This window comes from Anomalospiza imberbis, chromosome 29 (genome assembly GCF_031753505.1).
Source record: "Anomalospiza imberbis isolate Cuckoo-Finch-1a 21T00152 chromosome 29, ASM3175350v1, whole genome shotgun sequence".
Taxonomy (NCBI): Eukaryota; Metazoa; Chordata; class Aves; order Passeriformes; family Viduidae; genus Anomalospiza; species Anomalospiza imberbis.
Window position 1 is genome coordinate 1,476,664 of NC_089709.1, and position 218,534 is coordinate 1,695,197.

A 218,534-nucleotide genomic window follows, 5' to 3' on the forward strand; every position below is an offset into this window, starting at 1 on the left:
TCCCCGGCTCCGCCATCTTGGCCCGCGCGGCTCCGCCTCTTCCGCTCCCGCCGCGCGAGCGGCGCCGCCACTTCCGGCCGCCATCTTGGGCCCGGGTGAGGCGGCGGCGGCGGCGCCATCTTGAGTGAGGGCAGCGCCATCTTGAGTGAGGGCAGCGCCTGAAGGGGGGGGGACTTTGGCCGCGCTGCCGCCGGGCGGGGAATGTGCGGGAATAGGGCGAGAAACGGGGAAAAAGTGGGGGGAAAAGGGGGTTTGGGGTGGGGGGTGAGCGGAGGTGCGGGGGGTTTGGGGATTTGGGGGGCTGGGGGGTGGTTTAGGGGGTGTGGGGATGCTTTGGGGTCCAATTTGGGGCAGTTTTGGTGGTGTTTGGGGCAGTTGAGGGGGTCTTGGGGGTAGTTTGGGGGGTATGGGGCAATTTTGGTGGTCTTTGGGGCGGTTTGAGGGGGTCTGGGGTAATTTTGGTGGTCTTTGGGGCGGTTTGAGGGGGTCTGGGGTAGTTTGGGGGGGGTCTGGGGTACTTTGGGATCAAAATTGGGGCAGCTCAGGGGGAGCTGAGGACATTTGGGGGGGTCAGGGGGCAGTTTGGGGTCATACCTGGGACATTTTGGGGATGTTTGGGGGCAGTTTTGGGGGTTCAGGGACAGTTTGGGGGGCGGGGGTTCCAGGTCCCAGCCGTGTGACCCTCCCCAATTTGGGGTGTCGTCCCCCCCCCTCCCCCCCCCCAGGCTGAGGGTGGCCCCCCGGGCCCTGCTGTGCTGCCCCCCGAGACCCTCGAGAGTCCCCCAGAGCTCCAGCACCGAGGCCAGGTACCGGGGGGGACCCCAAAAACCCCATGGGAACCCCAGATTCCCTGTGGAGAACCCCAAAAACCCCATGGGGACCCAAGAACCCTGTGGAGAACCCCAAAAACCCCATGGGGATCCCAAAATCCACACAGGAACCCCAGATAACCAGTGGAGAACCCCAAAAACCCTGTGGAGCACCCCAAAAACTCCATGGGGAACCCCAAAAACCCTGTGGAGAGCCCCAAAAACCCCATGGGGACCCCAAAAACCTCATGGGACCTCAACCAGTGGAGAACCCCAAATACCCTGTGGAGAACCCAAAAAACCCTGTGGAGCACCCCAGAAACTCCATGGGGAACCCCAAAAACCCTATGGAGAGCCTCAAAAACCTCATGGGGACCCCAAAAACCTCATGGGGACCCCAAATAACCAGTGCAGAACCCCAAATACCCTGTGCAGAGTCCCTAAAAACCCCATGGGGACCCCAAAACCCACATGGGAACCCCAGATAACCAGTGCAGAACCCAAATACCCTGTGGAGAACCCCAGAAACTCCATGGGGAACCCAAAAACCTCATGGGGACCCCAGATAACCAATGCAGAACCCCAAATGCCCTGTGGAGAACCCCAGAAACTCCATGGGGAACCCCAAAAACCCCATGGGAACCCCAAAAACCCCAGAGGGGGCTGAGGGTGACCCTGGGGTGACCCCAGGTGTGTGTGTGGGGGGGGGTTCAGGCGTCACCCTGCTCCCCATGGGGTCACCTGGGGTGTCCCTGTCCCCAAGGGGGTGGCCTCTGGGGTGACCCCCGTGCCCGTGGGGTGACCCCAATCCCTTTGAGGTGTCCCATGGGGTGACCCCAGTCCCCACAGACCCGTTGCCACGGCGGTGTCCCCAGGGACAGCGGTGTCCCCTTGGTGTCCCCGCCACGGTGATGTCCCCAGTCCCTGTGAAGTCCCCAACAGTGTCCCCTCCCCGCAGCCCTGTGGCCATGGCAGCATCCCCAGGCCCATCAGTGTCCCCAAGCCCGTTGGTGTCCCCAAGCCCGTTGGTGTCCCCAGACCCATCGGTGTCCCCAAGCCCGTTGATGTCCCCAGGCCCATTGGTGTCCCCAGGCCCATCGGTGTCCCCAAGCCCATCGGTGTCCCCAGGCCCATCAGTGTCCCCAAGCCCGTCGGTGTCCCCAGGCCCACTGGTGTCCCCAAGCCCATCGGTGTCCCCAAGCCCGTTGATGTCCCCAGACCCATCGGTGTCCCCAAGCCCGTTGATGTCCCCAGGCCCATTGGTGTCCCCAAGCCCATCAGTGTCCCCAAGCCCATCGGTGTCCCCAAGCCCATCGGTGTCCCCAAGCCCGTTGGTGTCCCCAGGCCCATTGGTGTCCCCAAGCCCATCGGTGTCCCCAAGCCCGTTGGTGTCCCAGGCCCATTGGTGTCCCCAAGCCCGTTGATGTCCCCAAGCCCATCGGTGTCCCCAGGCCCATTGGTGTCCCCAAGCCATCAGTGTCCCCAGGCCCATTGGTGTCCCCAAGCCCGTTGGTGTCCCCCGGCCCATCGGTGTCCCCAAGCCCATCGGTGTCCCCAAGCCCATCGGTGTCCCCAGGCCCATCAGTGTCCCCAGGCCCATCGGTGTCCCCAAGCCCGTTGGTGTCCCCAAGCCCATCGGTGTCCCCAAGCCCGTCGGTGTCCCCAGACCCATTGTTGTCCCCAGACCCATCGGTGTCCCCAAGCCCATCGGTGTCCCCAAGCCCGTCGGTGTCCCCAAGCCCATCGGTGTCCCCAAGCCCGTTGGTGTCTCCCTGAGACCCTCACGGTGTCCCGTCCCCGCAGCCGCCCGGCCATGGCAGCACCCCCAGCCCCGGCGGTGTCCCCAGCCCCAGCGGTGTCCCCGGACCCCCCGGGCGGGCTGGTGGCGGTGGCACAGGTGACATCCACGGCGGACAAGGAGCACAACTGGCGGCAGTGCTCGGCGCTGGTGCGGCGCGCGGCGGCCGCGGGGGCCCGCGCCGTGTTCCTGCCCGAGGGCTTCGACTTCATCGGGGACAGTCCCCAGCACAGCCTGGCGCTGGCAGAGCCACTGCACGGGGACACCGTGGGGCGCTACCGCCAGCTGGCCAGGTACGGGGACACCGGGGTGTCACCGGGGGATGTCACCGAGTGGCACCAGGAGATGTTGCTGTGTGTTCCCAGGGGATGTCACCCGGTGTCCTCAGGGAATGCCACCCTGTGTCCCCAGGGAATGTCACTGCGTGTGTCCCCAGGGGATGTCACCGTGTGTCCCCAGGGAATGTCACACTTTGTCCCCAGGGAATGTGACGTGTGTCCCCATGCCATGTCACACTGTGTCCCCACGGAGTGTCACCCTGTGTCCCCAAAGAGTGTCACTATGTTTGTTTCCAGGGGATGTCACTCTGTGTCCCCAGGGAATGTCACTCTGTGTCCCCAAGGAGTGTCACTGTGTGTGTGTCCCCAGGCCATGTCACTCTGTGTCCCCAGGGAATGTCACTCTGTGTCCCCAAGGAGTGTCACTGTGTGTGTGTCCCCAGGGAATGTCACTCTGTGTCCCCAGGGAATGTCACTCTGTGTCCCCAAGGAGTGTCACTGTGTGTGTGTCCCCAGGGAATGTCACTCTGTGTCCCCAAGGAGTGTCACGGTGTGTGTCCCCACGCCATCTCACTCTGTGTCCCCAGGGAATGTCACTCTGTGTCCCCAAGGAGTGTCACTGTGTGTGTGTCCCCAGGCCATGTCACTCTGTGTCCCTAGGGAATGTCACTCTGTGTCCCCACGCATGTCACTCTGTGTCCCCAAGAAGTGTCACGGTGTGTGTCCCCAGGCCATGTCACTCTGTGTCCCTAGGGAATGTGACGTGTGGCTCTCCCTCGGGGGCTTCCACGAGCGTGGCCAGGACTGGGACAGCACCGGCCGCATCTACAACTGTCACCTGCTGCTGGACAACTCGGGTGGGACACGGCCTTCCTGAGCCCTGTGTCACCCCTGTGCCACCCATGTCACCCCCGTGTCCCCCAGATCCCCAATCCCTGTGTCTCCAACATTCCCAACCCTTGGATGTCCCTGTGTCCCCACACGTCCTCGCTGTTCCCATTCCCTCTGGCTGTCCCCACACGTGGTGGTGGCCGTGTCCCCACCATTCCCAACCCCTGGCTGTCCCCGCTGTCCCTACTGTCCCCAATCCCTGTGTTTGTCCCCAGGTGTGGTGGTGACCTCATACCTGCACCATTCCCAAGCCCTGACAGTCCCCAGTGTCCCAGCCCCATGGATGTCCCCAGTGTCCCCAACGCCTTTGGTGGCTGTCCCCAACCCGATGGCTGTCCCCAGGCGCGCTGGTGACCTCGTGCCTGCACCATTCCCAATCCCTGGCTGTCCCCATTGTCCCTGGCTGTCCCCAGTGTCCCCAACACCCTTTGGTGGCTGTCCCCAACCCAGGTGGCTGTGCCCACTGTCCCCATCCCCTTTGGTGGCTGTCCCCAACCCCGGTGGCTGTGCCCAGTGTCCTTATCCCCTTTGGTGGCTGTCCCCAACCCCGGTGGTTGTGCCCAGTGTCCCCAACCCCTTTGGTGGCTGTCCCCAACCCCGGTGGCTGTGCCCAGTGTCCCCATCCCCTTTGGTGGCTGTCCCCAACCCCGGTGGCTGTGCCCAGTGTCCCCATCCCCTTTGGTGGCTGTCCCCAACCCCGGTGGCTGTGCCCAGTGTCCCCATCCCCTTTGGTGGCTGTCCCCAACCCCGGTGGCTGTGCCCAGTGTCCCCATCCCCTTTGGTGGCTGTCCCCAACCCCGGTGGCTGTGCCCAGTGTCCCCATCCCCTTTGGTGGCTGTCCCCAACCCCGGTGGCTGTGCCCAGTGTCCCCATCCCCTTTGGTGGCTGTCCCCCAACCCCGGTGGCTCTGCCCACTGTCCCCATCCCCTTTGGTGGCTGTCCCCAACCCCGGTGGCTGTGCCAGTGTCCCCATCCCCTTTGGTGGCTGTCCCCAACCCCGGTGGCTGTGCCCACTGTCCCCATCCCCTTTGGTGGCTGTCCCCAACCCCGGTGGCTGTGCCCAGTGTCCCCATCCCCTTTGGTGGCTGTCCCCAACCCCGGTGGCTGTGCCCAGTGTCCCCATCCCCTTTGGTGGCTGTCCCCAACCCTGGTGGCTGTCCCCAATGTCCCCATCCCCTTTGGTGGCTGTCCCCAACCCCGGTGGCTGTGCCCAGTGTTCCCATCCCCTTTGGTGGCTGTCCCCAACCCCGGTGGCTGTGCCCAGTGTCCCCATCCCCTTTGGTGGCTGTCCCCAACCCCGGTGGCTGTCCCCAGGCGCGCTGGTGGCCGCGTACCGCAAGCTGCACCTGTTTGACGCGGCGCTGCCGGGGGCGCCGGCGCTGTGCGAGAGCTCCTTCACCAACCCCGGCCGGGAGCTGCTGCCCCCCATCGACACCCCTGTGGGCAAGGTATGGCCCTGCCCGTGTCCCCCGGTGTCCCCAAGTGTCCCCAGCTGTCCCCTGCCTTCGCTGATCCCCGGTATTCCCAAAAAAGCCTGGGGCTGGCCGTGTGCCGCAGCCTGTGGTTCCCAGAGCTGGCCCCGCCCTGATCCTAACCCCACCCCTGACCCCACAGTGCCCATGGGTGTCCTCGGGTGTCCCCAAGTGTCCCTGGGTGTCCCCTGCCCTCGCTGACCCCTGCTGTTCCCAGAAAAAACTGGGGTTGGCCATGTGCTGTGGCCTGTGGGTCCTGGAGCTGGCCCTGCCCTGATGCTCACCCCTGACCCCACCATGTCCCCAGAGTGTCCCAGGGCTGTCCCAAGGTGTCCCCAGGTGTCCCCTGCCCTCACTGAGCCCCACATCCCCCCCAGCTGGGGCTGGCCGTGTGCTCTGCCCTGTGCTTCCAGAGCTGGCCCTGCCCTGACCCCTGGCCCCATGCCCAGGGTGTCCCCAGCTGTCCCCAATGTCCCCTCACTGTCCCCCCAGCTGGGGCTGGCTGTGTGCTATGACCTGCGTTTCCCGGAGCTGGCCCAGGCCCTGCGCGGGGCCGGTGCCCAAATCCTGACCTTCCCCTCGGCCTTCACCGTCCCCACCGGAGCCGCGCACTGGGAGGTGAGGGGACACCCCTGGGGGGGCTTGGGGACACCCGGGGAGGGCACTGGGGACATCCCAGGGTGTTGGGGACACCCATGGGGGGGCTTGGGGACACCCCTGGGGGGGCTTGGGGACACCCGGGGAGGGCACTGGGGACATCCCAGGGCGTTGGGGACACCCCTGGAGGGGCTTGGGGACACCCGGGGAGGGCACTGGGGACACCCCAGGGGGTTGGGGACACCCATGGAGAGTTGGGGACACCCCTGGAGGGGCTTGGGGACACCCGGGGAGGGCACTGGGGACACTCCAGGGGGTTGGGGACACCCCTGGGGGGGCTTGGGGACACCATGGTGGGGCTGGGGACACCCTGAGGGGCTTGGGGACAGCATCGTCCCTTGCAGGTGCTGCTGCATGCCCGTGCCCTCTGTGCCCCCCATGTCCCCTGGGTGACAGTGCTGTCCCCTGAAGTGCTGCTGCGTGCCCACGTCCCTTGTGTCCCCCTTGGTGACACCGCTGTCCCCTCAGTGCTGCTGCGTGCCCATGCCATCGAGTGTCCCCCGTGTCCCCCTGGGTGACACCGCTGTCCCTTCCCAGTGACGCTGCTGTCCCCTGGGTGACACCGCTGTCCCCTCAGGTGCTGCTGCGTGCCCATGCCATCGAGTGTCCCCCGTGCCCCTCTGGGTGACACCGCTGTCCCCTCAGGTGCTGCTGCGTGCCCATGCCCCCCGTGTCCCCTGTGCCCCTCTGGGTGACGCCGCTGTCCCCTCAGGTGCTGCTGTGTGCCCATGCCCCCCGTGTCCCCCGTGCCCCCCTGGGTGACACCGCTGTCCCCTCAGGTGCTGCTGCATGCCCATGCCATCGAGTGTCCCCCGTGCCCCCCTGGGTGACACCGCTGTCCCCTCAGGTGCTGCTGCGTGCCCATGCCCCCCGTGTCCCCCGTGCCCCTCTGGGTGACACCGCTGTCCCCTCAGGTGCTGCTGTGTGCCCATGCCCCCCATGTCCCCCTGGGTGACACCGCTGTCCCCTCAGGTGCTGCTGCGTGCCCGTGCCATCGAGTGCCAGTGCTACGTGGTTGCCGCGGCTCAGACCGGCCGGCACAACGCCAGCCGGGCGTCCTACGGCCACTCGCTGGTGGCCGATCCCTGGGGCACCGTGGTGGCCCAGTGCCACGAGGGGCCGGGGCTGTGCCTGGCCCAGCTCGACCTGGGCTACCTGGAGCAGGTGCGCAGGGACCTGCCCGTGCACGGCCACCGCCGCGGGGACATCTACGGGGCCCTGCCGGGGACACCGGGGACGTGACGGCGCCGGGCTGGGGCCGCACCCGCTCGGAATTTGCACCGGGTTTGCTTTTCTGTCCCCAGAATGGAACGGCACGATGTGTCCCCCTCCCCGCTCTCCTTTTGTGGGGGGTCCCAAATCTGCCCTTCTGTCCCCAAAATGGAATGGCACAACATGCCCCCCCCCACCCTTCTCTTTTTGGGAGTCCCAAATTTGCATCAATTCAGCCCCAAGTCTGCCCTCTTTGTCCCCAAAATGAAATGACACAATGTGCCCCCCCTCTTTCTTTATTAGGGGTCCCAAATCTGCCCTTTTAGACCCAAAATGGAATGACATAACGTGTCCCCCCCTTTCTCTTTTTAGGGGTTCCAAATCTGCCCCAAATCTGCCCTTTTAGACCCAAAATGGAATGACATAACGTGTCCCCCCCTTTCTCTTTTTAGGGGTCCCAAATCTGCCCCAAATCTGCCCTTTTAGACCCAAAATGGAATGGCACGTGTTCCCCCTTTCTCTTTTTAGGGGTCCCAAATCTGCATCAATTCAGCCCTAAATCAGCCCCAGATCTGCCCTTTTTGTCCCCAAAATGAAATGGCACCACATGTCCCCCTTTACTCTTTTTGGGGGGTCCCAAATCAGCTCCAAATCTGCCCTTTTGTCCCCAAAATGAAATGGCACAACGTGTCCTCCCTGCTCTCCTTTTGGGGTCCCCACTCTTTTTTGGGGTCCCGATTCAGGCCCAAATTTGCTCCAAATCTGCATCAATTTAGCCCAAAATTGACCCCGAATCTGCCCCAAAATCTGCTCCAATTTACACCAAATGTGCTCCAAATCGACCTTTTTTGTCCCCAAAGTGAAACAACACAACGTGTCCCCCTTCTTTTTTGGGGAGTCCCAAATCTGCTCTGAAACTGCCCCAAATCAACCCCAAATGTGCTTTGAATCAGCTCAGAACGTGCCCCAAATCTGCCTCAATTCATCCCAAAATCTGCATCAATTCACCCCCAAATCAGCACTGAATCAGCACTTTTGTCCCCAAAAGGGATTTCTGCTTTTTGGGGGGTGTTCCCTCTTTTTTGGGGGGTTCTTCTTGGGGGGAAGAAATTTCCTTCTATTGTAATTTGAAAAATAAAAAAATCCCAGGAAATGACCCCAGAGTGTGAAGGAATTTTGGGATGGGAGGGAGTGGGGACAACCCTGAACCCTCCAAGTGCTGGGTGGGAATGGGGGGAAAACCAAGGAAAATGGGAAAAAACTCCATCCCTGTGAGGTTTTGGGGGAAAATGAGAATTTTTTTGAGGGGGGAAACAAGGATTTGGGGAGGAAAATGGGAATTTTGGGGGAAATTGCCATTTGCCTTTCGTTGTTGTTTTTAATGGATATAAAAGAGGGAAAAAAACATGGAAAACACAAGAGGGAGGAATTTGATAAGGAAATTGAGGAATTCTGGAATATTCCACACCCCCAATCTCCCAACTCCCAGCGTGTCCCTCAGGTTCTTAAAATGAGATTTTTGCCCTTTTTTTGGCCACTTTTAATGGATACAAAAGAGGAAAAAAATCACAGAAAACACAAGGACAAAGAAGAATTGATGAGGAAAGTGAGGAATTCTGGAATGTTCCATCTTTCCAATGCTTCCCACACCTCAAATCCCCAATTCTGAGTGCACCAATGGGATTTTTGCCTTTTTGCTGCTGTTTTTAATGGATGAAAAGGAACAGAAAACAGGGAAAAATCACGGAAAACACAAGGAAAAGGAGGAATTGACAGGGGAAAATGAGGAATTCTGGAATCTTCCGTTATTCCACGGCTCTCCAAACCTCCAATCCCCAAATCCCAGCGCGTTGCACCGAAAGGATTTTTGCCTTTTCATCAGCGTTTTTAATAGATATAAAATAAAAAAAAAATAGGGAAAAAAACCATGGAAAACACAGGGAGAAGGGGGAATTGACAGGGAAAATTGAGGAATTCTGGAATATTCCATTATTTCAATGCCTTCCACACCTCAAATGCCCAATCCTCAGCGTGTCACACCGGTGGGATATTTGCCTTTTTGCCGCTGTTTTTAATGGATGAAAAGGAACAGAAAATAGGGAAAATTCATGGAAAACACAAGAAGAGGAAGGAGTTTGACAGGAAAAAAGTGAGGAATTCTGGAATATTCCACACCTCCCAATTCCCAAATCCCAGCGTGTCGCACCAATGGGATTTTTGCCTTTTCATCACCATTTTTAATGGATACAAAAAGAAAAAACCAGGAGAGAAAACACAAGGAGAACCCATCAGGACCCCCAAAAATGCACCAAATCCTGGAATATCCCACACCTCCAACCCAGAATATTCCATTGTTCCAGGGCTTCCCACACCTCAAATCCCCAGTTCCGACTGCACCGCGTTAATGGGGTTTTTGCCTTTTTTTGGACGTTTTTAATGGATAAAAAAGAGAAGAAAATAGGGAGAAAACATGGAAAAACACAAGGAGAAACTGACAGGGAAAAGTGAGGAATTCTGGAATATTCCACACCTCCCAATCCCCAAATCCCAGCGTGTCGCACCAATGGGATTTTTGCCTTTTCATCACCATTTTTAATGGATACAAAAAGAAAAAAACAGGAGAGAAAACACAAGGAGAACCCATCAGGACCCCCAAAAAGCTCCGAATCCCGGAATCCCCCACACCTCCAACCCTCCCCAAATCCGTCAGCGGGCTCCGCACGGGCGGAAGAATCGGGGGGGAAAAAAAACCCGAAAAACTCAAAAAAAAAACCCCAAAAAAACCCAGGGGATGGATCCCTCAGGGAGCCGTGTGGAGCATCAAGTTCCTGAGGAGTTTCTGGCGGCCCAGCTCGTAATCCTCCTCGTCCACGTTGACCAGCAGCTTGATGGCCTCGTGGCCCACGGCCTGTTTGAGCGAGTCCGTGATGAAGACGCCCTTGAGGGCCTCCAGGAGGGAGCCGTTGATGTAATCCCGCCAGAAGGCGTCGAGGTAGGTGAGCTCCGAGAATTTGATGTCGCAGATGATGGAGCCCAAATCCCGGGATTTCAGGATGGTGTTGGCCTGGTTGAAGCGCTCGAACTGGCGCTCCAGAGGGTCCTGCTTGTTGGAGAAGACGTTGCCGTGCAGGGCGGAGTCGTGCTGGCAGTACTCGGCGCGCACGCGCAGGCGGATGTCTGGTTTTGGGGGGGAAATCGGGGGTTTAGGGGGTTTGGGATTGGGGGGAATGTGGGGTTTAGGGGTTTGGGATTGGGGGAATGTGGGGTTTGGGATCGGGGGGAAAATGTGGGGTTTTGGGATTGGGAGAATGTGGGGTTTAGGGGGTTTGGGATTAGGGGGATGTGGGGTTTAGGAATTGGGGGAATGTGGGGTTTAAGGGGTTTGGGATTGGGGGAATGTGGGGTTTAGGGGGTTTGGGATTGGAGGAATGTGGGGTTTAGGAATTGGGGGAATGTGGGGTTTAGGGGGTTTGGGATTAGGGGGATGTGGGGTTTAGGAATTGGGGGAATGTGGGGTTTAGGGGGTTTGGGATTGGGGGAATGTGGGGTTTAGGGGAATGTGGAGTTTAGGATTAGGGGGATGTGGGGTTTAGGGGGTTTGGGATTGGAGGAATGTGGGGTTTAGGAATTGGGGGAATGTGGGGTTTAGGGGTTTGGGATTGGGGGAATGTGGGGTTTAGGGGAATGTGGAGTTTAGGATTAGGGGGATGTGGGGTTTAGGGGGTTTGGGATTGGAGGAATGTGGGGTTTAGGAATTGGGGGAATGTGGGGTTTAGGGGTTTGGGATTGGGGGAATGTGGGGTTTAGGGCAATGTGGAGTTTAGGATTAGGGGGATGTGGGGTTTAGGGGGTTTGGGATTGGGGGAATGTGGGGTTTAGGGGGTTTGGGATTAGGGGGATGTGGGGTTTAGGAATTGGGGGAATGTGGGGTTTAGGGGGTTTGGGGAATGTGGGGTTTACGGATTGAGGGAATGTGGGGTTCAGGGGGTATGGGATTGGGGGGGGATGTGGGTTTTAGGGATTTGGGATTGTAGGCAATGTGGGATTTGGGATTGGAGGCAATGTGGGATTTAAGGGTTTTGGGACTGGGAGAAGTGTAGGAAAGGGAGGTCCCATCCTGAGGACCAGGGTTGATGGAGTCTGGGGTGGGATTTCCTCCTCACAGGGCTCCTCCACTCAGTAATTTGCCCCCAAACTGTAATTTTCCCAGTCTTGGGATGTCTCAGAATTCCAGGGATTGCCCCAAATCCAGGAACTCCCCCAATCCCAGACCAATCCCAATCCTGATCCCATATCCCGCTCACCACAGGTCTGTTTCTCTTTAGGGATCCCAATCCCCTATTCCCATTCCCAATCCCACATTCCCGATCCCAATCCCATATCCCGCTCACCACAGACCTGTTTCTCCTTGGGGATCCCAATCCCACATTCCCGATCCCAATCCCAATCCCATATCCTGCTCACTGCAGGCCTGTTTCTCCTTGAGGATCCCAATCCCATATTCCCAATCCCCCATTCCTGATCCCAATCCCGTATTCCCAATTCCAATGCCACATTCCCAATCCTGATCCCACATCCTTCTCACCACAACTCTGTTTCTCCTTGGGGATCCTAATCCCAAATCCCACATGCCCGATCCCAATCCCGTATTCCCAATCCCGAATCCCGCTCACCGCAGGTCTGTTTCTCCTTGAGGATCCCAATCCCATATTCCCAATCCCCCATTCCTGATCCCAGTCCTGTATTCCCAATTCCACTGCCACATTCCCAATCCTGATCCCACATCCTGCTCACCACAACTCTGTTTCTCCTTGGGGATCGTAATCCCAAATCCCACATTCCCGATCCCAATCCTGATCTCGTATCCCGCTCACCGCAGGTCTCTTTCTCCTCGGGGATCCCGATCCCAATCCCACATTCCTGATCCCGATCCCACATTCCCGATCCCATATCCCACTCACCACAGGACTGTTTCTCTTTAGGGATCCCAATCCCCTATTCCCATTCCCAATCCCACATTCCTGATCCCAATCCCGTATCCCGCTCACCGCAGCTCTGTTTCTCCTTGGGGATCCCGATCCCAATCCCACATTCCTGATCCCAGTCCCACATGCCCGATCCCAATCCCGAATCCCGCTCACCGCAGGTCTGTTTCTCCTTGGGGTCGGGGGTCGCTGACTTCCTGCGTTTCCGTTGGCTCCCGAGGAGGCTCCGGGCCCGGCCCGGGCGCTTCGGGCCCAGCTGGGGCCCCCCCGGGGGGCAGCACAGGGACGGGTGGGGGGCAGGCACTGGGACACGGGGGGGAAATGGGATCAGCGACCCCAAATCCATCCAGGGAACCCCAAACCCATCCATCAGATCTGGGCACGATCCCCCAAACCCAGAGTCCTGAGAGGCTCCGGGGTTGGGAACTTTGGGATGACCCCAAATGGGGAGTGGTGGCCCCAAGTGGGAGTGACGATCCCAAGGGGGGCTGACATTCCCAAATGGGGGTGATGATCCCAAAGGAAGGTGATGACCCCAAATGGAGGTGATGATCCCAAGTGGGGGTGATGATCCCAAAGGGGGTGGTGACCCCAAAAGGGGGATGATGATCCCAAATGGGGGTGATGACCCCAAAAGGGGGATGATGATCCCAAATGGGGGTGATGATCCCAAAGGGGGGTGATGATCCCAAAAGGGGGATGATGATCCCAAATGGGGGTGATGATCCCAAAGGGGGGTGATGATCCCAAAGGGGATGGTGACCCCAAAAGGGGACAGTGACCCCAAAGGGGACTGTGAGCCCAAAAAGTGACGGTGACCCCAAAAGGGGCAGTGACCCCAAAGGGGACTGTGAGCCCAAAAGGGGGTGATGACCCCAAAAGTGACGGTGACCCCAAAAGGGACAGTGATGACCCCAAAAGTGACAGTGACCCCAAAGCTGACGGTGACCCCAAAGGGGACGGTGATGACCCCAAAAGTGATGGTGACCCCAAAAGGGGCAGTGACCCCAAAGGTGACGGTGACCCCAAAAGGGGGTGATGACCCCAAAAGTGACGGTGACCCCAAAGCTGATGATGACCCCAAAGGGGACAGTGATGACCCCAAAAGTGACAGTGACCCCAAAGCTGATGGTGACCCCAAAGGGGACGGTGATGACCCCAAAAGTGATGGTGACCCCAAAGCTGACGGTGACCCCAAAGGGGACGGTGACCCCAAAGGTGACGGTGACCCCAAAGGGGACGGTGACCCCAAAGGTGACGGTGACCCCAAAGGGGACGGTGATGACCCCAAAGGGGACAGTGACCCCAAAGGGGACGGTGACCCCAAAGGGGACGGTGATGACCCCAAAAGTGACGGTGACCCCAAAGGGGACGGTGACCCCAGGGGTCCGTACCTGATTTGTGGGGGTGGCCGAGGCCGGGCGGGGCCCCCCCGGGCGCGCGGGGCGTGACGTAGCGGATGGACGTCTCCTCCAGGTACTTGTCCACCAGGTCCGGGCACACTGGGAACAGAAACGGGCACGGCATGGCACCGGGATGGCACGGGAGTGGCACCGGGATGTCATGGGAATGGCACCGGGATGGCACCGGAATGTCATGGGAATGGCACTGGAATGTCATGGGAATGGCACCAGATGGCACCGGAATGTCATGGGAATGGCACTGGAATGTCATGGGAATGGCACCGGGAATGGCACTGGAATGTCGTGGGAATGGCACCGGGAATGGCACTGGAATGTCATGGGAATGGCACTGGAATGGCACTGGAATGTCATGGGAATGGCACCAGGAATGTCATGGGAATGGCACTGGAATGGCACCAGGAATGTCATGGGAATGGCACTGGAATGGCACCGGGATGTCATGGGAATGGCACTGGGATGGCACTGGAATGTCATGGGAATGGCACCGGGATGGCACCAGGAATGTCATGGGAATGGCACCGGGAATGTCATGGGAATGGCACTGGAATGTCATGGGAATGGCACTGGGATGTCACGGGAATGGCATTGGAATGTCATGGGAATGGCACTGGAATGGCACCAGGAATGTCATGGGAATGGCACTGGAATGGCACCAGGAATGTCATGGGAATGGCACTGGAATGGCACCGGGATGTCATGGGAATGGCACTGGGCTGGCACTGGAATGTCATGGGAATGGCACTGGGAATGGCACCGGAATGTCATGGGAATGGCACTGGAATGGCACTGGAATGTCATGGGAATGGCACCGGGAATGACACAGGAATGTCATGGGAATGGCACTGGAATGTCATGGGAATGGCACTGGAATGTCATGGGAATGGCACTGGAATGGCACCGGAATGTCATGGGAATGGCACTGGGATGGCACTGGAATGTCATGGGGATGGCACTGGAATGTCATGGGAATGGCACTGGAATGGCACTGGAATGTCATGGGAATGGCACTGGGATGGCACCGGGATGGCACTGGAATGTCATGGGAATGGCACCAGGAATGTCATGGGAATGGCACTGGGATGGCACCAGGATGGCAGATGATGATGCTGCCCCAATACCTCCATCCACTGTGGCAGTGACCCCGTACGTCACTATGGTGACTCCGTATATCGCGACATATCACGACATACAGCAATGCGCACCTGGGCACCGTCTCCTGAGGCTGACCCCGATATCCCCCCGTATATCGTGACAGTGACCCCAATACTGCGATATCACCCCGTGTATTGCTACGGTGACCCCGTATATCGCGACAGTGACCCCGTATATCGCGATATATCACACCAGGCACTCACCTGGGCGCCACCATTTGAGGCTAATGTAGGGCAGCAGGCCATGGCAGGTGATGATGTGACCCCAATATCACCCCATATATCGTGACAGTGACCCCATATATTACTACAGTGACCCTGTATATTGCGATATATCGCGATACATCGTGACAAGCACTCACCAGGGCGCCGTCTCTTGAGGCTGACGTAGGGCAGCAGCTTGTGGCGGGTGATGGTGTGACCCCAATACCCCCATACACTGTGACAGTGACCCCGTATATCGCGATACATCACAATATATCGTGACATATCGCGCCAGGCGCTCACCGGGGCGCTGTCTCTTGAGGCTGATGTAGGGCAGCAGGTCGTGGCAGGTGATGGTGTGACCCCCACTACCACCCCTTATAACACGACAGCGACCACGTATATTGCGATATATCGCGATACATCGCGACAGGCGCTCACCGGGGCGCCGTCTCTTGAGGCTGACATACGGCAGCAGGTCGTAGCAGGTGACGATGCGACCCCAATACCCCCACACGCTGTGACAGTGACCCCGTATATCGCGACATACCGCGATACATCACAGCAGGCACTCACCGGGGCGCCGCCTCTTGAGGCTGACGTAGGGCAGCAGGTCGTGGCGGGTGATGATGCGCAGCAGCTGCAGCAGCTGCCGCAGGTTGCTCTCGTCGCAGCGGCCCTGGCGCTCCAGGGCCAGCAGGAAGTCGCGGCCGGAGCGGATGCGGCCGCGCTCGGCCTCGTCCAGCACGTCCACGAAGAGGAAGGAGAGCACGCGCACGTCGCGGTGCGTCAGCTGCGCGCCCACGATGTCGAACATGCGGTGCAGCGAGTACAGCCCCTGCTCGCGCTCGCCCGGCTCCTCGGGCCACGGCGCCGACCCCGCGCCGCCGCCGGCACCGCCGCTGCCGCGCTTCCGGCCCGCCATGGGCACCTGGGGACACACACGGGGACACGGGGTCAGTGGGACGCGGGGACGGTGCAGGCCCTGCTCGCGCTCGCCCGGCTCCCCGGCCACCGTTGCCACCGCTGCATTTCTGGTCCCCGTTGTTTGGGGACGATGGGACACGGGGCAGCGGGACGCGGCACCACTGGCACTGCCGCGCTTCCGGCCTGTCGCGGGCAGCTGGGGACACCCCACGTCAGTGGGACACGGGGTCAGGCAGGCCCTGCTCGCGCTCGCCCGGCTCCTCCGGCCACCAGTGCCACCACTGGCACTGCCACTGCGCTTCCGGCCAACCACGGGCACCTGGGGACAATGGGACACGGGGTCAGCGGGACGTGGGGTCGGTACGGGCCCCGCTCGCGCTCGCCCGGCTCCTCCGGCCACCACTGCCCCATCGCCACTGCCACCGCATTTCTGCATTGTCTGGGGACAACGGGACACGGGGGCAGTGGGACACGGGGTCAGTACGGGCCCCGCTTGCGCTCGCCCGGCTCCTCTGGCCACAGCTGACCCTGTGCCACCACTGGCACTGCCACACTTCTCGCCTGCCACGGGCACCTGGTGACAATGGGACACGGGGTCAGTGTGGGGACACGGCACCACTGGCGCTGTCCCCGCGCTTCCGGCCGGACACGGGGACAGTGGGACACGGGGACAGTGGGACACGGGGTCAGTACGGGCTCCGCTCGCGCTCGCCTGGCTCCTCTGGCCACAGCTGACCCTGTGCCACTGCCACCGCATTTCTGCATTGTCTGGGGACAGCGGGACACGGGGGCAGTGGGACGTGGCACCACTGGCACTGCCACGGGCATCTGGGGACACGGGGTCAGTACGGGCCCCGCTCGCGCTCGCAGCTGACCCTGTGCCACCACTGGCACTGCCACACTTCTCGCCTGCCACGGGCACCTGGTGGCAATGGGACACGGGGTCAGTGTGGGGACACGGCACCACTGGCACTGTCCCTGCGCTTCCGGCCGGACACGGGGACAGTGGGACACGGGGACAGTGGGACACGGGGACAGTGGGACACGGGGTCAGTACGGGCCCCGCTTGCGCTCGCCCGGCTCCTCTGGCCACAGCTGACCCTGTGCCACCACTGGCACTGCCACACTTCTCGCCTGCCACGGGCACCTGGTGGCAATGGGACACGGGGTCAGTGTGGGGACACGGCACCACTGGCGCTGTCCCCGCGCTTCCGGCCGGACACGGGGACAGTGGGACACGGGGACAGTGGGACACGGGGAGAGTGGGACACGGGGTCAGTACGGGCTCCGCTCGCGCTCGCCTGGCTCCTCTGGCCACAGCTGACCCTGTGCCACTGCCACCGCATTTCTGCATTGTCTGGGGACAGCGGGACACGGGGGCAGTGGGACGTGGCACCACTGGCACTGCCACGGGCATCTGGGGACACGGGGTCAGTACGGGCCCCGCTCGCGCTCGCAGCTGACCCTGTGCCACCACTGGCACTGCCACACTTCTCGCCTGCCACGGGCACCTGGTGGCAATGGGACACGGGGTCAGTGTGGGGACACGGCACCACTGGCACTGTCCCTGCGCTTCCAGCCGGACACGGGCACCTGGGGACACGGGGACAGTGGGACACGGGGACAGTGGGACACGGGGTCAGTACGGGCTCCGCTCGCGCTCGCCCGGCTCCTCCGGCCACCGGTGCCACCACCGCCACTGCACCTCTGGTCCCCATTGTCTGGGGACAGTGGGAGATGGGGACAATGGGACACGGGGTCAGCAGCGTGCAGACCCTGCGCTGCTGGCACTGCCATGCAGGGGGATCCAAAGCCCAGTCCCAGGGGTTTTCCATCGGGATCCCGACCCCAATCCCGGGAATTTTCCAGCAGGATCCCAACCCCATTCTCTGCATTTTTCCATCAGGATCCCGACCCCGATCCAGGGGATTTTCCAGCGGGATCCCAACCCCATTCTCTGCATTTTTCCATCAGCATTCTGACCCAAATCCCAGGGGTTCTCCAGCGGGATCCCGACCCCATTCTCTGCATTTTTCCATCAGGATCCTGACCCCAATCCCAGGATTTTTCCTGGGATCCCGACCCCAATCCCAGGGATTTTCCAGCGGGATCCTGACCCCATTCTCTGCATTTTTCCATCGGGATCCCGACCACAATCCTAGGATTTTTCCATCAGGATCCCGACCCCAATCTCAGGGGTTTTCCAGCAGGATCCTGACCCCATTCTCTGCATTTTTCCATCAGGATCCCGACCCCAATCCCAGAGATTTTCCAGCGGGATCCTGACCCCATTCTCTGCATTCTTCCATCGGGATCCCGACCACAATCTTAGGATTTTTCCTTGGATCGGATCCCGACTCCAATCCCAGGGATTTTTCATCAGGGTCCCAGCCCTAATCCTGGGGATTTTCCAGTGGGATCCCAACCTCATTCTCTGCATTTTTCCATTGGGATCCTGACCCCAATCCCAGGATTTTCCCTGGGATCAGGCCCTGTCCCCGCTCCGCAGCCCTGGCTCCGGCCTTTCCCTGGATACAATCTCCCAAACAAAGGGAAAACATTGGGATCACGACAGGAACCCCCCCACCCTCCCCCAGTTCCCAGCACGGCCACGCTGGGCTCCTCTCCAAGGAGGAAATTCCCAGAAAGTCCCTGGAAAAAACAACCTGGCCCCAGCTCCAGGAGGGGAAAGGGGAATGGGAAGCACCTGGTGCCGTGATCCCACTTTTTTTTGGGGAGTTTTCCTTAAAATATCTCCTTTTTCCCCAAATTTGGGTGGTGAATTGTACAAAAATTGGGAAAAATCCTTGGATTCGTCAGCACCAACCCCCCTGGAATGATCCTGGATCGTTTTCCTGCCATGGATGCCAGAAAAAAGCTGGAATTTGGTGTGGTGCTCGCTGAAAATCCAAAGAAATCTGGGAAAATTGAGGTTTTACGCAAGTGCTGACCCCTGGGAAGGGGGAATTTTGGGGATTAAATGTCCCCAAAAAAATACACAAAAATGGTTAAATTCATTTCCAAGCAGGGAATTCCAGCCATGAAGGAGATCCTGAGATTCCCATGGTCCCCAAAATCCTGAAATCCCAAAATCCTGCAGGGGTGGGAGGTGGAAATCCCAAAAATCCATGGATTTTCTTCAAGAAAGAGCAGGAAAATCTCCCAGAAAAACACGAGGATCCCAAAATCCCTCGGAAAATCCCCCCCACCCCACTCCAGAGGCTTTTCCCAGGAAGAGAATTCTGGGAGCATTCAAATAATTTCGGGATAAACGGGAAAAACGAGTTCCTGGAGGTTCCCAGGGCTCAGCCCCACTGGATCCCTCAGGATATTTTGGGATTTTCCCCACTAAATCCAGGCCAAAACCGTCAGAATTCCACATTATCCAAGAAAATTCCGGCTTGGAAGGGAGTAAAGGCCCAAATCCCAATTTTTTAGGTGAATTTTCCGGGGGGAATGGACAGGAGGAAGACTCCAGGTGAACTTTTCCCCTCCAGTTCCTGGGGATAGGAGCAATTCCCAAACATCTGGGAAAAAACCCACAAAAATCGGGATTAATCCCGAATTTTCCTCTTTTTTGGGGAGAATTCCCCCTCCTAAATCCAGCGGGAATTCCCAAAACTCCGTTCCCAGCCCCAGTAAATTGGATTTCTGGGGAGAAGAGGAGCTCCAGAGGCTGGGAAGGGAGGAGGAGGAGAAGGAGGAAGCTCCTGACAAAATATCCCAAGGAAAACTTGCTCTTCCAGAGGCTGTTTGGGGCTGGATTTCGGGAATTCGGCAATTCCCACCCTTGGAACCAGCTGGGAATGTGGGAATTTAATTCCTGGGTGGGTTCAGCTTCAATCCATGGCTCCTGAATAATCCCAAACTGATCCCAAAAGCCAAAATTCCAAGGGATTCCCAAGGATTCCCGGGGCTCTCCAGGTGGGGATAATTCCCAGTAATTCCTGGAAGAAGTGCCTGGGGCAGGGAGGGAAATCCTGGGATCCAGCCCCAGCTTCTGGATCCGTCTGGAGCTTCCCTGGATCCCTCCTGAGCCATCCCCAAATTCCCTGGATCCATCCCGAGCTTCCAGATTCTTCCTGAGTCCCCTTGGATCCATCAGGACTCTCTGGATCCATCTCAGACTTCTCCAGCTCCATCCCAAACCCCTTTAGATCCATCCCAAACCTTTCCAGATCCATCAGGACCCTCTGGATCCATCCCTGGATCCATCCCAGATCTCTTCAGATCCATCCCAAACTTCCCAGAATCCATTCCAGTCCTCTCCAGCTCCAACCCAAACTTCCCTGCGTCCATCACGAGCCTCTGGATCCCTCCTGACCTTCCCTGGATCCATCCCGAGGCCTTCTGGATCCATCAGGACCCTCTGGATCCATCCCAGACCTCTCCAGATCCATCCTGAGCCTCCCAGGATCCCTCCCAGGATCCATCCCAGCCCTCTCCAGACCCATCCCAAACACCTCTGGATCTGTCCTGACCTTCCCTGGATCCATCAGGAGTCTCTGGATCCATCCTGAATCTCCCTGGATCCATGCCAGACCTCTCCAGATCCATCAGGAGCCTCTGGATCCCTCCCAGGATCCATCCCAAACACCTCTGGATCTGTCTTGACCTTCTCTGGATCCATCAGGACCCTCTGGATCCCATCCCAGCCCTCTCCAGTTCCATCCCAAACACCTCTGGATCCATTCCGACCTTCCCAGGATCCATCAGGACCTTCTGGATCCATCCCAAACCACCTTGCATCCATCCTGAACCTCTGGATCCATCCCAGACATCTCCAGATCCATGAGGAGCCTTTGGATCCATCCTGAGCCTCCCAGGATCCATCAGACCCTCTGGATCCATCCCAGAATCCATCCCAGCCCTCTCCAGATCCCTCTCAAACACTTCTGGATCCATCAGGACCCTCTGGATCCATCCCAAATTTCCCTGGATCCATCCCAGCCCTCTCCAGATCCATCCCAAACACTTCTGGATCCATCTCGACCTTCCCTGGATCCATCTTGAGCTTCTCCAGATCCATCAGGAGCCTCTGGATCCACCCCAGGGTCCACCCCAGACCTCTCCAGATCCATTCTGAGTCTCCCTGTGTCCATCAGGACCCTGTGGATCCATCCCGAGATCCATCCTGAGCTTCTCCAGATCCATCAGGAGCCTCTGGATCCATCCCAAACTTCCCTGGATGCATCCCAGCCCTCTCCAGATCCATCTCGACCTTCCCTGGATCCATCTTGACCTTCTCCAGATCCATCCCAAACACTTCTGGATCCATCTCAACCTTCCCTGGATCCATCTTGAGCTTCTCCAGATCCATCAGGACCCTCTGGATCCATCCCAAGATCCATCCCAGCCCTCTCTGGATCCATCCGGAGCCTCTCCAGATCCATCAGGACCATCTGGATCCATCCCAGCGTTCTCTGGATCCATCTTGAGCCTCTCCAGATCCATCAGGACCCTCTGGATCCATCCCAGCGTTCTCTGGATCCATCTTGAGCCTCTCCAGATCCATCAGGACCCTCTGGATCCATCCCAGCGTTCTCTGGATCCATCTTGAGCCTCTCCAGCTCCATCAGGACCCTCTGGATCCATCCCAAACCTCCCTGGATCCATCCTGAGCTTCTCCAGATCCATCAGGACTCTCTGGATCCATCCCAAACCTCCCTGGATCCATCCCTGGCTCCCAAATCCCCAATCCCCATCCCCGGACCCACCTCGGCCGTGCCCGCTCCTGGGTCCCGAGCGTTCCCAGCAATCTCCGATCCCTTTTTCTTTCCTTCTCCTGGATTCTTCTTGCCGAGGAAACTCCCCCAAAAATCCCCGCGGAGGCTCCCGAAGTTCCAGCAGCGGCCGCAATTCCAGAGGCCGGGATCGCTGTCAGTCCTTGCCGGAAAACACCGGATTTCCCACCCCCACCTCCCCCCCCAAAAAAAAAACCCTTTTTAAATTATTTTTAATTTGCTAATTAATAATTTATCGAGGCGCTGCCCTTAAGTCGTTCCCGGTTGCGGGGAGAGCATTCCCGAGGCAGGAATTCCCTGGATCGAGGATTTTTGCACGCTCAAAGCAAAAACTGCAAGAAAAAACCAAAAAAAAACTCGCTCGGGTGAAGAAATCCTTGGAATTTCATCCCGCTCCTCCTGCGCCTCAAAGCCCGGGATTTTCTGACCCCCGGGAGGAGCCGAAATCCCGGGCAAACCGGGAAAAGCGCTGTTAAATAAACAAAATCAAAAAAAAAAAAAAAAAAAAAAAAAAAAAAAACAACAAAAACACAAAAAACTCAAGATTTTGCCGCGATTTCGGCTGAAATCGGCCCCAAATTCCAGCGGGAAAGAACCAAAAACCGGGGGCACCGGGAGCCTCTTCCCGTTAAAGGCCCTTAAAGCCCCGGTTCAGCCCCGGAGGCCTCGGGAAGGGCCCGGTTCGACCCCAAAAAGCTCCGGGCAAGGCCCGGGGAGGCCCCGGTAAGGCCGCAAACGGCGGCGACGAGCCCCGGGGAGGCCCCAAACGGCCCCGCCGAGCCCCGAAAGGCCGCGGGGAGGCCCCGGTAAGGCCGCCAAAGGCCCCGAGCAGGCCCCGCGTCTCCCCCGGGGAGGCACCGGTCAGGCCCCGGGGAGGCTCCGGAGGCGGCACCGTCGCGAGGAGCGGCGGGGGGAGCGGCGGGGCCCCCCCTGCGGCCCGTCCCAGCCCGCCGAGCGCGGGGGCCCCTCCCGGCCCCTCACGGCCCCTCAGGGCCGGCCCAGCCCCGGCGCCGCCATCTTGGCTCCGTCCGCTCCGCTCCCCGCTCCCCGCGGGCGGCTCCGCCCTGACGCAACTTCCGGCAGGCCGAGGCCACGCCCCCTTCCCCGCAGCGGAGCCGCGCCCACATCCGGGCACCCGCGCGCACGCTGCGGCTTCACGCCCATAGAGGAACACGGGGAGGGCGGCGCCATGTTGGGTGAGGGCAAGATGGCGGCTACATCCGGGTTACCGCCCTTGGCTTCAGCGCTATTGGTTAGCACGGGGCGGGAGCCATCTTGAGTGAGGGCAGCCTGGCAGCGCGGGGCCGCGTGGCGGCGCGGGCGCCATCTTGGAAATCGTGAGGCGGAGGCGCCGCCATCTTAACTGAGGGCAGCAAGGGGGGCCCGGGGGGGCTTGAGGAGATTTTTGGGGGTTTTTGGGGTTTTTTTGGGGACTGAGGGAAGGGGTGAGGAGGGGAGGGTGGGGATGGGTTCAGGGGGGCTCCTGTGAGGAAGGGGAGAGCGGTGGGGTTGGCTGAGGGGGGCTGCGCGAGGGGGGGTGGGGAGGGGACGACAAGGTGGGGACAAGGTGGGGGCGAGGACGACGGGAGGGGCACGGCGACAATGGCAGGGACGGCGGGGACAATGCGGGAGGGGGACCCTGGCGACAAGGAGGCGACAATGTGGGGGAGGGTAGTGCCACCCCCCTGGCCCCGAGCGCTCCCCGCCCCCACACGGGTGGGGCCCTTCACCTTTGCCCCTTCCTGGGTGGGGAAACTGAGGCAGGGCGGGGGTGACCTGGGGGTTGTCCCCCCCACCCCTCCCTCACCCTCCGTGTCCCCTCCCCCGCTCGGTTGCCCCCGGGGCTTGGCAATTAGCGATTGTAATTGTAATTAGTGTCATTAGGGCGGCACGCGCCACCGCGGCGCCGGGCACCGGGCGGGGGGGGGTGGGGAGGGGGAACCTCGGTGAGGCCCCTTCGGGTTGTGGGGCGGGGGACACCGGGGAAGGGGACACCGGGGAAGGGGACACCGGGGGGGGGGGTCCCGGTGTTCAGGGGGAGGGGGGGACACGGGGGGGGTTATCCCGGGTCAGACCGGCGCTCCCTGGGTGGTCTCCGCTGCCCCGGGGTAGAACCGGGAGGGATCCCCGGTGTGCCGGGGGATCCCGGTACAGAACCGGGGGGGGGTTTCCCCGTGGTCCCGGGTGGTCCCCGCTGTCCCGGGGTAGAACCGGGACGGATCCCCGGTGTGCCGGGGGATCCCGGTACAGAACCGGGGGGGGTTTCCCCTATGTCCCGGGTGGTCCCGGGTGGTCCCCGCTGTCCCGGGGTAGAACCGGGAGAGATCCCCGGTGTGTCGGGGGATCCCGGTACAGAACCGGGGGGGGTTTCCCCTATGTCCCGGGTGGTCCCCGCTGCCCCGGGGTAGAACCGGGAGGGATCCCCGGTGTGCCGGGGGATCCCGGTACAGAACCGGGGGGGGTTTCCCCTCTGTCCCGGGTGGTCCCCGCTGTCCCGGCGGTATCCCGGGGAGTCCCGGTGGTGTCCCCGCTGTCCCGGGTGGCGGTGGTGGCGCTGGGGGGACAGGCCCGGGGCGGGGCGCGGTGCCCGGGCGGTGTCCGGGCGGTCCCGGTGAGTCACGGTGCCCCCCCCCCCCGCGCCCCCCGGCCCGGCCCGCCCCCGCCGTGCCTATCCCGGGCCGGACCGCGCCCCGCCACTGCCCGCACCGAGCACCGAGCCCCGCACGGTGAGTGACCGCGGCACCCCGCCCGGCCCCGGTAACGGGGATCGGTCCCGCACCCCAAAATGGGAACTCCCATCTCCAAATCCCGGTTTAGGGTCTAAATCCTCCTTTGGGGTGCCCCTCCCGGCCCCGGTAACGGGGATCGGTCCCGCACCCCAAAATGGGAACTCCCATCTCCAAATCCCGGTTTAGGGTCTAAATCCTGCTTTGGGGTGCCCCTCCCGGCCCCGGTAACGGGGATCGGTCCCGCACCCCAAAAAGGAGGAACCCCGTCCCTAAATCGCGGTTTGGGGTCTAAATCCTCCTTTGGGGTGCCCCTCCCGGCCCCGGTAACGGGGATCGGTCCCGCACCCTAAAATGGGGAACCCCAGCCCTAAATCTCGGTTTGGGGTCCCCCGCCCGGTAACGGGAACGGGGGACCGGTGCCACACCCCAAAAAGGAGGAACACCATCCCTAAATCCCGGTTTGGGGTCCCCCCCATCCCCGTTACCGAGGGACCCCATGCCGGTGTCCGTTTTTGGGGGGGCTCCATCCCCCCAAACCCCATTTTGGGGGGGATCAATCCTGTCCCCAAATTTGGGGTCCCGCGCTCCGATTTTGGGGGGGGAATTTTGAGCATCACTTCGGGGGACCCCATCCCTGTCCCCCACCACTTTTTGGGGGGGGTCTCCATCCCCAAACCCCCTTTTTTGGGGGGGTCCCACCCTTTTTTGGGGGTCCCACCCTTTAGGGAAGTTCACTTTTGGGGCGGTTCCCCTTTCCTTGGGGTCACTTTTGGGGGGGTTTCCCCCTTTTTTAGGTGTTCCTCCTTTTTTTAGGGGGGGTCCCCTTTCTTGGGGGGGATCCCCTTTTTCTGGAGGTCACTTTTGGGGGGGTTTCCCCCTTTTTTAGGTGTTCCTCCTTTTTTTAGGGGGGGTCCCCTTTCTTGGGGGGGATCCCCTTTTTCTGGAGGTCACTTTTGGGGGGATTCCCCCTTTTTTAGGTGTTCCTCCTTTTTTTAGGGGGGGTCCCCTTTCTTGGGGGGGATCCCCTTTTTCTGGAGGCCACTTTTGGGGGGATTCCCCCTTTTTTGGGGGGGTCATTTTGGGAGTTCCTCCTTTTTTCAGAGATTCTTTTTTTTGGGGGGGATTCTCCCTTTTGGAGGAGGGGGGGATCCCCGTTTGGGAGGGTTCCTCCTTTTGGGGGGAGTTTCTCCTTTTTTTTTTTTTGGGGGGGGGGGGTCTCGTTTTGGGGGTGTTCCTCTTTTTTTGGGGGGGGGGGATTCCTCCTTTTTGGGGCGTTTCCCGTTTTTTTCAAGCCTTCCCCTTTTTCCGGGGGGTCACTTTTGGGCGGGAATTCCTCTTTTTTGGGTTGGTTTTTTTTTTTTGGTTTTTTTTTTTTTTTTTTTGGAAGAGAGCGGGGGAAACTGAGGCGGGTCCCTGCCTGGGGGAGGGGCTGCGGGACCGCCTCCCCCCTCCCCCCGTGAGTCACCGGGGTGTCCCCAAGGGGAGGGGGACAGCGGCCACACCCTCGGGACGTGTCCCCCTCGTGTCCCCCCTCCCCGCGCTGAGTCACGCCCGGAGCATTCCCGGACATTCCTGGAAAATCCAGGCGCGGGGGGTGGAGCGAGAGTTTGGGGCGTCCTGGAGGGATTTTGGGGTCCCAGGAGGGAATTTTGGGGGTCCAGGAGGGAATTTTGGGGTCCCAAGAGGGAATTTTGGGGGTCCAGGAGGGATTCTGGGGGTCCAGGAGGGATTCTGGGGAGTCCTGGAGGGATTTGGGGGGGCTCAGGGAGAATTATGGGGTCCCAGGAGGGAATTTTGGGGAGTCCTGGAGGGATTCTGGGGGGTCCTGGAGGGATTTTGGGGTCCCAAGAAGGAATTTTGGGGGGTCCAGGAGGGATTTTGGGGGGTCCAGGAGGGATTTTGGGGGGGTCCTGGAGGAATTTTGGGGGGCTCAGGGAGGATTTTGGGGGGTCCTGGAGGGATTTTGGGGAGTCCTGGAGGGATTTTGGGGGGCTCAGGGAGAATTATGGGGTCCCAGGAGGGAATTTTGGGGAGTCCTGGAGGGATTCTGGGGGGTCCTGGAGGGATTCTGGGGTCCCTAGAGGGAATTTTGGGGGGTCCAGGAGGGATTTAGGGGGGGTCCTGGAGGAATTTTGGGGGGCTCAGGGAGGATTTTGGGGGGTCCTGGAGGGATTTTGGGGAGTCCTGGAGGGATTTTGGGGGGCTCAGGGAGAATTATGGGGTCCCAGGAGGGAATTTTGGGGAGTCCTGGAGGGATTCTGGGGGGTCCTGGAGGGATTCTGGGGTCCCTAGAGGGAATTTTGGGGGGTCCAGGAGGGATTTAGGGGGGGTCCTGGAGGAATTTTGGGGGGCTCAGGGAGGATTTTGGGGGGTCCTGGAGGGATTTTGGGGAGTCCTGGAGGGATTTTGGGGGGCTCAGGGAGAATTATGGGGTCCCAGGAGGGAATTTTGGGGAGTCCTGGAGGATTTTGGGGGGCTCAGGGAGAATTATGGGGTCCCAGGAGGGAATTTTGGGGAGTCCTGGAGGGATTCTGGGGGGTCCTGGAGGGATTCTGGGGTCCCTAGAGGGAATTTTGGGGTCCCAAGAGGGAATTTTGGGGGTCCAGGAGGGATTTTGGGGGTCCAGGAGGGATTTTGGGGAGTCCTGGAGGGATTTTGGGGGGCTCAGGGAGAATTATGGGGTCCCAGGAGGGAATTTTGGGGAGTCCTGGAGGGATTCTGGGGGGTCCTGGAGGGATTCTGGGGTCCCTAGAGGGAATTTTGGGGGGTCCAGGAGGGATTTAGGGGGGGTCCTGGAGGAATTTTGGGGGGCTCAGGGAGGATTTTGGGGGTCCCTGGAGGGATTTTGTGGGGGCTCAGGGAGAATTTTGGGTCCCAGGAGGGAATTTTGGAGGCTCAGGGAGAATTTTGGGGTCCCAGGAGGGAATTTAGGGGGGTCCTGGAGGAATCTGGGGGAGTCCTGGAGGAATTTTGGGGGGCTCAGGGAGGATTTTGGGGGGTCCTGCAGGAATTTTGGGGTCCTGCAGGATTTGTGGGGGCTCAGGGAGAATTTTGGGGGGGTCCAGGAGGGATTTGGGGGTCCTGGAGGAATTTTGGGGGGGGTCCTGGAGGAATTTTGGGGGTCCTGGAGGAATTTTGGGGGGTTCAGGGAGGATTTTGAGGGGTCTTGGAGGGATTCTGGGGTCCTGGAGGGATTTTGGGGGTGGCAGCAGGAATTTGGGGGTCCCAGGAGGGAATTTTGGGGGGTTGTAGAGAAATTTTGGGGTCCTGGAGGGATTTTGGGGTGTCCAGGAGGAATTTTGGAGTCCTGGAGGAATTTTGGGGGGCTCAGAGAGAATTTTGGGGTCCCAGGAGGGAATTTTGGGGGGTCCTGGAGGAATTTTAGGGTCCCTGAAGAGAATTTTGGGGTTCCTGGAAGAATTTGGGAGATTCAGGAGGAGTTTTGGGGGTGGCAGGGAGAATTTGGATTCCCCAGTAGGAATTTTGGGTTCCCATCGGGATTTTTGAGGTTCCCATAATGAATTTGGGTTTCCCATCAGGATTTTTGGGGTTCCCATTGGGATTTTTGCGTTTCCCATCTGGAATTTTGTGTTTTCCAGTAGGAATTTTTGGGTTTCCCATTGGGATTTTTAGATTCCCATGGGGATTTTTGCAGTTCCCGTCAGGATTTTTGGGTTTCCCATTGGGATTTTTGGATTCCCAGCAGGAATTTTGTGTTTCCCAGTGGGATTTTGGGTTTCCCATCAGGAATTTTGGGTTTCCCATCAGGGGATTTTTGGATTTCCATCAGGGATTTTGGGTTTCCCATCGGGATTTTTGGGTTTCCCATCGGGATTTTTGGATTTCCATCAGGGATTTTGGGTTTCCCATCAGGGATTTTTGGATTCCCATCAGGGATTTTGGGTTTCCCATCGGGATTTTTGGGTTTCCCATCGGGATTTTTGGGTTTCCCATCGGGATTTTTGGGTTTCCCATCGGGATTTTTGGATTCCCATCAGGGATTTTGGGTTTCCCATCAGGAATTTTGTGTTTCCCATCGGGATTTTTGGGTTTCCCATTGGGATTTTTGAGGTTTCTATCGGGATTTTTAGGTTTCCCGCCAGAAATTTGGGTTTCCTATGAGGATTTTCGGGTTTCCCATGGGGATTTTCGGGTTCCCAGCAGGATTTTGGCAGGCCCCTGCAGGATGCCGTCGCAGCTGGAGCACGCCATGGAGACGCTGATGTTCACCTTCCACAAGTACGCGGGGGACAAGGAGCACCTGGCCAAGGAGGACCTCAGGGCCCTCATGGACAAGGAGTTCCCAGGGTTCCTTGAGGTGGGCACGGCACGGGGGCCATGGGAGGGGGTGGGATCTGTGTGAGCCTTGGGGGGGGATCCATGGGATCCATGGGATGAGATCTATGGGATGGGATCTATGGGATCCATGGGGTGGCATCTATGGGATCCATGGGATGGGATCCATGGGGTGGCATCTATGGGATCCATGGGATGGGATCTTTTGGGATCCATGGGATGGGATCTTTTGGGATCCATGGGATGGGATCTTTTGGGATCCATGGGATGAGATCCATGGGATGGCATCTATGGGATCCATGGGATGGGATCCATTAGATGGTATCTATGGGATCCATGGGGTGGCATCTATGGGGTCCGTGAGATGAGATCTATGGGATGGGATCTATGGGATCCATGGGGTGGGATCCACTAGATGGTAGCTATGGGATCCATGGGGTGGGATGGATGGGATCTATGGGATGGGATCCATTAGATGGTATCTATGGGATCCATGGGGTGGGATGGATGGGATCCATGGGGTGGCATCTATGGGATCCATGGGATGGGATCCATTAGATGGTATCTATGGGATCCATGGGGTGGCATCTATGGGATCCATGGGATGGGATCCATTAGATGGTATCTATGGGATCCATGGGGTGGGATGGATGGGATCCATGGGATGGGATCTATGGGATCCATGGGATGGGATCCATTAGATGGTATCTATGGGATCCATGGGGTGGCATCTATGGGATCCATGAGACGAGATCTATGGGATGGGATCTATGGGATCCATGAGATGGCATTGATGGGATCCATGGGGTGAGATCTATGGGATGGGATCTATGGGATCCATGAGATGAGATCTATGGGATGGGATCCATGGGATGGCATCTATGGGATCCATGGGGTGGGATCCATGAGATCGATGAGACAGGACAGGGGGAGCTAGAGAACATCGGGATCAGACCCCATAAACCTTGGGATGGGATCCCATAAACCCTGGGATCAAAATCAATAGAACCCTGGGACTGGATCCCATAAATGCTGGGATTCGATTCCATAAAACCCTGGGATCAGATCCTGCAGGATGTGGAGCAGTGTGTGGGATCTGACCCTGTTCCCTTTTAGGGTCTGACCCTATTTCCCCATTTTTCCCCCATTTTCCCCCAGAACCAGCAGGACCCCAAAACCCTGGAGTGCATCCTGTGGGATCCCGTTCCCATTTAGGATCTGACCCGTTTTTCCCCATTTTTTCCCCCAGAACCAGTGGGACCTCAACATCCTGTGGGGCCCCGTTCCCACTTGGGATCTGACCCCATTCCCATTTAGGATCTCACCCCATTCCCATTTAGGATCTGACTCCATTCCCATTTAGGATCTGACCCGTTTTCCCCCATTTTTCCCCCAGAACCAGCAGGACCCCAACATCCTGTGGGACTCCATTTCCATTTGGGATGTCTCCCCATTCCCATTTGGGATCTGATCCCGTTCCCATTTGGGATCTGACCCCATTCCCATTTGGGATCTGACTCCATTCCCATTTAGGATCTCACCCCATTCCCATTTAGGATCTGACTCCATTCCCATTTAGGATCTCACCCCATTCCCATTTGGGATCTGACCCGTTTTCCCCCATTTTTCCCCCAGAACCAGCGGGACCCCAACGCCCTGGAGTGCATCCTGTGGGACCCCCGTTCCCATTTAGGATCTGACCCCGTTCCCATTTAGGATCTCGCCCCATTCCCATTTGGGATCTCACCCCCATTCCTATTTGGGATCTGACCCGTTTTCCCCCATTTTTTCCCCCAGAACCAGTGGGACCTCAACATCCTGTGGGGCCCCGTTCCCACTTGGGATCTGACCCCATTCCCATTTAGGATCTGACCCCATTCCCATTTAGGATCTCACCCCATTCCCATTTAGGATCTGACTCCATTCCCATTTGGGATCTGACCCTGTTCCCATTTAGGATCTCACCCCATTCCCATTTAGGATCTGACCCATTTTTCCCCATTTTCCCCCATTTTCCCCCAGAACCAGCAGCACCCCAACGCCCTGGAGTGCATCCTGTGGGATCCCGTTCCTGTTTAGGATCTGACCCCGTTCCCATTTAGGATCTGACCCCGTTCCCATTTAGGATCTCACCCCATTCCCATTTGGGATCTCGCCCCATTCCCATTTGGGATCTCGCCCCATTCCCATTTAGGATCTGACCCCATTCCCATTTAGGATCTGACCCCGTTCCCATTTAGGATCTCGCCCCATTCCCATTTAGGATCTCACCCCATTCCCATTTGGGATCTCACCCCATTCCCATTTAGGATCTGACCCCGTTCCCATTTGGGATCTCGCCCCATTCCCATTTAGGATCTGACCCCATTCCCATTTAGGATCTGACCCCGTTCCCATTTAGGATCTCACCCCATTCCCATTTAGGATCTGACCCCATTCCCATTTGGGATCTGACCCGTTTTCCCCCATTTTCCCCCCCAGAACCAGCGGGACCCCAACGCCCTGGAGCGGATCCTGCGGGACGTGGAGCAGAGCCGCGATGGCCGCGTTGGCTTCCAGGGCTTCTTCTCGCTGGTGGCCGGGCTGACCATCGCCTGCAACGACTACTTCGTGCAGCACATGAAGCAGCGCGGCCGCCGCTGAGCCCCCCACCCATGGGTGCCCCCCGCCCACCCGGGGGTGCCACCCCAAACCCGCCTTGGGTCCTTTCCCAACCCTAAATGCGTGCCCTGATTCCCCTTTGGGGTCCTGATTCTCTCCCCGCAAAGATCCTGACCCCTCCTGGGGGTCCTGAACCCTCCTGAGGGGCTGAGCCCCCCACCCATGGGTGCCCCCCGCCCACCCGGGGGTGCCACCCCAAACCCGCCTTGGGTCCTTTCCCAACCCTAAATGCGTGCCCTGATCCCCCTTTGGGGTCCTGATTCTCTCCCCGCAAAGATCCTGACCCCTCCTGGGGGTCCTGAACCCTCCTGAGGGGCTGAGACCCCCACCCATGGGTGCCCCCCGCCCACCCGGGGGTGCTCCCCCAAACTCAGCTTGGGTCCTTTCCCAACCCTAAATGCGTGCCCTGATCCCCCTTTGGGGTTCTGACCCTTTCCCCCAAAGATCCTGACCCCTCCTGAAGGTTCTGAACCCTCCTGAGGGGCTGAGACCCCCACCCATGGGTGCCCCCCGCCCACCCGGGGGTGCCACCCCAAACCCGCCTTGGGTCCTTTCCCAACCCTAAATGCGTGCCCTGATTCCCCTTTGGGGTCCTGATTCTCTCCCCGCAAAGATCCTGACCCCTCCTGGGGGTCCTGAACCCTCCTGAGGGGCTGAGCCCCCCACCCATGGGTGCCCCCCGCCCACCTGGGGGTGCTCCCCCAAACTCAGCTTGGGTCCTTTCCCAACCCTAAATGAGTGCCCTGATCCCCCTTTGGGGTTCTGACCCTTTCCCCCAAAGATCCTGATCCCACCTGGGGGGTCCTGAACTCTCCTGAGGGGCTGAGACCCCCACCCATGGGTGCCCCCCGCCCACCCGGGGGTGCCCCCCCAAACCCACCTTGGATCCTGTCCCAACCCTAAATGAGTGCCCTGATCCCCCTTTGGGGTCCTGAGCCCACCTGGGGGTCCTGACCCCCCCCACTGGAAGCTGAGACCCCCCCCCGGGGGGGTTCAGACCCCCCCACCCATGGGTGCCCCCCGCCCACCTTGGGGTGTCACCCCAAACCCGCCTTGGGTCCTCCCTTGACCCTAAAAGTGTGCCCTGACCCCGCTTTGGGGTCCTGACCCCACCAAAGGGGTGATGAACCCCCCCAGGGGGGGATTGAGACCCCCCACCCATGGGTGCCCCCAGCACCCCCCCCCCCGGTCCTGCTGGGACCCTTCAGTGTCCCCCCTTTCCCCAGGGGTGCCCCCCACCCTGGGGTGCTGCCCCGACCCCCCAATAAAGGGGTTTTGTATGAACGGGGGCGCTCTGCGTTCTTGGGGTCCCTTTGGGGTCTCTTTGGGGTCATTTTGGGGTCCCTCTCCTCTTGGGGTCTTTTTGGGGTCCCTTTGGGGTCCTTTTGGGGTCATTTTGGGGTCCCTCTCCTCTTGGGGTCCCTTTGGGGTCCCTTTGGGGTCATTTTGGGGTCCCTCTCCTCTTGGGGTCCTTTTGGGGTTCCCTTGGGGTTCCTCTCTTTTTGGGGTCCCTTTGGGGTCACTTTGGGGTCCCTCTCCCCTTTGGGGTCTCTTTGGGGTCCTTTTGGGGTTCCTCTCTTTTTGGGGTCACTTTGGGGTCCCTCTCCTCTTGGGGTCCCTTTGGGGTCCTTTTGGGGTCCTTCTCCCCTTTGGGGTCATTTTGGGGTCCCTCTCCTCTTGGGGTCCTTTTGGGGTTCCCTTGGGGTTCCTCTCTTTTTGGGGTCCTTTTGGGGTCCTTTTGGGGTCACTTTGGGGTCCCTCTCCTCTTGGGGTCCCTTTGGGGTCCCTTTGAGGTCACTTTGGGGTCCCTCTCCTCTTGGGGTTCCTCTCTTTTTGGGGTCCTTTTGGGGTCACTTTGGGGTCCCTTTGGGGTCATTTTGGGGTCCCTCTCCTCTTGGGGTCCTTTTGGGGTTCCCTTGGGGTTTCTCTCTTTTTGGGGTCACTTTGGGGTCCCTCTCCCCTTTGGGGTCCCTCTCCCCTTTGGGGTCCTTCTGGGTTCCCTTTGGGGTCATTTTGTGGTCCCTCTCCTCTTGGGGTCCTTTTAGGGTCCCTTTGGGGTCCCTTTGGGGTCATTTTGGGGTCCCTCTCCTCTTGGGGTCTTTTTGGGGTTCCCTTGGGGTTCCTCTCTTTTTGGGGTCCCTTTGGGGTCCTTTTGGGGTCACTTTGGGGTCCTTTTGGGGTCACTTTGGGGTCCCTCTCCTCTTGGGGTCCCTTTGGGGTCCCTTTGAGGTCACTTTGGGGTCCCTCTCCCCTTTGGGGTCCTTCTGGGTTCCCTTTGGGGTCATTTTGTGGTCCCTCTCCTTTTGGGGTCCCTTTGGGGTCCCTTTGGGGTCATTTTGGGGTCCCTCTCCTCTTGGGGTCCTTTTGGGGTTCCCTTGGGGTTCCTCTCTTTTTGGGGTCCCTTTGGGGTCCCTTTGGGGTCATTATTGGGTCCCTATGGGGTCCCATGGGGTCTCTGTGGGATCTCTATAGAATTCCTATGGGGTCTCTATGGGGTCTCTGTGGGTTCCATGGGATCTCTATAGGATCTTTATGGGGTCTCTGTGGGGTCCCTATGGGGTTCTTATGGGGTTCTATGGGGTCTCTAGGGGGTCTCTGTAGGAACTCTATGGGGTCTCTATGGGATCCCTATGGGTACCCTATGGGGTTCCATGGGATCTCTATAGGGTCCCTATAGGGTCCCTATGGGGTCTCTAGGGGGTTCCTTGGGGTCTCTGTGGGTTCCAGGGGATCTCTATAGGATCTTTAGGGGATCTCTGTGGGGTCTCTATGGGGTCCCTAGGGGATCTCTATAGGATCCCTATGGGGTTCCTATGGGGTCCCTATGGGGTCCCTATGGGGTCTCTATGGTGTCCCTATGGGGTTCCATGGGGTCTCTGTAGGATCCCTGTGGGGTCTCTATAGGGTCCCTATGGGGTCTCTATAGGATCCCTATGGGGTCCCTATGGGATCTCTATAGGGTCCCTATGGGGTCCCTATGGGGTCTCTATAGGGTTCCTATGGGGTCTCTATAGGATCCCTATGGGGTCCCTATGGGATCTCTATAGGGTCCCTATGGGGTCCCTATGGGGTCTCTATAGGGTCCCTATGGGGTCCCTATGGGATCTCTATAGGGTCCCTATGGGGTCCCTATGGGGTCTCTATAGGGTCCCTATGGGGTCTCTATGGGTTCCCTATGGGGTCCCTATGGGGTCTCTATAGGATCCCTATGGGGTCCCTATGGGATCTCTATAGGGTCTCTATGGGGTTCCTATGGGGTTCCATGGCGTCTCTATAGGATCCCTATGGGGTCCCTATGGGATCTCTATAGGGTTCCTATGGGGTCCCTATGGGGTCTCTATAGGGTCCCTATGGGGTCTCTATGGGTTCCCTATGGGGTTCCATGGGGTGTCTATAGGATCCCTATGGGGTCCCTATGGGGTCCCTATGGGGTCCCTATGGGGTCTCTATAGGGTCCCTATGGGGTCTCTATGGGTTCCCTATGGGGTTCCATGGGATCTCTGTAGGATCCCTATGGGGTCCCTATGGGGTCTCTATAGGATCCCTATGGGGTCCCTATGGGATCTCTATAGGGTCTCTATGGGGTCCCTATGGGGTTCCATGGGGTCTCTATAGGATCCCTATGGGGTCTCTATAGGATCCCTATGGGGTCCCTATGGGATCTCTATAGGGTCTCTATGGGGTCCCTATGGGGTTCCTATGGGGTCCCTATGGGATCTCTATAGGGTCTCTATGGGATATTTATGGGGTCCCTATGGGATCTCTATAGGGTCTCTATGGGGTCCCTATGGGGTTCCTATAGGGTCCCTATGGGGTCCCTATGGGGTCTCTATGGGGTCCCTATGGGTTCCACAGGGCTCCTTTCCGGTCCCTCAGGCCCCGCCCCCGGAAGCGCCGTGACGTCACGGCGGCGGGCGGGGCCCGGGCAGGGCCGGGGACAGGGAGGGGACAAAGGGGACAGGGGGGGACACGGGGGGGACACGGGGGGGACACGGGGCACAGGGAGGGGCAGGGACTCGGGGGAGACGCGGCGACATCGCCTGGGGGCGGGGCGGACCCGTGACGTCACGGGGAGCGGGGCGGAGGCTGGTGTGACACCGGTGGTGACGTCAGCAGCGGGTGTGACATCACGGCCGGCGTCGCTGACCGGGTGTGACATCAGCAGGGAGTGACGTCACCGGCGACACCATCGACCAGGTGTGACGTCGCCGGCGACGCCATCGACCTGGTGTGACGTCACCGGTGCCGCCACCCTCCGTCGCCGTCCCCGCGTGACGTCACCAGCAGTGTCACCTGTGCCACGCTCGGTGACCTCCCCGTCCCCTGGTGTCGCCTGGCTCTCCCTCAAGTGTCCCCGGGTGTCCCCAAGTCCCCCCTCAGGTCCTCGGTTGTCCCCAGATGTGCCCCAAGTGTCCCCCACGTGTCCCCAGGTGTCCCCCAGGTGTCCCCCGGTGTCCCCAGGTGACCCCAAGTGTCCCCAGGTGTCCGCAGGTGTCCCCAGGTGTCCCCAGGTGTCCCCAAGTGTACCCCAGGTGTCCCCAGGTGTCCCCCGGTGTCCCCAGGTGACCCCAAGTGTGCCCAGGTGTCCCCCAGGTGTCCCCCAGGTGTCCCCCCGGTGTCCCCCGGTGTCCCCAAGTGTCCCCCACGTGTCCCCAGGTGTCCCCAAATGTCCCCCACGTGTCCCCAGGTGACCCCAAGTGTGCCCAGGTGTCCCCCAGGTGTCCCCCGGTGTCCCCAGGTGACCCCAAGTGTGCCCAGGTGTCCCCCAGGTGTCCCCCGGTGTCCCCAGGTGACCCCAAGTGTCCCCAAGTGTGCCCAGGTGTCCCCCAGGTGTCCCCAGGTGACCCCAAGTGTGCCCAGGTGTCCCCCAGGTGTCCCCCGGTGTCCCCAGGTGACCCCAAGTGTCCCCAAGTGTGCCCAGGTGTCCCCCAGGTGTCCCCACGTTTCCCCCAAGTGTGCCCAGGTGTCCCCGGGTTTCCCCAAGTGTCCCCAAGTGTACCCCAGGTGTCCCCCAGGTGTCCCCAGGTGTCCCCCGGTGTCCCCAGGTGTCCCCAAGTGTCCCCATGTGTCCCCAGGTGTCCCCCAAGTGTCCCCACGTGTCCCCAGCTGTCCCCCAGGTGTCTCATCGCTGCGCCCCGAAATTGACCCCATTGCGGGGGGGGTGTCCCTGCGCCCCAAAACTGATCTCGTGCGTGCCTGCACCCCAAAATTGCACCCATTGGGGTTTCCGGAGGAGTCCCCGCACCCCAAAACTCAGCCCGGAGTGGGGTTGGGGGTCCCCGCACCCCAAAACCGCCCCCATTGCAAAATTGGGGTTCCCTCCCCCCCCCCGCCAAATTTAGGGACCCTCCAGCCCCTCCCCCATTTCCCGGGGGGAAAGGGGGGTCCCGCCCCTCCCCCACCCCCTCCCCATTTGGGGGCTCCGGGAGAATTTGGGGTCCCACCCCCCTCTCCCACCTTTGACCCTCCATCCCCCTTCGTGCCTCAGTTTCCCTGCGGGGAAATTCGGAAATTTCCCGCGGTTTTGAGGGGGGGGGGTGGGGTGGGGGAGGGAAGGGGGGGGGGCAGGATGCCGGGAGGGGGGGGGGGGAGGGGCGGGGACATTGGGAGGGGGGGGGGGAGGGGCGGGGAAAATTTTTGGGGGGGGGGGGGGGGCGACACCCCGAGGTCTTAAAGGGCCCCGCCCGGGCCTGGGCTGGAGGGAGCCGGAGCCATGAGAGGTGCGGGGCACACGCGTGTGCAAGGGCGGGGGGGTGGGGGGTGGGAGTGTGCAAGGGACGGGCGCGCGCGCGCGGGCGGGGGTCGCGGGTGGGCGTGCAAGGGGCGGGGGTCGCGGGTGGGCGTGCAAGGAGCGGGGGACGAAGGGGTCGCGATGGGATGGGTGTGCCAGAGGGGTGGGGCGTGCAAGGAGCCGGGGTGGGGGCGCTCGCACACGCGCGTGCCGGCCCTGAGGGGTGGGCGAGGGCCGGGGGCTACGCGCGTGGGGGCGGCGGGGCGAGGCGGGGACGGGGTGGAGGGGGGTGGTGGGGTGTCGGGGTGGGGTGTCACGGGTGTGCCGCGGGGCAAACGCGCGTGTTTCAGGGAGCCCGGGCGTGTCACGGGCTGGATGTGCGCGGGTCGGGTCCCACGCGCGTGTCACAGGTGTGTCACAGCTGCGCGCGGTGGTCGCGAGCTGCGCTCGCGTGCCTCGGGGGGTCACACGCTGGTCACACACGTCCCACGCGCGTGTCGGGTGTCACACGCGTGTCATACGCTGTTCACGCGTGTCACAGCCCCCACAGGTGTGTGTCAGCTGACACACGCGTGTCACAGCCCCACACGCGCGTGTCGGGTGTCTCACGCGTGTCACACGCTGTTCACGCGTGTCACACGCTGTTCACGCGTGTCACGGCCCCCACAGGCGTGTGTCGGCTGACACACGCGTGTCACAGCCCCACACGCGCGTGTCGGGTGTCACACGCGTGTCACACGTCCCACACGCGTGTCACAGCCCCCACACGCGCGTGTCGGGTGTCCCACGCGTGTCACACGTCCCACACGCGTGTCACAGCCCCCACAGCCCTGTGTCAGCTGTGACACGTGTGTCACACGTCCCACACGCGTTTCACAGCCCCACACGCGCGTTTCGGGTGTCCCACGCGTGTCACAGCCCCACAGCCGCGTGCCCCAGGCTGTCACGCGTGTGCCACACTCCCACGCGCGTGTCCCACGCTGTCCCAGCCCCAGCCGTGTCCCCGCGTGTCGCTGTCCCCCCCCCGCCCCCCGCGCACCTGCGGGTCCCTCCCTTGATGTGGCGGCGCCGCCGGGGGGGACCCGAGGGGACCCCGAGGTGACAACGGCGGGGACGCGCAGGTGGCACCGCGCCACCCCCAACCCCCGGGGAACGGGGGCGGGGCGGCCCTGGCTGCTGGGGACCTTCCGTGTCCCCAGTGTCCCCTCCGTGTCCCCACTGTCCCCCCGTGTCCCCACTGTCCCCTCCCTGTCCCCATTGTCCCTTCCCTGTCCCCATTGTCCCCTCCGTGTCCCCGCTGTCCCCCCGTGTCCTCATTGTCCCCTCCCTGTCCCCTCCGTGTCCCCTCCGTATCCCCGCTGTCCCCCGTGTCCCCGCTGTCCCCCCGTGTCCCCACTGTCCCCTCCGTGTCCCCTCCCTGTCCCCATTGTACCCTTCCATGTCCCCACTGTCCCCTCCCTGTCCCCTCTGTGTCTCCCCGTGTCCCCGCTGTCCCCCCGTGTCCCCATTGTCCCCTCCCTGTCCCCATTGTCCCCTCCATGTCCCCCCGTGTCCCCGCTGTCCCCCGTGTCCCCTCTGTCCCCCCGTGTCCCCTCTGTCCCCCGTGTCCCCTCTGTCCCCCCGTGTCCCCGCTGTCCCTCCGTGTCCTCACTGTCCCCTCCGTGTCCCCCCCGTGTCCCCCCGTGTCCCCTCTGTCCCCCGTGTCCCCTCTGTCCCCCCGTGTCCCCTCTGTCCCCCGTGTCCCCTCTGTCCCCCCGTGTCCCCTCTGTCCCCCGTGTCCCCTCTGTCCCCCCGTGTCCCCGCTGTCCCTCCGTGTCCCCACTGTCCCTTCCGTGTCCCCCCGTGTCCCCCCGTGTCCCCTCTGTCCCCCCGTGTCCCCGCTGTCCCTCCGTGTCCTCACTGTCCCCTCCGTGTCTCCTCCGTGTCCCCATTGTCCCCTCCGTGTCCCCGCTGTCCCCCCGTGTCCCCCCGTGTCCTCTCCCTGTCCCCAGTGTCCCCTCCGTGTCCCCATTGTCCCCTCCGTGTCCCCTCCGTGTCCCCCCGTGTCCCCGCTGTCCCCCCGTGTCCCCGCTGTCCCCCCGTGTCGCGGTGCCCGGGGGGGTTCCTGGGGGTCCCCAGGGTTTGGGGGGACAGGGGGTGACAGTGCCCGGGGGCGATGGGACTGGGGGTACTGGGAGGTACTGGGGGATGGGGGTGGTGGATACTGGTGAGGGTTTGTGTGTCCCAGTCCCTTACTGGTGTGTCCCAGTGTGTCCCAGTTCGTTACTGGTGTGTCCCAGTGTGTCCCAGTTCGTTACTGGTGTGTCCCGGTGTGTCCCAGTCCCTTACTGGTGTGTCCCAGTCCCTTACTGGTGTGTCCCAGTTCGGTCCCAGTGTGTCCCAGTCCGTTACTGGTGTGTCCCAGTCCATTACTGGTGTGTCCCAGTGTGTCCCAGTTCGGTCCCAGTGTGTCCCAGTCCCTAACTGGTGTGTCCCAGTTTGTTACTGGTGTGTCCCAGTTTGTTACTGGTGTGTCCCAGTCCGTTACTGGTGTGTCCCAGTCCCTTACTGGTGTGTCCCGGTGTGTCCCAGTCCGTTACTGGTGTGTCCCAGTTTGTTACTGGTGTGTCCCGGTGTGTCCCAGTCCGTTACTGGTGTGTCCCAGTTCGGTCCCAGTGTGTCCCACTCCCTTACTGGTGTGTCCCAGTTTGTTACTGGTGTGTCCCGGTGTGTCCCAGTCCGTTACTGGTGGCACTGGCGCGGTTGCCGCTCCCGCCGGGTGCCGCCGGTGCCGGGAGGAGACACCGGGCATGGGCGGGGGTTACCGGCACCGCCAGTGCTCCCAGTGCTCCCAGTGTTCCCAGTATCCCCAGTGCTCCCAGTGCTCCCAGTGTTCCCAGTATCCCCCGTTTCCCCGGTGCGGCGGGTGCCGGTGGGACTGGAGTGCCCGCCTTACCGCCAGTCCCCGGTGCCGCCGGTGTTTCCCGGTTCCCCGGATTTCCCCGGTGCCTCCGGTACCCCCGGGTGCTGCGGTGTCTCGGGTGCCCCCCGGTTTTATCCGTGCCCCCGCTGTCCCCGGTGCCCCCAGACGCGGTGGGTGCGCCCGGTTCTCCCAGTAACCCCGGTACCCCCGGTACCCCCCGGGTTTGGGAGTGCCCCGGTGCCCCCGGAGCCCCGGTCCCCCGTGGTGTGATGGGGCCTCAACGGCCCCCGGTGCCCCCAGTTCTCCCAGTACCCCTAAACGCGGTGCTTGCCTCAGTTTCCCCGGTACCCCCCGGTTCTGTGGGTGCCCCAGCGCCCCCAGTTTCCCGGTGCCCGCCGTTCCCCGCTGCCCCCGGTGCCCTCCGCCCGCCGGTTCCCGGCAGGAGCGGCCCCGCCGCGGCGCTTCCCGGCACGGGCTGAGTAATTCGGGGTGCGGGGCTGACCCAGCGCCCCCAAACTCGGGAGTCTCGGTCCCCCCCGGTGCCCCCCGGTCCCCTCCGGTGCCCCCCGGTGCCCCCGGTGCCCCCCAGCCCCCCCCCGGGCCGGATGCGCGGGCGGCGCCGGCCCCAAAAAACTGGGGCAGGAGGAAAACGGGGCGGGGGGAGGGAGCGGGGCTGGCACACGTGTCCGGGTGTCACACGTGTCCCACAGGGGGTCACACGTGTGTGGCAGCGCTGGCACACGTGTCTGAGTGTGTCACACGCGTGTGGCAGCGTTGTCACACGTGTCCGGGTGTGTCACCTGTGTCCGGGTGTGTCACACGTGTCTGAGTGTGTCACACGTGTCCGGGTGTGTCACACGTGTCTGGGGTGTCCCACACGCGTGTGGCAGTGTTGTCACACGTGTCCGGGTGTGTCACCCGTGTCCGGGTGTGTCACACGTGTCCAGGTGTGTCACACGTGTCCGGGTGTGTCACACGTGTCCAGGTGTGTCACACGTGTCCGGGTGTGTCACACGTGTCCAGGTGTGTCACACGTGTCCGGGTGTGTCACACGTGTCCGGGTGTGTCACACGTGTCTGGGGTGTCCCACACGCGTGTGGCAGCGTTGTCACACGTGTCCGGGTGTGTCACACGTGTCTGAGTGTGTCACACATGTCTGAGTGTGTCACACGTGTCTGGGTGTGTCACACATGTCTGGGGTGTCCCACACGCGTGTGGCAGCGCTGGCACACGTGTCCGGGTGTGTCACACATGTCCAGGTGTGTCACACGTGTGCAGGTGTGTCACACGTGTCCAGGTGTGTCACACGTGTCTGGGTGTGTCACACATGTCTGGGGTGTCCCACACGCGTGTGGCAGCGCTGGCACACGTGTCCGGGTGTGTCACACGTGTCCGGGTGTGTCACACGTGTCCAGGTGTGTCTCATGTGTCCGGGTGTGTCACACGTGTCCGGGTGTGTCACACGTGTCCAGGTGTGTCACATGTGTCCGGGTGTGTCACACGTGTCTGGGTGTGTCACACGTGTCCAGGTGTGTCACATGTGTCTGAGTGTGTCACCCGTGTCCGGGTGTGTCACACATGTCCGGGTGTGTCACACGTGTGCAGGTGTGTCACACGTGTCCAGGTGTGTCACACGTGTCTGGGTGTGTCACACGTGTCTGGGGTGTCCCACACGCGTGTGGCAGCGTTGTCACCCGTGTCCGGGTGTGTCACACGTGTCCAGGTGTGTCACACGTGTCTGAGTGTGTCACACATGTCCGGGTGTGTCACACGTGTCTGGGGTGTCCCACACGCATGTGGCAGCGTTGTCACACGTGTCCGGGTGTGTCACACGTGTCTGGGGTGTCCCACACGCATGTGGCAGCGCTGGCACACATGTCCGGGTGTGTCACACGTGTCCAGGTGTGTCACACGTGTCTGAGTGTGTCACGTGTCACACATGTTCGGGGCTGTACTGGGGCCGTACTGGGAGCTCCCAGTTCCGTACTGGGGCTGTACTGGGGCCGTACTGGGAGCTCCCAGTTCCGTACTGGGGCTGTACTGGGGCCGTACTGGGAGCTCCCAGTTCCGTACTGGGCCCCACGCATTTCCTGTGCCGGGGCCGTGTCCCAGTTGTGGCTTTGTGGCTCTGGCAGTGCCAGCACAGGGTGACAGGGGACACCGGGGACACCGGGGACATTGGGGACATTGGGGACACCGGGGACACCAGGGACACTGGGGACATTGGGGACACCAGGGACACCGGGGACATTGGGGACACCGGGGACACCAGGGACACCAGGGACACTGGGGACACCGGGGACACTGGGGACACCAGGGACACTGGGGACACCGGGGACACTGGGGACACCAGGGACATTGATGACATTGGGGACACTGGGGACTTTGGGGGCACTGGGAACATTGGGGACACTGGAGACATTGGGGACACTGGGGACACCAGGGACATTGATGACATTGGGGACACTGGGGGCCTTGGGGACACTGGGAACATTGGGGACACTGGGAACATTGGGGACACTGGGGACACCAGGGACATTGATGACACTGGGGACACTGGGGACCTTGGGGACACTGGGAACATTGGGGACACTGGGGACACCGGGGACATTGGGGACACTGGGAACATTGGGGACACTGGAGACATTGGGGACATTGGGGACACCAGGGACATTGATGACACTGGGGACACTGGGGACCCTGGGGACACTGGGAACATTGGGGACACTGGGGACACCGGGGACATTGGGGACACTGGGAACATTGGGGACACCAGGGACTTTGGGGACACTGGGAACATTGGGGACACTGGAGACATTGAGGACATTGGGGACACCAGGGACATTGATGACACTGGGGACATTGGGGACATTGGGGACTCTGGGGACATTGGGGACACCAGGGACATTGATGACACCGGGGACATTGGGGACTCTGGGGACATTGGGGACACCCCATGTCCCCAGTGTCCAGTGGCACTGGAGCCCACCGGGCACAGCTGTGACCAAAGGGGACACTGTCACCACAGGGGACAGTCAGTGTCGGTGACACTGTGGGTGGCACGCAGGTGACACAGGTGACACAGGAAGCCGTGGGGGGACGTGTGCGCCCACAGTGACGTCAGCGTGGAGGGGACACGGGGGGTGGCAGCGGCCACACGGGAACGTGCGGTGACACGCGAAGCCGTGGGTGACACGTGAGGCCACAGGGGACGTGTCCCACCGGTGACACGTGAGGCCAGGGGTGACACTCGGTTCCACGGGTGACACAGGAGGCCACAGGTGCCACCTGGTCCCACAGGTGACATATAAAGCCAGAGGTGACATCTGGTGACATAAGTGGCACCTGATCTCAGAGGTACCCCTCTGTCCCTCAGGTGTCACCTGGTCTCACAGGGGACATGTGAGCCCGTAGGGTGACACCTGTCCCACAGGTGACACATGAAGCCATAGGTGACACCGGTCCCACAGGTGGCACCTGGTCCCACGGGTGACACACGAGCCCATGGGGACACCTGAACCTGGGCAGAGCACGGGAGGACACGGGTGGCACTGCGGGTGCCACGGGTGCCTGGTGACAGGGACCCCGTGCCAGTGTCCCCGTGTCCCCCCAGCCCACATCGAGGCCATTCCCTGCAAGATCTGCGGGGACAAATCCTCCGGGGTCCACTACGGGGTCATCACCTGCGAGGGCTGCAAGGTGACACGGGGGACACGGGGGACACGGGCAGCACTGGGGACACGGAAGGACATGGGGACGTGCGGGGGATAAGGGGGGACATGGGGACGTGCGGGGGATAAGGGGGGACATGGGGACATTGGAGACAAGGGGATATGAGGGATATAAGGGATACGAGGATGTGGGGGACAAGGGGGAGCACGGGGACACGGGGACCTTGGGGACATGGGGACAAGGGGCATGTGGAGGGGACGTGGGGACACGAGGACATGGAGGAATATGGGGACAATGGGGGACATCGGGGACACGAGGACATGGGGGAGACGTGGGGACCTTGGGGAGCAGGGGGACAGGAGGACCATGGGTTGGTGTGGGGGTACCGTGGTGTGACACGGGTGACTCTGGTGACACGTGTGACACGGTGCCACCCCAGGGCTTCTTCCGGCGCAGCGAGCGGCGCGGGCCGAGCCTGGCGTGTCACCGCGGGCAGCGCTGCGACATCGACCGCGCCACCCGCACGCGCTGCCAGCACTGCCGCCTGCAGAAGTGCCTGCGCCTCGGCATGTCCCGCGACGGTGCGTGACACGGGGACACCGCGGGGACACCGCGGGGACACCGCGGGGACAGCCGCCACCCAGCCTGGGGACACCGGGGACTGCCCCCGGGGACACCGCTCTGTGCCCCTGGGGACATCAGAACTCCTGGGGACAACGCCCTGTGACCCTGGGGACATCTGGGACCCCTGGGGACATCGTCCTGTGCCCCTGGGGACACCAGGGACTGTCCCTGGGGACATTGACCTGTGACCCTGGGGACATCTGGAACCCCTGGGGACACCGGGGACTGCCCCCGGGGACATCGACCTGTGACCCTGGGGACATCTGGAACCCCTGGGGACATCTGGAACCCCTGGGGACACCGGGGACTGCCCCCGGGACATCGACCTGTGCCCCTGGGGACATCTGGAACCCCTGGGGACACCGGGGACTGTCCCTGGGGACATCGACCTGTGACCCTGGGGACATCTGGAACCCCTGGGGACATCTGGAACCCCTGGGGACACCGGGGACTGCCCCCGGGGACATCGACCTGTGACCCTGGGGACATCTGGAACTCCTGGGGACACTGTCCTGTGCCCCTGGGGACATCTGGGACCCCTGGGGACACCGGGGACTGTCCCTGGGGACATTGACCTGTGACCCTGGGGACATCTGGGACCCCTGGGGACATCGTCCTGTGCCCCTGGGGACACCAGGGACTGTCCCTGGGGACATTGACCTGTGACCCTGGGGACATCTGGAACCCCTGGGGACACCGGGGACTGTCCCTGGGGACATCGACCTGTAACCCTGGGGACATCTGGAACCCCTGGGGACATCGACCTGTGACCCTGGGGACATCTGGAACCCCTGGGGACACCGGGGACTGTCCCTGGGGACATCGACCTGTGACCCTGGGGACATCTGGAACCCCTGGGGACACTGGGAACTGTTCCTGGGGACATCGATCTGTGCCCCTGGGGACATCTGGATCCCTTGGGGACACCGGGGACTGTCCCTGGGGACATCGACCTGTAACCCTGGGGACATCTGGAACCCCTGGGGACACCGGGGACTGTCCCTGGGGACATCGATCAGTGCCCCTGGGGACAGCTGGCACGGGGACATCCGGTAGTGGGCCTGGGGACATCTGGAACCCCTGGGGACAGCTGGACCCCTTGGGGACACCGGGGACTGTCCCTGGGGACAGCTGGACCCCTTGGGGACACCGAGGACTGTCCCTGGGGACATCGATCTGTGCCCCTGGGGACAGCTGGACCCGCCCCTGGGGACATCTGTCCCCCAAAGCTGGAGACACCCGCCCCTTTCCCTAAGGACACTTGTCCCCGCCCTGGGGACACCTGTCCCCTGCCCCGGCGCCACCCGTCGCCACCCTGGGGACAGCCCGAGGTGGCGCCGGGGGGAAGGGCCGGGACGCTCGCGGGCGGTGTCGCGGCTCGGTGGCACCGCGCGCGCGTGGCACTCCGGTGTCACCCGCTGTCCCCCCTGTCCCCGCAGCCGTCAAGTTCGGCCGCATGTCCAAGAAGCAGCGGGACCGGCTCCAGGCCGAGGTGCTGGAACAGCTGGAAAAGCGGGAAAACCGGGAAAAAAACCGGGAACACCGGGAACACCGGGAACAGCCGGAAACGCGCGAAAACCGTGAAAAAGGGGGAAAAGGGGAAAAACGGGAGCAGGAACGGGCGGCAGCGGGACCACCGGAGCCCCCCCCGGCGGGGCGCTGTCCCCCGCTGTCCCCCGCTGTCCCCGCGGGCTGTCCCAGCAGGGCGTGGCCCGCGGAGGAGGCGACAAAGCGGGGACAGGACGGGGACAAAGCGGGGACAGGGCCGAGCCCTCACCCCGGTGCCGGCGGCGTCCCGGAGTCACCCGCGGGCCTGGAGATCGGTGAGTGGCCCCGGGGGACTGTCACCTGCGGGCCTGGCAGCGTCACCTGTTCGGGCAGGGGTGGTGGCACCTCGGGATGTCACCTGCGGGTGCTCCGTGGTGATGGCACCGGCTCTGTCACCCTTGGATGCTCCACACTGGTGACCCGTTACCCAGCAAGGTCACACACCGAGCCACCCTCTCTGTCCCCACGCCTGTCCCCAAGCCCTGCATGTCCCCTCAGAGCTGCTGACCCAGCGTCCTGCTGTCACACCGTGTCACCCATGTCCCCTCAGAGCTGCTGACGCAGAGTGTCCTGCTGTCACACCGTGCCACGTGCCACCCCCGTGCCGAGGACCTTGAGGGCCACCGCTGGGCCACCTTCAGCCGCGAGGAGATCTGCGCCTACCAGAGCCAGGTGCGGGCCGGGCAGGGCACACGGCTGTCCCCAGGGGTGACACGGCTGTCCCCAGGGGTGGCGCGTGGGTGACAGCCGGTCCCGCAGCCCATGGCGGAGATGTGGCAGCGCTGTGCCCGCCGTGTCACCGAGGCCATCGAGCGCGTGGTGGAGTTCGCCAAGCGCCTGCGCGGCTTCCTGGAGCTCAGCCAGCACGACCAGATCGTCCTGCTCAAGGCGGGTACGTGGCCACCGTGTCACTGTCACCACCCCCGGACCACCCCGGCCCCTGGTGCGCACACACAGGGACACCCCATTGCATTGTCCCCAGCCCCAGGGCCACCCTGTCCCCTTGTCCCCAGCACTGGGCTCACCCCATCCCCTTGTCCTCAGGCCCAGGGCCAGCGTGTCCCTGCTGTCCCCATGTCCCCATTCCCAGGGCCACCTCACTCCCTTGTCCCCAGTCCTGGGTACGCCTCATCTCTTTGTCCCCCGCCCTGGGGACACCCTGTCCCTGCTGTCTTTGCCCCAGGGACACTCTGTCCCCTTGTCCCCAGCCCCAGGGCCACCCCACCCCATTGTCACCAGTCCCAGTCCCCTCCATCCTGCCTGGGGAGGTGACAGTCCCGTGTGTCCCACGGGGAGGTGACAGTCCCCAAAGTCCCCCGACACCCTCCCTGGGGAGGTGACAATCCCATCTGTCCCACGGGAAGGTGACAGTCCCCAAAGTCCCCCCACATCCTTCCTGGCGAGGTGACAATCCCGTGGCTCCCACGGGGAGGTGACAGTCCCCAAAGTCCCCCCACATCTTCCCTGGCGAGGTGACAATCCCATGTGTCCCACGGGGAGGTGACAGTCCCCAAAGTCCCCCGACACCCTCCCTGGGGAGGTGACAATCCCATCTGTCCCACGGGAAGGTGACAGTCCCCAAAGTCCCCCCACATCCTTCCTGGCGAGGTGACAATCCCGTGGCTCCCACGGGGAGGTGACAGTCCCCAAAGTCCCCCCACATCTTCCCTGGCGAGGTGACAATCCCATGTGTCCCACGGGGAGGTGACAGTCCCCAAAGTCCCCCGACACCCTCCCTGGGGAGGTGACAATCCCATGTGTCCCACGGGAAGGTGACAGTCCCCAAAGTCCCCCCACACCCTCCCTGGGGAGGTGACAATCCCATGTGTCCCACGGGGAGGTGACAGTCCCCAAAGTCCCCCCCTATCCTCCCTGGTGAGGTGACAATCCCGTGGCTCCCACGGGGAGGTGACAGTCCCCAAAGTCCCCTCCGTCCTCCCTGGGGAGGAGACAATCCCGTGGCTCCCACGGGGAGGTGACAGTCCCCAAAGTCCCCCCACACCCTCCCTGGGGAGGTGACAATCCCATGTGTCCCACGGGGAGGTGACAGTCCCCAAAGTCCCCTCCATCCTCCCTCACGAGGGTGACACCGCCCCGAGCCACCACCGCGGGGTCCCGCCGCATCCCCTCGGGCTGGTGGCGGTGCCGCCGGTGCCAGCAGCGCTGTCGCCTCCCGGGGGTGACAGGTGCCATGGAGGTTGTCCTGCTCCGGATGTGCCGCGCCTTCGACGCCGCCACCGGCACGGTCCTGTTCGAGGGCAAACTGGCCGGGCCCGAGCTCTTCCGCTCGCTGGGTAGGGCGGCGACACGGGCGGGGGACGCGCGGGGACACTTGGGGACAGCGGTGACACCGAGCTGTCCCCAGGGTGCCCCGAGCTCGTCGCTTCCATCTTCGACTTCGCGCGGGGGCTGAGCGCGCTGCGCTGCTCCGAGAGCGAGCTGGCGCTGCTCAGCGCGCTGCTGCTGCTCAACGCCGGTCAGCCGCTGTCCCCAAGTGTCCCCAAGTGTCCCCAAGTGTCCCCCCGGCGTCCCTACCCCCTGTCCCGCTCCGTGTCCCCGCCCCGTGTCCCCAAGTGTCCCTCCCCACGCGCTCCCAAACCCGCGGGGTTTGTCCCAAAGCGGGTGGGCGGCAGGGTGTCCCCAAGGTGTCCCTAAGGTGTCCTCAGGGTGTCCCCAAGGTGTCTCCAGGGTGTCCCTAAGGTGTCCCCAGGGTGTCCCCAAGGTGTCCCCAAGGTGTTCCCAGGGTGTTCCCAAGGTGTCCCCAAGGTGTCCCCAAGGTGTCCCCAAGGTGTCCCTAAGGTGTCCCCAGGGTGTCCCCAAGGTGTCCCCAGGGTGTCCCCAAGGTGTCCCTAAGGTGTCCCCAGGATGTCCCCAGGGTGTCCCTAAGGTGTCCCCAAGGTGTCCCCAGGGTGTCCCCAAGGTGTCCCCAAGGTGTCCCTAAGGTGTCCCCAGGATGTCCCCAAGGTGTCCCCAAGGTGTCCCTAAGGTGTCCCCAAGGTGTCCACGGGGTGTCCACGGGGTGTTCCCGGTATGTCGCCCACAGTGTCCCCAAGGTGTCCCCACACTCCTGTCCCTGTCCCCACGCCTGTGTCCCTGTCCCCACCCCGCTGTCCCTGTCCCCATGTCCCTGTTTGTGTCCCCACACCTGTGTCCGTGTCCCACGCCCCTATCTCTGTCCCCACACCTGTGTCCCTGTCCCCACATCCCTGTCCGCGTCCCCACGCCCCGTGGTGTCCCCAGGCCGGCCGTGGCTGCAGGACCGCCCGCGGGTGGCCCGGCTCCAGGGACATCTGGATGTCGCCTTCCGCCTCCTGCTGCGCCGGACCCGCCGCGAGGGGCTCCTGGCCAGGGTGGGGACACGGGGACACCGGGAGGGGACACCAGGAGGGGACACGGGGGCGCTGGGGGAGGGGAAGGGGGGCGGGGGTCCCTGGGGGTCCTTGGGCATGGGAGGGGGGGGGGACAGGGCGGCGGTTTGGGGACATTGGGGGGGCAGGGGGCGACCATGGCTCGGGGGGTTCCCTGCGCGTGTGTCGCGCGGGGGGACACAGCCCGCGGTGTCACGGCCGTGTCCCCACGCGCGTCCCCGCGGTGTGACAGCCGTGTCCCCGTGGCGATAGCCGTGTCCCCGTGTGTCCCCGCGGTGTGACAGCCGTGTCCCCGTGGCGATAGCCGTGTCCCCGTGTGTCCCCGCGGTGTGACAGCCGTGTCCCCGTGGCGATAGCCGTGTCCCCGTGTGTCCCCGCGGCGTGACAGCCGTGTCCCCGTGGCGATAGCCGTGTTCCCGTGTGTCCCCGCGGTGTGACAGCCGTGTCCCCGTGGCGATAGCCGTGTCCCCACGCGCGTCCCCGCGGTGTGACAGCCCTGTCCCCGTGGCGATAGCCGTGTCCCCGTGGCGATAGCCGTGTCCCCGTGTGTCCCCGCGGCGTGACAGCCGTGTCCCCGTGGCGATAGCCGTGTCCCCGTGTGTCCCCGCGGTGTGACAGCCGTGTCCTCGCGGTGACAACCGTGTCTGACCCCACGCGTGTCCCCGCGGTGTGACAGCCGTGTCCCCGCGGTGTCACGGCCGTGTCCCCACGCGTGTCCCCGCCCTGTCACAGCCGTGTCCCCGCAGCTGCCCGCCCCGGGCCGGCTCCGCGCTCTGTGCTCCGCGCACCTGGAGCAGGTGCAGGCTTTCCGCCGCCTCCACCCCGCGGGGGTCTCGGCCGCCTTCCCCCCGCTCTACCGGGAGCTCTTCACCCCCGACCCCGCCGATGGCCCCGCGGGGACCCGCTAAGCGCCTCCCGGGGACCGCCGGGAACACCGGGACCTGCGAGACCATCCGTGACCCTGCTGAGCGCGACATCGGGACCGCCGGGACCCCCGGGATCACCGGAATCACCGGGACCGCCGGGAGCACCGGGACCTCCGAGACCATCCGTGACCCTGCTGAGCGCGACATCGGGACCCCCGGGATCACCGAGACCCCCGAGACGGTCCCTGCAACTGGGGACACCTCGGGGTGCTCCCACCCAGGCACCTGCCGGGAATGCGGGACCTGGCGGGGGTCTGCCACCCGTGGGTGCCCACTGTCCCCGTCACCCGCGGGCTGTCCCACGGCTCCCACGCGGTGACGGGGGCTCAGTGGGGAGCGGCCGCGTTTGATTGGAATAAAGGCGATTTTGGGGACCGCGTGTCCGTGGGCTCCGTCACGGGGGACACGCGGGGACACCGGGAGCGGCATTAGAGCCCCGCCCCGCTCAGCGCTCTGAGCCGCTATAGGCTCCCGTGTCTGTCACTCAAATCAGAAGGCGGGTATTCGCAGTTTCTGGCTCACTGATTGGTTCATCGCTCCGCTACTCGACGCTGATTGGCTGCTTTATTCCCGTTATTTCCCGCCCCTCCTGCAGGAGACCTTGCGGGGATTGGCCGCTGCTCCGCAGGCGGTGATTGGGTGGGAGCGGTGCGAGGCTGCGCTGTGATTGGCTGAGGGGGAGGAGCCGCGATGTGATTGGTGGACAGCGGGAGGAGGCGTGGCCAGCGGCGGTGCGCGGGAGGCGGCGGCGGCACCGGGACTACACCGGGCCCGAACCGGGGCCGGGCCCGAACCGGGGCCTTTCGGGGCCGGGCCGGGCCGAACCAGGGTCGAACCGGGGCCGGGAGGTGGCCCCGCCAGCTGCAGGTACCGTGAGACCACCCGGGGGGCGCGGCCCAGGTGGCTGCGGGGGCTCCGCTGCTGCTGCACCGGGCCCGGGGCCTGCACCGGCGCGCCCGGAGCCGAGCCCTCCGTGAGGGTACGGCTGGGGGGAGACGGCCGGGGAGTCCCCGGGGTGGGGGGCGCAGCGCGGCGGGCCGCACCGTGTCCCTCCCCACGCTCCCGGTGGGCTCCCGCTAATCCCTCGGTAACCCCCCGGTAACGGTCCGGTAAGCCCCGTCCGCAGCCGGCGATGGCGGGACGCGGCTCCGTGCACAGCCTGAGCAGCCTGCAGAAAACCGCCCTGCTCCTGGGCGTCCCGGCCGCGGCCACCGTGTTCTACATCCTGTACCGGCGCTACCGGGAGAGCCGAGGTGGGTGCGGGTTCCACACCGGGGCCTGACCTTCCCCCCTCCGGTACCCCCGGGAGCTCCCTCGCGGCGCTCCGCGGGGAGGGGGAGGCTGCGGGAGTCGCTTTTCCCACTGGGAATTCCCTTGTGTGCTCCCCAGGGAGGTCCCTGTCCCTTCGGGGACACCCTGGGGACACCCTGGGGACATCTTGGGGACACCCTGGGGACATCTTGGGGACACCCTGGGGACACCTTGGGGACACTTTGGGGACACCTTGGGGACACTTTGGGGATCCCCCGGGGTGTAGGGACCCCTTGGAGTTACTTTTCCCACGGGGAATTCCATCGTGACCTCCTCAGGGATGTCCCCGTCCCTTTGTGACCTTCTGGGGACCCTTTAGGAGCACCCTGGGGACACCCTGGGGACACTCTGGGGACCCTTTGGGGACACTTTGGGGACCTTTTGGGGCCCTCTGAGGACTCCCTGGCAAGTGGGGGCCCACTGGAGTCACTTGTCCCACGCGGAATTCCCAGGGATGTCCCTGTCCCTTTGTGACCCTCTGGGGACCCTTTTAGGAGCACCTTGGGGACACTTTTGGGGACCCTTTTGGGACTCTCTGGCGAGTGGGGGCCCCTTGGAGTCACTTTTCCCGCTGGGAATTCTCTGTGGAACGGGGCGGGGGGTCCCAGCCCCTCCGTGACCCCTCTGGGGACCCACCCGTGTCCCCGCAGAGGCGCAGGTGACGCTGGTGGCGGACGAGGAGCTGGAGGTGGGGGTGAGGGTGCCCCGCACGGCCCTGAAATCACTGATCGGCCGCCGGGGAGCCACCATCAACCAGGTGGGGGCGGCCGGGATGGGAACTGGGGGCACTGGGAGGGACTGGGGGAACTGGGAGCACTGAGGGAACTGGGGGCACCGGGAGAACTGGGGGCACCAGGAGAGCTGGGGACACTGGGGCAACTGGGAGCACCGGGAGCACTGGGGCAACTGGGAGAACTGGGGGAACTGGGAGCACCGGGAGCAGTGGGGGAACTGGGAGCAGTGGGGGAACTGGGAGCACTGGGAGAAGTGGGGGAACTGGGAAAACTGGGAGCACTGGGGCAACTGGGAAAACTGGGGGCACCGGGAGTACTGGGGGAACTGGGGGCACTGGGAGAACTGGGGGCACCGGGAGAACTGGGGGCACCGGGAGAACTGGGGACACTGGAGGAAGTGGGGGCACTGGGGCAACTGGGGGCACTGGGGCAACTGGGGGCACCGGGAGAACTGGAGGCACCAGGAGAGCTGGGGACACCGGGGGAACTGGGAGCACCGGGAGCACTGGGGCAACTGGGAGAACTGGGGGAACTGGGAGCACCGGGAGCACTGGGGCAACTGGGAAAACTAGGGGAACTGGGAGCACCAGGAGCACTGGGGCAACTGGGAGAACTGGGGGAACTGGGAGCACCGGGAGCACTGGGGGAACTGGGAGCAGTGGGGGAACTGGGGGCACCGGGAGTACTGGGGGCACCGGGAGTACTGGGGGCACCGGGAGTACTGGGGGCACCAGGAGAACTGGGGACACTGGGGGAACTGGGGACACTGGGGGAACTGGGAGAACTAGGGGCACCGGGAGTACTGGGGGCACCGGGAGTACTGGGGGCACCAGGAGAACTGGGGACACTGGGGGAACTGGGAGAACTGGGGGCACCAGGAGAACTGGGAGAACTGGGGGCACCGGGAGAACTGGGGGCACCAGGAGAGCTGGGGACACTGGGGGAACTGGGAGAACTGGGGACACTGGGAGGAACTGGGGACACTGGGAGAACTGGGGACACTGGGAGGAACTGGGGACACTGGGGGAACTGGGAGAACTGGGGGCACCGGGAGAACTGGGGGCACTGGGAGTACTGGGAGCACCGGGGGAACTGGGGGCACCAGGACTACTGGGGACACTGGGGGAACTGGGAGAACCGGGACCACTGGGGCAACTGGGAGAACTGGGGGAACTGGGAGCACTGGGGGAACTGGGAGCACTGGAAGCACTAGGAGCGCCAGGAGTACCGAGAGCGTTGGGAGAACCGGGAGCGTTAGAAGCACCGGGAGCACCGGGAATGCCGCATCCCCGCTCTCCCCGCAGCTGAGGCAGGAGACGGGAGCCCACATCGACGTGGAGGAGGAGGAGGAGGAGGAGGAAGGGGGCCAGTCCCTGGTGCAGATCTCGGGCTCGCCGGGCCAGGTGTGCCGGGCCAGGGCGGCCGTGCTGCGCATCGTGGCCGACAGCGCGCCCGTGGCCGAGCAGCTGCGCGTGCCCCAGCGGGCTGTGGGCAGGATCATCGGTACGGGACACCCCAAAACTTGGGGGGAACCTTCCATAGCCACAGGGACACCCCAAATCCACAGGGAACCCCAAATCCCAGGGTGTCATGGAGTTCCATGTGACCCAGCGGGCTGTGGGCAGGATCATCGGTATGGGGCACCCCAAAACCTGGGGGGAACCTTCTGTACCCCCTGGGATACCCCAAATCCACATGGAACCCCAAATCCTAGGGTACCAAGCAACTGCGCGTGCCCCAGCGGGCTGTGGGCAGGATCATCAATATGGGGCACCCCAAAACCTCCCACAGCCCCAAATCCTGCGGGGAACCTTCCATAGCCACAGGGACACCCCAAATCCTGCGGGAACCCCAAATCGCAGACTCCCTTCCCACCCCCAGACCCTGCCCTTCCCCCAGGCCTCATTTCCCTTTGAGAACCGCCCCAAACCCCCTGTCCCCGCTCCTCCCCACCCCTCATTTCCCCCGGGGACCCCTCCGGGGACGCTCCCGACGCCCTCAGGCCGCGGCGGGGAGACGGTGCGGGGCATCTGCCGGAGCTCGGGGGCTCGCGTGGACTGCGGCCACGAGCCCGACGCCAGCCTGGCCCCGCTGCGCATCATCCGCCTGCTGGGGACGCGCAAAGAGGTGGACGCGGCCAAGGTGAGCGCGGCTCGCCGCTTTTGGGGTTTGGGGCCGCCGTAAGCCCCGCGGAGCCTCCTCGTCCTCACCCCACCCCGGTGCCGTCGGCAGAAGCTGATCATGGAGAAGCTGTCGGAGGACAAGGCGTTCCGCCGGGAGCTGGCGCAGGCGGCGGCCGCGCGGTGCCCGCGGAAGCAGCCCCTGGGCAACCGCCGGGAGCCGCCGGGGCCGCCCGCCGGTCCCCCCGGGAGCCCCGGGGGCTGGCAGGAGTGCTGGGATGTGAACTGGGCACCGGCGGCCGGCCCGGAAACACCGGCGGGGAGCGAGGGGATGGAGACGGGCCCGGAGCCGCTGGATGGGGGCGAGGAGCCCGGGGACGGGGGCGAGGAGCCGCCCGTGGCCAAGTTCGAGGGTGAGAGCGGCGCTGGGGCGGTTCCCGCTGGGAATCGCGGGTGGGGGTGGATTTCCTGGGAATTTCGGGGTGTGGGAAGGATTTGGGGGGATTTCAGGATTCCCCCATGCTGTGGCTGTCCCGGTGGGATTTCGGGTGGGTTTTGGGTGGATTTCAGTGGGTTTCACTGATTTCAGGGTTCCCCCGTGCCGTGGCTGTCCTGGTGGGATTCGGGGTGGATTTCAGTGGACTTTGGGTAGATTGCAGTGGATTTCAGTGGATTCCAGGTAGATTTCAGGTGGATTTCAGGCAGATTTCAGTGGATTCCAGGTAGATTTCAGTGGATTTTGAGTGAATTTCAGTGGATTCTAGGTAGATTTCAGAGGATTCCAGGCAGATTTCAGTGGATTTGGTGAATTTCAGTGGATTTCCAGTAGATGTCAGTGGATTTCAGGTGGATTTCAGTGGATTCCAGGTAGATTTCAGGTGGATTTCAGGTAGATTTCAGTGGATTTTGGTGGATTTCAGTGCATCCCAGGTAGATTCCAGTGGATTCCAGTGCACTTCAGGTGGATTTCAGTGGATTCCAGGTAGATTTCAGTAGATTTCAGTGGATTTTGAGGGAATTTCAGTGGATTCTAGGTAGATTTCAGTGGATTTGGTGAATTTCAGTGGATTTCCAGTAGATGTCAGTGGATTTCAGGTGGATTTCAGTGCATCCCAGGTAGATTTCAGTGGATTCCAGTGGATTTCAGGTAGATTTCAGGTAGATTTTAGTGGATCCCAGGTAGATTTCAGGTGGATTTCAGAGGATTCCAGATAGATTTCAGTGGATTCCAGTGGATTTCAGGTAGATTCCAGGTAGATTTCAGTGCATTCCAGGTAGATTTCAGTGGATTCCAGGTAGATTTCAGGTAGATTTCAGGTGGATTTCAGGTGGATTTCAGGTAGATTTCATTGGATTTTGATGGGTTTTGGTGAATTTCAGTGGATTCCAGGTAGGTTTCAGTGGATTCCAGTGGATTTCAGGTAGATTTCAGGTAGACTTCAGTGGATCCCAGGTAGATTTCAGGTGGATTTCAGTGGATTCCACTGGATTTCAGGTAGATTTCAGTGCATTCCAGGTAGATTTCAGTGGATTCCAGGTAGATTCCAGGTGGATTTCAGGTAGATTTCATTGGATTTTGGTGAATTTCAGTGGATTCCAGGTAGATTTCAGTGGATTCCAGTGGATTTCAGGTAGATTTCAGGTAGATTTCAGTGGATCCCAGGTAGATTTCAGGTGGGTTTCAGTGGATCCCAGGTAGATCCGGGTGGCTTTCCCTGCTTGGGGCTCCCGCAGTGCCCAGCCCGGATTTCAGCTTCCCCGCGGACGAGCACCTGGACGTGTACGTGTCGGCGGCCGAGAGCCCCGGGCACTTCTGGATCCAGCTGCTGGGCACACGCAGCCTGCAGCTGGACAAGCTGACAGCTGAGATGGGCCACTTCTACCAGAGCAGCCCCCCCGTGAGTCCCTGGTGTCCCCTCAGTGTCCCCTCGATGTCCCCTGTGTCCTGTCTGTGTCCCCTGTGTCCCAGCACTGGAAAAGTTCACGGCCAAGATGGGGCACTTCTACCACAGCAACCCCCCTGAGTGTCCCCATGTCCCCTCCTCTCCCAGCACCGTCCCCTATCCTGTGTCCCCTCCCCATCCCGTGTCCCTCCTGTGTCCCCTGAGTGTCCCCATGTCCCCAGGTGCCACCGCCGTCCGTCCGTCCCGGGGACATCGTGGCCGCTCCGTACCTGGACGACGGCGAGTGGTACCGGGCGCGTGTCCTGGGGACGCTGGACAACGGCCACCTGGACCTGTACTACGTGGACTTTGGGGACAACGGCGAGGCCCCCCCCGAGGCTCTGCGGGCCCTCAGGTGTGGCAGGGGGTGGCACTGCCGGGAGAATGTCCCTGTCCCCTGGGATAATGTCCCTGTCCCCTGGCAGTGCCCTCACCGTGTCCTTGCAGGAGCGACTTCCTGAGCCTGCCCTTCCAGGCCATCGAGTGCAGCCTGGCCGGGATTGTCCCCAACGGTGAGTGGGGTGACACTCCTGTCCCCTCCTGGGGGGTGGCACATGTCCCTGTCACCTCCTGGGGGGTGGCACATGTCCCTGTCACCTCCTGGTGGGTGGCACATGGCCTTGTCCTCTCCTGGGGGGTGGCACATGGCCTTGTCACCTCCTGGGGGGTGGCACATGTCCCTGTCACCTCCTGGGGGGTGGCACATGGCCTTGTCCTCTCCTGGTGGGTGGCACATGTCCCTGTCACCTCCTGGGGGGTGGCACATGGCCTTGTCCTCTCCTGGTGGGTGGCACATGTCCCTGTCACCTCCTGGGGGGTGGCACATGTCCCTGTCACCTCCTGGTGAGTGGCACATGGCCTTGTCACCTCCTGGGGGGTGGCACATGTCCCTGTCCTCTCCTGGTGGGCGGCACACGGCCTTGTCACCTCCTGGTGGGTGGGAAATGGCCCTGTCACCTCCTGGGGGATGGCACATGTCCCTGTCCTCTCCTGGTGGGTGGCACATGGCCTTGTCACCTCCTGGGGGGTGGCACATGGCCTTGTCACCTCCTGGGGGGTGGCACATGTCCCTGTCACCTCCTGGGGAGTGGGACACAGCCCTGTCCCCTCGTGGGATGGCACATGGCCTGTCCCCAGGCCATGTCACCGCTGTCCCAGTGTGTCTGGTGTCCCGGTGTCACCGCTGTCCTGCTGTCACCACTGTCCTGCTGTCCCAGTGTATCCGGTATCCCGATGTCCACTGTGTGTCCCGGTGTCACCCCTGTCCCCATGTCCCCACAGGTGGCTCATGGCCCGAGGTGGCCCTTGACGAGTTTGAGTGGCTCCCCTGTCCCTGTGTCACCCCTGTCCCTGTGTCACAGCTCTCCCCGTGTCCCCACAGGTGGCCCTGGAGGATTTTGAGTGGCTCCCCTGTCCCTGTGTCACAGCTGTCCCTGTGTCACCCCTGTCCCCGTGTCCCCACAGGTGGCTCGTGGCCCGAGGCGGCCCTGGAGGAGCTTGAGTGGCTCCCCTGTCCCTGTGTCACCCCTGTCCCCGTGTCCCCACAGGTGGCCCTGGAGGATTTTGAGTGGCTCCCCTGTCCCTGTGTCACCCCTGTCCCCATGTCCCTGTGTCCCCACAGGTGGCCCTGGAGGATTTTGAGTGGCTCCCCTGTCCCTGTGTCACCCCTGTCCCCATGTCCCTGTGTCCCCACAGGTGGCCCTGGAGGATTTTGAGTGGCTCCCCTGTCCCTGTGTCACAGCTGTCCCCATGTCCCTGTGTCCCCACAGGTGGCTCGTGGCCCGAGGCGGCCCTGGAGGAGTTTGAGCGCCTCACTGGCTGTGCCCGGTGGTCGCCGCTGGTGGCGCGGATCTGCAGCTACGGCCCGGCCGGGCCCTGCCCGCGGCCCCGCCTGCGCCTCTTCGCCCAGAGCCACGGACAGGTGTGTCACAGTGTCCCCAAGTGTCCCCAGAGCCATGGACAGGTATGTCCCCGTGTCCCCAGAGCCACGGACAGGTGTGTCCCCGTGTCCCCAAGTGTCCCCAGAGCCACGGACAGGTGTGTCCCCGTGTCCCCAAGTGTCCCCAGAGCCAGGACAGGTGTGTCCCCGTGTCCCCAAGTGTCCCCAGAGCCAGGACAGGTGTGTCCCCGTGTCCCCGTGTCCCCAGAGCCACGGACAGGTGTGTCCCCGTGTCCCCAGAGCCAGGACAGGTGTGTCCCCATGTCCCCAAGTGTCCCCAGAGCCAGGACAGGTGTGTCCCGTGTCCCCAAGTGTCCCCTGTCCCCGTCCCCGTCCCCACTCCGGTGTCCCCGCAGAGCCTGGACGTGGGAGCAGAGCTGGTGCGTTTGGGCTACGCCGTGCCCGGGCCCCCCGAGGAGCCCCCGGTGAGCTGCTCCCGGTGTCCCCTCCCGTTGTCCCCTCCCGGTGCCGGTGTCCCGGGAGGGCTCATCCCGCTTTTCCCGGGCAGGACAATCTCGGCTGCGCCTCCATCCCGAGCCCGCCAGAACCCGGGGACAGCCCCGGGACCCTGTCCTGCCTCAGCCTGCCCGGTGAGCCCGGGGCGTCCCGGTGACGCCGTTCCCGGTGTGTCCCTCTCCCTGCCCCGGGAACGGTGTCGGGATCCCCCTGATCCATTCCCGGTCCCGCAGCCGCCGCCGTGCCCGGGGACGCTGTCACGGTCACCTGAAGCTGCCCGCTCCCGGTGCCACCGGGAGCCGCTCCCGGTGCCACCCTTGAGGTGACCCGGGGGTCGCCCGCTCCCCGTGACCCCATCACGGTGACCGAAGCAGCTCCCGGTGCCACCACCGCGTGCAGTCCCCTCTCCGGAGCCCTCCGGTAGGCCGGACCGACAAATCGCGGGGATCTCCGCTTGTGCCTCTTGTCGGGACACGAAACGCCGGGGCCGATGGCCGGCGGTGCCCCTTCCGTTACCGGGAGTTCCCGGTTCTCTCGCCTTGTTTTGCTGTTCCGTTGCACTAATTGTGGTTCTGAGTTAATAAAGTTGAAGGTTTCTCAGCGCTCCGTCTCCGCCGCGGCGGCTCCCGGCGGGAACCGGGCGCAGGCGCGCCGCGGGCAGCCCCCGGTGGGGTCCTTGCGCGCCGGTGCGAGCGTTCCGCGCAGGCGCGCCAGGGCAGCCGCGCCGGGCTCTGCGCAGGCGCAGTGCGGACAGCGCGGGGTCTTCGGCGCCGAGGGAGAAGAGCCGCCATGTTGGCCCCGGGGGCGGCGGGACGGGCGCTGAGCCGGGCCCTGAGCCTGAGCCATGGCCCGGTGAGGGCGCGGGCACCGGGAATGGCGGGGGAACGGGCCCTGAGCCTGAGCCATGGCCCGGTGAGGGCGCGGGCACCGGGAATGGCGGGGGAACGGGCCCTGAGCCTGAGCCATGGCCCGGTGAGGGCGCGGGCACCGGGAATGGCGGGGGAACGGGCCCTGAGCCTGAGCCATGGCCCGGTGAGGGCGCGGGCACCGGGAATGGCGGGGGAACGGGCCCTGAGCCTGAGCCATGGGCCGGTGAGGGCGCGGGCACCGGGAATGGCGGGGGAACGGGCCCTGAGCCTGAGCCATGGCCCGGTGAGGGCGCGGGCACCGGGAATGGCGGGGGCACCTGAGGGTTGCTACCGGGGGAGGGGATCGGGCTTTGAGCCAGGGCGGAACGGCCCCGGGGATGAGGGGGCCGGGAGTTGTCCTGGGGTCGGTAGCGGGGGCGGCGGGACGGGCGCTGAGCCGGCCCCATAACCCGTTATAGAGCCCTATAGGCCCGATAGACCCTGTAGACCCCATAGACCCTGATACAGAGCCCTATAGACCCCATAGACCCTATAGACCCCATAGACCCTGATACAGAGCCCTATAGGCCCCATAGACCCTATAGCCCCCATAGACCCTGATACAGAGCCCTATAGGCCCCATAGACCCTATAGCCCCCATAGACCCTGATACAGAGACCTATAGGCCCCATAGCCCCTGTAGACCCCATAGACCCTGATACAGAGCCCTATAGGCCCCATAGCCCCTATAGACCCCATAGAGCCTGATATAGAGCCCTATAGGCCCCATAGACCCTATAGACCCCATAGACCCTGATACAGAGCCCTATAGGCCCCATAGACCCTATAGCCCCTCTAGACCCCATAACCCTGTTATAGAACCTTATAGACCCTATAGACCCCATTATGGAACCATATAGGCCCCACAGCCCCTATAGACCCCATAACCCTGTTATAGAACCCTATAGACCCCATAGACCCCATAACCCTGTTATAGAACCCTTTTATAGAACCCTATAGGCCCTATAGACCCCACAGCTGTTATAGACCCTATAGCCCTGTTATAGAACCCTATAGACCCTATAGCCCTGTTATAGAACCCTATAAACCCCATAACTCTGTTATAGAACCTTATAGACCCTATAACCCCATTATGGAACCAAATAGGCCCCACAGCCCCTATAGACCCTATAGCCCTGTTATAGAACCCTATAGACCCCATAGACCCCATAACCCTGTTATAGAACCCTATAAGCCCTATAGACCCCACAGCCCCTATAGACCCTATAGCCCTGTTATAGAACCCTATAGACCCTATAGCCCTGTTATAGAACCCTATAGACCCCATAACTCTGTTATAGAACCTTATAGACCCTATAACCCCATTATGGAACCAAATAGGCCCCACAGCCCCTATAGACCCCATAACCCTGTTATAGAACCCTATAGACCCCATAGACTCCATAGCCCTGTTATAGAACCTTATAGACCCTGTAACCCCATTATGGAACCATATAGGCCCCACAGCCCCTATAGACCCTATAGCCCTCTTATGGAACCTTATAGACCCCATAGACCTGTAATAGAACCCTATAGACCCCATAGACCCTAGAGACCCCATAACCCCTTTATGGAACCTTATAGGCCCCATAGCCCTGTTGTGGGACCCTATAGACCCCATACACCCTATAGACCCCATATCCCCATTATGGAACCCTATAGACCCCACAGACCCTATAGACCCCATATCCCCATTATGGAACCCTATAGACCCCACAGACCCTATAGACCCCATATCCCCATTATGGAACCCTATAGACCCCACAGACCCTATAGACCCCATATCCCCCTTATGGAGCCCTATAGACCCCACAGACCCTATAGACCCCATATCCCCCTTATGGAGCCCTATAGACCCCACAGACCCTATAGACCCCATATCCCCCTTATGGAGCCCTATAGACCCCACAGCCCCCGTACCCGGCCCCATAAGCCCCGGTTGAGGTTCCCTCAGGATCTGCAATCCCCCACGAGGGCCCCCCCTGACCCCATAACCCCCCCTTGGTATGGGAACGTTCTGGAACCCCGCAGGGCTCAGTGCCCGTTCCTGTGGGACCATTCCAGAACGTTCTATCCTGCAGGGCTTGGTGCCCCGTTCCCATGGGATCCCTCCAGAACGTTCCATCCCACAGGGCTTGGTGCCCATTCCCATGGGATCCCTCCAGAACGTTCCATCCCGCAGGGCTTGGTGCCCATTCCCATGGGATCCCTCCAGAACGTTCCATCCCGCAGGGCTTGGTGCCCGTTCCTGTGGGACCGTTCCAGAACATTCCATCCTCACAGGGCTTGGTGCCCGTTCCCGTGGGACCCTTCCAGAACATTCCATCCCGCAGGGCTCGGTGCCCCGTTCCTGTGGGATCCCTCCAGAACATTCCATCCTCACAGGGCTCAGTGCCCTGTTCCCATGGGACCCTTCCAGAACATTCCATCCCGCAGGGCTCAGTGCCCCGTTCCCATGGGATCCCTCTAGAACATTCCATCCTCACAGGGCTCGGTGCCCGTTCCCATGGGACCGTTCCAGAACATTCCATCCTCGCAGGGCTCGGTGCCCATTCCCATGGGATCCTTCCAGAACATTCCATCCCTGCAGGGCTCGGTGCCCCATTCCAGTGGGATCCCTCCAGAACATTCCATCCCGCAGGGCTCAGTGCCCCGTTCCCGTGGGATCCCTCTAGAACATTCCATCCTCACAGGGCTCGGTGCCCGTTCCCATGGGACCGTTCCAGAACATTCCATCCTCGCAGGGCTCGGTGCCCATTCCCATGGGATCCTTCCAGAACATTCCATCCCTGCAGGGCTCGGTGCCCCATTCCCATGGGACCCTTCCAGAACATTCCATCCTGCAGGGCTCGGTGCCCCGTTCCCATGGGACCCTTCCAGAACATTCCATCCCGCAGGGCTTGGTGCCCGTTCCTGTGGGACCCTTCCAGAACATTCCATCCCGCAGGGCTCGGTGCCCGTTCCTGTGGGACCCTTCCAGAACATTCCATCCTCACCGGGCTCGGTTCCCCATTCCAGTGGGATCCCTCCAGAACATTCCATCCTCACCGGGCTCGGTTCCCCATTCCAGTGGGATCCCTCCAGAACATTCCATCCTCACAGGGCTCGGTTCTCCGTTCCCATGGGACCCTTCCAGAACATTCCATCCTCACCGGGCTCGGTTCCCCATTCCCATGGGATCCCTCCAGAACGTTCCATCCCGCAGGGCTCGGTTCCCCATTCCAGTGGGACCCTTCCAGAACATTCCATCCTCACCGGGCTCGGTTCCCCATTCCAGTGGGATCCCTCCAGAACGTTCCCTCCCGCAGGGCTCGGTGCCCGTTCCTGTGGGACCCTTCCAGAACATTCCATCCCCGCAGGGCTCGGTTCCCCATTCCAGTGGGACCCTTCCAGAACATTCCATCCCCGCAGGGCTTGGTTCCCCATTCCAGTGGGACCCTTCCAGAACATTCCATCCTCACAGGGCTCAGTGCCCCGTTCCCATGGGATCCCTCCAGAACGTTCCATCCCGCAGGGCTCGGTGCCCGTTCCCATGGGATCCCTCCAGAACATTCCATCCCCGCAGGGCTCGGTTCCCCATTCCCGTGGGATCCCTCCAGAACGTTCCATCCCGCAGGGCTCGGTGGTGGTGCAGCGCGTGTGGCCGGTGCCGCTGAGCCGGGTGGGCGCGGCGCCCCGGCTGCACCCGCGGCGGCACCGCGTGTTCCGGCTGCTGCGGGACGGGAAGCACCTGCCCCGGGGGGACATGGAGCTGCTGCTGACCCGCGCCGTGCAGGGTGAGCCAGCCGGGAGCCGGGAGCGCCGTGTGACATTCCCGGGAATGCCGTGTGCCCTGCCCGGGAATTCTGTGTGCCCTTCTTGGGAATTCTGTGTGCCGTTCCTGGGAATTCTGTGTTCCATTCCTGGGAATTCTGTGTTCCGTTCCCGGGAATTCTGTGTGCCATTCCCAGGAATTCTGTGTGCCCTTCTTGGGAATTCTGTGGGCCATTTCTGGAAATTCTGTGTGCCATTCCCAGGAATTCTGTGTGCCATTCCCAGGAATTCTGTGCACCCAGCCTTTCTTGGGAATTCTGTGTGCCATCCCTGGGAGTTCTGTGTGCCATTCCCAGGAATTCTGTGTGCCCATCTTGTGAATTCCGTGTGCCATTCCCAGGAATTCTGTGTGCCCTTCTTGGGAATTCTGTGCACCCAGCCTTTCTTGGGAATTCTGTGTGCCATTCCCAGGAATTCTGTGTGCCATTCCTGGAAATTCTGTGTTCCATTCCCAGGAATTCTGTGTGCCATTCCCAGGAATTCTGTATGCCCTTCCTGGGAATTCTGTGTGCCCTTGTTGGGAATTCTGTGTGCCCTTCCCGGGAATTATGTTTGGCATTCCCAGGATTTCTCTGCACCCAGCCTTTCTTGGGAATTCTGTGTGCCCTTCCTGGGAATTCTGTGTGCCCTTCCCAGGAATTCTGTGTTCCATTCCTGGGAATTCTGTGTTCCGTTCCTGGGAATTCTGTGTGCCCTTCCTGGGAATTCTGTGTGCCATTCCCAGGAATTCTGTGTGCCCTTCTTGGGAATTCTGTGTGCCATTCCTGGGAATTCTGTATGCCCTTCCTGGGAATTCTGTGTGCCCTTGTTGGGAATTCTGTGTGCCCTTCCCGGGAATTATGTGTGGCATTCCCAGGATTTCTCTGCACCCAGCCTTTCTTGGGAATCTGTGTGCCCTTCCTGGAAATTCTGTGTGCCGTTCCTGGAAATTCTGTGTGCCATTCCTGGGAATTCTGTGTGCCCTTCCCAGGAATTCTGTGTGCCCTTCCCAGGAATTCTGTGTGCCATTCCCGGGAATTCTGTGTGCCCTTCCTGGGAATTCTGTGTGCCATTCCCAGGAATTCTGTGTGCCCTTCCTGGGAATTCTGTGTGCCCTTCCTGGGAATTCTGTGTGCCCTTCTTGGGAATTCTGTGTGCCATTCCTGGGAATTCTGTGCACCCAGCCTTTCTTGGGAATTCTGTGTGCCATTCCCAGGAATTCTGTGTGCCATTCCTGGAAATTCTGTGTGCCATTCCCAGGAATTCTGTGTGCCATTCCCAGGAATTCTGTGCACCCAGCCTTTCTTGGGAATTCTGTGTGCCATTCCCAGGAATTCTGTGCACCCAGCCTTTCTTGGGAATTCTGTGTGCCATTCCCAGGAATTCTGTGTGCCCCGCCACTCCCGGGGATCCATGGGATCCCTGAATTCCTGGCCCTTCCCAGGAATTCCTCATTCCCAGATCTTCCTGGGAATTCCGTGTGCATTTTTGACCCCCCAAACCCAACAATTCCATGGAATTCCTGTTAAATTTGTGGAATTTCAGGTTAATTTCATGGAATTTCTATCAAATCCATGGAATTTAACCCCCTTGCGATGGAACCCAGACCATGCCACAGGGGCTGGGATTTTCCACCACTCCCAGCTGTGTTTTTGACTCGCAAACCAAACAACTCCATGAAATTTCTCTTTTAATTTCAAGGAATTTTTTAATCAAATCCCTGGATTTTACCCTCCTTGGGCTGGACACCCCCAAGCTGCCGCGGGAGCTGGGATTTCCCAGCACTCCCAGGTGGCTTTTCCCAATTTTCCTGGCAGATCTGGGCAGCCGTGGGGACGTGGTGAGCGTGAGGAAGAGCCTGGGCAGGAACAAGCTCCTTCCCCAGGGCCTGGCCGTGTACCCGTCCCCGGAGAACCTCCGCATCTTCCAGGAGGAGAAGGAGGTCAGCAGCTCCTCAGGGGCTTCTCCAAACCTTCCCAGACCTGGGAAAACCCAGGAATTGGGCTTGAAGGGCTCTTTGGGGATCAGCCCACACGCCTTTTGGGGGATTTTTGGGATGGGAGCTGCTGCTTTCCATAGGAGTGCAATCCCAGGGTGAGGCTTGATCCTTAAAAAATTCCTCTGGGGAGCCTTGATCCCTAAAAAATTGCTTTGGGATGAGGGGAGAACCCTCCTGGCCTTGCCAGGCACGATTCCTTCCCCGTTATCCTCTTCCATCCCTGGCCTTTTCCCTTTTTTCCTCCTCAATCCCTGTTTTTCCCACTTTTCCTCCATCTCTTTCCTTCCATTTCTCTTCCTCAGTTTCCATTTTCCCATTTATCTTTATAAATCCCATTTTCCCACCATTTTCCCTTCTCAATCCCAAGTCCTCCCATTTTCTTCCCTCAATCCTGTTTTTCCCTTTTTTCCCCTCCTAAATCCCGTTTTCCCCCCATTTTTTTCCCATTTTCCTTCCTAAATCTCATTTTTCCCCCAGAATCAAATCTTCCCTTTTTTGCCTTCTAAATCCCATTTTCCCCCCATTTTCCCTTCTCAGTCCCATTTTTCCTCCTAAATCCCATTTTTCTCCATTTTCCCTCCTCAATCCCATTTTCCCCATTTCCCCTCCTCAATCCCATTTTCCCCATTTTCCCTCCTCAATCCAATTTTCCCCATTTTCCCTCCTCAATCCCATTTCCCCCATTTTCCCTATTTAATCCCATTTTTCCTCATTTCCCTTCCTAAATCCCATTTTCCCCCATTTCTCCTCCTCAATCCCATTTCCCCCATTTTCCCTATTTAATCCCATTTTTCCTCATTTCCCTTCCTAAATCCCATTTTCCCCCATTTTCCCTCCTCAATCCCATTTCCCCTCCTCAATCCCATTTTTTTTGCCATTTTCCCTCCTCAATCCTATTTTCCCCATTTCCCCTCCTAAATCCCATTTTCCCCATTTTCCCCTCCTCAATCCTATTTTGCCCATTTTCCCCTCCTCAATCCCATTTTCTCCATTTCCCCTCCTCAATCCCATTTTTTTTGCCATTTCCCCTCCTCAATCCCATTTTCCCCATTTCCCCTCCTCAATCCCATTTTCCCCATTTTCCCTCCTCAATCCCATTTTCCCCATTTTCCCTCCTCAATCCCATTTTCCCCATTTCCCCTCCTCAATCCCATTTTCCCAATTTTCCCTCCTCAATCCCATTTTCCCCATTTTCCCTCCTCAATCCCATTTTCCCCATTTCCCCTCCTCAATCCCATTTCCCCATTTTCCCTCCTCAATCCCATATCCCCCCATTTTCCCTCCTCAATCCCCTTTTCCCCCATTTCCCCTCCTCAATCCCATTTTTCCCCCATTTCCCCTCCTCAATCCCAATTTTCCCCCCATTTTCCCCCATTCCCTCAATCCCACTCCCCCCTAATTCCCATTTTCCCATTTCCCCCCAGCTGGCGCAGCAGGGGAAACTGAAGGAACCCCAAACCCAGAGCGGGCAGAAGGTGAGCGGGGTCCTCCATCCCAAAAACCCCAAAATCTCCGGAATTCCCCCCGTTCCTGGAGCCCTTTCCCGCTTTCCCAGACCCTGGAATTCCTGCGGCGCTGCCGGCTCCAGGTGGGGATGAAGAACAACGTGAGCTGGGAGCTCAACCCCGACATCGTAGCCCGGCACTTCCTCAAGAACGTGAGCGGGATTTCTGGGGTTTTTGGGATTTCTGGGATTTTCGCCATTCCCGGGGTCAAATCCCAGGGTTTGGGGTCATTCCCGAAGGATTTGGGGGGTTCAGGCCAGCCCTGCTCCCGGGATTTGGGGTGGCTCCCTGGGTTTGGGGCCCTTTCTGGGTTTTAGGGTCACTCTCATTCCATTGGGTTTTGGGATCATTCCCATGTTTTGGGGCCATTCCTGGGTTTTTGGGGCCATTTCTGGGATTTGGGACTGTTCCTGGGTTTTTGGGGCCATTTCTGGGTTTTTGGGGCCATTTCTGGGTTTTTGGGGCCATTCCTGGGTTTTTGGGGCCATTTCTGGGTTTTGGGACTGTTCCTGGCTTTTGGGGCCATTCCTGGGTTTTGGGGTCACTCCCGGGATTTGGGATCATTCCCAGGTTTTGGGGCCATTCCTGGGATTTGGGGTCATTCCCCAAGGCTTTGAGTTTTTCCAGAGGGTTTGGGGGTTTTGGCCAGCCCTGCTCCCAGGATTTGGGGTCATTCCCAAGAATTGGGATCGCTCCCAGGATTTGGGGTCATTCCCAAAGGGTTTGGGGGGCTCTACCCTGCATCTCTTCCTGGGTTTTGGGGTCAAATCCCCGGATTTGGGGTTCCTGAAGGGTCTGGGGGTGGCTGGGACAGGCCCTGGAGCAGCTCCAGCTCTGTGGGGTTTTGTGGGATTTAGGATAAATCCCGAGATGGGGCTGGAGGAGGGTCTGGGGGGGCTGTGCCTGCCCCAGCTCCTGGGATTTGGGGTGCAATCCCGGGATTTGGGGTGCAGTCCCAGGGTTTGGAGTGAAATCTCGGCATTTGGGGTGCAGTCCTGGGGTTTGAGTTGAAATCTTGGGATTTGGGGTGCAATCCCAGGATTTGGGGTGCACTCCCGGCATTTGGGGTGCAGTCCTGGGGTTTGGAGTGAAATCTCGGGATTTGGGGTGCAGTCCCGGGGTTTGGGGTGCAATTTCGGGATTTGGGGTGCAGTCCTGGGGTTTGGGGTGACATCCCGGGATTTGGGGTGACATCCCGGGATTTGGGGTGCAGTCCAGGGGTTTGGGGTGCAGTCCTGGGATTTAGGGTGCCATCCCCGGATTTGGGGTGCAATCCCTGGATTTGGGGTGCAATCCCAGGATTTGGCGTGCAGTCCTGGGGTTTGGGGTGCAATCCCAGGATTTGGGGTGACATCTCTGGATTTGGGGTGCAATCCCGGGATTTGGGGTGCAATCCCAGGATTTGGCATGCATTCCTGGGATTTGGAGTGAAATCTCGGGATTTGGGGTGCAGTCCTGGGGTTTGGGGTGCAATCCCAGGATTTGGGGTGCAGTTCTGGGGTTTGGGGTGCATTCCTGGGATTTGGAGTGAAATCTCGGGATTTGGGGTGCAATCCCGGGGTTTGGGGTGCAATCCCAGGATTTGGGGTGCAGTCCTGGGGTTTGGGGTGCAATCCCCGGGTTTGGGGTGCAATCCCGGGGTTTGGGGTGCCATCCCTGGATTTGGGGTGCCATCCCAGGATTTGGGGTGCCATCCCTGGATTTGGGGTGCCATCCCGGGGTTTGGGGTGCAATCCCGGGGTTTGGGGTGCCATCCCTGGATTTGGGGTGCCATCCCTGGATTTGGGGTGCCATCCCGGGGTTTGGGGTGCCATCCCTGGATTTGGGGTGCCATCCCGGGGTTTGGGGTGCAATCCCGGGGTTTGGGGTGCCATCCCTGGATTTGGGGTGCCATCCCTGGATTTGGGGTGCCATCCCGGGGTTTGGGGTGCCATCCCTGGATTTGGGGTGCTATCCCGGGGTTTGGGGTACCATCCCGGGGTTTGGGGTGCCATCCCTGGATTTGGGGTGCCATCCCTGGATTTGGGGTGTAATCCCAGGATTTGGGGTGCCATCCCGGGGTTTGGGGTGCCATCCCTGGATTTGGGGTGCCATCCCGGGGTTTGGGGTGCCATCCCGGGGTTTGGGGTGCCATCCCAGGATTTGGGGTGTAATCCCAGGGTTTGGGGTGCCATCCCTGGATTTGGGGTGCCATCCCAGGATTTGGGGTGCCATCCCTGGATTTGGGGTGCCATCCCTGGATTTGGGGTGCCATCCTGCTCTGCTCCCGTGCCAGCTCGGGGTGTTCGTGCCGCCCCACGCCCTGCGGCTGCCCCCGGAGCCCATCACGCGCTGGGGACACTTCTGGTGTGACGTCACGGTGAGGGGACAGGGGGGACCCCGTGCGCCCCATTTCCCTCCCTCTTCCCCCTTTGCTTCCTCATTTCCCCCAATTTCCCTTCCACTTCATCCCCGTCTCCCCCTCATTTCCTCCCCATTTCCCTCCTCTCCCTTTAGGTGTTTTGGGGTGGTTTTGGGGTGGCTCAGGTGGTTTTGGGGTGGCTCAGGTGGTTTTGGGGTGACTCAGGTGGTTTTGGGGTGGTTTTGGGGTGGCTCGGGTGGTTTTGGGGTGACTCAGGTGGTTTTGGGGTGGTTTTGGGGTGACTCAGGTGGTTTTGGGGTGGTTTTGGGGTGGTTCTAGTGTTTATGGGGTGTTTTTGGAGTGGCTCAGGTGGTTTTGGGGTGTTTTTGGGGTGGCTCGGGTGGTTTTGGCGTGGCTCAGGTGGTTTTGGGGTGTTTTTGGAGTGGTTCTAGTGTTTTTGGGGTGGCTCAAGTGGTTTTGGGGTGGCTCAGGTGGTTTTGGGGTGGTTTTGGGGTGGTTCTAGTGTTTATGGGGTGTTTTTGGGGTGGCTCAGGTGGTTTTGGGGTCCCCAGGTGAACGGTTTGGATACGGTGCAGGTGCCCATGGCCATGGTGCCCTGGGGGTGTTTTTGGGGTGACTCAGGTGGTTTTGGGGTGGCTCAGGTGGTTTTGGTGTGTTTTTGGGGTGACTCAGGTGGTTTTGGGGTGTATTTGGGGTGACTCTGGTGTTTTTGGGGTGTCTCAGGTGTTTTTGGGGTCCCCAGGTGAACGGTGTGGACACAGTGCGGGTGCCCACCGCTGTGGTACTCTGGGGGTGGTTTTGGGGTGGCTCAGGTGTTTTTGGGGTCCCCAGGTGAACGGTTTGGATACAGTGCGGGTGCCCATGGCCGTGGTGCTCTGGGGGTGTTTTTGGGGTGACTTAGGTGTTTTTGGGGTGTTTTTGGGGTGACTCAGGTCTTTTTGGGGTGACTCAGGTGGTTTTGGGGTGTTTTTGGGGTGACTCAGGTGGTTTTGGGGTGGTTTTAGAGTGGCTCAGGTGGTTTTGGGGTGGTTCAGGTGGTTTTGGGGTGACTCAGGTGGTTTTGGGGTGTTTCTGGGGTGGCTCGGGTGGTTTTAGGGTGGCTCAGGTGTTTTTGGGGTGACTCAGGTGGTTTTGGGGTGTTTTTGGGGTGACTCAGGTGGTTTTGGGGTGGCTCAGGTGGTTTTGGGGTGTTTTTGGGGTGACTCAGGTGGTTTCGGGGTGGCTCAGGTGGTTTTGGGGTGTTTTTGGGGTGACTCAGGTGGTTTTAGGGTGGCTCAGGTGGTTTTGGGGTGGTTTTGGGGTGGCTCAGGTGGTTTTGGGGTGGCTCAGGTGGTTTTGGGGTGGTTTTGGGGTGGCTCAGGTGGTTTTGGGGTGACTCAGGTGGTTTTGGGGTGTTTTTGGGGTGACTCAGGTGGTTTTAGGGTGGCTCGGGTGGTTTTGGGGTGACTCAGGTGGTTTTGGGGTGTTTTTGGGGTGACTCAGGTGGTTTTAGGGTGGCTCAGGTGGTTTTGGGGTGTTTTTGGGGTGACTCAGGTGGTTTTAGGGTGGCTCAGGTGGTTTTGGGGTGGTTCTAGTGTTTATGGGGTGTTTTTGGGGTGGCTCAGGTGGTTTTGGGGTCCCCAGGTGAACGGTTTGGATACGGTGCGGGTGCCCATGGCCATGGTGCCCTGGGGGTGTTTTTGGGGTGACTCAGGTGGTTTTGGGGTGGCTCAGGTGGTTTTGGTGTGTTTTTGGGGTGACTCAGGTGGTTTTGGGGTGTTTTTGGGGTGACTCAGGTGTTTTTGGGGTGACTCAGGTGGTTTTGGTGTGTTTTTGGGGTGACTCAGGTGGTTTTGGGGTGTTTTTGGGGTGACTCAGGTGTTTTTGGGGTGTTTTTGGGGTCCCCAGGTGAACGGTTTGGACACGGTGCGCGTGCCCATGGACGTGGTGCAGTTCCTGCACCCCAAAACCAAACGCTTCCGGCACTGGCGGGAGCAGCAGCAGCAGCAGCTGGAGAGCAGCCAGGAGCGGCTCCTGTGACCCCCCCCAGGGATTTGGGGTCCCCCCCCGAGGGATTTGGGGCCCCCGGGAAGGATTTGGGGTCCTGTGGAAGGATTTGGGGTCCCGTGGAAGGATTTGTCACCGTTCCCCCCTTCTTTGGGACTCCCCTCACCTCTGTGGAACTCCTGGACATCTCTGCATTCCCAGAGCAGGATTTTGGGGTTCTCTTGAGCCCCCCCCCAAATCCCCCTGAGCCCCATTCTGGTGTGGGGGCGCCCCCGGGATGGATTTGGGGTCCCTGGGATGGATTTAGGGTCGTTCCCCCCCTTTGGGACCCTCTTCACCTGTGGAAAAGGGGGTTCAGTGGAATTTGAGGGGGGGTCTCAGAGGTTTTGGGGGGCTGTGGAATTCCTGTGACACCTCCGGGACCCCCCCCCTTGAACCCCAAAAATCTGGGGGGATCCCTAGGATGGATTTGGGGTCCCTGGGATGGATTTGGGGTGGGATCCCCCTTTGGGAACCCGTGGGGAGCTCCAGGGTCTGGAGCAGGAATTCCCCCCGGAAAAGGGGGACCAGGATTTTTTGGGGGATCCCAGGATTTTGGGGGGACTCTCGGGGTTTTGGGAGCTGTAGGATTTGGAGAAGGAAAAGGCCAAAAATTCCTGGAAATTTTCCCCCACGGTGGGAAAAATTAAAAAAAAAAAAAAAGGGATTTTTGGGATCCGAATTTGGCTGTTGTGAGTGAATTATTGGGGGTGGGGGGGCCCCGCCCCCTTGGCCAGGTGAGTGCCGTGTCCCCAAAGTGTCACCGCGGGATGTCCCCAAAGTGTCACCTCGGGATGTCCCCAAAGCCACCTGCCCCGTGTCCCCAAAGTGCCACCGCGGGGGTGTCCCCAAAGTGCCACCTGCCCTGTGACCCCAAAAGGGGGTCCCATCCTGCCCTGTGACCCCAAAGTGTCACCACGGGATGTCCCCAAAGCCACCTGGCCTGTGACCCCAAAGTGCCACCGTGGGATGTCCCCAAAGTGTCACCGCGGGATGCCCCCAAAGCCACCTGGCCTGTGACCCCAAAGTGTCACTGCGGGATGTCCCCAAAGTGCCACCGTGGGATGTCCCCAAAGCCACCTGCCCCGTGACCCCAAAGTGCCACCGCAGGGGTGTTCCCGAGGCCACCTGCCCTGTGACCCCAAAAGGGGGTCCCATCCTGCCCTGTGACCCCAAAGTGTCACCACGGGATGTCCCCAAAGCCACCTGGCCTGTGACCCCAAAGTGCCACCGCGGGATGCCCCAAAGCCACCTGGCCTGGGACCCCAAAGTGTCACCGTGGGATGTCCCCAAAGCCACCTGCCCTGTGACCCCAAAGTGCCACCGTGGGATGTCCCCAAAGTGTCACCGCGGGATGCCCCCAAAGCCACCTGGCCTGGGACCCCAAAGTGCCACCGTGTGATGTCCCCAAAGCCACCTGCCCCGTGTCCCCAAAGTGCCACCGCGGGGGTGTCCCCGAGGCCACCTGCCCTGTGACCCCAAAAGGGGGGTCCCCACCTGCCCCGTGACCCCAAAGTGTCACCACGGGATGTCCCCAAAGTGCCACCGCGTGATGTCCCCAAAGCCACCTGCCCCGTGACCCCAAAGTGCCACCACGGGATGTCCCCAAAGCCACCTGGCCTGTGACCCCAAAGTGTCACCGCGGGATGCCCCAAAGCCACCTGGCCTGTGACCCCAAAGTGCCACCGCGTGATGTCCCCAAAGCCACCTGCCCCATGACCCCAAAGTGTCACCGCGGGATGCCCCCAAAGCCACCTGGCCTGGGACCCCAAAATGTCGCCGTGGGGGTGTCCCTGAGGCCACCTGGCCTGTGACCCCAAAAGGGGGTCGCCACCTGGCCTGTGACCCCAAAGTGCCACCGCGGGATGTCCCCAAAGCCACCTGCCCCGTGACCCCAAAGTGCCACCGCGGGATGTCCCCAAAGTGCCACCGTGTGATGTCCCCAAAGCCACCTGCCCCGTGACCCCAAAGTGCCACTGCAGGGGTGTTCCCGAGGCCACCTGCCCTGTGACCCCAAAAGGGGGTCGCCACCTGCCCTGTGTCCCCATAGTGCCACCATGGGATGTCCCCAAAGTGCCACCGCGGGATGTCCCCAAAGCCACCTGCCCCGTGTCCCCAAAGTGCCACCGCGGGATGTCCCCAAAGTGCCACCGCGGGATGTCCCCAAAGCCACCTGCCCCGTGTCCCCAAAGTGCCACCGTGTGATGTCCCCAAAGCCACCTGCCCCGTGACCCCATAGTGCCACCACGGGATGTCCCCAAAGCCACCTGCCCTGTGACCCCAAAAGGGGGGTCCCCTCCTGCCCCGTGTCCCCAAAGTGCCACCGCGGGATGTCCCCAAAGTGCCACCGTGGGCGTGTCCCCAAAGCCACCTGCCCCTGCCCTGTGACCCCAAAAGGGGGTCCCCACCTGCCCCGTGTCCCCAAAGTGTCACCGCGGGATGTCCCCAAAGCCACCCCCCGTGTCCCCCCAGGTGCCACCCCTCGAGAAGGGGGGGGGGGGGGGGTGTGGCAGTGCCACCTCGGCTGTCACCGACTCGTTGCCACGACGAGGGGGGGGACACGAGGGGGACAGCGGGACGTGAAAGGAGGTGACACGGGGCCGGGGACACCGCGACACCGGGGGGGGGGTGGGGGGTGACACGGGGTGGGGACACCGAGGGGGTGGCACCGGCACACGGAGGGGGGGACAGACACCGAACTGGGGACACCGGGACACCGAAGGGGGTGACACAGAGGGGGTGACACCGAACTGGGGACACCGGGACACCGAAGGGGGTGACACAGAGGGGGTGACACCGAACTGGGGACACCGGCACACCGAGGGGGTGACACCGGCCTGGGGACACCGGCACACGGGCGTGGGAGGTGACACGGGAGGGGAGGGGGCGGGGCTGACTTCAGCACCGGGGACAGCACCGGGAGGCGACGGTGACACGGCGGGGGAGGGGACACGCGTGGGCGGACACCGGGCCCTCCTCCCCCGTGCCCCCCCCCCTCCGCGCCTGCGCGCGGGAGCGGCCCCGGGCCCCGCCCCCTCCCCAAAACATCCCCACCCCCCCCATCACCCCCGCCAACCGCCCCCGGGCCCGGGCGGGGCCGTTACCGGAGCCCGGGGCCCCCTCCCGGTTCCCGGTCCCGCTGGTGGTGCTGGTGCCCGGTCCCGGTCCCGGTGTTGTCCCCGGTTCCGAGCGCCCCCTCCCCGCTCCCCGGTTCCCGGTCCCGGTGTTGTCGCCGCTGCCCAGAACCCGCAGACGGTCCCGGTGCCCTTTATCCGGTGCTCGGTTGCCGGTCCCGGTAGCCGGTTCCCAGACCCCCATCCGCGGTCCCGGACTCCAGGTCCCGCTGTTGTCGCCGGTGCCGGTGCCTGGCAGTCAGAAGCCCGTGCCCCACAGCCGGTGTCGGTGCCCGTTATCCGGTCCCGAAGCCCAGTTCCCGCTGCCGGTGCCCGGTCCCCGTAGCCGGTCCCCAGTTCGCCGTCCCCGGGGCCGCTCCCCAGGCCCCGGTGTCGTCGCCGGTGCCGGTCCCCGGTGCTGCTCTGACATCAGCACCGGGCGGGGCGGGGCGGGGCGGCTCCAACCGGGGAAGAAAAGCGTCTCCCGGTGCCGATCTCGGTGCCGGTACCCGGAACCCGGTGCCGCTGCCCCAGCGGGCGGGGGGGCTCGGCCACCACCGGGGATCTCGGGGACCGGCGGCCGTCGCGGCCGCCATGAACCGAACCGGGCGTTGAGCTCCCCCCCGCCCCCCGCCCGGTACCGGGACCCTCCCCGAGGCCACCGGGGCGGTACCGGCGGGGCGGGCGCTCGCAGCATCCACCGGGATTTTGGGGAGCAGCACCCGGGAAACGGCCGGGACGCACCGGGAGCGCCGGGAGCGCCGCCCCCCGGGCAGAGCTGCCCCCGCCCCGCCGCGCCCCGTCCCCGGAGCCGAGCCGAGCCCCGGGGCCGCCTCGTCCTTTGTGTGCGCCGGGGCACCGGGCACCGCCGGGAGCACCGGGAGCCGAGCCCGGGCGGTGATAGCGGGGAGCGGGAGCGGCCCCGGGGCCCGGGGACCCCCCGGCGGCCCCATGAAGGAGCCCGACGCCATCAAACTCTTCGTGGGGCAGATCCCGCGGCACCTGGAGGAGAAGGACCTGAAACCGATTTTTGAGCAATTCGGGAAAATCTACGAGCTCACCGTCATCAAGGACAAGTACACCGGGATGCACAAAGGTACCGGAACCGGCAACCGGCAACCGGGGATGGGGAAAGGGAACGGCCCCGAGCAACGGGAGCTGGCAGCGGGGATGGGGCAGGGGCAGCGGGCACGGCGCCGGGCAGCGGGGGTGGGTGCGGGGCACGAGCACGGGGGTGTGGGGACAGCCCCGGGATTCGGCCACCGGTACCGGGAACGGCCCCAGATACCGGGATTAGCCCCGGGATCAGCCCAAGATGTGGCCCTCGGTACCAGGATCATCCGTGGGATTCAGCCACTGGTACGGGGAACGGCCCCCGGTACCGGGATCAGCCCCCGGATGTGGCCCCCGTAATGAGAGCAGCCGCCGGTACCGGGAATGGCCTCGTGATGTGGCTCCTGGCACCGGGAACAGCCCCGGGATATGGTCCCCGGTAGTGGGAACAGCCCCTGGTACCGGGAATAGCTCCCAGGATGAGAAATAGCCCTGGGATTCGGTCCCCGGTACCGGGAACGGCCCCATATACCGGGATCAGCCCCGGGATGTGGCCACAGACACTGGGAACAGCTCCTGGTACCAGGAAGAGCCCCGGGAGATGGCCCCCGGTACCGGGAGCGGCCTTGTGATATGGCGCCCGGTACAGGGAATAGCCCCCAGTAACTGGGAATTGCCCCGGGATGTGACCCCCAATACTGGGAACAGCCACGAACACCGGCAATAGCCCCGGGATGCAGCCCCGGTACCGGGCACAGCCCCGTGCCACGGCCTCCAGCACCAGGAACAGCTCCCGGTACCGGGAACAGCTCCCAGCACCGGGAATGGCCCTGTGACATAACCCCGGTACCGGGAACAGCCCCGGCATGGGGTCCTCGGGACTGGGACTGGCCACCGGCACCGGGGACAGCTCCCGGTACCGGGAATGGTCCCAGGATACAGCTACCGGTACCGGGAGCAGCCACCGGCACCAGGAACGGCCACTGTCACCAGGAGTAGCCCCGTGATACGGCCTGGGGTACCGGGAACATCCCCCGGTACCGGGAACAGCCCCACAAACAGCCCCAGGTACAACCGAGGGCCCCGGTACCGAGAACAGCTCCCGGTAACCGGAACAGCCCCGGTGTTGGGAACCACTCCAGATGCAACCTCCGGTACCGGGAACAGCCCCACAAACGGTACCGGGTACAACCGAGGGCACCGGCAACAGCCCCAGGAACAGCCAAAGGCCTTGAGCAACACCCACAGCTCAACCTACAGCCGCAGGCCCCGGGTACAGCCCTGGGCACCGGGAACAGCCCCGGGCACCGGGAACAGCCCCGGGAACAGCCCCGGGCACCGGGAACAGCCCCGGGAACAGCCCCGGGCACCGGGAACAGCCCCGGGAACAGCCGAGGGCACCGGGAACAGCCACAGCCCCCCAGCCCAGCCTGGGTACCCCATGTCAGGGTGTTGTACCCCGAGTGCTGGGGGTGGGGGCGGCGGGGCGGGTGGGGGTTGTGTCAGGTGTGGGGTGTTGTACCGGGGTGTTGTGTCCGGCTGTTGTGGGGTTGAGTGAGTGGGGGCTGTTGTTGGGCTGTTGTTTTTGGGGTGTTGTTAGGTGTTGTTCAGGTGTTGGGCTGTTGTTTTTGGGGTGTTGTTAGGTGTTGTTCAGGTGTTGGGCTGTTGTTTTTGGGGTGTTGTTCAGGTGTTGTTGTTCAGGTGTTGTTTTTGGGGTGTTGTAGGGCTGTTGTTTTTGGGGTGTTGTTAGGTGTTGCTGTTCAGGTGTTGGGCTGTTGTTTTTGGGGTGTTGTTCAGGTGTTGGGCTGTTGTTTTTGGGGTGTTGTTAGGTGTTGTTCAGGTGTTGGGCTGTTGTTTTTGGGGTGTTGTTAGGTGTTGTTGTTCAGGTGTTGGGCTGTTGTTTTTGGGGTGTTGTTCAGGTGTTGTTGTTCAGGTGTTGTTTTTGGGGTGTTGTTGGGCTGTTGTTTTTGGGGTGTTGTTCAGGTGTTGTTGGGCTGTTGTTTTTGGGGTGTTGTTAGGTGTTGTTGTTCAGGTGTTGTTCAGGTGTTTTTGGGCTGTTGTTTTTGGGGTGCTGTGCCCGGCTGTCGTGCCAGGTGGGTGCAGCGGTGCCAGGTGCCGCCGGGTGTTGTTTCGGGGTGCCAGGCGGGTGTTGGGTGTCACGTGGGTGCCGCTCCAGGTGACACCCAGCCCTGGGGGTGTTGGGGTGTTGTGTCAGGGGCTGGGGGTGGGAGTGGGGTGGGTGTCAGGGTGTTGTGTCGGGTGTTGTTTTGGGGTGCCAGGTGGGTGCTGGGGTGTCACCCCATGGGTCCCTGTGAGGGTGACACCGGCTCTGGGTGTCCCTGGGGGTGTCCGGGTGTCGTTTTGGGGTGTCCGGGTGTCGTTTTGGGGAGTTGTGTCTGTTCTTGGGGTGTCACGTGGTCACCCCGTTTGTCCCTGCGGGTGACACCGGCTCTGGGGGGGTCCCTGGGGGGTTGGGGGTGTCACAGCCGGGGGTGACAGTGACAGGGCCCTGCTGCCCACGCCGGGGGTATCCCCAACCCCTGACCCTGCCCCCAACACCCAGGGGGGTCCCTGAGCGCCCCAAAACCCCCGGCACCGACTGTTCCCCCGATGGGCACCGGAATTGGGGGGGGTCTCCAGGGGTCCTGGGGGGTCTCTGTGGGACCCCCAGGGGTTTTGGGGGGGTCACTGCCCCAAAATGTGGGGTCTGATGGCTTTTTGGGGGAGGTCTGGGGGCTATTTGGGGTCTCTGGGAGTTATTTGGGGTCTCTGGGGGTTATTTGGGGGAATTTGGGGTCTCTGGGAGTTATTTGGGGTCTGTGGGGGGGATTTAGGGGTCTCTGGAGGTTATTTGGGGTCTGTGAGGCTGTGGGTGTTCTGGGGGGGGGTCCCGCTACTTTTGGGGTGCTCCAGACCCTCTGTGTCACCTCGGGCTGGGGGTGAGGACACCCCGGGGGTGCCCTCCTTGCCCCCCCCCCCAAAGACCCCCGACTCTTTTTTTCCCCCCCTTTCCCCCCAGGATGCGCCTTCCTGACCTACTGCGCCCGCGAGTCGGCCCTGAAGGCCCAGAGCGCCCTGCACGAGCAGAAAACCCTGCCGGGGGTGAGTGGGGGGCGTGGGGACCCCCCCCATCCCCACCCCCGAACCCCCCCTGTGAGCCCCCAACCCGTGACAGCCCAAAATCCTCCATAAACGCCCTAAAAAATCACGCGGAGACCCCAAAAATCACAGTGAAGCCCTCTAAAAATCACCCTGAGACCACCCAAAAATCACCTACAAGCCCCCCAAAAATCAACCTTAAATCCCCTGAAATCACCCCTAAAAAACACCCTGGAACCCCCCAGAAATCACCCTGAGACCCCTCCCCAAAATCACCCTGAAACCCCCCAGAAATCCCCCCCACCGCCCCTTTTTAGGACCACCCCGGACCCCGCTGAGGGGGGGATTTTTTTCGGGGGGTGGGGGCGCCCCCGAACATCTGCGGGGTGTTTAATTAGCGCCGCTAATGAGGGCCTGGCGCTAATGAAGCGCTGCCAGGCGGGCACGGAGACAACAAAGCCCGGGATGGGGGTGGGGGGGGGGGGGGCCGGGGTGCAGCTGCCCCCCACCCCCAATTCATTTTGGGGAGGGGGGGGGTCCCACCTCCCATTCCTGATTTTTTGGGGGGGGTTTGAGGCTTCCTGGGGAGGATTTGGGGGTGTCAGAAGCGGGGTGAGAGGCGGGGGGGGTGGGGAGCAGTTTGGGGGTGCCCAGGGTGGGGAGGGGGCTCGGTGCGCGCCCCCCCCCCCGCGGGCTCCGCGCGTGTCCCGCCAGGCCCGGGGGGGATTTGGCTTCGCCGGGATAATCCCGGGATTTGGGGCCGCAAATCCGGGGGGGATTGGGCTGGGGGGGGGTGGATGAGGTTTGGGGAGGGGGGGGGGATTAGGGGCGGCCCCTCCCCCGCAGCTGCCCCCGCCTCAGGGATGGGAATGTGGGGAGGGGGGCACCACCCTCAGCGCCCCCCGAGATGCGCTAAGCCCGGGGTGGGGTGGGGGTGGGGGGTCCCGGCGTGGTTTGGGGGGGCTTGGGGGCTTTGTCCGCCCCCCTCTTTGTGCGGCCCCCCCTCCCCCCTCCCCGCTCCAGCGGCCGGGGCTGATCCAGCGCGGGGTGGGGGGGGGTGTGGGGATTAGGGGGGGATTAACGCCCCCCGCCCCCAGCCCGGGGGGGCATTTCCAGCGCCATCTGGGGCAGGGGGGGCTCGGGGCGGGGGGGGGGGGGGGCCACCTTCGCTTTCGGCGGCGAAAGGAACGCCCGGGGTCAGCCGGGGATGGACCCGCCCCCCCCCCCCCTCTCCCCCCGCAGCCCCAATTCCCCCCAAATCCCCCCCGAGAGGGGCCACGGCCGCCCCTCCCCCACACCGCCCCCCGCTCCCCGAGGGTTTGGGGGGGAGGGGCGGGGTCGCAGCGGGCCTGGGGGGGGGTTTCCCTCCCCCCCTCCCCAAATCTCCATCCGCCCCCCCCCCCCCCCCCACCCCGTCCCCGTCATTGTTTATCGCGAGCGCTGATGACGTCAGCGGCGTTGCCAGGCAACGGCGATGGGTAAATTGGGGATGAGTGGGCGGTTGCCATGGAGAGGAGCCGGCCGTTGCCTTGGCAACCGCGCATCTGCGCCCTCCCCCTCCTCCCCCCTCCCCCCCCCCACCGCCCCGTTCCTCTGGGGGGATCCGGGGTGTGGGGGGGAGGGGCGGGGGTGGGTCTACCCCACCCCCCCACCCCCCCCAATTAACGCGGGGGGGGGAGGGGCGCTCATTAACGCGGCCCCCCGGGTCCCCCTCCCCCCCCCCCCCGGCAGCGGCTCCCGTTGCCAGGTAACGGGATGCAGGCCCGGCGTTGCCATGGAGACCGGAGCATCTTTGGGGGGCGGGGGGGGGGGGTCTGGGACCCTCTGAGGGGGTGGGGGAGGTGCTGGGTGGCCGGAGGGGTCAGGGGGGGTCTCGGGGGGGTCTCTGAGTGTCCCCAAACCCCCCCCGTGTCCCCCCACCCCCACAGATGAACCGGCCAATCCAGGTGAAGCCGGCGGACAGTGAGAGCCGAGGAGGTACCGCCCCCCAAAAAACCCCAAAATCCCCCCCAAAACCCCCAAATCACCCCAAAACCCCCCTCAAACACCCCAAAATCCCCTAAATCACCCCCAAACGCCCCCAAAGTCTCCAACACCCCCTCCCCCTCCAAACCACCCCATACTCACCCCACACCACCCTGTCCCCAAACCCCGGTGTCCCCAGATTACCCCAACCCCCCCCACCCAGTGTGAGACTTCCAGGGCCACCCCACGCGTGTCCCTGTCCCCAGGGTGGCTGTCCCCAGCATGGGGTGTCCCTCCATGTCCCCATTGCCAGGAGATGTCACCCCATTCCCTTTCCCAACATCCCAGTCCATCCCAGTGTCCCCATCCCAGTGTTCCCAGTCCATCCCAGTGTCCCCATCCCAGTGTCCCCATCCCAGTGTTCCCAGTCCATCCCAGAGTCCCCATCCCAGTGTCCCCAGTCCATCCCAGTGTCCCCATCCCAGTGTCCCCATCCCAGTGTCCCCAGTCCATCCCAGTGTCCCCATTCCCCCACCCCACCCCATCCTCCCTGGAGGGTCACACCCCTCTGCATGGCACTGTCCCCGTGCCAGTGTCCCAGTGCCAGTTGTGATGTCCCCGTGTCCGTGTCCCAGTGCCACCCGTGGTGTCCCAGTGCCCATGTCCTGGTGCCAGCACAGTGTCCCCATGCTGATGTCCTGGTGCCACCCGTGGTGTCCCCATGCCCATGTCCCCTTGCCCACGTCCCAGTGCCAGCCACAGCGTCCCGGTGCCCGTGTCCCGGTGCCCGTGTCCCGGTGCCACCCATGGTGTCCCGGTGCCCGTGTCCCGGTGCCCGTGTCCCGGTGCCCATGTCCCCATACCCATGTCCCCATGCTCATGTCCCCGTGCCCATGACACCATGCCCATGTCCCCATGCCCGTGTCCCCACACCTGTGTCCCGGTGCCAGTGTCCCCATGCCCGTGTCCCGGTGCCTGTGTCCCCATGCCCGTGTCCTGTTGCCCGTGTCCCCATGCTCATGTCCCCGTGCCCATGTCCCCATGCCCGTGTCCCCATGCCCATGTCCCCATGCCCGTGTCCCCATGCCGGGGTCCTGGGGCCCGTGTCCCTGTGCCCATGTCCCCATGCCCATGTCCCCATGCCCGTGTCCCAGTGCCCGTGTCCCCATGCCCATGTCCCCATGCCTGTGTCCCGGTGCCCATGTCCCAGTGCCCATGTCCCAGTGCCCGTGTCCCCATGCCCGTGTCCCCATGCCCATGTCCCCATGCCCGTGTCCCCACGCCCGTGTCCCGGTGCCCATGTCCCAGTGCCCATGTCCCAGTGCCCGTGTCCCCATGCCCATGTCCCCATGCCTGTGTCCCGGTGCCCATGTCCCAGTGCCCATGTCCCAGTGCCCGTGTCCCCATGCCCATGTCCCCATGCCCGTGTCCCCACACCTGTGTCCCGGTGCCCGTGTCCCCATGCCCGTGTCCTGGTGCCAGTGTCCCAGTGCCCATGTCCCGGTGCCAGTGTCCCAATGCCCGTGTCCCCATGCCCATGTCCTGGTGCCCGTGTCCCCACGCCCGTGTCCCCGTGCCCCTGTCCCCATGCCCGTGTCCCGGTGCCCGTGTCCCCATGCCCGTGTCCCGGTGCCCGTGTCCCAATGCCCATGTCCCCACGCCCGTGTCCCCACGCCCGTGTCCCCACGCCCGTGTCCCCATGCCCGTGTCCCCACGCCCGTGTCCCCACGCCCGTGTTCCTACGCCCGTGTCCCCATGCCCGTGTCCCCATGCCCCTGTCCCTATGCCCATGTCCCCATGCCCGTGTCCCGGGGCCCATGTCCCGGTGCCCATTTCCCCACGCCCATGTCCCGGGGCCCATGTCCCGGTGCCCATGTCCCCACGCCTGTGTCCCGGTGCCCATGTCCCCATGCCCGTGTCCCCACGCCCGTGTCCCCATGCCTGTGTCCCCATGCCCATGTCCCCATGCCTGTGTCCCCATGCCCGTGTCCTAGTGCCCGTGTCCCCACGCCCGTGTCCTGGTGCCCGTGTCCCGACGCCTGTGTCCCCACGCCCGTGTCCCCATGCTCGTGTCCCCATGCCCATGTCCCCATGCCTGTGTCCCCATGCCCGTGTCCCCATGCCCGTGTCCCCACGCCCGTGTCCTGGTGCCCGTGTCCCCACGCCTGTGTCCCCATGCCCGTGTCCCCATGCTCGTGTCCCCATGCCCATGTCCCCATGCCCATGTCCCCATGCCCGTGTCCCCACGCCCGTGTCCCGGTGCCCATGTCCCGGTGCCCATGTCCTGGTGCCCATGTCCCCACGCCTGTGTCCCGGTGCCCGTGTCCCAGTGCCCGTGTCCCAGTGCCCGTGTCCCCACGCCCATGTCCCGGTGCCCGTGTCCCAGTGCCCGTGTCCCAGTGCCCGTGTCCCCACGCCCATGTCCCGGTGCCCGTGTCCCGGTGCCAGCGTGGTGTCCCCGCAGAGGACCGCAAGCTCTTTGTGGGGATGCTGAGCAAGCAGCAGGCGGACGAGGACGTGCGGAAGATGTTCGAGCCCTTCGGCACCATCGACGAGTGCACGGTGCTGCGCGGCCCCGACGGCACCAGCAAAGGTGGGGGCACCCGGGGCACCCCGGGGCGGGCGAGGTCCCACGGGGCTCCCAGGGGGTCCCACAGGCTCCTGGGGAGTCCCATGGGCTCCCAGGGGCTCCCCCGGGGCTCCCGGGGGGTCCCACGGGGGTCGCTGGGGTGGGCAGGGGAGATCTGTGGGGCAGGGATGGGGTTTGGGGGGAGCACAGCAGGGATGGGGTTAATGGGATTTGGGGGGTCCAGGGGGTGGGGTGGGACCCCCAGACCTCCCTGGAGGTGGCACGGAGCCAATGTCCCCGATGTCCCCGATGTCCCCAACGTCCCCAATGTCCCCAATGTCCCCAAAGTCCCCGATGTCCCCAGGCTGCGCCTTCGTCAAGTTCCAGAGCCACGCGGAGGCCCAGGCCGCCATCGCCGCCCTGCACGGGAGCCGCACGCTGCCGGTGAGGGACCGTCCTCGGCGCTGCCACCCGCGGTGTCACCTTCGTCACCGTCCCCTTCATCCTCCCAGCGCTGTCCTCATCATCGTCCCCCTGCGCTGTCAGCTTCAGCATCGTCATCATCGTCCCCTTCATCGTCCTCATCATTGTCCCTTTCATCATCCTCATCATCGTCCCCCTCATGGTCCCCTTCGTCATCCCCTTCACCGTCCTTATCATTGTCCCCTTCATCATGCTCTTCATTGTCCCCTTCATTATCCTCATCCTTGTCCTCTTCATCATCCTCATCATCATCCCCTTCATCATCCTCATCCTTGTCCCCTTCATCATCCTCATCATCGTCCCCTTCATTGTCCCCTTCATCTCCTCGTCATTGTTGTCATTGTCATCCCCACTGTCATCCTCATCACCCCCGTCATCCTCATAATCTCCATCATCTTCATCATGTCCTTCGTCACCCCTTCATCATTCTCCTCATCGTCCCCACCCCTGTCCCCCCATCCTCTTCATCACCCCATCATCATCCTCGACACTGACACCACCACCATCCCTCTCACCGTCTCTTTCATCGCCCCTTCAATGTCCCTTCATCATCCTCATCCATTATCACCTAACCACCATCCCCATCATCATCATCCTCACCACCATCCCCATCATCATCATCCTCACCATCATCCCCACCATCATCCTCTTCATCACCTCTTTTATCATTCATCTCCATCATCGTCTCCACCATTGTCCCCACCATCATGCCTCTCATCTTCTCCTTCACTGTCCCCTCATCATCCTCATCATCCCTGTTATCACCTAAGCACCGTCCCCATCATCATCCCATCATCATCCTCACCATCGTCCTCTTCATTGCCTTGCCTTCTCCACCACCATCCCATCATCCTCATCCCATTACAACCCAACCATCACCCCCATCACCGCTCCCACCACCGCCCCACTCTGTGTGACCCCAAATGACCCCGAGTGACCACGAGTGACCGTGAGTGACCACGAGTGACCATGAGTGACCATGAGTGACCGCAAGTGTCTGTGAGTGACCATGAGTGACCATGACTGAGTGACCGTGAGTGACCACGAGTGACCATGAGTGACCATGAGTGACCGCAAGTGTCTGTGAGTGACCATGAGTGACCATGACTGAGTGACCATGAGTGACCATGAGTGACCATGACTGAGTGACCGTGAGTGACCTTGACTGACTGAGAGTGACCCTGAGTGACCGTGAGTGACCACGAGTGACAGTGAGTGACCATGAGTCACCTTGACTGACCGAGAGTGACCCTGAGTGACCATGACCATGAGAGACCACGAGTGACTGCGAGTGACCGTGTCCATGTGTGACCTTGACTTGACTGAGAGTGACCCTGAGTGACCATGAGTGACTGCAAGTGACCATGAGTGACCGCAAGTGACCGCGAGTGACCACGAGTGACCGCGAGTGACCGCCGTGTCCCCGCAGGGTGCCTCGTCCAGCCTGGTGGTGAAGTTTGCGGACACGGAGAAGGAGCGGGGGCTGCGGCGGATGCAGCAGGTGGCCAGCCAGCTGGGCATGTTCAGCCCCATCGCCCTCCAGTTCGGCGCCTACAGCGCCTACACGCAGGCGGTACGGGGCACTGGGGGCACTGGGAGGGACTGGGGACACTGGGGGGACTGGGGACACCTGGGGGCACTGGGGACACTGGGGACACCTGGGGCAGTGGGAGGGAGTGGGGACACTGGGGATACTGGGGGCACTGGAATGATCAAGGGGAAGGGGGTGGGACCCCCCAAAATCCACCTGAGGTGGTTGGGGTGATGGGTGATGGGTGTTGGGAAGGGATGGACACTGGGGTGTCCCATCCATGGCGAGGTGACAGTCCCAAATCCTGTGATGGGACATCCATGGGGAGCCCATGACTCCATGTCCCAGGGTGTTGGTGGCACTGGGGTGACATCCATGGGAGTCCATGTCCCCCATGTCCCACGGTGTTGGTGGCACTGGGGTGACATCCATGGAGAGATAATTGTCCCCATGTCCCATGATGGGACGTCTGTGGGGAGCCCATGTCCCCCATGTCCCAGGGTGTTGGTGGCCTTTGGGTGACATCCATGGTGAGACAATGGTCCCACACCTCATGGCTGGTGGCACTGCGTTGACATCCATGGGAGTCCGTGTCCCCCATGTCCCAGGGTGTTGGTGGCACCAGGGTGGGCTCTATGGGGCGGTGCCAGCACCCATCCCAACGGCGGGCGGTGGCCACGGTGGCAGTGGTGGCAGTGGCCGCACAGTGCCAGGCATGTCCCCACAGCTGACGCAGCAGCAGGCGGCCCTGGTGGCGCTGGGGTGGCATCCATGGGGAGATGTTGGTCCCGGATGGGACACTGGGGTGACATCCACGGGCAGATCCCGGGGTGTTGGTGGCACTGGGGTGGGCTCCCTGGGGTGGTGGTGGCCGTGGTGGCCGCACGGTGCCAGGCGTGTCCCCACAGCTGATGCAGCAGCAGGCGGCCCTGGTGGCCGCGCACTCGGCCTACCTCAGCCCCATGGCCACCATGGCCGTCCAGATGCAGCACATGGGCACGGTCAACCCCAACGGGCTCATCGCCACCCCCCTGCCACCCTCCTCAGGTAACGGGGACAGCGGGACAGCAGGGACAGGGGGACAGAGGGGAGAGGATGGCAGTGGGGGCCACAGGGATGGGGACAATGGGGAGGGGTGGCAGTGGGGATGGGGACAGTGGGGAGGATCCCATGGATGGGATGGGGTCATCAGAGGTGGGATGGGGACACCACGGATGGGACAGGGACACTCGACCACCACCGAACGCGGTGGGGGTTCCCCACCCTCCGGGGTCACAGTCCCGGTGGTGTCCCCGGGGTGTCCCCGGCGGTGACCGCGCTGTCCCCAGGAACCAGCACCCCTCCGGCCATGGCGGCCACCCCCGTTCCGGCCATCGCGGCCCCACTGAGCGTCAACGGCTACAGCCCCGTGCCCGCGCAGCCCGCGGGACCCCCCGCCCCCGACGCCGTCTACGCCGGGGGGGTCCCCCCCTTCCCAGGTGCCCCCCGACCCTCCCCCAGCCCCCCGAGCCCCCTCGGGACCCCCCCTAACCCCCCCTGTGCCCCCAGCCCAGAGCCCCGCGGCCCCTGGGGACCCCCTGCAGCAGGCGTACGCAGGCATGCAGCACTACACTGGTGCGTACTGGGGCAACTGGGAGTGGCTGGGAGGGACTGGGAGGTACTGGGAGGGGGGTGTGCGGTACTGGGGGGCACTGGGAGGGAGTTGTGTGACATTGGGGAGCACTGGGAGGGGCTGGGGGGTTGTTGTGTGGCATTGGGGGCACTGGGAGGGACTGGGAGAGGGCTGTGGGGCACTGGGAGGGAACTGGGAGGACACTGGGGGAACTGGGAGGGCAGTGGGAGGGACTGGGGGTGTGTTGTGGGGTACTGGGGGGCACTGGGAGGGCACTGGGGTGGCACCGGTGTCGCCGGTGGCTTGGGGAGGGTGCTGTACATCACTGGGGTGGCACTGGGCGGGCGCTGGGGGGCCACTGGGCTGGCCCTGGTGGCACCGATGTCCCCGGTGACCCCGTGCCCCCCGGTGCCCGCCGTGCCCCCAGCTGCGTACCCGGCCGCCTACGGGCTGGTGAGCCCGGCCTTCGCCCCCCCGGGACCCCTGCTCGCCCCCCCGCCCCCCCCGCAGCAGCAGCAGCGTGAAGGTGAGACCCCCCCCCCGGCATCCCCAAAACTCCCCGAACCCCCGAGACCTCCCCGGGACCCCCCCAAAACCCGCCGGTCCCCCAAGACCCCCCCAGGACTCCCCTGATATACCTGAGACCCCCCCCCGGACCCCCAAAACCCCTCAGAACTCCCAAATTTTCCCAGGACCCCCAAACCTACCCCAGGACCCCAAAACTGAGACTTGGGACTCCAAAATCAGAGCTGTGAATCCAAAACGGGACCCTGGACCCCAAAACCGGAGCTGTGAACCCAAAGCAGGAGCCGGTTTGGGTTGAGAGCCCCGGTTTTGGGGTCCCGTGTCTGTTTTGGGTCGAGAGCCCTGGTTTTGGGGTCCTGTGTCTGTTTTGGGTTGAGAGCCCTGGTTTTGGGGTCTCGAGTCTCGGTTTGGGCTGAGAGCCCTGGTTTTGGGGTCCCATGTCCGTTTTGGGTTGAATGCCTCGGTTTTGGGGTCCCGTGTCCGTTTTGGGTTGAGAGCCCCGGTTTTGGGGTCCCGTGTCCGTTTTGGGGACGCAGTCCCAGGTGTGACCCCGCTCCCTCCGCAGGCCCCGAGGGCTGTAACATCTTCATCTACCACCTGCCCCAGGAGTTCGCCGACACCGAGATCCTGCAGATGTTCCTCCCCTTCGGCAACGTCATCTCCGCCAAAGTCTTCGTGGACAGGGCCACCAACCAGAGCAAGTGCTTCGGTAGGGACACTGGGGACACTGGGGACACTGGGGACAGTGGGGACATGGGGACATCAGGGACATGGGGACATTGGGGACATCAGAGACATTGGGGGCATGGGGACATTGGGATATGGGATAGGTGATGTGGGATATGGGGACATGGGGGCATTGGGGACATCGGAGACATTGGGGACATTGGGATATGGGATAGGTGATGTGGGATATGGGGGCATGGGGACATTGGGGACATCGGGGACATCAGAGACATTGGGGGCATGGGGACATTGGGGACATTGGGATATGGGATAGGCGATGTGGGATATGGGGACACGGGGGCATCGGGGACATCGGGGACATGGGGACAGTGGGGATAATGGGATAATGGGATATGGATGTGGGATAGGGGGACAATGGGAACATGGGGACATCGGGGACATTGGATACGGAGACATGAGGACATCAGAGACACGGGGACATTAGGGACATTGGGGACAATGGAATATGGGGATACGGGGGACACTGGGGATATTGGGATATGGGACACAGGGACATTGGGGACATTGGGGATAATGGGGCCATTGGGATATGGGATAGGCAAGGTGGGATATGGGGACATTGGGGATGTTGGGGACATTGGGGACATGGGCATATTGGGATATGTGATAGGGGATGTGGGTTATGGGAAATGGGGATATGAGGGACAAGGAGGGACAGCAAGGACAAGGGTGGCAGCACCATGGTCAGCACTTGGGGACACATTGGCCAGGGTCACCATTACCTGATGTCCCTGATCTGCCCAATGTCACCCCATCCCCAATGTCCCCTCTGTCCCCACTGCCCCCGATCTCCTCCATGTCCCCCATGTCCCTGCTGTCCCCCATATCCCCACGTCCCCATGATGTCCCATCTGTCCTTCATGTCCTGCATGTCCTCCATGTCCCCATGTCCCCACGCCCCCAAATGTCCCTGATGTCCTCAGGCTTCGTGAGCTTTGACAACCCTGCGAGCGCCCAGGCCGCCATCCAGGCCATGAACGGATTCCAGATCGGGATGAAGCGGCTCAAGGTGCAGCTCAAGAGGCCCAAAGACGCCAACCGGCCCTACTGAGCCCGGTGAGACCCCCGGGAACCCCCGGGACATCCCTGGGACCCCCTGGGACACCCCCAGGGACACCCCTGGGACCGTCCAAGACACTCCGGGACACCCTGGGACACCCCTGGGACCCCAGGACACCCTGGGACACCCCAGGACACACCTGGGACCCCTTGGGACACCCCTGGCACACCCCTGGGACACCCTGGGACCCTCTGGGACACCCCTGGATCACACCTGGGACACCCTAGGACACATCTGGGACACCCCCCGGGATCCCCCGGGACACCCCTGGGACCCACCAGGACACCCTGGAACCCCTGGGACACCCCCGGGACCCCCCAGGAGCCCCATGGAACCTCTCCAGGGCTGGAAAACCCCCAGGGATCTCCTTGAGACCCTCCCCAGACCACCCATGACCCCACCAGGCTGGGACCCCCTGGGCCCCCCAAGACCCCCCCAGGAACCCCCCGGGTTGGGATGTGCCCCCATTGGGATTTGGAGTGTCCCAGGGATTTTGGGGGGGCAGGAAGTGCCCCCCAAACTCTGTTTAACCCCCCGCATCCCCAAATCTTCCCTCCCCAGGTCCGGAGGCTCCGGAGCAGCACCTTTGGGTGCCCCCCCCCATTGCAGAGCAGCCCCCCCAAACCCAGCGGTGCCCGGGGTGGGGGGCTCGGTCCTGCTGGGGGGGGGCCCAGACCCCCCCACGCTCAGGAAGGATGGACCCCCCCCCTCCAGGCCCCATCCGACCCCCCCAGTCCATCCCAGTCCATCCCAGTCCAGCCCAGTCCAGGGTGCCAGTGCCACCCCCCAACCCAGCAGCCGCATCCACTCCGTTTTTGGGGGGTCGTGCCCACCCTGGGGGGCCCCCAAAAGGACCCCCCCTCCCGCACTCCCCCCCCCCCGGGGACCCTTCTTGGGGCTTTTCTCACCAAACAGGACCAAAAGCAGCTCCAAACTGGGAGGGGGGGGGGTGTCTCTGGGGGGTCCCGAGGGGTTCCAAAGGGGGGACTCGGCCCCCCAGTATCCTCCCGGGGGCGCAGCGGGACCCCAACACTGCCACTGCCACCCGCTCCGCCCACAACCTGCCTCAGTTTCCCCTCGGGATGGGCCAGCACTGGGATGGGCCGGGACTGGGATAAACTGGGACTGGGATGGGCTGATACTGGGATAGACTGGGACTGGGATAAACTGGGACTGGGATAAACTGGGACTGGGATGGATCACCACTGGGATGGATCAGCACCAGGATGATCCCACACCGGAATGTTCCAGCACTGGGATGATCCCACACTGGGATGACCCCACACCGGAATGTTCCAGCACTGGGATGATCCCACACCGGAATGTTCCAGCACTGGGATGATCCCACACCGGGATGTTCCCCATGGGGATGCTCCGGCACTGGGATGCTCCAGCCCCGCTCTGGTCCAGCACTGGGATGCGCCATACTGGGATGCTCTGGAATGTCCCACCACGGGAACGCTCTGATACTGGGACGATCCCACAGCAAATGATCCCACAGCAGTGGATCCCACAGTGGGATGATCCCACAGCAGAGGATCCCACAGAAGAGGATCCCACAGTGGGATGATCCCACAGCAGAGGATCCCACAGCAGTGGATCCCACAGCGGGATGCTCCAGCACTGGGATGGTCCCACAGCGGGATGCTCCAATCCCGGAATGTCCCAGCCTGGGGATGCTCCATTACTGGGATGCTCCAAGATCAGAGGGATCCAGGACCGGAATGTTCCGACACCGGAATGTTCCATCGGATGCTCCGACACCGGAATGATCCAATCCCGGAATGCCCCAGCCGTGGGATGCTTCAGCACCGGAATGCCCTGACCCCGGGATGTCCCCACTCCTCTGGGATGTCCCCACTCCAAAATGTCCCCACTTTTTGGGATGTCCCCACCAGGAGCCGGATGGACACGGAGCGGCCGATCCCGGGAATATCTGGGAACTCCAAACCAGCCAAATCCAGGGGACACCGGGGGACACCGGGAGCAGGGACAGGGACACGGACACGCGGCTCCAGCCCTGCCTGGCCCCAAATCCCAAATCCCAAATGATCCCAAATCCGGGGGGGAGCCGGCCCCCACCAGCCAAACTGGGGCCGTGTCCAGCCCAGAGCCCCCCAGGACCCCAAACCCCAACATCCCCAACCAGTGCCCCCAGCACCCCCAAACTGGGCCAGTGGCCCCCAAACCAGTGCCCCCAGCACCCCCAAACTGGGACAATTTCCACCCAAGTGGGGTCGGTGCCACCCCAGCCCCCCCAAACTGGGTCAGAACCCCCCCAGTTCCCCCCAAACGGGGTCAATGCTCCCCCAGCCCCCCCAAACCGGGCTAGGTGTCCTCAAAACCCCCCCCAGTGCCCCCAGCACCCCCAAACCAGTGCCGCCCCCTTCACCCCGCCCCCGCTGTACATAAAGGGGGAGCGCGGGGCCCCCTCCGTGTCCCCCCCCATTTTGGGGGGGTTTGGGACCTGCTGGGTTGATTTTGGGGGGTGGGGGGGGTGTTTGGGGGGCGTTGTGGGGGGGGCGGTGAAGCCCCCTGGGCTCAAGGCTTTATTTATTTGCTATTTATTGCAGTTCCTTTCAGAATTGACTTTTTTCTCTCTCTTTTTTTTTTTTTTTTTTGGTTTTTCTGTCGAAATAAAAAAATTAAAGAAAAAAAAAACACAAACAAAAAAAAAAAACCACCAAAAAAAACCAAACCACACCTTAAAAACCCACTGAATTCCCAAAGTCCAGAAGTTTGAGACCATCCCTGGATTCTCCCGGGTTTCGGGGGGGGGGACATGGGAGCCCCCCCAGGGGAAGGAGCACGGCCACGGCCCTCTGGAATTTCCTCAATAAATCAATTTATTTAAAAGAATATGTTACAATTAATTACACTAAAGGGGCTTTTCCCGACCGGGAACCCGAGGAATGGGAGCAGCTGGAAGAGGGAAAATGGGACAAGGGTGGGGGGCAGGGTTTTGGTTTTGTATTTTTTTTGACTGATTTCTCCCTTTTTGGTTTTTTTTTTTTTTTTGCGTTTTTTTGGATAAAAAAAATCCACAGGAAGATGGTTCAGTTCTCCTTGATCTGTCAGAATTTGGGGCTAGCGGGAAAACTGGCATCAAAATCGGGCTTTTCCTGGGTTTCTACCCAAATTGGGGGTGCTGAAGGAGATTTTAGGGGGGATTTTGGGAATCCCAAACTTCTCCCAGTTTCCCTCCCCCATTCCTGGGTTTTCCAAGGCTCGGGGCTCCCGAGGACAACGGAAATCCAATTAATTACAGGGATCCAATTAATGGAATTAATTCCCGGCTCTTAGCTGCTCCAGAGCCAAGGATTTGGGATTCCGCCCCCCCCCCCCAAAAAAAAAAAACTCCCTATCCCGGCTCCAGGGGGAGGAGTGGGGAAAACCCCTTCCCAAAAAGGGAATTTTGGGGAAAATCCCACCTTGGAGCATTCCAGAGGTCGGGAATGAGGCCAGGATGCTCCTGCTGGGGTTGGTTCCAAATATTCCCAAATCCACCCCAAACCCCGGCGGGACCGGCTCCAGGCCAGCCCAAAACCAGGGAAAAACGGCTTTTCCAGGTGATTTTTATCTCCCAAAACATGGAAAAATCCCACTCAACACCAGGGACAAACAGCTTTTCCAGGTGATTTTTCCTGCTGGAAGCTGCTGGACCGTGGATAACACCTGCTCGAAACCAGGGAAAAATGGCTTTTCCACAATTTTTCCTTCTGGGAATTGCTCAGCTGCTGGATCCACGGAAAAATCACGCTCAAAACCAAAGAAAAACAGCTTTTCCACCGTATTTTTCCTCCCAAAACATGGGAAATTAGGGAAAATACCTTTTCCAGAGGGTTTTTCCATCTGGGAGCTGCTCGTCCACCCAAGACATGGAAAATTCCTGCTCCAAACCAGGGAAAAAAAAGGCTTTTCCTGCCTATTTTTCCCTCCTGGGAACATCCCAGCCACTGGATCCGTGGAAAAATCCCATTCAAAACCAGGGAAGATGAGTTTTCCACCTTACATTTCCTCCAGAACTATGGAAAAATCCTGCTCAAAACGACAGAAAATGTTTTTTTCCCAGGTTATTTTTCCTGCTTGGACACCCAAGTCATGGATAAAAAGTGCTCAAAAATAGGGAAAATTGGCTTTTCCAGGTTATTTTCCCTCCTGCGAGCTGCCCAGCCACTGGATTCAGGGAGAAAAAATCCCACTGAAAAATAGGGAAAATTGGCTTTTCCAGGTTATTTTTCCTCCTGGGAGCTGCTCATCCCCATCCAGGGGCAGCCTCGGGATCCTGGAATTTCCCAGATCCCATCCCAAGGAGCCAGGCACACCCAAATCCCTGGGAAAACACCCCAAAAAAGCGGGAATACAAATCCATGAGAGGGATCCTTGTGCCAGGAGAGGCATTTCCTTGGAATTTTACTCCTTTTGGATGTTTTTCCTGTTTTTTTTTAATCCGTAGTGATTAAAAAAAAAAAAAAAAACGGATTGGGAGGAGAAATGGGCAGAAAATCCCTTTAAAAGCTGCTGCCACCCCGTGGGGTTTTAAAGGAATTATTCCCACGGATGCCCAGGCAGGAATGGAACATTCCCAGGGCTTTTTCCTGCTTTTTCCTCCTCCTATTTTTCCACATCTGACCCAGCAGAAACAACAATTTTTGAATTCCATTTGTAAAAACAAAACAAAACAAAACAAAACCACCCCAAAATTCCCAGCCTGGAGCTGGATCTGAGTGGGAAAAAGGACCCCCCTCAGGTGGATTTCCAGTTTGTTTTTGTTTTTTCCTCTGGAATTCCATAAAGATGATGGGCACGAATGGATTTGGAATTAATGAGATTTAGTTTGGGGGGGGGCTTTAATACAATAACGGATTTTTTGGGATTCCTGGAAAAGCTCCCGGGGTTAAGTGGCCGCGTCCCTTTGCTGTGACCTGACCAGCTGGAAAAGGTTCTGGAAAAGAAGGAAAAGGGGACAAAGTGAAGGTGGCAGGACCCCGGGATTCCCACTGGGAAAATGGGGTGGAGTCAAAGTGGGATTGAGGAGGGGCTGGGAGGGCTGGGAATGGCTCAGATCCCAGCACGGGGCTTAAACACACCTGGAGCCTCCCGATCCCGATCCCAATGCCAATTCAAACCCCAATTCCAATCCCAATCCCAATGCTAATCCCAATACCAATTCAAATCCCAATGCCAATCCCAATTCCAATCCCAACGCCAATTTAAATTCCAATTCCAATCCCAATTCTAATCTCAATTCAAATTCCAACTCCAGTTGCAATCCCAATTTCAATTTCAATTTCAGTCCTAACCCCAATTCTAATCCTAATCTCAATTCCAATTCCAATGCCAATCCCAATCCCAATTTCAACCCCAATCCCACCTCCAGGAGCCTTTTCCCAACACCTGCAGCTCCGTTTTCCAGCTGCTCCATTAAACCTTCCCCACCTCTAGAGCTCCTCCCCTGCTCTTCCCCATCCTGGGATTATCCAGTCATTCCCTGGGGGAATTATGGACCAGGAGAAGCATTTCCCACTGAAAGCCACCTGGGAAAGGGAAAAGTTTGGAATTCTCACCTCCTTCCTCCACTTGAGCTCGCAGAACACTCGTTCGAAGCACTCGTGCATGTAATTGAACTGCCAAGGAAAAATGGGAATCAGGGAAAATCCAGGAGAACCAGGGGGAGGGAGGAGATCCAGAGGGGAATTGGGAGTTCTGGGCAGGAGCCAGAGGCTCCAGGGAGTAATTGGGAGCTCCAGACAAGAATCAGGGATTCCAGAGAGGAGTCAAGAGCTCCTGGTTCTTGTCTGGAACTTCTGGATCCATCAGCTCCAGGGAAAAATCAGAAGGTCCAGGGAAAGAACCAGGAGCTCCAGAGGAATTTCAGAGAGGAACCAGAAGCTCCAGGGAGGAGCCAGGAATTCCAAACAGGAGCCAGCAGCTCCTGGACCCAGCAGCTCCAGAGGGGTTCCAGAGAGGAACCAGGAGCTCTAGGGAAGAATCAGGAGTTTCAGGAAGGAATCAGGGAGAAGCCAGCAGCTCCATGGAGGAACCAGAAGTTCCAGGGCAGAACCAGCTTTTCCCAGGATCAGCCTCTCTGGGCTCAGTCTCTGGGATCGGCCCTTCCTTTCCCAGCTCTCCTGTGCCTCCAGCTCCTCCAGCCCCTGCAGCGCCTCCCTTCCCAAAAATCTCAAGGTGCCCAGGTGCCATCCCCATTCCCGAAGGAATTCCAGGCAGGATTCAGGACACTCGCAGATCCCGTTCCTGAGGGAACTCTGGGTGGGGTTTGGGGGAATTCCGGGCAGGATGTGGGACACTCACACATCCCATTCCCAAGGGAATTCCAGGCAGGATTGGGGCACTCACAGTCCCGTTCCCGAGGGAATTCTGGGTGGGATTTGAGGGAATTCTGAGTGGGATGGGGACACTCATGATCCTGTTCCTGAGCGAATTCTGGGTGGGATTTGAGGTGATTCTGGGCGGGACAAGGACACTCATGATCCCATTCCTAAGGGAATTCCGGGTGGGATTTGAGGGAATTCTGGGCAGGATTGGGACACTTACAATCCCATTCCCAAAGGAATTCTGGGTGGGGCTTGAGGGAATCTCGGGTGGGATTTGAGGGAATTCCGGGCAGGATTGGGACACTCACACATCCCATTCCCAAGGGCATTCCAGGCGGGATTTGAGGGAATTCCACTCACACATCCCATTCCCAAGGGCATTCCAGGCGGGATTTGAGGGAATTCCACTCACACATCCCATTCCCAAGGGCATTCCAGGTGGGATTTGAGGGAATTCCACTCACACATCCCATTCCCAAGGGCATTCCAGGCGGGATTTGAGGGAATTCCACTCACACATCCCATTCCCAAGGGCATTCCAGGCGGGATTTGAGGGAATTCCACTCACACATCCCATTCCCAAGGGCATTCCAGGCGGGATTTGAGGGGATTCCACTCACACATCCCATTCCCAAGGGCATTCCAGGCGGGATTTGAGGGAATTCCACTCACACATCCCATTCCCAAGGGCATTCCAGGCGGGATTTGAGGGAATTCCACTCACACATCCCATTCCCAAGGGCATTCCAGGCGGGATTTGAGGGGATTCCACTCACACATCCCATTCCCAAGGGCATTCCAGGCGGGATTTGAGGGGATTCCACTCACACATCCCATTCCCAAGGGCATTCCAGGTGGGATTTGAGGGCATTCCGGGCGGGCTGGGACAGGGACACTCACGTAGGGGGTGAAGATCTTGACCCAGCGCGGTTTCTTCTCGGCGCGCGCGTACTCGAAGCAGAAGGCCATGCCCTCCTCGTCTGTGTCCCAGCGCTGCATCTCCTCCCACTCGAAGGCGATCACCTGGTTCTGCGGAATTCCCGGCCCCAGGTGAGCCGGGAACGCCGCGGGATCCCGGGCAGGGGAGCTGGGGGAGCCCCAGGAGCAGCGGGATTGGGATGGTTCAGGGGGTGAGGGGAAATGGAGGATTTGTCTCAGGTTTAGCACAGGGAGGATTTCCGGAGTTGTCCTGGAGAGCAATGGCTGCGCTTCCCAAATCCCAGCAGGGAGCTCCCGGAGATCCCAGGGATTTGCAAATCCAAAGGTGTGAGGTCAGCAATGATCCCAGGGTAAATTCCAGGGAATCGGGATGATCCCAGGGATCTGGGGACATGGAGCAGGGGCAAATCCAAGTTCTGAGATCAGGGATGATCCCAGGGATTTGGGAACACAGTCCAGGTGCAAATCAGGGTGGGAGACTAAGAATGGTCCCAGGGATTTGGGGGTGATCCCAGGGATTTGGGAACACAGCGACGGCACAGATCAAGGTGTGAAGTTGGGGATGATCCCACGGATTTGGGAACACGGTGATACTGTAACACCCAGGGTGTGAGCTCGGGGACAATTCCAGGGAGCTGGGGTGACCCCAGGGATTCGGGAACATGGAGATGGTATAAATCAAGGTGTGAGGCTGGGGTGACCCCAGGGATTTGGGAACATGGAGATGGTATAAATCAAGGTGCAAGGCTGGGGTGACCCCAGGGATTTGGGAACATGGAGATGGTATAAATCAAGGTGCAAGGCTGGGGTGACCCCAGGGATTTGGGAACATGGAGATGGTATAAATCAAGGTGTGAGGCTGGGGTGACCCCAGGGATTTGGGAACATGGAGATGGTATAAATCAAGGTGTGAGGCTGGGGTGACCCCAGGGATTTGGGAACATGGAGATGGTATAAATCAAGGTGTGAGGCTGGGGTGACCCCAGGGATTTGGGAACATGGAGATGGTATAAATCAAGGTGTGAGGCTGGGGTGACCCCAGGGATTTGGGAACATGGAGATGGTATAAATCAAGGTGTGAGGCTGGGGTGACCCCAGGGATTTGGGAACATGGAGATGGTATAAATCAAGGTGCGAGGTTGGGGTGACCCCAGGGATTTGGGAACATGGAGATGGTATAAATCAAGGTGTGAGGCTGGGGTGACCCCAGGGATTTGGGAACATGGAGATGGTATAAATCAAGGTGTGAGGTTGGGGTGACCCCAGGGATTTGGGAACACAGAGATGCTGTAAAACCCAGCGTGTGAGCTCGTGGACAATCCCAGGGAGTTGGGGACAATCCCAGGGATTGGGGAACATGGTGATGGTGTAACACCCAGGGTGTGAGGCTGGGGACCACCCCAGGGAGTTTGGGTGACCCCAGGGATTTGGGAACACGGTGATGGCACAAATCAAGGTGTGAGGTCAGGGATGACCCCACAGATTTGGGAACACGGTGATGGTGTAAAACCCAGCGTGTGAGGCTGGGGACAATCCCAGGGATTCGGGATGACCCCAGGGATCCGGGATGGCACAGATGCAGGGCTGTGGGGCCGGGGGTGACCTGGGGATTGCCGGGAATACCTCGAGCTGGCCCTCCTCGGTGCAGGCGTGCAGTTTGAAGTGGCGGATGCTGATGGCCGAGATGACGTGGCCCTTGCGCCGCGAGTCGCACGAGCAGTGCGGGAACGTGATCTCGTTGTAGCCCTCGCATGTCCGCAGCATGTTCAGGTACTGCGGGAACAGCCGAGTCACCGGGCTGCCAGGGACTCACCGGGGTCCCAGGGAATGCACCGGAACCCCAGGGAGTCACCAGGGTGCCAGGGAATGCACTGGGGTGTCAAGGAATGCATCGGGGTCCCAGGAAATGCTTTGGGATTCCAGGGAGACACCGGGGTGCCAGGGAATGCACCAGGACCCCAGGGAGTCACCGGGATCCCAGGGAATGCACAGGGACAGCAGGGAATGCACCAGGATGCCAGGGAATGCACCGGGACACCAGGGAGTCCCTGGGATCCCAGGGAGACACCGGGGTGCCAGGGAATGCACCAGGACCCCAGGGAGTCACCGGGATCCCAGGGAATGCACAGGGACAGCAGGGAATGCACCAGGATGCCAGGGAATGCACCGGGACACCAGGGAGTCCCTGGGATCCCAGGGAATGCACCGGGCTGCCAGGGAGTGCATTGGGGTCCCAGGGAATGCATTGGGATTCCAGGGAGACACCAGGGTGTCAGGGAATGCACCAGGACCCCAGGGAGTCAGCGGGATCCCAGGGAATGCACAGGGATGGCAAGGAATGCACCGGGACACCAGGGAGTCACTGGGATCCCAGGGAATGCACAGGGATGGCAGGGAATGCACTGGGACACCAGGGGTTCACCGGGACCCCAGGGAATGCACAGGGATGCCAGGGAATGCACCGGGACACCAGGGAGACACCAGGATGCCAGGGGGTCACCGGGCTGCCAGGGAATGCACCGGGACCCCAGGGAGTCAGCGGGATCCCAGGGAATGCACAGGGATGGCAAGGAATGCACCGGGACACCAGGGAGTCACTGGGATCCCAGGAAATGCACCAGGCTGCCAGGGAGTGCATTGGGGTCCCAGGGAATGCATTGGGTTTCCAGGGAGACACCAGGGTGCCAGGGAATGCACCGGGACACCAGGGAGACACCAGGATGCCAGGGGGTCACTGGGCTGCCAGGGAATACACCGGGACCCCAGGGGGTCACCAGGGTTCCAGGGAGTCACCGGGACCCCAGGGAATGCACCGGGATGCCAGGGAGTCACCAGGATCCTAGGGAATTCAGCGGGGTGCCAGAGAATGCACAGGGACCCCAGGGAATGCACTGGGATCCCAGGGGGTCACCGGGATGCTAGAGGGTCACCAGGACCCCAAGGGTTCACCAGGATTCCAGGGCATTCCCTGGGAATACGGACACAGGCAGGGATTCCATGGGGAAATTCCAGGGATTCACTGGGATCCCAGGGAATTCACTCACCATGACCATCTTTCTCTGCTCGCAGAGCTTCTGGAGCTGGTAGGATTTCTCCTCGGCTTTGATGTAGCCTTTCTTGACGTCATCAACGGCCTGGGAACAGGAAAAAAAACAGGAAAAATCTGAGATTTGGGATGGGAGGAGGAGGAGCCACCTCCTGCTTCACCCTCAGGGGTTCTGATCCCAAATTCCAGCCCCAAAAGGGCTCCAAGGGGGGATTTTCCCATCCCAATTCCCACCACGGCAGCTTTGGGGAAGTCCTGGAATATCCACAGGGAGTTTGGGAAAAGTCCCTTGGGATGGGAGGATGGATTTGGGAAGCCTGGGAATGCTTGGGAACAGGTGAAGATGATCCAAGCACAAAACCAGGGGAATTTGGGTGGGAAACGGGGATTTCCTTGGGAACGGCAGTGCTGGAATCTCTATCCCTGGAATTCTTCACATCTGGGCTTTGGCACCCAGCTGGCTTTGCCTCTGGAATTCCCAGGTTTCCCCTGGGTCATTCCCACCCCAATCCCTGTATCCAAAAGGACAGCAGGTTTTGGAGTGCTTCCAGGAGCGCCTCAATCCCATAAAAAATGGGTGGAATTCCCCAAGTTGGGATCAACCATTGGACCCAACCACCTCCCAGTGACCCTTACCAACCTGAACGGGAATTCCAGCTGGGTATTCCTCACCTGTGGAGCACTTCTGGGAGCTTGGGGTGCCTCAATCCCACAAAACCACGTGGAATTACCAAAACTGGGATCAACCACTGCAACCCACCACCTCTCCTAACAGGAATGAGAATTCCTGCTGGGAATTCCTCACCTGGGGGACCTTGGGATGGCCAGAGAACTTTGGGGTGCCTCAATCCCATGAAAGCAACCAAAACCCCATCCCACTGTGGGATCAACTGTGGGACCCAAGCACCCCATGAGGGGTTTTCCCCCACCCGAAGGGGCATTCCAGAGGAATTCCAGGTGGGAACTCCGTACCTGGTGGAAGAAGTAGGCGACGGCCAGGTCGTTGTCGTTGAGCAGCGCCTCCTCCTCGGTGGTGAAGAGCCACTTGCGTAGGGTCAGGCACGTCCCCGGCACGGCCGAGGTGTAATTCTGCACATAGAGCTTGTGGGGGAATTCGTTGGGAGCCAACTTCCGCACTGGGAGCGGCCCGGGAAATCCCGGAGAGGCCGTGGAATGTCGGGGTCAGGGCGTGGGGAGGACAGGGATTCCAGGAGAGCCAAAGAAAATCGGCGTTAAAATGGTGTTTTCCCCACAGGGAACCGTAAAAAATGATCCCAAATCCTTACAGAGCGACCCCAAATCCTCCAGAATGACCCCAAATCCTTCCAGAGTGATCCCAAATCCTCCAGAATGACCCCAAATTATTCCAGAATGACCCCAAATGCTGCAGAATGGTCCCAAATCCTCCAGAATGACCACAAATCCTCCAGAATGGTCCCAAAATCTTCCAAAATTATCCCCAGATCCTTCCAGAATGATTCCAAATCCCTACAAAACCCCTGGAATCTGGAGGATCATCCCAAAAATCCCAGGTGTGGTTCTGCATGTAGAGCTTGTGGGGGAACTCGTTGAGAGCCAACTTCTGCACTGGGAAAACCTGGGAAATTAGGGAAAAATCCCCTCAAATTGTGCCAGGGGAGGTCCAGGTTGGATATTTGGGAATATTTCCCCATGGAAAAGGTGATCAGGTGTTGGAAGGGACTGCTTAGGGCATGGTGGAGCCACTGTTCCCAGGAATTATCCCAATAATGCCTGGAAGTAGCACCTGGGGGATGGGATTTGGTGGGATTGGCCTCAGTCTCAGGGGGCTTTTCCAGCCAGGACGATTCCCCATCCCTAGAAGTGTCCAATTCCAACTTGGATCAACTGGGACAGTGGGAGGTCCCAACACCCCAGGGATCTTTAAGGACCTTTTCCATCCCAAACCATTACAAGATTCCCTGTTCTGCTTTTATGGGAATTTAGGGATAAATCCTTCCCTATCCCAAGTTATTCCATGGATTCCCCACCCCCGGAACCATCCAAAACCAGGCTGGAGCAGCCTGGGATGGTGGGAGCCATCCCTGCCCCACAGATTCCACAACCCCACCCTAAGGACCTACGGATCCCCTTCATTCCCTTTTTTCCCAGCTTTTTTTTTTTCCCTAAATTCCACGGAATTCCGGGCTCACCGAAGGAGTGGTTGATGACCTCGAAGAGGGCGAAGTAGTTGGCGGTGACGCTGTCCATGCCCACCTTGGCAGCCACCGCCTGGAAAACGCCGGGAAAACGGGATCAGCGCCAGCCGGGCATTGCCGGGAATTCCCTGACCACGGAAAACCCGGTTGGAACTCTGCCAGCAGAACCAGGCGAGCTTTTCATTCCCGTTTTGCTCCCCGATTCCCGGGGATGTCGAGGTTGTGGGGTGTCCACAATTCCAGCCTGGACTCCCCAGGGAAAAGGAGTGGGAAATTCCTGTCTGGGATCATCCCAAACTCGGCGTGGAATTCCATGGGTTGTGTCCTGAACACACCCAAATCCCGTTCATCCGCAGGATTCTGGAATTCCTACTCTTTTCCATCTCATTTTTCCAAAGGGTCTGCCCTGTATTATTTTATTCCCCATAATCCATGGATCCAGTGGATCCCAATCCTCAAAAAAACAGGGGAAAATCCAGGTGGGAAAAGACAAAATTCCAGGTGGGAAAAAGGAAAATCCAGGTGGGGGTGGGGAAATTGAGTTGAGGGGACAGAGATTCCAGGTGGGAAGGGCAGTTCCAGGTGGGAAAGGAGAATCCAGGTGGTGAAAGGAAAACTGAGGTGAAAAGATGGAAGTTCCAGGTGGGAAAGAGGAAAATCCAGGCGGAAAAGAGGAAAATCCATGTGGGGGTGGGGAAATTGAGTTGAGGGGATGGAAATTCCTGGTGGGAAGGGCAATTCCAGGTGGGAATGGGCTCACCTGGTACACCTGGTCCGTGGTGCTGTTCTTCTTCACCCTCACCGTCACCGTGGTGACGTCCGGGAGCGCCACCCGCAGCTCCACGTCGGAGACGCCGTTGTAATTCTGGGGAAAAGGGAAAATCCCCAAAAAAAATCAGGAAATCCCTGTTTTCCAGTGGTTTGTGATCCCTCAAAATCCCCCAGCCGGAATTCAGAGTGGGAGGAGGGATGGGGTTGGATTCTTCTCCTGAGGGACAGGATGAGGGAATGGCCAGGGAGCTCCAGGTGGGATTATTTGGGAAAATTCCCCCATGGAATTCCTTCATCCCTTCATGGTCAGCGCTGCCCAGGGCACTGCGGAATTGCCATCCTGGGAATTGTCCCAAACTGGGGCTTTGGAACCAATTCACCGCCTGGAATTCCCACTCATTTCTTGGATCCCAAAGGATTGTGGGGTTTGGAGGAATTCTGGGAGCTTGGGGTGCCTCAATCCCATAAAAAAAACAGGCAGAATTGTCCCCAAAACCCATGGATGTAGCACTTGGGGACAAGGATCAGGGGTGGCCTCGGGGACAGTTGGATATGAGGAGCTCCAAGGGCTTTTCCATGATTCCAAGGAAGGTTTTTTTCCCCCTACAGAATTCTGTTGGACCAAGCCTCAATCCCACCAAAAATGGCTGGAATTGTCCTCAAAACCCATGGGTGTGGCACTTGGGGACAGGGATCAGGGGTGGCCTTGGGGATGGTTGGGCAGGAGGGGTTTTCCCACCTTGGCGATTCCATGGAAGGGTTTTTTCCATGGAATTCCACGGGATGACGTCACCCACCTCGTCCGACTCCGACAGGAATTCCTGCATGATGTCGCTCTCGCCGATGACCCGGATGGAGCACACTGCGGGACACACGGATTGTCACATGAATGTCACCAGGACCTGGGAATGTCCCCTCCAGGGGCAGCCCAGCAACCTCTTCCCTCATCCTGAGAGGAATTCCTGCACCTGGGTCACCTCCTGTCCCCAGTGTCACTGTTAACCCCATGTTCTCCATGTCCTGGTGTCCCTCATGGATCCAGACCTTCTCCAAGGTGGATCAGACCAAGACCTGCAGTGCCCTGAGTGTCACCTCTGTCACCTCTTGTCCCCTGGGTCACCTCCAGTGTCACCGTTAACTCCGTGTTCTCCATGTCCTGGTGTCCCCTCGTGGATCAAGACCTTCTCCAAGGTGGACCAGCCCAAGGAGAGTCCCATGGCTCACCTTCGGTCACCTGGATCACCTCTGTCACCTCCTGTCCCCTGGGTCACCTCTGTCACCTCCTGTCCCCAGTGTCACTGTTAACCCCATGTTCCCCATGTCCTGGTGTCCCTCATGGATCCAGACCCTCTCCAGGACGCTTCACCCCAAAATCCCACCCAACCACCCCAAACTTCCCAGAGGAAACCCACAAATGGACCAGGAATCCCCCCTGGGAATGCCAGTGAGGGGTTCTGGGATGAGGGGTTTTAGGGTGAGGGGTTTGGGATGAGGAGGGATTCAGGGACGAGGGATTTTTGGGGTGTGGGATTGGGTTAGGGGGGATTTTGGGCTAAGAAGAGATTTTGAGCTGAGGGATTTTTGGCTGAGGATGGATTTAGGGACGAGGAGGAATTTTGGGGTGCGGGATTGGGGTGAGGACGGATTTTGGGCTGAGAAGGGACTTTGGGGTGCAGGATTGGGGTGAGGATGGATTTTGGGCTGAGAAGGGACTTTGGGGTGCAGGATTGGGGTGAGGATGGATTTTGGGCTGAGAAGGGACTTTGGGGTGCAGGATTGGGGTGATGATGGATTTTGGGCTGAGAAGGGACTTTGGGGTGCGGGATTGGGATGAGAAGGGATTTAGGGATGAGGAGGGATTTTGGGGTGCGGGATTGGGGTGAGGATGGATTTAGGGACGAGGAGGAATTTTGGGGTGCAGGATTGGGGTGAGGATGGATTTTGGGCTGAGAAGGGACTTTGGGGTGCGGGATTGGGCAGAGGATTTAGGGATGAGGAGGAATTTTGGGATGCGGGATTGGGGTGAGGATGGATTTAGGGATGAGGAGGAATTTTGGGGTGCAGGATTGGGCAGAGGATGGATTTAGGGATGAGGAGGAATTTTGGGATGCGGGATTGGGGTGAGGATGGATTTAGGGATGAGGAGGGATTCTGGGAGCACCGCACCCTTCTCCAGGTACTCCTCCAGGCCCCTCCTGCGGGCGTCCAGCTGCTGCTCGGACAGTGAGAACGGCCACTTGCCGGGCAGGCGTGGGAAGGTGAAGTTGGCGAATTCCCGCTTCAGGTTCTGGTGCAGGATGGCGAATTCCCGGTAGCGCTTGGAGCACAGCTGCCGCCCGGCCATGTAAACGTTGTACACCTGGGGAGAGAGGCCCCAGAATTCCCAAATGTTCCCGAAATGTTCCCCAGAGCTCAGCCGTGCCCACCCTCTTGGAGAGAGGGGTTTGGGGAGACAGGAGGGGAATGCACTGAGCCTGGAGATGGGGAGTGTCCCTGCTGATCCTGGTATTCCAGGAATCAGGAATCCCAAATCTTGGGATTCAGGATCATGGATACTTCCCACGAGACACTGAGAAGTCTTAAACTCCCTATTTTCCATGCAAAGCCCAAAATCATGGGGTTTAAGTTACTGGCTCCTTCCCATGGAATGCAGGGAGATCCCAAACTCCCCATGTTCCATCCACAGCCCCAAAACTTGGGATTTGGGATCATGGATACTTCCCATGAGACACTGAGAGATCCCAACTTCCATGAATCACTGAGAGATCCCAAACTCCCCGTGTTACACCCAAAGCCCCAAATACTGGGATTCACGTTCATGGCTTTTCCCTCTGAGAAACAGGGAGATCCCAAACTCCCCATTTTCCATCCAAAGACCTAAATCTTGGGATTCTGGATCACAGCCACTGCCCCCAGGACACAGACAGATCCTAGATTTCTCATGTGGCATCTGAAGCCCCAAATCTTGGGATTCACAGTCATGGATACTCCCTCCAAGATAGAGAGAGATCCCAAACTCTCTGAGTTTTATCCAAAGCTCCAAATCCTGGGATTGAGGTTCCTGGCTCCTTCCCATAAGACACTGAGAGATCCCAAACTTCTCATGTTGCATCCAAAGTCCCAAATTATGGGATTTTAGACCAAATCCCAATCTGGGATTTCAGCATTCCTATATTAAAATAACCCTGTATTCCTACGTTCAACATCCCAACATCCCCATATCATAACAGCCCTATATTCCTATATTCCAACATTCCTGTATTCCAATAATCCGATATTTCAACCCCGCTACTTAGTGCAAACAACCCCCGCTACCCCCACCAACAAACAAAACCCCAAACCCACAGATTTCCCCCCCATTCCCAGGGGGAAAAAGCCTCACCACGAACTTCTCCCCGCTCTGCTCCACGTGTTTGTAGGTGGGGATGGAGATGGGCACCGCCTGCTTCTCGCTGTAGTCGTAGAAGGGCGGCCCCAGCGGCTCCTCGGGCGGCTCCAGGCTCTCGGCCTCGTGCGGCGGCACCGACAGCACCGTCAGCACCAGCTCCTTCTCACCGGCGCGGATCAGATCCACCACCTGCTTGTGCGTGGCTCCCTCCACGTTTACCCCATTCCTAAAGGGAAAAATATCCCAAATTCCCATGGAGCAGATCCACCACCTGCTTGTGTGTGGCTCCCTCCACGTTCACCCCGTTCCTAAAGGGAAAAATATCCTAAACTCCCATGGAAGTGCTGAAGACATGCCCAAGCCACCTCCAGAGAACATTCTTGACATTCCCAAGAACCCCATGGCCTGGCTCTGGCTTTGCCCAAAAAATCTGGATCATGCCTTGGCCAACCTACTCAGGAAAACTCATCCCAACCAATCCCAAACCTCCTGAAGTCCCATAGAAATGCTTTAGACCCAAGACATTCCCAAGCCACCTCTAGAATGTTCCTGACATTCTCAAGAGCTCCATGGCCTGGATCTGGCTTTGCCCAGAAAACATGGATCAAACCTGCCCTGGAAAACTCATCCCAAGCAACCCCAAACTTCCTGGAGACAATGGAAAATCCCACAGAAATACAGAAAATATTCCCAAGCCAGCTCCAGAGAACATTCCTGGCATTCCCAAGAACCTCATGGAAAGGATCTGGCTTTGCCCAGAAAATCTGGATCACACCTTGGCCAACCTGCCCAGGAAAACTCATCCCAGACAATCCCAAACTTCCCAAACCTCATGATGTGCTGGAGACCCAAGACATTCCCAAGCCGCTTTGGAGACGAGGGATCCCTTCCACAAAAGTTGCTCAGAATTTCTCATTGTGGTGATGCCGCCACAATCCCAACTCCCACCGAGGAATTTCTCCACCAAAAAGCCTGGAATTGCCCTCATTCCGTGCTGCTGGCTGGTCCCAGGATCCACAGTGGGATTTGGCCTTCAATCTCCAGCTCTCCAAGGGAAAGGAACAGCACTGACCAGTCCCATCCATCCATTTTTATGGAATTTTTCCTTACAGGAAATCACCCTGGAAAGGTCAGATCTCTGCTTACAAATCCAGGTGAGAGATCCAGGTTTCAAAAATTCCAACTTTTCCAGGAGCTGGAAAAGTTTCCTCCAGCTTCAACACTACCCAAGACTATCCAAACCCATTGGAGCTTACGTTTCATTCCAGGGAAAAGGGATAATGCAGCAACCCTCAGATGTTTTCTCCCTGAGCCAACAGCAAATTCTGGGAAAGGGGCACAGACAGGACCCAGAATTCCCCAAAAGAATTAATTCCACTCCCAAAAATGCCAGCTCCCAATCACTCCCAGAGGGTCTTCCCAAGCTTGGATGCTTCCCTGCTCGTGTCTGTCTTCAAGGAGCAGGAGGAGTCAGAACTTTGGGATGAAGTCACCATGGCAACAGAAGCTGGAATCCAGGAATGTTAAATCCAGGAGGGAAGCACAGCAGCCGCAGATCCACAGGATCCAGGAGCCTCTTCCCAAGAAAAAGGAACACTGGGATGTTTTGCTCCTCAAGCTTCTGGCTCCACTTGGAGCTAGAAAATGGATCCAGGTGTTGCTCTGAACCTTCAAGGAATCCAGGGAATGTGAGGGGAGCAGGGAAAGGACATCAAGATCCAAGAGATGACACCAGATCCAAGGGATCCTTCCTGCTGGGAAGGTGGATCTGCAGCCACGACTCTGCCATGGGATGGTAAGTTGAGGAGAGCCATTCCCAGCAGCATTCCAGGAGCAACTTACTCTGATAAATCCCTTTTTTGGGAATGTGGAAGGGTTCCACCCAGAGCAGGAGGCTCTGGCATTTCCCGCTGCAGGATGGAGGAGCCTTCTTCTCCTTCATTCCATGGGAAGGTTACAGTGGGGAAAGCTCAGGATTCAATGGGTGGAAGCTGGAGGTTGAATTTCTCATGGAATTCCTCTCCCGGGGGCTCCCAAGCACTCCCACCACCCCTCTTCCAGGGAGCTGGGAAGAAGCTCCTCAGCCCAGTGCAATATTCCCTGGATATAACGGAGGCAGTGTGGAAAATGCCTCATCCACCAGCTGGGCTGGGATCTGGGAATCTTCCATCGGGAAGAACAGAGCTGCTGGCAAAGGCTGGGAGGTCCTGGGATCTGGGAATCTTCCAGTAGGAAGAATGGAGCTGCTGGTAAAGGCCAGGACACCATGGAATCTGGGAATCTTCCATCTGGAAGAGCAGAGCTGTTGGCAAAGCCTGAGGATGAAGCAAAATTCCCATCACGCCAACACAGATGAGCAAGGGCCCCATGACACGGAAAACATTCCGGGGTTCCTGTTCCAACAGGGATTGAGTCATTTTCTACCAGGACTTTGGAAAATTCCCTGACTTGGGATGTGTCAGGGGAATTCACTGTGAGGAACTGGGTGAGGAGCATCCTGGAGATGGGGATCCCTGGGATTGGATTGGGTGCGTGAAGGATCTGAGAAATTCCAGAGGGAAGGGGAAAATGGGGAAAAAAAAGGGGAAAAGGGGAAAAGAAAATAATGGGAAGAAGAATCAGCTGGTGATTGGAGGGATTTTAGCTTCCACTTCCAATCCATTTCCTAAATTTTCCAAGGTTAAAGACCCCCTGAGAGCCTCTGGCCAAGGAAATTCCCACTGCCCATTCCCGGAGTGAATTCCCAGCAGTGCCTTTAGTGAGCAGAACACCGGGAATGTGCCGAGACAGCAGCTCCCACTGCAGTATAGAGACCATTCCGGACTTATCCAAGGCAGAGCTGGCTCTTCCCGTCCCATAAAATGGAAACTGAGCCCACGGAGAGAGGAACAGTCCAATCCCCTGAGGGAAAAGCCTTTGGCCTCACACATGAATGCTGGGAAGACGCCGATTCCAGAGGTTATTCCATCAAAACCTGACACCTTCCCAGTGCTGCACCTGTTCCAGAGGTTTCCCTGCTGCAGGAATGAGTCTGGTGGGATCCAGGATCGCCCAGCCCTGCCCACTTCATCTAAAACTGGCTGTTTTCCCACTCAGCTGCAGGGATAAATCCCTTTTTCTTCCATTCTGTCCTTCCCTAAGCAGCTCCGGAGCTTCTCTTCCCGGTGGATCGGCGATGATCGACATTCCGGGCGTTAATCAAGAGCTCAATTAGCTCCCATTGTCTGTCTCCAATGCTCCCGGAGATTCTGGAGCATTCCAAAGCCTTGGGAAGGCACAGGGTGGATGCTGGATCTGGGAGGGAAGGATGGAAAAAGAACCTGGAGTGGGCACAGGAGCATCCAGGCAGCACCTGGAGCATCCGTTGGTGTGGGATGAGGATCGGGAAGAGTGGGTTTTTCACGGAAAACACGCTCAGATGGGTGATCTCCGGGGTTTTCCAGGATAGGGATGAGCTGTGGAGTGCCAGAGCCACAGGTGAGCACCCACATCCCAAATATCCCCTATAAATCCCAGCAGGAATTCCTCAGGAGCAGAACAACCTCCTTGCTCAGGTTCTTCCTCCCCAAAAATTCCTCTCCTCGGGGCCAGCCTGCTGGGAATTCCAGGAGGTGGGAAGGAAATCCTGCATGGAATCAACATCCCGAGACACCCTGAACATCCCAAAGCCACGCAGGCAGCTCCTCCCGGAGCTCCAGGGCCTGGATTCTGGGGAGTTCCCTCCGGAGGAACCGGGGTGGCCGGGAGAGCGGATTTCCCTCCCCGATCCCGCTGCTCCCGTGAAAGGAAGGGAAATCGGAGCTATTTTGGGAATCCCGGGTTATTGTTTCCTCCTCCGGCGTGGAATTCCAGGGGTTGGGATTTTCAGGGATCTTAGGAAAATGAGGGGAGTTTCATGCTGCCAGAACAGGGACGGGACTCTGGAATTTTGGGGTGGTTTCTGTAGCAAAAGATGGGAATGCTGGAATATGGGAATTGGGTAATCTTGGAATATAGAAAAATAGGGATATTGGAACATAGGGACACTGAATTATGGGAATATAGGGAAATAAGAATATAGCAGTGTTGGAATATCGGGATATTGCAATACTGAAATATTGGAATGTCAAAATATTGAAACATAGGAATATTGAAATATTGGAAGGCAGGAATACTAAAAACTAAATTACAGGAATATTGAAATATATTTCAGTAATATTGAAATATTGGTACACAGGAATACTGAAATATAGGAATATTGAAATATTGGCATGCAAGGCTATTGGAAAATTGGAATACTGGAATATTGAAATATTGGGATACATAAATACTGGAATAGGGCAAGAGCCAACCCTGCAGGACACAGGGACAAATTAAAGCCAACTCTCCCAGGAAATAAATGGATAAACCAAGAGGAAATTCCCAATCCTTCCAGCTCCCATAGGGATACCAGGATTGGGAGACCACGAGCAAACCTCCTTCATTAACCATCATTAACCCCAGGGCTTAATTATTTCACACACCATGCTCCAGTTCTCACCTGGCACTGGCCACTGAATCCCAAAATTCCAGCACCAAGCTCCAAACCTCTCTCTCACGCCAAACCCAGCGTTTTAAATGTTCCCCAAAACACTCAAAAATGAGGGAAAATTTCATCCCACAAAACCCTCCCCGCTCAGCCTGGGAACGCTGCTCCCCCGACTTGGCCCATCCAGGTGCAGAATTCCCCCTGCTCCCAGCACGGAAAAATCAAAGAATCGGGAATTTGGGTCAGCTGGGACAGAGCCAAACCCCAGCTGGGATTTCTGCGGGATTCGCCGGCCACGGGCAGGTCCTGACAGTTCCTCACACTCCTTGGACTTCCAGAGCTGGCAGCAAAACATTCCTGCAGCTCGGAAATCCCTGGAATTAATCAGTAATTGGACTTAACCGACCCGGAGCGAAGTGCGACGCTGGGAAGATCTGGAGGGATCCCTGAAAATCAACCCCCACGCTGGGATTGGAGGGATTTCAGCCCCAAAACAGCCGCAAAGTTTAAGGGGTTTTTTGGAGGAAAGATGAGTTTGGGGGGAAAGATGAGTTTCCACACAGCAGGAATATTCCCATGGGAAGGTGTTTTCTGGGGCAAAGTTACAATTCTGGGTGTTAAAAAGCAGCAGCTGGAGAACACGAGAGCCAGGAGTGGGAAGGGAGTGTCTCCAGGTTGGAATCCAAGGGGTTTATCCCTAAAATGAGGGGCTCCTTTGCCCTCCACAGGATGGTCCTCACACTGAAATCCAAGGGGTTTAACCCTAAAAATGCCCCCTGCCCTTCCTAGGAGTCTCTATGCTGAAATCCAAGGGTTTTATCCCTAAAAATGCCCCCCTGACCTCCCCAGGATGGACCCCCTGTTGAAATCCAAGGGTTCCCCCTTGAGAGGTTCCTGTAAGACACCCCCAAAACCCCCACTGAGGGCTGGGGGGCTCAGTCTGGGCTCAGCCCCTCCCTTAGGACCCCCCAAATTCCCCTCAAGGGCTGGGGGCTCATGACACCCTCAGCAAGGGACCCTCAGCCCCCTCAAAACCCCCATTTAGGGATCCCCTAAACCTCACCAAGGGATCCTCTGCCCCCTTGGTGCCTCCTCAGGACCCCCAAATTCCCACTAAGGGCTGGGGGTCTCAACCCCTCCTCAAGACATCCTCACCAAGGGACCCTTAGACCCCTCAGGACTCCCCAAATTCTCACAAAGAGCCGGGGGTGTCTCACCCCTTCGCCCCGACACCATCACCAAGGGACCCTCAGGATCCCCCAAATTCTCACAAAGAGCCGGGGGTCTCACCCCCACCTCACGACACCCCCACCAAAGGAACCTCAGCCCCTTCAGGACGCCCAAAATCCCCACCGGGGGTCGGGGGCTCCCTCTCCTCCCCAGTCACACCCTCACCAAGGGACCCTCAGGATCCCCCAAATTCTCACAAAGAGCCGGGGGTCTCACCCCCACCTCATGACACCCCCACCAAAGGAACCTCAGCCCCCTCAGGACGCCCAAAATCCCCACCAGGGGTCGGGGGCTCCCTCTCCTCCCCAGTCACACCCTCACCAAGGGACCCTCAGGATCCCCCAAATTCTCACAAAGAGCCGGGGGTCTCACCCCCACCTCATGACACCCCCACCAAAGGACCCTCAGCCCCTTCAGGACGCCCAAAATCCCCACCAGGGGTCGGGGGCTCCCTCTCCTCCCCAGTCACACCCTCACCAAGGGACCCTCAGGATCCCCCAAATTCTCACAAAGAGCCGGGGGTCTCACCCCCACCTCATGACACCCCCACCAAAGGAACCTCAGCCCCCTCAGGACGCCCAAAATCCCCACCAGGGGTCGGGGGCTCCCTCTCCTCCCCAGTCACACCCTCACCAAGGGACCCTCAGGACCCCCAACACCCCCCCAAACCTCACCAAAGGGCGCTCAGCCCCCTCAGGATCCCCCCCAAACCCCCAGCCAGGGCCGGGGCTCTCAGTCCCTCCTCACCGCACGATCCCCAGCCCCCTCACGACCCCCCAAAACCCCCCACGGGTTGGGCTTCTCAATCCCCCTCATGACACCAGAGCCAAAGGCCCCGCAGAGCCCCCTCAGCACCCCAGCACCGCACCAAGGGCTCGGGTGTCCCCTCAGCCCGGGCCCCTCATCGCCCCCAGCCCCCTCAGAGCCCCTCAGGACCCCCATTCCCCCTCCCCCGGGACTGCCCGTGGGTGTGGGGGGCCGCGTTCCCGGGACCGGGGGGCTGTGGGTAGGCGGCCCCCCCGTACTCACACCTCCAGGATGCGGTCCCCCTTGCGCACCCCGGCGCGGTCGGCGGCCCCTCCGCCCAGCACGGCGCTGACGTGCTGCAGCGGCGCGTACAGCTCGCCGTTGATGCTGCGCAGCTGCCCGCCTTCGCTCACTTGCCCGCGGACGTTAAAGCCGTAACCGGACTCGGACTTGACGATGCGGACGACGCGGGGCCCGCCCGGGGGTCCCTCCCCGGCCCCGTTCCGCGCCCCCGGCCGCGCTTCGCCCTCCTCGTCCGCCATCTTGGCGTCCGCGCACGGCGCGCGTCACGAGACCGGGCCCGCGCCGGCCGCCGTAGGGATCCACCCCTCCCGTCCGCGCCGCGGGGTGCGATGGGAAATGGAGTCCGCGGAGCAGCCGAGAGCCGTTAGTGCGCCTCGGGCCGCGGAGGGTGATGGGAAATGTAGTCAGAGGCGGGGGCAGTGAGGAGCATGCGCTGTGGGCGTGGGAACGGGGGTGTTACCATGGCAACGGGGCTGTTGTCATGGGAAGGAGGGGGTGTTGCCATGGAAACCGAGGGACTGTTACCATGGAAACGGGAGCGGTGGGCATGGGAACAGGGGTTACAGTCGCCATGGGCTTGGGGGGCCGTTACCGTGGGAATGGGGAGGTGTGGGCAGGGCAATGGGAGGGGTTGTTGCCATGGTAATGAGGGGGCTGTTGCCATGGGAACAGAAGGGTGTTGTTGCCATGGGTTTGGGGTGCTGAGGGCGTGGGGACAGGGGTTTGCCGACATGAGAAAGAGGGACTGTTGCCATGGAAATAAGATGATGTTGCTATGGGAACCGTGTGTGTGTTGCCATGGAAACAGGGGGTGCGGTTTTCCTGGGAACAGGAAGGGGGCGCTGTTTGCGGCGGTGCAGTGTGGTGACATCACCTGTGTGACGTCAGCACCGGGCTGGGGGTCAGGGCCGGGCTTGGGGGGGTCCCTGGGGCTTCATTGCCAGGGCTGGGCGGGCTGAGGGTCTCGGGGGTCCATGTGCATCACCACTAGGGCCAGGGGGGCATCAGGTTCTGGGGGTTCATGTGTGGCATCACCGGGGGGCTCAGTGGTCCTGGGGTCCTCGAGTCTCATGGTCATTCCCGAGGGGTCTGTGAGCCTTGGGGGTCCTTGGCCATCACTTACAGGGCCGGGGGTCCAGGGGTCTCCAGGGTCCAGGGGCCTGTGGGGTCCATGGGCCTGATGATCATTCCAAGGGGTCCAGGGGTCCTGGGGATCTTAGGTTCTTTGGGGTCCACAGGTCTCACTGCCGGGACCAGAGGGTTCACAAAGCTCAGGGGTCCTGGGGGTCCATGAGCCTCGTGGTCATTTCCAGGGGGGGCACGGGTTTGGGGGGTCCACAGGCATCACCAGCAGGGCCAGGGGCTCAGGGGTCCAGGGGGCTCAGGGGTCTTACTGCCAGGACAAAGGGGTTAATAGGGATCAGGTGTCCAGGGGTTTTAGGGGTCCACGAGCCTCATGGTCATTCCCAGGGGTCTTGCAGGTCCAGGGGTCCATGAGGTCTCATCACTGGTGGTCACTGTGGCCACAATGACACCTGGAGTTCACCCAGCCCTGCAGCGGTAGCGGCCGCTGCGGTGCAGCTGCAGAGGGGACAGGGACAGCTTGGTCCCACTGGGGGACCTCCCCTCCTCCTTGTCCCCATGACAGAATCACACCCCCGTGACCGACATGTCCTGCCAGACCCGGCAGGGCAGTGTCACCGTGTCCCCCTCCAGCAGCAGGAGATCATCTGGGGGACAGAGGGCTCCTGTCACACCCGATGGCACCGGGAGCCCCCAATGGGTCACACCAGGGTACCAGGGATCCCCAATTCCAGCGTGGGGGTCTCCTGCAATGGGATGCTCTGGGATGTCCCCAGAGCAGGGGACAGGCTCTGGTCACACCAGGGAGTGACCCATGGGGCAGAGCCCACCCAGAGCCCTCGGGGTCCCCGCGGTGCCAGGCTGGGGACACCCAAACCCCCCTCACCGTCTGAGGCAGTCACGGGGGGGCTGAACCCACTGCCAGGTCTGGCACACCGGTAGGTGCCACTCTCGGTGACAGTGACGTGGTCTCGTCCCTGCTGTCCCCAGCGCTGCCCGTCCCTGTACCAGGTGGTGGCACCGGCGGTCCCCGAGCCCTGGCAGGTCAGTGTCACCCGCTCCCACAGCACCGCTGGCAGCCAGGGGGGCTCCACGAGGAGCTGGGTGGTCTGGGCACCTGCGGGTGACAGGGGACACCAGCCTGCCAGGGCCAGCGAGGGGCTGGGGACAGCGGGGTGGGGACAGGGCATCCCCCGAGGACTCACCAGCGAGGCCGAGGGTCTGGGCTGGAAGGGAGAAGGGACAGGGCTGGGTGGGGGTGGCACCGTGGGGACAGTGCCAGCTAGGGCACAGAGTGTGGGGGCTGTCCCCAAACTGTCCCCGTGGGGACAGCAGTTCTTGTGAGAAAGTGGGTGGGGGTGGTCCCCAAAAGATTTGGCGAGGCCAGGGGACATGTCTGTGTCACAGCCACCCCTGCACCACATCCGTGTGGCACGGATGCCGTGGGAACAGGGACACCGAGGCCACCCAGGGCTGAGGCAGAACATGGGGACAGTGTGGACATCCCGGGCACCAGGACACCACGGACTCACCCCACGCTGGCCCAGGTCACCCCCACCAGCTCCTGATCCTATCCCCATGATCCCATCCCCATGATCCCATCCCCATGATCCCATCCCCATGGCCTCATCCTCACCTTTCTTGTCCCCTTCTGTCCCTGCATCCCATTTCCCTGGGATTGAGGAGTGGGGCTCCTGTGGGAACATGGTCCCCAGGGATTTGGGGTCATGGCATGTGGGTGCCAGGGTTGGGGGTGCAGGGGTGAAAATGGGACCCTCAGGAACAGGGGTTCCCTGGGAAGAAGCAGCCCATGGCATGGGATCAAGGCAAGGGTGGTCCTGGGCAACAGCAGTCCTGGGATGGGGGTCCCCAGGGAGGAGAGACCAAGGCAATGGGGGTCCCATGGTGGGGGGTGCCAGGGGAATGTGGGTTCCACGGATGGGCAGTGGATGGGTAGGCCCATGGGTCACAGCTCCTTCATGGGATGCCTCAGATTTTGGGGTGACCCAGGGCCCAGCACAGCCCCCTTGGGGTGCTCAGTTCCTGGGCAGGCATCACATGGGGGTCCCTGGGCAGCTCTGCCTCTGTGCCCTCCCCTGCCCTTGACTTTTCCGTCTCTTTATTTCTCTTTTTTCTTTACTTTCCTCACTTTTGTGCCATGTCCCCTCACCCCTGGTTCCTGGCTCGGCAATCCAGGGAGCACCTGAGCTGGGAATGGGTTGGGGGGACCCAGGGGAGGGGGAAAAATGGGGTGTGGAGGGGGGCAGGGAGTGCTGGGGAGGCCGTGGGGGATGGAGATATTGGGCTGTGCTCCTCAACATTTTCACTTTCTTTTTCATGGACAAGAAGGGAGAGGCCATTTGTGCAGAGAGGCAGATGGGAGAGGGGGAGGTGGTTCTGTCCTGGGGGAAAAGCAGGGGGGTCCTGTCCTGGCAGGTTCTTGTTTTGGGGAAATCCAGTCCGGGGGTGACTGGACATGACATCCTGGCATGGGGGGTCCTGTCCCAGGGAGTGGCACTTCCAGAAATGTCCCTGCACATTCCTGGCCGGGTGCCTGTCCCAGGGCTGGCTCATCCTGGGCACCCCTGTCAACCCAAGGCTGGGGCCCAGCCATGGCCCGGCCCCACTGCACAGGGGTGGCCATTGGCCAGCCCTGCTCTGGCCAGCCCCAGGTGGCAGCCAGGACATCGGAGGGTCCCCCCTGCCCCCTTGGCTTTGATTCTGGCAGCTTTAGAGCTGCTGCAGAGGTGAGAATTCTGTGGGGGGAAATGGCCTGCCTGTGGTTTGCTCAGCCCTGCAAGAAGCACAAAACCCAAAAGGAGCCCAAGCAGTGGCTCTGAGAGGGACTTTGATGTTTTGCAGAGCAGGGCTGGCTGGAAACCCCCACTGCAAGGGTGGCTCTGGGGGAACCTATTGTAAATGCAGGTGAACCTGGTGGGAAGAAATGATGATGTCTGACTCCAGTTCAGAAGGCTGAATGATTTCTTTATTATAACTATACTATAATACATTAATATACTATTTAAAGTAGATACTAAAACTACATACCTACTTGTTCTAACTACCAAATCTAACTCACAAGTTGTGGCCTTCTTGTGAGAGTCCAGACACAGGGGGATTGGATTGGCCATCAGGCTGAAACAATCCTCACCAGAATCCAATCAAGCAATCACCCCAGGTAAACAATTCTCCAAACACATTCCACATGGGAAAAACAAGGAGCAGAAATAGAAATTTTTTTGTCTTTCTTCTCTCTGTGCTCCTCTATGAAAAAAAAAAAAAAAAAAAAAAAAAACTGAGAGAGGGAGAAGAATGTGCCTGCCACAGGAACCAGTACGGAAATGCAGCAATTGATCATTTTGTCCCTTGCAGCAAGGTGCTGAGACAGCCCCAGAACTACTGCAAAGACCACAACACTCTGCTCAACAGCCTGACCTTGACCCTCCTCCTCCTTCCTGCCTTGCCGTGGGTGGGCAGTGGCAGGATGCCCCGCACCCACCACAGCCGCTCTCTCGCTGCCCTCCACACCTGGATGGGGAGAGAAATTTCGACAAATGCTTCCTGGGTTGAGACAAGCACCAGCAGAGATCACTCATCAAATCTTGTCACAAGGAAAACAGCCTCGCAATTAGAGATATGAATTGAATTTATTGCTGACAAAATCAGAGCAGGATTAGGAGAAGTCAAATAAACCCTTCAACATACCTTCTCCCTGGTATGGACAACTATGTAGTCATTGGATTTCACTATTATATTGGCTTTTCCAAATCATTTTGGTATAATACAGTTTGTAATCACTTTTTAACTGCTTTTGGTACACAACAATTTGTCAGCCTTTTTACCCTGATCCCTCTGTAGAATATATATTTTAGTCTGATAAATGTATTATAGTTTTGGCTCTCCCAAAATGTCGAGATAGAGACTATGTGCTGTGTATAATAACATTAACTGTTGCAGAAGGAGCTAATGCCTTTATTGGTGTAACTAAATGACAATTGTCAGTATATATTTGTGAAATAGCTAATGTTGATTTCATGTACTGGTGGAGTATCTTATCTGTATGATAAGATAACACTGAAAAGAAGCAACTAAATAAACATCAAAAGAAAGAATGGAAAGAGGAATCTACCACTGACCCTTCAGTTATCAGGAACTGTCAAACCACAGAACAGGGGGGCCTTGTGAGGACATAAAATATATAAATTTAATCTGCAGTAAGGCATGCACTTTATGAAAACGGATCAAGGGCCAAACCAAGCAAAAGAATTCCTGAAACACATAAACTCGAAAGAATGTTTGAATATGTCTAACCTTCATGATTATCTATTTAACCAATACAACGCAAAGGTCTAGAAGAAGAATTGCTGCAGTTAACCCTGTCCCTCTGGCAGTTGCCAAGCACCCAGCCCGCTGTTTACTGTCCCTTTTATCCCTTATTCAACATTTACAAATGTTAAAGAGTGAGCCTTGTTTCTCCCACAGTTTAATCAAAAAGCTGTACTTTGGGTACAATAAGAGTGAAAAGGGTTGTGTGCCGGCCCCAGCACTGGGAGGGGGAAGGAGGAGCCCCGTGGGGTGCTGTGAAGAGGAAGAAGGGACCCCTGAGGGGAATCAATGCCCCCCAGTGCCCCCAGGGTCACAGCACGTTCTCGTGGTCACGGAGGTCCTGCTGTCCCTTGTGGGGTCCCAACAGCTCCGCCTTGGTCACTCGTGGACCCCGAGGTGGGGCAGGACCAGGGGACACCCGTGGGTGACGCGTCCCTGTGTCCCCCCTCCCCTGCCCACTCAGTGCCCATGACGTGGGGGTCCAGCACCATCCCCTCCTCCGGGGGGTCCTGTGGGGATAAGGGGGAGTCTGGGTGGTGTCTGGGGAGGGGGAAAGGGGAGTCCCAGGCTTGAGCCCCCTACTCACCTGTCCTGGGGCTTCCTGGCAGCTGCAAGGGAAAGGGGAGGGGGTGACCATTGGGACCCCAGGACCCCTGAACGTTCCTGGGACCTCGGCAGCTCCAACCACCCACAGGACCCCAAGTCCCCACTGCAGCCCCAATTCCCACAGGACCCCTGATTCCCTCAGGACTCTCCAGGCACCCCTGAACACCCCAGGACTTCTGCACCAGCACAGTGCTCCCAACCCACCTGGTGTCCCCGACCATTTGAGTCCCAGAACCCCAAGCCTGGCAGGGAGGGGCACCCCCAAACTCCCCCACAACCCCAAAAAGATCCCCCAACATCCCTGCACGGCCCAGCAAGAGCTCCCCAAACCATCCAGGAGCTCCCTGTGCCGCCCCAATGTTCCCCAAAGCCCAGCCAGGGATGGCCCTGGAGCCCAACCAAGACCCTCCAAATTCCCCCAGATCCCCCAGGACAGCCAGCCGAGGTCACTGCGGCCTCAGTTTCCCCCAGCTCAGGGGGCCTGGGTGCTGCTGATCTCTGCCCCCACTCTGGGGGCTTCCCCTCACTCCAGGACCCCCATCCCCCCCCACTGTCACCCACCCCGGCGGTGCCACCAGTGACAGCCCCCGATGACAGCCAGGAGCAGGAGCAGGAACAGGAGGGTCCTGCCGACATTCACAGCCACTGCTGGGGACAGAGGGGGACACACTGGGGTCACCCTGAACCTCGGGGGTCCTGAACACCCCGGTGTCCCCATGTGACCCCACCTGTGAGCCAGGAGGAGCCAGGTGTCACCTCCAGTGCCAGCACAGGGCTGAGTGCCTGGAACACGCGGTGCCCGTCCTGTCCCAGCTGGTTGGTGGCCACGCACTGGTAGGTGCCCGAATGTCCCACACTGACATTCCCAAGCTCCAGGAGGGGACCCCAGGCCACCTCCTGGCCGTTGTGCAGCCAGGTGAAGGTGACAGGGGCTGAGCCCACCTGCACCGAGCAGCGCAGGCTCACGGGGTCACCTGCGCGCACCCGGTGTGCCGGGGGACCGGGGGTGATGGTGGCATTGGCCACGGGCACTGCGGGGACACAGACAGGGCTGAGGTCACAGGGAGGGGCTGGCAGCCAGTATGGGGGGATAGGGACGGGGGAGATGGGTGGGATGGGGGAATTTGGGGATGGGGTCACAACACAAAGGGGCGAGGGGACAAGGGGAGTGATGGAAGGAACTGTGAAATGTGTCTGGGGCACATGGAGGTGCCCGGGCCGGGACTCGGGGAGGCCGTGGGGGCTCCCCGTGCCCATCCCCGCACTCACTGCGCACCGTGACGCGGAGCCGGGCGCTGCTCTTCCACACGGCCCCCCCCCTCGGAGCGCACCTCGCAGCTGTAATTCCCCGAGTGGGAGACCCCCACGGCGGGCACCAGCAGCTGCGGGGACCCCTGCGGGCCCCCCACCACCCGCCCGTCCCGGTAGAACACGTGCAGGAGGGGAGCTCGGGGCCGCAGGGGACTGGGGGTGCTGAGGCAGCTGAGAGTCAGGGGGGACCCCTCGGTGGGCTCGGGGGGACCCTCCAGCACCGGCACCGAGAAGAGCTCTGGGAAGGAGAGGGGAGGGGCATTTGTGACCCCAAGTCCCTGGGAAAAGGCTGTGGGGGTGTCGGGGTGGCGGCTGTGGGGTGCTCACCCTGCACTGTCACTGTCACCGGCGCTGACTCCTTCCACCCCCTGTATTCCACCCGGCCCTTGCAGCTGTAGCGGCCGCTGTGCTTCAGCTGCAGAGGGAGCAGGGACAGCTCGGTCCCATCGCGGAGCACCCTCAGTTCCTTCCCCTCGTGGTAGAAGGACACCCTGGTGACCGCGTTGTTCCACCAGCCCCGGCAGCGCAGTGTCACCGTGTCCCCCTCCAGCAGCGCCCGCGCCGGCACCTGCAGCACCAGCCAGTCTGGGGGACAGAGGGCTCCTGTCACACCCGATGGCACCGGGAGCCCCCAATGGGTCACACCAGCCTACCAGGGGTCCCCAGTTTCAGCACGGGGGTCCCCCCTCACTGGGATGCTCTGGGATGTCCCCAGAGCAGGGGACACTCCCCAGGGAGTGACCCATGGGGCAGAGCCCACCCAGAGCCCTCGGGGTCCCCGCGGTGCCAGGCTGGGGACACCCAAACCCCCCTCACCGTCTGAGGCAGTCACGGGGGGGCTGAACCCACTGCCAGGTCTGGCACACCGGTAGGTGCCACTCTCGGTGACAGTGACGTGGTCTCGTCCCTGCTGTCCCCAGCGCTGCCCGTCCCTGTACCAGGTGGTGGCACCGGCGGTCCCCGAGCCCTGGCAGGTCAGTGTCACCCGCTCCCACAGCACCGCTGGCAGCCAGGGGGGCTCCACGAGGAGCTGGGTGGTCTGGGCACCTGCGGGTGACAGGGGACACCAGCCTGCCAGGGCCAGCACGGGGCTGGGGACAGCGGGGTGGGGACAGGGCATCCCCCGAGGACTCACCAGCGAGGCCGAGGGTCTGGGCTGGAAGGGAGAAGGGACAGGGCTGGGTGGGGGTGGCACCGTGGGGACAGTGCCAGCCAGGGCACAGAGTGTGGGGGCTGTCCCCAAACTGTCCCCGTGGGGACAGCAGTTCTTGTGAGAAAGTGGGTGGGGGTGGTCCCCAAAAGATTTGGCGAGGCCAGGTGATATGTCTCTGTCAGAGCCACCCCTATCCCCATGATCCCATCCCCATGGCCACATCCTCACCCTTCTTGTCCCCTTCTGTCCCTGCATCCCATTTCCCTTGTCCCTGTGCCCAGAGCTACCTGAGCCCAAAGGTGCCAGTCCCCACATTCCTGTCCCCACATCCCCACCCCCAGATTCCTGTCCCCTCTTCCTGTCCCCAAAGCCACCCTACATCCCCAGTCACCCCAAGCTCCACTGTGGGCAACCTGGACTGGCACTGCTGGCCTTGGGGACCTCAGGGGACCCCACAGCCCCCCTGTGCCCCCTCCCCACTGCTCTCTGCCTCACCAGGGCCCATCCCCGGGCTGGCAGGTCCGTGCCCGGGGCACTCACCCCACAGGAGCAGCGCCACCTTCCCGGCCATCCCGGTGTCCCCAGCCATGCGGACTGGCTGTCACTGGCTGCTGTGGCCACCGCTCCCCTGGCTGGCGGCTCTTTGGATGAAGGGGAAGGAAGCGAGGTCACGTCTCGTCCCCACGTGTAGGTGGCCCTTGGTGGGGGCAGGGTGGCCTCAAGCTGGGCACAGGCTGTGAGCAGGGTGGGGACAGGATGGGGACAAGGCTGGGTGACGCACGGTGGGACATCGGGTCCCAGTAGTGGGGGGCTCAGAGGGTTTGGGGAACCAGAGATGGGTGTCCAAGGGAATGGGTGGTCCCAGGGCTGGGCGTCCCTGGAAATGGGGGTCCTGAGGAGGTGGAAACCTGGCCATGGGGGTGCCATGGGAATGGATGTCCCGAGGGCTGGGGGGACGCAGGGTTGGGAGTCCCAGGGGAACGTGGCCTCCAGGGATTTGGGGTCAGGGGATGGGTGCTAGGGATGTGGGTGCCAGGGGAATGGGGTTCCTTGGCAGAACCTGGGGGAAGGAGGGTTGTAGGGGATGGAATGAACAGGAGAGGGCTCCTTGGGAATGGGGTCCTGGGCCATGGAGATCCTGGGGAATGTGAGTGCTGGGTCGGGGTCCCAGGGAGAGGGTGGGATGTAAGGAATGGGGGTCCCATGTTTCAATTCCCAGGGGAATGGGGGTGGGCAGTGGCTGGGTGGGCATGGGGGTCACAGCTCCTTCACGCAGTGCCTGAGATTTTGAGGTGATCCAGAGCCCAGCACAGCCCCCACCCTGGGGCACCCCAGGGCTGTCCTAGGAGGCTCTGCGTCTCTGCCCCACACACCCCTGGGCTTTTTTCTGTCCCCCCTATTTCCTGGCTCAGGCATCTCAAGCAACACTTGATGCCCAATTCATTCAGATAAAATTACACATCCATAGAATAAAGACAAAAAAATCTTTTCCCACCACAGCATTTTTTCCCAATAAAAAACAAACTCAGCAAAAAAATCAAACTGACAAGTTATACAATGCTCTGATTTATAGAATCCTTTTAATAGTTGCTCTCCCAACAAGTCACTCACAATAAAAACACAAATCAGAAAGAAATGAGACTTTTTGGTTCCCTTTAGGAGCCCATTGGTGCATCCCACAGCAGTGTTTGCTTGTGGATAACACAGCGTGTGGAATCTCCCTGAGTGTCCCAACAGCTCCATGGGATTGTTCTCTGCCTGGTGGGCAGCAACCCAGCCCATAAGGAAGCCTTTTGTTGGGGCATATTTAGGAACTCTTCTAATTTTTCTCACCCTGAAACTCGATTGACTTCCCATGGATTCTGCTCCCAAAGGGGAGAAGCTCTTTCCATCCTTGGGACAGTGCACAGGAATCTGTGGAAATGCCCGTTTGTGCCTCAGGGTCTGATTCCCTGGTAAATCCACTCCACCCTGCCCTGAATTCCCCTGCCTGGGCATTCCCTGCTCTTGCTGTGATACCACTGTTCCCCAGGCCCTCGTGTGCAGCCCCTGCTCAATATTTCCACACTTTTCCCTCTCTTCTGGTGTGCACATCCAGAACACAAACATTCTTTATGGGAGGTTCCAGAGAGCTGCAGGTTTTATTGAGAAAGGAGGGTCCAGGGCGGGTTGTTGAGCAGAGTGTTGTGGGATTTGCAGTAGTTCTGGGGCTCTCTCAGCACCTTGCTGCAAGGGACAAAATGATCGATTGCTGCATTTGTGGACTAGTTCACTGTCAGCTGCCCTTGCAGTGGGGGTTTCCAGCCAGCCCTGCTCTGCAAAACATCAAAGTCCCTCTCAGAGCCACTGCTTGGGCTCCCTTTGGGTTTTGTGCTTCTTGCAGGGCTGAGCAAACCACAGGCAGGCCATTTCCCCCCACAGAATTCTCACCTCTGCAGCAGCTCTAAAGCTGCCAGAATCAAAGCCAAGGGGGCAGGGGGGACCCTCAGGCCCTGGCGGCCACCTGGGGCTGGCCAGAGCAGGGCTGGCCAATGGCCACCCCTGTGCAGTGGGGCCGGGCCATGGCCGGGCCCCAGCCTTGGGTTGACAGGGGTGCCCAGGATGTGCCAGCCCTGGGACAGGCACCCGGCCAGGAATGTGCAGGGACATTTCTGGAAGTGCCACTCCCTGGGACAGGACCCCCCATGCCAGGATGTCATGTCCAGTCACCCCCGGACTGGATTTCCCCAAAACAAGAACCTGCCAGGACAGGACCCCCCTGCTTTTCCCCCAGGACAGAACCCCCTCCTCCTCTCCCATCTGCCTCTCAGCACAAATGGCCTCTTCCTTCTTGTCCATGAAAAAGAAAGTGAAAATGTTGAGGAGCACAGCCCAATATCTCCATCCCCCACGGCCTCCCCAGCACTCCCTGCCCCCCTCCACACCCCATTTTTCCCCCTCCCCTGGGTCCCCCCAACCCATTCCCAGCTCAGGTGCTCCCTGGATTGCTGAGCCGGGAACCAGGGGTGAGGGGACATGGCACAAAAGTGAGGAAAGTAAAGAAAAAGGAGAAATAAAGAGAGGGAAAATCAAGGGCAGGGGAGGGCACAGAAGCAGACCTGCCCTATGATGGCTGCCCAGAAAACGAGCACCCCAGGGGGGCTGTGCTGGGCCCAGGGTCACCCCAAAATCTGAGGCACCCCGGGGATAAGCTGTGACTCTGGGCCCAGCCATCCACTGCCCATCCCTGGCACCCCCATTCCGCTGAGACCCCAACCATGGGACCCCCATTCCTTTGGTCCCCCTCTCCCTGAGATCCCCATCCCGGGGCTGTCAATCCCCAGGATCTCCATGGCCCAGGACCGCATTGCCAAGGAAGCCTCTCCCATTCATTCCATCCCCTGAAATCCGCTTGCCCCAGGACCTTGATTCTCTCAGGACCCCCCAGTCCCATGGGATCCCCCATTCCCCCAGCATCCTCACCCCCTGACCCCAAATCCCTGGAGCCCATGTTCCCCTGGGAATCCCAACCCTGCATCCCCCCAGCCCTGGGGACCCCCATTCCCCATGACACCTATCACTGCCTCCACAAACCCCCTGAGCCCCCCACTACTGGTTTCCCATGTCTCACCGTGTGCCACCCAGCCTTGTCCCCATCCTGTCCCCACCCTGCTCACAGCCTGTGCCCAGCTTGAGGCCACCCTGCCCCCACCAAGGGCCACCTACACGTGGGGACGAGACGTGACCTCGCTTCCTTCCCCTTCATCCAAAGAGCCGCCAGCCAGGGGAGCGGTGGCCACAGCAGCCAGTGACAGCCAGTCCACATGGCTGGGGACACCGGGATGGCCGGGAAGGTGGCGCTGCTCCTGTGGGGTGAGTGCCCCGGGCACGGGCCTGCCAGCCCGGGGATGGGTCCTGGTGAGGCAGAGAGCAGTGGGGAGGGGGCACAGGGGGGCTGTGGGGTCCCCTGAGGTCCCCAAGGCCAGCAGTGCCAGTCCAGGTTGTCCACAGTGGAGCTTGGGGTGACTGGGGATGTAGGGTGGCTTTGGGGACAGGAAGAGGGGACAGGAATTTGGGGATGGGGATGTGGGGACAGGAATGTGGGACGGGCACCTTTGGGCTCAGGTAGCTCTGGGCAGAGGGACCAGGGAACTGGGATGCAGGGACAGAAGGGGACAAGAAGGGTGAGGATGTGGCCATGGGGATGGGATCATGGGGATAGGGATGGCTCTGACAGAGACATATCACCTGGCCTCGCCAAATCTTTTGGGGACCACTTTCTCACAAGAACTTCTGTCCCCACGGGGACAGTTTGGGGACAGCCCCCACACTCTGTGCCCTGGCTGGCACTGTCCCCACCCCCACCCAACCCTGTCCCTTCTCCCTTCCAGCCCAGACCCTCGGCCTCGCTGGTGAGTCCTCGGGGGATGCCCTGTCCCCACCCCGCTGTCCCCAGCCCCGTGCTGGCCCTGGCAGGCTGGTGTCCCCTGTCACCCGCAGGTGCCCAGACCACCCAGCTCCTCGTGGAGCCCCCCTGGCTGCCAGCGGTGCTGTGGGAGCGGGTGACACTGACCTGCCAGGGCTCGGGGACCGCCGGTGCCACCACCTGGTACAAGGACGGGCAGCGCTGGGGACAGCAGGGACGAGACCACGTCACTGTCACCGAGAGTGGCACCTACCGGTGTGCCAGACCTGGCAGTGGGTTCAGCCCCCCCGTGACTGCCTCAGACGGTGAGGGGGGTTTGGGTGTCCCCAGCCTGGCACCGCGGGGACCCCGAGGGCTCTGGGTGGGCTCTGCCCCATGGGTCACTCCCTGGGGAGTGTCCCCTGCTCTGGGGACACCCCAGAGCATCCCAGTGAGGGGGGACCCCCGTGCTGAAACTGGGGACCCCTGGTAGGCTGGTGTGACCCATTGGGGGCTCCCGGTGCCATCGGGTGTGACAGGAGCCCTCTGTCCCCCAGACTCGCTGGTGCTGCAGGTGCCGGCGTGGGTGCTGCTGGAGGGGGACACGGTGACACTGCGCTGCCGGGGCTGGTGGAACAACGCGGTCACCAGGGTGTCCTTCTACCGTGAGGGGAAGAAACTGAGGGTGCTCCGCGATGGGACCGAGCTGTCCCTGCTCCCTCTGCAGCTGAAGCACAGTGGGCGCTACAGCTGCAAGGGCCGGGTGGAATACAGGGGGTGGAAGGATTCAGCGCCGGTGACAGTGACAGTGCAGGGTGAGCACCCCACAGCCGCCACCCCGACACCCCCACAGCCTTTTCCCAGGGACTTGGGGTCACAAATGCCCCTCCCCTCTCCTTCCCAGAGCTCTTCTCGGTGCCGGTGCTGGAGGGTCCCCCCGAGCCCACCGAGGGGTCCCCCCTGACTCTCAGCTGCCTCAGCACCCCCAGCCCCCTGCGGCCCCGAGCTCCCCTCCTGCACGTGTTCTACCAGGACGGGCAGGTGGTGGGGGGCCCGCAGGGGTCCCCGCAGCTGCTGGTGCCCGCTGTGGGGGTCTCCCACTCTGGGAATTACAGCTGCGAGGTGCGCTCCGAGGGGGGGGCCGTGCGGAAGAGCAGCGCCCGGCTCCGCGTCACGGTGCGCAGTGAGTGCGGGGATGGGCACGGGGAGACCCCACAGCCTCCCCGAGTCCCTGCCTGGACACCTCCATGTGCCCCAGACACATTTCACAGTTCCTTCCATCACTCCCCTTGTCCCCTCGCCCCTTTGTGTTGTGACCCCATCCCCAAATTCCCGCATCCCACCCATCTCCCCCGTCCCTATCCCCCCATACTGGCTGCCAGCCCCTCCCTGTGACCTCAGCCCTGTCTGTGTCTCCGCAGTGCCCGTGGCCAATGCCACCATCACCCCCGGTCCCCCGGCACACCGGGTGCGCGCAGGTGACCCCGTGAGCCTGCGCTGCTCGGTGCAGGTGGGCTCAGCCCCTGTCACCTTCACCTGGCTGCACAACGGGCAGGAGGTGGCCCGGGGTCCCCTCCTGGAGCTTGGGAATGTCAGTGTGGGACATTCGGGCACCTACCAGTGCGTGGCCACCAACCAGCTGGGACAGGACGGGCACCGCGTGTTCCAGGCACTCAGCCCAGAGCTGGCACTGGAGGTGACAACGTGGGGACACAGGAACACAGGTGTGGTCACACAGGGTCACCAGGGTATGCAGCACTCCTGGGGTGATGGGTGACCCTCATGTGTCCCCCTCTGTTTCTTGCAGTGGCCGCAGGTGTTGGTGGGACCCTTTTGTTGCTGCTCCTGCTCGTTGGTGTCATTGTGGCCTGGCACTGGTGGCACTGTGTGGGTGGGTGACAATGGGGGGACGGGGGTCCCAGGGAGCTGTAGAGGCCCCCAGAGTTGGGGAGTGATAGGGCGGCACCCACAGACCCAGAATTGTGACCTTGGCTGGGGTCCTGTAGGGTTTGGGGAGGTGCTGGAGGGTCCTGCAGGGATGCTGGGGGTTCTTTCAGGGGCCCTGCGGGTGTTTTGGGGGTCTCTGTCCCTGCCGGGCTTTGGCTTCTTGAGGCTGAGTCAGTCAGGGGCACTGGGGATGTTCATGAATTCTGAGGGGCTTCTGGGTTAATTGGGGGTCCTGAGGGATATTGAGGGTCCCGTGGGGGCTCAGGAATCCTGAGAGGGGTCAGGGCTCAGGGGACCCCACAGTCACCCCTCCCCTCTTTCCTCTGCAGCCGCCAGGAAGCAGCAGGCAAGGTGAGTGGGGATCTCCAGCCATGAGTCTCCTTTTACCCCAACCCCACAACTCTCCATCCCTTCCCACACGTTCCCTTTATTCCCTCAGGGCCCCCCCGGATCCCCTGACTCCCCCAGAGGAAGGGGAGGTGCTGTACACCGACGTTTTGATCACCAAGCAGACAGGGGGTGAGTACATGGGGGACACATGCAGGGGGACACATCACCCATGAGTGTCACCCCACCCAGATCCCACAGCCCGTGTCTCTCGCAGCGTCCCCCCATGCCACCACACTCCAGGATCCCCAGGTGACCTATGCGGAGCTGCGGGGACCTCAGGGGCGACCTCAGGGACCCGGTGACATCTACGGGAATGTGCTGTGACACAGGGGGGAGCTGGGGGACTCCGAGAGAACTGAGGGGGCAGTGGGGGACCCCACCCATGGGCAGCCACACGTGTGTGTCCCCCCACTGCTCCCGTGGGTGCCTGACATTCACAGGTATGTGGGCACAAGTAGGGGTCACATGTGAGGCTGCACAGGGCACCCAGAACTCCCTGTGCCCCCAGAACCCCCAAGGGCTTCCCCTCCCTCATTCCACTACCGGGAGTGCCTCCCCATTCCACATCCAAGTGCTCCCAGTACCCTCAGAGACTTTTCCATTCCCTCCCCACTGTGCTCCCAGTACCCCAGGGGCTCCCTATTTCCCTTCCCAGTGCCTCTCCATTGCTCCCAGTATACCCACGTGTTTCCCATTCTATCTCCCAGTACCCCTGTACTCCCAGTGGCTCTGCAATCCCCTTCCCAGTGCTCCCAGTACACCCATGGCTCCCCAGTCTCCTTCCAGTGCCAGGGGGGCACAGGACCCATTTCCCTCTTATTTGGCCCAAAATGCAGCTTTTTGGTGAAACTGGCAGAAATGGTGTTTGTTTCGCTCGGTCGGGCTTTAGGAATGGGATTCTCCAATTTGGGGTTGCCACTAAAAACCAGGGGCTGCTGCCCCTCCCCCTCTGTCCTGGGTTGGTTATATGATGCTTCTATCCCAAATCATCTGTTCTGTTTCTGCTGGATAACAAGTTTTTCCAGTGGAGGCACAAAAGCAAAGATCCCAAAGGGCTGAGAGAAGAACAATTTCCTGAAACAGCAACGAGAGAGAATAAAACCAACAGCAACGAGTTTCAGAATCCAAAGGGTCACAAAAGGAATGATATCCAGGGAAAGCCCCGACAAGGAACAAACCCTGGACATTTCCCCCAGCATGTTTCCTCCACCAGATGAACCTGGCAGGGTCGTGGACCTTCATTGCTCTGATGGCCAAAGCAGCCTTCAGGAGGCTCTGAATTCTCTTGTCCCCTGTCCCAATCCCCTCCTCTGCCGTGTTCCCCACCTGAGGATGTCACAAAGGCCCTGTGGGGGTTCCAGAGCCTCCCTTTTTTCCAGGGCAGTTGCGATCAGGCCACGGCAGTGGAATTCCTTCTGTCGCCACAGCAGCTCTGCCCAAGCCCCACAGTGCCCTTTGGGCTCCCTGAAATTTCCTCTCCTGAGAGAGTATGTGCTAAGGATTCCTGGGGCCTCAGGACCAGTCCCAAGGGCCTGTTTTGGCCATTCCCAGTCGGGGTCACTTCATCTCCCAGCTCAGTCCCTGTTAGGACCCCCCTTCACCCCAGGAATAGAGATGGATTCTGCCCCTACAGATCTTGATGGCATCAGGGGACATTGTGCCCTGAGGTCACCTAAAGCCATGAGCTCCTGTGGCTCTGCTATGCCAGGCCATGAATCCACACAGTCCAAAGGATCCCAGTGTCCCTTTGGCCCACTGGCAGAAGCCAGGGCCCCTCCAGTTCTGGTCTTGGCACTCGCTGCTCACTCCTAAATATGACCTGCAGGTCCCTTCCAGAGGATGGGAAGTAACATCACCTCTCCTGAAATGAACAGGGCTAATGCCTTTATTAATGTTCAGCTCTTTATTAAAAAGATCAGCTGGGCAGGGGGCCCGACTCGGAGCTCGCCCCCGCTGTTGAAGTTCTCCCAGGTAGCCAAAAGGGAAGGAGGCGTGCAGAGTCTGTCGCTGAAGTCCAGAGCAGCAGCTGTCCCTTCTCCTTTCCTCATGGCACACTGGTAGCTGAAGAGTGAGGAGGCGTGCAGAGTCTGTTGCTCAAGTCCAGAACAACATCTGTCCCCTCTCCTTTCCTTGTGGCAACACCAGAAAATTCCGTCTCCTCGTCTTTGCTTCCCACAGCCTACTCTAGTCTAGTCTTTTGTAGGTGATGGTGATGGGCAAAAGTCGATCAGGGGGTGTATTTCCCTCTCCCTCAGCTAGGGCATTTGTCTATCTGCCTCTAGTGTGTTTAATTCTTTATTTAGGGGTGTCTTTATCCCCTAAAAACCACTCCCGTGGTCCCAAGGGTTTTTTAATTTGCATTTTAGTCCCAGAATGGCAGCATGAGTGGGGGAGGCAGGTTATCTCCAGGTAGTTCAGAGAAAACAAACAGAGCAATTAGCTAATTAACATTTCAATATCGGTACTCAGCTACAGCCAGCAGCTGTTCCAGTGTTGCCCTAGGAACTGGGAAGGCCCTGCCCACACCCCCAGGAACACTGGGAACTTTGTTCATTACACCTGTTCTGACTGAGGTCTTGCCCACGAGAGACTGGAGGAGATTTATGTTCTTCTCAACTCCCATCCATGTGCTGCCAGGGCACAGGGGGGTTTTCCATCCCATTTCCTCTCTGTGGTCCTGCAGGTAAAACCACAGGTTTGGGAGCACTGGGAGGAGGAGGAGAGAAGAGCAAGAGTCCCATGGAAAAAAAAAAAAAAAAACTGCTCAGAAAAAAATTTTTATTGGAAAATTCAGTCAGTGGATGTGCTGGTTTGAAAGTAAACCAGTGGGAGAAATTAACACTGCACAAATACCTTGAGAGAGATTTCAAGTCAGGATTACAATTTAATAGAAAGATTACAATAAATGTGATGATACAGAAAGACTGGGTTAAAACCACAAAGGCAGAGTACAACCTGGCATCCTTTCGGTCAGGGTGGTGAATGAAGTCCTATTGAAGTGATGGTTGCAGTCTTGTTGAAAGCAGTGGTCCTGTGGAAGGTCTGGTTCTCCCCTGGGTCCCTTGAGCGGTGCTGGTGTCCCAAATCCCCAAAGAGCCCAGATTATATATGGTCGGATTTGGGCAGGAATGTTCAGCACCTCCCCAGGGCAGGGAATTTAACAGTGGAATTATGTATTCCTATGACTCATGGGATGTTCTGGGGAATCCTTGATGGCCTAGGTCTCCACTGGGACTGAGTCAGTTTGGGAAGACAAACAAACACTGCCTGCAGGGTTTGTCTCCTTCCCCTATGGAACACCCAGCTGTGGCAGCACATTTCTCTCTCTCTCAGGATTTTTCATAGAGGAGCACAGAGAGAAAGACAAAACAATTTCTATTTCTGCTCCTTGTTTTTCCCGTGTGGAATATGTTTGGAGAATTGTTTACCTGGGGTGATGGCTTGGTTGGATTCTGGTGAGGATTGTTTCAGCCTGATGGCCAATCCAATCCACCTGTGGCTAGACTCTTGAAAGAAGGTCACAACTTGTGAGTTAGATTTGGTAGTTAGAACAAGTAGGTATGTAGTTTTAGTATCTTCCTTTAAATAGTATGTGAATGTATTATAGTATAGTTCTGATAAAGAAATCATTCAGCCTTCTGAACTGGAGTTGGACACCATCATTTCTTCCCACTGGGTTCGCCTGCATTTTACAATACCCAGCTTGCAGCCTGGGGGCTCAGCTGTGCACTGGGCAGCTACAGGGAGTGACCTACCCATTCACAGTTCATCAGGATGGTGGACATGGGAGGAGAACACAATTTGGGTACACCCCTCCTTGTAACCCAGTGTTATGTGTATTTTAGATAGTTCGTGCCTGTGAGAAACAGATGTATGAAATATGTTATATTGGTAAGAAATGTTCCTGAAAGTTTTTTTTTTTTTCAACCACTCAAGCCAGGGACAGGAAGGTGCAGCGGGCAGCAGGGAGAAAAGGACATAATTTGCAATAAAAATAGTTGTGGCCCGCATGGAGATGACAGCATCTCCAAGGTAATCAGAGAAACACCCAGGCAAAGAATACTTGATAAGTATTTCCGAATGAGATAGCCAGAGCCATCAAGAAGACACATCACAATGTTGAGTTCCAGTAACCCTCTGATTGGCATACATGAGTTCCCAGACAAAGTTTTGTTAAACTCAGCATATGTAAGACTTGAATGGAAAGAAAAGGCTGATCACCGAAATCCCGGGCCTCGAGCAAAAAAATCTGAACAAACAATAATGTATCCCACACACAACCTGCCCCCACCTACAAACCTGTGCTGCCCTGACAGTCCCAAGGGAACCCTACAAACTGACATCAGGAACCTGGGCTGGCCACTTTTCTTTCCCAGGGAAAAGGGCCGGTCTTTGTCTCCAGGGGCTGTGGCCCTGAGTGGCCGGCTGCCTGCAAAATATCCGAACGGACGAGGATATGTCCCAGACCCAACCTGCCCCCACCTCAAACCTGTGCTGCCCTGACAGTCCCAAGGGAACCCTACAAACTGACATCAGGAACCTGGGCTGGCCACTTTTCTTTCCCAGGGAAAAGGCCGGTCGTTTTCTCCAAGGGCTAATGGCTCAGAGTGGCCGGCCAGCTCCAAAAAATCCGAACGGACGAGGATATGTCCCAGACCCAACCTGCCCCCACCTCAAACCTGTGCTGCCCTGAAAGTCCCAAGGGAACCCTACAAACTGACATCAGGAACCTGGGCTGGCCACTTTTCTTTCCCAGGGAAAAGGGCCGGTCTTTGTCTCCAGGGGCTGTGGCCCCGAGTGGCCGACCACCTCCAAAAAATCCAAACGATCAAGGATATCTCCCAGACCCAACCTGCCCCCACCTCAAACCTGTGCTGCCCTGACAGTCCCAAGGGAACCCTTCAAACTGACATCAGGAACCTGGGCTGGCCAGTTTCCTTTCCCAGGGAAAAGTATAAACTGTATAAAAACTGCATGTATAACTGTATATAAACTGTATAAAAACTGCTCATGCAGGGTGGATGGTGTGAACATAGGGGACCCTATGCTGTAGTGGTGAAACCTGTGTCTCACCCAGAGCCAATCCCGGGCTCGGCACTGCCCCTTTTTTTTCTGATGGTGGCTTTTCGTTTTTATTCTCTAAATTTATATTTGGACCATTTAATAAATTTTCTTTAATTAATAAATTGGATCATTCATTTATAACACTAGGACAATGGAAATGGAGCCTCAAATCCGTGGGGAATCCCAGCTGGTTCCTCATGGGGATGGGCCTAGGAGGGTGCTCTGCTGGCTCGGCTCCGAGCCCTGCACTCCACCTGGGCAAAATATTTGTCAGGAATTCCGGTGGCTCTGCAGAGGAAAGAATCCATCAGGCTCCCGATGGATCTGGGACCGTGGCCCCGCAGCAGGTCCTGTTTGCAGAGGGAGCTGCGAGGTGGCCCAGGCTGGGACACCAGGAAGGACTCAGGGAGCCCAGGGAAGCAGCACTGGCAGCCCCTGACCTGAATTCCTGCAGCTTCTGCTGCCTGAACTGGGCGAGGCGCTGGTTGCGCTGCCGGACCTCCTGCTGCTGCTGCCGGCCCTCGGCAATAAAGGCTGCCCGCTCCCGCTGCCGCTGCTGCTGCAGCTCCTGGATCTGCCGCCGGAGATCTTCGGCATAGGTGCGCTGCTGATGCTCTCTCTTCTCCCACTCCAGCTTCTCCCGCTCCAGCTGCTCCTGATGGGCCCTGTGGGAGAGCAGGACTGGCTCAGGGACCCTGCCACAGCCCTCCCCCCCACCTGGCACAACACCTGGGCTGGCACTGGAGTCCCCAGAGCCACCAGCTGGAACGGGGAGCAGCCTGGCCACTGCCTCAGCCATCCGTCAGTCCCGTGTGTTTCACCTCAGCACCCTCTGGAATTCCTGGCGGTCCTGCTCCACCTGCATGGCCAGGTACTGCTCCTTCTGGGCCACCTGCTTCAGCCGGTCCTGCTTCAGCTGCTGCTCCAGCTCAGCCTTCTTCCGTGCCTTCTCCAGCTCCCGCCGCCGCCATTCCCGGTCTGCGACCTCTTGGTTCCTCTTGGCCCTCAGAGCATCCTGCCCAAATAGGAGAGAGTGCTGGGCTCCCATCAGGGGCAGCTATGGAAGCCCTTGGCCATGGCTTTGGCTCTGCCAGCACCACTCCACGACATCCCCTGGCTCCAGGGGCCGGTCCTGCAGACCCCCCACATCCAGAGGTGCTGCCCCTTTGCCGGGGTGGTGACAGGGACGGTGGCAGGGGAGCACGTCACCTATGCCTGGGCCACTCACCCGCTCTGCCTGCCAGTCCTGGGCCCGCTCCTGTGTGGCCCTGAGCCGGGCCAGCTCCTTCTCCTTCTCCAGGCGCAGTTGTTGCTGCTCCGCCTCCAAGGCGGACTCACGCTCCTACAGGGGACAGAGCCCTGGGGTGGGACAGAGCCCCAGGACAGGTCCTGCAGCCCCTGCCCACCCCACCAGGAGCCCGCTGCTCTTACAGCCTTCTGCCGCTGCTGCTCCAGCACCCGCTCGTCCTCCAGTCTCTCCTGCTCCCGCTGTTGATCCTTCAGCCTCTGGCTCTCCACATTGAAACGTTTAATATCGGCATGGATTTGCTTTAGTCGCTCCTGTTTCTGCTCCCAGGCCTGGAAATGCCATGCAGGGTTGGAGACCACCAAGCCGAGTGCTTCTTCCTCCTCCTCACTCAAGGCAGGCAGGCTTTGGGCCACCTCCCTGGGATGTCACAATGTCCCCAAGGGACCAGAGCTCTGATCCTGCTGGCTGCTGTCACTACTCCCTGAGTGCGGCTGATCCAGCTCTGCCAACCCCTTTCCAGCCAGGTGGAAACCTCCCTGCACCCCTCTCTTCCCTGCTCCCACCTTCCGATCCTCCCTCTTCTTCTGTTCCAGTTGCTCCAGCTGCCTCTGGCCCTCCTGGTACAGCTCCTCAGCCCTCAGTGCCCGCTCCTCTGCATTCTGCTCCATCTGTTTCACAATGTCCTGCCGGGCTCTGGGAATACGAGAGCAGAAGGGTTTCCTCTGGCTCCATCCTGCTCCCCATCGTGGGAACACTGGCATGGACAGGGCTGGTGTGGTTGGAATGGGCCAGATGCCTCCATGGGGAAGAGGGAGCCTTCTGCCCACCTTATCAGCTCCTGCTTCCTCTGGCGCTCCAGCTCCTCCTGGACCTCCATGCCCTTCTCTCGCTCCATTTCCATCATCTTGTCCAGGCGCTTCTCCTCCTCCGCCAGTTCCTTGTGGATCATCCGCTTCTCCAGGACTTGCTTGTCCCGGATCATGTTGCACTTGGCATTGAGGAGCAGCTGCGGGGACAAGAGGTGTCAGTAGCTCGGAGCTGCACTGAGACACAGGGAGAAGGGAGGTCCAGCGAAGGAGAGGAAGAGCCTGGGAGCACGAGGAGCAGGGGAGGCTCAGGCAGTGCCAGGTGACAGCCGGGAGTGGTGGCCCTACAGCATTCAGTTCCCGCACGTCTTCCTCCTGCTCCAGCCTCATCCTTGTCGCCCGCTGCAGCAGCTTCTGCTCCTCCTTCTGCAGGTCCTCCTCCACGTCTCTCCGATGGTCCCTCTTGTCCTCCAGTTCTGCCTTTCTCTGCTCCTCGATCTGGGCCTTTTTCAGTGCTTCCTGCAGGGACAGACAGTGCTGCCCAATCCTGGACACCTTCCCAAGGGCTCGCATATGGATATTCTCAGTTCAGTCAGAAAGAAAAAGAGAGGGTTTTTCTAACCAGGCAAGAGCCTGGGAAACACTTGGGAAAGAATGTAAATAATTCACTAATCTCTTGTTGTTCACATTGTTTATAGATATGTTCTGCCACCGTGAGTCATTCACTGCACACCAATGGTGTGAGATGTTTTTACTTTAAGACCAATGAAATTAGTCTGCACGATGTTCTCTATACTTAGAGCGGTGCATTTGAAATAAATCAGTTCATTTCTTTGCCTTCTAACTTCGAGTCCTTTTGTTCCCGTCCTTCTCAACAGCGACACTCGCAGGGGTCACACTTCAGGTGCCACATTCCCAGCACTGAGTGGGGACATGTCAGGCTCCTGGGGCCCTGGCACAGCCATGGGCACCCCTCCCCACACCTCTGGGCGGTATCCCGTGCCTTTGGAAGGCTGGCAGTGCTGGGCACAATTTCAGGGATGCTGCCCAGCTCTCAGTGGAGCCCTGAGCCCTGCAGCCTCTCCTGTGCCCCAAAACATTAGGGACAAAGGGACCCCCTTGTTGAAACCACCACCCCTAGGGCCTGCCGGGGAGCAGGAAAAGGGGGAAGCAGGAAGGGAAATGCCTACGAAAGCTGCGTCCTGCCTGGCTCTCAGGGTCTTCAGCCTGTCACAACCCTCCACCTCAGTCAGGGCTCGAGCTGATTCCTTGATCCTCTCGTATTCCTTTTCTCCAATGATAAGACATGGTTTGGGCTTCTCCTGGGGAATGCTGGGGAGCACAGGGAGAGACCTCAGTGGCATGGAGACCCCAACAGCTCTCTGTGCTCCCTGAGCTGCCCACTCAGCCACCAAGCCAGCCCAGATCAATGTGGGAAGTGCTGGGGAAGCCGTGGGGACCCAGCTCTCCTGTTTTGGGGTGAGGCAGGAAGGGAAAGTGTGGTGAAAGTGGCACCAGGCTGGCATGCAGGGAGCAGGATCCCTGGGGGTGACCAGGGCACACTGCCAATCCCTGCTCCCCAGAGATTTTGGGATGCTGCACTGATAACCAATCCCCCAAAACCCTCAGGGCTTGGGCACAGCCTTACATGAGCTCCCGGATCAGGTCCTTGGTGATGACTTGGATGGTCTTGAGCTTGGGCTTGAAGGAGAGCAGCTCTTGAGGATGTTTTGAAACATCCTGAGACATCACAACAGGGTCGCTGGAACCCGTGACCTGCAGGAAAAAAAAAGTTTGAGGGACCCTCCCCCCACCTGGTGCTCCCCGGACACCGAGGGATCCTGGCAGGAGCTCTGGGCCCTCTGCCGGGATTGGCCGCGGGGTGTCGGGGGCACACCCGGAGGGGACAGCGGGGCCGGGGGTCAGCCGGAGGAGCTGGACATCCTGCGGGTGTGGGGGGACTGGGGAGCCCGGGGGAGACATCGGGACGGACAGTCTGAGATCCCGGCGGTGAAAGCTGGAGGCGGCGGGCGAGGAGGGACCTCCGGGAGGAGCCCCGGGCTCGGAGGGACCGGGATCCTGTGCCGGCAGTCGCGGCTGCCATCACGCTGCCGCTGCGGGGGCTATGGGTGCTGTCCTGTTGTCCTGGAGCCGACGGTCACAATGTGGCGGAACCGACGGCTGGGATGTGTCTGCTCCGACTGGGACGGTGTATTCCCGTCCGAAGCCACTGTCACGATTTGTCGGGACCGACTGTTGCCATGGCAACGCCCCAACAGCTCGCAGAGCGTCCGGGAACGGGGCGGGGCGGGGCATTGGGGGTGGTGCCTCAGGCGGGAGGGGCGGGGCTCAGGCGGAAAGAGGCGGGGCTTGGCGGAGTTGTGTCACCCGGTGTGCTCTCACCTGTCCCGTGTGGTGCCCTCCTTAAAGTGCCCCTACGTGAACACAACACACGCGACCCCCTCAACCCCACCCCGGGGGTCGTCGAAGAGTCGCCAGTGACGGCCCCGCCACTCCCTTAAGCCCCGCCCCCTGCTCTTTGCCCCACCCTTAACTCAGTTCTGCCCCTCTACCGCAACCCCGCCCCCTCCCTTCTGACCCCGCCCCAAGACACGCCCCTTGGTGGTGGCCCCGCCCCTCCACGCGGCCGTGGGGGTCCCTGCACCCCCAGACCGGGGTCCCCCCCTTGTAACCCAGCAGGAGCCCCAAATCACGACCACCCAGGCCTGGAAAGAAGAGGATCCGTTTATCGGGGCACAGGAGCTGCTCCCCACCACGCTGCCCTCCAGCAGCCCCCAAAGCACTGCGGGGCGGTGGGGTGGGCGCCCCGCCCAGCCAAATAATAATAATAATAATAATAATAATAAATGACTTTGGTCTGGACAAAACTGGCGGGGGGATGGGGTTAAGGCAGTTTGGGGTGGGGGGTCCGGAGGGGTCAGAGGACTCTGGCAGGACCCGGGCGGGGCCGCCTCACCACCCGTCCTTCCCCTGAGCTCCTGCAGTGCGGCCTGGGCGAGACCACCCTGCTGACCGAGCCGGGGTGGGGAGTGTCACTGAGCTCTGCCTTGAGGAGTCGAGCTCGCCCGTGTGGCATCTCGGACCCGCTGCCTTCCGGGTGCAACGGCGAGGCGGCAGCGAAACGTCCGCCCCGCGGGGCTCTGCCGCCTCTCCTTCCTCCGGGGCTGTGCAAGGTTCCTCCCTTCCCCTCCCCGCGCCCGGCGTCACTTTCCCAGCCGAGCGCGCCGGGCGTTTCCCGTGATTGGGCGCCGCGCTCAGGCGCCATTGACCGCGGAGCGGGGGGCGGGCGGTGCGCGGTGTGGCGGCGCTGCGAAGGCTCCAGAAGGTTCCGCCGTGCTCGAGCCGCCGCGATGATGGGCCCGCGCCCCGTCCTGGTTCTCAGTAAGTTGCGCCGGCCCGGCCCGGACTGCGGAGAGGCGGAGGGGATGGGCCGGTTTCGGACCCCCGGCCCGCTTTGCCGCTCGCCTGACTCGCCGCCATGTTGGGTCTCCTCATGGCCGGGCGCCGTTTTCGCGGCCCGTTCCGGCCGGGGCCCCCTGTCCTGCCGGGGCCCCCTGTCCTGCCGGGGACCCCTGTCCTGCCGGGGCCCCCTGTCCTGCCGGGGACCCCTGTCCTGCCGGGGATCCGCCGGGTACCGCTGCCGCCCCCGGCGCGGCCCGAGCTCCCCCTCGCAGCTCCCAGCCCTCAGCAGGGCGCGGCAGATCTCGGAGCCCCGCCGCGCTCAGACCTTGTGTGGCAGCCTTCCGTGCTCTCGGCTGTTCTCGCGTCTTTCTCAGCGCGTTGCTTTCTACTGCCCCCTTTGAACCCCGTGTGGACCCCAATTCTTGGGCCTCCAGAGCTGCTGGAGCGGGTCTTGAGGAGTCCACGGAGATGCTCCAAGGGCTGCAGCTCTTCTGCTCTGGAGACAGGCTTGGAGAGCTGGGGGTGTTGAGCCTGGAGAAGGCTCCAGGGGGACCTTAGAGCTCCTTCCAGGGCCTAAAGGGGCTCCGAGAGGGCTGGAAAGGGACTTTAGGTAAGGGCCTGTAGTGATGGCATAGGAGGGGATGGTTTCCCATTGCAGGGTTAGTTGGGACTGTGGGAAGAAATTCTTCCTTGTGATGGTGGTGAGGCCTTGGCACACAGTGCTCAGAGAAATTGTGAGTGTCCCATCCCTGGAAATGTCCAAGGCCAGGATGGACAGAGCTTGGACTCCATGCCCTGCCCATGAAAGGGTTTTGGAATGAGATAGTCTTTCAGGTCCCCTCCAACCCAAACCATTCTGTGATTCTCTCACCATCCACCAACATGAAGTATTCCCGGGTTTTCTTTTTTTTTCTGTTTGGGTTTCTCATTCTCTTCTCCATCCATTCTGTTCTCTGTTAACCCAACAGGCAGACTGTCATAGCCCACTGCCCCTTTTCTATAAGCCTGCTTGTCTGAGTCGTGGTGCTGCTCTTACTGTTTTTTTCCTTTTGTTCTGTGCACATGCATCTGCTCCTGAATAAATCTGGGCAGGCTCGGGCCAGGCTTGTAATAGCAGAAAAGCATCCCTGAGCCCAGATATGCTCTAGGGCTCAGTTTGTTGACAGCTGGTCTCCAGCAGTGGTTGTGAGCCACTTGGTACCCCAACTGCTGCTCACCCTCATGTGCCAAAGTGACATCGATGGATTAATTTTGTGTTCACACAGTTCTGCTTACTGTACATGAGCCTCTGTAACTTTTCTTGACTGAACACTACTGTACAATAGCAGCTCCTTGGCTTTGTGAGATCTGGCAGATCCTAGTGAGTCACTGCAGTTTGATTTTCTGGGGTAATGGGTCCTGTTTCAGGGTTGCAAAGCTTTGTCTCAGGATGCTAACAAGGACTTCTGTTGTTTTTCACTGACAGTTTTCTGTCAATGTCTATCAATCTATCATGACTGCAGTATTTGTATTGTAAACTCTGAATTTCAAACCAGTCACATGTTGAATATGTGACTGAGAGGTGAATGCATCCTTGTTGTTTTGTACTTGATTAATTTTATTTTTTCTGTATCCTTTAGGTCAGAACACAAAACGTGAGTCTGGAAGAAAAGTCCAGACAGGAAACATCACTGCTGCCAAGGTACCAAATTCTCAGCCTGTTCTGATCCTTTGTCTGTATGTGTGTATTTATATAGTAAAGAGGGAAAACTGGATGTGAAGCACATTTTCTCTATTTGATATGAATATAGAGTAGAAGGAGAAGCAACATAGAAAATAATTTTCTATGTTAGCAGAAGATTTTTATGCTAGTACACAAAAATTCTGTATAAAACCAAAATGTCTGCATTGTTTATGTTATGGGAACCCTATAAATAACAATGGAAGGATTTAGCCAACCAATCCCCCTTTCTCCACAAAGTCTGAAAGTGCCTCTGTTTTGACATCTGACTGAGATAATAATTTAGTGTGTGCTTCCAGGGTTTTGATAATCTGCATATTCTCATTTTCACACAATTCTTAACCATGGCTGCAGCAGAGCAGAGCACAGCAGAGTTGTTGGATGACTTAAATTTCGCAGGGGCTGCTGATTTCACTGTGGGAGGTTTTTAGACTTTTTTGGTGCCCTCCCGTATTACCTCATTTCTTTGATTCCTCCTAGACTATTGCTGACATTATCCGAACATGTTTAGGACCCAGAGCAATGATGAAGGTAAGAATTTGTGCTGCAGCTGACTAGAAGTGAGACACACATGGGACAGAGCAATCAAGTGTTGGTTCTCTTGTGGTTGCAGATGCTTTTGGACCCCATGGGTGGGATTGTGATGACCAACGATGGCAATGCTATTCTTAGAGAAGTAAGTTTCTTCTAAAGGATTTTCTTGCTTTAATAGTGTCAGTATGTGCCTGAATCTTGGGTGACAATGGAGCTGTGTGACCTCCTTACCTGTCCTGAGAGCCAGCAAGTGCTAACCAGCTGCTCCAAGAAAGGTTCTCACTGGGGAGGAATGAAACATATCCAGCAAGTATTCTTGCTCTACAGAAATGGAGGTTTGATCCTAGAGTGGGAACTTTTCATGGATTGTTTACAGGACTGATGCAAATTCTTTGGTAATTGGAGCTATTATCAGCTGCATTGAGACCTTCTGAGTAGATGGTGTTCACAGTGCCACATGACGAGACTTAGAAATCATTATTGTCTGTCTGGTGCAAGAGCTGGTAAAAAAAACATCCTAAAAACTGAAATGCCTGAAAAACAGTGAAGAGGCACAATACTGTCAAATACAAGGGCTTGGTTTTGGTCTCAAAAAGAAAGAGAAAACCTTGCTGTTGTTGGACAGAATGCCTTTGATTGTATTAAAGGTGTGGTATTTGTTCCACTGAGTGATGTGAGACATTTCTGCTTTAATATTCTGGGACAAATCCATGCCCCTTGCTCCTACATAGATTCAAGTCCAGCATCCAGCTGCAAAATCAATGATAGAGATCAGCCGCACTCAGGATGAAGAAGTTGGAGATGGGACCACATCTGTCATAATTCTTGGTAAGGAGACAGACTCAAACACTTTGCATAAAGGCTAAAGTTCACCCTTTTTTGTAAGCACAGCCCATGATGAGACACATCTTAGTTATTTACTAACCTTGAAATGGAGAGGGGTTTTTTACTGTGCAAGAGCATGCCAGGTTGATGACACCCTAACATGATCAGCTCCACACTTTGGAAAGTTGTTCTTTCCCCATGATAACGACAGTTAAGTGTAAAGAAAGGTATAAGTGATGTTAGAGCTCTCTGCATGGATAGAGGATATTTTTTTTCTGGTATGTGCTCTCCTTTCTTGACTGTTGATTATCCTACTAACTTACTTGGGGGATTTTGATTTATTTTAATTTTTTTTTTAGCTGGAGAGATGCTCTCTGTTGCTGAACACTTTCTTGAACAGCAGATGCACCCAACTGTGATCATCTGGGCTTATCGTAAGGCTCTTGATGACATGATCAGTATTCTAAAGAAAATTGGGTAAGTATGGGCTGGAGGAAGTTAGAGAGGAGGCATGTGGACTTTCTGTACTGCTTCCAGCTGCTCCTTCAGGCAGTTGTGTTGCTCAAATACAACTTAGCAAAATTGGAGAGGGAGTCAAAAGGGTTAGATTGTTACTTAAGAATTAAGACCCAGTTTGCTCTTTGGTTTTTCCTTTATCTCAGCACTCCAGTGGACGTGAACAATAAAGAGATGATGCTTAAAATAATTAAGAGTGCGATAAACACCAAGGCAATAAACCGCTGGTCTGACTTGGCCTGTAGCATTGCTCTTGATGCTGTTAAGACTGTGGAGTTTGAAGAAAATGGCAGAAAAGAAATTGATATTAAAAAATATGCAAAAGTAGAAAAGGTGAGTTTGTCCTGAACTGTTTCTTATCTTCGTGCTCCTTTCTTGTTCTGAACTAGTTTATTGTAGGGTGCATTGGGAAGAATTTTGTGTTACTTCTCTGCAGTCCACAGATGTAATCCTTGAAGGTGTTTCAGTCAACATTGTCAGCTGTGCTCATTTACAACGCTATTTCAGCTCTTTTAGAGTACTTGTCAAAAATACAATTTCAATTGGATTTGGAAGATGGAAAATGAAACATGTTGTCAGACAATAGAATGTTAAAAGTTTCTTAAGTTCTTTCATGGCTTCCTACTTTAAAATCTAAGTCAGTGTGTGCTTAAAATTAAACTTGTATAGTGATCTGGATGCACTGTGGTTACTTGGGAGATGTTTTCCCTTTTCTAGTTGTGGGACTGCTTCAGGAGATACTTTCAGATACACAAGTTTTTGTGGACTAAACTGACTCGCCTGATTTTCTCCTTTGTGTCTGTCAGATTCCAGGTGGTTTTAGTGAAGACTCGTGCGTTTTGCGTGGAATTATGGTGAATAAAGACGTAACCCATCCCAGAATGCGTCGCCTTATTAAGAATCCACGAATCGTCCTTCTGGATTGTTCACTGGAGTACAAGAAAGGAGAGAGCCAGGTAATGTGAGTCCTGGTGGAGACATCTGCAGGTCTTGATTTAGAATGAGTAAAACAAACAAATGTAGGTGGCTTGTTAAAACTGCAGGTGGCCAAAGGCTTTCTGTGTTCTACCTTTCAGAGGCCTGTTGAATGAGAGGGCTAATTCTGCTATGGGCTCCAGAAAAATAGGAGTGAGGCTACAGGGTTTTGACTCATTGAAGCAGCTACAGTGATTTGTGTATCTAAGTGTTGGTCAAGAGCAGAAGAAATATTTCTGAGCTTAAACTAAGGTTAATGCTCAACTGGCACAGGGTTTTCATCCCTGACTCTTTCCCTGGTTATACTGGAGGAGTTGAGATGCTTGAAGCTGGGGTAGGTATGTCTAATTCAGTGAAGGTTGGAATTAACACCCTAAGCTGTTTACACCTCTTTTGTACAGACTGACATTGAAATTACTCGGGAGGAAGACTTTGCCCGAATCCTGCAGATGGAGGAAGAGTACATTCAGCAGATGTGTGAGGATCTGATAAGAGTCAAGCCAGATCTGGTCATCACGGAAAAAGGAGTTTCTGGTAATAGCACGTGCGATCCTTTGTGTTGAATTCATCTTAGTGAGGTTCATGGTGTTAATTGCACTGCTCAGGAACTTAGAAAAAACCCAACCAAAACAAACAAACAACAACAACAAAAAAAAAACACAACAGCAAACTAATACAACTCTTCCCAAACCTGGTGTACATCAGCCAATAGTGTACACTGCAGGCATTGAAGTTCATCCTTGATGTTGCTTTGTGAAAGTAGATTCCTGCAATAATATTTTGCTTTTCCAGCATTTGGGAAAGATACCAAAATACAAGTGAAGCTGAGTCTTAATCCCTGGAGGGCTGTGCTACTGTTGTGCCTTGCAGCCTGGTTTAAAAAGCTACATTTAGGTGCTTTTCTCCTGTAACCCCTTTTGCTTCAAAGACTGGAATTAAAATAGCTAGATTTATAACTGATAAACAGATGAAGTTTGACATAATACTGCTGATTCATTACTGAAACGACACAAACCTGGTTTCAGACCTGGCCCAGCACTACCTGATGAGAGCCAACATCACCGCCATCCGCAGGGTGCGGAAGACCGACAACAACCGCATTGCCAGGTGGGTGTAGGCTCGTGTCTGGAGCCCATTCCCACTGTGCGTGACACGGGATTGTTCTGATCTCACTCTTTCTCAGTTCTGATTTGTGAGTGTCTGCTTTGGTGTGCTAGGGCCTGCGGAGCTCGCATCGTCAGTCGCACCGATGAGCTCCGGGAGGAGGATGTGGGAACCGGCGCCCGGCTCTTTGAAGTGAAAAAAATAGGAGATGAGTATTTTGCTTTCATCACTGATTGCAAAGATCCTAAGGCTTGCACCATCATCCTGCGGGGAGCCAGCAAGGAAATCCTAGCGGTGAGTGAATGCATGGGCTGCTTCACCTCCTGTGCCAGCCACCTTCATGGCGAGTCATGGCTAGCAGACTGGGCTGGCCTTTCAGCTGGTGTGGTGCTCCAGTTAATAATGAGAAAGGCAGTGGAGCTGAGGAAGGGTCTGGAGCACAAGGAGCAGCTGGGGGTGCTCAGTGAGGACCTCACTGCTTCCTGTTTAGTACTGCCTGATAGAAGGGTCTAGCCCACTGGGGGTCAGGCTCTTCACCCTAGAAACAAGTGACAGGGCAAAAGGAAGTGGCCTCAAGTTGCACCAGGAGAGGTTTAGATTGGATATTAGGGGAAATTTCTTCATGGAAAGTGTGGTCAGGCACTGGCACAGGGTACCCAGGGCAGTAGTGGAGTCACCATCCCTGGAGGGATTTAGCAAATGTATGGATGTGGCACCTTGGGACTTGTGTAAGTGGCAGCCTTGGCAGTGCTGGGGGAGCGTTTGGATTTGATTATGTTAGAGGGCTTTCCAGCCTCAACAGCTGTGCGATTCTGTCCGTGTTGCAGGAGGTGGAGCGAAACCTGCAGGACGCCATGCAGGTGTGCCGCAATGTCCTCATGGATCCGCAGCTGGTGCCAGGCGGGGGAGCCACTGAAATGGCCGTTTCCCATGCACTGACAGAGAAGTCCAAGGGCATGACAGGCGTGGAGCAGTGGCCCTACCGTGCAGTGGCCCAGGCTCTGGAAGTCATTCCCCGGACGCTGATCCAGAACTGTGGCGCCAGTACAATCCGTGTTCTGACTTCGCTCAGGGTAAGGCGTGTGCCAGGGGCACCAGGAGAGAGTCAGACCTTTCCTGCTTCACCCAGCTCCTCTGATCAGGCACCGTTCAGAACAGTGTCCTTGTTGTGCTATCAGTATCATGTTCTTGTATAAACTCCAAAACCAAGAATGTTCTACTGACCTGTTACAGTAGTCAGTTTACCTGTTGCCTGTAGTCAGTTTGAGACTCCAGAGGGGAAATTTCCATCTCACCCCACTGATGTTGACCTGTCTTTCTGCTTCCAGGCCAAGCACACTCAGGAAGGTAGCCAGACCTGGGGGGTGAATGGGGAGACTGGAGCCCTGGTTGACATGAAGGAGCTGGGCATCTGGGAGCCCTTGGCTGTCAAACTTCAGACCTACAAAACAGCCGTGGAGGTAAGGAGAGGTGGAAGCTTCAGAGTCTCTGTGGGTATCATCTGGGAGAGGAGGACGTCGTTCCCTGTATGCTGGGGTGTTTGGGTGGGCATCACACCCAGCGCAGGACATGCTGGTGTCTGAGCTTCTTGTTGCTGGAGGTGGGATAATGAAGGATGTGAGAGCCCAGACTCAGGCTTTACCAGGGCTTTTGATCCTGCAGCTGAATTTCATCATATTTCATCCCACCTTTTCCTGCAAACAGTGCAGAGTGCTCTCACTGCTTCCAGTGCCAGAGGGAGCTGTGCCTGAGCAATCCTGTGCCAGCAACATGCTGGAAACATCAGTGGTCATGGGAGCTTTATCCCTTTGGCTGGCTGGGGCTGCCATGTCTCAGCTGCCCTTCTCATCACAGATCCTGCCATTACCTTGCTGGTGTTGGATCAAAGGCTGTTCCTTGAAGGGATACTGTATCCCTTCTGTGTCAGAAAACAAGAAAAAAATGGGTGTCCTTGTTTCCATGGTGGTGGGAAAGCAGCCCCTTGCTGCTCCCACAAGCCTGTGAGACACCATTCCCTTCTCCTGTGCTGAAAGAACCATTCCAAGCCAGGCTGGTGGTTGTGTGGTGTGAAAGCTGGGCAGGTCAGGTTTCGTCTTTTGTGATGAGCTCCAGATGAGACCTGGGTGTGTGGGGTTTCTCTGCAGACTGCAGTTCTCCTCCTCCGTATTGACGACATCGTTTCGGGGCACAAAAAGAAGGGTGACAACCAAAGCAAGCAGTCTGCAGCACCCGAGGCAGCCCAGGAGTGAGAGCTTGAGTCTTCGCAGGGGAGAACCAACTGCCTTGACCTTGACATGGGGAGGAGCTCAACGCAGTGGCCTGGTCTCAAGGCTGAGCCTGGAAAAGTTTGTTTAAAGTCTGGGAGGGATGGAAAATACCCTGGGCATGGGGAAAAGGCAGTGGCTGTTGGTAACACTGCACTGCTTCTGGGGTGAGGGTTACTGACTGAAAATTCTCTTCACCTCAAAATAAATACGTTGTTTCAGGCTGTTTCTGTGTTTAATCCCTGGCTGGGAGGGGCTGGGCAGGTGGGTCCCTGCCAGGCCCAGGAGGTTCAGCGAGGCCAAGGGCAGGTGCTGCACCTGCACTGAGGCAACCTGAAACAGACTGCGGAAGAATGGATGGAGAGCAGCCCTGAGATGGGTTGGCAAGAAGCTCAGCATGCCCTGGCAACGTGCACTGGGGGCCCAGCAAGCCAACACTGTCCTGGGCTCATCCCCAACAGCGTGGGCAGCGTGTGAAGGGGAAATTCTGCCCCTCTGCTCTGTTCTGGAGACATTGCTTGTTAAGAGTTTCTTCCAGCTCTGGAATAAGTCCAGAGAATGAGATATTGGGAAGAAATTCCTCTCTGTGAAGATGATGAGGCACTGACCCAGGTGGGCCAGAGAAGCTGGGGCTGCCCCATTCCTGGCAGTGCTCAAGGCCTGCTTGGGAGAAGACTTAGAGCAACCTGGTCTAGTGGAAGGGGGTTGGACCTAGATAGTCTTTAAGGTCCCTTCCAAACAAAAGCAGTCTGTTACCCTGCTATTTCATGATCACTTTACTCTGATTCTACAAGAGCCCATGGAAGCAGAAGTCCCCTGTTGTGAGCCTGGCTGAAGAGATTTACAATTCACTGCACTCTGCAGGCAACCTGGCTTTGAGAGCACAGTGGTACAAGCAATGTGTCGTGGGGTGATTTAATGATGCTATTCCCTTACCGTCTTCTTTATGCCCAGAAAACGAATGCTGTAGCTTTAACACGGAGCCAGGGGGTGGGATGGGCAGGCAGGAGGCGACATTGTTCCTTTTTTTGGATTGGTTTGGGGTTTTTTTATCCCTTCCCCTAGCCTGGAGGCTGTACCGGGAACCCTTTCTTTGAACTGTTTCGGCTTCGGGACCGCCCCGAACCCGAGGCTTCGGAGGAGCTGAACCCACACGAGAAAGGACATCAAAATCCACCAACTTTAGCTGCTGCAAGAAGACCCACGCCAGAAATCCATCAGGTTCCCAGCTTCTGTGAACACTTTTCTGCTCCCGTCCTGATAGACAAAGAAGGGCAGTCACGACCTCTGCCTCTCAGCCACATGGCAAGGTGGGGCCTAATTTTCAAAATATTTTTCCCTTTTTTTCCTTTTGTTGTAGTTGCTCTTTTTTCTGTTAATAATTAGGGTTTTTTTTTCACTTTCATCCCCTGGTATCCATTTCTCTGACAGAAGAAAGAGGACTTACTGAATCCCTATCTCTTTTGACAAAAACAATCAGTTTAGAGCGTATTTCTCCTAGAATTTTCTCTAAACCAAGACACAAGGTGGTACTGTCATGGTGTCCCTTTTATATTATTACAAAATCCTCAATACCTCGACACACCTCAACCATGTGCAGAACAACGAAAAAGAACAGCAAGAACACAGTCCTCTGCTCAACAAAATACATCATGGCCACCCAGAGAACACCATCAACAGGGACCTCCCTTAGTGCCCCTTTTGGGCAAGGCAGCAGCTGTGATATCCTCTCTGTCAAATCAGATCTGTGATGTCACCAGAGCAATCTCTGTCCCACAGGGCAGGCAGCACCTGGAGGCGACCCTGAGATATAAAAATGTTATAGATACATATAGTAATACTGGCTTTTCATAAATATTAAAATGGATTCTATATGTGCAAAGCAACTTTGTTATAAAGATAGTTTGTATTTCTGCTGTAATTAAGCTTAGACATAGTAGAGCAATAGCTGATACAAGTATCCTTGTGTTAAAATGCCTGCCTGGATGGGATAACATTCAATGAACACAGGATGAGGAAACCTGCTACAGATCTGCCAACTACCAGCACTCACCCTCTGAAGGCAGTGTGCACCAAAGCCCAAACTGGAAGTGATAAAGAGGAGCCAAAACCACAGCCCAGAAACAAACATGCTGTAAAAAGGCGGATGCAAAGAGGGGCTATGTAAACTAGTTTATGGAATAAGTATATGCATAAGAGACTATGGATATGCATAAGGTCTATGAATATGGAACAGGTTGAGGCAAGGGAAAAGGTATTTAAGGGGTGGCCCCGTAAGTGACAGTGTGCTCTTTGCTGAGTGCCAAGATGCACATGGCCGTAACAACCTTTGCTCTACAGTCCTTGTCTCCTATTGTCCTTTATTCAAACTTTTTAAATTTTCACAGGAGACTGAACGTGTTCTCAACAATACCCTGCAGAAAACTACAGCAGGCAGATGGGAGCTGGAGGCAGCAGAGGGGCAGAGCCCCACAGACAGGCCCCTTTGGGCACTAACACGCTGCACTCCTCAGACTGCTGCGGCTGCAGAGGAGAGAGGGGTTCCAAAGGGGCTGGACAAGGCAGTTTGGGACTTCTGGTTGTTGTTTCTCCATTAGAACACAGAGGACACCTCACAGCTGCTGCTGCAGCCACCGAATCCTTTGCCCAGAGGGCTGAAGCACGGCGTAGGCAGCACCTCGCAGGGGACTGCGCCATCCCGACCCAGCCGCTCTTCTTGGGGGTTCGGGGTTGTCCTTTCCCGAGCTCTGGGCTGCTGCTGGCATTGGACTCTGCTCAGTTCTTTTTGCTCTTGGGGGTGTCGTACTTCCTCTTGCTCGAGTACCAGAGCAGCAGGGGGATCCCGATGGAGGGCAGGGTCATCACGCCAAATGCTGCCCAGTCCAGCTAGGGAGAGATTAAGAGAAAAGTCAAAACAATCCAGGCCAGAGGAGTCTTAGAGCAATGAGGTCTGAGGAGGAGAGTGAGGGGAGACCTCACACTGTCTGCAGCTTCCTCACACGGGGAAGCAGAGGGGCAGGCGCTGACCTCTGCCCTCGGTGACCATGACAGGACCCGAGGGAGCACCCACAGCTGTATCAGGACAGCCGATATTAAGGCTGGATATCAAGAAAAGGCTCTTTCTCTCAGAGGATGGTCTCCTAGGCACTGGAAGAGGCTGCCCAGGATAGTGGTCACAGCACCGAGCTTGACAAGAGCTCAAGGAGTTTGGATAGGGCTGACAGGTGCATGGTTGGGATTCCTGGTGTTGTCCTCTGCAGGGCCAGGAGTTGGACTCCACAATCCTTGTGGGTCCCTTCCAGCCTAGGAGGTTCTAAGATTCCACCCTCAGATTTTCTGGCTCAAATGCCACAGTGCAGCTCCTTCACACAGGGAGCTGGGATGGAAACTCAGCTGCTTCTGTGATCGTCCTCTGGAGAACTGACAGGAATTAACTCCAGCTCCCACTGGAGCTCTCCAGGTGACTGCAGGGCAAGCCACACACACCACGTGCAAGCAGGAAGCCACCACACTGAGCTGCAGCTGCCGTGGTGCACTTCTCCCTTGTCAATTGAAAGGTACTTACAAAGTGAGGGGAGAACCTCCTGTCGAAGTCACGCTGAGCCAGGATTCCTCCCTGTCCGGGAGCACTAGTGAAGCCGACCTGGAAAAGGCAGGGAAAAGACAGGCTTTGCCACCTTTCCTCCTCGCTCCAGAACTGGGCAGGGTGAGAGCACACGGACACGCATCATCCCCGACCACGCAGCTCTGGGAGTGCGGTCAGGTGTGTCTGCAGGGATCCCATCAATCAGCCACTTACCACCACCTGGGCACCCTCCTGAGCCAGGTACGTGATGGTGGCAGAGGTGAAGTTGAAGTACCCAGCCTTGAGAGGCCGTAGAACCACGGTGTGGGACACGTTGCTCGCTCTGGGAGCTGGACGTTAAGGAACACTGCTGTATTTCATCCCAGGAAGAAAAGTGAGGAGATGGGAAAGAGCAACCAGGAGCCAGGTGCAAAAGTCAGTGCTGCTGACAGATTTGAGTGCTCGTGCTCACAGACAGCCAGACCCACCCGAGGCTGACCCAGCTGCTCTTCCACAGGCAGAGGAACTACCCTGGGACCTGGTCCTGTCTGCAAGGAACTTTATTTTTACACTGCACCATCCAGAAGAGCAGGGGTTTGGATTTGGCACCCTGTCCAGGCTCTGGAAGGAATTTCAGGGACAGCAGATGAAGATAGGACAAAGCTGCAGGATGCTCAGGGGCAAGAAAGAGAGTTGGGAGAAATTTCAAAACATTAAAAGATACGGAGCAATCCTGTCCCACTTGACACTGAGCATGCCAGAGACGATGCCAAAATCTTCTGGGGGGAAGGAATCATCCGACAGCTCCACATCTAGGGCAGCACTAAACACAACAAAGAGAGGGATGAGACAGAAATCTTAAGCTTTGTCATTTGCTCACAGGCTCTGCAGCAAAGTGCACTGACAGTTCCATCTCGACCAAACGGAAGAACTGATTTTTGAGAGATGAAATGTCACCAGTAGAAGATGGGGAGGAGAGCTGAGGTATCTTACAGGGAGACTGCAGAGGGAGGAAGGCAAAGCGGAGAGAAACAACCACAACGACAGGAAAACCACCTTTTTTTTCCACAATACAATTTGGCAGTTTGCTGAACTTCAGATACCATCCCATGGATACACATGCTGGCCTAAAATATAACCAAATCCCACATCTAAAATTACAGGAGCTCATTAATGTTGTATTAATCTAACATTACAGCACCATATATTCTTCTCTTAGCAGTACTGCACTCAGTATGCATTATTCTGCCTTTAAAAAAAATCTAAAAAACAAAATGCCAAAGCACTTTAATAGTGTCCTGTATTTTGTTCAATCATCTTTTCATTCTGGAATGAAGCTTTTTACCAGCATGGTGGAAGTTCTGTTTTTTATCTTTGTCAGGTCCTTAGTTAAGTCCTGATAGCAAAAGGAATTTTCACAAAGCCAAGAGCTTTGTGAGCTGCATGCGTGGGGAGCAGAGTGTCACAGGACACCACAGGAACTATACCATGCTGGACTGACAGCTTGAGCAGCCACGAGGTGAAAGCAGGGACAATGGAAGAGGAAGGAATAGGCAAATTTCAGGCTTTTCAGGCACTGCTGGAAAGCTCAGAGTTAGAGGGATATCACATGTCACAGAGCTGAGAAATTGCCTTGTACCCTGCAGCCACACAGAGAACATCTGCTCGTGGTCAGTACTGAAGCCTGGACAGGGCTTACCTGGAGCCAACATTGTAGATGTTGTACTGCAAAGTCAAGTCCTTGCCCTCCACTGCGTATCTGTTTAACAGGGATTTGGAGGCCAGGAGCCTGGCGCCGTCCTCGCAGTGAGCCACAGACACCAGGGCAAACACGGCAAGAAGTGGGAGATTCATCTAGAAACACAAGGAAATGGAATGTCACTGATCGTTTGAAATCTCTGAACACTTGCCTGTGAGGATGTAAGAATTGGCACAGCAGTGTCCCAAATCTGCAGCCATGGAAGAAAAGTTCATGGTTTTCTCCCCTTTCAAAGTCCTGGCCAGTATCACTGCCCTTTACAGAATCACAGAACATCCTGAGTTGAAAGGGACCCATAAGGATCATCGAGTCCATCCTCTGGCCCTGCACATCTCAGTAACAGGCAAAGCTTTCAGATCACTAAGCCTCTTCTAGTAACTTCCAGAGCAAAAGCTTTGGTAATTAACAATTTCATCAGTTTTAGCAACTAATGGTTAATTGCCCTTGCAAAGCCTGGCAACTTTCCAGCACTGTCTTTCACAACAGAATTAGTTCTTCTCAGAAAGCACAGCTCCTCACTTCCAACATTTATTCTTCCCTATTTCCAGCCACTGAGGAACCACCAACTCCCTCCAGTGGCTTACCCAAACACAGTGCCTTTGAAGCCACCCTGTTGAGAGGACAAGGAGACAACAGGAACACTACAGATGTGACCAGCCCCACCTGATGGGGCTTTTAAATGCAAAAACTGCTTCAATATCCGGGTCTCTACCCTCCACAGTCACAGGGTGGCTGGGGTTGGACAGGACTGTAAAGACCATCCAATTGCACCCCTGTCATGGGCAAGGACACCTTCCATAGACCAAGTCGCTCCAAGCCCCGTCCAACCTGGCCTTTGACGCTTCCAGGGATGGGGCAGCCACAGTTTCTCTGGACAACCTGTGCCAGTGACTCACCACCCTCACAGGAGCCAATTTCTTCCCAAAATCCCATCTAACTCTGCCCCCTGGCAGTGGCAAGCCTTGTTTTGTTCCAGGCCCTTGTCCAAAATCCCTTTCCATCTCTCTTGGAGCCTCTTTAGGCCCTGGAAGAGGCTCTGAGGTCTCCCTGGAGCTTTTACTTCTGCTGGTTCAACACCCCCAGCTCTCCCAGCCCGTCTCCAGAGCAGAGGGGCTGCAGCCCCTGGATCATCTCCGTGGCCTCCCCTGGACTCACTCCAGCAGCTCCTTGTCCTCCCTGTGCTGGGGACCCCAGAGCTGGAGGCAGCTCTGCAGGGAAGGCTCTCAGCAGAGCAGAGGGGCAGAATTTCCCCTTCACACGCTGCCCACGCTGTTGGGGATGAGCCCAGGACAGTGTTGGCTTGCTGGGCCCCCAGTGCACGTTGCCAAAGCATGCTGAGCTTCTTGCCAACCCATCCCCCAGATCCTTCTCAGGGCTGCTCTCCATCCATTCTCTCCCAGCCTGTTTGTGTTTTGGGATGCCGCAATGCAGGTGCAGCACCTGCCCTTGGCCTCACTGAACCTTGAGACAGAGTAAAAATTTAACAAGGTAGAAATCCATTTAGATTTAGGTGAATGTGCCTCTTTGAGCTTGCTAACCTAAGTAAAATATGCTGTTTAGTTTAATAACTACAGCACTAACAAAACTGCTCCAGCTAAGGAGAAAAAAATGCAAATTTTCAAGCTAATATAAGAAATAAGAGACTCCTCAAACCTTAAAACAAACAACACAGAGTGACCCAGGAGTTCTCTCTGTACTTTCTGTCAAAAACTGAATACAAGTGTAACGTGAAAACAGAAAAATGAGTATATATAAACTTATTATGAAATTATATGAATATGAAAATTAAGTTAAAAAAAAAAATCAGAAGTCCTCAGGAGCACGCATGTCCTTTAAAAAGAAAAGATCCCTCACATGCGTCCAGCGCTGTGAATACATACCTAATGTTACAAATCTATCAAAATTGTAGTTTTAATTTATCACCACAATTCAACCTCCCGGGCTTGGCACCGACCCGCCTGCCCAGCCCGTCCCAGCGGGGGTGCCAGAAGCCCCTTCCTTGCCCCCAGTCCTGCCCTGCTGCAGCCACACAGCAGCGCATGCAGCCCAGGCTGCTCCTGCCCACCCACCCAGGGGCCCGGAGGGGCTCAGGGACACCTCTCAACAGGGAACCGCCCGGTTTCTGCCACCGCTGCCCGCGGAAGACCCCGACTCTGAGGCTCCAGCGCCAGAAACCGGCCGCGCCTTCCTGGCCCCTCAGAGCCCACGACCGAGCCTCTCCTACAGACCCGGCCCGAGGACACGGCCTCGAGCTGCCCGCGGAAGACCCCGACTCTGAGGCTCCAGCGCCAGAAACCGGCCGCGCCTTCCTGGCCCCTCAGAGCCCACGACCGAGCCTCTCCTACAGACCCGTGCCGACGCCCGAGGACACGGCCTCGAGCTGCCCGCGGAAGACCCCGACTCTGAGGCTCCAGCGCCAGAAACCGGCCGCTCCTTCCTGGCCCCTCAGAGCCCACGACCGAGCCTCTCCTACAGACCCGTGCCGACGCCCGAGGACACGGCCTCGAGCTGCCCGCGGAAGACCCCGACTCTGAGGCTCCAGCGCCAGAAACCGGCCGCTCCTTCCTGGCCCCTCAGAGCCCACGACCGAGCCTCTCCTACAGACCCGTGCCGAGGCCCGAGGACACGGCCTCGAGCCGCCCCGGGCCGCCCGCCCCTCACCGCCTCTCCCGCCGCCAACGCCGCAAAGACGAGTCAGCGCCAGCGCGGCGGAAATGGCGCGCACGAAGCGCGCCTCAGGGAGTCCCTATGCCCCCTGGGAACTGGAGTCTAGGCCCGCGCACACGCAGAGACTCCGCGCCTGCGCACGACGCGCGTCCTGCGCTGCCCCATCGCCCGCTGGCGGCGGGAGCGGCGCCGCGCTGGGCCGGGCTCCCGTCAGGAAAGCTCCGGAGAAGAGCAGCAGGTATGTCTGGGCGCGACAAGCAGCCGGCCCAGGTCCGTGGTGGATGTGTAATGCAGTGAGGAAGGAGTGAAGGAGAAGGAGCAGGGCGAAATTCCTGAGGAAGCAGGTGCACAGAGCCCCAGGGTTTCCCTTCCTGCACTCAGGACTCCCTGCTTGACTCACTCCCCCAAGACAGGCTGCAGCCTTCTGCTGCCGAGGAACAGCACGTGTCCCGACCTCTCTAGGGCAAAGCCAGCATCATAACAAAGCTGTGGGTGTTTCCAGCGCTGCAGGAAGGCCCGAGAGCTCCCCTGTGCCTCTGTCTCTCAGGCAGTACCTCTGGTGGGAGAAAGGCCGCAGGATCCTCACATGTGGAGGTTTTGCTCCTCACACACACGTGAAGGAGCAGCTGGGTCAGCCTCGGGTGGGTCTGGCTGTCTGTGAGCACGAGCACTCAAATCTGTCAGCAGCACTGACTTTTGCACCTGGCTCCTGGTTGCTCTTTCCCATCTCCTCACTTTTCTTCCTGGGATGAAATACAGCAGTGTTCCTTAACGTCCAGCTCCCAGAGCGAGCAACGTGTCCCACACCGTGGTTCTACGGCCTCTCAAGGCTGGCTACTTCAACTTCACCTCTGCCACCATCACGTACCTGGCTCAGGAGGGTGCCCAGGTGGTGGTAAGTGGCTGATTGATGGGATCCCTGCAGACACACCTGACCACACTCCCAGAGCTGCGTGGTCGGGGATGATGCGTGTCCGTGTGCTCTCACCCTGCCCAGTTCTGGAGCGAGGAGGAAAGGTGGCAAAGCCTGTCTTTTCCCTGCCTTTTCCAGGTCGGCTTCACTAGTGCTCCCGGACAGGGAGGAATCCTGGCTCAGCGTGACTTCGACAGGAGGTTCTCCCCTCACTTTGTAAGTACCTTTCAATTGACAAGGGAGAAGTGCACCACGGCAGCTGCAGCTCAGTGTGGTGGCTTCCTGCTTGCACGTGGTGTGTGTGGCTTGCCCTGCAGTCACCTGGAGAGCTCCAGTGGGAGCTGGAGTTAATTCCTGTCAGTTCTCCAGAGGACGATCACAGAAGCAGCTGAGTTTCCATCCCAGCTCCCTGTGTGAAGGAGCTGCACTGTGGCATTTGAGCCAGAAAATCTGAGGGTGGAATCTTAGAACCTACTAGTCTGGAAGGGACCCACAAGGATTGTGGAGTCCAACTCCTGGTCCTGCAGAGGACAACACCAGGAATCCCAACCATGCACCTGTCAGCCCTATCCAAACTCCTTGAGCTCTTGTCAAGCTCGGTGCTGTGACCCCTATCCTGGGGAGCCTCTTCCAGTGCCTAGGAGACCATCCTCTGAGAGAAAGAGCCTTTTCTTGATATCCAGCCTTAATATCGGCTGTCCTGATCCAGCTGCGGGTGCTCCCTCTGGTCCTGTCATGGTCACCGAGGGCAGAGGTCAGCGCCTGCCCCTCTGCTTCCCCGTGTGAGGAAGCTGCAGACAGTGTGAGGTCTCCCCTCACTCTCCTCCTCAGACCTCATTGCTCTAAGACTCCTCTGGCCTGGATTGTTTTGACTTTTCTCTTAACAATCTCTCCCTAGCTGGACTGGGCAGCATTTGGCGTGATGACCCTGCCCTCCATCGGGATCCCCCTGCTGCTCTGGTACTCGAGCAAGAGGAAGTACGACACCCCCAAGAGCAAAAAGAACTGAGCAGAGTCCAATGCCAGCAGCAGCCCAGAGCTCGGGAAAGGACAACCCCGAACCCCCAAGAAGAGCGGCTGGGTCGGGATGGCGCAGTCCCCTGCGAGGTGCTGCCTACGCTGTGCTTCAGCCCTCTGGGCAAAGGATTCGGTGGCTGCAGCACCTCACAAAGGAAGTGGCAGCCCGTGGCTACATGGCTATGCCTTATCCACAGCTTTAGACTGTGGTGTTTATGGGAAATGTGGATCTGTTGCTCTTTGAAAGCGAGTGACTGGCACCTGAGGATTCTCTGCCCTCCTCCCATCTCCGCACAGGCACAGGAGAAACAAATATCCCGGCTCTGGGTGTGGATCAGTTCCTGGCACACTGTGGGAAGGAGCCCACTTTGGGGACATTATGGTGACCCAGATGGGCTGGCCATAAGGCCTTGCCTGGATCATCTTGCTGCCCCTGGCCATGCAGAATCAGGACAGGACTCCAGCAGGTACCAGGCAGATGATCAGGGACTCCTCCAAATCTTCTTCAGCATCACGGCAGTGAGCAAATCCAAAGGGAAATGCTCCAAGGATATTCAAGCAGGGGTGGATGGTTGGATGGAATTACTGGATTTGCAAGTGCACTGTTCTTCCTTTTTCATATTGCTTTTACAAAAGGTGTAGATTTACCAGTGTAACTGATCAGTGGGATCAATCTCCGTGTAAGTCACAAGGAAACACTGGGCAGTGGGCTTTGATCAGTCAGTGGGATGGGAGCAGTGTAACTACTTAAAGGCCAAACTTTTTTACCGTGGAAGAAAAAAGAATGGTGTTAGAGAAGGAGAAAGAAGAGGAATGGGCTGGAGATTTGGGGGTCTTTGCCTGAATGTGCTATTTGTTGACAGGAGGGATCAGTTATGAGAGGTAAATGTTATGATGGTGGAAGATTTTGACAGTGAGGGAAGGGGACCAGGGGAAAATAATCAGGTTTGATACTCTGTTTGATACCAGTTTGATACCAGTTGATACTCTGGTTCCAGTAAAGCTGGGGAATGGAGCCTCATCTTCAGAAGTAACTGGCTGCAAGGGCCTGCTGAGCAAAGTTCCAGTAGAGATTGTTGGGGCAGCAGGAAAATGAGTTTTGTAGCCACTCCTACCACCCATGGCATGTATAGCTGATGACACTAAAACAACTAATCTGTTTCTATATATGCCATCAATGACCCATTCCCTTGGTGGGATGAGATATATTTTGTAACTTAAATGCACAAAACCTTAAGCCTTTTCTGAGAATACCATGCTGCTTCACATTCCACCTGAGACAAGCTGGAAAGCTCAGATCTGCCTGTTAATGTGTAAACCATGGGAGGACGCTGGAGAAAATATTCTGGATACCATTTCAAATGCAGTGATCCTCATGGGCCACAGGAAAATGAGGTAAAGCAAAGAATGTGCCTCCAGTTAAGAGAAAAAGCTCAGAACCAAAAGTTAAACCATTAAGAGTGAATAAATATCCTATAAATATCCTATAAATAATAAATAAGAATAAATATCCTATAAAGACAGAAGCACAGAAAGGTCTGGAACCACTGACATACACATTCTTACAATTTGGCACACTCAGACAATGCCAATCTGAGTTTTAGATGCCTTCCTCCAGGTTTCAAAGAAGCCTTGTTCTTGAGAGTGCAGATTAGTACAAGTTTAAGGGCAATCAATCAAACGTGCACGTACCCAAGTGTACCAAATCCTTATGGCTTGTTAACCTCAGTGCTGGAAACAAACTTTTATTTTACTGTTTTTGCCTTAAAGGATACTTTCTCTTGTATCCCAATAGATGAGCAAAGACAAATAATCTTTGCCTATGAATGGGAGAATCCTGTGGCTGGAGGAAAGATGCAGTTGGACAGTGTTCCCTCAAGAATTCAGAAATAAGCCCACTTTATTTGGTGGTTTTGGCAAAAGAAGTAGAGCAATGGAAAAAAGGTAACAGTGTTCTTTTACAGTGTGTAGGTGACATCCTGATTGGAGCTGATGAGGAACAAACCTGCTTGAAAGTGACCATAAGCCTGCAGAACTTTTTGGGACTTGCTGGAATTTCCAGAAAAAAAGGAAAAAAAGTAGTGATATTCCAAATTGCAGCTCCTAGGACTGAAAGATAACTAACAGGAGTTTTGTTAGTGGCAGGATTTTGCCCCATACAGGTTCAAAATTTTGGACTAATAGCCAACGCCTTTTATTTGGCAATCAAAGGCCCTGAAGAATTGCTGGAATGGCCCTGACAATGTTGAGTTTTAAGACCATAAAGGATGCTCATGGAAGCACCAGCTTCAGGCCTTCCAGATATGACCAAGCTCTCTTCATGATGTATGCACAGAAGGCAACAAGTAGCCTCTGTGGGGATGACACAGCTTCTTGGAAGTTGGCAAAGGCCAGTGGCATCCTTCTCCAAGCAACTGGAGGGTCAGCATGCTTATTGGCCATAGCAGCCACCACCCTAGTGATGCAGGAGGCCCAGAAATTCACTTTGGGATGATCACTAACTGTGCTAATCCCATATGCCATTGCTGGCTGTTCGGAATCCAAAGGGACATCACTGGATCTCTCTAAGCTGACTAGCAAAATACCAAGCTGTGCTAATGGACTGGGGAGAGAAGTAGTCATGTGTGTGACATCAACTTCAAAGGAACCCATTTTGCTCCCTCCTGAAAAGCAAGGAACTTTTCTGTATGAGTGCACACCGTGGAGCAGTCAAGATGCCAAGATTTAAGGGATGAACCTTTACAGAAACCAGGCAAAATCTGTATGTTGATGGCAGCAGATTGGTGAATACAGGTAAGTTAGCCCTGGTGGGATGGAAGAGATCTGTGGTATCCCAGAGGGTCTGTGACAAGGACCCCCAGGATGGCATTGACCCACCCTGTGCCCACAAGTCTCCTGCCCTCACCAGCTTCTTGGACATCCAGCTGCCTGACCTGTGGGATGGCAGAGCAGCCGGGTTTCACCGCCTGCATCACACCCAACTGCAAAGGTAGGAGCCCCCACAGCTCGGGGAACCCCTCTCCAGGAAATTCCACATCCCCTCTGCCAGCCCCATTTTCCACAGGGCTGTACTGCAGCGAGTGCTACAGAGCCCTGAACAACACCTGCTCCGTCTGCACGGCCCCCCTGAGCTCCCCGGAGTCCGGCGACGAGGAGATGTGAGCAGAGGGGTGCTGGGGGCCCGCCCGAGCCTGGGGGGCTGCAGCTCAGCCCTGCCCTCTGTGCCCCCGCAGGGACTCCAGTGACGAGGAGACACCGGGGCTGTGGCTGGGCGCTGCGCGGGCGCTGCGGGGCCAGGAGCGAGGGCGGCGGCTGCTGCAGCGCATCAAGGCCATGCTCAGGGGCTGGAGGCTCCCCTCCAGAACGGCTGCCCAGCTGTGAGCCCAGCTGGGGGAGGAGGAAAAGAGTGAGGAGAGCGATGTGGGCAGCAGTGGGGTCAACAAGAGCAGATTACTCTGCAGGTGAGGGCTGGCTGTGGGGTGGCAATGTCCCCTGTCCTCCCCAGCACTGGGGATGCTGGATGCCAACACTGTGCTGCTCTCTGCCAGCAAGACTTCAACTACCAGCAGCAGGCCAAGAACAGTGAAAGCGAGGTCCCAGTGACAGCAGGACAGTGCCATGTGGCAGCAAAACCACGGGTCCAGGTGCTGGGATGTGCCTGGAGCCCCACCTGTGCAGCAGAAGCTGAGAGCCACTGGGTGGGGAAGGGCTGGTGAATAAATCACCTGGTCCTCAAAGCAGCTGAGTCCTGGTGCTCTGAGCTGGCGTCCACCATTCCATGATGGTCCTGACCTTGTGATAGCCCAGCTCCTTGCTGCCCTGGCTTCATCCCTGCCGTGACCCCGGCCTCTCAATGTCCCCCAGCCCCATCTCCAGCACCTTGGTGCCACCATCTCCATGCCCGCTGTGCCTCCTGCCCCTACGCACCCCTGTCCCCAGCCTTTATGGTGTCCCCATTCCCATCCCTGTGGTGCCCCCAGCCCCATGCTGACCCCCACCCCTCGATGTCCCTCTGCCCACACACGGTGGCTGCTCCCCATCCCTGCAGTGCCCCAAACTCCCAATGCCCCTGTCCCCATCCCCACAGTGCCCCCAGTCCCGAGCTGCTCCAGGGTGGATGCAGAATGGACAGACAGCTGGACACGGGGGAAGTCCCTGCTTCTCCGTTTATTACCAAGCAGCCTTCGTTTAAAAAACAAAAAAAAAAAAAAAACAAAAAAAGAAAAAAACAAACAAAACAAAACAAAAAAAAATAAAACACAGACATACAGACAGGCAGAGGCGGCCCGGCGGGGCGGGGGCCGCCCGCCCATGGTTTGTTTGGTTCCTGACACCAGAGAGGTTCAAGTAGCCGAAAAGGTTCAAGTTCACCATAAGGCACTTTAAAGCCATGACGGGAGCAGAGCCCCCCCCCGGCCCCATCACCCCTCCCGGCGCCCCATGGCAGATGTGGAGGCCGGGCAGCGCTGGTGGTTGGCAGCGGAGGGGCTGTGGGGGGGGGAATATATTACATCATCTTTTTAAATATAGATAAAACTCTTATTGTAGACAAATAGTGCCGGTCCCCTCCACCCCCGGGGAGGCTGCGCCCTGCGGGGGGCATGTGCAAAGGACAGAGGGGTGACCGTGGGGGCCCGGCCACCCCAGGGAAGGGGAGGGTCCCACAGGGCCGGGGGATTTCAGAAGGGGAAAGGGTCCGGGGGGGGCCGGGGCTGCCCCGCACCCGGGTGGGCTCACCCGAATAGTGCAACCAAGAGAAAGCAGCCGGGAGTGCAGGGGCGAGGGGGGCTCGCCGGGGGGGGGGCTGCTCGGAGTGGGGAGGTGGGGACAAGCTATGCACAGCGTAGGGCAGTGCCCCCCACCACCACTGGAGAGGATGGGGGGGGCTCTCCCCACCTGGGGGGTGGGGGGCCTTGGTCCATGGGTGCCCCTGCCCGGTCCTGGCATCCACGAGGGGTTTGGTGGGGGGACATCCAAGTCCCAGTCCCCCCATCACCTGCCTGGGCATGACCAGGTGGGCCCGGGCACGGTGGGGGTGTGGTAGGGGCCCCCCACCCCCTTGTGCAAATCGGCCGAGGGGAGTTTCCCCCTTTGCATAACCAGGAATGAACCGTGACGGGAAAAACAGGAACAGAAACCCCAGTGGGCACGGCACAGCTCGGGATGGAACAGCACGACACCTGCCGTTGCATCGCCCCTATGCCATCTCCACCGGCACAGTGCCGTCTGGCTGCGGCCCTTCCTCACCCTCCGGCTCCTCTTCCTCCTCCTCGGGCTGCCCTGGAGCCCAGTAGCGGGCAATGGAGAGGCGCAGCCCATCCAAGCGCCCGTTGGAGAGGTCGAGGCCCGGGGGCCCCGCGGGCGGCGGAGGCGGCTCGTCGCGGCGGCGGCGGCGGGTCCGCACCTCCAGGCAGTTCTGGCCCTTGAGGTGCCGCTGGAGGTGGTCGTCCTTGGCGAAGGCCTTGTGGCAGAGGTAGCACTCGTAGGGCCGGGCGCCTGTGTGCAGGTGCATGTGGTTCTTCAGGTCGTAGCTGTGCAGGAAGCGGGCACTGCAGTGCTGGCAGGAGTAGGGCCGCTCACCTGTGTGCTTCCGCATGTGGATCTTCAGTTTGTCGTTCCTGGAGTTGGGACACACAGGGAGATACCGGCATTGAGTAGCCAACATAGCATCCAGCCACACTGGGGAGGGCAACGGTGCTGAAAGCCTGAGAGCAGGGATGCTCTGCGGGGCACAGGGGACCGTTGTACGGCTGCATGGCTGAGATGCAGCTGGCTGCTGGCAGGGGGGATGCTGCTGGCTACCCCGGGCTGCTCTGGCAGTGCTTACATGGTGCAGAAGACTCCCCTGGACCTGCACCACAACCGTGACAGATGAGGTATTATGGGTGCCATCAGGTACCAGGCCTTGGTTGAACTGGCAGCACTCACAGAGTGCAGAACACCTCACTGACCTGACTGCACCAGCAGGTGTGGCAGAGGGACGCGACAAGGGATGCTACTGGGTACCTTAGGTCAGTCCAGCAGCACTCATGAGGTGCAGAAGGCCCTATAACCCCCAGCAGAACTTGCAGGGTGTGCCATGGAGGATGCCACTGGGTACCCTGTGTTGGTCCAGAGCACTCACGGGGTGCAGAAGACCCTCTGAATGTGCACTGCACTGGCAGGACTGGCAGAGGGGTGCTTTGCTGTATGCCATCAGGTACCCCAGTTTGGTCCGGCAGCACTCGGGGGATGCAGAAAACCCCGTGAACCACGCCAGGCCTGTGGCCAGGCCCCGGTAGGACTGGCAGGGGGAGTGCCATAGGGGATGGCAGGGGGAGTGCCATAGGGGATGTCATTTGGCACACGTCAGGCGGGGAGAGTCCGTCCAGCAGCACTCACCGTGTGAATCGGACTCCGCAGACCTGGCAGGCGAAGGGCTTCTCGCCCGTGTGCGTGCGCATGTGGCGAGGCAGCTTGCCGGCGCCATGGATGACCTTGTGGCAGACGGGGCACTCCTGGGGCATCTGTGAGCGGCGCTTGCGCACCAGCTTGTCGGGGCTATCCAGCCCAGGCGCCAGCGACTCGTGGTGCAGCGAGCCCAGATACGCCATCAGGTCAGGGTCGATGGCATCATCGTCAGAAGCTGCCTCCTCCGGGGACAAGGGGGGCTGGTAGGGGAAGGGGAAGGGGTGTGGGGGCAGCTCCTCCTCCTCAGGCAGCTCAAAGCTGTCATAGGGCAGGGACAGCCCCTCAGGTAGAGGGGGCGAGGGCAGCTGGGAGGGCGGCGGGGGGCTGCCGGAGCCTTCAGCCTCAGCGGGTGGCTCCTCGGCGTGGTTGTTGAGCTGGGCACCACGGGCTTGCAGGAACTTGCGGGTCTTCTTGCTGCGGCGGGGAGTGGGGCGGGGGGGTGGCGGGGCAGGCACCTCACCCTCGGGGAGGGTGGAGAAAGCCTCCAGGTAGCGGCGGGCGCGTTCGCAGTCGCCGTCATCGGGACCGGGCGCCTCCAGCCCGCTGCCCTGCAGGATCTCCACGCAGGCAGCGATGACACAGGGGATCTCCAGCAGCCGGGCAGCACGCAGCACCTCGCCCATGTTGGCGCTGCTTATGGTCAGCGTGGCCGTGTAAGCAAACTCCAGCAGTGCACCCAGTGCCTCTGGCCCCACAAAGTCCAGCTCGCAGACCTCCTGCCCCGGCCCCGGCCCTGCGAAGAGCTTCTTGAAATAGCGGCTGGAGGCAGCCAGGACGGCACGGTGGGTGCGGTACTCCAGCCCCTGCGTCTTGATGGTGACGTCGCAGAGCAGCCCCAGCTGCCGCTGCTCGTTCAGGCAGCTCAGCAGCTCGCTGCTGTGCTCAGGGAAGGGGATGCCGATGAGGTCGTCCTCTGGGCTGGCCATCGTCCTCACCTGCAGGAAGGATAGGATGCTGCCTGACTGACAGAGGAACAAGCTGGGAGAGAGCACTTGGAAGAACCACCGCAGCTGGAGCATCGCTGTCGTGAAGCCAGGGCACAAGGAGCCCTCCCTGTACGTGCTGGGTGGCACTGGGGTTTCAGCGGGACACTAAACTGGGGCAGGCTTGGGGCCCACAGCCTGCCCTCAGTTCCCTCCACGCTACGCGAAGGTTGGCGGGCGCAGGCCCCCCACCACAGGCCTCCACGCTTCCTCCACTACCACCAGCACCCAGCCGCCCGCGCCGCCACAGCAAAGGGAGAAATCTCAGCGTGGTGCCTTTGAACAGCACCGAGGTGCAGCACTTCCTGCGCCAGCCCACCCACAATCCCCCCAGCCCACCGCCACGGCCAGGCGCAGCCACTGGCTCCCAGCAACCCCGTCCTGGGAACATGGGGCCTCTCTGGCAGCAGGCACGGGTGGGTGGGCGAAGGCTGGGAAGAGCACCCTGAGGGCCGGGGGCCGCCCCGTGGAGCCCAGCTGGGCTGGGAACAGGGGCCACACTTCCTGCCACGGCAGATTAGGATCAGCACCTGTGCCACCGGTTCCTGCCCCCGCTCCTGGTCGGGACTGGGCCCCCTCCCTCCCCCTGTGCCCCAGCCTGGGGCCACTCCTCGCCCAGCCAAGCCCAGCCTGCGCCAGTCAGGCCTTTCCCACGCTGCAGCTGGCAGAGCTTGGCCTCAGCCCTAAACCCAGCACTGCTCACACTCCCACTGTGGTCCCCACGGTGCACCACCAGGGACCCACGTGTTCCTGTGGAGCCTAGCACGAGTGGGAAGGGGGAGCCCATGACCCTCACAACCTGTAGGCAGGGTGCAGGCAGCAGTGGCAGCTCCAGAGCTGCAACCTGCCCCATGCCCAGCTATGGCTCTTGTGGCCAGCCAGGCTGCTGGGTGACACTGGCACTGCTGGGTGACTGCTGGGTGACAGTGGAATGGGAGTCGAGCGACTGCAGCCCGCGGGAGGCAGAGGTAGGTACCACCTCTGGGTTGCGGCTCTCGATGCTGCCAGAGTTGTGCCACGCCAAGTCAAGCCACGGTGGACAGTGGCATGTGGCACTGGCCATCGCCAAGCCATGCCAAGCAACGCTGAGCCATGCCAGGCCCATCCACCCCAAACCCACCACGCCGTGCCAAACCACACTGTGCCGTCGGCAGGCGGGCGTGGGGGACGTGCCCCCTCTTGCCCATGGAGGGGCGGCGCGGGCGACGGCCCCCGGCACAGGGGCCCATCCCCAAGCCGGCCGCTCCCTGCGCTTGGGCGGCTGCCAGCTGGGGCTGCCTCGGCAGGCAGCTGGGAACGGCCCCGGAGCAACCGGCTGCGGAGCCGCCCCAGCCGCTGCCGAGCAGGCCCGACCGGCATGGCAGGCGGCAGCCGCCCCTGAAACTGGGAGCCAGGCAGTGCCGACCGCCTGGGATGCTGGCGCCAGCACCCATGGCCAAGCCCCCCTCCTTGGCAGGAGCCCATCCCACCACTGGTTGAGGTCCCCTCTGCCTGCTGAGGTGGGGGTGATTGGATTAGGGGTGATTAAACCATCAGGGCCCTGGGAGCCAACAGGCAGTGACAGCCCCCAGTGGGATTAGGCAGGATTAGCTGCAGGGGCAGGATTAAGCAGGGGGGCAAGTACCCCATGCCACAGCTTGGGCAGCTGGAGAGGGATGATAGGGATGGGGCACCTGCCAAGGGTGGGCCAGAGCCCCACAGACCCCCAGGACTGTCACAGGCAATAGTCACAGGATGGAGTGGCACCGTGTCCCCCAGCACTGCCTCCCCCAGTGATGGCACCTCCCTTCTGCCCTGGTCCCCACGGCACCTCCAGCCCCACAAGACACCTGGGCACAGGCCACTGGCAAGACTGATGGCACCCACTGGCACGTGCCTGTGGGGGTGTCTGGGCACGGGGCAGCAGCTGAGACCCCGTCATATCCCAGCAGGTGGCAGGGTGCTCTGAGGGACGGCCACGGACACCAGCCTCACCATGTCACAGCGCGGACAGACACGGCCTCAGTCCTGCCAATGCCACAGAAATCACCAGCAGAGGTCTGGAAAGGGAGTTGGGACCCCTGTGAGCAGCCACGGGACTCGTGCCAGCAGACATAGCTGCAGGGCTGGGGCAGGGTGGGGGCGAGGTGCCGGTGGCAGGAGGGGGATTTTCCATCGCACCAAACCGCCCCTTACGGCTCCTTTGCTGACACCCCCACCCCCCCGCACATCCTCCTCACAGGAGCGAAGTCACATGCTGAGCGGGTGCTGCCGTCGAGGAGATCACCGCAGTGATAAGGAAATGGCAGAGGATGGAGGTGTGAGGGGACTGGAGCCGCCCCCGGACCCCCAGCATTCCCTGGCTGGTGCTGGAGATGATGGCTGGGAGGGAGCAGGCGGTGATGCCCATGTCCTTGCCATGCCAGAGCTTTCCTGGTTACGTCAATGCCGTGGCACATTTCGGCTGAAGCAGCCGAACGGGACTGAGGAAAGGAAAGGAAAGGGGAGTTGCTCCCCACGCTGAGCTGGCTCCCGTGCGGGGCGGGTGGCAGCAGGAACAATGTCTGCCCGGGTCACCCTGACATCCCTCTGCCAGCCCGGGCTGCCTGCAACAACCATGGCCAGGCTCCACCTGCCCGCCAGCTCCCTCCGTCCGAGGGGTCCAGCCACCCAGGCAGAGCCATGGGCAGCGGGGTGGGCCCCTGCAGCACCCATCCCGCACGGGGGACAGGCTGTGTCCCATGCCACCAAGCAGGGATGGCACCCTGGGTGAGGGCACAATGCCAGCCTGCACCGAGCACTGGGCCCGGCTTGGGGACGGTGGGAGGTGGAAAGAGGTGTCTAGGGGGGAACTCCCGATCTGGAAGGAGGGTAGAGGTCCTGGGGAGCACAGTCCCCACCCTGGGCCGCTGCCAAGCGCCCCTGCTTTCGGTCACAAGAGTCACAAATGCTGTCGAGGGACTTCACAGCCCCACTGGGGAGAATGAGTCACCCCGGAAGGGGAGCGCAGTGCAGTGTCACCCTGGCCCCTCACCCCGTGGGGCCCCTCATCCTTTGGGATCAAGGACGTGGACCCAGGAGTCCGGGCAGTGCAAGCCCTGCTACTGCCTGAAGCCAATTGGGAGCAGCAGTGGCCCTGGTGCCGATGGCCACAGTGTGGAGGGTGGTGTGGCTGCAGGGCAGGGGCTGTGCAGCCCCTCTGTCTGCCCAGCAGGGAAGGTGGTGGCCGGGGTCTGGCTCAGCTGGTAACCCTGTAGCAAGCACATGCCGGGGTCCCATTGCTGGAGGAAGTGGGAAGAGCAGCGCTGCTCTTTGAAAGAAGAAAAGAACAAGTAGAGACAAAAGGAAATGGTTTGGAGATGAAAGAGTATAAACAGTCCCCCACCCCAGAGCACTGAGAGCGAGCCCCATGGCACTGCTCAGGCCCTCTGACACTGGCCAGCTCACCCACTGAGGTGTGAGCTGTGCAGCCGTGGGACATTAGCCATCAGCACTGAGAAGGGGGCTGGAGCGCCATGGCCCAGGGCTGCCTCAGCGCCCAGCCAGCACTGCACCTGGGGCCAGCGCCAGCCCGGCACGACAGCTGCCACAGAGGCATCCCTGTTAAGGCGGAGCAGGACTAGTGGTGTTGCCAGAGCCACCCCTGGCATCTCTGGCAAGGACAAGAAGCAAAGTCCTCATGCCGCCCACCCAGCCTGCTGGCACTGTGCTGGCATCCTGGCCCCCTCCTGCTGCCGAAACCTACCCCACTGCCACATCCAGCTGCCTGGCATTGCCACTGCAGGGTGTGGGCCCTGCTCTGCCAAACCAAAGTGACCCAGATCTCACCACTCATCCCATCCCATCCCACCCCATCCCATCAGCAGTAAGGATGGTGTAGGGCTCAGGCAACACCAACGTCCCACAGCCTGCTGGTGCTGAAGCAGCTGGCCCAGATCTCCCGGTGTCCAGTGGTACCACACTGGGTCCCCACCACCCTGGCAACTTCCTCCGCCATGCCAGCAGCGCTGGCAGGGTGGGTGTGTGGCTCACCTGCCCCGTGTCCTGGCGTGGCTCAGCGCTGCGTCGCGGCCCGGCTGGCGGTCCGCGAGTGGCAGGGAGGGGAAGGCAGGGTGCTGTGTGAACTTGGCCCCGCTCCCCGCTGCACTTGAGCTCAGGATCCCACCTCAAAAGGAGTCGACGCCCACACCCCGGGTCACGCACCTCCCAGCCCCGCTTCCCAGAACACACACGGCATTAACTCTTTGCGGCCGGTACTGCGCCGTGGGGTGCCAACCCGGAACCGGGCAGGGGGCATCCCCTGGCCCACTCCCACGGGAGAAAATTCCCAGCACTGTCAGGACAGGCACCCCGTACGGTAAGTATGCCTTCCCTGCCACTAACATCGTCTCTAAACCGTCTGCCCCTGCCCCCCACCCCCGTGGCATCACACAGGCCCTCACCTTCTCCTCTGCCCCAAGGCAGGGCGCTGGGTGCTCGCCACTGGCCATGGCCAGCCCAGCCGGGCTGCGAGGGCGCCTGTGCTCGGCGGGAGCAGGGCAGGGCTTGGTGCAGCATGCTGCAGCCTGCCCGGCCAGCCCTGGAGCCACCCCCTGGTCCTATGGATTCCTGTCCTGCTCTCCCCTCGGAGCAGGTTCCTGAGATCCCAAGCAGAATGTGGGAAGCAGTGACGGCCCAGCTGGACTATGCTGCCTGATCCCCTCCACTCCCTGGGCAGGGGCACTCGTGGGCTCCCCGGCCAGGCTGCAGGTTCACGCAATCCCCCCGTAATTACACCCTCTGTGTCCCCAGCTAAACAGCAATTAGCAGCCCGGAGAGCGCGCCCCACACCCCACCACCAGCACCAGCACCCGCCCAGGCAACCCACGCCAGACCGGTCAGGGGCACCTGCACTGCAGCACCCTGGCATAGCCCGGAGAGGCTGCAGTGCTGGGGCTGTCTGTAGCAGGCCAGGCAGAAAGGGGAAGAGCCCCACACCAGCAGGACAGCAAAGGGCCCTGCCCCAACAACGCTGACGGAAGGAGCTGGGTTGTGCAAGAGCCCCTGGGCAGGCAGTGGAGACGGGCAGAGGAGCATCACCGGTGTGCCCTCCATGGTATCCCACCTCTCCCATCACTGTGGAGCATGCGCTGGGCAGGAGCCAGCCATGGCACCACGAGCTGCCCCGTGCCCGGAGCGCAGGCAGCACACAGCCCGCACAGGGTTGTGGGCAGCACTGCCCAGCGCACTGCCACAATGCTCCAGGCTGCCCCAGTGCAGGGCACAGCCCTGGACAGCATCCGTGAGAGGGAGGGAGGGAGGACAAGAGGGAAGGAGCCGGGCTGCGGCACCTGCTGCCAACCCTTCCCCTGCCCTTTGTTCCCCATAAAGGAGGGGAATGGCGCCAGTCCCCCCTGGCCCAGGTGTGCCAGGTGCTAAGGGCGGGAGATAAGGTGGGCGAGGCGGGCAGGGAGGGGCATGGCACGGCATGGGCACGCAGCCCTGAGTCAGGGTTCCTACTGGTGGCCAGGATGGGGTGAGTCACCGTGGCCCCCCCACCCTGGGGGTGTTGCAACCACCCAGGCGCTGGCCACAAACTGCTGCTCGCCCTGGCTGGGGGGCATCGGGCTGAGGGGGGCAGGTGGGGAGGTGCTGGCCTTTGGGGAAGATGGGTTAACCTCCATCAGTCCGTCCGTCCATCCTCCTCCAAGCTCCACCCTTGCCTTGGTCACTGGCACCCTGAGCAGTGTCACCAATGAGGGGACATGGCCTCATCCCAGCTCCTCTTCCAACGGCAACCCCAACTCCTGCATCACATCCAGACAGAGCAGCACCCTGCCTTGCCAGGGCATGGTGTGCCATGCTCGCCCAGGACAGATGTGGCCAAGGGCATGTGGCCCCTGTGCCATCCCAATGTGCCAAGGAAGCTGAGGCACAGGCAGAAACATGAAGGAGGGAAGGAAGGAAGGAGGGAAGGAAGGAGGGAAGGAGGGAGGGAGGGAGGGAGGGAGGGAGGGAGGGAGGAAGGAAGGAAGGAAGGAAGGAAGGAAGGAAGGAAGGAAGGAAGGAAGGAAGGAAGGAAGGAAGGAAGGAAGGAAGGAAGGAAGGAAGGAAGGAAGGAAGGAAGGAAGGAAGGAAGGAAGGAAGGAAGGAAGGAAGGAAGGAAGGAAGGAAGGAAGGAAGGAAGGAAGGAAGGAAGGAAGGAAGGAAGGAAGGAAGGAAGGAAGGAAGGAAGGAAGGAAGGAAGGAAGGAAGGAAGGAAGGAAGGAAGGAAGGAAGGAAGGAAGGAAGGAAGGAAGGAAGGAAGGAAGGAAGGAAGGAAGGAAGGAAGGAAGGAAGGAAGGAAGGAAGGAAGGAAGGAAGGAAGGAAGGAAGGGCTCTGCCTGCCACCAGCCTGGGACAGGCAGGCTCACCTACAACTGGGCCTGCTTGCTGGCCCCAGGGGGAGCTGGCTCTGGAGTTGCTGGCCCTGTAGCACAGTCACGGGAACCCCTTGGAGGGCAGCCAGACCCCCTGGGTCCCACTGTGCTGCATGGCCCCAAGGGCCCCCCCCAGCTGGTGGCACCTCCTACTCAATATGCAGGGTTCATGTCCTCACAGCACCTCGGGGACTGAGCATCACCAGCGGCACAGGCTGGCCCCCAGTGCTCCATCCTGGCACCAGGGTGGTGCTGGTCCTGGTGGGGTCACCTGGCAAGGACAGTGCCAGCCCCCACAGCCCCCCCTCCACACCCTCCAAAATAGCCCGGCTTCCGCCCCCACGGCAGCTGCCTGCTGCCAGCTCCCCGCTGCCCACGGCTGATCCCGGGGAGGGAAGGGGGGCAGCGATTCTAATCCCCCCCAGCCCCCCCCAGCCCACACAGCATTGACGGTGAGGCCGTGCCCGCCACAGCCACTCCGACCCACACAGCGTCGCTGAGGAGACCCGGCCAGCCCTGCAGCAAGGGGAGGGCAATGCCCCATGGCTCCACAGTGCAGCAGGCACAGGCAGCCTCTGTGGAGCCCCTGTGGGACATGGGCTGTCCCCAGGGCACACCGTGATGTCCGCAGCACACCAGCTGCCTTGTGCCACCCAAGCAGGGGCACAAGGGTCTCCTCCTTGGTGCTGCAGTGGGGCTGACAATCCTCCTGTCCCCCTTTGCTATGGCTCCAAGCCCCGTGCCCTGATGGTTGCCCAGGGGAGGGGAATCAAAGCAAAACTGCTGGGGTGTCACTGCACCCAACAAATGTCAGCCAGCACAGCCACATTCTCCACCCTGCTGGTGCTCGGTGTAGGCAGTGCCTGGCATCCACCTTGCCCGAGACCCAGTGCCTGGCGGCAGGACCCCCTTACCCACTCCCCACTCCAGCTGCTGCCCACGGGGCCGGGGGACATGACAGAGACAGCTGGGCAGAGCAGAGCACGCAGTGCAACCAAGGCTGCCGGGAGAGGCCAGAGCTCGCCTGACCTACTTCTCCTTCCGCATCACCTGCTTTCATTTTCCCTCACCCGGGCTGGTCCCCCTGCCTGCCCAGGGCTCCATCAGGTCATGCCTCTAGCTCTGGGGATACAAGTCACCCAGGCACCATGCTCCCACTGCACCATCCTGCATGGCAACTGACCTCCCCAGCCCTGGGCACGCCGTATGCCCGGGTGCACTGAAGGTCACTGGCCACAGCCCCGGCACCACCACCTCCCCTGCCTGCATGGCTACCCAAGCGCCATCTTCCTGGCACAAAGCGAGTTTGACGGGTCTCAGCCCAGCCCCTCGCCAGGTCCTCTGACCGCCCTGGGGCTTGCTGGGGTGTGGACATGCAGCTCTCGGGGCATGTCAGGGACGCCAGTGCTGCCACGGGGAGCCAGGCGGGCGCCAATCCTCCAGACGGGGCGGCCGCTCCCACCGGCACCCTGCCTGCTCCCGCCGTGGAGTTACCATGGGAAGGCAGTGGTGGTGGCGCAGGGGGAGCGCAGGCTCCCGGGGGCTCCCGCCAGCAGCCCACACGCTGCCAGGAGAGATTTCTCCCTGGTTTCATCATCCGCTGCCTGCCCTGAAGGAGAAGTTCCTGCTTCACGCACGGGGCAGCAGCCAGCCCTCGAGGGCTGGGGTGCAGCAGGGGCTCCGCTGGTCCCGCAGCCCCGCCGTGCCCCTCCCGCCCCCGTGCGCTCAGGCCTGTCGCACTCGTGCCACGTGTGCACTGAGGGTGCACGGCAGCAGCTGGCACAGCCGTGCTGCCACAGCCTCGGGCTCAGCACCGCAGCGCTGGGGGCAGCCTGCGCCCAGGCAGGGGGTGTCGGAGGGTCCCCCGGACCCGACACGGATATGCCCCCTCACACACACACACACACACACCTGTCACCTCCCTGTGCTCACCTCGGCACCCGTCCCCGGCAGAGACACTCCTAGCCCTGCTGCTCCACACTCTCTGCTGCGCCAGAAGAGTTTCCCCTTCTCCAGGCACCCGCTTTAAGTTCCTGAGCTCAGTCCCTTCCTCCGCACCCAGCACCGGCATCATCACCGAAGCCTTGAGTCGCTGCAGCTGCCGCGTACCTCCGGCACTGCCGGGGACCCCAGGCTGCTCCCCGCTCCTACCAGCCCGGCTGTGGCGGGGGAAACCGAGGTACGGTGCGACTCACCCCACGACAAAACTGGCACTGTGTCCCCTCGCCAAGTGAACGCAGCCACGGATCGAGGGCGGCTGTGGCCCAAGACGTGGATCTGCTCCGGCGGGAGGGTAAATACCGCACCCCGCCCCGGGCAAACAGCGGCCGGGGGCAGCCAGCCAGGGGGACGAGGACAGGTACGGCAGGGCTGGGCGCACGGGGCAGAGTCCACCGGTGCTTGGCAGGTGCTACCATGACACCGATCCCGGGGGACCACTGCACAGCCGAGCAGAGGCACCCACTGCTGCTGCCAGTGTGCCAGGGCCGGGGCTCACCAGCGTGGCACAGCGTGCTGGGACACTGGGATACCCTCCAACTCTACCAATACCGGTGCAGAACGGGCTCCCTGAGTTGCCTTCCTCCTGCAACGGTGCCGTCCCTACCCGGTGCACCAGGCATGGCGCCAAGCTGCTCACCAGGTTAGGAAGGGGGGTGGCAGCACCCAGTCACCCGTGGGAGACCTGCGGGGGACCTTGGCTGCATGGAGCAGCATCGCAACAGGACCACAGCGGAGCCTTGGCAGCCGCCCCGACACGCAGCGGGGACCTGCCGATGTCACAGATTTCCCGCAGCCCCGTGCGCAGGGACCGGGAACAGCCCACGAGTGACACCCCCCGCCCCACGGGCGACGTGTCCACCGGCTCCGGCGGCGGGCGGGGACAGAGGGGCCGTGCAGCGATCCACGCGCCAACCGTGCCCACCCGCTGCCCGCAGCATCCCAAATCAACGCGACTCACCGCAACCGGGCGGCAAAAGCGGTCGCCGCACCGGTCCCCGTCCCGATCCCGCTGCCGGTGGGTCGGTACCTCTGCGCAACCCCCACCGGTGGCTCTGTCCGCTCCCACCCACTGCCGCTCACCTGCGCACCCCGCCCGAGCCACAGACCGGTCCCGGAGCCACGGCCCCGCCTCCGCCTTCACCTGCCGTCGCCGCGCCCCGCCCGCCCCCCGGCCACTGCCGCCGCCGCCGCCGCCGCCGCCGCCGCCGGGGCTCCAGGAAGCGCCCGCCCCCGCCTCCTCATTGGGCAGCGCGCCGGCGGTCACGCGTCCCATTGGTGGGATGCCCCGCCCATCAGCCCCGCCCCACCCCCCCCCCCGGGAGGGCGGGGGTCCTGCGGGCCCCCGGGACCGGGGTGCGCGGGTGGGGGGCGGCTGAGTCAGAGGCGGGTAACGGGATCGGGCGGGGGTCGGCCCCCGGCCCGGGCAGGAGAGCACGAGACGGCCCCGCTGAGGCCCCCACCGGCGCCGAGTGCGGTGCCAGGCGCCGAGCGCGCCCCGCCCGCTGCGGCCGCCGAGTGCCGGGGCCGGCACGGCACTGCCCGCTCCGCCCCGCGGACACGGGGGGCGGGGTACCGGGCATGGGGGGTTAAGAACCGAGAAGTGTGCACCGAGGGAGAGTTTCGAGTGCCGGGCACGGGAAACTGTGCGTAGGGGTGAGGTACGGCGGGGTGGAGAGCCGGGCTCGGGGAACCGGGCACCGGGGGTACTAGAGTGCCGGGCACGGGGAGATGGAGAGGAGGACACGGAGAACGTGGCACCGCGGGGTGCCGGGCAGGCGGGGGCGCGGCGCAGGGAGCAGCCCCGTGTTCTCGGCGGCGCTGGAGCGGGGCGCGGCGGCCCCCAGCGGGGTGGCTCCTTCGCAGGTGCCTGGGCGCGGGCCCCGCGCAACCTGTTTGGCCGCTGCCGGCTCAGGGAGGCAGCGGCGGCCCCCAGGGCTCACCTCGGCTCACCCCGGCCCCCCCGCGCCTGGCTCCGAGCGCGGCCACTGCCCGGCGCTAGCGGAAAGTGTGAGGAGCCACCGCCGCTCCGGGGCTGCCAAGGCAAACACGGCCCCGCGCAGACGTTATGTCAGTGGGCGGGGGGGATGGGGGGGAGCCGCGCCGGGACACCGCTTCGGGGCCGAGAACGGGACCCCTACCCCTTCGCCAGGCCCCGGTACCGGGCACCTGCCGCCGCGCCTCGCTCAGCCACCCGCTTCGCTCCGGCCAGTTCCGTCCCTCTGACCGTGCACCTGCATCCCCGTCGAGGACAGCGGCCCGCCAGGCTCGGGGCTTCCGCGGGGCGGAGGGGGGAACCCGCAGAACTGCCTCACCCTCCGCGCGGCTGCCACCGTCTCCCGGATCCATCGCTCCCCGCCCGTCCCCTCGGGCCACGGTTCGCCATAGCCGCTGCGCTCTGCCGCTGCCTGCGGCTGTGCTCCCGGTGTGTCTCTCTCCCCGCTTCCCCCGAGGCGACGCCGACGGTGCGGTCGCACTCACCTCTCTCGGCGGGGCCAAGAGCGGGGCCGGGCGGGGGCCGCGGGCTCAGCCGGGCCGGCGGCGTGGCAGGAAGGACCGGGTGGTCATCGCGGCCCGCGGCAGCTGCCTGCAGAGGGCACTGCCGGTTCCCGGAGCCGAGCCCCGTGGGCGGCACCGATACGCGTAGGGACACGGGGGGTCTCTTGGTGCCGGTGGCACCGTTTATTTAGGTTACAAACAGCACACACGACTCGGGCAATCCGGGATCCCCTCGGCTGCACTTGCTCGGGGCTCCCCCATGCTGCCAGAACGGTTGAAGGACCCCACCCCCCCCCACCCGGGCCTGGGACCTAGCTTGGGTAAGCCTGAACCAGTCCCCACCCCCCCATTCCACCTGCCTCACACCTATCCAGATGTTCTAACCTGCCTCACACCTATCCAGATGTTCTAACCTGCCTCACACCTATCCAGATGCTCTAACCTGCCCCACACTCCAGCTGTGCTCACCTGCCCCACCCTCCCAGCCGTACCAGTTCACTCCCATTTCCCCTTGTCTGCAGTGACACCTAAGCCCACAGCTCCTTCCTCCTCCCCACTCCCTTCTCTCCTGCTCCCCCTGGCCCCACCGGCCCTGGCTGTCACTCCCCAGGCCTGGCCCTGACAATGGGGACTCCTGCCTCACGCTTTGTTTTTTTTTTACAAAAATAGATAAATTAATATAAACTTGAAAATTAAAATAATATTAAAAAAAAAAGATATTAAATAGTGCCCTGTGTCACTGAGAGCCCCATGGCTGGGGGAAGCAAGTGCTGGCAAAGGGGTGACCCATGCAAGGGGGGCATTGCATCCAGTCAGCACTGAGGCAGAGAGTCCACAGAGCCAGGATGATCCTGCTGCAACACAGCCCTGGAAGACACAAGCTGAGGAACAGCAGAAGGGCCCCCCAGCTTGTGAACCTACTTTTGGGGAGCTCCCTGGCACCCCCCCCCCCACCAGCCCCAGCCTCAGCGTGGCTGGCTCAGCAGGACCTCAAGCCAGCATGGGCAGGAGGTGATGAACTGCCGGGAGTAGCAGGGTCCCCAGCCCTTGGCAAAGCTGATGCGGATACTGTGGGGGTCACAGGGTCCCTCCCCCGGTAGCTGCCAGCCCCCTCTGTCCCCTGCCCACCCATAATCGAACACCTTTGCCGAGTAGCCAGGCAGCACCTTGAGGACAGTGAGCCTGCAGGCACCAGGGGGGCTCAGGGTGGGCGAGCTGACGAAGATGGGGTGCTCACTGCGGTTGTACGCCCAGACGCCACCCGGCTCCTGGCTCAGCAGCAGCCCCCGGCCAATCTTGCCGCGTGCCCGCCGGACAGCGCAGCTGCGGTAGGCAGCGGGCAGCTGGGCCAGGCAGAAGCCACTGCCCCACGGCAGCTCGCAGAAGACATTCACCGATGCCTCGTGCACGGCGTAGAGGCGGCCCACGCGCGTCCGGTACTCCCAGTAAGCCAGTTTGCACCAACAGCCATCCTTGATGGTGCTCCACGAGAGACTGGTGTCTGGCAGGGGAGAGCAGAGCTGTCACCACCAGGACATGACTGAGCCAAGCAGCTGGACGGGCCAAGGGGAGTGGGCACAGAGGGCGTATGAGGACGGATAGATGGACGTGGCGCACCAGGGATGCCTCAGCACAGAGTCCTGCGCTGGGTGTGAGCCTCTGGAGCTGTTCCCAGTCCCCAAGTACCGTGGTGAAGGGCTGGGGGCGGGCTGTGAGGGGGGTTGGTCCCTGAGTGCGGGGGAAGGTGGGGCAGTGGCAGCTGGTGGCCTTGGTGGCCAGCAGCCAGGCAGGAGCTGGGGCTGTGTGCGTCAAGGCACATTGTGTGTGTCCCCATAGGCAGCGCTTCCTCCAGCAGGGAGCCTGGAGCTGCCAAAAATAACAGGAGCTTCAGTGGCGCGGGGGGGGGGGGGCGTCTGGGCCCAGACTGCTCCCCCAGCAGGAACCCTCATCCCCTGTCGGAGCCTTTTCCTCCTGCTGGGAGTGACTGCTGGCTCCATTCCCTGATTTTCATGTTCTGTCCCCTCCAATCTCTGCTTCTGACTCAGGGGTTCAGCCCTGCCCAGTGCCCTCCTGCCTGCTGGCTGTGGCAGAGGGTTGTGGAGTGTGGTGGGCCCATCTTACCGCACCAGTCCCCACCGTTGTAGCTGAACTCCATGAGCTGCGGCTCATCTGGCCAGGAGGGACCACAGGATGCCTTCAAGTAGGGGGGTGGTGGGGTTTCTGCAGGGGAGAGAGAAGGAAATAAGAGGCTGGGAGTGCATCCTGCCCCACCAAAGCCCACTGGAGCCCCTGAGCCAGCCCCAGAGAGCAGGGGTCAGAGCCTGGGTGGGCGAGGCAGCCTCCAGTGCTGCTGCCGGCACTCACCAGGTACAGCCAGGCGGCTGAAATGATGGGGGTTGCAGCACAGCCCAGCCAAGTCCCCGCAGGCCCCCTGGCCCCCAGCGCAGTAGCAGAGGTGCTTGAGCTCATGGGACTGGTGGAGGTCAGGCCAGCGGAAGAGGCGACAGAGCAGGACTTGAGGGGGGAGTCCCTGCTTGACCCCTCGTGGGTCCCCCCGCGGTGCCAAAACGCAGCCAGACTCCCAGGCGCCCCGGCTCTCCACCACCTGCACCAGCAGCTCCAGCTCCTCATCCTTCAGCTTCTTGAAGAGGGCATGCACCGCTGGTTTGAGGGCACTGGGGCCATCCTCGGCGCTGGCTGCTGCACAGCGCTGCCGCCACAGCCTCCGCACCAGCCCAGCACGGCGTGAACGGAACATGGGGTGGCCGCGGGGACCACCTGCAGGATGGAGACAGGCATCACCCCCCGTGCCCTCAGAGGGCTGTGGCTCCAGGGGGTCCCAGTGGGGACCCTGTGCATCTTCCCGTGTCCACCCAGATCCCTGGCAAGGCTGCTTTGCCTGGATTTGCTGCGGTCATCCCCACCATGAGGGCACGGTGCCGCTTCAAGGCGTACTGGCCACAGGGTCACATCAGACGTGAGCCCAAAAACAACCCTCACCGCTGGGGAACCTGCCTGTGCTCAGACAGCGAGGGCAGGGGTCCATATGCTCCTGCCCACAGCACCCACCCATTCCCCTCTCACCCCCCATCATGGGGCTGGGAAAGGGGTCCCTGCAGAAGAGGGTCTCACTCACGGTGGGTGGCGGAGGTGGGTGAGAGGCTCCAGGGCACTGCATGGGGCTGCGCTCTCAGGGCGGCCGGCACTGCTCTGCCCGTCACGCGTCACTGCCTGGACTTTTTCCTGTGCTGGGACGCTCTCCCCTCCCCCGGACCTTCCCGTTTGGGGAATTCATTGATTTCCCTCATCCCAGCCAGCCCTGGGGCTGAGCCACCGCCAGGGCCACCACGTCAGGGCTACCACACCAGAACACGGCGGGCACAAGATGCGTGGGCTCCAGGGGCCAGGGATGCCCACTTGGTAGTAGCATGCTACCAAGTGCAGCTGGGCACAGGCAGGAGCCCAAAAAGCCCCACAGACACCAGTGCACAACCACAGGGCAGGGTCCAGCTGAGCAGCTGATCTGAGCTGGGGGAAACCATGAGGCACAATGGCAGGGCACCGTCGTGGCAGACCCCATCCCTACTCGTGTCCTCACAGGGACCATTGCAAGAACCACCTAAGCCCCTCGTGGCACTTTGGGCAAGGGTTCCTGTTGCCCCTCAGTTTTTGACCTGGCCAGGGCCCCCCCGCAGGCAGTGGGTGAGGGTGGGAGCCTGCTCCACAACAAAGGAGCTAATGTAAACGGGACCCTTATCCCGCGCCGGGCCAGGCTTCCTGCTCCTGACTTCCCGCTGAGATAAGGGAGGCCACACTGGCGCCAGTGCTGCTGCCGAGGACAGGGCATGCAGAGCTTCCCCTGTGGTGGGGCCAGGCAGCAGCACAGGCAGTAATGGGGGAGGGTGGGCTCACAGACCCACAGCCATGCTCTGGTGCCACCAGCCATGACCTGTGCTGCAGCTCCCAGCCAGGCTGGGCCCATTGGAGATATTTTGCTCTAGCTGCTTCCCACAGACTGAAACAGGAAATGGCCAGGAGTGGGGGAGCAGGCAGGAGATGCAGGCAGAACCCCAGCTCCCCACTCTTGCCCCTTGGCCCCAAGGGACGTGGGACCCTCAGTCCTGGACAGGGGCGAGGGGTGTGCTGGAGTGCCTTAGTGCTACCCAGGGCTAGGATCAGAAGGTTTGGGGACACACAAACACACACACATTCCCAGAGCTCTGCCCAAACAGATGCAGCCAGTCAGGCACTGCTCAGGTTTATTGGGGTCTCTGATCGGGGGGAGCACAAGCTGGAGCAGAGTCTCAGCGCCAGAGGTCCATCAGCTCCGTCAGCACAGAGCAACAAGCACAGTCCTGGGGAGAGAGGCACAGGGGGTAACAACCCACTGACAAGTACCAAGACCACATCCCCTCAACCCCCAGAATTGCCACAGACAGGCTGTCTCTCCTCAAACACCACGGCCAGGCCCTTTCCACTCCAGGAGCACCATGGTTGGTTTCCGTCACCCCCAAACACCACAGCCAGGTCCCTGTCACGTTCCAAGCACCATGTCAAGTCCAAGCTGCAGGCAGATCACTCACCCACAGCACCAGGGCGGGCTGACGGGGTCCTGTGACACTGGGGGGGCCCTTCCCTAGTCCAGCAGCTCACGGATGCACCAGCTGCAGAGAAGGAGGTAGATGCATTTCCACAGAAGCCGCAGCAACCAGGAGCCCAGGCGCAGCCCAAAGGAGGTGGCAGTGGGTGCTGGCAGTGCCAGTGCCTGTACCCGTGCCACTTGCTGAGGAGCACCCTGCAGACAGGCTGCCATGCTCCAGAAGGGGTGCATGGCCCATGAGGAATCCAGCAGGATCTGACACGGTGGGAGAGGCAGCAGTGCTGACATGCGGGGCCCTGGCCAGCACTGGAACCTGCTACATTCTCTGCATTTCCAAAACTCCTACAGCAGTGGGTGCAGGGAGGGGATACAACCTGGGGACCCTTTTGTTCCTCCCACTCCTGCCCCATAGAGCCCTCGGGGCTCAACAAGACCACGTGCCAGTGCAGTGCAGACTGCAGCAGGTTTATTTAGTGCTGACAGGCAGCAACTTTATTCAGTGTCACTCCCAGCAGCATTCCAGTGGAGGCTCCCAGAGCGTGGCCTTCACTGGCGGGAGGTGCGCTCTTCTTCCTCATTTTCCAGCTCATAGGCAGGCCGGTAGCTCTCCCGGCCCTGAGCATCAGTATAGCACAGGGCTGGGTTCTTCTGTGTGTTGGTCATGCTCCCCAGGGACGTGTAGCTGTGGAAGGAAGAAGCAGCTGCAGGACTGCACCCAGGGCCACTGGCTGTGCATGTGAGAAGGGCAGCTCTGGGCACTCACCCCTTGTCATAGAGGATGCAGTAGGGGACAAAGAGCTTGCGCAGGAACTCCCAGATGTCCCGGTAGCTCCAGTCCTGCAGGCAGAATTGGGCAGGGATTGAGGCAGAGGCAAAAGGCTGCTCTCTTTCCTCCTAGGGAAGCAAGCCATACCTTCCTGGAGAGCACCTGGGAGAGCTAGATGGTCATCAGAGCACCACCGCCCCTCCCAGCAACTCCCCAAACACAGGGCAACCCCCCAGCAGGCAAGAAGGAGCCCTGCCCAACAGCACCCAGCAGCCTCACTGCAGCAAGGGGCACCCACAGCTGCACAGAGGGGCAGCAAACACTCTGGGAGAGTGAGAATTGTGAGAGCAGCTGTCCAGGATGGGGGTGGATCACTGCTGGTTCCCAGCCCCGTCAGGTCCCCCCGCCAGGCCCTGTGGCAACAGCTCCAGCCCCAAAGCGGGCCGAGGCCACGTACCAGCAAGGGGTTCACCCGCATGTACGGGGGCCAGTCGGGGTCTGTCACACACATGGGGGTCAGGGTGCGTGAGTAAGGGTCCGTCCGCCGCGTTCCCATCAGGACAGCCTCCAGCTGTGGCTGCTGCTCCTTCAGCTGGGCCAGCGCCTCCCGGATGGAGCCCTCCACGGTGCACAGCTGGACCCCGTACCTGCGCAGGCAGGGTGGGCAGCTGCCTGCGGGCTGCAAGCAACGCTGCGCAGCCTCTGTGCAGCAGCCCACCCCACTCTGCCTCCTACCTCTGGACTGTTGCCTGAATGAACTGCTCCATTTCAGGGAACGGGGACACGGTGCGAATGTAGAGCACCTGCAGCCGCTCCTGCCTCGCTGGGAACCGCCTGCAGAGAGACCCAGCGCAGCTGTACTCCGGCCGATGGCAACTGGAGGCAAGGCAGCGTCCAGATCCGACCAGCTAGACCCCAGGAATCCGCTCACTCCCCCAGGGTGGAGCAAGCAAGAGCCCCAGAGCCCTGGCCAGGGTCTGCAGGATCCCTCAGCCTTGCCCCAGCCTGAAGCCCCATGCGTGGGTACCTCTGCACAGCAGCGTGGACGAGGTGCAGCAGGGCTGTGCAGTCCTTGCCCCCGTTGAAGCCCACGCAGAGCTGGACCAGGCTGTACTGGTCCAAAGCCTCCTCGATTGTTCGCAGGGCTGCTGCCACCTTCTGCCCCAGGGCCGAGCCTGCCAGGACAGGACAGTTGGTGCCTGCCCAGCTCATGTTCCTTTAGCATGGCCCCAGGGCCTAGGGCACTTCACCCTCTGGATACGTCTCATATCCAGGCACACAGCAGAGCCATTGCTGGCACCACAGCCAAGAGCTTGTTCAACCCAGAGATCTGGGCCACAATGCGACAGGGATCACGAGGGCACTGGGGAACTGTGGCACTACAGCTGCTGCTGCACACTGTGCTCTCAGACCCTGCCACCACCAGCCCTAACGGAGGTTACAGGTCCCATTCCCACCTGTGTGGGATGAAGCCCACTGCAGCTGCAGCACACCTCAAGCCTCCCAGCACACCACAACAGGCAAGCTCTGCTCCCAGGCTGGAGTTCCCACTGCCCCAGCCCTGCTAGGCTGCACAGGAGAAGCATGGAAGCACAGAGCTGTGCTGCAGCACCTCTTCCCAGTACCTGACTCAGCCAGGCCATAAACCTCCACAGCTGCTGGAGAGACACAGTCTGTCACCAATGGCACCGCAACACCCGCTGGCAGCTCCCTCATCAAGAAGCAGTATGCTTCCTCCAGGTCCTGCTCCGACTCCGAGTCCAGGGTCAGCTTCACACGGTAGTAGTTGCTGGTCCAGTCCGGGTACGAGCCCAAGCTGACGCAGCCCCGGAAGGCGGCATCAGCCCTGTCCAGCACCGGCGTGATGACCATCTCATCGGACGCCACGTAGATGGTGCGGGAGTGGAAGCGGGTCTGTTTGCTGTGAAAGAGGTGAGCAAGGCCATCCAGGGCACGCTCCATCAGTGCCGGGATGCCGGGGAAGATGTAGACATTGCGCACACTGACCAGCGGGTACTTGAAGGTGCTGCCAGTGTGCCCGTCTGTGCCATAGTTGAGGCGGGAGGACTCGGGGACGCGAGCCAGCTTCATCTCGGGGCACTGCGCCTCCGTCTTGCCAAAGAACTGCTGCACCAGGGCCACCAGCTCGGGATGGAGGACGACCCTCTCCCCAAAGGCCTTCGCCACGGCCTCGAAGGTCACATCGTCGTGCGTGGGGCCGATGCCCCCGGAAGTCAGCACGTAGGTGAAGCGAGCAGCAAAGGTGGCCACCTCACTGGCGATGGCCTCCACGTCATCGGGGACCACGGAGATCCGGCCGACACTCACGCCAAGAGCACGCAGCCGCCGGCACATGAAGAAGGAGTTTGTATCCTGCGTGTAGCCCTGAGGGGAACGGAGGCGTCCATGACGGCGGGGCGCCCCGACCCCAGGCGCAGGCCCCCGCGCCCGCCCCACCCCCGCAGCCCAGGCCCAGCCCCGGCCGCACCTTGAGAATCTCGTCGCCGATGACAATGATGCCGGCGGTGCTGCTGGCGGATCCCTGGGCCGGCGGTGCCGGGCCCGAAGCGGCCATGGGGCGCCAGGCGGCAGCGCGCAGAGACCCCCGCGCTCGCCCCGCGGCCCGCAGCGCTCCCCACATGGAGCCGCCCGGGCACCGCCCCGCACCCCGCCCCGCGCGCTCACAGGCCGGCCCGCACGTCCGTCACGCGGCACCGCCAGCTCCCATTGGCCGAGAGGCGGGACCTGCGGGGACGGAACCATCGCAGGGGCGGGGAGAGGGGGGCGTCGGGGGGGCAGCTCCGCCTCCATGGCCGTGCCCGCCGGGCCGGGGCATGTGCGGCCCCGTCTCCGGTGGGCGCGGGGAGGCTCTCCCCCTCCCCCCCCCAAGACCCCCTCGGCACCGGGATGCTTTCGCCCTCCACCCACCGGCACTGCAGACAGACAGCTCCCAAACATCACTTTATTGAAACTTTGGAGGCATCGCAACGGGAAGGGCTCCCGGAACCAGGGCCGAGCCGCCAAAACGACGCGCAGGCAGCGTCGAGGGTCACGGGGTGAAGCGCCCGAGAAATGCCGAGGAGAAGGAGGAGGAAGGTGTTGTCTCAACGTGGAAGGACTGAGAGCTTCAGCAGGCCAGGGGCCACTCACTTTTCCGGCTTCTTCGGCAGTGGCCGTCGGAAGAGCAGGATGTGGGGCTCTGCGGGGCAAGAGAGGGGTTCAGACCGGGCCCCCTGGGCACCACCCGCTGCCCCGCGGCGCTCACCTGGCTCGTGGATCATGTAGTGGACCCAGCCCTGGCTCTGCTGCACGCCCAGGTTCCGCCACTCCGACTCCGACAGCAGGTGGGTCTTGGGCACCAGCTTGGCGATGTCCTTGGGCAGCATCACGTGCCTGCAGCCCCGCAGCTCTCAGTCAACACCGGGGCACCCCCCGACAGCCCCTCACTGCCCAGGACGGAGATTCCCTACCGGCGAGCTGCGCCGTGACCCGATGCAGAACCCTCACCGGGATCCCCCCGTGATACCGGGACAGTTCCCCTCTCGCTTCACTGGGGAGCCACGACTCGCCCACCACTCCCTCCCCTCCCACTCGCGAGCCCTTAACAGCCTCTCCACCCCGCCGCTCTACGCTACCGAGGCATCTCCCTCCATCACCCCAGCAAACCTCAACCGAGACCCCTGCACCCTTATCGAGCAGGCGTTACCGGGACCGCTATCCCGCTCCGTACCGGTACTCAAACTCCTCATCGTCGTACTTGTCCGAGTAGTAGATCTGCTTGTGCGCCATGACAGGCCCGCCGTGCCCTCCCTCGGCGGCCGTTGGCGCCCCCCCCCCCCCCGCCCCCCGCGGCACTTTCAAACACCGCCGCCTCGCGCGCTCATTGGCCGGCGCCGCCCCGGGGGCGGGGCGAGGAGGGGCGGCGCGGCTGCCCATTGGCCGGCGCGCGCGCGACGCGGCGGGGCCGCGGCGCCGCTTACCCGCGGGCCGGGCGCGGCCCGCGATTGGCTGGCGCGTGTGTGTGTGTGTGTGGGGGGGGGGGTGTCACGTGACGCGGGCGCGGCGGGGCCACGCCGGAGGGGCGCGGGCCGGAAGTGAGTGGCGGCGGGGGCGGGGGGCGCGGCGCGCGCGGGAGCGGCGGAGAGCGGCGCGAGGCCCGCGCGTGACCGATGGTGCCCGGTGAGCGCGCGCCGGCCGGGGCGGTGAGGGCGCGCGCGGACGGAGGAGGAGGAGGAGGAGGAGGAGGAGGGGGGGACACCCGCGCAGGGCCCGGGATTCAAGGCCAGGCCCCGGCCGCGCCCCCGCGGCCCCGGTGTCGCCGGACTGAGGCCGCATCGCTCGCTCGCTCGCTCGCCGCCGCTTTCCGCGGAACGGGTGGGGGTTTCTGCCGCAGCCGCCCCCGAGACGCCGCCGCTCCCCGTGCTGTGAGGGCCGTGCCGCCCTTCCCCGGCTGCCTCGTTTGCCCCGCGTGAGGGAGCCTGGCCGCGGGGCAGGCCCGGACCCTCCTGTGTGCCGCCCGACGGGGGTTGGAGGAGCCGGTGCCGTGCTGTGCGGAGATCCTGGGGTGACCCACGCGACGTGGCGGCCGGCTGTGTGTGCCTGGGGCTCCAGGCTTGCGTTGCCCCACCCCGTGCCGGTGCGAGACACGGGAAGGACACCGGCTGTAGAGGTGTGCTGCAGGGTCTAGGGAGAATCCCGAGCCCCAAGACTGGCACGACCTCCAGCAGGGACGGGGTTTGGAGGGTTCCTCGGCCTCTGCGGTGCTGGGGTCTGCCCTCCCGCCGTCTGTGCTTCAGAGTAAGGCAGCAGTGAGTACCTGGAGCCTACCCAGCTGTTGTGGACAGGGGTAGCTGCTCCGTCTTGGAGATGTGTGTGTGTGCTCTCCAGCAGTGTGTTGTGTCCATCTGTTCTTGCTTCTCCCCTTGAATCTCTTAAATGGGGTCACCCACACAGATTATAGACCATGGACACAGCTTCCAAGGGAATGTGACCTGGGCCCTGCTTGCCACGTTGGCGCTGCAGAAGTCTGTGGGCAAAGGGCACTGCTTTTTGGTGCTTGCCAGGGCTGCCCTGGTGTCAGCCTGTAACAGAGGGGCTGAAGATGCCATTTCCTCTCGGCCAAGGAGGGCTTGAAGATCCCCCTGCTTTGGTGGGGGAATGCCTTGGCTGGGGCAAGGCAAGTGAGCAGTGTTCTATCTTCGGGAGCAGTGTTCCTTCCTCGGGAGGGACACTAATGGGCTGTGGTAAGGCTGAGCACCCTGGCTCTGGGTGATGATACTCCTTCCCTGCCACCAGCCTCGGTGCCTGATGTCCAAAGGATGTGGTCGCCACCTCTGCTCGGCGGTGCCGTGGTGCTGCAGGGGTCAATCTCCACTGCCATGGCCAAGCATAGCACTCCTTATCTTGCCGCCTTCCAAGCTACTGGCGACAGCTGGCACAGGCTGCAGATAAAGGAACAATTGCTGCCAAGCAGTAAATCATGTCTGCTGCCCTGCACTGCTCCACCGGCCTGGCCTTGACTGCCTCAGCTGGGCAGTGGCAGTGAGAAGAGTGCTTTGCTTGCCTTGTTTTCCCCTCACAGAGCTTCCTGCCTCTGCCAGCTGAGACAGAGTAAAAATTTACCAAAGTAGAAATCTATTTAGATTTAGGTAAAATGCGTGTCTTGATTTTTCACCGCAATTCATTGCTCACCCCTTGCAGAGTCTTTCCATGACTCCTGTCTTCACCGGTTCCCTTGGGAGGAAGGGACGCAGCCCTGGGGGCTCGGTGTATAATTTTGCATCAGGGTGCCAGCTGAAGGGGTGGAGGAGGGGGCAGCTCTGCCCCTCTGGTTGCTTTTGCTCTCCCTCCTTGCGTGTGGTTTTCCAGTACTGGTTTTTGGGCCGGGCAGGGACCGGCTCCAGCACTTTTCTTGGGTCACAGGGTGACTCTAGGCCCCCGATACCATTTGCCAGTGTGGGCAGAGCCCAAGCAGGGCTCAGCCTCCTCTTCCTGTCCCGGCGCATCCCATTTCCATCTTATTTCCAATGGGAAGAAGGCAGCTTCCAGGTTTCTCTTACTCTTTGTGCCAGCAGCATGTTGCACGGCAGCCACAGCCCCATCCACCTGTGGACAGCATGGAGGAGCAGGGTCTGCCTCTTGGCACCGTGGCCCCCACCCACCTCAGCGGGCTGGGACAGGGCTGGCTAACTCCCTGTTTGTCCCCGAACCGCAGGTCGGAGTGCCAGACGAGAGGGGCTGTGTGTCTCTGCTCCCTGCCCGGGGCCTGCCCTGCCCTCCGCCGGCGATGGAGTATGTGGTAAGGACTTCGGTGGAGGGCTAAGTGGCTTCGGTGGTGGACCCTGCCTGCCTCCTCTGCCTTCTGGGAGGTCTCCAGCCTCTTCCCCAGATCTCCACTGGTATCTCCTAACCCCCTCTTCAGAACGAAGGAGAGGTTGCGTGCAGGAATGCATAAATGTTCGATGCTGCTGTGATGTGTGGGGGGAAAATCAGCTGTTGGCTGGATTTGAGTGTTCTCCTTTGCTTCACCCCTGCCTCAGAGGTTCAGCATTGGCTGCAGTTGGGCAGAGGGGGTCTCCTGCCCAGGGCGAGGTCTGTATGTGTGGCCATCTGCACCTTGCTGCAATTTCTTGCCAAACCACTGGTATGTTCCAGGCCTCTGACTCAGCTCCCAGGTTTTTCTTCCTGGGAGGATGTTGGTAGTGGAGACCTGAGCATCCCCACTCTTCTTCTCTTCCTTGCCCCAGCTGATGTGTGAAGTCCCAGTCTCAGGTGCCTGAAAGTAGTCCACGTCCCTCTGTTTCTCACGATCCATTGTCTTTCTGTGGTGGCAAGGCACATGGAGCAGCACATGGGCCAGGACATGTCCCCAGAGCTCCTTGGGGGCAGTTGTTCCAGCTGCTCTGCTCATCCTCTGCTGCAGGGGCAGGAGCTCCTGGCATCTGCCTGGCAAGGGGAAGGGCTGCAGCCTGTGGGATGGGGCTTGGGACTGCCTGTTCAGGCAGGGCTGGTGTTCTGCGCCTCTGCACATTTCCAGCTTTGCCTTTTGCACTCAGAGCCCACTGGGAGGGAGCTCTGATGCCCTGGGGTGGACTCTGGGGTTGAGGGGGCTGCGATGGTAGCACCTGTGGTCTCGAAGGGCTGGGAGCTGCAATGCATCTTGTAACAGGCTGTTGAGTGATGTGGGCAGACTGGCCTCGAAGGTTCTGAGAAAATCAGGAATTACTCTAGCTTATAAAAGCAGAGATGTGTCTGAGCAGGAGCTTCAGCTGGAAGGCTTATCAGCCCTTTGCTGCCTGTAGGTGACGGCTGCTCCAAGCCCTGGGGCCGAGGAGACACTCCTGCCCCCTTGCAATTCCGTCCTGCTCTTATCCTGGGGGAGCATCAGGGCTCACACAGCTGCCATGCCAGGCAAACCCAGGCCCACATCAACTGGTGGCCAGTCCGTCACGGGCAAACCCCACTGCTCCACGGCCACTTGATGCTGCCCAGCCAGACTCCCCTGGCAACAGGGCTGCACCGGCCCCTCACCGGGCCAGCAACTTCCTGGCTCCGGGCTTCCTGCTTTTCTTTAGAGGAGTGGTGCTGCGGCCACAGGAAGGTCACAGCACTGAACAGCCGGGGGCCCCTGGAGGGGACAAGCACTTTGTGGAACAGCCAGCACAGGCTCTCTGCCTGTGGGACCACCACGGCTGAGCTGGGGGGGCTGGCCTTCACAGAGCTAGTGTGCATGGCCACGGAGATGCTTCAGTGACTGGCCCACTCGCGTCACGTAGGTGGCAATTTCCAGCTCTGTTCTGGCTTTCCTTTCCCTGTCCCCACGGCAGTGTGCCAGGTTTTGTGAAGTGGGGCAGGCAGCTGCCAGTGCCAAGCAGTGCTCCAAGCAGGGAGAGCCTTTTCCTTGGCCTGGGTTTACCCAGTTTTGGTTTGGTGGACAGGGCACCTGGTGGTTGGTAAGGGTCTGGCTCGTGATGCGTCAGGGGTTGGGTTCTGTCTGAACTCCTTGCCTCATCCTATAGGTGGTAAAGGGGGGAGAGCTCTTGTCCCTCAGTGGGACCAGGGCTGTGGAGGGCAGCACAGTCGGGCTGGCCCAAGTTCCTGCTGCATGCAAATGCGTCGAGGAAAGGGGGACAGGGGACACCTGCCCCTGAGCCCCCTGATCCACAGGTGGGAGTTTCACACAGCTCCCCGAGGCTGGAGGGGCAAACTTTGCCCCCGGCACGTTTTTGCCGCCCCGCTCCCGCTAGCTCCGCCCGTGACCTTGATTTTTCTGCTCCAGATAAGCGCCGCGTCCCCACCCCTCGCCGGGAGCCCCTCCTGCGTTGCGCCCCAGCCCCAGCGCAGCCCGCGCCGCGGGCAGAGCCTGCCCCGCCGCCTGTGAGTCAGCACAGCTCTTCCGATCAGCCGCATCCCCTTCATCTCTTCTCCCGGGAGGAACAGCTGGGATGCGGGAAGCAGCAGCAATTAGCTGCAGCCTCTCCCACAGGCTCCCCACCACGACTGGGGGTTTGTGCTGAGCCCTGCCTTGCCCAGCGCACAGCCTACCTGTATCCTGCTCCTGGCCGTCCTCCTCTTTCTCCCACCAGCCCTCCAGGCAAGATCTGTGCTCTCAAAGGACTGCATGTCCCTGTATTCCAGGAAGCTGCGAGAGCACCGGTGTCATCTCAGCATCGCTGCTCCCTCCCGGCAGAGCCCGGCAAGCCAACAGCAGCTGCTCCCCGCCGGCACGTGGGCTGCGTGGCGCTGGCTGCCACAGAAGGACCTTGTTCCCTCCTGGACAGTGCTCGGAGCAGGGCTGGGATGGGCTTGGATGCGTTCTGTGTCTGCCTCATCTCCGGGCTTTAAATATTCATGCTTTTGATTTTCTCTTAGCGGCCAGTGGCACAGGGGCTGGAGTGAGCTGTGGGGCGGAGGGTGGCTGTGCTGAACCCAGCAGCAGGGCAGAGGGAGCTGGATCTGGTCCTGGATGAAGACAATGGGTTTTGTTGCTGGCCCGGTGTTGAAGTGGCAAGGGGCTTGAGGACCTCCAGGCTGGGCCAGAGCATTCTGAGCTCCGTTCCCTGAGCCAGCAGCTCCCCAGGGTGTCGCTGCGGCCCCGTTTCCTCCCTGCTGTAGCGCGTTGCTCTCAGTCTAAACGGATCTGCACATCCTTGCTGACGCCGATCACGATTGATCGGCTGTGCCTGCACAGTGCTGGGCAGCCCCCTGGACCTGCCGCTGCCATCCCAGGCCCAGCTCTCCCTGCCAGCCATGTCGGGCTGGCGTGGATCTAGCGCAGAGTTCAGCCGAGGCTTCTGCTTGGGGGCAGCTTCCCGGTGGCTGCAGGCACTCGGACTCTTTGTGGGGCCCCTGTGAGGCCCAGCTGGCTGCATCCACCCTACTGCCACTTTGGACAGGGCGGCTGTGGCCCTTCTCACCTGTCTCCAGCATGGATCTACTGCAAAAGAGCAAATACAGCCACCTGCGGAACGAGTCCGTCTCCTCTCCGGAGGAGGCTGTGGCGGGCCTGGGAGTCCTGCCCTCCCCAGTGGAGTCCCTTGCAAGCATGCAGTCTCTGCCTGGTTCCCTGTCCTCCTCCCTCAGCCACGCTGCACCTCTCGGCGAGCTCTCGCCTGAGCTGGAGGAGAGCCCTACCACCCTCTGCTCCTTCTTCCCCAAAATGGCCAACCTGAAGCTCTCCAATCCCGCCAACTTGCTCAGCTTGCGGGGCTCTTCAGCCGGCAGCAGCCCAGGGGAGCCTGGTCGCCCCGGGATGCCAGCACTAGTGCCAGAGGGTGCTGCCAGCCCCGGCTCAGTGAGACCTGTCACTGTCTGTTCCCAGGATATGAACAAGCTGAGCTGTGGGAAGAAGACGCGGGTGGAAGGTGGCCAGCTGGGGGGTGATGAGTGGACCCGCCACGGCAGCTTTGTCAATAAGCCCACCCGTGGCTGGCTGCATCCGGATGACAAGGTCATGGGCTCTGGGGTCTCCTACCATGTCCGGGTGAGTGCTGGGGACTGGGGAGGTGTGGGAAGGGTCACTGTGGGGATTTGGGGATTTCCTGGTGGTAGGATGCACCATGCTCTTTGGGGAGGGGTGGGGGACAGGGCAGGGCAATGAGCAGTGGGATTCCCAGGGAAGTTACTGCTGCAGAGCTGGGGTGCTTGAGGCCCCAGCCCTCTCCATGGCTGCATGGGGGACAAACTCCATGGCTGGCCAAGCTCACCTTGCTCTCTTGCACAGTACATGGGCTGTGTGGAAGTGCTCCAGTCCATGAGGGCTCTGGATTTCAGCACCAGGACACAGGTGACCAGGTGAGCTCTGCCTCTCGCCAGGGGCTGCTCCTTTTGGGGAGGGCTGAGGAAGTTGTCTGAGCCCTAGGCAAGCCCCTGGTAGCATGTGAGGCTTTCAGTGGGGGCCAGGGGCAGCTGCAGGCCATCAAATACTAATTCCAGTGCACTTCGCCCACCCAAAGAGCCCCAGCTGGCACTGCCTGAGAGCTTCCACTTTGTCACCCTGACTCTCCTGTGCTGATCCCTGTGTCCCCACTATCCTGACTATGCCGTGGTTGGGAGGGTCTTGGGGCAAGGCAGGCACTGTGGGAACTGACATTTCACTGCACTTCCTGCAGGGAGGCCATTGGGCTGGTATGTGAGGCTGTGCCTGGTGCCAAGGGAGCTGTGAGGAGGAGGAAGGTGAGGCCTGCCTGGGAAGCTGCTGGGGGAGCGTTTGTAGCTGGTTTGGGAACAGGGCCAAGGACCAGATCCCAGCGCAGCTGGCAGTGCTGTGCTGGTCAGCCCAGGGCTCTGATCTCCCAGCTGAGGCTTGGGCCAGGGCTGCTGGTGAGGACAAGGTGCCCATCTCTGCTGTGGAAGCAGTGGGATGTGTCCTGTCCTCCTGCTGCTGGGCTGTCTGGTCTGGGGAGCCCCTTCTCTACGCTACCATTTGCCCCTAGCCCTGCAGCCGTTCCCTGAACTCCATCCTGGGCAAGAGCAACCTGAAGTTTGCAGGCATGCCCATCACCCTGACCATCTCCACCAGCAGCCTCAACCTCATGGCCTCAGACTGCAAGCAGGTGAGAAATGGGGAGGGGCTGGGTTAGCTTTGGGCAAGCAGGAATCCTCATGTACCTCACCCCAGATCTTGCTGGGGCAGGGGATGCCCCCGGCCTCCCCAGGGAATGTGTGGATGGGCTGTGAGATGAGTGCTCACCTCCCTGCGGTCCCTGGGGCTGAAGAGGTGGGAGGAATATCCCACGTGCTTTGTGGGATCTCTCCAAGTCCCCTTGCCTGGGGCCAGATCTCCTGGTTTTGACCCCACTCCCGGTGATGTCCCAGTCCTTTTCCTGGTGGGTCTGTGGCTCATATCCAGGGCTCTGGAGGATTTTGAGCCCCCATGGCGGGTCAGCCCTGGGAGGAGCGGGATGTGCCACCCCTGGGTGGGTGACAAGAAATTCCTGCCTGTGTCCAACAAGCTCTCCACCTTGCAGATCATTGCCAACCACCACATGCAGTCTATATCCTTTGCATCAGGGGGAGACCCGGTGAGTACCCGGCAGGGTCCCCATCGTGCCCTGTGTGGGGGCCTCTCCTGCCCCCTGCCCAGCTCTGGGGCCCAGCAGCCCTGTCTCACTGCTGCTGTCTCACCCACAGGACACGGCCGAGTATGTCGCCTATGTTGCCAAAGACCCCGTCAATCAGAGAGGTGAGGGTGCTGCAAGGGTCCTCGATGCCAAAGCCCCACTTTGGAGGTGTTCAGAATCAGCTCAGCGTAGCGGGGGGAACTGGATGACCCCTAAGAAAGCTCTGGGGTGTACAGGGCAGGCTCTGGGGTGGAGAACCTCGGTGCTGGAGTTCCACAATCCCACCCCACCATTTTCTACCCAGCCTGCCATATCCTGGAGTGTCCTGAAGGCTTGGCACAGGATGTGATCAGCACCATCGGGCAGGCCTTCGAGCTGCGCTTCAAGCAGTACCTGAAGAACCCTCCAAAGCTGGTGACCCCCCACGACAGGTCAGAGCAGGGTGGTGTGTCAAGGAGGAAGGCGGTTTTGGAGAGGGCTGCCGTCACAGGCTTGTCTGTGCTGTGCTCTCCCAGGATGGCAGGGTTTGATGGCTCTGCCTGGGATGAAGAAGAGGAGGAACCAGCCCCAGATCACCAGTACTACAACGACTTCCCCGGCAAGGAACCTCCCATTGGGGGGGTCGTGGACATGCGGCTGCAGGATGGGACTGCTCAGAGCCCAAATCACTTGGGTGCCACACTGGTGAGGTTCTGGGCATGTCCTCTTGGGGAGGCACCATCTTATAAGGGAGATGTAGGGACCCTGACTGGGCCACGGGTTCTGCTGGAGGTGATTTTTGTCTCCCCAGTGTCTGGGGTGTGGGGGAGCAGGAAGGGGGATGAGCAGGAAAGGGGATGAGGGCTCATCACTGCCTCTCCCTGCAGCCTGTCGGCCAGTCGTCCGGTGGGGAGTATGACCCCCAGAAGCAGCACGCTCCAGCCCAAGGTAACGTGATGGGTGTCTCCATCCTCTTCCATGGACCCCACTGCTGGTGGGCACTGGTGAGGGGCCAAGGTGGGCTGAAGCCCTGCTGACCACAGCGCTCCTGGCAGCAGGGAGAGAGAAATACCCAGCTCCAGCGGGCACGCCTGGCCGCACGGACCTCTTTGATGACCCGTCGTACGTCAACGTGCAGAACATAGACAAGACACGGCAAGCTTCAGCCTCTGGCACCCCCGCCACGGCCAACGGCAGCACACAGAGGGACCTCTTCGACATGAGTGAGTAAACAGTGGCTGCAGCCAGGGCGCCCAGGGTGGCTGTGGGCTTGGTCATGGTCCCCCTGCTCCTGTGTCCTTGCAGAGCCCTTTGAAGATGCCCTGCGTGTGCCCCCATCTGTGCCTGTGGGGCTGCCCCCCGCCCAGGTGGTGGCCTCCATGGAGGAGCAGCTGAGGCGGGAACCCTGGTACCATGGGAAGATGAACCGCAAGGAGGCTGAGAAGCTGCTGAAGGTGAACGGAGACTTTCTGGTGCGGGAGAGCACCACCACCCCTGGCCAGTATGTGCTGACTGGCTTGCAGGGTGGGCAGCCCAAGCATCTGCTGCTCGTCGATCCTGAGGGAGTGGTGAGTCCACGTAGGGACCCCGGGGATGGAGCCTGGGACAGCGTGGGGAGGGGGGGTCCTAGGGGTTACAAGAGCCACCAGAGCATTGAGGTCCTGCACTGCTTGTCAGGGGACAACTCTGGGCTGGCTTTGGGGATGGCAGAGCATGGGTTTGAGACTGCAGCCCCAGATCTGTGCCCAGCCCGTGCCATGCAGGCTGGTAGCTCTGGCCTCACGTGGGCCCTGACAGCCTCCTGAGCACCCCTTTTCTGGCCCCCCAGGTGAGGACAAAAGATCATCGCTTCGAGAGCGTCAGCCACCTCATCAGCTACCACATGGACAATCACCTGCCTATCATCTCGGCCGGCAGTGAGATGTGCCTGCAGCAGCCAGTGGAGAGGAGACTGTGAGCGCCCGGGGACCCCAGTGCACGGCTCCCCCAATGCGCAGCCCTGTGGCCGTGTTCCATGCCCCAGGGAGCCCTCAGACTCTTCCAGGTGCTCCACCCAGGACTGAGCGTGGACTTGGCTGAGGACAGGGCCTCTCTCCTTTCACCGCATGGAGCTGGTGGCCATGGGGGGCTCAGGCTGTGAGTGCCTGCTGGGTAGGGAACTGTTCTTGCAAAGCCCACGCCCCTCCAGCTCCAGCCTTTGCAGAGCAGCTCAGCTCCTACCAAAACCCAGCCCTGCTGCTGTGCCACAGCCACTCTTGTGCTCACCAGCACGGGCTCAGGACTGGCAGGGCTGAGCCCCCCTGAGCCAGAGGCAGCCTGTCCTTATCTCTGGCCCCTGGGCCAACGAGGGGGCCCATGGGGGGGCTCCGCTCCCCAAAGCACGAGGCCCTCGACCGTACCGGATCACTTTACGTGTTAACTCTGTGCCTTGACCCCGCAGGTCCCACACTCTTATGCAAGGGCAGGGGCTGGTTACAGAGCCTCCCCCGTGCTCCCAGCACCCCGTACCCCATCCGTGACATGCTTGTGCTCCGGGACGGTGCCACCACTGTCCCCTTCCTCCCTTCCCTGCCCGTCCCGGCTGGGCAAGGGCAACTCTGGCAGCCCCGGGTTGGGGGGGGAGGGTTGGCGGGAGGACCCCCCCCCTCCTTTCCTGCATGCACAGTGTAACTCCCCCCAAGCCAAAGCGCAGCCCCAGGCCCCTGCCCCGCTATACCAAAGGAACTGGCGGTTGTATTAAAGTTGGTATTTCTCTAGGCCCTGCCTGGTGTCAGCTGGAAGGGGTCGCTGTGGGCGGGTGGTTCCTCCCCTGCGGGCGGCGGGACGTGGTTTGTCCCGTCTGCCCGCCCCCCCCCCCCCTTCCGTCGCGCCGCACTTGGTTTGGTCCGACTGGCGGGTGGGGCGGGGAGCCTGCGGTGATTGACGCGTCTCGCGTGCTTGGGCTCGCCTGGCTTCCGGTTCCGGTCGGGCCATGGCGGCGGCGCGCGCGCTCTGAGGGCTATGGCGGCCCCGCACGCAGAGAAGCTGGAGGGAGCGGTCCCGGCCCCGCCGGCCCCGCCGGGGCCCCCGCACCCCGCGGGCAGCGCTGCCGCCGGCGGGCCCGGCCGGAAGCAGGGCAAGGCAGGTGAGCGCTGGTGGACCGGGACGGCGGGAGCGGGTTGGGTGGGTGGGTGGGTGGGTGGGTGGGTGAGCGGGTGGGGGTCGCCCCGGCTCCGCTGACGCGGCCTCGCTTGTCCCCGCAGGGCTGCAGATGAAGAGCCCCGAGAAGAAGCGGCGCAAGTCCAACACGCAGGTAGGGCCGGGCTCGGGGCGGCGCGGGGCCCGGGGACGCGGCGCAGCAACCCTGACCGCCACCTTCTCCCCGCAGGGCCCTGCCTATTCGCACCTCTCGGAGTTCGCCCCGCCGCCCACTCCCATGGTGGACCACCTGGTGGCTTCCAATCCCTTCGAGGATGATTTCGGGGCCCCCAAGGTGGGCGCGGCGCCTGCCCCCTTCCTGGGCAGCCCCGTCCCCTTCGGCGGTTTCCGCATGCAGGGGGGGATGTCGCCGCAGGTGCCGCCTGGTTACGGCGGGGGTCCCCAGCCCCTGCGGAGGCAGCCCCCCCCGTTCGCCCCCGGGCAGATGGGCCCGGCCTTTAGCATGCCCCCCCAGAATCCAAACTACGTGCAGCCGGGGGGCTTGAGCTTCGCCGGGCAGCCCTTCAGCCAGCCCCTTGGACAGAACTTCAGCCCCCCTATGGGGCAGCTCATGCAGGGGCCTGTCGCGGGCTTCGGGCCCATGATGTCCCCCACTATGGGGCAGCCCCCGCGGGGGGACATGGGACCCGGGCCAGCCCTCAACCCCCCCGGGGGGCCAGCAGTGGCTCAGCGCTTCAGCCAGCCCAGCAACCTCTTTGGACAGTCGCCCATGCAGCGCCCCGGGCAGAACATGCCACCCCTGCCCCCCACAGCCAGTCCCTTCCCTGGGGCGGATCCCAGCTTCCCCGCTAGCGGCGAAGAGGGGGGCAAGAACCCTCCCGCCAGCACCTTCGCCCAGGAGCAGCACTCGGGCTCCCCCGCCACCGTCAACGGGGCACAGCCCGGCTTCGCCCCCAACAGCGCCGGCCGCGGCGCCAGCACCCCCCGAGACCAACAGCCTCCCCCTGCCGCCCCCCGGCAAGGCCGGCAGCACCTCGGGGCACCAGCCGCCGCCAGGGCTCGTGTACCCCTGCGGGGCCTGCCGCAACGAGGTGAACGACGACCAGGATGCCATCCTGTGCGAGGCCTCCTGCCAGAAGTGGTTCCACCGGGAGTGCACGGGCATGACCGAGAATGCCTACGGGCTGCTCACCACGGAGGCCTCTGCCGTCTGGGCCTGCGACTTCTGCCTCAAGACGAAGGAGATCCAGTCGGTCTACATCCGGGAGGGCATGGGACAGCTGGTGACCGCCAACGACGGCTGAGCCACCGTTCAGCCGCCCTGTACAGCTTTCCCCCCAGCGGTTTAGGACCAAACACCCATTTTTTGTAGCTGTCGCCCCCCCTGCCAGCCAGAGAGCCGCTGCCACGCGCTGGCTGTGGCTGCTCACCGGGTACTGCCTGGCACCGGGACCTACCAGGGGACCTGGGACGGTGCTGGCCGTGCCGGTGTCACGCCTTCGCTGTGGGCAAGGCTCTGGCGCCGGTGCACCGGCTCGGTGAGGGCTGAGCCTTCCTGGTGCTCCACAGTGCTGCCCCCACTTAGGACGTTACCCTTGCAGGGGCCACCTCCTTGGGCTGTGCAGCGCTCCTGGTGTCCCCCTTCCACATTCACGGGGCAGTCCCGGTGCCCGCTGCTCCGGTGCTCGGGACGGTCCCGGTACCCCGCTCCCCACCCCAGCTCCGTCCGTTTTAGCCAATCGTTAATGGAAATTTTTGTACCGTCGTTATAAAACTCTTAAACGCGCGTGTCGGTGTCTGTCCGGGGGTGTCGGTGTCTGTCTGGTACCGGGTGGGGGGGAGGGGGGGGGGCTGTTCGGTACCGGCGGGGCCGCGCCCGCTGTCCCCGCCCCCCTCCTCGCGACGCCGCGCCGCGGGCTGCGATTGGCTGCTCGCGTCACGTGCGCGCCCCGGCCCGGCGGCGGCGGCGGCGGCGGCCCCGGGGAAAGTTCCCGGCAGGACGCGGCGGGTGCAGGTACCGGTACCGGCGGGAGCGCTGCCTCTGCAGCCCCAACCGCCGCCGGGACGGGGCTGAGGGGCGCGGGCGCAGCTCGGAGAGGCCCGTGGGAAGCGGAGAGTTGAGGGTTGTCACCCCCAGGCCGGTTCTGGGTCCCGGACGGGGGGGGGGGTGGGGGGAGAAGAGAGGGGCGGGAGCTGCTCGAGACCCCCGTCCGGTGCTGCCGCTTTGCTGTGGGTCGGTGGGATCCCGACCGGGGCCTCTGGTTCCCCCACGCCAGGCCCCGAGTCTCCCGTCCACCTGCTGGGTCGCATCACCGGCTAAAAATACCCCGCGGCGGCAGCTGGTGTCAGTGGGGGTGCAGCCGCAGAGCCGGTGCACCGGAAAGCCTCCCAGCTACAGGCTGGAGGGACTGGCTGGCACCGGTACCATGGCTCTCCCGGTCACATCCAGCTGGTACTGGGAGCTGGGTCGTGTCCCGCTGTCCGTGCGTCCGCCCGTCTGTCCCCTTGCAGGTAGCACCGGACTGTCCCTATGGCGGAGAAGTTGGATCCCCGAGATTCAGAGAGCAGCTGGGTGCTGGCGGGCAGTGAGGTGAGGGCTCGCGACCCCCAGAGCAGACCCTCGCTGCTTGAGAACTCCAGGGCAGCATCCCAGAACTGGCACCCCATGCCTTGGGGCCCTTAGGGCAGCCCCCCAGAGCTGGAGACCCCCCACCCCTGGCACACCCCCCAGTGCCTACCTGGGGCTGCAGGCACATGGAGGTCGGGGCTAAAGTTGTCTCCCTATGTACCCCCTTCCCCTAGGGTCTGCCCATTGACACGGTGGGTCCAGAGCAGGACTCAACCTCCCACAGGTCTGACGATGAGGAACCGCAGGAGGAGGATGAAGGCACGCAGGACACAGTCACAGGCAGGCAGCCACCATGGGTATGGGGCAAGCCTGGTGTCACCTTCCTGTGCCGCTGTCTCATCCCCATGCTCTGCCTCTCCCCAGCTGTGACCTCCAATGGTGCCACTACCTTCCCCAGCCAGACCTTGTGTCCTGAGGGCAGCGGGCAGGGGGTGAGTCAGAACCGGGGGGCTGGGGGTGAGCTGGAACTGGTGGGCTGCTCCCTACACAGGGATACCCCATGTGCCAGTGCCTGTGTCTGCAGGACCCAGAGGAATGTGAGGACTCCAGGGCGTGGGCAACGCCCGCCCTGGATGGCCCTGCAGAGCCCAGCGTGTTGGAGGACGATGAGCAGGAGGAGCTGAATGCTGAGGCTGAGCCACAACCATGCCCTGACACCCCCCAAGCAGGTCAGGGGACACCCCTCCTCACAGGGGACTTGCCTGGGGGAATTTGTGCTGGCAGTGTTTAGGTGTAGACCCTCCCTGGAGGTCCCCCCCGTCTTCCCCTAGGGCAAACAACAGAGGACGTGTCCAGCACCAGCAGTGACAATAACATGGAGGGGCTGCGGTGGCGGAAGGGCCGCAAGCCCCATCCTGAGCCCCTCACTGTCACGCCTGCCTCGCACCGGGGAACACCAGACACTGGTGACGATGGGCTCAGTATGAACAAGTACTTGCTGGGTGCCTTGGCGTTGGTTGCTGTGGGGCTGCTGATCATCACTGGTAAGTGGGGATCCCAGTGGCCAAGGGACAGGGTCGGGTCCAGACATCCCCCTCACGGTCCCCTCCTCTCCTCAGGTGGTATCTACGACGTGGCAGATGGTGAGTAGAGGCAACTGGCCCACCTGGGCAGGGGGACATCTTGCAGCAGCCTGGACATTCAGACCCATGTCGTCCTGTGTAGGCCCTGTGGAGAGTGTGGGGAGCTGGGACTTTGCTGCTGGGGAGCAGGAGTCACTGCTGTCCATAGACAGCAATGTAAGGAGGGGTCTCAAGCAGGGCTGAGTGAGGGCAGAGGGTGTCCTCAGTGCCCCCAGGGCTCCCAACCTTCCTGTCCTCCAGGACTCCCAGCAGGAGCCCCCTCTGCCAGATGCTGGGGGCCCGCAGAGCATGCAGTCCATGAGCCAACTCTTGGACAAGCTGGCCAAAGAGAACCAGGAGATCCGGCTCATGCAGGCGGAGCTACAGGTTGGTGCCCAGTACCACGTCTCTGTGCTGTATCCCCGTGCTGCTCTCCTGCTGCCGCCTCTTTCACAGCCCCCCACCCCTGCCCCAGGCCCACAAGGAAGATCTGCAGGCACTGCTGCGCAAAAGCGAGGGTGAGGCGGCCGCGGCCGGGGCACAGCAGCAGAGTCTGGCCAGAGAAAACGCGCGGCTGCGTGCGGCGCTGGAGCGGGAGGTGACGGCGCTGCGGGAGGCCCAGGCTGAGCTGCGGCGCCTGCAGGCCACAGGGGCCCCAGGCAGCCCCAGGGAGCCCAAGGCAGAGCAGCCACGTGCCACGGGCGCGCCAGGGCACGGCAAGGCCGCGGCAGGGCGGCACGGCAGCCTGGATTCATTGCGGCAGGAGCTAGCGGACACCCTGGAGCGTGTGCGGGGCTCTGGGGATGTCAAGGGGCTTGTGGAAGAACTAAGCACCCTGGAGCAGCACCTGGCCCAGGTGCTGGAGGCAGAGGGCTTGGGGTCCTTCTCCACACCCTGGAAGAAGCCATTCAAAGTGGAGAAGGAGAGCAGGTGGCACAAACAGCATGGCACCAGGGGGTCCCCCCACAAGCAGGAGAGGAGAGAGCACGGCAAACCCCGCAAGAAGGATCCCCGAACCCCCCGTGAACACAAGCCAGGCAAAGCCTGGGGGAAGCCGTCTCACAGCCACCCCCGGCACGATTCCCATGAGCTGCCCTGGCTCAGGCGGTACCGGGCACCACAGGGCTGTTCTGGGGTGACTGACTGTGCCCACAAGGAGGGCCAGGAAGTGCTTGGGGCTGCGCTGGAGCCGGTGCAGAAGGTGCAGTTCCTGCAACTGCTGGAGAGCTTCATGGGGCAGCTGGGCTTGGGGAGACAATTTGGGAGGCTGGCACCGCAGCTCGATGGGGCCTTCAGAGCTGACGGTGTCTTTGCCCACGACCGCCTGCGGTTTGTCGATTTTGTGGATGATGTGGAGGATCTGCTCGAGGACGTGGCGTGGCAGGAGTGGGGCAACAAGGAGGCGGTTGATGGCTTCGAGGAGTACATGCTGCGGCACTACAGTGGGTGAGCTGGGGTGGGCAGTGCCAGGGGTCCCCAAGGATTCCCCCCTACTGCAGCCCATCACGCCTTCCCTTCTCTTGCAGCACCTCCGGGAAGGTGTGGAGCCAGAGAGCCCCAAGGCAGCATGGCACGCGTGGGTAGAGCCAGCACCCCCACACAAGGGCTCCCCATGTGCTGTTTACGGGGGTCTGGGGGTGACCATCACACCCTGTAGGGCCAAGTAGGGCCACATCCCGAACCAAATGCACTGTGTGATAACTGCACTGCCACCGTGAATAAAGTCACCGCTGGGCAGAGCTGTGTGGATGTGGGGAAAATGGGGGTGGGGGGAAGGGAGGGTGCTGAGGGAAGAGGGCTGCAGGAATGGGGGTTCAGAGGAGGAATAGGGGGTGTAAGGGGGGAGCAGAGGGGACTGAAGTGCTATGGGCAAAGAAGGTGCTGTGAGAGGGAAGGAAGAAGTGCAGGGAGGAGGAAGGGCTGCTGGGGGAGAGGGGGTGCAGATGAAAAGGCAGGGCAGAGTGGAATATGGTGTGTTGGAGGGGAAGGTGGGGGAGATCAAAGGGTATTGGGGACGCTGGGGGAAAATGGGGATTTAGAGAAGGAACAGTGAAAAGGAAAGGGGAGTGCTGGAGGAAGTGAGGGGCAGGTGAAAACGTGGGGTGCAGGGGGGAATGGATGCCGGGAGAAAGCAGGGTGCAGAAGAGTAGGGATTGTTGGGGGAAGAGTGCTGGGGAAATGCAGGGTGCTGTGGAAAAGGAGCGTCGGAGGAGAAGGGAGGGTGTGAGGAGGAAATGGGGGTGCGGGATCCCGGGGGCAGCACCCGCCATGTCCCCGCTGCGCTGCGGGCTCTGCCCGGCAGGGGGCGCCGGGAGACGGGCGGGGTCAGAGGGGGCGTGGTCAGAGGGGGGCGTGGTCAGAGGGGGGCGGGGTCAGAGGGGGCGTGGTCAGAGGGGGCGTGGTCAGAGGGGGCGGGGCCGGGCGCCGATGGCGGCGCCGCGCGCGGTGCTGCTGCTGAGCGGGAAGAGGAAATCGGGGAAGGATTTCGTGGCCGAGGAGCTGCGGAGCCGGTACCGGGCGGGGCGGGACTAGGGTCAGGCGTGTGGGCGGGGAAAGCACCGGGCGCAGCGATGGTGCCGGAGGGCAGGGAGGCCGGGACTTGGCCGAGTGGAGCCGGTGCCAGTACCCGTCGCGCGTCCCTCTCTCCCGCAGGCTGGGCCCTGATGTCTGCACCGTTCTGCGCCTCTCCGGGCCCCTCAAGGAGCAGTACGCCAAGGTACACACCGCGCCGAGCTGTGCCAGGACACTGCCGTGCCGTCCCAGGCTCGTACAGTGCCACACCATCCCGAGCTGTGCCAGGACACCGCCGTGTCCTACCGCGTGCTGTGCCGTCCCACGCTCACGCTGTGCCACACCGAGCCGTGCCGTGCCACACTCAGTTGTGCCAGGGCATGTGCTTTGCTGTTCTCTGCCTTGCCATGCCCATGCCGTACTACAGCGCACCTCGCGGTGCCGAGCTGCTGCACCGTGCTGTGCCATCTGATGCTTTGCCGTGCCGTGCTGAGCTGTGCCACGCTGCGCCACACCAAGCCATGTCAGGACACGCCGTGCCAACTTGTGCCATGCCACGATCGTGCTGTACCACATCGTGCCAAGCTGTTGCGTGCCGCGCCGTGCCGAGCCATCCCGTCCCACCGTGCTGTGCTGAGGCACGGTGTGTCGCAGCAGCCGTGGCCGTGCCACGCCATGCTCGTTGGCCCAGGCCATGCCTACTGAACCCTCTTCCCCACAGGAGCACGGTCTCGACTTTCAGCGACTCCTGGACGCCAGCGCCTACAAGGAGAGGTTCCGTCAGGACATGATCTGCTGGGGCGAGGAGAAGCGCCGCGCCGACCCCGGCTTCTTCTGCCGGGCAGCAGTGCAGGGGGCGCTGCAGCCGGTGTGGGTGAGTTTTGGGCACTGCACGGGAGCACTGGGGGCAGAGGATGGGCGCTGATGGAGCCCTGCGCAGGTGGTGAGTGACACGCGGCGCCTCTCGGATGTGGAGTGGTTCCGGGCCGCCTACGGGGATGTGGTGCAGACCGTGCGGGTGGTGGCTACTGAGGAGACAAGGAAGAGGAGGAACTGGGTCTTTGTTGCTGGTGAGCAAGTGAGGGGCAGCTTCGCCTAGTGTGACACCAAAACTGGGGTTGCCCAATGGGCACAGGGCTGCTGCCTCCACTACCCTTCCTTGGCAGTGGGAGCGAGAGGCTTTGGATCAAGGCCCCCACCTCCGGGGGGTGAGGCCGTGGTGAGGGTACAGACAGACAGATCCTGACCATCCCTGGGGCCTCCCTGGGCTCTGTGCTACCAGGGGTGGACGACGCTGAATCTGAGTGTGGCCTGGACCAAGGAGTGGCCTTTGATTGGGTGATCACCAATGACGGAGATAAGGTGGCCCTGGGCGAGCAGCTGGAGATGCTGGTGCAGTCTGTCCACAGGAGCCTCTAGCTCCATGTCTTTCCACTGGGGCTTGGGGACCCCTTCCCCCCAGCCCCTCAGCATCTCCCCCTCCATCTCCTGTTGATGCTCCCTGTTCTGGAATAAAGCTCTGACACTGAGAACCACTGCCATGCTGGGCCTGTGTCTCATTTCTGGGGAAGGGACACGCAGGTGATCCTGCCCCATCCTACTGTGGGTTTCCCAGCTTCTGGGAGGCAGAAGTGCAGTTCTGCCCAAGCAGGGGGCCACCAGCTGGATGTTTCATGGTGTCTTTTAATAAGGGTTTCTAGCAGCCAGTTCCCTACAGATTATCTGCTGCCCAAACTCATACACTCATATCTGCTCCTCTCCTGCAACAGCTGGGCACGACAGGGGGTGGGGGTGGTGGTGCCTGGGTGGGCTGGGGGTTTTGAGGGGGGATTAGGGCCCTCTATACATCTGTATGTACATATCCCATACTCTGGGTCTACCATTACCCTGACCCCGACCTCGGGGACGCCGTGACACCCACACACCGTGCCCCCCATCCATGGGGTGACCCACCCCAGGATGAGAACACCTGCTCCGGCTGCTGCTCGTAATCTCCAGCCTCTATAAACGGATTAAGGGGGATCATATAAAAGGAGGGGGGATGCCCGTGGGGGAACCCAATGGGTTAAACGAATGAGGGGTCGGTCGGGACTTGCCCATCGGGGCGCTCGGGCGCTGGCGCCTGGCGCAGCCCGGAGCACTACAAGTCCCGAACGACCCCGCAGAGATGCAGGAGCCGGGGGTGTGATGGGGGGGGAGATACAAAGCGGGGAGCGGGCGGGGATGATGTCAGCCTGCGGGGAGCCCCAGCGTGGCCAATGGCGCTGCGGGGCCGGGCCAGCGGCAGCGGCGGGGGCGGTGGCGGCGGCGGCGATAGCGGCGAGAGCACGGAGCCCATTCATGATCCAGCGAACGGGGCCGGTGGCAAGCAAAGCGGAACCGGTGCCCTGTAAAGCGGCGCCGGTACCGCCGTCATGGAGACATCGGGGCATCTCCACGATTCGGGCGTGGGGGACTTGGAGGAGGATGGTCGGTGTCCCTGCCCGTTACCGGGGGATGAACGGTCACCGCCGCCGCCCTCCGCGCTGCCGCCGCTTCAGCACAGCCTGTTGCACTCCTCGCCCGGGTCGTTACGGGCCCCTCCTCCTCCTCCCGCCGCCCCCGCCGCCCTCCACCCTTCCTCCCGCCACGGCAGCCAGCTCAACCTCGGCGACCACCCAGCGGGCTCTGGGGTGGCTAGCAGCAAACACCGGCAGCCCAGCCCTTTGGTTCATCGGCGGGACAGCAACCCCTTCACCGAGATTGCCATGAGCTCCTGCAAGTACAGCGGGGGGGTGATGAAGCCCCTCAGCCGACTCAGCGCATCCCGACGGAACCTCATCGAGGCCGAGCCGGAGGCGCAACCCCTGCAGCTCTTTGGGGCCGGTGAACCCCCTGAAATTGTCGTCTCACGCGAGGACAACCATGCGCCCACCACCCACCGTCCCACCCGCCCGCCCGCCCGCCCGGCCCCCACCACCTTTGCCAAGGGGCCCAAGCGCAAGGCACAGAACATTGGCTACCGGCTTGGGCACCGCCGGGCACTGTTCGAGAAGAGGAAGCGCCTCAGTGACTACGCGCTCATCTTCGGCATGTTTGGCATTGTCGTCATGGTCATTGAGACTGAGCTCTCCTGGGGGCTCTACTCCAAGGTACCGGCGGGGCCAGGGGGGTGTGTGCGGGGCTGGTGGCACCAGATGGTGCCCGGTGGGGCGAACACGGAGCCATTTGCCCCATCTCTCCCATGGGATAAATATGGAGCTGTCTGGCCCATCTGGAGTGGAACAGGGTCAGACAGGCTGGCTGGTGACTGACAGGATGTTCCCAGAGCTTGAGTGGATGCCGCAGCCACAGGTGTTGGACGGGGTGACCACCCGGCTGGAGGCGCGGGGGCTTTGTGCTGGTGTCCGGGTGCTCTGTCGAGTCCTGCCCCATGCACCTGCAGCAGCAGGCACCGACCCACTGAGGTTTGTGGTGCCTGTTGCTGGCATGGCAGTGCACTCCTCAAAAGCACTGTGCCCCCCGGCCGTGCAGCGAAGCACCCCCTCCCTCCTCCGCCTCCTCCTCCACACCCCTTCCTGCCTTTTTTTTTTTTTTTTTTGCCTTTTTTTTTTCGCCTTTTTTTTTTTTTTTTTTTTGCAGGACAGTGTCTTTTATTTATAATTCTTCCCCCCCCCCCCCCCCCCCCCCCACGTCCCTTCCAGCTCCTGATCCAGGGCTGCGCTGGTTGGCAGCGATATGAATAACTCTTTGTATAGACATCTGTCACGTTATTTATACTTATCCAGAGAGGGGAAGGCATCGGCACCCCCACCAGCACCCATGGGCGTCAGCGGGCCGGCGCTGCTGAGGGGGCTGGGGGGTCCCCGCGCCGTGGGGTGCCGCCCGTGGAGGGGAAGGAGCAGGGTGGGCAGGGGCTGCTCACCACCTCCTGCCCTTCTCCGGCACGGGCAGTGGGGAGGGCAGGGTGAGCAGAGGAGGTGGAGGAGGGAAGGCATGTCGCTGGGGGTCCCTGTGATTTGGGGGAACCTGCTGCCTCCACACCTGGTTTGGGGGTTCCTGAGCCCCATCTTTCCACGGCCGCCAGGGTCAGTGGGCATGCTGGGGGCTGTGGGCAGCAGTTCCACTGCTCTGTCTGAGGCAGGGGCATGCCTTGGTGCCAAGCTGGCATCCTTGCCGAGAAAGAAAGATGCTCCAATGCCAGAGCCTTTTTCTGGTGGTTCCCACTCCCCTGTGGCAGGAGCAAAGCCAAACCACCATCCCCCACCTGCATCTGCTACCTGTTGAGTCGCAGCCACCCTCGCAGGCTCCGTGTGCCTGCATGCCTGGCGCCAGGGGGACTGTCCACCCTTAGCAAGCTGCCAGCAGAATGCTGCCATGCTCGCTGGCCCCACCACGCTGAGCTGCTGTGTCAGCTGGGGAAGACCCCCGTGAGTCAGCGCTGCTGCCATGCAGCAGCTGAGACACGCTGCTGCGCCCCCTGCCCCACTGTGACACAAAACAATTGTGCTGACGGCCACAGGCTGCAGGAGAGTCCCTGGCTCCGGCCTCCGTAGGCTCCTTGGCCAGATTTGCAGCAGCTGTGTATAAATCCCCAGCAGCCCCCGGTGAGAAACCAGAACTCACCGGCAGGGACGTGCCCGTGAGTGTGGGAGTGCCTGTGATCAGGGCTAGGCTGCCGTTGTGCAGACGGGGACGTCAGCACAGCTCCAGCCCTGCCCCATGGCCCCAGCCAGAGGGTGCCAGGGCTGAGCTGGGAAGCAAGGACACGCTGGCCAGGGTTTGCCTTGCCTGCTCCCTGCCCGTGGGCAGGACAGGGCCTCTCCTGCTGCTTGCCACCACCTGTGCAGCACCAGCAGACTGAAGCGTTCCGCCATCCGTGCGGTGCAGCAGGACGTGTGCCAGTGGTGCCAAGGTCCTTCCCCACTTTGGCCCAGACCCCATGTTGTTTGCTGGGAGCATGGGATGGGATCAGCTCTTCCTGACAGGACTCTTCAGGCAGGAGGCATTGTCACACGCTGAGTGACACTTGCCAGGTGGGGCAGTGGGTGCCCCATGCAGGGTTTGTGCCCCTGGGAAGGGTCTGGCCAGAGCCACCTCGGCACAATGCCGCCCGGAGTTTGCCTGTTAATAGTGGTGTTTAGTCACAGCACTTTTCTTAGCACCAGCCATTATATCCACACAATTGCACAGCCAGAGCCAAGTCGTTAACAATGCGGTGCCGCCTCCGCAGCAAATAGTCCCTTCTCTGCGTGCAAAACACCCCGTGGGGATGAGGAGCACGGGGAAGCGGGAGAGCCGAGCAAGGCCAGAGCCAGCCCAGCACACTGAGGAGCCAAGGATAGGATGCCATGAGTGTGCTGGGTCTTAGCAGGCCAGGAGCGTGCCAGGCCTCACCATGCTGGGGATGGCACGGAGCCGTGGGACGGGCGGTAAGGTGGGCTGGTTTGGGGACGACGAGGGCTGCCAACGAAGGGCTGCCAGTGGCCAAGCATCGGTGAGGCCGGGCTGTGGCTGGCACGCACATGAGTTTACCAGCATCCGAAGGGAACAGTGAATCCTGCTTCTCCCAGCAGGGACCCGCCAGTTCAGCCATCGGTGAATCAGGGGCTGGTTTAATTTACATAAGACTAATTAGCTGGAGGGTCTAGTGAAATCTTCTGTGTGGATACCATAATCCTGGGCTCAGGCTAGATGGGGCCGGGCCACTGGCGTTGCACATCTCAGAGAGGAGGTTGGGAACTGCGCTCAGCAGAACAGAATTTAAAAAAAGAGTTTTCAATTCTTTTTGCTGGTGGTAGCAGTGGTGCCAGTGGTGCTGATGGTTCTGATGGTGCCCTTACAACTGGGTCAAGCTGCTTAGGGGGGAAGCTGAGGCAGCAAAAGAGCCGTTGAGGATGGGGATAGCAGGTGTTGGGGGCAGTATTTTCTTTGGGGTGTGGAGTCCAGTGCCAGCAGACTCCCACAGCTGTGTGCCCCTTAATGCCTTCCCTGCTTTCACCCTGCAGGACTCCATGTTCTCCCTGGCCCTGAAATGCCTTATAAGCCTCTCCACCGTCATCCTGCTGGGCCTCATCATCGCCTATCACACACGGGAGGTGCAGGTAGGTCCTGGCATCATCAGTGCCTAGCGAGGGGGGGCTGCTGGGGTGGGCTGTGGGGTTTGCCGACCACCTGAGTGGGACACAGCACCTGAGCTCACATCCTGCTCCATCCTGGAGCCTCCTTCCTCTTTGTCAGGGTCTTGAGGGGCAGCGAGGGTTCTTGGGGGGCAGTTCTTGGTCTGTCTGAGCCCCAGGTGCCGGGCAGATATGCTGGTGGCTTGGGGACACTACAGGCAGGAAGGGCTCAAGCCAGTCAAAGTGCCAAGGAAAGCCACGAAATCCTTTCCTAATCAGGGCTGCACACTCTCTTCCTCCCTGGGAAGTTAAAGGACTCCCAGTTTATTCCAGGAAGGCTGTGCTTCCCTGTGCAACATAGCTTCGGCACAACGCCAGCCTGTTTAGGACCTGGGAGGAATGAATCACCAGTCAGGAGAAGGAGCATCCTGGAAAGGGATGTCAAAGCCCCTGGCCCTGAGTGCACCATAATCCCACCTTGTCCCTCCTGGGGCTGGGGGACAGAGGGGCTTTGCCATGTAGGGGCTGGCAGCAGCATCCCACTGCATGCCTGCCTCAGTCCCCACTCCAGCTCAGCCTGCCCCCATGGGGATCAAGCCTGGGGGTGAGTTGCTCAGTGCAAATATTTGAGAGCTCTGCTTCTTGCTGGAATAATATTTACCCCAGGATGACGGTGGCTGGGGTCAGCCGGGTGAGCTGTGCCCTTGGTGCTCACTGTTTCCTCTGCTTGTTGTTCCTGGCAGTGGGTTGTGCAAACACAATATCCACCCAGGCAGCACACAGGTCATCCTACCTCTCCTGCCTTGACCAGAGCCAGCGTCCCACTGCTGTCCCTCTGCACGTGGGGACTGAGCCCCACCATGATCCCCACCATGATCCCAGCTGCTCTGCCAGGCCAGTTACACTGTCAAGACAGGGAATTAGATGTGTTTGATATCTAATTCCACAACTCAAAGTTGTGCTGGTTGTTCATTGCCCTAAGTGTTATAAAGTGTTATAAAGAAATTGCTGATAATCCAATAAAAATTGAATGGGGCTGCCAGAGTTGTAAATCCTCAACTTCTTGTACCTCTTGGCCAAGGTGGGGGACTGTGCTCACCTGGCCACGGCACTTGTCAGACCTCCCAGCCTCTGGGAAACAATGACTTCAGCCTCTTCCCTCAGGATTCCCTCTTCCTCGCTTGCCCAGAGAAGCTGCGGCTGCCTCATCACTGGAAGTGTTCAAGGCCAGGTTGAATGGAGTTTGGAGCAACCTGGGATAGTGGAAGGCGTCCCTGCCCATGGCAGTGGGTGGAAGGAGATGAGCTTTAAGGTCCTGTTCAACCCAAACCAGTCTGTGATTCTATCATCCTACTACTTGTGTTAATTAGTCCTTTGAAGGTCTTCCCCGTGCCTCAGTTTCTCTGGGGCTGAGGCATCACTCGGCACCCCAATGATGTCTCTGGTGCCCAGAGCAGAACATGCCATCCTCTGCCAGCACCACATTATCATCACAACACGTGAAGGAGAGCAGTGCTGGCAATGCTGCCAGCTCCTGCCAAGGTGTTGTGGAGGGGCAGGGAGCCCTGGTGCCTGTGCTTGGAGTGCCTGGAGCTGTTTAGGCTACTGGTGAAACTTTAGATCCTCATGAGGTGTCTTGGTAGCTTTCCTTGGGCTTTGTTTTTCCGGAGATGCGGTGGCCAGCACTCTTCTTCCTTGCCCTGCTGGAGCCAGTGATGCTGGATGTGTTGGGAAATGCCCCCTTGGGTACCACTGAAACACGCTAGGTTTCCATGGAAACCCACATTGATGCTTTACAGGTACAGAATGGAGAGGGGCTGGCTCAGGGGAATCCTGCCCAAATCTTGCTCCTTCCCTTCCCTGGCCTGTGGCAACTCCCCATCATACAGTCAAAAGGCTCCTGCCTTTTCCCGCTTGCTAATTTGTTTATTTTAACACCCTTTTCCAGGAAGGAATAGGCTGTCAGCTTGCTAAATGCCTGAGGATCTCCCTTGACAGCTTGGAGCATTTTTGTAAACAATTTCTCAAACAAAGCAGCTAAAAGGAGCAGAGTTTTCCCTACAGAAAGGGAGGTGGCTGGGACAGCCACTCCGTGAGTCAGTGCCAGTGGCTCCTGCCATCCCCAGGGAGAGCCCCAAATGCCATGCCGTGCTAGCAAGGCGGCTGGCACAGGTGTACTGGGGCCTCTGACAGGGCAAGAGGGTTGTTCCTGGGCTCAGGGCCAGCTGGGGCCATGCTCCCCACCCACCTCTCATCCGCTGCCCGGGCTGTGTGCAGCCCCGGGTCTGTGAGCAAGCCAGCATCGCCTCGTGCTTGCAGGATTGAGGACACGGACAGCGGCACCAGCTGCCACATCCCCCTTGGATCCCTTCCTGGTGGTTTCTTTGCCAAGTGCTGCTTGCAGAGAGGCCCTGAGCACGTCCCTTCTGCTGTGGGTGATGCTGGTGTCCCTGTCACACCAGGGAGAAGCCGATGGCAGCCTCAGGACAGCGCTGCCGAGGCTGGGTGACTCCCAGGGCTCTGGTGGCATCCCAGAGAGGCCAACTGAGCTGCCATCTCCCCAGCTCCTGCAGAGACCCCCAACTCCAACACTGATGATGGGAGAGGAGCTGCTGTACCCAGGATGAACCGTCAGTTGCCATGACAACTGAATCCCATCTCCGCCAGCAGCTGGATGCTCTGACTGTGGTGTTCACTGCCCAGATATTGCCCTGGCACTCAGGGTGTGATGACTGTCAGTGAAATCAGTGCAACGCCAGGAGCAGAGGGACTGGGGTGACTCGTGCTGGTGCTCTGTGGCACCACGGCTTGCCCATTTCTGTGGCCTGGATGAGGGGGGCATTCCGGGAGGTGGGCTCCTGCCAGCCAGACTTTGAGTGAGCTGTCCCCATGCTGTGCCTGGGTGTGTGCTCAAGGCTAGGCACCCTAAAGCTCTTGGTGTCCCCTGCAACATGGCCATCCCTGACACACACTAGCAGGGCAGCAGAGAGGTTGGTGGTGACATTCCCATGTTTTCCTTCTCCCTCCATCCCCAGCGCTTCTGGCTGAGCCACACCCAGCTCCTCCATCCCCCACTGCCTATGGAGGGAGGGATGCCAGTGGGCAACTGGTGTGGGGCCACTGGTAACCGTGTGGTTTTGCATCCTGGCAGCTCTTTGTGATCGACAATGGAGCTGATGACTGGCGGATAGCGATGACGTACGAGCGCATCCTCTACATCAGCCTGGAGATGCTGGTTTGTGCCATACACCCCATCCCTGGGGAGTACAAATTTTTCTGGACAGCTCGCCTGGCTTTCTCCTACACACCATCTCGGGCAGAGGCTGATGTGGACATCATCCTCTCTATCCCCATGTTCCTGCGCCTCTACCTGATTGCTCGGGTGATGCTGCTGCACAGCAAGCTCTTCACCGACGCCTCCTCGCGCAGCATTGGGGCACTCAACAAGATTAACTTCAACACCCGCTTCGTCATGAAGACGCTCATGACCATCTGCCCTGGGACCGTGCTGCTGGTCTTCAGCATTTCCCTCTGGATCATCGCTGCATGGACGGTCCGTGTGTGTGAGAGGTGAGAGGGGGTTTGGGATGCGTGGTGCTTTGGGATTCACAGCGTTTGGAATGAGCAGTGGTTCGGGGTTTGTGGCAGTGCAGGATGCTCAGCACTTGGGAATGCCTGGTGGTTTGGGATGCTCGGCTGTTAAGGACACACATAGGTTCAGGATGCATGGAGGTTTGGGATGCTCAGGAGTTCAGGATGTGAGCATGACGAGCAGTTTGGGATGCGTGGAGGTTTGGAACACTCTGTGGTTCAGGATGTGCAGCACTTCAGGAATGCATGATGATGTGCAGTGGCTCTGGAAGCTCAGCAGTTTGTGGTTTGGGATTCATGGCAGTTTGGAATTCTCAATGGAGATGCGATGTCCCAACACCCTGGAGGAGGGGTGCAGGGCTCTGGGGCCTCAGTGGCCACGGGTTCCCTCCGCTGAGCCCTGCCGTTACCAGATGATAAACTGTCTGCACAGGCAGGAAGCAGAGCAAGGTCAGCCCTGTCCTCTCAGCGCAGTGCCTAAGCCAGGCAGGGTCCCTGTGCAAGAGGACATGTGTGGTGCCAGAAGCTCCAGGAGTATGGGTGGGGGACAAGGAGAATGGTGGGAGCTGGGGGCTGTGTATGGGGAGGGGCCAGAGGTGCTGATGGTGAAGTGACAGGGCCTGGCTCAGGCTCTAGCATCGCTGCAACTGACTGCCATGACAACTCTGTGGTGACATACCCACAGCTCGGTGGCATCATGCCAGCCTCAGCGTGCTCAGCACCGGGGTTGCTGTGGCGACCAGCCTGGTGGGTATCACTGCACCTCCATCTCTCAGGGACCTGCCACCACTCTTTGTCTACTGGGGGAACCAGGGGGCTGTGGTGGCGGCATCCCAGTGCTGTGCCAGAAGGTTTTCTCCACAGCCACAGTGCAGGCTGCCAGCAGCACCTGGGGAAGGGAGGGCAGGTCCTCCACAAGCTGTCCTGTTGTGGCAGCTTTGAGTCATCTTTGGAACTAAGGTGCGAGGGATCACACCAAGTGGCACCCCAGGGTTACCTGGGACACCCAGATTGCTTCGAGACTGCTTTCAAAGTGAGAGGAAGGCCACTCCCCCTCTTCCTCAGGGTGGGACCCGTTGCTCTGGTCACGCTGCAAAGGGGCATTAGGGCAGCTGTAAATGCTGTGGCAGTGGTGGTGTGGGACAGCACACTGAGATTTTATGAGCTTTTACTGGCTGCATTTGCCTTCCTGCCTCCCTTAATGATGCTCTCCTTATGAGCTGGATGCTCAGGCACTGCCTAATTGTGTTTGAGAAATTGTGGTTTATGCCTCCTAAACAGGGAGCAGGCGGACAGGCACCCAGGACACACACAGGAGGGTAATCCAACACCCGGCAAGGCTTGGGCTGGAAGATGCAATGAAGAACTATTAGGAACAAAAAAACCCAGAAATTATGCAGACGAGGCACTGCAGATCATTGGCACCGCAGTTGCCATCACCTCCCTCTATGTACCGAGAGGCAGAAGAGAACCCAGGTGGGCTGGAGATGCGTCAGTCCTGGGGGATGCAGGACTGGGGGAATGCAGAACCCCTGGGACACGCTCCATGTGTGAGGGATCCCTTGTGGATGCACCAGCCCTGGGGGTCACACAGCTCCCACGAGGGCTACCCAGGATGCGTCCCCCTGTCCACACTGGCACTGGAAAACAGTTTGCTGCGGTTTGCAGGACCATTCCCAACCAGCACCCACTGGGCCCGGGCAGTTTAGAGGCGGTGGTGCCTCTCCAAGACTGGGGTTGCCACGTCGTCTTGGTGTGGTCTCGGTGTCTGTGGGGGCAGCAGCATCCTCCCGAAGGCAGCGAGTCGCTTAGCAACCTCGCCCGCTCGCCCGGCCACCGCGCACCGCCGCCCGCCCGCGGTGCCTGCGCTGCCGCCGGCGCTGCCGGCCCGGCCCGACGGCGCGCACGCGGTGCCCGCACGCGTGCCCGTTCGTGCAGCCGGCCCTGGGCACCGGCTGGGGCTGCCCAGCGCGGTGGGCTCGGCTCAGCCGAGGTGGTGCTGCCACAGCGCTTGGCAGGGCGGTAGGGTGATGCTCACAGCTGCCACAGCGGTGAGGGTGGCTGTGGCACCAGAGGGAGCAGGCAGGCAAGGGGACGACAGAAAGCGGTGCTGGTCTCTGACTTGATTGCAGCATCCCTCGGTGTGGCCCCTCTTTCTGCCCGCGCCGGCCGTGGCATGTGCCAACCCCTCTGGTTTATCAATCCTTGCTCAAAGTGCTACTCAGAAGAGAAAATGTCCCTCTGTGAAACCCCCTTGTCCAGCGTGGTGTTCTTGGGGTTGTCCCCTCAGGACATTCCACCCTGTGGGATGAGGTGGGCTCAGCTCTCCTCAGGAGAAGACACTGGACAGGATAATTGTGTGTGCCCCACTGCTGGTGCTGGAATTTTGGGGAGTGCCACTGTGGTTATGGGCTCTAGCTCCCCTGCCCAACCCTGCCCAGAGTGAGCCTCACCATGGCTGAGAGTGCTTTCTCCTGCACCAGGACCTCATTTGAGTCTCCAGCTGAGGGAAAAACATTTCAGAAGAGGAGAAAACCCAACTGCTCTGCGAGTGATGATCTTGGAGTTGGGATTGCCAAAAGCTCCATCTGTTTTCCCTCTCCGGATTCTGTGAAGAGGCTGGGAGAAGCCTGCCAGGGAGGCAGGAGAACAACCATCCTGTTCATAGAGGGGTAAAGGCACTGCCTGGCCCTGCCAGCTTAGGGCTGAGTCCTGCTGCAGACTGGGCCAGGCCCTGTTCCCTGCCAGGAGTCAGCACTACATCCCTGGGGAATCACACCTGCATGGCACGGCCGGGCTTGCCCAGCCCTGGGGAGCTGGAGGCAGCTGGGGCCCCTGGTTGCGTGTTTGCTGGAAGAGCCACAGCCAATGTCTGGGACAGCCAGAGTGGTCGTTGACCTCACATCCCAGCAGGGACCTGGAAAATTTGCAGCATTCCCAAAGCTGCAGCCACTCCACATGTGCTGTGTCTTGAGCGTGTGAGCTGTTCCTCTGTTCCTGAAAGCCAAGCGCGTGCCAGAGGCTCGACAGGATCCATCCCCAGCAGTTCTGCTGTGGCTGCTGGCAGCTCTGCCTTCTGGAGTGCCACAGCCCAGGCTGTGGCACCAGTGGGATGCAGGGGAGGATGCCAACGATGAGCTGCTGTGGTCAGGGCCTTTGCAGAGCCACAGCTCTTTCTCCCATCAGCCAGTTCTCGCTGCAGCGCCGCATGACACCGGGGACACACAACAGGACTGGGATGTGGTGACAGGTCTGACTGAAAGCAGAAGCCCTTTCCACTGAGATTTTGCTCTCACTTTGTCCATGTGGGTTTTCCAGTGCCGGAAATTGTGCAACCGCTGCTACTATGGCACATCCTACTGCGTTGTTAATCCTGTACCCCAGCACAGCCCGTGCTGGGGGAGCCACTGTGCCCAGGTACCCCCATTTCTGCCACATCCATCCCTGTCCCCTGCTGTGACACTGATGTCCCTGTCTCCTTGGCAGGTACCATGACCAGCAGGATGTAACCAGCAACTTCCTGGGTGCTATGTGGCTCATCTCCATCACCTTCCTCTCCATCGGCTATGGGGACATGGTCCCACACACCTACTGTGGGAAGGGAGTCTGCCTGCTCACTGGCATCATGGTAAGGGTCATGCCAAGCTGGTTTCCATTCTGCCTGTCTCCATCGCAGAGGCAGGGCCACTGGAATTTACCAGGGCCTGTTTCTCAGCTGTTTTGTCAAAGTACAAGGCCTAATGACTTCAGCTCTGAGGTCTCATAGCCTGGAATTTGATAGAGTTGTCTCAGCTGATGAATTTGGGGTGGATTTGGACCTGCATTCAGTAAGGGTGGAGGACCTTCAATGGAGTCAGGGAGCAGAAGGGCACCTGAGCATCCCTTGGCCATGCTGGTCCAAACCATCTGGCTTCCATTGCCCATCTGCCATGGGTTCCTTTCCTTGTGGCCAGAAGGTCACCATTCTCCAGTGCCTCCAGCGTACCTGCCCCAAGAAGCCCACCACGAGATCTCCTGGCTTGTGGGACTTTCCAGCCAGGGCTGCTGAAGGAGCAGCTGGGGGCCCTATGGTCACAGCTCCTCCACAGATCCACCCCAGCCATCAGCACCCCGGCTCTGCCCACCTCAGCTCCAGGCCCTGGGGATGGAGCCATCCCTCCTCCCAGCTAGGGCAGACCGAGCTGACGCCCCATGAGTGCCATCAGCTGGGGAGGCTCCACAAGAGGTATTCATCCTGTATTATCTGCAAGTCTTTGATCTGTCTTGGACGAGGTCGGCTGCAGCAAGGCTAGTGGGAGCTGGTGGGTTATTGGTGGGAGCCAAGCAAGGGAGAAAATCCCTGTGGATGGGGGTGACGCAGCAATTGCCAGCAGAGGAGGAGCTGCTGGCTCAGCCGAGGGGATTCCGGTGCTGCAGGCTCCCAGAACTCTCCCCCAGCCAGTGGTGACTTTGAAGTGAGACACCGTCTGTCAAAGTGTCCCCCCACACCCAGTACAGTGCCCCCAACCCCTGGGAATGGAGACCCCCACGCCCACTGGGGTTGGAGGCTTTGCTGGGCTTCCCCAGTCAGCACCAGGGGTAGTCGCTCATCCAGGGAGAGGTGGTGGCAGTCGAGAGAGTGCAGCAGGCCCTTTGAGGAAGGATTCAGGGTATCAGGTTAATTAATGACTCTCTAAGGAGAGCTTGCCAGGCTGACAGCACTCTGCCAGAGCAGCAGGGGGAAGCGACCCAGCTGGTAGGAGCAGCAGCGGGCACGGCTCAGGAGCACAGCAGGGACGCTCTGGAAAGAGCACCTCGGCACAGATGTGCACTGGAGATGGTGGCTGCCACACTCGTGTGGTCCTAACTGCTGGGATAAGGGAGTTCCCAGCTGGTGCAGTTGGGATATGTGGCAATTTGAAGGGTCCTGATTTGGGGCCACTTCTCTCACCCGTGTTGCCTGGTGCTTCCCCACTGCTCTCCCAGCCCAGACCTCTCTTGGGAGTGGAGGGTTCCCCATCCCACAGGACACTGGCACGGGGCAGATCCCTGGCCTGCAGTGGCACAGGCTCACCACTGACCACTGCTGACCTTGTTAACAGCCCTGGCCTCTCCTGTTAGTTACAGAGCCCATCATCAGCCACTCAAGGACACCCAGGCTCTGTAAGATCTTCTTGCTAGGATAATGGGGAGGACAGGTAGCTTTAATTAATTAGCAGTTTGCAAGGGTGAGGGTGGGAGTGCTGGTGTTGCAAAACAGAGACAAACTGTTTCCCCAACTGATGTCCCTGCACAGGGTGCTGGATGTACAGCACTGGTGGTGGCTGTGGTGGCCAGGAAGCTGGAGCTCACCAAAGCTGAGAAGCACGTCCACAACTTCATGATGGACACACAACTGACGAAGCGGGTAAGGTGCCACGGGGGACAGCAGGAGTGGGGCCATTGCTGTGTGCCAGGAGCTGGGGATTTGGGCTGCCATGGCAGGAGGGAGGTGTCAGCACCTCTGGATCCTGTGGGTACCACAGTGGAAGAAGGTGCCAGCATCTCTGAGTGAAGCTACAACAGGAGAGGAAGGTGTTGGCACCTTTGGATGTGGGTCCTGCAGGTACTCACTGCTGAGGGAGTTGTCCAGGTGCTGTGGATATTGCGCAGGCACAAGTGTTACACTGAGACAAAGAGCAGCAGCTCTCTTCCAGGGATTTAGGCGATTTTGGGAGCATACTCCCTCCTCTTCCTGAGCATGATCCCACTCCTCTTGTTGTCAGGAAGATAACTGGATTTCAGTGATTCAGCGCCCACCACAGATAAGAACCACACTGTGAGGGTCCCCTGAGGAGGGACCCAGAGCCTGCAGTGGCGTGTTCATGGGGTCGCTGTCATACCAGGGGCTGGTGTCACAGCCCTGGTAGCACATCCTGGAGCAGCAGGAGGTCGCTGGTCTTGGCAGTCTCATCCTGGCAAAGCATCAGCCAACCAACAGTAGCGTGGCATATAATGGGCCCTGCACACTAGAATGTGTTTTAGAGGGGGTGGTGGCAAAACGAGCATCAGTGCAGCCCTTGGAAAGGCAACCAGTGGTGGGATGCAAGCAGGGCACCCACTTCACCCCAGAGAGCAGAGCCCCAGACAAAGCCCTGACACTCCAGGAGAAGTCAGGGCCTTGGTGTGACCAGGCTGGGAATGCAAAACAGCTGGTCAGCCCCGCTGCACTGGCCATTGATACGGATGTGCAGGCTCCGTGCCAGGCAGATGGGGGCCAGTTCCTCCTGGAGTGAGCAGCCGAGCTGCAGTTTAGCCAGAGAGTCTGAGGAAGTCACGTCCCAGTGCCGGCAGCACAACTGGGACCTGTCAGGATTGGCAGACGGGTGCAGGAATCAAGAAAAAATTGGGGATTTTTTTTTTTTTGAGACTTATAGTGCAACATTGTGTGTAGGCAAAGAGCCAAGTGCTGGAGCATGAGTGCAGAGCAGGACTGGGATGTGGGTGCACCAGGGACCAACAGCTCTGCCTTCTCTTACTCCTGCTTGAGCTGCCCCTCATCCCTCGGGACAGTCCAGGAGAGGGTGCAAAGCCGAGCGCCTCGCTCCAGCTGAAGCAGGTCGTGAGCAACACTGGCTCAGGGCAGAGCCAGACCGGTGTCTCTGTGAGATCCCACATGGCTGGTGACCTGCAGCCACTCTTCCTTTTCAGATCAAGAACGCGGCGGCCAACGTCCTGCGGGAAACATGGCTCATCTACAAGCACACCAAGCTGCTGAAGAAGATCGACCATGCTAAAGTCAGAAAGCACCAGAGGAAATTCCTACAAGCCATCCACCAGTAAGAGGCTGTGCAGTGGGCTGGGGGCAGACTGAGCTCCAGATAAACCAGGGTCCTGTCCCTGGCAGGGGTGTGGGGGCAGTTTTCCATTGCCCAAGATGCAGGCAGGTCTCCAGATGCAGTTTGAACGAGGGGAGGGAGTACAGCCATGTGCTCTTTCCTTCTCCCCAGGTTACGGAGCGTGAAGATGGAGCAGAGGAAGCTGAGTGACCAAGCCAACACCCTTGTCGACCTCTCAAAGGCAAGTCCCACAGGAACCCTGTGGCTTGGCCAGACTGAGTGTTTCTCTTCACTCGGAATAACTAAAGCAGACTTGGCTGACCGCAAAATGCTCCGACTCAGTAAATGTCAGCAAGGAATAGCTGCTGTGGGATGGCTGCCCTTGCAAAGCAGGAGATACACATCCATGAGCCAGGAGTTCCCTGCAACCCTTTTTGCAAGGAATCCCACTGCTCAGCAGCACAGGGCCAGCAGAGTTTCCTCACTTTGATGGCCAGGGATGAGCCAAACTGCAGTCGCAGAACCCTTGGAGAGCCTGGGGTGGGCTGAGATGGGGCAGCTCTCAGGGCAGAAAGGGGTAAAGGGGTGAGTTCTGCTAGCAGCAGTGGCACTAACCCCTCCAGCCATGGCACTAACCCCGCCACTGTCCCCTCCCCAGATGCAGAACGTGATGTACGACCTCATCACAGAGCTAAACGACCGCAGCGAGGACCTGGAAAAGCAGATCAGCGGCCTGGAATCCAAGCTGGAGCAGCTCAGTGCCAGCTTCAACTCCCTGCCCCTGCTGATGGCTGACATGCTGCGCCAGCAGCAGCAGCGCCTGCTCACCGCCATCCTGGAGGCCCGGGGGGTTGGTGTGCCCGTGGGCACCCCCCAAACACCTCTCTCTGAGAGCCCCATTGGGGTCAGCTCCACCTCCTTCCCCACCCCTTACACGAGCTCAAGCAGCTGCTAAAACACAGCCCCTCAGCCCCACCGTGGACAGGGGAAGCATTTCCACACAGATCATGAGGTCTCTGTGAACTTTCTTCTGGTCCTTGAACCGCTGCAGGACCCTTCAGCTGGAGCCAGTGGGGCCAGCAGTGCCGAGCAACGCTCGGAGCTTTGCCAACGCCTTGGTATCGGGAATTGCATCCCCGTTCAGGTGCCTCTACACGTGGTGAAGGAAGGGGACAGAAGGTGATGCCTTGGGCCAGCCTGTGCCATGGCGTCCGGTGGCAGACGGAAAACCCACGCTCAATCTCAGGTCTTCACATTTGAAAACAAAACAAAACAAAACACCAAGTCAGAAGCACTGAAGCAACGGAGACACCGGAGGGAGAGTTCTTCTCCCTGGGGCACTCCCCTCGCCCCCTGCCCCTCTCACGATTGCCAAACCTCGCCAGGCAGATGCCAGTGTGGGGAGGTTCGTTATGCAGGCTCTGGCTGACGCTGCCTATGCTCCATTCCACCTCCTCGCCAGGACCCACAGGACAGCCCCCTCACACTGACAGCTGGGTGACAATTTCTGACTGTAACCTTCCTGTGGAGCTCTCTGGAGCTGTGAGTGTTTTCTACCCTGAGAAGAACAATGGACCCTTCTTCTTTCTGGT

General features: G+C 60.3%; 24 protein-coding genes across 53 annotated transcripts in view; 14 read left to right on the top strand and 10 right to left on the bottom strand.

The window, feature by feature from the left end:
- The window catches only part of PFDN2 (prefoldin subunit 2), a 6,164-nt gene extending 6,024 nt beyond the window's left edge, over positions 1–140 (bottom strand). The window contains exon 1 of the mRNA XM_068174772.1: positions 37–140. Coding sequence (XP_068030873.1) covers positions 37–140 — 104 coding nt within the window. The remainder of the gene's footprint in view (positions 1–36) is intronic.
- NIT1 (nitrilase 1) lies at positions 65–9,850 on the top strand. Of its 2 annotated transcripts, none has more exons than XM_068174981.1 (7): positions 65–124; positions 726–806; positions 2,613–2,900; positions 3,639–3,742; positions 5,091–5,224; positions 5,741–5,866; positions 6,878–9,850. In XM_068174981.1, the coding sequence occupies exons 3-7, from the start codon at positions 2,623–2,625 to the stop codon at positions 7,145–7,147; spliced, it is 912 nt and encodes a 303-aa protein (XP_068031082.1). In that variant the 5' UTR covers positions 65–124; positions 726–806; positions 2,613–2,622; the 3' UTR covers positions 7,148–9,850. The 2 variants fall into 2 exon arrangements, with proteins under 2 accessions (XP_068031082.1, XP_068031081.1); XM_068174980.1 differs by lacking the exon at positions 65–124 and adding an exon at positions 174–203.
- DEDD (death effector domain containing) lies at positions 9,528–21,665 on the bottom strand. 2 transcript variants are annotated; one of them, XM_068174983.1, is made up of 5 exons: positions 21,526–21,665; positions 15,458–15,812; positions 13,497–13,604; positions 12,259–12,405; positions 9,528–10,294 (listed from the first exon to the last, which is right to left on the bottom strand). In XM_068174983.1, exons 2-5 carry the CDS (start codon positions 15,804–15,806, stop codon positions 9,918–9,920), a joined length of 981 nt encoding a protein of 326 aa, XP_068031084.1. In that variant the 5' UTR covers positions 15,807–15,812; positions 21,526–21,665; the 3' UTR covers positions 9,528–9,917. The 2 variants fall into 2 exon arrangements, with proteins under 2 accessions (XP_068031084.1, XP_068031083.1); XM_068174982.1 differs by lacking the exon at positions 21,526–21,665 and adding an exon at positions 18,516–18,740.
- Positions 21,666–28,442: 6,777 nt separating this feature from the next.
- S100A10 (S100 calcium binding protein A10) lies at positions 28,443–31,301 on the top strand. Its single transcript, XM_068175015.1, has 2 exons — positions 28,443–28,599; positions 31,059–31,301. Exons 1-2 carry the CDS (start codon positions 28,468–28,470, stop codon positions 31,218–31,220), a joined length of 294 nt encoding a protein of 97 aa, XP_068031116.1. The 5' UTR covers positions 28,443–28,467; the 3' UTR covers positions 31,221–31,301.
- Positions 31,302–36,897: 5,596 nt separating this feature from the next.
- On the top strand, positions 36,898–50,221 carry RORC (RAR related orphan receptor C). Its single transcript, XM_068174957.1, is given in 12 exon segments — positions 36,898–36,958; positions 43,485–43,570; positions 43,983–44,124; positions 45,607–45,990; positions 46,266–46,387; positions 46,475–46,607; positions 47,902–48,009; positions 48,081–48,191; positions 48,956–48,976; positions 48,979–49,039; positions 49,041–49,065; positions 49,830–50,221. Coding segments are annotated over 12 exon segments (1,362 nt in total). The 5' UTR covers positions 36,898–36,951; the 3' UTR covers positions 49,992–50,221.
- An 843-nt stretch (positions 50,222–51,064) lies between these two features.
- TDRKH (tudor and KH domain containing) lies at positions 51,065–59,115 on the top strand. Its single transcript, XM_068174952.1, has 12 exons — positions 51,065–51,262; positions 51,971–52,077; positions 53,359–53,557; positions 54,057–54,196; positions 54,287–54,587; positions 55,909–56,072; positions 56,300–56,472; positions 56,565–56,629; positions 57,887–58,038; positions 58,413–58,481; positions 58,565–58,845; positions 58,926–59,115. The coding sequence occupies exons 1-11, from the start codon at positions 51,142–51,144 to the stop codon at positions 58,667–58,669; spliced, it is 1,596 nt and encodes a 531-aa protein (XP_068031053.1). The 5' UTR covers positions 51,065–51,141; the 3' UTR covers positions 58,670–58,845; positions 58,926–59,115.
- Positions 59,116–59,218: 103 nt separating this feature from the next.
- On the top strand, positions 59,219–71,370 carry MRPL9 (mitochondrial ribosomal protein L9). 5 transcript variants are annotated; one of them, XM_068174993.1, is made up of 7 exons: positions 59,219–59,364; positions 63,037–63,196; positions 65,030–65,154; positions 66,636–66,686; positions 66,767–66,868; positions 68,992–69,075; positions 70,966–71,171. In XM_068174993.1, the coding sequence occupies exons 1-7, from the start codon at positions 59,302–59,304 to the stop codon at positions 71,095–71,097; spliced, it is 717 nt and encodes a 238-aa protein (XP_068031094.1). In that variant the 5' UTR covers positions 59,219–59,301; the 3' UTR covers positions 71,098–71,171. The 5 variants fall into 5 exon arrangements, with proteins under 5 accessions (XP_068031094.1, XP_068031092.1, XP_068031093.1 ...); XM_068174991.1 differs by having other exon boundaries at positions 59,266–59,424; positions 70,966–71,370; XM_068174992.1 differs by lacking the exon at positions 59,219–59,364 and adding an exon at positions 59,437–59,544.
- Positions 71,371–74,584: 3,214 nt separating this feature from the next.
- On the top strand, positions 74,585–89,665 carry LOC137463652 (CUGBP Elav-like family member 3). 2 transcript variants are annotated; one of them, XM_068174958.1, is made up of 13 exons: positions 74,586–75,312; positions 78,289–78,371; positions 80,297–80,345; positions 82,798–82,926; positions 83,267–83,346; positions 84,815–84,958; positions 85,825–85,963; positions 86,245–86,394; positions 86,465–86,530; positions 86,956–87,054; positions 87,619–87,762; positions 88,724–88,856; positions 89,422–89,665. In XM_068174958.1, the coding sequence occupies exons 1-12, from the start codon at positions 75,168–75,170 to the stop codon at positions 88,849–88,851; spliced, it is 1,356 nt and encodes a 451-aa protein (XP_068031059.1). In that variant the 5' UTR covers positions 74,586–75,167; the 3' UTR covers positions 88,852–88,856; positions 89,422–89,665. The 2 variants fall into 2 exon arrangements, with proteins under 2 accessions (XP_068031060.1, XP_068031059.1); XM_068174959.1 differs by lacking the exon at positions 86,245–86,394 and having other exon boundaries at positions 74,585–75,312.
- Positions 89,666–91,688: 2,023 nt separating this feature from the next.
- On the bottom strand, positions 91,689–112,597 carry SNX27 (sorting nexin 27). Of its 2 annotated transcripts, XM_068174954.1 has the most exons (13): positions 112,283–112,597; positions 105,788–105,824; positions 105,511–105,705; positions 104,295–104,487; positions 102,926–102,990; positions 102,118–102,222; positions 101,352–101,430; positions 100,153–100,316; positions 99,179–99,268; positions 97,758–97,907; positions 96,096–96,224; positions 94,428–94,487; positions 91,689–93,805 (listed from the first exon to the last, which is right to left on the bottom strand). In XM_068174954.1, exons 1-13 carry the CDS (start codon positions 112,540–112,542, stop codon positions 93,758–93,760), a joined length of 1,575 nt encoding a protein of 524 aa, XP_068031055.1. In that variant the 5' UTR covers positions 112,543–112,597; the 3' UTR covers positions 91,689–93,757. The 2 variants fall into 2 exon arrangements, with proteins under 2 accessions (XP_068031055.1, XP_068031056.1); XM_068174955.1 differs by lacking the exon at positions 105,788–105,824 and having other exon boundaries at positions 105,511–105,742.
- Positions 112,598–118,580: 5,983 nt separating this feature from the next.
- On the bottom strand, positions 118,581–121,527 carry LOC137463618 (low affinity immunoglobulin gamma Fc region receptor III-like). 5 transcript variants are annotated; one of them, XM_068174892.1, is made up of 6 exons: positions 121,323–121,527; positions 120,765–120,785; positions 120,446–120,700; positions 119,957–120,214; positions 119,047–119,349; positions 118,583–118,966 (listed from the first exon to the last, which is right to left on the bottom strand). In XM_068174892.1, exons 1-6 carry the CDS (start codon positions 121,369–121,371, stop codon positions 118,872–118,874), a joined length of 981 nt encoding a protein of 326 aa, XP_068030993.1. In that variant the 5' UTR covers positions 121,372–121,527; the 3' UTR covers positions 118,583–118,871. The 5 variants fall into 5 exon arrangements, with proteins under 5 accessions (XP_068030997.1, XP_068030993.1, XP_068030994.1 ...); XM_068174893.1 differs by having other exon boundaries at positions 118,584–118,963; XM_068174894.1 differs by having other exon boundaries at positions 118,616–118,966; positions 120,446–120,676; positions 121,323–121,526.
- A 2,902-nt stretch (positions 121,528–124,429) lies between these two features.
- On the top strand, positions 124,430–127,868 carry LOC137463603 (Fc receptor-like protein 4). 4 transcript variants are annotated; one of them, XM_068174875.1, is made up of 9 exons: positions 124,495–124,634; positions 125,153–125,173; positions 125,256–125,492; positions 125,724–125,981; positions 126,071–126,349; positions 126,588–126,890; positions 126,974–127,464; positions 127,553–127,632; positions 127,718–127,868. In XM_068174875.1, the coding sequence occupies exons 1-7, from the start codon at positions 124,586–124,588 to the stop codon at positions 127,063–127,065; spliced, it is 1,239 nt and encodes a 412-aa protein (XP_068030976.1). In that variant the 5' UTR covers positions 124,495–124,585; the 3' UTR covers positions 127,066–127,464; positions 127,553–127,632; positions 127,718–127,868. The 4 variants fall into 4 exon arrangements, with proteins under 4 accessions (XP_068030979.1, XP_068030976.1, XP_068030975.1 ...); XM_068174874.1 differs by having other exon boundaries at positions 124,507–124,634; positions 125,238–125,492; positions 127,718–127,867; XM_068174876.1 differs by having other exon boundaries at positions 124,519–124,634; positions 125,262–125,492; positions 127,718–127,867.
- Positions 127,869–132,718: 4,850 nt separating this feature from the next.
- On the bottom strand, positions 132,719–136,741 carry CFAP45 (cilia and flagella associated protein 45). Of its 2 annotated transcripts, XM_068174851.1 has the most exons (11): positions 136,616–136,741; positions 136,271–136,398; positions 135,813–135,954; positions 134,971–135,141; positions 134,644–134,822; positions 134,380–134,509; positions 133,999–134,145; positions 133,796–133,909; positions 133,389–133,582; positions 133,008–133,232; positions 132,719–132,855 (listed from the first exon to the last, which is right to left on the bottom strand). In XM_068174851.1, the coding sequence occupies exons 1-11, from the start codon at positions 136,724–136,726 to the stop codon at positions 132,777–132,779; spliced, it is 1,620 nt and encodes a 539-aa protein (XP_068030952.1). In that variant the 5' UTR covers positions 136,727–136,741; the 3' UTR covers positions 132,719–132,776. The 2 variants fall into 2 exon arrangements, with proteins under 2 accessions (XP_068030952.1, XP_068030953.1); XM_068174852.1 differs by lacking the exon at positions 134,971–135,141.
- A 1,145-nt stretch (positions 136,742–137,886) lies between these two features.
- Positions 137,887–146,209, top strand: CCT3 (chaperonin containing TCP1 subunit 3). Its single transcript, XM_068175106.1, has 14 exons — positions 137,887–138,024; positions 139,665–139,726; positions 140,246–140,296; positions 140,379–140,441; positions 141,031–141,127; positions 141,484–141,601; positions 141,787–141,973; positions 142,447–142,596; positions 143,017–143,149; positions 143,641–143,722; positions 143,833–144,013; positions 144,547–144,792; positions 145,048–145,179; positions 145,864–146,209. Exons 1-14 carry the CDS (start codon positions 137,994–137,996, stop codon positions 145,966–145,968), a joined length of 1,638 nt encoding a protein of 545 aa, XP_068031207.1. The 5' UTR covers positions 137,887–137,993; the 3' UTR covers positions 145,969–146,209.
- A 2,356-nt stretch (positions 146,210–148,565) lies between these two features.
- On the bottom strand, positions 148,566–153,993 carry LOC137463753 (translocon-associated protein subunit beta-like). Of its 3 annotated transcripts, none has more exons than XM_068175108.1 (6): positions 153,969–153,993; positions 151,248–151,402; positions 150,273–150,371; positions 149,783–149,891; positions 149,549–149,626; positions 148,566–148,869 (listed from the first exon to the last, which is right to left on the bottom strand). In XM_068175108.1, the coding sequence occupies exons 2-6, from the start codon at positions 151,400–151,402 to the stop codon at positions 148,759–148,761; spliced, it is 552 nt and encodes a 183-aa protein (XP_068031209.1). In that variant the 5' UTR covers positions 153,969–153,993; the 3' UTR covers positions 148,566–148,758. The 3 variants fall into 3 exon arrangements, with proteins under 3 accessions (XP_068031209.1, XP_068031208.1, XP_068031210.1); XM_068175107.1 differs by lacking the exon at positions 153,969–153,993 and adding an exon at positions 152,463–152,708; XM_068175109.1 differs by lacking the exons at positions 149,783–149,891; positions 150,273–150,371; positions 153,969–153,993 and adding an exon at positions 152,463–152,997 and having other exon boundaries at positions 148,812–148,869.
- Positions 153,994–154,021: 28 nt separating this feature from the next.
- On the top strand, positions 154,022–156,029 carry LOC137463533 (translocon-associated protein subunit beta-like). The gene is made up of 5 exons (XM_068174774.1): positions 154,022–154,212; positions 154,522–154,604; positions 154,754–154,869; positions 155,026–155,103; positions 155,786–156,029. Exons 1-5 carry the CDS (start codon positions 154,022–154,024, stop codon positions 155,894–155,896), a joined length of 579 nt encoding a protein of 192 aa, XP_068030875.1. The 3' UTR covers positions 155,897–156,029.
- Positions 156,030–160,056: 4,027 nt separating this feature from the next.
- On the bottom strand, positions 160,057–174,283 carry ZBTB7B (zinc finger and BTB domain containing 7B). Of its 3 annotated transcripts, none has more exons than XM_068174728.1 (3): positions 174,194–174,283; positions 162,286–163,289; positions 160,057–161,522 (listed from the first exon to the last, which is right to left on the bottom strand). In XM_068174728.1, the coding sequence occupies exons 2-3, from the start codon at positions 163,278–163,280 to the stop codon at positions 161,102–161,104; spliced, it is 1,416 nt and encodes a 471-aa protein (XP_068030829.1). In that variant the 5' UTR covers positions 163,281–163,289; positions 174,194–174,283; the 3' UTR covers positions 160,057–161,101. The 3 variants fall into 3 exon arrangements, with proteins under 3 accessions (XP_068030829.1, XP_068030828.1, XP_068030830.1); XM_068174727.1 differs by lacking the exon at positions 174,194–174,283 and adding an exon at positions 172,796–172,939; XM_068174729.1 differs by lacking the exon at positions 174,194–174,283 and adding an exon at positions 172,674–172,795.
- Positions 174,284–174,370: 87 nt separating this feature from the next.
- LOC137463495 (mothers against decapentaplegic homolog 6-like) lies at positions 174,371–177,488 on the bottom strand. Of its 2 annotated transcripts, none has more exons than XM_068174732.1 (4): positions 177,348–177,488; positions 176,576–176,989; positions 176,348–176,431; positions 174,371–175,712 (listed from the first exon to the last, which is right to left on the bottom strand). In XM_068174732.1, exons 2-4 carry the CDS (start codon positions 176,967–176,969, stop codon positions 175,177–175,179), a joined length of 1,014 nt encoding a protein of 337 aa, XP_068030833.1. In that variant the 5' UTR covers positions 176,970–176,989; positions 177,348–177,488; the 3' UTR covers positions 174,371–175,176. The 2 variants fall into 2 exon arrangements, with proteins under 2 accessions (XP_068030833.1, XP_068030832.1); XM_068174731.1 differs by having other exon boundaries at positions 176,333–176,431.
- A 1,767-nt stretch (positions 177,489–179,255) lies between these two features.
- FLAD1 (flavin adenine dinucleotide synthetase 1) lies at positions 179,256–182,233 on the bottom strand. The gene is made up of 7 exons (XM_068174726.1): positions 182,066–182,233; positions 181,203–181,962; positions 180,605–180,752; positions 180,313–180,411; positions 180,035–180,224; positions 179,575–179,648; positions 179,256–179,493 (listed from the first exon to the last, which is right to left on the bottom strand). Exons 1-7 carry the CDS (start codon positions 182,216–182,218, stop codon positions 179,358–179,360), a joined length of 1,560 nt encoding a protein of 519 aa, XP_068030827.1. The 5' UTR covers positions 182,219–182,233; the 3' UTR covers positions 179,256–179,357.
- A 292-nt stretch (positions 182,234–182,525) lies between these two features.
- CKS1B (CDC28 protein kinase regulatory subunit 1B) lies at positions 182,526–183,463 on the bottom strand. Of its 2 annotated transcripts, XM_068174735.1 has the most exons (3): positions 183,308–183,463; positions 182,843–182,970; positions 182,526–182,776 (listed from the first exon to the last, which is right to left on the bottom strand). In XM_068174735.1, exons 1-3 carry the CDS (start codon positions 183,364–183,366, stop codon positions 182,724–182,726), a joined length of 240 nt encoding a protein of 79 aa, XP_068030836.1. In that variant the 5' UTR covers positions 183,367–183,463; the 3' UTR covers positions 182,526–182,723. The 2 variants fall into 2 exon arrangements, with proteins under 2 accessions (XP_068030836.1, XP_068030835.1); XM_068174734.1 differs by having other exon boundaries at positions 182,526–182,970.
- A 167-nt stretch (positions 183,464–183,630) lies between these two features.
- Positions 183,631–193,746, top strand: SHC1 (SHC adaptor protein 1). 7 transcript variants are annotated; one of them, XM_068174721.1, is made up of 14 exons: positions 183,692–183,756; positions 185,792–185,875; positions 189,398–189,559; positions 189,800–189,870; positions 190,188–190,251; positions 190,512–190,631; positions 191,046–191,099; positions 191,209–191,260; positions 191,443–191,569; positions 191,654–191,822; positions 192,005–192,065; positions 192,161–192,340; positions 192,423–192,685; positions 192,946–193,745. In XM_068174721.1, exons 2-14 carry the CDS (start codon positions 185,864–185,866, stop codon positions 193,072–193,074), a joined length of 1,464 nt encoding a protein of 487 aa, XP_068030822.1. In that variant the 5' UTR covers positions 183,692–183,756; positions 185,792–185,863; the 3' UTR covers positions 193,075–193,745. The 7 variants fall into 7 exon arrangements, with proteins under 7 accessions (XP_068030824.1, XP_068030822.1, XP_068030825.1 ...); XM_068174724.1 differs by having other exon boundaries at positions 192,176–192,340; XM_068174725.1 differs by having other exon boundaries at positions 183,702–183,756; positions 192,173–192,340; positions 192,946–193,744.
- A 315-nt stretch (positions 193,747–194,061) lies between these two features.
- PYGO2 (pygopus family PHD finger 2) lies at positions 194,062–196,041 on the top strand. Its single transcript, XM_068174730.1, is given in 4 exon segments — positions 194,062–194,241; positions 194,360–194,409; positions 194,485–195,237; positions 195,239–196,041. Coding segments are annotated over 4 exon segments (1,248 nt in total). The 5' UTR covers positions 194,062–194,117; the 3' UTR covers positions 195,560–196,041.
- A 414-nt stretch (positions 196,042–196,455) lies between these two features.
- Positions 196,456–199,529, top strand: PBXIP1 (PBX homeobox interacting protein 1). The gene is made up of 9 exons (XM_068174717.1): positions 196,456–196,845; positions 197,058–197,315; positions 197,393–197,552; positions 197,655–197,867; positions 197,943–197,966; positions 198,049–198,122; positions 198,207–198,332; positions 198,421–199,391; positions 199,472–199,529. The coding sequence occupies exons 1-9, from the start codon at positions 196,786–196,788 to the stop codon at positions 199,527–199,529; spliced, it is 1,944 nt and encodes a 647-aa protein (XP_068030818.1). The 5' UTR covers positions 196,456–196,785.
- An 824-nt stretch (positions 199,530–200,353) lies between these two features.
- Positions 200,354–201,994, top strand: PMVK (phosphomevalonate kinase). The gene is made up of 5 exons (XM_068174733.1): positions 200,354–200,455; positions 200,598–200,661; positions 201,178–201,330; positions 201,397–201,526; positions 201,739–201,994. Exons 1-5 carry the CDS (start codon positions 200,373–200,375, stop codon positions 201,873–201,875), a joined length of 567 nt encoding a protein of 188 aa, XP_068030834.1. The 5' UTR covers positions 200,354–200,372; the 3' UTR covers positions 201,876–201,994.
- A 658-nt stretch (positions 201,995–202,652) lies between these two features.
- Positions 202,653–218,222, top strand: KCNN3 (potassium calcium-activated channel subfamily N member 3). 2 transcript variants are annotated; one of them, XM_068174715.1, is made up of 8 exons: positions 202,653–203,587; positions 206,444–206,539; positions 209,706–210,124; positions 213,632–213,773; positions 215,421–215,531; positions 216,815–216,942; positions 217,114–217,183; positions 217,601–218,222. In XM_068174715.1, the coding sequence occupies exons 1-8, from the start codon at positions 202,871–202,873 to the stop codon at positions 217,895–217,897; spliced, it is 1,980 nt and encodes a 659-aa protein (XP_068030816.1). In that variant the 5' UTR covers positions 202,653–202,870; the 3' UTR covers positions 217,898–218,222. The 2 variants fall into 2 exon arrangements, with proteins under 2 accessions (XP_068030816.1, XP_068030817.1); XM_068174716.1 differs by lacking the exons at positions 202,653–203,587; positions 206,444–206,539; positions 209,706–210,124 and adding an exon at positions 211,215–211,621.
- Positions 218,223–218,534: the final 312 nt, after the last annotated feature.

Coding starts and splice junctions, on each gene's coding strand:
- LOC137463603 (XM_068174874.1), top strand. CDS start 124,586: ATGGCTGGGGACACCGGGATGGCCGGGAAGGTGGCGCTGCTCCTGTGG. Junction 125,493..125,723: donor CCCCGTGACTGCCTCAGACG/GTGAGGGGGGTT, acceptor TCTGTCCCCCAG/ACTCGCTGGTGCTGCAGGTG. Junction 126,891..126,973: donor GTGGGGACACAGGAACACAG/GTGTGGTCACAC, acceptor TGTTTCTTGCAG/TGGCCGCAGGTGTTGGTGGG.
- DEDD (XM_068174983.1), bottom strand. CDS start 15,806: ATGGCGGGCCGGAAGCGCGGCAGCGGCGGTGCCGGCGGCGGCGCGGGG. Junction 13,605..15,457: donor CCTCAAGAGGCGGCGCCCCG/GTGAGTGCCTGC, acceptor TTCTGTTCCCAG/TGTGCCCGGACCTGGTGGAC. Junction 10,295..12,258: donor CAAGGAGAAACAGACCTGCG/GTGAGCGGGATT, acceptor CCCCAAAACCAG/ACATCCGCCTGCGCGTGCGC.
- MRPL9 (XM_068174989.1), top strand. CDS start 59,446: ATGGCGGGGGAACGGGCCCTGAGCCTGAGCCATGGCCCGGTGAGGGCG. Junction 63,197..65,029: donor GCTGACCCGCGCCGTGCAGG/GTGAGCCAGCCG, acceptor TTTTCCTGGCAG/ATCTGGGCAGCCGTGGGGAC. Junction 65,155..66,635: donor TCTTCCAGGAGGAGAAGGAG/GTCAGCAGCTCC, acceptor ATTTCCCCCCAG/CTGGCGCAGCAGGGGAAACT.
- LOC137463618 (XM_068174892.1), bottom strand. CDS start 121,371: ATGGCTGGGGACACCGGGATGGCCGGGAAGGTGGCGCTGCTCCTGTGG. Junction 120,786..121,322: donor GGTGGCGCTGCTCCTGTGGG/GTGAGTGCCCCG, acceptor TCTCCCTTCCAG/CCCAGACCCTCGGCCTCGCT. Junction 120,701..120,764: donor CCAGACCCTCGGCCTCGCTG/GTGAGTCCTCGG, acceptor TGGCCCTGGCAG/GCTGGTGTCCCCTGTCACCC.
- LOC137463495 (XM_068174731.1), bottom strand. CDS start 176,969: ATGTTCCGTTCACGCCGTGCTGGGCTGGTGCGGAGGCTGTGGCGGCAG. Junction 176,432..176,575: donor CAGCCGCCTGGCTGTACCTG/GTGAGTGCCGGC, acceptor TCTCCCCTGCAG/AAACCCCACCACCCCCCTAC. Junction 175,713..176,332: donor CAACGGTGGGGACTGGTGCG/GTAAGATGGGCC, acceptor CTCCCCTGCCAG/ACACCAGTCTCTCGTGGAGC.
- PMVK (XM_068174733.1), top strand. CDS start 200,373: ATGGCGGCGCCGCGCGCGGTGCTGCTGCTGAGCGGGAAGAGGAAATCG. Junction 200,456..200,597: donor GCCGAGGAGCTGCGGAGCCG/GTACCGGGCGGG, acceptor TCTCTCCCGCAG/GCTGGGCCCTGATGTCTGCA. Junction 201,331..201,396: donor GGGCGCTGCAGCCGGTGTGG/GTGAGTTTTGGG, acceptor AGCCCTGCGCAG/GTGGTGAGTGACACGCGGCG.
- LOC137463753 (XM_068175107.1), bottom strand. CDS start 152,693: ATGGAGAGCAGCCCTGAGAAGGATCTGGGGGATGGGTTGGCAAGAAGC. Junction 150,372..151,247: donor ATCTACAATGTTGGCTCCAG/GTAAGCCCTGTC, acceptor TGTTGTGTTTAG/TGCTGCCCTAGATGTGGAGC. Junction 149,627..149,782: donor AGGAGGGTGCCCAGGTGGTG/GTAAGTGGCTGA, acceptor TGCCTTTTCCAG/GTCGGCTTCACTAGTGCTCC.
- TDRKH (XM_068174952.1), top strand. CDS start 51,142: ATGGCGGGACGCGGCTCCGTGCACAGCCTGAGCAGCCTGCAGAAAACC. Junction 56,630..57,886: donor GGCCGGGATTGTCCCCAACG/GTGAGTGGGGTG, acceptor GTGTCCCCACAG/GTGGCTCGTGGCCCGAGGCG. Junction 58,482..58,564: donor GGCCCCCCGAGGAGCCCCCG/GTGAGCTGCTCC, acceptor TTTCCCGGGCAG/GACAATCTCGGCTGCGCCTC.
- LOC137463652 (XM_068174958.1), top strand. CDS start 75,168: ATGAAGGAGCCCGACGCCATCAAACTCTTCGTGGGGCAGATCCCGCGG. Junction 82,927..83,266: donor CCCCGACGGCACCAGCAAAG/GTGGGGGCACCC, acceptor CGATGTCCCCAG/GCTGCGCCTTCGTCAAGTTC. Junction 87,055..87,618: donor GCAGCAGCAGCAGCGTGAAG/GTGAGACCCCCC, acceptor CTCCCTCCGCAG/GCCCCGAGGGCTGTAACATC.
- ZBTB7B (XM_068174728.1), bottom strand. CDS start 163,280: ATGGCCAGCCCAGAGGACGACCTCATCGGCATCCCCTTCCCTGAGCAC. Junction 161,523..162,285: donor TGCGGAGTCCGATTCACACG/GTGAGTGCTGCT, acceptor TCCCAACTCCAG/GAACGACAAACTGAAGATCC.
- SHC1 (XM_068174718.1), top strand. CDS start 189,005: ATGGATCTACTGCAAAAGAGCAAATACAGCCACCTGCGGAACGAGTCC. Junction 189,560..189,799: donor GGGTCTCCTACCATGTCCGG/GTGAGTGCTGGG, acceptor TCTCTTGCACAG/TACATGGGCTGTGTGGAAGT. Junction 191,823..192,004: donor ATCACTTGGGTGCCACACTG/GTGAGGTTCTGG, acceptor CTCTCCCTGCAG/CCTGTCGGCCAGTCGTCCGG.
- CCT3 (XM_068175106.1), top strand. CDS start 137,994: ATGATGGGCCCGCGCCCCGTCCTGGTTCTCA. Junction 139,727..140,245: donor GAAACATCACTGCTGCCAAG/GTACCAAATTCT, acceptor GATTCCTCCTAG/ACTATTGCTGACATTATCCG. Junction 141,128..141,483: donor CACATCTGTCATAATTCTTG/GTAAGGAGACAG, acceptor TTTTTTTTTTAG/CTGGAGAGATGCTCTCTGTT.
- KCNN3 (XM_068174715.1), top strand. CDS start 202,871: ATGGAGACATCGGGGCATCTCCACGATTCGGGCGTGGGGGACTTGGAG. Junction 213,774..215,420: donor GCCTGCTCACTGGCATCATG/GTAAGGGTCATG, acceptor GTCCCTGCACAG/GGTGCTGGATGTACAGCACT. Junction 217,184..217,600: donor CCCTTGTCGACCTCTCAAAG/GCAAGTCCCACA, acceptor TCCCCTCCCCAG/ATGCAGAACGTGATGTACGA.
- NIT1 (XM_068174980.1), top strand. Junction 2,901..3,638: donor CGCTACCGCCAGCTGGCCAG/GTACGGGGACAC, acceptor CTGTGTCCCTAG/GGAATGTGACGTGTGGCTCT. Junction 5,225..5,740: donor TCGACACCCCTGTGGGCAAG/GTATGGCCCTGC, acceptor CTGTCCCCCCAG/CTGGGGCTGGCTGTGTGCTA.
- SNX27 (XM_068174955.1), bottom strand. CDS start 112,542: ATGGCGGACGAGGAGGGCGAAGCGCGGCCGGGGGCGCGGAACGGGGCC. Junction 102,223..102,925: donor TCCTGTCGGAGTCGGACGAG/GTGGGTGACGTC, acceptor CCTTTTCCCCAG/AATTACAACGGCGTCTCCGA. Junction 97,908..99,178: donor AGCAGAGAAAGATGGTCATG/GTGAGTGAATTC, acceptor CTGTTCCCGCAG/TACCTGAACATGCTGCGGAC.
- LOC137463533 (XM_068174774.1), top strand. CDS start 154,022: ATGGCGCGCACGAAGCGCGCCTCAGGGAGTCCCTATGCCCCCTGGGAA. Junction 154,213..154,521: donor GCTCCGGAGAAGAGCAGCAG/GTATGTCTGGGC, acceptor TCTGTCTCTCAG/GCAGTACCTCTGGTGGGAGA. Junction 154,870..155,025: donor AGGAGGGTGCCCAGGTGGTG/GTAAGTGGCTGA, acceptor TGCCTTTTCCAG/GTCGGCTTCACTAGTGCTCC.
- CFAP45 (XM_068174851.1), bottom strand. CDS start 136,726: ATGGCAGCCGCGACTGCCGGCACAGGATCCCGGTCCCTCCGAGCCCGG. Junction 136,399..136,615: donor CACCGCCGGGATCTCAGACT/GTCCGTCCCGAT, acceptor TTTTTCCTGCAG/GTCACGGGTTCCAGCGACCC. Junction 133,233..133,388: donor GAATTCCAGAGGGTGCTGAG/GTGAAACACACG, acceptor GCTCTCCCACAG/GGCCCATCAGGAGCAGCTGG.
- PBXIP1 (XM_068174717.1), top strand. CDS start 196,786: ATGGCGGAGAAGTTGGATCCCCGAGATTCAGAGAGCAGCTGGGTGCTG. Junction 197,316..197,392: donor CTGAGGGCAGCGGGCAGGGG/GTGAGTCAGAAC, acceptor CCCATGTGCCAG/TGCCTGTGTCTGCAGGACCC. Junction 197,967..198,048: donor TATCTACGACGTGGCAGATG/GTGAGTAGAGGC, acceptor CGTCCTGTGTAG/GCCCTGTGGAGAGTGTGGGG.
- CKS1B (XM_068174734.1), bottom strand. CDS start 183,366: ATGGCGCACAAGCAGATCTACTACTCGGACAAGTACGACGATGAGGAG. Junction 182,971..183,307: donor GATGAGGAGTTTGAGTACCG/GTACGGAGCGGG, acceptor GCGGGGCTGCAG/GCACGTGATGCTGCCCAAGG.
- FLAD1 (XM_068174726.1), bottom strand. CDS start 182,218: ATGTGGGGAGCGCTGCGGGCCGCGGGGCGAGCGCGGGGGTCTCTGCGC. Junction 181,963..182,065: donor TCGGCGACGAGATTCTCAAG/GTGCGGCCGGGG, acceptor CGTTCCCCTCAG/GGCTACACGCAGGATACAAA. Junction 179,649..180,034: donor TGCGGGTGAACCCCTTGCTG/GTACGTGGCCTC, acceptor TTCTGCCTGCAG/GACTGGAGCTACCGGGACAT.
- S100A10 (XM_068175015.1), top strand. CDS start 28,468: ATGCCGTCGCAGCTGGAGCACGCCATGGAGACGCTGATGTTCACCTTC. Junction 28,600..31,058: donor AGTTCCCAGGGTTCCTTGAG/GTGGGCACGGCA, acceptor TTTCCCCCCCAG/AACCAGCGGGACCCCAACGC.